The sequence below is a fragment of the Manduca sexta genome, chromosome 10, assembly GCF_014839805.1.
Source record: "Manduca sexta isolate Smith_Timp_Sample1 chromosome 10, JHU_Msex_v1.0, whole genome shotgun sequence".
Taxonomy (NCBI): Eukaryota; Metazoa; Arthropoda; class Insecta; order Lepidoptera; family Sphingidae; genus Manduca; species Manduca sexta.
Window position 1 is genome coordinate 2,364,935 of NC_051124.1, and position 288,358 is coordinate 2,653,292.

At 35.6% G+C, this 288,358-nt stretch overlaps 12 protein-coding genes and 2 long non-coding RNA genes across 26 annotated transcripts in view; 5 read left to right on the top strand and 9 right to left on the bottom strand.

Moving 5' to 3' along the window:
* Window positions 1-8,122: 8,122 nt before the first annotated feature.
* On the top strand, window positions 8,123-15,740 carry LOC115441788 (glutathione S-transferase 2-like). Of its 2 annotated transcripts, none has more exons than XM_030166693.2 (5): window positions 8,123-8,251; window positions 11,642-11,778; window positions 14,272-14,439; window positions 14,973-15,115; window positions 15,416-15,740. In XM_030166693.2, the coding sequence occupies exons 2-5, from the start codon at window positions 11,646-11,648 to the stop codon at window positions 15,584-15,586; spliced, it is 615 nt and encodes a 204-aa protein (XP_030022553.1). In that variant the 5' UTR covers window positions 8,123-8,251; window positions 11,642-11,645; the 3' UTR covers window positions 15,587-15,740. The 2 variants fall into 2 exon arrangements, with proteins under 2 accessions (XP_030022553.1, XP_037293022.1); XM_037437125.1 differs by lacking the exon at window positions 8,123-8,251 and adding an exon at window positions 11,473-11,540.
* A 7,170-nt stretch (window positions 15,741-22,910) lies between these two features.
* LOC115441798 (glutathione S-transferase 2-like) lies at window positions 22,911-26,041 on the bottom strand. The gene is made up of 5 exons (XM_030166704.2): window positions 25,908-26,041; window positions 25,080-25,216; window positions 24,174-24,341; window positions 23,491-23,633; window positions 22,911-23,188 (listed from the first exon to the last, which is right to left on the bottom strand). The coding sequence occupies exons 1-5, from the start codon at window positions 26,024-26,026 to the stop codon at window positions 23,018-23,020; spliced, it is 738 nt and encodes a 245-aa protein (XP_030022564.2). The 5' UTR covers window positions 26,027-26,041; the 3' UTR covers window positions 22,911-23,017.
* A 3,302-nt stretch (window positions 26,042-29,343) lies between these two features.
* LOC119188907 lies at window positions 29,344-31,587 on the top strand. The gene has a single exon (XM_037437106.1). The coding sequence runs from the start codon at window positions 29,761-29,763 to the stop codon at window positions 31,339-31,341; it is 1,581 nt and encodes a 526-aa protein (XP_037293003.1). The 5' UTR covers window positions 29,344-29,760; the 3' UTR covers window positions 31,342-31,587.
* A 3,755-nt stretch (window positions 31,588-35,342) lies between these two features.
* On the bottom strand, window positions 35,343-46,169 carry LOC115443858 (organic cation transporter protein). 2 transcript variants are annotated; one of them, XM_037437104.1, is made up of 7 exons: window positions 45,887-46,169; window positions 43,053-43,251; window positions 42,427-42,527; window positions 42,037-42,188; window positions 40,970-41,596; window positions 39,306-39,487; window positions 35,343-35,546 (listed from the first exon to the last, which is right to left on the bottom strand). In XM_037437104.1, exons 1-7 carry the CDS (start codon window positions 46,045-46,047, stop codon window positions 35,388-35,390), a joined length of 1,581 nt encoding a protein of 526 aa, XP_037293001.1. In that variant the 5' UTR covers window positions 46,048-46,169; the 3' UTR covers window positions 35,343-35,387. The 2 variants fall into 2 exon arrangements, with proteins under 2 accessions (XP_037293001.1, XP_037293002.1); XM_037437105.1 differs by lacking the exon at window positions 45,887-46,169 and adding an exon at window positions 43,469-43,527 and having other exon boundaries at window positions 35,366-35,546.
* Window positions 46,170-49,304: 3,135 nt separating this feature from the next.
* On the bottom strand, window positions 49,305-51,575 carry LOC115443854. Its single transcript, XR_003938664.2, has 2 exons — window positions 51,497-51,575; window positions 49,305-50,772 (listed from the first exon to the last, which is right to left on the bottom strand). It is a non-coding gene; the product is annotated as an uncharacterized LOC115443854 (long non-coding RNA).
* On the top strand, window positions 50,655-51,793 carry LOC119188908. The gene is made up of 3 exons (XR_005112157.1): window positions 50,655-50,743; window positions 51,484-51,570; window positions 51,672-51,793. It is a non-coding gene; the product is annotated as an uncharacterized LOC119188908 (long non-coding RNA).
* A 2,519-nt stretch (window positions 51,794-54,312) lies between these two features.
* LOC115443852 (zinc finger CCHC domain-containing protein 24) lies at window positions 54,313-75,906 on the bottom strand. The gene is made up of 4 exons (XM_030169436.2): window positions 75,660-75,906; window positions 63,514-63,708; window positions 59,594-59,758; window positions 54,313-58,998 (listed from the first exon to the last, which is right to left on the bottom strand). Exons 1-4 carry the CDS (start codon window positions 75,768-75,770, stop codon window positions 58,885-58,887), a joined length of 585 nt encoding a protein of 194 aa, XP_030025296.1. The 5' UTR covers window positions 75,771-75,906; the 3' UTR covers window positions 54,313-58,884.
* A 4,784-nt stretch (window positions 75,907-80,690) lies between these two features.
* Window positions 80,691-108,638, top strand: LOC115443878 (cyclin-dependent kinase-like 4). Its single transcript, XM_030169468.2, has 17 exons — window positions 80,691-80,838; window positions 81,166-81,267; window positions 97,538-97,676; window positions 100,726-100,866; window positions 101,331-101,525; window positions 101,948-102,117; window positions 102,660-102,781; window positions 103,619-103,799; window positions 104,125-104,197; window positions 104,481-104,555; window positions 104,914-104,980; window positions 105,315-105,394; window positions 105,888-105,977; window positions 106,608-106,657; window positions 107,100-107,209; window positions 107,979-108,064; window positions 108,425-108,638. Exons 3-17 carry the CDS (start codon window positions 97,590-97,592, stop codon window positions 108,482-108,484), a joined length of 1,587 nt encoding a protein of 528 aa, XP_030025328.1. The 5' UTR covers window positions 80,691-80,838; window positions 81,166-81,267; window positions 97,538-97,589; the 3' UTR covers window positions 108,485-108,638.
* Window positions 108,639-109,755: 1,117 nt separating this feature from the next.
* Window positions 109,756-167,128, bottom strand: LOC115443847 (SH2 domain-containing protein 4A). Of its 4 annotated transcripts, XM_030169431.2 has the most exons (12): window positions 166,926-167,114; window positions 165,431-165,549; window positions 154,811-154,857; window positions 125,110-125,224; window positions 116,341-116,457; window positions 115,268-115,441; window positions 114,854-115,075; window positions 114,443-114,620; window positions 114,092-114,208; window positions 113,353-113,460; window positions 112,313-112,510; window positions 109,756-111,789 (listed from the first exon to the last, which is right to left on the bottom strand). In XM_030169431.2, the coding sequence occupies exons 4-12, from the start codon at window positions 125,212-125,214 to the stop codon at window positions 111,677-111,679; spliced, it is 1,332 nt and encodes a 443-aa protein (XP_030025291.1). In that variant the 5' UTR covers window positions 125,215-125,224; window positions 154,811-154,857; window positions 165,431-165,549; window positions 166,926-167,114; the 3' UTR covers window positions 109,756-111,676. The 4 variants fall into 4 exon arrangements, with proteins under 4 accessions (XP_030025291.1, XP_030025290.1, XP_037292986.1 ...); XM_030169430.2 differs by lacking the exon at window positions 165,431-165,549 and having other exon boundaries at window positions 166,926-167,128; XM_037437089.1 differs by lacking the exons at window positions 165,431-165,549; window positions 166,926-167,114 and adding an exon at window positions 166,782-166,800.
* Window positions 119,471-122,627, bottom strand: LOC119188906. Its single transcript, XM_037437091.1, has 2 exons — window positions 122,236-122,627; window positions 119,471-121,876 (listed from the first exon to the last, which is right to left on the bottom strand). The coding sequence occupies exon 2, from the start codon at window positions 121,016-121,018 to the stop codon at window positions 119,738-119,740; it is 1,281 nt and encodes a 426-aa protein (XP_037292988.1). The 5' UTR covers window positions 121,019-121,876; window positions 122,236-122,627; the 3' UTR covers window positions 119,471-119,737.
* Window positions 167,129-193,815: 26,687 nt separating the features above from the next.
* LOC115443874 (glyoxylate reductase/hydroxypyruvate reductase) lies at window positions 193,816-197,650 on the bottom strand. 3 transcript variants are annotated; one of them, XM_030169462.2, is made up of 4 exons: window positions 197,552-197,650; window positions 197,151-197,283; window positions 195,814-196,075; window positions 193,816-194,530 (listed from the first exon to the last, which is right to left on the bottom strand). In XM_030169462.2, exons 2-4 carry the CDS (start codon window positions 197,228-197,230, stop codon window positions 193,895-193,897), a joined length of 978 nt encoding a protein of 325 aa, XP_030025322.1. In that variant the 5' UTR covers window positions 197,231-197,283; window positions 197,552-197,650; the 3' UTR covers window positions 193,816-193,894. The 3 variants fall into 3 exon arrangements, with proteins under 3 accessions (XP_030025322.1, XP_030025321.1, XP_037292936.1); XM_030169461.2 differs by lacking the exon at window positions 197,552-197,650 and having other exon boundaries at window positions 197,151-197,549; XM_037437039.1 differs by lacking the exons at window positions 197,151-197,283; window positions 197,552-197,650 and adding an exon at window positions 196,504-196,623.
* Window positions 197,651-197,981: 331 nt separating this feature from the next.
* On the bottom strand, window positions 197,982-199,459 carry LOC115443875 (thioredoxin domain-containing protein 15). Its single transcript, XM_030169464.2, has 2 exons — window positions 199,303-199,459; window positions 197,982-198,856 (listed from the first exon to the last, which is right to left on the bottom strand). The coding sequence occupies exons 1-2, from the start codon at window positions 199,352-199,354 to the stop codon at window positions 198,024-198,026; spliced, it is 885 nt and encodes a 294-aa protein (XP_030025324.1). The 5' UTR covers window positions 199,355-199,459; the 3' UTR covers window positions 197,982-198,023.
* Window positions 199,460-200,124: 665 nt separating this feature from the next.
* LOC115443876 (sarcoplasmic calcium-binding protein 1) lies at window positions 200,125-216,146 on the top strand. 2 transcript variants are annotated; one of them, XM_030169466.2, is made up of 4 exons: window positions 200,125-200,371; window positions 205,371-205,537; window positions 207,400-207,633; window positions 214,195-216,146. In XM_030169466.2, exons 1-4 carry the CDS (start codon window positions 200,320-200,322, stop codon window positions 214,315-214,317), a joined length of 576 nt encoding a protein of 191 aa, XP_030025326.1. In that variant the 5' UTR covers window positions 200,125-200,319; the 3' UTR covers window positions 214,318-216,146. The 2 variants fall into 2 exon arrangements, with proteins under 2 accessions (XP_030025326.1, XP_030025325.1); XM_030169465.2 differs by having other exon boundaries at window positions 200,126-200,371; window positions 205,371-205,549.
* Window positions 216,147-216,199: 53 nt separating this feature from the next.
* The window catches only part of LOC115443872 (NPC intracellular cholesterol transporter 1), a 75,177-nt gene continuing 3,018 nt past the window's right edge, over window positions 216,200-288,358 (bottom strand). Inside the window, exons 2-25 of one of the 5 annotated variants that reach the window (XM_030169459.2) lie at window positions 273,955-274,077; window positions 242,241-242,457; window positions 242,050-242,129; window positions 241,715-241,927; window positions 241,223-241,415; window positions 239,533-239,592; window positions 237,230-237,427; window positions 236,736-236,877; window positions 236,080-236,219; window positions 235,264-235,438; window positions 234,562-234,733; window positions 234,087-234,348; window positions 233,466-233,667; window positions 232,842-233,042; window positions 232,273-232,441; window positions 231,730-231,952; window positions 230,935-231,078; window positions 230,177-230,385; window positions 229,637-229,912; window positions 229,135-229,230; window positions 228,642-228,836; window positions 228,169-228,256; window positions 226,167-226,249; window positions 216,200-219,568 (exon numbers count right to left, since the gene is read on the bottom strand). In XM_030169459.2, coding sequence (XP_030025319.1) covers window positions 219,563-219,568; window positions 226,167-226,249; window positions 228,169-228,256; window positions 228,642-228,836; window positions 229,135-229,230; window positions 229,637-229,912; window positions 230,177-230,385; window positions 230,935-231,078; window positions 231,730-231,952; window positions 232,273-232,441; window positions 232,842-233,042; window positions 233,466-233,667; window positions 234,087-234,348; window positions 234,562-234,733; window positions 235,264-235,438; window positions 236,080-236,219; window positions 236,736-236,877; window positions 237,230-237,427; window positions 239,533-239,592; window positions 241,223-241,415; window positions 241,715-241,927; window positions 242,050-242,129; window positions 242,241-242,457; window positions 273,955-274,077 — 3,867 coding nt within the window. In that variant the 3' untranslated portion in view covers window positions 216,200-219,562. Of the gene's footprint in view, window positions 219,569-223,282; window positions 226,250-228,168; window positions 228,257-228,641; window positions 228,837-229,134; window positions 229,231-229,636; window positions 229,913-230,176; window positions 230,386-230,934; window positions 231,079-231,729; window positions 231,953-232,272; window positions 232,442-232,841; window positions 233,043-233,465; window positions 233,668-234,086; window positions 234,349-234,561; window positions 234,734-235,263; window positions 235,439-236,079; window positions 236,220-236,735; window positions 236,878-237,229; window positions 237,428-239,532; window positions 239,593-241,222; window positions 241,416-241,714; window positions 241,928-242,049; window positions 242,130-242,240; window positions 242,458-273,954; window positions 274,078-288,358 lie in introns of those variants that run through there. The other 4 variants (XM_030169458.2, XM_030169457.2, XM_030169456.2 and 1 more) reach the window with 4 other exon arrangements.

The following is a 288,358-nucleotide window of genomic DNA, read 5'->3' on the forward strand; positions in this document are numbered from 1 at the left end:
TGTCGGTTATAAATTAAAAGGTTGAGTATTTTAAGAGGAGATGCACGGAATCCACAATTTTAGTTGCAATTTTTTGGCTTTGCAAGCCGGAGCCCATGCTCCGGGCGGCAAATTCAAACTTGGCAGACGAATACACAGCTCATCATTAACGCAACTTTGACTTCTGAGACGTCCAGTACATTAAACACATTTTTTTCCGCGGGGCGCCAAATGGTGACGACTAAGGTAGAAATATAAGTGGGTTGGGGGCGGTATTCTACAGATTTTGCCCCGCCTTTGAAAAATTTTGCACTTATGGTGCAGCCAATTGTTTACTGGTATGTAATAATATGTTCATGCTGTGACAGCCTGTAATTAAAACTGCACTGCAGCAATTATTTACTGTAATGTTACAAATAGTTATGTATGGTGTATGTTTTGTTGGTTGTCCAAATAAATAAATAAAATGCAAGATCTGGCGCTCATGACACTTAAAAAAAAACCCTTAAGATCGCAAATGTATCAACACGATAAGTACGATTTCTGCCGACAATTAACTGTTTGATGTAGGCTTGTCCTTGGTGGTTGACCTTGGTCTCGACAGAATCAGCTGCGACGGCTGACGTAACGTATATCAATTTTTTTTTACTGTTTCTTACATTGTTATTGGTTTGTGTTCATGGTCCTGTTAGACGTTAGACTTTTTAGCAGTGGCGAAGGGGGAAATTTTCCAAAAGGTAACCCGAGGCAAAAAAATGCCCTAGTTAACGTATTATAGCCAATCTAACAGAAAACAAAGACTAAGACAAGCGGTAACAAACCAGACAAGGGAAGCCGGTAGGAATCGAGCTGTACGGACGCGTCGCCACTGCTTTTTAGTGCTTCGGTTTTATTTCAAGATAATATAAGTGTATTGGGTATGTAGCACGTCACCGCTGAAGTTCTGCGTCCAAATCCTGAGTTGGGTAAGTGATATTAGATTTCGTGTTCAGTATCAGCTCGGGGTCTAAAAGTTGCCGAAAACAACTTCAGCCACGAGGATGTCTGCGCAGCGACTTAATATATTCACAGTGTTTTTTTTTTAATAAAGAGCTACGAATGATCATTCCATACCGTTACAATAAATCTGTTGGAACTAGTTACTATTATTAATACACTTGAGTTTGTGCAAGTCATTGTGTTATTCGCTTGTTCCTCTACGAATACTGATTGCCGCGGCCTTGGCGGAGGTTTGGTACGATGAATCACGTAGAGTAGATAAACGGTGATAAAATTTAATTTATTTAAAACTATGTTCGCGGTCCGGGCTGTACCTGTTTGGGAATGGAGTGCCATTCTGTACTTTTCTGGTATGAAAAGGAGATTATATGTGAGGCGGTGCCTTCAGCAAAAGGCGTGTGCAATAACCATATTACTCGAAGCTATATCTGAAATTTGTTATACATATAAAAAAAAATAACATATTTTTTTTCATAATGTGGATCTTGTTTACTTAATTTCATAGTCAAGATTCCACTAAAATTATTGATTTGAATCACCTCCTAAATTACCCACACATATTTTTAATTTGCAACCAAAACTATTAGATAGACAATTTAATAGACAATATTTTGGTAGCTTAAAATAAAATATATACTTATATATTTAAAATAAATTATTCGTAAATATTTGTATACTCTCGCTTGTAACTCGTGTGCCATAAATGGAACGAATGGTTAAGGCTGTTTTTTCTGGGGCTTATCCAGGGTATTATTGTCTGTCTGTCTGCCAGATTCCACCAGAACCAAATCCGTTAAGCAGTTCATGTGTTTACTTCTATCAGACATACAAACATTTACACACTCTCAATTATAATACCTAGTAATATAAAATTATAGTTTGACAATCTTTTTTTATACAACTGAATAAGATAGCAAGTTGCTCGCGTGGTGGTAAGCTTTATCGTTGGAGATAAACAGCAACATCAATAACGGAACTAATATTTGCAAATCATTATACCATGTAATCATATCGGCTATGATGTCATATAGGGTATAAAAAAACACATATCACGCATTAATCCCTGAAGGCGTATGCAGAGGCGCAACAAGGGCACCCACTTTTCGTCAAGTGTGTTCCGTCCCATGATGTGATAAAAGATTGTGTGGTCTGTCAAAGTTGCAAAGGTTTCGCGGTTTAAAACGACATTGGTATCATGTAGAGGTATGATATATCAGTCCGGACTTCGACCACCGTACACAATTGTGACACATAGCAACATTTTTCATTGATGCTCCGCTCCTCTATATAGTCTTCCTCGATAAATGAGTCGTCCAATGCATTTTTTTTATTAAATCGAACCAATAGTTCATGAGATTACCGCGTTCAAACAAGTAAACTCATCAACTTTATATAATAGAATAGAAGTATAGATAAAATAAAATAAAACTCCCAAACAGGTTATAAGGTTGCTTCCCAATATGTTATGTTTAGCAATGAAGACCCGTTTTCGCGGAACCGGTTTGGTGGCTGGGTGTGCAAGCGAGCACAGGACTACTATTTGCCATCAATCGTTTTGGCCAGACCGACTTAACTGGGTGTAGCGGAATAAACTAAAAAGAGGATTCTAATGGTCACTTGTTGAATTTTGTTCTGTGAGTGTGATTACCCCAAATTGGGTTAGTGTTACATAATATAATATAAATTACGTAAAATAGATGCGTAAGTCTTGTCATATAAATCAGCTGATTAAATTTTGCAGTCATGGTCGGACGTTGAACTTACATAAGAGCATGTGTTTAAGCTCTTTATATAAATGCTTCTGCTTATTGGGTGTATCGTAATGCGTATGTTGAAATAATAAACACTAACTAAAAAACTTGAACTTGGACTTTATTTTAATTATAACAACAAGCATATATACAAAACAAATGCATCGTGATAACGCGACGTAGTGAGGAGAAGGCGCCTAACATTATTATTGATGTAATTGTTTGTCCACTCAGTCGTTGCATGAATAAAGCGTGCAGGCGTTCATTTTGCATCCGTGCATCCGTGTAGCTATTTAACTATAATTAAATAAGATAGTGTACCTACCTGCTCACCGCTTAAAAATGTATTTAGTTTTAGTACTACTTGACTGTCTCATCATTTATCGCTATTATTTGCTCTCATAATCTGCACCTTGCACTGTTATACTCAGCCGCAGAAATTCTGAGGATCGGTATAAATTTAAAATTTCTTACCACCTGATTCTCGCCATCCTGAGATACGAGGTGTTGTCTTATTATGTCCTGTAGTCACACTGGCTATAAAATACTTCAAATCGGAACACAACAGTAGCTATAAACTGCTGCTTAGCGGCAGATATAGACATTGCGGTAGTAGCTACCCAGGCGGAATGTCACATATGTGAGACCTACCACCAGTAGTAACTGAGTTATATTTTATAAATTATGTTCTTCTGCCTTTTTAAGTCCTAATTATTTTCTGTGTGCATCCTGTTACGTACAAAAATATCTGCCAATACCGGACAATCAGTATTCGTCGTGACAAGCGAATATCACTATGACTTGCACCAACTCAAGTGTTATGATAATATACAGGGTCATTTTGATATTGCGTTACCAAATGAAACCATATAGTCGTTTTCATCTTTGCTGACATTGTGAAAAAAAATATCCATTAATAACGAATATTTTTAACAAAAATCCTGTTGTTAGTTTTCTGATTTCTTGATCATTTCTTAATTTAATGTGTTAAGTGCGTGAGTGTATTTCTGACTGAAAGTATGATGCTGCCGCTGCGATGAATTATCTTAGACTAGTAGTAATGGACTTAAACTAGTAATACAGTAGTAGTAATAAATGTCCGTAGAATATAGTAATAAAACAACTCCGAGACATAGTGAAAATAAAAATATAAATATAAAAATAATGTTTTAATAGTCAATCAGTACCTAATTCTTAAAATATTAACATTTAAAAATATAATATGGTTTTTATTCTCAGTATCTGGCCGGAGTCTGGAATTTACCTCCTATATGACTATAGGCTTGCCCCTAACATTCGGATTATTGTTTAAATTTCCGATTTGGGCGCAGAGTCAATGAACGCTTTGACATTGGCAATGTTGACAGCGGCTTCAATGGGCTTCTTGAAGATAGGGTACTTCTCACTTTATTTGGTGTGACACTATATTTAACAAATCACTTTATTTGGTGATCAACATCTATCCAACCCATCAGCATCGATTACGTGAGATCTAAGACATAGAGGATTGCACTGACTAATTCCATCACTAAATTATTGATTTAGTAAACATATAATATGAACACAGATGTCTCGGTAGAAATAGACAGATTAGACTTAGTTGCAGATGAATCATGTTATGTTACTTTTAATCTTAACACTATGCAAATGAGCCCTTCTAGGTAGCAACATATTTATGCAGAATGCTTTATAAATATATGCCGTCAGACTGATGTTTTCAAATAGTCCAATATTCAATTGCGAAGGGTGAAATTTTTCGAAATATTTTGAAATCAGATTATATGGACTCCTTGCCAATGGTGTTATTTGATGTAAAGGCTACAATCACAAAAGGTTTAAGCATGCGATGATAAAGTAAACAGATATAAGGAACACCAAAATTACGAAACGAAATATATCAATAGTTGATATCATGTTTGTTTGTGTTATGATAATTCCTTAGTGATTACATTGACTACAGTAGAGTGGTAGATAATGTCAGTTCTGCACTCCAAGTCTACATTCCAAAATAGTTTTGCCCTAATAACCTTAAAACATTTCATCACATCATCGCTTTAAAATATCACTTACCTGGTTTAAATTCGCTAAAGTTTGCGAACTCAATCCTGATGTCTTCGAACTCCTGCCCTCCATACGCCAGAAGCATCCTCAGATTCTCACCCAGGGACTTGAATTGGAAAGAGTAAACTTACACTTTCGACATTTTGCTGAAAATGTTTTACTGATTAATCTTCCTTATCTATATAAATCACATTACTAGCTATCTACATGAATACATTTAGAACTTATTTAAATAAATATGGAAATTTCATGTTCGCCTACTGCCTACCCCCTAACCTTTAGAACTTCACCACTTCTTCTCAGAATTTTGATGTCCTATCTTAGATTGTGGTTAGTTACTCCTCGTCGCGCTACCGTCAAGTACACATGAATGGACACCTCATTCTCCTTAAAAAAAATCCTATATAATTATTTACCACTCTGCAGTAAGAGGCAAAGGGATTTTGCGAGAAGCATATAACTCTTTTAGCAGATTTGTAATATAAATTCTTTGTGTATGTTGGCCGCAGGAATGCTTGATGTATTAATTGTGCCTATATACATTTGACAGAGAATGCTCAACCCAGCTTTACGTGTGTCGGTTAGAAATCTCGGAACAGTTACAGAGAGACAGAACATCCTACTTCACTGATAGCTGGTAAATCACAGATTTATAAATGACTGGATTTGCCTGTAGTTCCGCACGAGTGAAATAGTTTTTCTGGGATAAATATTTTTACAGGATAAAAAGTAGTCTATAGCACTCAGGAGTAATGTATCTGCCTATTAGTGTAAAAAAATACTTCATCTCCCATTCTTCGTGAAATGTCTGAGGCCGATCTATTAATTTTGATGTACTTGGTTCGCTGAGAGCCGTTGTAAGACAATGACACGATGGCGAAATTAATTTAAACAAACACTAAAATAAAAACCCACAATCACTAATAATGTACACATTCAAATAACAAATTTTCGAACTTCCTACACTCCACATAGCTATCTACCTTCTTACTTTAACTTACAATATGGTATCATATAAATATCCAACACTTACATATTTGCCGAATATGTAACAGTTCGGAGAATCTCTTCTAATTAATGAAAACCTTAATAGTTATAAACAGGACTGAACAATAATAAAAAAATACAATGACAGAGACGCGAGTTACCGTGACGACGATGTATGGGTCAGATAATACGAAAGGTTGTGTTAGAAAACCTTATCAAGCGGGTGGGCTTTTGCAGGAAGCAATCTAAGAAGATAACTTTACATCAATATAATATCGGGCACCACTGTGGTATATTCGCACGGGCCAAATGCAGTTGTTTATTGAAAATTAATGCTCAAAATTGCTAGCCATAGCGTCAATTGGGAAACTGTCCCATTACAGAAAGCAAGTTTGGATTGAGTCTGGACAGTGGGACTTCTTGTTGGGCGTCAAGGTCAAAATAAACAAAATGAATATGGGAAATAATTACATCTTTAACTTAATGATATCAGCCCTGTTATATATTGTCCCACTGCCGGATACTCTGCGGGATGCAGAGCTGGTCAAAACACATGCTTTGTTCTAAATAAAATACAAAATAATATCTCTCAGTTATTTATCATTGACATCATTTTTATCTCAAACTGATTTAAAGGATTTCAACAATATTAATTTTCAGATTAAGTCTTAAGCTAATAAAAATATTTTATCATTAAAATGTCTCGTTATTCTAAATCCGCCATTTTGAGCAATTAGTTAATTGTTTTTGATTAAAAATCGTAAATCGTAATTTAATAGTTACAATCTCTATGTGAAATATCGTTTTTATTTATTGATATTTCTTAAATCAACACTGTTATTACTAGCATAGAAAAGTTACGTGAAAACTGGTGACAGTCTTGTAAATTTCGAACGCACGAATAAGTATGCATCACTTTCCGTCACCTTATTCAAGCCATAAGTTAATATAGTATCGATAAAAATATTAAGTAGCTATAGTAGCATGGCTTCTATGGCTTGAGTTATTGTTCTGTGAGTACGAGTTTGTTCTTTGACGTAAATACTATTGTCAAACAACTACGGAGAAATATGTAAACGACAAATAACTTGATGCGAATATTATATTATAACGCGTAAATTACTGCTCGAGGTATTGAATATCTCATCACACAGTGTTCGAATTAAAAAACTTTCGAAGCCACAGTAATCAGTATTAATCACACAATAAATCTATATCACGATGACTTGTTAGAACAATCATGTTTTGGAAGCAACATTAAATATTTATGCAATAAAACTGCGTAAGTTTGTGAAAATGTTTGGATGTTTGGATGCGTGTTGAAAGTCAATTTACACAGAAAACAACTGCATAGATTTAGATAATATTTGGCATACGGGTGTACGGGCATGTTTTGGCACATAAGCTTTTTATCCTGATAATTTGCAAGCATGGGAAATAATGCTATTTTTTAATCTCCATTTTGAAACAGATGGCGCTGGCATCGTACAGTGCTTTAGCGACTTTTGTAGCGGGAAGGGCTTTAACGCGGGCGAAGCCGCGAACACATTATATCTAGTACATTATAATATTATCTTTGTCACTGATGTAGGTACAGCCAGCCACAAAAGTAGCTGAACATTAGAAATATCAAAACGCTTCTACACATTCACTTGAATCGAAATATATTTTTTTAACTGAAATAAAGCAAACTATATGAGGTTTATTTTGGTGAAGGGAAAACGGGTCATTTGAAATGCCGAATTTCATCAACAATTTTTGTGGCTGACTGTACATGATATATTATTATTCTACACTAGCTTTTGCTGGCGATTCTACCAACGTGAAAATTTTTTTTGGGATAAGAGTCCTGTCCTATATTTTCCCGTGATAAAAACAGCTTAAACAGCCTTCAACATTCAGTCGTAATGTCGCTTATTATTTGTGAAGGATTTTTCAAAATCGACTCAGTAGTTCCAGGGATTAGTCTCTCCAAACCTATAAACAACCAAACTCACAAACTTTTCCTCTTCATAACATTATTAGTATAGATATCATACACATAATTCCATACTCAAGAGCCTCATAAGCCTTTAGGCTAAGGCATTATAGATAGTATTAATATTTTGGTTAATTTCACATTAACACTTTATCTATAACCTTTACCTATCTATAGATTGGGTTGCCAACTAATATTCTCATGATATGTGAGTGAGTATTGCCAAATACCACCTTTGGAAAAACAGATTTTTTCAACCTCTATCATCTCCGGTCGTTAATTCACAGTAAATTAATATTATCTTATTTTTTTTGAAAAACAAGAAAGATTGGAGTCGATGTTGAAATACCCCGAAAGTCCTGTAAATGCTTATCGTATGGCAACACCGTCTACGGGTCGAGGCGCGGCGCGAGGCGACTATATATACATTATCAACGCTGGGTTTGGTGTTGTCGCTCTAGTCAGTACTCGTGACACTTCTTACAACACTATACATGTAAGTATGCAACTAATTTATAATTAAGTACTGAAAATATATTGCAGTGATAGCATTGTCGCAGTTTTTTTTTTAAGGATTTTAGTGTCTTTATTTTAATAATTTAAACAAATGGGTGCAATGGTTGATTACTTAAGAACGCATGTGTACTGAGTTATTACATTTTGTGAGGCTGCGCTTACCTAATATTTTTTGTGTAATTTAAGGTGCGAATTTTGAATGGTTGTTACCATTTTATAATATAGTAAGTTATAATTTAATAGTAGGTAAAAATAATGACATCAGTGTACTTCAGAATTTATAATTTTAGTGGTTTTGAAAATTAGTAAGTAGTTGTAATAGGCTGCCTGTTGGTGGGCACCACACGTTTCTGTGGTGGCCACGGGCCCCCGCCTCCTACGCATATGAATATGGGGAAATTTGATCCTTGAGAGAGTTAAATTGTGTTTTAGATTTTTTTTAATAATTCAGTTTCATATTTGAAAAGACCTTTGGTTACTTTTAATTATAGTGTAAATAAAAAAAAACAAATTGTCCGTTTGCTTCAATTGTGGTAGTCTGAGGACTTATTAGTTCTAGGTTTGAACCCCAGGTTGGACAAGACTATGTGGATTTTATAACTCGATAGGTTTTGCTGCAGGATGTCGAAGGATGTATTTTAATTTAAAAAATCCATTGCATCTGGCAGATGTCTATTGTCTACTTAAATCTTTACCCCTAAAAAAACCACGCACTAACCGTAATGTTCGAAGCTATCTAATCGAAATTACTAAAAAGAAATTACATCGTAATGTAATCTTTACTTTGTTATTTAAAATATTTGATAATATAGATATTTTCTTGTTAATATCATAATGGAAATCCAACTAAATTTGTTGATTCCGTGCGTCTGCTAAAGTATATAATTACTTTAATTTGCAACCAACTTTATTAGATACAGTACATATTAAATATGCAATATCTAAATATTGTTTATTGAAAATTATCAAAAATATCTAAATATTGTTTTTTAATGACATTATTCGTAAATCTTTGCATATACCCGCCCCCAACGTCATGCAACAATTTCTGAGAGCACCGTTACATTAGGGAGACCATATAGGACTCTAATAGAGACTAATATTGTTGACCTTCGTTATATTTTGTGAGTTATTGGATATGATAAATAAGTATTTCACCGTTGCACTGTAACGTAATAATGTAATTTGACGAGATGATCACGATGATCGTGCAAAACCCAACCAAGAAACCAGTACGCAAAGTTTAAAACATGTTAATCTATATAAATATATAAAACTGGCAAAAATAAATCTAATGACAAGATTTTATTGAACATTAATAACGAAAAATAGAATAGCTAATTACTTTGATTTTTTTTACTAACATAATATTTGAAACGACAAAATGTCTGCCATCCTCATCAGAAGCAGCTGAGTCGTTCTTAAAACAAAATGTAAATATGAGTTTCTAAGTTTAAATATGAGTTTGTCACGCACTATGATATTATAAAGGTCTTTAAGAGCGTAAACACAAAAAGCACTGAAAATGGTTTTCAGTGCAACGGTTTAACAGGCAAATCACTGGGGGTTTGCCTGTTAAACCGTTGCAGTTAATAATAGTCCACATCGTCCCAATTCTTGCAAAAATCTTTAACTGCTGCGTCAGAGACGCCATATTTCCTGATCTTATGAAGCTTAGTAAAGTAGTACCAATTTTTAAAGCAGGTTGTTCTAACGCCCCCTCTTATTTAGACCTATTTCCATTTTACCAGCATTAAGTAATGTATTCGAAAATTAATGCTTAATCAAATGCTGGTGTTCTGAAACTAAAATGGGATTTTACATAATAGGCAACTCGGTTTTACAAAGCGTAGGTCGACCCAAGATGGTTGCAATGCTTGGAACGGATCGCAGGATGCTTTGGGGCTCTTTTGTGATCTTTCTAAGGCATTCGATTGCGTCGATCAAAAAACCCTCATTTTAAAGCTTCACTATTATGCCATTAGGCGAATAGGACTTAAATGAATACTTTCATATTTATCTGGTCGAAATCAAAAAGTATTTATGGACAACGTCTCCTCTACTGGGTCCGCAGTTAGAATTGGAGTTCTCCAGAGTTTCATATTGGATCCGTTCTTATTTTTAGTCTACATAAATGGAGCTGCCTTTCGCGATTGATAATATGACAGATGTAGTATTGTTCGCAGACGATATTTCGATAATTTTAAATTAGATAGAAGAGAACATAATCTTAGTGAGTTAAATAAAGTACTTAGTTTGATTTCTGACTGCTTTTCTGCTAATAATCTACTTTTATATGCCGCAAAAATTAAATATGTCTCTATTCTCGCTACTGAATAAAAAAAAAGGAAATAAATATTGAATTTTGATGGAAATAAACTAGAATTAGTTTCCTCAACAGTCATCCTAGGGATTTCAATCGATAGTAAATAGCATTGGGTCCGCAATATAAAAAAAAAACTAATAAATTGAGCTTTGCCGTGTTTACTTTTAGGAAGATAAGACAATTAATGTTTTGAAACAATTCATGTGAATGTTTTGAAACAATTCAAGTCATTAAATTATAATGTTGTATAACTTGATTTGCATTGCTTTCTAATTGTTATTTTTAGTAAACATTTTCTATTTCTAGAAACTAAGTAAATCTTCTACTTCTAGAAATTAAAATTGTTACCCACATAATGCAATAATGCACGGACGTGTTGCAATATTTGTCAAACACCTCTTTAATTAATTTATCTTTTTATTATTCAAGAATTTATATTGTATTATCTATGATGTTCACGGATACCTAAAGTATTGTAACTAACATTAACTTCTTTTCGGCACTAGAGGCCCATATCATTAGATTTATATTACTTAGGATAAGTAGCTTTGGTTATTATAAATGTACATGACTGTTTGTTGCCAAAATAAATAAAAAAAAAAAAAAAAAAAATTAACTGACGTGGCTACGGCAAGGCTCGTGTACTTTGCTTACTTCTAGGGCATTATGCCATATTGCAGTCTACTGTGAAACACTGCTGCAGATCTGGAGACAATTTTTATCTTGCAGAAAAGAGTGATTAGAGCTATTACAACCTTCGCCCTCGTGATTCTCTTAGGCAAATGTTTAAGTAGGTGAATATAATGACCGTGCCGGCCGAATAAATGTTTTAGAGTATAATAGACGTCCGTAAAAATTTAAGTACTTGTACTAAAAACAGTGCCTTGCATATGACTTCAAGATCCTGTGGAGACGTGGTGAAGTTAAGAATGCTAGCGAGTAGGTAAACGTGATATTTTTCACTAATTTCATATTCATTTTGATAGCTAGTTATAGTTATGTATTTATGTAGATAGGTAGAATTAATCTGTAAAATATTTTCAGCAAAATGCCGAAGGTGTCCCTCTACTACTTCGAATTCAAGGCCCTGGGTGAGGGTCTGAGAATGCTGCTGGCGTATGGAGGCCAGGAGTTCGAAGACATCAGGATTGAGTTCCAGAAATTCAGTGACTTCAAACCAGGTGAGTGATGTTATTGAACTGGTGATGTGATGAAATGTTCTTGGATAATTAGTGCTACATTATCTCGGAATAGAGTGCACGGCTGACATTATCTACCACTCTACTATTATCAGTGTAATAACTAACTATCGTGACGCGAGCAAACACGATGTTTTTTCGTTTGAAATATTTTGTTTCGTAATTATGATGTTGTTTATTATTGTTTATTATTGAGTTGATTACAGGTATAGTATGGCATCTGTACTTGTCACTTTAGTTTATCATTTCCTGGTGGCAAACATCCTGAGATTCATTGTTCAACTTTTTCTTATTTAGGCCTTACATAAAAAAAGTTAAATTAAGAATTCACTATTCAAAAACATCAGTCTGACGGCATATATTTTAAAAGCTTTCTGCAAGGTTGTGTATCCACATAAACGTATTTCTACAGTGTTAATATTGAATGTAAACTAACATGATTCATTTGCAACTAAGTCTAGGCTGGCTATTTCTACCGGGACTTCTGTATTCGCCTCATGTCTTTTTACAGAATGGTCAATTTAGTTATGCAATTAATCAATCCAATCCCCTATGTCTTTGATCTTAATTAATGGATTATAATAGCTAATGGAGTGATCACCTAATAAAATGATTTGGTCTTTTAGATTGTCTATTACCAAAGTTACGCCAATAAATAAAATAAAATAAAAATGCTTTATTCATCACGTAGGCGAACATGGTTGCACTTATGATAAGTCAAGGTACATGAGAACATTTAATTATTACTTAATTAGATTAGCTTATACAAATAAAGACAATCTATATTGAAAATAAAATAAATGAAAAATATACTTAGTAAACAAAGAGGCCAGCTCGGGCTGGCAGGGAAGAAGAAATAAAATGATGTATATATGTATTTTTGAATAGGCAATAAGGGAGAAACGCGTCGCGATCCTCACCGGTGAGGACAATAAAAGCCCTAACCTAGCTAACCTACCAGCCTTTCACTAACTACCTAAGCGATGACTACCCGAAGAAGAAAGGCAGAAAGAAACTCCGGGCTTTATTTTTGTCATCAATTGTCCATTCTTTTATAATATTTTTTTTAATAAGTCTTTTCTATACAAAGTCTGATTAATTATATAAGCTAATACACGCACATCGCCGTAAAAGTGCGGAGAAAATCCACATAAAAGTATTTAGCAATAACTAAAAATTAACGAAAAAAAACAATAATACTAAAAAAATTATAAAAACTATGAAACGGTGTACAGCGTGCATACGCCTACATTTACAAACATAATATTTTCATTTCATATTTTGTCATAGATCTCGGTCAATATAATTTAGATTATAAATTTTAAGGCTGATGCAACAAAATGATCGGTCGGTCGTCTATTATACATTGATAATTCATTGAGTCAATATAAAATAAAATATGTCACGGACATTTAAAACTGTACACAGTATAATGTAAAAATTGTAGAAAGGTACACATGGGACGTTTATGTAGTTAATTTCTAATATTGGCGTTAACATAGGGTTGGACAGGGTGTGCAGGACTGTTTTTCCAAACCGTCTGATCATCGAGGTAATCCTTTACATTATAATACCCCTTTGACATTAACTCGCGCTTAATATGATACTTAAATTTGTAGCCGGGCAGATTGGTTATTTCAAGAGGAATTTTATTATAGAATTTAATACAATTCGCTAGATAAGATTTATTTGTTTTACAGAGCCTGAAATTTGGAACAACTAGTTTATTCTTATTTCTAGTGTTCAAACAGTGCAAGTCACTGTTTTTCATAAAAGTACCTAGGTTCTTACGGACATACATAATATTTTTGAAAAATGTATTCAGCTGGCAAAGTCAGTATATTCACCTCCTTAAACAGTTCTCTAAGGGAATCGCGAGACCGAAGGTTATAAATTGCACGAATCGCTCTTTTCTGTAAAATAAAAATGGTCTGCAGATCTACTGCAGTACCCCACAGAAAAATGCAATAAGACATAATGCTGTGGAAGTAAGCGAAATATACTAACCTTGCCGTAGCCACATCAGTTAAATATCTGATCTTCCTAATAGCAAAGACTGCAGAACTCAATTTACCCGAAATTCTTTGAATGTGGGGTCCCCATAATATAAATATCCGAAAGATTATATTGGAGGATTGTGGGTGAGCATGCATTGTTGCTGGTAGTAGAGTTAATTAGTCTTCTTTTTAATTTCCTGTATAAATTAACTGCATGTTAAACTTCAATTATTATAATTTTTCTTTTTTTTATAATACATCGTTTGTAACTGTCAATTAGTTAAGTTATAATGTTATGTATTTAAATGCAAGCTGTGTTTACCTATAAGTCGGTTTGTCACATTCAGTTTAACACAGTTCTAAGCTATAATATAATGTAATAATGTGAAAACCGTTGGTGGACCTAATAAAATAAATAAATGAATAAATTTTAGACACCTTTTAAAACTTTAATTATAAAAGAATATTATCTTCCCAGAGACTCCATTCGGCCAGCTGCCGATGCTGGTGATTGACGGCAAGAAATATGCCCAAAGTTCAGCGATCGCGCGCTACCTCGGACGCAAGTACGGGCTCGCCGGCAAAGATATCGAAGAAGACTTCGAGATCGATCAAGTCATCGATTTATTAACCGATGTCCGTCTTTGTACGTACTAATCTCTGTATTTGTTGCATTTTGTAAAGATGTTTTATTTATTTTTTATACTGCCACGACAAAGGACTGGAAGGACACTGCACCTGATTGTAAGCGGTGTTGGGTCCAGATAGAATGTCAGCTGACAACAGATGATAACCCCTCGCCAGTCAACACAATTGTATCTGGTTGAATCTAATACACACAGGCTGATCCCGGAATGCAACACATGCGCCACTTGTGTACGGTGGTCGTTATCCGGGCGGATATAAATATGATTTAGTCAATTTAGCTTTACTGAAAATTCGAGCAGCAGTTTCCATAAAATAAGAACCAGAAATAAACTTTATGTTGCACTCTTGAAATTCAGTACATTTGACAAATGTTTTTTAGACGGGAGCGGTTTTGTTTGCTTTAGCAATATTCATTTATTATTGAGGATTTTAGGGTATACATATTTTTATACATCGTTGAAGCAAATTTAAACGGTTAAAATATTATGGTATTTTTTTTTGTTTGATTTTAAATTATAAACATATTGACAGCTGGTCTAGCGGTTATACACGAGAAGGACGAAGCGCTGAGGTCAAAGAAGTTCTCTGAACTGGCGGAGACCAAGTTTCCCTTTTACCTGCAGAAATTCGACGAGATCTTGACCAAGAACAACGGATTTCTCGCGCTTGGCAGGGTGAGTTACATATGAATTCTTATTGTCTTGACTTCAAATCTTCTGCTGGTAGAGTAGCTACTCCGACCGTAGGAATGGATAACTTTTCAGAAAACTATAATAATGTGACCATTTTATGTAATAATTTTCCATGTCTCCATTGTTTAAAAGTTATGCATTATAAAAACAAACATTGACACGACGTTGTCACCATTTTGTATTGTGTAATACACCAAGAGAACGGCATCTAATAGAGCTTTAGCTAAACACCAATATCTACGTTGTAAAATTCAGTCTTACTTATATTATTTTCATTTGCAGCTAACCTGGGCAGATTTCGTATTCGTCGGCGTTTTCGACTACCTCAAAATGTTGCTTCAAATGCCGGACCTCGAAGAGAAGTACCCTATCTTCAAGAAGCCTATTGAAGCCGTTGTCAACATTCCAAAAGTCAAAGCGTTCATTGACTCGGCGCCCAAATCGGAAATTTAAAGAATAATCAGAATGATTGGGGCAAGCCTATCGTTATATAGGATACAAATTCCGGACTTCGGCCAGATACTGAGAATAAAAACCATATTATATTTATAAATGTTTATATTTGAAGAATTAGATACTGATTAACTATTAAAACATTCGTTTTATATTTGTATTTTTATTTTCACTGTGTTTTGGAGTTGTTTTATTATCGTATTCTACGTCTACTATATTATAGATTTATAATATAGTAGACGTAGGATACGATAATAGTAGAATAGTCTACTCTTATATGCATCTTATTAAAAAAACATACATCACGTATTTCCCAGAAAGGGTTAGACAGAGGTGCAATTAGGGCACCCGCTTCTCGCCGTATGTGCTCAGTTTCATGGTGTAATATGGAGCAAATTTCAGACTCCTGCGAGATATTGAGAATGAAAACCCATATTATTTTTATAAATATTTATATTTTAAGAATTAGGTACTAATTAACTATTAAAACATTATTATTATATTTGTATTTTTATTTTCACTATGTCTTGGAGTTGTTGTATTACCGTATTCTAAGGACATATGATATCATATATTGACGGGTTCCCTCGAACAAACAGCATTCGTTCCATATATTTAATGTGTAAAAGTTAGGAGAAATTATTAAAAAAAAAAAGTTATTTTTGAATTTATTATTCAACCAGAATATTCCTTATATATACTATTATATAAAGCTGAAGAGTTTGTTTGTTTGCTTGTTTGTTTGTTTGAACGCGCTACTCTCAGGAACTACCGGTCCAAACTGAAAAAATATTTTTGTGTGGGATAGCCCTTTATTTGTGGAGCGCTATAGGCTATATATCGTCACGCTTTGACCAATAGGAGCGGAGCAGTAATGGCTAATCTCAGGAACTATCAGTTCGAACTGAAAAAATATTTTTGCGTTGGATAGCCCTTTGTTCCTGGAGTGCTATAGGCTATATATCATCACGCTATGACCAATAGGAGCGGAGCAGTAATGAAACATGTTGCAAAAACGGGGAAAATTTATTAGTTTTGAGAGCTTCCGTTGCGTGCGCTACGTAAAAGGTTAAAGTTATGCAACAATGACGTATGACGGGATTGTTCCTCTTAAAAAGTTCTACAAAATATATTATAAAACAAAGTCCCCCGCTGAATCTGTCTGCCTGAACGTGTTAAACTCAAAAGCTACCCAACGTATTTAGATGAAGTTTGGTATGGAAACAGTTTGAGACCCTGGGAATAACATAGGCTCCCGGGAAAATATATAGCGTGATTTTTATAACGGAAAACTTTAGTCCGAAAATCTTTATAACGCGGGCAGAGCCGTGGGCAAAAGCTAGTTAAATTATATATCTAATGTGTTGGTTTGCAAATTAAAATGTTGAGTATTTTAAGAGGAGATGCACGGAATCCACAATTTTAGTTGCATTTTTTTGGTTTTGCAAGCCGGAGCCCATGCCCCGGGCGGCAAATTCAAACTTGGCAGACAACTTGGACTTCTGAGACGTCCAGTACATTAAACTCATAAATTATTTTCCGAGGGGCGCCAAATGGTGATGACTAAGGCAAAAATATAGGTACGCGGGGACATTTTCCAGATTTTGCCCCGCCTCGAAAAAATGCAAGATATGGGGCTGATGACATTTTAAGATCGCAATTGTGTCAACACGATAGGATTCCTGCCGACGATTAACAGCTATGTGTAGGCACGTCCTTGATAGTTAACCTTGGACTAGAATCAGCTGTGACGGCTGACGTAACATATATCAAACATTTTTTACTGTTTCTTACATTGTTATTGGTTTTTGTTCATTGTCCTGTTAGAAGTTAGACTTTTTAACAGTGGCGAACGGGGAAATTTTCCAAAAGGTAACCCGAGGCAAAAAAATGCGTTAGTTAACGTATTATAGCCAATCTAACAGAAAACAAAGACTAAGACAAGCGTAAATAAACCAGACAAGGGAAGCCGGTAGGAATCGAGCTGTACGGACGCGTCACCACTGCTTTTTAGTGTTTTGGTTTTATTTCAAGATAATATAAGTGTATTGGGTATGTAGTACGTCACCGCTGAAGTTCTAAGAATAAACTAAAAAGAGGATTCTAATGGTCACTTCTTGAATTTTGTTCTGTGAGTGTGATTACCCCAAATTGGGTTAGTGTTACATAAAATATAAATTACGTAAAATAGATGCATAAGTCTTATCATATAATTCAACTGATTAAATTTTGTAGTCATGGTCGGACGTTGAACTTATTTTAAGCTCTTTGTATAAATGCTTCTGCTTATTGGGTGTATCGTAATGCGTATGTTGAAATAATGAACGCTAACTAAAAAACTTAAACTTGGAGTTTATTTTAATTATAACAACAAGCATATATACAAAATAAATACATCGTGATAACGCGACGTAACGAAGAGAAGGCGCCTAACATTATTATTCATGCGATAGTTTGTCCCCTCAGTCGTTGCATGAATAAAGCGTGCAGGCGTTCATTTTGCATCCGTGTAGCTATTTAACTATAATTAAATAAGATAGTGTACCTACCTGCTTACCGCTTAAATGTGTATTTAGTTTTAGTACTACTTGACAGCCTCATCATTTATCGCTATTATTTGCTCTCATAATCTGCACCTTGCACTGTTATACTCAGCCGCAGAAATTCTGTGAGGATCGGTATAAATTTAAAATGTTCTACCAACTGATTCTCGCTATCCTGAGACACGAGATGTTGTCTTATTGTGTCCCGTAGTTACACTGGCTATAATGTCCTTCAAACCGGAACACAACAGTGAGTACAAACTGATGCTTAGCGGCAGATATAGACATTGCAGTAGTAGCTACTCAGGCGGACTGTCACATATGTGAGACCTAACACCAGTAGTAACTGAGTTATATTTTATAAATTATGTTCTTCTGCGTTTTTAAGTCCTAATTATTTTCTGTGCGCATCCTGTTACGTACAATAACTCAGAGTAAAAAGCGTGGGGTGCTTGATATAGTATGTATTATAATCATTCTATTGGCTACTATCTATAAGAGGAGAATTATGAAAACAAAGTAAAATGCACCCCACGCTTTTTACTCTGAGTTAAATTATTCTGTTAATAACTTCAAGTTTATTATAATTTTATTTTTAGGTACTTAACTATGATTGATCCTTCAACCTTCTACTACTGTAATATAAATTCTTTGTACTTAGAAATTATTTTCCCCCTTTTTAGTTCGATTAGGAATAAAAGCGTGATTTTTTAGTTTTTTTTAACTATTATTTATTTTTCATTTTTTAGTTCGATTTATCAATTAGTTTTTTGTAGACATATAGTACTAGCTATTGCCCGCGGCTCCGCCCGCGTTATAAAGTTTTTAAGGCTAAAGTTTTCCGTTATAAAATTAGTAGTTTCCCGGGAGCCTCTCAAACTGTCTCCATACCAAATTTCATCTTAATACGTTGGGTAGTTTTTGAGTTTAACACGTTCAGGCAGACAGATGCAGCGGGGGACTTTGTTTTATAATATATTTTTTAGAACTTTTTAAGAGGAATAATCCCGTCATACATCATTGTTGCATAACTTTAACCGTTTACGCAGCGCACGCAACGGAAGCTCTCAAAACTAATAATTTTTCCCCGTTTTTGCAACATTTTTCATTACTGCTCCGCTCCGATTGGTCATAGCGTGATGATATATAGCCTATAGCACTCCAGGAACAAAGGGCTATCCAACACAAAAAGATTTTTTCAGTTCAAACACGGTAGTTCCTGAGATTAGCCATTACTGCTCCGCTCCTATTAGTCATAGCGTGATGATATATAGCCTATAGCACTCCAGGAACAAAGTGCTATCCAACACAAAAATATTGTTTTCAGTTCGATCTGATAGTTCCTGAGATTAGCCATTACTGCTCCGCTCCTATTGGTCATAGCGTGATGATATATACCCCTTATAGTACTCCACGAACAAAGAACTATCCAACACAATTTTTTTTTTTCAGTTTGAACCGGTAGTTCCTGAGATTAGCCATTACTGCTCCGCTCCTATTGGTCATAGTGTGATGATATATAGCATATAGCACTGCACTAATAAAGAGCTATCCAACACAAAAATAATTTTTCAGTTCGAACCGGTAGTTCCTGAGATTAGTCATTACTGCTCCGCTCCTATTGGTCATAGCGTGATGATATATAGCCTATAGCATTCCACGAACAAAGGGCTATCCAACACAAAAAGATTTTTTCAGTTTGGACCGGTAGTTCCTGAGATTAGCCATTACTGCCCCGCTCCTATTGGGTATAGCGTGATGATATATAGCCTATAGCACTCCACGAACAAAGGGCTATCCAACGCAAAAAGAATTTTTCAATTTGGACTGGTAGTTCCTGAGATTAGCGCGTTCAAACAAACAAACAAACAAACAAACAAACAAACTCTTCAGCTTTATATAATAGTATAGATTGAAATGTCTTATGAGTCATTTCGTAATCTAATTATTTCGTTTAAGGCTTCACTGTTGCATGGGGTTGTTCGTACGAAACCGCAGGCATGCGCAGATCGCGCGCTAGCTCTATCTCTTTTACTCTTTCACAGCGGATCTATAAAAGAATTTATTAATCCTGGCGGTCCTAATAAGGATAATGGGAAATTCTTATCAAATTATTGCATTGTCATCGGTCCTTGATACGTGTGTAAAGTTTCAAATTAATCAGATTTCTGGAAACTGGTGAAAATTGAGCTCAAAGATTCCGTTACATACATACATACAACCCAAGCTAATAAAAGCGTGTTAAAAATATCTGCCAATACCGGACAATCAGTATTCGCAGTGACAAGCAAATATCACTATGACTTGCACAAACTCAAGTGTTATGATAGTAAAAAAAAATTTTATGCAATATTATATAGATATAATGCAATGTGAAGGTATACTTAGATATATTTTTAATAATTTCCAACAGTTTTATTTTAACGGTTTGGAATGAACATTCGAACTCTTTATTTACAAAAACACTACGTATAATTGAGATTTGGCCAAACTGATATTATTATACACAATTAAAGAAAAATAATTTGTGTAATTATTATTAACAAGAATTTAGTAATTTCCCCGTAAGATCAGTAACCGCGTGGCAATACGTGTCCTCAACTCAAGCAATACGATTACTTAGGAAGTCCCAAGCTTGCTGCAGCTGTTATGTCAGAATTGAGGAGCACGTTAATGCCTAAATGTCAAGACAGTTCGCCTACAGTCTTCAAAACGAAAACAAACCCAAGTTGGAATTATTGGCGTCCTTGAAAATTAAAGCGGAAATGTTAGCAGCCGTTGAATGTATTTTGTAATTGTTGTAAAAGTATGTGTGTGCAAAGTTTATTTTTCGGTGCCAAACGCTCACCTTTTATTGTGCAGTACAAAAATAAATGCTTTAAACACGAAGATATCATTCCAGAAGCGCACGACGTCATTAAAGGGAGTCCTTACATGATTGATTGTTTATATTCTACGAATCACGCAAATAAAGAGATTCATTTAGTGCATGATATTGCGATACATAATTTCTTATGTGGGTAGGGTTTTCGTAGGTGGGTTGGAGATAAGAGGTTGATCGAATATGACAATCGGGTATTGAGTTCGATACCTACGGACATACGTTATGCTAAAGTGGTTTGGGAATTTGGAGAGGATGGATGATGTTGAATAAAGATAAATTTAAAGGTTGGATAATGTCTTTGTAAACGTATTTTATATATATATTATATTTAAAGGTGTCCTCGTAAACATATATTCTTTTTTTGATATCCGCTGAGTAGCGTTGTTGTCTTCCGTGTGTCAAAATATGTATTGAACAGTTCGTTTAGTGTAACAATTAATAAATGTATATACAAGAAATCTTACTCAATTTTAGTCATAACCCAACAGATGATAAGAGACTGACAAAAAGAGGATATAGAAGACGAATGTGGATGGAAAAGTCGGTAGGGGTCGCCGGCACCGAACCGTCGAAGTCAGATATGTGACATTCTTAGTAAAGGCTAGGTCCAAAGTATCCTTAAGCGGCGGGAATGCATGAAAAGGTTGATGAAGGTGGAGGACGAGAGAGAAGTATGCCAGAATTGCGTAAAGTGTCAAGCCATAGTCTCTGCCTGTCCCTATGAGATAGAGGCGTGATATTATGTATGTACCTACGGACGCGTTAGCGGACACAGCTCTTAAGTTTAAAGGTGATTACGATAATACCAAGAAGATGCTACTATGACTTGCACTAACTCAAGTGTTATGATATATTCGAAGTATAATTGTCCCGCTGTATTATACTTGTAAAGAGAATTTATTCTCTTTGAATTATTAGCATACAAAATACAGATTAAAAAAAAATATATTTTTATGAACGAATGTCATATGTAAATAATAATGGATTTTAAAATATTATAATTGTATTTTCTAATGATGAAAATAATCTTCTTAATATGTCGTTCCTTTTATGAACAAACCGCAACACAAAAGTATTATTTATTAAAATCTATATAAATAACCAATCTTATATAAGTATTTTCCCAGAATAGCCTGTCCTTCCCAGGGACACAAACTATCTCCATTTCAAATTTCATCTATATCAAACAGGCGGACGGATGCGACGGGGGACTTTGTTTTATAATATATTTTTAGAACTTTTTAAGAGGATCAATTCCGTCACACAGGATTGTTGCGTAACTTTAACCGTTCACGCAACGCACGCCACGGAAGCTGTCAAAGGAATACATTTTTGTTTTATAAATTCACTGATGCTCAGCTCCTATTAGACATAGCGTGATATTATAGCCTTCCTTGATAAATGAGCTATCTTTCACTAAAATATTTTTTAATTCGAAGTTCGAACCAGTAGTTCCAGAGATTAGCGCGTACAAACAAACTCTTCAGCTTTGTATAATAGTATAGAATATGGAAAACAAAAAACATCATATTTCTGTAATACATATTTTGGTTGTTAACATTCTTATAATGTGGATGTTGTATGAATAATCCACAATGAAACCGCCACTAATATTGTTAGTTCCGTACATCTCCTCTTAATTTGCAACCAACACTAATCGATAGACAATTTATTAAAGAATATTTTAGTAGTTTAAAACATTCAAAAGGATCTAACATTTTTCTTTAAGTAATTACTCGTAACTTTACATATTCTCACCCGTAACTATTGCAGCGTAAAAGTATGAAACGAATGCTTAAGGCTGTTTGTTCAGGGGAGTCGATGAATATAAATGATATTAAAAGTCCGCAGAATATGGTAATAAAACAACTCCAAGACATGAAAATAAAAATACAAATATAAAACGAAAGTTTTAATAGTTAATCAGTATCTAATTCTTAAAAAATAAACATTTATAAATATAATATTATGGTTGTTGTTCTCAGTATCTGGCCGAATTTTTCTTTAAATTTCCGATTTGGGCGCCGAGTCAATGAACGCTTTGACTTTTGGAATGTTAACTACGGTTTCAATAGGCTTCTTGAAGATAGGGTACTTCTCTTCGAGGTCTGATGTGCGAAGTAACATTTTGAGGCAGTCGAAATAGCCGACGAAAACGAAATCTGCCCAGGTAAGCTGCAAATAAAAAAAATACTCAATTATATAACTAAGTTAATGTTGGTGTTTAACTAAGGATCTGCAAAGATTTTGTCCTCTTGTATTACACAATACAAAATAGCGGCAACGTCGTGTCAATGTTCGTTTTCAAGTCATGCACTCATGACTTTAAAAAAATGGAGACTGGAAAATTTATTACGTAAAATGGTCACATATTTATATTTACTGAGAAGTTATCCATTCCTACAGTCGGAGTAGTTACTCTACCAGCCGAACATTTTGAGTCAAATCAATCTATAAAGAAATCATAAGTAACTCACCCTGCCAAGCGCGAGGAATCCGTTGTTCTTGGTCAAGATCTCTTCTAATTTCTGCAGATAAAAGGGAAATTTGGTCTTCGCCAGTTCAGCGAACTTCTTTTCCCTCACCGCTTCGTCTTTCTCGTACATGATGGCTGAACCAGCTGTAAACATGTTTATTGAAAAATATAAACGCTAAAAACTTGATTTAAAAATACCATATTTTAAGCTATTGATTTTATTTCGACGATCTACAAAAAATATAGGAGTACACTCTAAAAACCTCAATAATAACTGAATATAGGTAAACAGAACGAAACTTCCTGTCTAGGAATACATTTGTCGAATGCGCTGTATTTGAGGGGAGCAACATCAAATTTCCTTCTCGTTCTTATGTTATAGAAACTGCTGCTTGAATTTGCGGTAGAGCTGAATTGACTAAACCATAATATATGTATATCCACCCGGATAGCTACCACCGTACATAAGGTGTATGTGTCACATTCCGTGATCAGCCTGTGTATATTTGATTGAAACAGGTATAATTGTGTTGACTGGTGAGGCGTTATCATCTCTTGTCAGCTAGCATTCTATCTGGACCCCACACTTACCATCAGATGCAGTGGGGACCTTTGTCGTGCCAATGTAAAAAATAAAATAAAATAACTTTATAAAATGCCACCAATATGAAGAATAGTACTTACCAAGACGTAAATCTGTAAATAAATCCACAACTTGATCGATCTCGAAGTCTTCTTCGATATCTTTGCCGGCGAGCCCGTACTTGCGTCCGAGGTAGCGCGCGATCGCTGAACTTTGGGCATATTTCTTGCCGTCAATCACCAGCATTGGCAGCTGGCCGAATGGGGTCTCTGGGAAGATGATATTTTTTTGTAATTAAACTTTCAAAAGGTTTCTAAAAGAGCAAAACAGTTTATTAGGTGATCACTCAATGATATCAACATCTATTACATGAGATCTAAGACATGGAGGACTGGACTAACTAATTGCAACACTAAATTGACCATTCTGTAAGAAAACTTAAGGCGAACACAGAAGTCCCAGTAGAAATAGGCAGACTAGGCTTAGTGGTAGGTGAATCTGGTGGGCTTACTTATAATCATATTCTGTACTAACATGCCCTTCTACGTGGGAATATAGTTATGCAGAAAGCTTTAAAAATATATGCCGTCAGACTGATGTTTTTAGTGGAAAAGGGTAAAATTTTCTGAAAGGGAACTCCACACAACATACAGGTACTACAAAAATGCATAAGTGCTTATGTAAAATACAAAAGAGAAGGCGCCAGGAATCATATTACATGGATCCTTCGCCACTGGTCTTATCTGATGTTAGGCCTACAATTAGAAAAGTTTGAAGAATGCGACGATAAAGTAAACAAACATGAGGATCACCAAAATTACGAAACGAAATATTTCAATAGTTGATAACATGTTTGCTTGTGTTAAGATAATTCCTTAGTGATTACATTGACAACAGTAGAGTAGTAGATAGCGTAGACTTGCACTCCAAGTTTACATTCCAAAATAATTTTGCCCTAATTACCAGAAAACATTTCATCACATCATCAGTTCATCAGCATCCCTCACCTGGTTTGAATTCGCTGAAGTTCGCGAACTCAATCCTGATGTCTTCGAACTCCTGGCCTCCATACGCCAGCAGCATCCTCAGACTCTCTCCCAGGGACTTCAATTGGAAGTAGTAAACTGACACCTTTGGCATTTTGCTGAAATTTTTTTACTTATTAATCTTCCTTATTTATATAAATAACATTACTAGCTATACCATTTACTACTTATTTAAATAAACATGGAAATTGTGAAAAAAAACTTGTTTGCCTACTGTCTACTCGCTGGAACAATTATTATTTTTATAATAAATGTTACCTTGGTTGGTTTCCCGCAGAATTACGGGTGGAAATATACAAAGGTTTACGAATAATGTCATTAAAAATCAATGTTATTTTTGATAATTTTAAACTATCAAAATATTTCATATAAAATTTTGTATCTAATAATGACGGATGCATATTAAAATTATGCATATTTTAAAAGTACGGAAACAAAAAAGAATGACGCATTTCATTATGATAAAAGAACAATATTCATATTATAAAAAAAATTACAAAAAAATATAGGTTAGACTGGTAGCCGGATATATTTTATATCCGTCCGGATATCGACCACCGTACACAATGTGTTAAAACCTGCCATGGAGCCCAACGTGAGTGTGTCATGTTCCGGGAAAAGCCTGTGTGTGTCCGGGTTTAACAGGCCGGCGTAACTGTGGCGACTGTCGAGGGGTAATCATCTCTCGTCAGTCGACATTCTATTAAACCCCACTACTAATGGGGTCGCTTTCTCGAGCCCGTATAAAAAATACTTTCAATAATAGTTGTAACATAATGGCGTACTTACATATAGTGTTCGAAGCGTCGCGAGTGACCGCTGACTAGAGCGACAACACCAAACCCAGCGCTGATAATGTATATGTAGCCGCCTCGCGCCGCGCCTCGACCCGCAGGCGGTGTTGCCATACGATAAATATTTACACGACTATCGGAATATTTCAACATCGCGAAAAATCTTCCGTTTTTTTTTACAAAATAAGGTTATATTAATTTTTAGTGCTTTAACGACGGGAGATGATGGAAGTTAAAAATGTAGGGTTTCCATAGATTGAATTTCGCTATATTCATATAATATGTTCGTATCATGAGGGTAATATTAGGACAACCAAATCTAAAGATAGGTAAAGATTATAGATAAAGTGCTTGTGTCAAACGAAACAAAATATTAATTAACTGGCGACCCGCCCCGGCTTCGCGCGGGTGCAGTATTTCTTCACTATTTAATGGATGTTATCATTATACATATAAACCTTCCTTTTGAATCACTCTATCTATTAAAAAAACCGCATCAAAATCCGTTGCGTAGTTTTAAAGATTTAAGCACACACAGGGACAGAGAAAGCGACTTTGTTTTATACTATGTAGTGATATTTACAGTATAAGGCTTAGGTATGGTTTTTATATATCATAATATTTATACTAATATATAGAGGAAAGTTTTGTTTGTAGGTTTGTAGGGGCTAATTTCTGGAACTACTGAACTGATTTTGAGAGTCACTAATAGGAAGCTACAATTCTCCTGACCCTGAGTGCTAGATTACTTCTTATTTCGGGAAATATTCAGTGCCCGATTTATATTTTTTATAAGTGTAGGCCACTTTATTTCCGCTGCCCCATGTAGGTAGGTTTATGTTTGTATGTACGTAGGTTTCTAAAATACTTAATAATTCTCCATTTGTTTGTATTATGGGAGGCACTAAAGTTAAATAAATGAATGATTAAAACGAATGAGCGTCCTCTGAAATCCAGCCCCCAAGAGGCTGCCATCCATAGGTTGCGGCCTATACGGCCTATTTACAAATCCAGGACTGGAAATGTTATGCGGAAATTTTATTCCAGAAAAACTTCTTTAAATAGGCGAAAGCTACAGTAATCCTAATATTATAAATGCGAAAGTTTGTGAGTGATTTTATGTTTGTTCCTCTTTCACTAAAAAACTACTGAACGGATTTGGATGAAACTTTACAGTAATATTGGTTATACATCAGAATATCACATAGGCTACAATTTATAACGATTTTGTGAAATTTGGCCATAATATAATGATACATATCAAGTAAGTCGGAAAAAAAATATTACAGAAAACTCTTTCACGCGGGCGATGCCGCGAGCAAAAGCTAGAATATTAATATATTAAATACGGCCAGTCTTAAAAGTTGCTAAAAAAAATCAAAATTTCAAATTGCCTTTAAACTATTTGTCCGCATCAATAAACGTTTTTCTTCACTAAAATGAATTTCATAGAGTTAAATCAGTTCAGTTAAATAAAAAATTATATTTCGATTAAAGTTAACGTGTAGAAGCGTTTTGAAGTTTTTAATGTTCAACTCCTTTTGTGGCTGACTGTACCTATATCAGTGACAAAGATAATATAAAGTACTAGATATAATGTGTTCGCGCCTACGCTCGCATGAAAGCTTTTCCCGCTACAAAAGTCGTCAAGCAATGTACGATGCCAGCGCTATCTATTTAAGAAATCAGATTAAAAAATTCCATTAATTCCCATTGGAGCAAATTATCGGGATAAAAAGCTTATGTACCAAAATATATCTGTAAATATCGACGCTTGACAGGCAATAATATCTAAGCGACAAATATACCGAAAATGAATTATATAAATATTTAGAATCGCCATTTTTTTCTGCGTCATTTGATCTAGGTTTTGTAAGTCTAGGACAATTTTAATAACATTAGACTATATCTTTATAAAATTAAAAGTTGAATTTTTATGAATTTTCATATTAAAATCAAAAATTTAAGGCACTCTGCTTAAAAATTTACTGATTGTCGCTTAGATATTATTGCCTTTCAAGCGTCGAATCATCTAAATACATTCAGTTCTTCATTTACTTCTTCTCCTTCTTGTTATAATAATCATACAACCATCCGAACACTTTCACTTACTTTCGCAGTTTTATTGCACAAATATTTAATGATTTTACCAAAACATGATGTTTCAACAAGTCATCGTGATGTGGTCTTATTGTGTGACTAATACTGATATATGATAACTATAGCGGCGACGGTTTTTTCATGCGAACATCGTGTAGTTAGGTGATCAATACTTCTAACAGGAATTTAGGCGTTATAGTATAATATAGTATCGAGTTAGTTAGAGTTTACATATGTCTCCATAGCTTTTTGATAAATACATCAAACAACAAACACGTTCTTACAGAACAATATCTAAAGCCATAAAACCCATGCTAAAATACCTACTTAATATTTAAATCGATACTATGTCAACTTATGGTTTGGATAGGGTTAGAAAGAGATGCATAATCACACAATTTATAAGGTTGTAACCAGTTTTCACGTAACTTTTTATGCTTGTAATGTGATAGTGATAATTTCAAAAATATCAATCCATCGGAGTATTCTGCAATGAGACAATATAAAACAGGGCTGATAGCACTATAACTAAGTTAAAGATTTTTTCCCATTTTCACATCCTTCATTATGGCCTTGGCACCCAACAAGGAGTCCCGCTGTTCAGAGTCGATCCTTACTCGTTTCCTGTAATGGGAAAGTTTCTCTTTCAACGCTATTGCTGGCAATGTTAAGCGTTCCTTTTCAATAAACTACTGCATTTTGCCCATGAATATACCACAGTGGTGCCCAAATTATATTGATATAAACTTATCTTCTTAGATTGTGTCCTGCAAATCCCTACTCACCTTGATAAGGTTTTCCAACATAACCTTTTGTAATAATATCTGACCCATGTATTGTCCTTATGATAAAGTGCAAGTTGGTACCTTATTATAATTCCATATTAATTGCCGCCTACTGCCTAGATCGTTTAATCGTTTTGTGGGCACTAATCTAGATGAAATATATGGTACACTAAAATACATATAAATCATCTAAATACATATCACAGCTAGAAATTTGTTTAGCAAGAACTGCAGACGTTGAAGTCGAGGAAGCGGCATATGGGCGAACAGGCGACGCGTATGTCCTAATCGGCCTAACACACGTGGTAAAGATCCCAATCTTGTTTCGGGATGATTTGTCCAGACGTACTAACTGATGCGTAAGGCGCTTGGACTTTCCTTTTCTTATATTGGTACTAAATTGCAAATTAAACAAAATACTCAGAAAATAAAACCGATATTTTACACAATATATACATAATATTCATTAATTAAGGTTAATTTTTGATATAATGTTAGCAGAGGTATACAGGAATATGTGGATTCATTTAGTAACGCAAAGTCAAAATAACTCTTATAACGTGTCCGAATTTTAAAACGCGCCGAGCGAGTAGCGCGCATGCGCGGAGCGTTTTAACAACGGCCTCGCGTTACCGCTCGGCCAATGGACAGCCACGTAGCGGCTCGGGGACGCGTCGCCAGTCCGTTGTCGGCCCTCGCCACACGCGTACACGCATCATCCGAGCTCCGTCGCGATACCGTCTTTAGTCCCTAAATGTATTTGCGTTTATATTGTGTAGTTGTGTATATTATTGATTATGTGTCAAATAATAATAAATTCTTAGTCGTCAATCACACGCGCTTTTACAATTCAATTCGCCCCGAACCCACAAAGTAAAGTTGTTATAAAACTGGCTGCCCAACGAAAGGGCCGAATAAGTTTTGTGAATAAGTGCTAACTAACTGTTACGTGATCGTTCCAAAATGCCACGTACGGCACGGAACAAACGACGTCAAACCGAGTACTTCGACTTGGAACAAGAAGAAATGGCGACGCCAAGGTCAACGGAGCGGCGCCGCGTGTCCGTGACTGAAGGTTCGGCGTGCATCACGGCGAGCGATATCGCCTCTATGATGACATCCTTGCAGCAAGCGCAAGCGGAACATTTCGAACGCCTGCTTGATAAAGTTCTAGATGCCCGTCAGCCATCTTGTTCGCCCGCGTGTGTTTCACCCGCGCCGGCCACACCTACGTCCTCTGCTCAACCTGCACCAGGCAACTTCGCAACGTGTAAGGCTCGTTACAGCGGAGCGACATCGGAGTCACTCGATGGTTTTATTGATGCAGTGGAAGCGTTTAAAGACTGTGCCAACGTTAGCGACACTAACGCTCTACGTGGGCTATCAATGCTGCTTACTCACGAAGCAGCCACGTGGTGGCAAGGAGTAAAACAGACCATCACCACTTGGGATAGCGCACTTCAATGCTTGCGCAGCGCTTTCGGAGATAGCCGACCGCCACATCGTATATACGTGGAACTCTTCTCCAACCCACAAGGGCTTCAAGAGAAAACAGATATTTTCGTGGCTAAAGCGCGCGCCCATTTAGCACGTCTACCCAGCGGGGACCTCACTGAAAAAGTCCAGTTGGATATGATCTACGGACTCCTTAATTATAACATACGTAAACGACTTCGAAGAGAAGAGTTCTCTAATTTTAATGACTTCCTTCACAAAGCTCGAAGCATCGAGGAAGCCACAGCGGATTCACAAAAGGCGCGCGCCGACACTTCAAAGAATGCCGCCGCTGTTACGCGCGCCGACACCTCAAAGGGTGCTGCCGTTGTTACGCGCGCCCGCGCTATATCGCCGACGCCTGCGACGACCGCGACGATGCGGCCGTCAACGCAACGAGCTTCTTACAACCGTCAGTCTTCGACAGCAGAGGGTTCTTCGCGTCATCATATACCAAGCATCGACTCCAACGCTACTCCGATGAGGAAAGCGTCGTATTGTGTTTATTGTAAAAACTATGGACATACACGTCAACAGTGTCGTAAATTATTACAAAGTGTAGATCGTGCTCGTGATAGTAATATAAACAATAAGAATAATAATATTATATCGTGTTATGGATGCGGCGAGAGCGGAGTGATTCGTCCTAATTGTTCTAAGTGTAATTCAAATTTTAGCGCGATTGATTTTATTCCGATGTCGAGCTCGAAACCGCGAAAATATCCGACCCCTCCTGCAACGGCTGCTGGTAAGGCGTCCGCGCACGTAAGTAATTTTGATACCTATCCTATGGTTTGTACTGGGGTTGTACCTGACTCATGTTCTCGTAATTGTAGTGTTAACTTTGCAAGTTCAAACTGTGCTAATGTAAACACAGGACTCACCACTACAGAACCTAGTCTTATTAATAGTTCGTATAATAACGAAAGTACACCCCCCGATAGTAATTTTGTTTGTAAACGTAATATGAATGTTCCCTATAAACAAGTTAAGCATAAAAGTATTATGAATGTGCCATCTCGTCCTGTAATTCAGGGGGGAGTCTTTTAATCGCACTCGTGTACCTAGTAAACGTGAGTTATTGCTTCCTAGGGAACCTAACTATAATAAGTGTATCGTAAATAATGGTTTGCATAAGTATTGTGATTTACCTATATTGCATAGTAGACATCGCGTTATCAAAAATGTTAGGTTTCAACAGTGTCCATCACAAAGTAGGGTGACCATAAATTTTCCGGGACAAATTCCGAAAATGGGCTCACGAAGTAGGGTGACCATGAATTTTTCGGGACAAATTTCGAAAACCGGTTTACTGAACAGGGTCACTAAGAATTTACCAGGAAACAATCTGAAAATGAATAATTTAAGTGGTCCGGCTTCGAAACGCAATAATGAGAGGTTCGTTACCTTCTCATCAGTAAATTCTCGCCATGAGGGTACATTACGGCGACCTATTTTAGGTATCGAGATTTTAGGTATTAAAGGAATGGGCTTAATCGATACCGCGTCTAAAGGATCTATTGCCGGAACCACACTCTACGCCCTACTGAAACAGCATAATCAACTCTTCAAACCAAGCCCAATGCGTGTTAAGCTCGCCGACGGTTCCGCGCTAACACGCCAGATGCTGTCAACGACGCTTGAAGTCAAGATTCAAGGTAGGAGTGTTCATGTAGAATTTTTTGTTTTTCCCGATGCGATGGACAATGATACACTGTTAGGTATAGATTTTTTTAACAGCAGCTGGATTGGAAATTAATTTTGCTACTTCCACATGGCGCTTTCATGGTTCTGGAAAAGTATATCCATTAGAATATGAGTATTCTAACAGCCTTGCGTCTTGTTCTGCTGCTGAGTTCCTAAGAGAAGACGAGGGAACCATGCTTAATCCTCCCGAACGTGAGAGGCTAGCTTCACTTTTAGGCGATAATGAAGAAGTCTTTCGGACCAGGGGGGAGCTCCCACTCCGTATGCCGAACACCATATCGACACTGGGGATCATCCGCCTATATCAGTACCTCCATATCGCCTCACTCCTGCAAAGAAGCAGTTGATGAAAATCGAAATTGATAAAATGCTGGAAGACGGTATAATTGAGGAATGCGAGTCTGCATGGACCTCTCCTGCCGTATTAGTTCCCAAAAAGGACAATAGTATCCGATTTTGCGTAGATTATCGCAAGTTAAACGCTCTGACGAAGACGGATAGTTATCCGCTTCCGCTCATAGATGAGCTGCTGCAGCTTACGAAGCGTCATTGTTTCATGTCCTCAATTGATTTGAAAGCGGGATATTGGCAGGTTCAAGTTCGCCCAGCTGATCGTGATAAAACCGCGTTTGTAACTCCATTTGGGACATACCGCTTCACACGTATGCCTTTTGGCTTAAAGAATGCGCCCTCGACCTTTCAACGTTTGATTGATCGTTTTCGTTCTGGCGCTAGTTTGCAGGGCGTTGTTTTGCTAGCATATTTAGATGATCTGCTAATCATTTCAGAGGATTTTTCTAGCCATCTAGAAGACTTACAAAAAGTATTTGACCGGTTGCGTCTATTCGGCCTTTTCGTGCAAATCGTGCAAAATGTTTCTTTGCACGACCAACGATCAATTACCTGGGACATGTGATAACTCCTGAAGGCATCAAGCCGGATCCTGCAAAGATCGACGCAGTCCTGCAGATGGCCAGTCCTAAGAACTTAAAACATTTTAAAATCATTTTTACAAACATGCTCCTGGTTCAGGAAGTTCGTTCCGAATTTTTCCCAAGTAAGTCAACCCTTAACCAAGCTTACTCGTAAGAACGAACCGTGGATATGGGAACATCCCCAAGAGGAAGCATTTCAGTCCCTGAAGAACATGTTAACTTCCGCGCCTATATTAGTTCAGGCTGATTATACTAAGGCCTTTGTATTACGCACAGACGCCAGCAACTACGCTTTAGGAGCTGTTTTGCTTCAGGGCGAAGGGCCCGAAGAACGGCCTATTGAGTATGCCAGCCGTCTGTTGACGTCAGCGGAAAGAAATTATAGCACGACCGAGAAGGAAGCTTTAGCAGTTGTTTGGGCCACAGATAAATTTCGGGGTTATCTGGATGGACATCCAGTCGTGGTCAAAAGTGATCACCAGCCGCTAAAATGGCTTTTAACCCTCAAAACGCCAAGCGGGCGTCTCATTAGATGGGCTATGAAGCTTCAAGCCTTTGATATTCGTTTCGAATATACTCCCGGAAAAGCTAACGTTGTGGCTGACGCCTTAAGCCGTCCTCAGTGCGACGACACCAACCAAGAAGGTTGTGATGTCTGCAGTGTTAACGTTGATTTACCACGGGCAAGCGCCGCTGAACTCCGTAAGGAGCAGCTAGAAGATCCCGAGGTTGCCAAAATTATTAACAGTCTTGAAGACTCCGGGCCAGTCAACGTTCAATGGCTAGATAGAGGTTACATCATGAACCAAGGAGTTCTCTACCGTTATCTTCCAGATTCAGATAGTGAACAGCCACAGCTCGTCGTGCCAGTTACTATGCGTGAAAAGATCCTAAAGGAATTTCACGATGCCCCCACAGCCGGACACCAAGGTGTAGAACGGACTTTTAATCGCATCAGCCGAAATTATTATTTTGTGGGGATGCGTAAGTATATTACGGATTATCTAAAGAATTGTGAAGAGTGTCAGCGATACAAGGCATCGAATCAGAAGCCCGCTGGACTCCTACAGACACCAGTCCTTCATCAGCGCGGAGAAGTACTCGCCATCGATCTTTTTGGGCCTTTGCCAGACGGCGAACATGGTGAGAAATGGGTATTATTAGTCGAAGATACGGCCACCAGGTGGGTCGAATTATTTGCCTTGAAAGAAGCGACTGCAGAGATATGTGCATCCGTGCTTATTAGTGAATATTTTCTTAGATATGGATTCCCGCGCCGAGTCATATCAGACAATGGTGTCCAATTTATCTCAGCCACCATGCAACAATGCATGTTCATACTTGGCATCAAACAAAATCTTATTCCTTTATATCACCCTGAGGCAAATCCTGCAGAGAGAAAGAATCGGGATTTACGGACACAGCTCTCGATCCTAGTGAGAAATGAGCACCGCCGATGGCCAGAATTTTTGCCTTCAATACGATTTGCTATGAATAGTGCCCTGTGTTCCACCCTAGGATCCAGTCCCGCGCACGTTATGTTCGCCAGAGAAATGAGAACCCCATTTGATGCGCAGTGTGATTTAAGAGCCATATTAGATAAAGAGAATTTCCTCCCTCAGATCACCCCATACCTTCGTAGGTTCATAGATAACTGGGATGTTATTAGAGATAGGGCTGAGTTTCGTCAAGATGATAGGAAAAAGTATGCTGATAAGACGCGACAGACTACACAGTACCATGTAGGTGATTTAGTACTTGTATCTACTCATCTACTCAGTGATGCATCCAAAGGTAGGACCAGAAAATTTATGCCCAAACGTGATGGACCTTATCGAATAAGTAAAGTTGTTAGTCCTACTACTTACGAAGTCAGTGACTTAGATGCCCAAATTTTAGGAAAGTTTCATGCTTCTGATTTGAAGCCGTATAATAGTGAGTCTGGTCAGGTCTCAGCCCCAGTACAGCCTCGGCGCCCTCGCGGACGGCCACGTCATGTTGTTGTTGCCGAGTCACCAACGGGTCGTTGTAGTGACTCGGAGGGGGGAGGATATAACGTGTCCGAATTTTAAAACGCGCCGAGCGAGTAGCGCGCATGCGCGGAGCGTTTTAACAACGGCCTCGCGTTACCGCTCGGCCAATGGACAGCCACGTAGCGGCTCGGGGACGCGTCGCCAGTCCGTTGTCGGCCCTCGCCACACGCGTACACGCATCATCCGAGCTCCGTCGCGATACCGTCTTTAGTCCCTAAATGTATTTGCGTTTATATTGTGTAGTTGTGTATATTATTGATTATGTGTCAAATAATAATAAATTCTTAGTCGTCAATCACACGCGCTTTTACAATTCAATTCGCCCCGAACCCACAAAGTAAAGTTGTTATACTCTGTATAAAACAAAAACATTCAACAGTGTTTATAATGTGTTTAATTATTCATATAGCCGATATTATCTTTATATCAATTCCTTCTTCTTTTTCACGCTGTCTTCGACTTGTTGTACGGTGTCCATTAGAGGAAGGTCTTTCGTCTCAGGAGTAAGGGTCAGCAGAACGCCTGATAGCAGAGCTGATGCCCCGAAGCATATAGAAGGAACGGCTTCGGAGTAAGAGTTCTGGAAAGAAAATACAATTTATTTAGAAACAGTTGGTATTTTTGTTCTTTTTGTTCTTTACTATTATCAAATACTGACGTTATATAAATTATAACAGAAAGAATTATTAAAATCCGGTAAAAAATAACAAGTTATAAGTCTATGAATTTCGGTGGAAGATGTAAGTAACAAGAAACAGAAAAGAGGCGCAATACCCACATGTGACGTCATCGGGAATTACGACCCGTGCGAAAGAAAGATGATGCGATATTCCTATAACGCGTCCACATTGCAATATTTGAAATATAAATTACTGGGTCATTTTTTAACCAATTTTTATGCAGTTTTCGTAGGAGTGCTTCTTTTTCTTATTAATAACCATTACATATAGAATGATGTACAAAATCAAACATAGGACAGTCCCCTATTCTACTTGGAGCAATACACATCGCGGTGATAACTCTTAGCCTTTCGCATGCGGGAGTCCCACCACCTTCAATTCTTGTAGTGAGAACGCGAAGAATGTAATAATAATGTAATCTATACTATTATATAAAGCTGAAGAGTTTGTTTGTTTGTTTGTTTGTTTGTTTGTTTGAACGCGCTTATCTCAGGAACTACCAGTCCAAATTGAAAAATTCTTTTTGCGTTGGATAGCCCTTTGTTCGTGGAGTGCTATAGGCTATATATCATCACGCTATTCCCAATAGGAGCGGGGCAGTAATGGCTAATCTCAGGAACTACCGGTCCAAACTGAAAAATTCTTTTTGTGTTGGATAGCCCTTTATTCGTGGAGTGCTATAGGCTATATATCATCACGCTATGGCCAATAGGAGCGGAGCAGTAATGACTAATCTCAGGAATTACCGGTTCGAACTGAAAAATTCTTTTTGTGTTGGATAGCTCTTTATTAGTGTAGTGCTATAGGCTATATATCATCACGCTATGACCAATAGGAGCGGAGCAGTAATAGCTAATCTCAGGAACTACCGGTTCAAACTGAAAAAATATTTTTGTGTTGGATAGTTCTTTGTTCGTGGAGTACTATGGGGTATATATCATCACGCTATGACCAATAGGAGCGGAGCAGTAATGGCTAATCTCAGGAACTATCAGATCGTTCTGAAAAAAATATTTTTGTGTTGGATAGCACTTTGTTCCTGGAGTGCTATAGGCTATATATCATCACGCTATGACTAATAGGAGCGGAGCAGTAATGGCTAATCTCAGGAACTACCGTGTTTGAACTGAAAAAATCTTTTTGTGTTGGATAGCCCTTTGTTCCTGGAGTGCTATAGGCTATATATCATCACGCTATGACCAATCGGAGCGGAGCAGTAATGAAACATGTTGCAAAAACGGGGAAAAATTATTAGTTTTGAGAGCTTCCGTTGCGTGCGCTGCGTAAACGGTTAAAGTTATGCAACAATGATGTATGACGGGATTATTCCTCTTAAAAAGTTCTAAAAAATATATTATAAAAACCAAAGTCCTCCGCTGCATTTGTCTGCCTGAACGTGTTAAACTCAAAAACTACCCAACGTATTAAGATGAAATTTGGTATGGAGACAGTTTGAGAGGCTCCCGGGAAACTACTACTTTTATAACGGAAAACTTTAGCCTAAAAAACTGTTTAACGCGGGCGGAGCCGCGGGTAAAAGCTAGTACTATTATATAAAGCTGAAGAGTTTGTTTGTTTGTTTGTTTGTTTGTTTGTTTGTTTGAACGCGCTAATCTCAGGAACTACCAGTCCAAACTAAAAAAATCTTTTTGCGTTGGATAGCTCTTTGTTCGTGGAGTGCTATAGGCTATATATCATCACGCTATACCCAATAGGAGCGGAGCAGTAATGGCTAATCTCAGGAACTACCGGTCCAAAATGAAAAACTCTTTTTGCGTTGGATAGTCCTTTGTTCATGGAGTGTTATAGGCTATATATCATCACGCTATACCCAATAGGAGCGGAGCAGTAATGGCTAATCTCAGGAACTACCGGTTCAAACTGAAAAAATATTTTTGTGTTGAATAGCCCTTTGTTTGTGGAGTGCTTTAAGTTATATATCATCACTCTATAACCAATAGGAGCGGAGCAGTAATGGCTAATCTCAGGAACTACCAGTTTGAACTGAAAAATTCGTTTTGTGTTGGATAGCCCTTTATTTATGGAGTGCTGTAGGCTATAATCATCATGCTATGACCAATAGGAGCGGAGCAGTAATGAAACATGTTGCAAAAACGGAAAAAAATTATTCGTTTTGAGAGATTCCGTTGCGTGCGCTGCGTAAACGGTTAAAGTTATGCAACAATGATGTATGACGGGATTGTTCCTCTTAAAAAGTTCTAAAAAATATATTATAAAACAAAGTCCCCCGCTGCATTTGTCTGCCTGAACGTGTTATACTCAAAAACTACCCAATGTATTAAGATGAAATTTGGTATGGAGACAGTTTGAAACCCTGGGAAGAACATAGGCTCCCGGGAAACTACTACTTTTATAACGGAAAACTTTAGCCTGAAAAACTTTATAACGCGGGCGGAGCCGCGGGCAAAAGCTAGTAATACTATAATACTGAATATTGACTATTTTTACGGTTTAGTTCGGTGAGTCTGTTCTTTTCAGATACAAACATATTTTTGTTATTCAATTTATTAGCGTATATCAATTGTATCAAAAGAAATTGTAACGGATGTGATTGCATTATGTTGTGTAATGTTATTGTTTGTCTTACGTTTGATATAATATAAAGAATTATGCAAATACATATCGACGTTGACTTAAGCGACTTTATTTCGAATTTTTTTTACTAATTTAATAAAACATAGAAAAGTTACTGATTTTAAATATGTATGAGTGTCGCAAAAAAATGACGCTTAAGTCAATAAACCTTTCATCGTGGATATAATCTTATCTTCTAAGATTGCCTAATTTTTGAGTATATTTTTTTGCAAAATAGGTGAGCTCCTGGTTGAAATACCGGATAAGATAATCATACTTTGCAAGTTTTTAAGATTTCTAATACATATAACATGCAGCGCCATCTAGTCATCATCAGTGGAACTACAAGATGAAATAGACAATTAGAAGACCTACCGTTCATCTGTTAAAGTGATATAATCAATTAGAAAATAAAGCCCATAGTAACTCCAGATGGCAATAACCTATCCTAATTTTCGGTAGAAGGATTTGTAAGGCGCCACATCTGCCTGATTGGAGATCTTCCCCTTCTTTAAACAAACTCAGCCATTTGTTTCTCTACAGTGGTGACTTTTTCGTCGCTCCATACATAAGTATGGCGTGAACGTAAAATTTTAATCTCTTTCCTTTTGTATAAAAAACTCCAGTTATTATTACCAAAGAGAAAAAAAATATAATGTGTGTGTGTGAAATTCGATGCGTTTCCCGTCATATCTACGAAAATTCAATGAGTATTAGAGGAGCATTATCATTCGACATGATAACCAAACGAAATTGCAGTGTTTATTCTTCCAAGCAACCATTTCTATCATTATAATATTACAATTGCAGGTCAAGAAAAAATCTACATTTTTAACTCAAATATACTGAATCATTAAAATATATTCACTGTAGCGTCGATAGGTCAATTTCTATTATATATAAAGGTTCATTTACCAACAAGGCAAATTGCGTCCACTGCACCCTATGATAAGTGGAATACGCTCCTATTATAGAGCATCAATATTTTTTTTCTGGTCCCCCTATCCAGGACAAGGGATGTTTTTTAGTTATTTTTTATTTTTAAAATTGAGTATCGATCTTACCAGCATAGGCGTCAAAGGCGCGAGCATGCCCCCCACTCTTGATGTGAAGGAGCTCATCGCCAGCAGGGAGCCGCGCGCGCTCGTCGGGAACAACTCCATGGTGTAAGTAATGGCACCAGTGAAGCATGCGGATATTATCATCTTACCGAACAGGAACAGAATGATCTTACCCCACGTGTACGCTGAAATGAGACGCAGTTTAGTATTTTATTATTATTATTCTTTTCTTTTTTATTTTATACGGGCGCGACAAAAACATTCCAGAAGAAGATTCCTTTTGCAAGGAACTTTAATTTATTCTAGGTTTGAGGTTTAGTAGTTCCGACAATCATGAATGTATTTTTTTGTGTTTGTTTATTGAAAGTTGCCCACAACATAATAGTGCTACTGCTTTAGAATCTTCTATCCGAGCACGACAAAGTGATTCCACTGCACCTGATAGTAAGTGAAGTGGGCTTTAATAGAATATCGACTGACGAGAGATTACCCAACAGACGACACAATTAAGTACCTATGCCGGCCTGTTGGCATCTGATATACACAGGAAGATCCCGGAACGCGACACAATTACTAGGGCCACTAAGGCGGGTTGAAACACCTTGTGTACTGTCGTCGCTATCTGGGCGGATATAAAAGATATCTTACGATCAGCAAAAAAAGTAAGTCTTGTGCTTTGTATTCATCTGCAAGCGACCGCCGTATACAAAGTGTAAAACACTTTACATAAATGTGTCGCGTTCAGAAATCAGCCTGTGCTTATCTGATTCCAAAGAGCACAGTATAATTTTGTATTGATTGACGAGGGGTAATCTCTTGTCAGTAATGACTATCTGGATCCTATTTCATTTTCCATCACGTGCAGTTGAGTAACTTTGTCGTGCTCAAATAAAAAAGTGGTCACGACGATCCCCCGGTACGCAATAGGCTAGTAGACTATAATATATTATTTGAATATCGAGAATAAGCCACAATAACGATTTCTTATGTTTACGCGAATGTTAGACATTGAAATTAAACTAATTTTTCGGATTCTATCGCGGTTTTTTGTTTTTTATTTTCTCCCGACGTTTCGAAGACTTTGCAGCCTTCATGGTCACGGGGGGGACTGAGGTGTTGTTCATCCGCAAAGTCAAAGTTACAATATCTACCTACATTTTACAATTATACAACTTTTTTAAAATTTTGCTGTTGGTGGTCCGATCTACGCAGAATGAGCTCACAGTGTCTTGAAGTCTGGCAGCCGGCCTTTTGGGTTCCGATTTAATTAAATGTAGAACAGGATCCCAGGCTTGTGCAAGCTTCCAACCATCATTGAATGAAAATAAAAAACAAAAAACCGCGATAGAATCCGGAAAATTAGTTTAATTTCAAAGCCACAATAACCATAAAATTTAAAGGAACTGAGCTTCAGTAAGTTTTTACAGTGTAAAATGTTTCGACATTTAGTTGAACAAAAGCAGTCTAAGAATAGACAAAATATGCGGATTGAATGTCTGTCGGCAAGTAATTGCTATAAGATTGCAACAGGAGTATTGGGTAGCCATAAACCATTGACTTATTAATTTGTATTCCTCTTTCGAAGACTATTATTTTTTCATGAATACTTTTTAATAGCTTTAGTTACTTTGAAATAATAATATTAATTATACCTACGTATTACTTACAATCAGACACGTATCCCGAGGCGATGCAGAAAACACCGCTCATGATAAATCCAACCATTAAAGGTAGCTTCCTTCCAATCTTATTCATCAAGTACAAGCAGATAAGTTCCCCGGGGAACGACATCACAGTCGACAGCAGGAAGTTCACGTACTTATCACCAGGCAGGAACACAGAGTTAACCATCAGCCCGTAGTACACAAAACTGGCGGTATACCTACAAACCGCTGCCACCAATAATCGCTTCCAGATCTCTTTAGAAGTAATTACGTTCACTATACTCTCTTTTACTTCATGCTCTTTAATATTAAACTTGTCTTTCAAACTAGCGCCGTCAATATTTTTAAATTCTTCGGTGTTAAGATTAACTTTGTTTGTTTTAGCTATTAGTAACATGTTCTTTTTTGCTTCTTCTGTTTTCCCTTTGACAATTTGCCATCTAGGGCTCTCGTGGATTAGGAATATGTAGCAAAAGAAGAAGATGCAAGGCGTGTAAATGATGCGAACAATATTTTTCCAATAGGGGACGAACATCGCGATAGAAGCGAACAAGAGTTCCCCGGAGTATATGAAATACGAAAATAGTACTCCTGAGAGAATTCGCTTGCTTTGCCCGCATATCTCTAGCACTGGAATGAAAATATCAGAATTAATAAATATCCCAATAATAATTGAATTAAAAAACTATTAAACTGTCATTTCTTGTGATGTAGCTAACGATTACAGGTATCTTATCTTCGGTGCCTGCCTCGGTGGCGTAGTTTTAATACGAGTATGAACACGGCACTGGGGTGTTAGGCTCGCATCCCGGGTTGAGCGAGAAAAAAATTGTAACACAGTTTTTCTTTTCTGCTTCTCAGGCAGGTCATTATATTGTTAGTACATCGTTGTATATATTATGGCTAAAGACCATTGCTTACCATTAGTCAAAAACACCAACTAGTTAAAAGTTCCCTAGTGCTATATAAAAATTAAATAATAAATTATATTTTTGAAGACAATGCAATATTTCCCAACGACCGTTGACCTGGTAAAACCATATCGATTAAATTATTATTTATTAACTTACTGAGAACCATCGCAGTTGTGTAGGTGCCGCCTGACATCGAAGCTTCTAGAAATTCGACTGTCACATAAACTGGCCATGTGGTGGCCAATGTCTTAAACTGGCCCATGCAGCTGCCCACAAGGCCTACTACCAGGGTAGGTTTTCGGCCAAACCTGGGAAATACAATATGTAGACTATAGTGGAGAACAGTGGAGACCTTCAAAAGAAAGCTGACTAAATTTTATCTAATATCAATAACCAAATTACTAATTATATTGATGTTTACTTAATAGACTTAATGCTATTCCTAATTCACAACTTTGTGAAGGAAAGTGAGACTATTTAATCCTCGCCTTTATCAACATGTTAATGAATTGGTAGATTTTAAAATAAGACCAAAAGTCCTCTCACCTGTCACACATCCACCCGCACACGGCCATAGATATCAGCATGCCGATGCTGTGGATTGTGCCGATCAGGTTGATCTTCCACGGCTGACACGCCAGGTTTAACTGGAAATCAGGTTCGTTTATTATTATTTTTTGTCCACATCATATTTCTAGGGCATAGACTGCCGGGCAAATCTTGTTTAAAAATGCCAGAAAATGTGATGTCTTGTCTACTTGTGGTAGGTCTCTCATATGTGAGAGTCTACCTGGGTAGGTAACACTGCAATGTCTATTTCTGCCGCCAAGCAGTCGTGTGTAGTCACTGTCGTGTTCCAGTCCGAGAACATTGTAGCCAGTGTAACTAATGGACATAATAAGTCTTAACATCTCATGTCTCAGGATGGCGAGCGCAGTGGAATACCAAACAATACTTTGTAATTCAAGGTGTTGGATGGTGTTTCTACTGTTGATGGGCAGTCGTATCGCTTACAATCAGGCGAACGGCAAGCTTCGATGGCCTAGATTATCTAACCGAATATTAATCTAATCAGCTGGCATTTTCTATGGGTTTTACTTTGCTTAAAATCAAGTGCAGTAAAGCAGCTATGCCGAGCCACTATAAAAAGAAAAAAACTAAGTGCAACATACCTCAGCCACAACAGTGTCATTACTCTCGTAAATCCATTCAGTACATTCTTCTACTTTATCAATGAAGCTGTTGTTTGAGCACGCGTCGAAGATACCTTCTTTTAACACCGGTCTAGTGCAGGCATCTCGAGTAGTAATGGGCCACCAAGTTGGGAACTCTGCTGTTGAGTTAACATCTTCGCATTCGGGTATACGACATCTGAAATTACAATCATCATCATCAGATTGAGCTTGCCTAAAAATGTCCAGACTTGTCGGAATAAATACTATTTAGATATTATTATTCTTTCTTCTTTCTTCTTCTTTATTCTGGCAAACTACAACTAAAGTTTTTTTTTATTGCTTTGAATAACGAAGCGAGCGTTCGCCTGATGGTAAGCGATACACCCATAAATGGTAAAGACACAATCCAACACCTTGAATTACAAAATATTGTTTGGTATTCCATAGCGCTCGCCATTATGACACATGGGGTTATGTCTTATTATATCCAGTAGTTACACTGGCTACAATGTTCTTCAAACCGAAACGCAAAAGCGACTACACACTGCTGCTTGGCGGTAGAAATAGGCATTGCGGTGGTACCTAGTCAGGTGGACTCTCACATATGAGAGACCTACCAGCAGTAATTATTTCTCTATAATGCATACATATGCCGACTTAATATAACTTTCTCTATCAGTCTATTTGATAGCTCGGTACAGAGATAAACGAAAAGCAAAAGGTGACACCGAAGGTGACATGTTATTTGCGATAGACTGTCAACGAGACAGATGCGTATTTCTTCAGCGAATTGAAGAATAGATTCTCAATTTGACATTTCAATTTTTTTTATGTATGTAGTATATACAGTCAGCCATAAAAGTAGCTTAACAAATAAATACTCTAAAACGCTTGTACTTCTTTTTCGTTTATCTAAAGTTAAGTAAACCCTGTAAAATTTAGTTAAGTGAAGGAAAAATGATTGTTGAGATGGAAACAAAATTTCGAAGGCGATTTGAAATTCAAATTTGTCTACCTAATTATGTAGCTGACTGTACAATGATTCTCTGAGATTTATGAACTTATTTGCGTAATTATTTTTTATTTAGTGTAAGGTTCCTACTATGATTACATTTTTGGTTAATTTTTTAGTATAAATGGATGAAAAATATGGTTGTATTCTTTGTCAATACACACGTAGTTGTCATTATGTATGGCTTGCTTTAACATTGTGAGGAAACGTGCAAACCTGAGAAGTTCTCTATAGGAATTTTGAAGATGTGTGAAGTCTACCAATCCGCACTAGGCCAGCATGGTGGACTAAGGCCTAATCCCTCTCAGTAGTAGAAGAGGCCTGTGCCCGGCAGTGGGACGGTATATAATACGGGGCTAATATAATATAATATTACTTATATTATATTATATATATACCATAATACTACGTTATTGACACTGGCAAAATACCGATAAAACAGAGGAGTCATTAAACCATAAAAGTAGAGGTTAATAATAAAGGACTTATGACGTAATATTTTGTTTGTTAGAGCTTGATATATATAATTGTTTGTATCGTTTAAACATCTTTACAATCTTCAGGCAGATGACGTAGGCGAGACAGCAATTGTTCAATTGGTAACAAAACATTTAATGTTACTATGCGGAACTTTAGTTCGCGACATACATAAGACATTATTAGGTTTTTACATGATAGAGGCATACACGCGGAGAGGTGGGTAAGGGATTACAGCTACGTCTCTCTGGATTATACATAAGTATAGATTTTGTATGTAACTAATTATGTTGAATTATTGGGATAATCTATACAAACTTCCGTTTTGCTTTCTCTTGGATCAAATTTTAAGGTTTTCTAACTCACCGCCTCTCTCTCCAAGTTAAAGCTGGCTGCACCCATGTAATCTTTGTATAAATAGATTATATCAATAGTCTGATTATACTTTAATATAATATAACCGTTGCTAATAACAATAGCGGCGATAGCCTAGTTGGTTGTAGAACGGACTGTCGAGACGTCCGCAGGTTCAAATCCCAAGCGCACACATGTTCAAAAAAATTATGTGTGTATTCTTTGTGAATTATCGCTTGCTTTAACGGTGAAGGAAAATATCGTGAGGAAACCTGCACATCTGAGAAGTTCGCTATGGGAATTTTCGAGGGTGTGTGAAGTCTACCAATCCGCACTAGGCCAGCGTGGTGGACTAAGGCCTAATCCCTCTCAGTAGTAGAGGAGTCCCGTGCCCAATAGTGGGATAGTATATATATATAATACAGGGCTGGTATTATATTTATTATATATTATATAATAATGTATTCGCTAAAATATGAATATATGAAGTCGATCAAGATTGATGTTTACTCACTTTATAAATAAAAAGTTCTAAGTTTTTAGACGAGATCTTTATAATTCTAAATAAGTTGCGAATTACGTAAAGTTTCTTAGTATGGACTATTATATCTTCTCTGGAATCTTCATAAAACGTGATTATGTTTTGAGGATCCAGAAACGATCTACTTTCTTCTCTAACCAGTATTTTAGTTTCTTTAATTTTAAATTGAAATTATTTTCTTCAAATATTCGTTATGAAGAATTAAAATATCGATCATGTAACTCACGAGATAAGAAAATAGCATTCAATGATAGTTTTGTGTTGGATGTTCTTTCTTGTCGTGGTTTCTTGTAAAAAAATCTTAAGCGCCAAACTGTTAAAAATTAACAAATATTTTCTTTGATAAAATTGTGATTTTGATTCAAAAATGCTAGTTAAAAAAAATATAATGCGTTCTAGTTTTAACAATCATTGTGAATAGACAATTATCACCAAATCAAAACTCACCGATACTTCAAATTGCCAGCGACGAAAATATAGTTAATATCGATCATACATATGAACACTGTAGATACACATATCAAACTATATTGTATTATCTGATATTTTCCAAACACTTCTAACACTTCGGAAACATCATATATCTTTTTGTTGTTTTTATAACCCATTTCTCGCGACGGCCAAATGCGAAGTCAATAAAATTGATGCTAATTTAAAACAATTGTTGAGTTCAGTTCGTTAACCGTGCATTGGCAGTTTCATTCATAGATGACGCTTTTTCCTTTAGTATTGCTATTATGTAATTTGACGTTGCAATTGCCTATCTATGGGACGTATTGAGGTGTATAATGCAGTGCTAAACAAAAGCGGTATATGACGGAAACCTTATTTCGAGATAATTGAAATTTTGTAAATATAGTTTTGTATGTAAAACTGAGATAGGGAAACTCTTTTAAGGTTTTTTTAACAAGTTCTAAACAAGGTACCGTTTAGATAAGTTTATTGGATGGGTATTTCTTTAAGCTATCTGACGACATAAAAATCAAGATTCTGATTTTTTTTGAGATACCGCTTTTGAACTTAGCACCGCAGTATTCAGGGTTTTGGAGGTCGTCAAAGTAGGATATTTTGGAAATAAATACGCCAAAAGCGACCTTATGTACCAACAGTTTTCACAAACGATTGTCCGCTATCATTGGTACCCGAGTTATGATTCGCAGTCATTGAACGCTTAATGATAGCAATTCAAAATCATTTAAGTTCAAATCTAGAGCATCTAATAAGGCGGAGAGAGCATGAGGTGCAGAAAATTTTCCAGGCATTTTGATAATTCATTCATCATAATTTTAAGTATTTGGTTGTGAAATAGTTCAAGAATAGATTATAGAAGAATCTGTTTTCGAAAATCAATATTTCGTAGTGTTTTTGTTTTATCCATCCAAAAAATTTCGCTCTTCAAAAAATGTGTGTCTGTAAAGTATAATTTATTCAATACGTTTTAAATACAATTCCTACTCTGTTTTTTAAATATAAGATAAAAATTGTATGGTACTTATTTATTTATTATATTTCTTACACGTTGCATTCATTCATTTCATTATATCTTAAGTTCTCGAGCTTCAATATTGGGCCCTTAATATTCAACCTAATGATTCACCATCCATTTTTATAAAAACGGCAGGATATTACAAGTTTAAGATGGCTGGTTGTCGGATTCTTGTATCCGTTCGGATAGCGACCACTGTAACCAATGTGGAAAACCCGCCATAGCGGCCCACGTATGTAAGTTTCACGTTCCGGGATCAGCCTCTGTATTTCCCGTATCAATCATGCCGGCATAATTATGTCGACTGGCGAAGGATAATCATCTCTCGTCAATCGTCACTATACAGACCCCATTCGACATACCATCAGATGTAGTGGGGTTACTAGCCATTCTCGTATAAAAAATCAAAAAGCCAGTCTTTTGCCTGATTCCCATACTGTCTAATGAACAGTTATCTTTGCATCTTTGCATATTTGCATCTTCTTAGATAACAACCGTCTGCAGATTATTACGACAGCCATTGTAAAATCATTCTATGTCAATAGCAAAGAGAAAAAACATTAAATAGGAAAACATTTCCATTAAAACTATTTTTTATACGTGGGGTTTCACAATGACTTGCCTTACGTTAGACTCCTCTAGAAATTATTGATAATAGCAATGGCGAAAGATAAAATTTTCCTAAAGACAACACGACAAAACATATAGGTACATATGTATAAATGCAGTCTGCAAATCGTTTTGATGAAAATAAGATTCTAAAGAAATTCTACATAAAGAGAAGCCGGTCGGAATCGTGTTATGTGGACCCTTGATAGGTAGACGGTGAAGTAAATCATTAGAAGCAAGCCAAAATTTGCCTGCAAAATGTTTGATAATGTTACCCTACTTTCCAATGGGATAAAGGTTGGTGTGATTTAATAATATACAACGTGTGCCGCCACAGTGGGTCACGTGTGTCGCGTTTTGAAATCAACCTGTTTATATCCGGTGTCCGGGCCGGCATAATTGTTACGACTGGCGAGGGATACATATGTATCTTTAGACCCTACTACAAGTAACTTGCAGTGACTAAAAAAATCGACATTATATCAGTCCTAATACTACGTCTTTCAAATAACAACTTTATCATAAATAAAAACAAATATACCCAACATTTAACAAGAAATAAACTGCAATGTAAAATGATAATTTATAAGCCTTGCTTTGTTTGAATGCAGATTAATTAGCATTTACCTATGATTAATACTGGTTCTGAAGCTGGTCTCGTTGAGTAATACCGGGTGAGTGCGGTGTGGGTTGGTCGCAAAACTGGATTACAAATGGACTGAAGACTTGCAGAGATGGGGCCTTTGCAGATGACATATTTCGTACTCTCCAGTGACGCGCTACAAATGCAGCTAATACGAAAATTAAACACAATGTTAACGGGAGGTGTTTAAATCTTATATAATACAAGTTGACCTGACAGACATTGTCCTGTTTTTGTAATGAATATTTTATTTAAATTGCGGTTTTTATTTAGTTTCTACTCAAAAACATTTTGGGAACTAAAGTGTTATTTTAAAATTCATATTTATCAACCGCGCGATGTTTAAATTGAAGTTAAGTTTTCTGACATTTTTTTATTTTCTGAGAAAATTTCTTTATATTTTCTTTCCGTTTAAACCTGCTACAAAGTATTTGTAAACTTAAAAAAAATGGTTATTAGTAGTTTCAAGTTATGGCGTGACCAAGGGATATAAGGATTCATTTATATATTTATAGATTTTAAATTTGAAAACGATGTGTTCCAACATTTAAAAAGTCATCCATGATAACTCTGGTATTTCGGATGTTCAATATGCGTGGTGATCATAAAACTTACGATCATGAGACCTGTGTTATGTATTTTATACTTATACTTACTACGTTATATACCACCCCACTGCTGGGCACGGACCTCTTCCACTACTAATAGGATATAGGCCTCGGTCTACATTGGCCTAATATCGGTTGGCAAACTTCACATACCTCTGGAATTCTTAGAGAGAATACTTATGCAGATTCCTCACGATGTTTTCTTTCACCATTGCCAGCTGTGAAAAAAAAAGTAGATACTGTGTTAAAAAATCAACTGCAAAGAAGATAAATTAAACACGTGTCCATCATTCGCCAAAAAACATGGAGGTGCGTAAATCGCGGTGTAACGTTAAATGTTTATTTATTTATGTAATACGGGTTGTATGCGTATCTTGTTTCCGACTACTTCGATGGCTATTGTGTGGTTTTTATTTAATTTACACAAACAGATAACAAACGTATGAATAGGCTAAGGCACAAAATGCATGCTGCCAGCTATGATCGCCTTTAGTTTTAAAACTACATAAAAAGATTTTATTTTATAAAGCTGTTATATTTTTATTTGTAGGGACAATAAATGGTTACATGTTGAGGAATATTAAAGGCTAATCTTAATCTAAATGTATATAAAAACATTTAACTCACACCATTATCCACATATTGACATAATATAGAATTAATAATACAATTATACAACTATGAATAGACTATGAGCCATTACGAAAAATCTCCAACTTAAGAAGAACTTTTTTTTTGTTGCAGTGTGAAATAAAAAAACGAAACATGTTTTAAATGGTTGCAGTACTCGCCAGTAAATATACTAATATTATAACGAGGAAAAGTTTGTGTGTTTATTTATACGTGCAAAACTGTGGAAACAATAAATCGATATTAAAAATTCTTTCTCTGATAGTCTGCTACATTACTCCTGAGTGCTGTATCCTATTTTTTATCCGGGGAAAATATTTATCCCGAGAAACGTTTTCATACAGACATAGATATATTATAGTACGGGAGTGAAACCATCAGTTTAGAAAGTGACAATCTTTTAATTTCAGCTTTGTAGGGTAACGTCTTTGTCACTTATAATAAATCCTAAATGAAAAAATAAAATAAAGTCTTTAGCGCTGTATTTTAATTAAGCGGCTGTAGCGTGGTGGATTAAAGCCTACCAGTACATACCTCTCAGTAGTAAAGGAGGCCTGTGCCCAGCAGTGGGACAGTATATAATACACAGCCGATATTTATTTATTATCGCTAACCTGACAGCTAGGCGATAAAACGCAAACGACTAAATGTAAATTATGAGCCATACTCAAGTCGTTTAGCTTCCACACACATCTTACAGTGTTATAAAAATTTCGCAAAGCTATGCTTACATCTTAACTAGTCTGCTCTTAAACTTTTAATCACCGGCGAAGTTTGATTTTGACAGCTATTTAAGCAATGCTTAACCACCTCTTAACGCTAAATCATAAGACGAGTTTATAAGTAAGACTTACCCCTTTATTCACCTAAGTTATATTTATTCATCTAAGGACGGAGCATTGCTGTCATAATAAGTCTGTTTCTCAGTGCTGACGGCATGGCAGCCTTCGCAGTGCGTAGATATAGGGCCATTGTGATTGGCTAATATTTAGATACAACTTGAATTTAGTTGGCTGTTAGATAAACAAAGCTGAGAAACAGACTTGTTATCACAACAATGCTCCGTCCTTAGTTTAATAACGTCTTTGAATAAGGGGGTTAGTGTTTTTTCACTTACTGCCGAGTACTATACTATGTTTTATTTATCCTTCCAGCTCAATATCAAGCCGTGGACAGAACCATTTCCTGGTGATGACGAGCGCTGGGTTCATGCATTTCGCGCACTCCTCGCTCCAGTAGGTCTTTCCGTCTGTAGCGCACACAGGCTGCAGGGGGAACGGTTGGCTACAGGGACAGGAGTTCTCCTCGACGAAGGTATACCCTGACAGGTAAGGGACGAGAAGAAGTAGTATTATGACTGAAAATAGATTATTAAATGCTAAGATAAGATGATAGGAGACTGACAAAGAAGATATGTAAGGTTAGTTTGGATGAAAAAGCCATGAGGCGTCCAATCAAATTTGCCATGGACGTGTCGAAGAATCGGGCAAATTGGCAATCCATAGAGTCCTAGTCTCTACTTACTCCCGTAGTTTGAGTGTGTTACTGTGTATTATATTCTTAAATACATAATGTGTTAAAATCATTACTTTTATTTGATTCACTTGTATTAGAGAAAAGTACATTATGGGACAGATGTCTTTTCATACTTAGTATTTTAGTTTCCAGTATTATAAACAAGAAACAGAAAAAATATGTAAAACAGATGAATAAATTACGAAACAGAAGCATAACTATATTCTGAATAACTTGGAATAAACAAACACAAAAAATTACATTTATGACTGATAGTAAACTATGGATTCTCGAACTTAGAATAAATGAAAATTATTATATTTTTTCTGTTTTTTAGCAACTCTGTATTGGCATAAAAATGCGCAGTATGAAACGATTTTTACATGAAAAACAAAAAATTTTAAATGGTTTACTAAAAAAATGTAGCAAGAAGCAGTTTTATCTTATTACAATTGGACTTAAATCAACAGACCTACCGAATATTTGACTAGAACGGTACTTGGAAATATGAAAGAATTCAATTAATTTAATGTAAAGTGCAGATTGTTTACAGGAAAAATACTCACATCGCTCCATGGCGGTGTTTGTGGTACAAATAAACAGAACCACGACCTGGCAGAGGCTAGGGTTGTCAACCGAGGTAAGTTATTATCCTTTATAATTTTTTTGGAATAATTTATTGTCGTAATGTTGAGTAAGAGGTTCTCTGTTTAATTTTTGTTTTTTTTTTTTTTTTTTTAGATACGGACACGTTGTTACCCTACCAATGGTAGACAAAGTCGGGTTTGGATAGAGTGTTGACTGACGACTGACGGGAGATGATTATCCCTGGCCAGTCGGCACAATTATGCCGGCCTGTTTGAAACCGGATACATTTTTTATTTCTATATTGCTTTGAAGGATGAGACGAACTTGCCGTTCGCCTGATGGTAAGCGATACGACCGCCCATAAACAGTAGAAACCCCATCCAACACCTTGAATTACAAACTATGGTTTGGTATTCCACTGCACTGGTGAGTGAGGTGAGGTGAGGTGAGGTGAACACGTGAGGTGTTAAGTCTTATTAAGTACAGTAGTTACACTGGCTACAGTGTTTTTCAAACCGGAACACTACAGTGACTACACACTGCTGCCTGGCAGCAGAAATACACATTGCGTTGGTACCTACCCAGGCGGACCCTCACATATGAGAGACCATCATCTGTAAAAGGACAAAACCCCTCCCAAAAGACAAAAAGTGTGATTTCAAAATCGAAATGATTGGTCGTGACATTACGACCAAGCTCCTTAAGTAAAGATAAAATAACAAGTGATTAGAAAACAAATGTCATAATACTTTGAGAAGAAAAACATACGTGATGGATTGTTGTAAAAGAATTAAAAATACATTCGCCAGACCTAAACGTCGTTCAAAGCAAATATGGAATTTGATAACAGCTGATTTTATTTAATTCAGTGTTTGTAGTCTTTATCTAGACAATTTAACTTTCTTTTAATATTTGATTTGTATTTAATTTTAATAGTACTTGATGCTAGATTTAATTTTGTGGATTTGAAGAATAATAATATTATTTCGTGACATAAAATTTTCATTTATCGAATTTATAAATCCTAATATTTTATTTTTATTATTTACCACGCCAATTTGACTAGAAGGAAATGCTCAGACGCCAAAAAGTTAGGTTCTGAGATTTTTTTTATTAATCTCTGTATTTTATCAAGATCTAATTTTACCTGTGGCTCAGCACTCGTAAAAAAGTTTTCCGGGATAAAATATAGTCTATAGTATTCAGGAATAACGTTGCTTCTTATTGGTATAAAAAAAATCAACATACATTTAGTAGTTCCCGAGATTAGCGCGTTTAAACAAATAAACTCTTCAGCTTTATATTAGTATAGATTAGCATTCACAACCCTAGTATATTCTCATTAATTAAAATGCATGCGTTATCAGTCTTTGTGTATGCTGCTTATTGTGTTATTGTTTATAAATTGCAATTAGTTTGCAGACCATATATTCATTTATTATAGTAGATTAACTGAATATACCCCTAGCCCCTTTTGGTGCAGTATGAAATATGATGTTACTAAAAATTTACTTTTCTTGTTAAGAGTTATTTTTTCAAATATAAAAGCAACTAACGAATAGTAAAACACTGATTATACCTAATAGATATTAGAAAACTGTTAAAGAAAATTGTTCAACGTAAAACAATTGAATTTCTATCTAGAAGTCTAATCATTTTTGTTTAACTGTATTGTCTGTTTATAAAAAATATATAATGTATGACTTAGTACATAAACTAAGTCATATATTATATTATGTATACTTAGTTGTATTTTGATGACATTGTTCGTGAATATCCTCATATACTGTGTTACATGAATAAATAACACACATTTTGTGTTATTTATTCATAGGTAAAAGCTTGTAATAAGTAGTACCTTTATTTTAATCTATTGTTGAAATTCACTTTGCAAAAATGTTATTAGTCTGTAAGCTTTCCTTGAATAATTATAGAATTAAATGTACCTGACAGTAACTTTGGGTAGGAAGTTTATTATTTAACACCCTACATAATTATTTTATTATTCCAATACAAATATGCATATTGTTATATATAAAAATGTCTTTTTACATAACATTAGAACACAAAAGGTAATAACAATAACAAAGTCAACATTAGTACCGTATTTTTTCCTACACAAAGACGCTAAATGGTCGATAACGCATGCATTACAATTCGATTATCACCATACTGCTTATTGAATGAAACAATAATCGATTCGTATAAAAAGGCGCCGAAAGACTGGCCACTCCAATAAATTCGAATTTCGAACAGCGACGTTCTAAGCTTAAATTACGGAAAAAAATGGCGGCGTTAACAAAATTAACGGCAATTTTCTTGCTTTTGTGTCTGGTCGCCATGTTTATGGAGACATCGGCTGATCCTCGTGGGAAATCTGAAAGGCCAAAGAACGACAACAAACCGTCTGGCCATGGATTGCAATCAGGTCGTCACTTCGTGAAGAGAGACATCGATGATGATGGTGATGATGGATACCTGGAACCTGCTGCGGCAGACTACGACAACGCTTTCGAAAGACCACACAGAATCCGTGTGCTGCCAGGTTTTCTCCACTAGGCAACGATTATAACAATGGTTTCGGTTTAACGGGGTTTTGTGCAATATAAATAAGTTATAATATTATACATAAAAGCTTAATCAATGTCTTTTGGTTTTTTTATTTGTTATCTTAGAGAGAAGTCAGGTGACTTAAATAATGTTTTTTTCAAGGCTCAGTTGTTTATAGGCAGCGATATCAAAAACGGGAAGTATTTTCAAGTAAAAAAATCTTACGTATCCAAAAAAAACTACATATTTTTAAAGAAATTTATTTAAAAATTAAAAATCTTTGATTACAATAAACGTAATTAAGTAACAGATTACAAGATTATGTTCATCAATAATATTTAAGTAATACGTGACCTTACCCTAGCATTACAAAATCATTGGCATATTGTACTTAAACTTTAATGCACATTAAAATACTTTGTTTAGTTTAAGTTCTACGACATGCAATAGTTTTAACAGGAAGACATTCAGTATTTGCCAGATTTTTTTTTTATAAAATCTCATTTTATTTTCTTGCCAGAAGCAAAAAAATACACACAAAAAAAAACAGCGCATTGTGGAATACAAAACAATAGCTTTATTTATTGTTCTGAGGTAATACAATACAGATGCTCCCAACATCTGTTTTACATTAAAAAACTGTCTGCATAATTTTATATTTAACGCGAAATTACGACGTGCATATTTAAGACTTAAATGTGAATTGCCTCCTCAAGTATAAGTAGCTACATTTAAATACTAAAGTTTCTCATATGTTTAGTATTTATGCTGTCCAAATAAGGTAATATAAAACAAGTATTTTCTGCAAATTCTAACGTTAATTATGTTGAATATTTTATTGTAATAATATTGGTAAACGGGGCGAATAACAAGTTAAAAGGAATTAAATTCATTATTATCGAAATTACTACCAGATACGGTAATTTGACTCTTATCAATGCAGAAATATTTTTTTTCTACACGTTCTTGGCGAAAATTAAAATTGAATTAACAATTAAGATTATGCTGTTAAATGATGCTCGTCTAACAGCGGTTTTTAAATAAACGATCCCAATCTCAATCTTCAATCCAATTTTGAGAATGAACCAATCAAAATAACTCATTTGTAAATATGTCAAAAAACTTTGTTCTGATTGGTTCATATTTCGAGATAGATCGAAAAAAGAGATTGGGATCATTTATTGAAAATGGCGGTAAGTACTACATAATATATTAAATCGTAGATTTTAGAGGTTCGTTGACCTATCACACTTCAGTCACTTATTGAATTTAAAATCGAATTACTAATAATGATACGATTCATTTTTGTGTAACAAAGTAAGTTGGGGACGCATAGCTCCAGGGCGAAGATGGGAATACTTCTTAATTTCTTTCCTTTTTCCCCGTTAAATACATTATTCATTTATCGTGGGTACTTTCTTTTTGGGAAAATTATTGTTGTGTTGTTTATTATAAAAAATAACTTTTTAATACAATATTTGCATTAGGAAAATTATCTTTATAGCCATTCACAACATACAAGAAATACTAATTAATAAGCACCGTTGATTCAGCGATATACACTTAAATTTATTTGATAATTAAGGCACAAATCTCTTTCGGTTTGTTAATACCCTCAAATTAATAAAGCTGTCATTATTATCTATGACAAGACTTTATAATGTCACAAAAGAGGTTAGTTTAATGATGTTCTTTTTTCAAATAAAATTTTATCTCGTTCTTATTTCAAAATACATAATTTTTTATTACATTACTAAAATATATATTTCTTTTTTAATCCATAAAGTAATATAGCTCAAAATCAAATAAAACCTTATCTAAAATTATTTCAAAACATTGGCACATAGATGGCACCTTAGAGTTAACTTAAAATCTAAAATATTTGGCACGTTTAGAATTCACTGGCTCTTTGGGTTAATGTTTTATATCTCTAAGATAAGAATAAAGTACAAATGATTGTTATAAAGGTAATGAAACAATCATAACATGGTTTCACTTTATTGATTGCTAGACATAATTAGAAGAAATAATCATTTTTTTTCTAAAAACATGCACAAGAAGTCAATGGTCTAGGAGTCTCAGAGATGATAAGTAAAATGTTTAGGTGGGTTTTGATAATGTCCAGCATTTATCAATAATATAATTTTTATGAATATAATATGACAAAGATCTTTGGATTACAATCACTGACCCTAAGTACTATCTACAGTACTACCATTTAATGAAGACAAATAGATTTAAGAGTCCCATAGAGTAGAAAGGATGGACCATAGGCGGCTAGCTGATTAAAAAAAATCTAGCGCTTACGCGTATTGTTCTTTATGCTCCTCATAAACTACAAAGTATTTCTTTCATACCGTTTGTTCCGTGAAACAATGAATCTTAAAACTATAACAAGTTTTGTTAGCCGAAATAGGTAAAACATCGTCAAATCTTAGGCGGGACAGAGTACTAAGTTAATGACGTAAGAAGCACGGCCCGGTGACGGTCCGGATACGGTCCGGTTACGACCCGGTCACTGTACGTTACCGTCACGTGTGTATGTGCGTATTATTTGATAGAGAAATAGTCTTCTTTGAAGAACTATTATTGAATTTAATAGTATTAAAAGTTTAATAAGGTTTTGTTAATATTATATTGACATCTTATATACATAGTGTTAAGTCACTCGTATAGTTAATATTTGCTATGAAACTGTATTAGAATGTTATTTATACGTAATATATGTTTTTCTTTAAAAAAAATCATTTCCAAAATAATAATATTTTATAGTTGGTGATACCCATGATACGTAATTAGGAAAATATCATGAGGGCCCAGATGCTATTGATCTGATTTTATACTTCTAGCACTATACAGGGTCATTTAGACAGCGTTAATAAATTAATCCATATCATTGTCTTCTTGGAAATAACACTTTACCTAAGTTATTCGAACCATAGATTTAAAATAAAAAAATATAAGTTTTGAACAAAATAAATATTAATAAACTCATTTTAATTTTGCATGTCTTACGGACACTACTACTACAAGAGAATTAGTTCGAGCGGAGACATCATACTATCAGTTAGAAATACACTTGTACACACCTTTTTGGCACGAAGCTACAAAATGATAAAAAAAAATTCAAATCTAAAACCGGGAATATTGGAAAAAATATTCGTAATACATACATGATTTTCGGTACAATGTTATCAGACGTAAAGGTGAATATGTGGTTTCATTTAAAACAAAGTAAAAATGACCCTGTGTAAAATATAAACTGCATAATTAGACCATTAATTTATTAAACCCGTTTAGCCCAAACGCTATTAATTAATATTTCCAACTCCTCCCTATCTTTCTATTTGATTAATTTCGTTCCGGTATAAATAAAAATTAGTATTCCCTGAGACTCGCCGAGCTTCACTGCTCGGTGTCATAAAATGCGTGCCACTGCTGATCCTGGCTTACAGTAGTTGTAGTGGTGGGTGTAACGGCGGGAAAGTCTTTAGCTAAAACGTTTTAGAGATCAAAATAACATTCTAACACAGACATTTGAAACGTTAGTAGGGTAAACGCGGCTGCATACATCTATAACAAAATATATTTAACCATCTAAATATACATATACAATAATAAGTAACTGCAATGCCATTTGGAGTTGATAATAAACAAATTAAAGGCCTTTCATAACGAGGCCTTTACTAAAAATACACAAATATTCTTTTAAAAATACACTACCGAAATATACATTTAGTTCTGTGAAAAATCCTTAAATGTAAATATATATTAAGTAGAAATCAATTAATATTCATTATACATAATGTAAACATATCAGTAACAAATAAATTATATATAATTACACGATTAAATCCCATTCTCTCGGGCAATAAATGTGCTACCCATAGCTCAAGATATGGTATAAAACTAAAAATAAAAATCTTTTGGATGATTATTATATCTACATGAAATAATAGTAAGTATTCGCATATTCGATCTCTATTCCCTTACTACTTAGAGAAATAGAAAACGCTTGTACTAGTACTTATTTCAATTGTTAATACCATATCAGTAAATTTCTCATTGGCATTATGTGTGCCATGGAAAGCATGGTGCATATGAAAACAATATCTATATAATAACTTTTTCGATTATCGAATCCATTGTCAAATAATCAATGCATCCTTTTATGACAATTTTATTTATAAAATTCTGAGGGATACATTTTGTCCAACTTAGTAGTGTAACAACATGTTTCCTTTACATGATGTAAGAAATAAGTTATGAAAGCGAAATGACTGTTCTAAATTCGAATACTATAATCAACTATATCAATTTTTTGAATACTGGGATGAACCTAGATATTTTTCCGGGGGGCGAAAGTCCTTACCGGTAAACTATTTAATAACTTTATAAGTGATTTGTCTCCCCGGCTTTCAAAATGTGACATAAAGACTTCATAAAAGTCACTTAAACACTAATAATGATTCTTCACATTATACTGCCAATTTAAAGATTTTTTTGAAGTCACAATGATTAATGACGGCTCCTAAGTAAACTATCGTATCTGCAAAAACAGAAATATACACTTTCTAGCGTTTCGTTATCAAGGTATTGTTTACTACCAAACGCTAATTCAAAAGTTAATAAACGAAAACAAACTTAATTAAAAATCATTTACTAAGTTTTTAATGGGTTTGGTAGTAGACAGTACCTAGATAACGTAACATTTTATTCAGATACGACAGTTTACTTAGGGGCTTTTTATTTTGCCCCCAAGTTTCGCACTGATTTCCTTCTGCCCTTATAGACCTTACATTTCATACCTTATGTATTAATACTCGCGTCGACAATAGTAGCCGAGTGAGCGACACTTCTGGCACAGATGCTGAGGATGGATCTTGGACTGGTCACTCACGTCCAGGCCGTCCGGCTTCTCCAGAGGCCGCTGGAAGTAATAAACATTTGAATTGAGTATAGTTTTTTATAAAGTGAATGTGGATGGAAGAACCGTTAGGGGTCGACCGCACCGAACCTTCGAATGTCAGATATTTAACATTCTCAGTAAAGGCCAGGTCAAAAGTACCCGGAACCGGCGGGAATGCATGAAAAGATGAATGAAGGTGGAGGAAGCGTAAGAAGTATACCAAAATCGTGCAAAGTGGCAATCTATAGTCTCTGCCTACCCCTATGGAATAGAGGCGTGATACTATGTATGTATATTGTACTTTTTTAGGGCAATTGTTGTACATTATACAAATTTACTCGATCAGCTGTAAGTCAAAACCCGCCATCGTGCCTCTTAAAAAGGTTTAAAATATTAAACTAGGAAACCGGTGATGTTTTTGATAGCTATTTAAGCAATTCTTAACCACCTCTTAACGCTAAAATATGTTTATAAGTAAGAATGTATATGTCTACTTGAGATTTTACTGAAAAGCGATACTATTTTTAAGACTCTTAGTCCCACAATGCCCAGTATTTACGATGGCTACAAAGTTAAATTTTCCTGACGAATGAAAATCATTTTACTTTAAACACACCTGTTTATGTGGAAACACATTAATGCGGCACTTTATGCACTCCTGGCCGTTGTTGGCCCACGAGTTTCCGCTCATCCATTTGCGTTTGCATTTCGGGCATTTGTACTCGCCGAAGCAACGCTTCTTGCCTTGGTAGGGGGTCAGCCCTTCGCCCTTCGGACGGGCCTGGAAATGAATAATAATTGTATATAAAATAGCATAATTAAATTAGTGTAGGTTTTATATTTGAGCATTAACTTCCAAAAACTCAATTAACAAATCCTCAATAATTATGTTTAGTTAATTTTTATTTAACTTTATTTGAAACCGTGAATTCTTTTTAGATTTATTTCATTATAGAAGAAAAATTAATAGTTAGTTACACTGATTTTTTTTATAATTTTAAACTAAAACACATATTATTGCAATACTAACTTTCGTATCAAATTCAAATCAAACGTTTCAATAAGATATCGTTTCGATTGCGTACAATAAACAGACTGACGCATCGACCAATTTGTCCAGAACAATCAAATATCGATGATGTTCGAAGCCACACAAATGAGAATGATTTCTGTAATTGCTCGTCACAGCTCAATGGTCATATTGTTTGTAGAGTTATATAATACTACATACAAAGCGGACTGCGGAATACCTTTGCAATATTGAATACACAGTCATATAGGGAAAAAGCTAATGTGAGGAGAGTATCCATCTCTTCTGTGTCAATTTGTGTGCTAACGAAAGATTAGTTGCCTGTTCGCTTCATCTTTCTCACACTTTTTTAATATTGTTTACTTGATTCATAATAATACGCAACTCTTCCATTAAGTTTATGTATAAAATAAATCTTGAATAACTGTGATAGCCTAGTTGTGCAACGGACTGCCGAGACGAATGTCCCTAAGTTCAAATCGCAAGTGCATACGTTTCTTAGTTTTCAAAAAATTATGTGTGTATTCTTTGTGAATTATCGCTTGCTTTAAAGATGAAGGAAAACATTGAGAGGAAACCTGCATTACACAGACTAAAAAAAGAAGTGTAAAGCCTATCAATCTGCACTAGGCCAGCGCGGTGGACTAGAACGTAATCTCTCTTAGTAGTAGAGGCCCGTGCCCAGCATCGGGACAGTATACAGGGCTGATATTATTATTATATTTAAACCATTTACATATTAACTGTAACAGACATATACGGTACAATAAGTCACGTGTATAATAAATTTTAAAAGCTCTTATCACTATTCGTTCTGTAATTAACGCCAACAGCGCCAAACATCAATAACAATAAAGCCATTGAGTCGGGCCCGCAAACGCCATAGCTTATAATAATTTATTGGGTTTCACAACGCGCCCACTTATGTTGTATTTGTGAGTAAAGTTCTTAGCAAAGCAGTGTTTAATGATTTGGAAACGTCAAGGACTTAGCAACGCTTTTGACCTGATTGAGTTTAAGGACTGAAAGCGGCGATAGCCTAGTTGGGTGTGGAACGGATTGCCATGACGAATGTCCGCAGGTTCAAATCACAAGGGCGCACACCTCTGACTTTTCTAAATTCATGTGTGTATTCTTTGTGAATTTATCGTACGCTTAACCGGTGAAGGAAAACATCGTGAGGAAACCTGCACATCTGGGAAGTTCTCTATAGGAATTTCGAAGGTGTGTGTAGTCTACCAATCCACACTAGGCCAGCGTGGTGGACTAAGGCCTAATCCCTCTCAGTAGTAGAGGAGGCCCGTGCTCAGCAGTGGGCAAGTTATTAATATAGGGCTGATATTATTATTACTGCTTCGGTATTAGTTGTATTATTTACGCAGTTCGTCTGCCGCTGTGAGGACTCGCGTTTGAATCCTGGTTGGTTAAAGTAATATATAAAGGTTTTTCTTCTCAGTATTAAATTCGAGCCTGAAATATGTGCCGGTTAGGCTCGCCTCTATCACATCATAGGACGGAACATACATGGCGAAAATTTGGTGCATGAACTGCGCCTTTGTCTACCCTTTTGGGGCTAAAAGGCATGAGTTAGTGTAAGTACTTTAAGCTAGCTCTTAGACATGGTTCCAAAGGAATGTGGTTTCGAAATAAAAATATCATTGATTTTTCGGGATAAATAGCATCATATGTTGTCCAGAATGTGATCTGTATGGCATAGTTTTAAAATTAACAGGATATAGCAAGCGACAATCTCTTGTCAGTTCTACACCATCGGCATCCCCCTTCGCTTACCATCAGATGTAATGTGGTCACTGTGTCGAGCAGTATTAAAAATATTTTATAGCAATATTCACACAAAAAATACCTTCGTTAGGTCAGGTTCAGGTCACCGAATAATAAAGTAAACATTGTTAGAAGCTATCACAATCTCGCTAGCTGTTATCTAATTCCGAGAACCGTTTTGTTTCACGGTAGCTGACAGGACATACTCGCGGGTTTCATTTGGTTGTTTCTCATAATTTTAAACATTTCGATTTTTGTTGAAGCCCCTAGTTAGTAGGGACTAATTTAAAAACCTTTTTTTCATAGCTATTTGGCGGTAGAACTTCATTTTAGGGATATTTGTCTTTATTCTATAGAATCCTACTCCACGACGTCTCTGTCAGGTAGTCTTCAAAAATATTGACCATAATTGGATTTTGAAATAAATCTAACTATGTTTTTCTCACGACGTTTCGAAGTCTTTGCAGCCCTCAAGGACATGGAGTGGACTGCGGTATTGGACGTCCAAAAAGACAAAGTTGCAATATTATCGTATATTTTACAATTATACATTTTTTAAATTATTTGTAGTAGTACCGATTTACACAGAATGAGCTCACAGTGTCTTAAAATCAGGCAGCCAGTTTTTTGGGTGCTTAATTATTGTTTTAAAAAACAATTGACGCGTAATAAAAAAATAATCACATACAGACGGTATCATGCGGCATTTCCTCAGTTTAGAAAGAAAATATATAAATCGCGTGAATATTTTGGCAATGGGCCGAGATGGCGGCCACCACACCAGACTATGCGCAACGTTCTTTAGTTTGTGACTCATTCCAACGACTCTGTTTTCTTTTAATGGCTTTGAAATTTCAGTCTAACTTGGGTCAATATGCACCTATTAACCGGCTCATTCGAGAATTCAACGTCTTAGCTAAACCAAAGGATGTGGACCTGTTCTCTGTCGGTTTAAGCACACTTAAGAAGATTTTAAATTCTTAAATCGTAAATTTCGATACTCTGGTTTCAGCTTCTTTGTTTTAATTAAATATTTGTTTTATTAAATAATTGTTTACATATTTCAATTTTTATAATTATCTTATACTTATTAGAATTGTTTTATTTAATATTTTTGTTTAAACTAAATGTGATATAATTGATTTAATTTTGTTTCTTTTAATTTTAGGCTTTATTAGTCACTAAGATTTTTTTAATTGTAACAATTCCTTTGATTCATTTTAATTTCCTTATTTTTAATCTTTAGAGTATTATTATGATATGTTAATAATTTTAGAAACATATTTTTTTTTTGTCAAATAGAATTTGCATGCAGTCTTCACCTATAACTACAATGGCACTTAGCTAGTTAATATTATAACTTTATTATTGTTATATGTTTTGGTGTAATTTGTGTTGGTGATCAATATAAAAAAAAAAAAAAAAAAAAAAAAAAAATCAATAATTTTAAAAATTAAAATTTTGTTCTTCGTGCATGAAATTTAAGTTAAAAGAAATTGATTGTGTGTGCGCGGAACATTTTCGATTGATTTGTTTGGGTGTGGCTTATCTATACTTTTGAACTGACTAGCGAGACTAGCGCAGTGCCGTATAGAATAGCAATTCGAACTTGCTACCATTTTTACATTTCATGGGATATCTTGTTTTGCCAATATAATAGCAACTACCTTTTTTTTGTAATGACTGTTTTTGTCAGCAGTGTCAATAACAAGCCAAATAAGTACCTGAGGACAATCTCCAATATAATGTCCCTTCTTGAAGCATAGATGGCACATGTACGCGGGCGGAGGCGGGCGCGGCGGCCTGCGCAGCGACAGCGCGTTGAGCTGCTCAGCCAGGGAACTGGTGTCGTCTGAGGCTGGCTGCGTAGAGCCCGGAGCTGCGGTCGGCAGGGGACCCCACACTGAACCAGGCATCCACTGGAATAAGAGCGAGTTAGTCAATGATGATGATGATGATGTGGACAACTGAGCAATTATACATAACACATAGTATCACGCTTCTATCCCATATGGGTAGGCAGATACTATGGTTGCCATTTTGGATGATTCTGGTATACTTCTCTTGCTTCCTCCACCTTCATCAATCTTTTCATGCATTCCCGCCGGTTCAGGGTACTTTTGAGCTGGCCTTAAGAATGTCAGACATCTGGCATTCGAAGGTTCGGTGCGGTCGACCTCTTCCGGTTCTTTCATCCACATTCGCCTTTTATATTCTCTTTGTCAGTCTCCTATCATCCATCCTCTTTAAATGCCTAAACCACTTTAGCAATTTTGTAAAAGATAAAGTAAGAAATGAATCCAGTAAAGTAGGTTTTTTTTTGCCGTTGATGACGAGACGGGCATACCGCTTGCCTGATTAACAATCTCATACAGAACTGTGAATTACAAGTTACTGCGCAGCACTCCATGGTATACATGTTTCGAAATTTCAAGTTAGTAATTGTCTTTAAAAATAATATAATTTTCAGTTTACGGTGATAGAAATATATAAATAAATGTTTCGTAATTTGAACAATATATTTTAGGATAATAAATAAAGGTCACAAGTGAATATTTAAAAGAAAACAAAGCGACTGCATCATTAATTTGATTTATTTTGACATACGTATTTAAAATCAGCACGTTCTTTTTTTGTTTTATTAAAATAGCTAAAATATTTTGAAAAAAAAAGCTTTCGCTTAAGTCAATTAGCTTTTCAACCGTTATCTATATACCTAGTCTTGCCATAAATATTGTAATAAAGAAAAAAGAAAATTGTTAACTGCAAATAACATTTATTACTTTTACAGTGTGTCAGTTTAATACATAAATATAAAACAATTAAAAATATAAAAAGCTTATTCGAAGTGGTCTCCATTGGCTGCAATACAGTCCTTTAAACGATGAGGCCAGTTATCAATAGAAGCACGCACTCTTTCCATGGGAAAATTCTTCACTGCCAATCGTATAGATTGTTTTAGGGACTCCAAATTATCATGGCGTTTAGAGCAAGCTGTACTCTCTAAAACTGACCACAAATCATAATCCAGCGGATTAAGATCGGGACTAGACGACGGCCAGTCTTCAGCTCTGATGAAGTCCGAAACGTTCGATTCCAACCAAGACTGCGTGGACCGAGCTTTATGACCCGGCGCCGAGTCTTGCTGGAAGGACCATACTTGGTTATTGAACATGGTGATGTTAAGGGGCTTAACTACCTTCTCAAGAATGGTATCTTGATACACTTGTGCCGATGTTTTGATACCTTTTCACAAAAATATGGCTCAGTCACTCCTTCATAGCTAACACCCCACCAAACCATCACTGAAGTCGGATAATGTCCACGTTGCACTCTGTCGACTAATTGGGAAGCTTCCTTAGAGCTTTGAGCATAAATACGGTCATTTTGTTTGTTAAAATGTTGCTCAATTGTAAAAATTTTCTCATCCGTAAACAAAATTTTTCTGTGACCTCCCTTTGCGTACCGCTTCAGTAGTTGTTTCGATTTTACCACCCTATTCTTCTTTAAATTATCAGTTAAGAAATGGCCAGTGCGTCTCTTATAGGCTGCAAGTCCTAAGTCATCTTTTAAAATACGCGACATGGTTCTAGGTGCTATCTTCATTTCCCGAGATAAAATCTTTTGCTTTCGGACAGGATTTCTTCGAATTCTTTCCCTTACTGCTTTGACCACCTTTTTCGTACGAACACTACGTGGACGGCCAGATCTTTTCTGTCACAAACAGAGGAGGTCTCATTGTACCTATTAATAGCCCGGTACACAAACATTTTACTAATACCAAGTGTATGGAGAGTTTTAAAAATTGCATTTGGCTCCATACCTACTTTGTGTAATGCTATCACAGCGATTCGGTTCTCTTTATCACCCCACACCATTTTAATATCGCAAAATATTTTACAATGTATTGGCGCCAAAATGAGAAAACACAATGAACAATCGTATAAAAATGACAGATTCGAAATTCAAATGTAATATTTTTTTATAATTAAGTGTAACAGTATTTATGGCCAGACTAAGTATATATAAATGAATTGCTGTTCGTTAGTCTCGCTAAAACTCGAGAACGGCTGAACGGATTTATCTTATCTTGGTCTTGAATTATTCGTGGAGGTCTAGGGAAGGTTTAAAAGGTGAGAAAAATTCGAATAATTGCCGGAAAAATCCTCAAAACAGCATTTTTCTATTTCCCATACAAACGTTTTCTAACTAATACGTAGAGTCAATTTGAGCTTTATTGCTATTATATAAAGTTCACTGTTATCCAAGCAATGTAGGTGTGTTCCTAACATCAAAGCAGTGTGCGTTGGAGCACAGAATATAATAATGTAATGTCGCGTTCTGAAACTCAACAAAAGTGATATCGCGGACCCGACTAAATTGAACAGTCACAAAATTTAATATATCATTAGTTATTTGGTTGGCTTCACGATATTATTTCTTTTGTTTTACTTTAAAATGCATGTTTTCGTTATTGACAATTTTTGAGCTACTTTTGCATATCTATACTTATAATAAATCTGTAGAGAGGTCAATTCTGTACATGAAATATATTTCCAAAATAACTGGGGGTGATTAGGGATCGATACTGATGCCAAAAATGCAATTAGTAAAATTTTTGTCTGTCTGTCTGTATAACCGTTATAGAAACAAAAACTACTCGACGGATTTTAACTTAACTTGGTACAATTATTTTTCATACTCCTGAGCTGGTTATAGTATACTTTTCATCACGCTACAATTAATAGGAGCATAGCAGTGATGGAAAATGTTGGGAAAACGGGAGAAGTTACTCCATTTTTTAAGCTTCCTTCATTTCGTGTGCAACCTTAATGGTTAAAAGTTCCTTCGATTTCACCAGGATCCCATCATCAGACCCTGACCGGACAATCGGACCACCTGCATACCACCATAAATTAAAAAAACATCCCGACAAATTGAGCACCTTCTCCATTTTTGAAACCCGAAATCCACGCGGGCGAAGCTGCGGGCGGAAGCTAGTTATTATATATATTTTTTTAACCTTTACTTTAGAAACTTGGAGGTAATTTAACGACCATGTCCCTCCGTTCAAAATATTAACTTCACAACATATTCCAACTGAATAATCGAATTGATTACTTATTCAAATACGGTTGTACTAATTGACTCATTAGTACATTTACTGATATATTTCTGTAGACTAAACATTATTAGTAGTACATACCACAAAACACACAAATATAGTATGTAAGTATCAGTTTAGGTATAATTAAGGTTTTCTGTACATGTAATTTAACTTTTCACCTATTTAAGTTAACCGACCTTTTACATATTACTCTACTTGTGAAAATTTGTAAATGGCCTTTTAATTATTATTTTTTTGTTAAAATTGTATTAGCTAGCTGTAAGTTTTCCGAATAAATACAAAAATAAATTAATAAAATGCAAATAGATAAATATTCACGGATTTTTGAGGTAGACCCCAGTGGCGAAGGGTGAATTTTTTTTAAATGCAACTCGACACAACATACCTATAAATATTAATAATAAGTATAAATGCGGTCTGCCAATCGTTCTAATGATAATTAGATTTTACATAAATTATAAAAGGGAAGCCGGCAGGAATCGGTTTATGTGGATTCTTCGCCGTTTTGTAGACCCATAATTTATGTTACTTATTTGTTTGTAGGTATAGCTTTTATATCATTTTTTGATTTTTCAAATATTTTAGCGTTTGGTTCTAGCCAGGAAGGATAGGGCGGGGGGGGGGGGGGTCGGTGCCCATTGTAGTAACGTCTTTGTACACTCTAGGAAAAGCCTCGCACTAATACGAAGGACTCCTGTTGAGACGATCTCTTTTGTTACATACGAAATCGAAGACCTTTTTTTTTGCTCCCATGGCTCCTCCCATGTCTAAAACCCAAGCTACGTCAATTAGTCTATCTCAAATAGTCGCTAATACTTTTTAAAGCAAATAATAATTTTAGGCTTGACTGACGTAAAGTAATAGATTGTAACTTGACATTATGGTGTCATAACAAAAAATTATAAAATAATAACAATTATAACGTGTTAATAAAAACTAAACCGGTTATTTAATGTACTATGTCGTCAAGTCCACGCAAAGTATTTAGAACGATCTTACATTTTGGCACTACAGACGTCGGTTTAATTAGAATCAATGTGGAATAAATGCGTGGACAATTAGACAAATGAAATCGCAGTAAATAATGGAACGCGAGTTCCTATTGGTCGGCGTTGTGGCAGTGCGTGCGCGCGCGCATCTGTTTAACGAATTATTACGACGCGGCCGTTCGCTCAATATGTTGACATCGCACTTCCTACATTTTATTAAAGTGCAACTATCTAAATGTATTTCGGTTGGAAGACATATGTTCTACTGGCCCTACCAATATTTTGAGTGTAAAATTTGTAAAGATGTTTGATTATATGTTTACAAGCTTTTCACGTGTAAATAGCGGCTTTAAATAATACAAGGTTCTGGGCAACAGATCTTTGCGAGTTATTAATAACTGATTGCCAAAGGAGAATAATGTTTATTCTTTTGGATGATAGCATGCGTGAGCCCCTTTAAAGTGGAATGCCTTATGCGGTTGCCCCGTTCGCCGAAGACCGCCAATATGTGTAAAGATATGAATGGATTTGAATATTTCGTAGATAGATGCGTCATGCATTAACAGTGCTAATTGTTTTAACACTTATGATGGGACCCTTTGATATTGTTTTGCCAAAACAATTTCAAATAGACGACGCCGCTAGTAAGAATTAGTTCTAGTTCTTTTGAATATTATGGTGTTAGATTAGAACCACTGTTAATAATTATAAAGCTTTCAAAACCGATTTTTGTTTTATATTTTCAGATATATCATCAGAAAATCAGCATGTAAATAAATTAAATCGTTATTTATGTGTTAGAAATTAATTTGGACTCAACCTAATGGATTATAATATCAAATACAGAAAAAAATATGATTCAATTTTGTATCTTGGTCCTTGACATGTCGCGTTGTCGACTCAAAGTCGTCGTAAAGTCGATCATTACAATGACAATCATATAAAATTAATATTATAGATACTATCTCTTCAAAGCCATAATAATAATGAACAGTAAACAAGTTCCTAATATTCGGTGATAAATATCTGCTAAGACTGTGGCTGAATAAAATAATTGCATATTTCACTATAGTAAATATTATATTGTTTTTAAGGTTATGTAGATACCAGTATTTTAAATAGAACGTGAACCGTGATTTTCTTTAACTTATTGTATTTACAAAAGCTTTGCCTTCTTTAAGCTTTTTTGACATCCGATAGAAGTAATTTTAGTATGTTAATTTAAATTGTAAAAATCCTTGTGTAAATGTAACATTTCGATTATGAATAACCTACATTGATTTAGTTGGTGGGCAAGTCGCTTCTTAATTATGTTTTGCTTTATTAATGGTCGTCTGGTGCCAAAAATTGTAAATGTCTAAATTAATCGCGTCGACGACTAGGAAATGAGAGTAGGTACACGTATGTATACACTTCCATACAATGTATAGGCGCCAGTACTTCAATGCATTAAAGCTCAGTTTTGAATGTTCAGCGATCGTATCACGCTCTATGATGGAAAAACACAATTTATTTCCGATGCATTTACTCTTTGAATACTACTTTTGTTTTGGTCAGGTACTATGAGAGACTTTAATACGACGACCAATTTTAGACAACTTACGGATCAGTCAATGTATTTGTTTTAACATCCCACCGACACACAAGAGTTACAAAGCCTGAAATAATGATGGATTTTGGAGTTAGGTGGTTGTGGCTGGAGCTAAGCTGTACAGTTTTGTTGACAATGAGAAACTAAGATCGACGGAGATGTTATAAATGTCATAGAAGAAGTTACGATATCTTCAATAGGGTATTTTCCTGTTTTTGATTTTCTACATTAATTTATATTATGTAACAGAATACGGAAAAAATGTTCTGTGAAATCAGCATCAAAATTGATTGAAAAATAAAGCAGTTATTCCTATTTGAAATATTGTGAACAAGAGTGGGGGCGTGGCGGAGTTATTACACTGTTTCTCGTGCGCGTATCGTTTTGCTCGATGACACTCGGTGACGTCACAGTTTGCCATATATGTTATTAGTCAGCTACTCTTAGTAAATTTCAAGGCCTTATAACTTATTTATTATAGCGGAGAATTCGAAAATTCTTTTTCCGATAGGTTTTAAATGATAAACTTTTTGGATAAATGTGCTGAAAAAAAGTAGTATACTATCCAATTTTGCTTTTCGCACGGTCGATGTAATGTCCAGTAGTCTCATATTAAGATATTATACCTTCCCCTAGGTTAGGTTACCCAATGGGGACAACATAACTAAAAAGATCGATTTGCAATGAACATTTTCCACTGTAAAACATAGAAAATCTAAATAAAAAATCTTTTAAAATATCCAAAACGACCAAGGAAACTATCACAAATCCAAGGAGGTATTACGTCAACGAATAAAAAAATAGGACACGATACAGAAATAATATTGCACATTTGTTTATCGTTATGAATTTATAAATACGCGGCGGGAGCGGTGGGCGGCGCAGTTTTTGGAAACAGTTACGTTTTCAGTTCACACTGTGTGCCGGTACTAAATATAGCGCCGAGGAATTTCCTAGTAGACTTCAACTTTATAAGGAATATTGAAATCTTACTAATTAATATTATTTAATCATTAAAAAATACTGTTTTATCTTTGCGTTAATTTAAAAATTGCTAAAACTTAAGTCAATAATCTGAAGCCGTAAATTGTAATTTTGCTTCACTGATTGAAACGATAGATTTTTTTACAAATGGATAAATAATATTTATCGATTTTTTATAGCTTTTTTTCATCTGTATTAATTATATTATAATTATCGATATATGAATTATAACATTTTTTTTTATAATTACATGTATTAATTTTTGTTCTCATATATTGCTATATTTTATAAATTATCAATATTTCTGTGATATCTTATTATCAAAATCAAACCATAAATTTTTGTCTACATTTAAAAATTATTATTGTAAGAGCTTTCTCTTACCAATCAATAATGCCTATGTTTAAAGAATATTAATAATAATGAAGCCTTTATTTATTCCTTTTTTTCTATTTACTAAATATGTACCTATGTATACATATATATTTCTTTTTTAAGAAGCCCCTTGATAGGAATATGTACCTATGTATATATATAAACATATAAGTATTTATTTCTTTATTAAGGACCTACCTGAAAAGTAAAGACCTTCTCTTCCAAAAATAGGGTAAAGTGAACCAGAGTAAATATTCCTTTAATCATGTTTCCTAAAATAGTTTTTTTTTCTTATTTATTAAGTATATATTTTTTTTTTTCTTCCCGAACAGTAAACTTTCCTCTAAAAAAAGGGTAAAGAGTATATTCCTTTAATCATTTAAACATATATTTTTCACAGGCCGTCTTTGATGATTCAACTCTAATTGTTAGTTATTCGGTTACACTCGTGTGTTGGTTACTGTTTCGGCTAGGGCGTCGCGTTGCAATCACACCTCGCATCCTGTCGCTCGCTTTGATCATGCGAGATGAAATACAAATGCTCCAATATTGGGTGGTTATATGAAACTTGTGTTTTTAAAAGTGTAGGTACTCATTGTAATTAGGTCTCAGTATTTTGAGCTCTTAGAAAACAATTTTAAACCCGTATTGGTGTCATGCGTCCTATTTATGAATGTAAGTTTTTGAAAGTTTGTGGATGTTTCTAAGCGCATCATACATAAATCGCTGAATTGATTTGATGAAATTTTAAATGTGCGGACAAGCCCACTCATTATTTTTGCATTCTAGACTTTATTTGTTTATTATGAAGTATACAGTAGATGCTACTGTATATAGTATATACTTCTTTTATTGCTTTATAGTATAAAACAACAAGAAAGATTCACGTGCGCATGAGAAGTGAGGCCTGTAATATTGATGTAGAGTTTACCACATTTTTAGCGGAATATCTTTAATTTTGTTTTGTTTTATAATCAATTTCTTAAAAATGAATACACCATGTGGAAGCTGCAAAGATGTTTTTGTGTTTGAATGTTTACTAGACAATAACTTAAAAATTATTGAATGAATTAAGATAAAATAAGGAGAGTCGTGCTGTTATGCTATAGTCAATGCTGTTACATTAACTTTATTCCACTTCTATGCATACGGACAACTATTATAGTAATTTATATAGTATCAAAAACATAATTTTAGGTAATAATGATGGAACGCTCAATCTAAATGCTATCATCGCGATCCAAGACAGACTTTTTTTTTTTTTTTTTTGTTTTCGCGGAGAAAGTGTCTTATGACTACCGCTCAGCCTTCGTGGGGGGCGACTGAGCGGTTATGTTGGGGTCACCGTGCCTTACGACCCGGCATTGCGCCGCCTGGATTTGATGTCGACCTTCAGGCGACCGCCGGGCCGAGTCCCTAACCTATGTACAACGCACGGCATACCAACTAAAACTCCGCGGTGGCCCTCTTCGGCGCATTAGGGACGACTGCGAGCTTCCTCTGACGGAAATGTCTAAGTCTGCTTCCACAGCCGCCCCTGCGCGGTGCCGCCTAGTGCGGCCCGTCTCCCTGTGGGGGGAGGGCTCAGGAGCCCCCACGCACCGAAGGACGCCCTCGGCGTCTACGGCAGCATGAGGCCAACTGCACACTGCCGTCCATCCCGGGGGTCAACCGAAAGATGTGCAAAAATGCACAAAAATGCACTAGGGCGGACAGCCCCCTGCTGCCCGCCGACGACCCCCATCGTGGCCCCTATTAGTCGCCTTTTACGACAGGCAGGGGATACCGTGGTGAAATTCTCCAAACGCCCCCAATCCACAGGGCGGAAGACAGACTTAACGAAAAACACTCCGATGAATAAACCAAACAGACGTAAATAGGTATTTAAACATGTTTTATGTCCAAAAATGCCCTACAACTCCAATACAGAGTGGAGAAAATGACGTAAACCAGGTAGCCGGGGTGTTGCTAATTATAGAACAGTGTTTGGTCATGTGGTCGGACTTGGGTTTACACGACATAGTAACATTTCAGACATAAGCCTCATTGATTGTAATTTGGACTTCGGTTTGGATTTTTATCAGGTAAAGTAACTACCATTTTTGGATGGTAGCGTCCCGAGATTTTGGACTGCGCGAATTTTTATTGGGTAAGGTATCTTTTTAGTGGCAGCATCCCGAAATTTTGGACTTCATTCAGAGTAGGTCCAAATTTCGTGTATATTCGAAAAATATCAGAGTTGTAAATGCAGTGGTTGTAGACGGATTACAATACTGAAGTTTAAATGCAAATTGCTGATAGCTGCTCTATGTGGAACCCACGGATGCAGTGTCATAAGATTATGCCCTGAAGTCGATCTACATGGTAATATAAAATATATTTTTTTTAGTTATAATAAAATATTTTCAATTGCAGCTTGTAGTTTGTGGATGGGCCTTAATTATCCTTTTTTAATGCCTGAATTTGCCGGTGGTAGGATATATTTTATATCCGCCTGGATAGCGACCACCGTACACAAGGTGTTAAAACCCACCATAGTGGCCCATGTATCGCGTTCCGGGATCATGGGTTTTCTATTTTTGGTAGGTCCCTTGATATGAAATCTGCTTAATCGTTTAAGACCTATGCTATAAAATAATAAAAAAATCTTATTTCAATTAGTAGCAAGTTGCGATGTTTTATACATGGTCATTTAGATACTGCGTTAATAAATGAAAAAAAAATATTGGTCTTGACTGCTGATAATTTTGTGCTAAAATTCAACTATGAATTACGAATATTTTCACCAAAAATACACAACATCACGCATTTTATCCCCGAAGGGGTATGCAGAGGCGCAACCACGGCACCCACTTTTCGCCAAGTGTGTTCCGTCCCATGATGTGATAGGGGGCGAGCCTATCGCCATATCGGGCACAAATTCCAAACTCCGGGCTGATACTGAGCAGAAAAACCCAAATATCACTTTGCCCGACCCGGGATTCGAACCCAGGACCTCAGAGCGCTGCCGTACCGCGCATGCAGTACAACTACGCCACCGAGGCAGTCACCAAAAATACCATTTATACTTTTCATTTTTTTTAATAATTTTGTAGTTTAGTGTGAATATAGCCTGTGCGTATTTCTGACTCAAAGTGTGATGTTGCTGTTGCGAATTATCTTAAAAAGACAAGAAAGGAAGAAAAAGGTTTATTGTCGACATCTCGTGTATGCAATACAATATAGGTATTATGGTATAACATAAATTATAATATACAAGAAAATCCCTTGTAATTCAGGCCGTCTTGCACGCCTGCGCCTTAGAATAGTAGTAGTGGCATCAGGGCGTGTAAAAATAAAATTATTTTTTATTTACATTTATTTTACTTGAAACTTAAACTTTTTACATATCGCGTTTAAGTAATTTATGATAAAATGTTATTTTCAATAACATAAATATGGTTTCATTCAGTAACGCAATATTAAAATGACCTTGTAAATTTAACAGTGATCCGCAATAATCTATTTCGTTACTTTATGTTGGATCTTATAGGCTATACTTCTGTTTTGTTATCGGAATTCGGAAGTGGAGATGCTTTCAGTTCAATTTCAGACTCAGTGTCAATGCTCCGTGACGTCAGCAGCCTATTTTTAAGTACGAAATTTATAATATTTATCGCGATATTTCTTTAAATTTTGCTGAATAAAGCTTTTTAAACATTGTGAACTGTAGAGTGTATACATTAGCTACTGAAACATTTTTAAGGTTTGAATTTTTATTTGAATTTTTTGATTATAAATTATAGCTACTCTTTTTTAACTATAATTAATAGTTACTAAGTAGATATTACCCAATTTTTTTGAAATTTCATAAGTAACAAGGCGGTCATCGCCACTTTTTTAATTCATAATAGAACAAGATAAAACGTACAACCAAATTGTAGTCTGGTTGCATAATAACCACTGTTGGGCAATTTAAACCCTGCACGTGTGATTCGTCGAACCAAAATCGTTTTTTATTGCAACTAAAAGACGCAATAAGAAATTCGGTCGCCTGGTGTGCCTCGCGTCCGCATGAACAGTAGCAACACCAACCAGAACTCTGAATTACAAGCACTGCATGCACACGTAACTCCGAGACATCACATGTTTTACTATATTTTTTTATAGTGCATCGCATTTCAACATAATTTATACTGGTTTTAAATATCAATTCCTATTTAGATTATTATATTGTCAGTAAAAGATCCATTACCCATATCACTAATTAAATAAAAGTGGCTCAAAGATACGTATAATGGAAAAATTAAGGTACAACGCAAAATGAAAAATAACAGTGTTTACATAGGGTATTAATTTATATAAACATTGGAGTAGCTTATCAAACTAATAAGGCATTTAAATTAACTGTTACTGCAGCTCTGTAACTTCCTCGTTATTTTCAGTAACAATTAACTCGCATCGTTACCGGTACAGAATCCTTCGTAATGTAAACTTTTTATGTCAATAACCTTAGTCCCTACTGCGGCCGCCAACTAACCAACGCTTGTCGACTATTTTCGTCCCACAATTTTGTTTACACCGTCCAGCAATGTCAAAGTTTTGTTTCCAATCTATGTGATAACGTTAAACACAGGAATTTGGCGAATTGTTACGAGAGATTGGGAAATAAATTTTAAATTCTATTAATCATAACGTTTCGATACAGTTGTCTCAATTTAGATTGATGCCTATGACTCATAAATATTTAGGCTGAATTCCGGTATCCAAATCTTAGCACTGATTCACGGGAACGTATTTTTAAATCCACCGATAGTTGCCTACCTGATCGTTTTGGTCGTGGGTTAGGTACAACCATCCTAGAAGCGCTTGTGGACATCCTTCAGTCTTGCCGCACCACTGTGGCAGGTCAGCGCCGATGGCAGTGGGCGACATGGCGGCACAGCACGGCACAGCACGGCACGGGGGTCGGCACAGATGTCAGCCCATGTCAGACGCCCGGGTCGATATTTTTGGATCGCGTTGTGGCGAGATGCGCGCGCGCCGGCTACTCAGTGACTAGCGGCCGCACTCCTTAAGATGGGAGATGTCGGGAGTAAGGATGTATTGGGAATGATTTTATCGATACCTCGGTACAGGAATATCGTATAAAACAGCATAATGTTTTTTAATATTTTTCTATGGATTAATTAGGTATTATGGTTAAAGGGATAATATTCAATTATGGCTGTGAATTGCATTTTTATTTGTAAATAAATGGTCTATAATATTATATCTTGAACATTTGTTTAAAGGATTCGATCTTAAACATCCACAAATCTTTATTACAGAAAAAACGCAGTGACCTTTTCAATAACAGTGTATTATGTGACCTACCTTAGCTAAGATTATATTAAAAAACAATTCTCTTTCGTTCTTACGTGCGGCCGATTGTCGGGCATCAAACGTCCATAGTTAATATAATTTCTGGCAAAGAACAGAAATTCTACGCAAAGTTTTCAATCGGCGAATCCAACCCAAGACCACCCCATTTGCTGCTACCCATAAGGCTTATATTTTTACTATAATTAATAATATTTATCGATATTCCCGGTGTAGTAACGGCACTAATTGCGGACATGTGGGCGCAGCCGACCGCGCCGGGCGACGGGTGCTCGCGGGAGAGCAATATTTTGGTTCGCCCCGCACCACGAGACCAATTATTACAATGTATCATTTATTTCGTGGTACAGGGCTCTTATACAATTTGGGCTTTGTTTTTATTTTAATTAGTTTTTTTTGCATAGTAGTTAGTTAGCCTAGTTGGTTGTGGAACGGACTACCGAGGCGAATGTCGGTAGGTTCAAATCCCAAGGGCACACACCTTTGACTTTTATAAAAAAAAAAGTGTGTATTCTTTGTGAATTATCGCTCGCTGTAACGGCGAAGGAAAACATTGTGAGAAAACCTGCATACCAGAGAAGTTCTCTATAGGAATTTCGAAGGTGTGTGAAGTCTATCAATCCGCATTAGGCTAACGTGGCGGACTAAGGCCTAATCCCTCTCAGTAGTAGAGGAGACCTGAGCCCAACAGTAGGACAGTATATAATACAGGCCTGATATTATATAGGTTTTTTTAGTAGCAGTAGATCTCATCTGTCATATATAGGGCTCAATATAAACAGTTTAAGCGGTGGATTTAGGTTTGATATCAAATGCCGACTTCCTGAAGTTACATGTGTTTTTCATCATTCGATTTAAAGTATGTTAGAAGGCGTCGTGTACTTACATTTGAAAGTTGTCAATAAGAACAGCTTAAAGCTCCAAATGGAAGTTTTATTGATAGTTATTTAAATTGTTTTTCTTAAAAGATTTGTAATTATTTTTATAAAAAAAAAAGATATTCGAATATTTTGGGATCTATAAAAAACTCTGTATTTAAATTGTTCAAAGATATTAAGATGCGTTTCCCATCTTACCATTTAGTTCTAGAAAATAATACAACGCTCGCTTGTGATTAGCATTGTAGAATAAATATAACAAACGATATAATTATCGATTGAGGAAAACACACGTTAAAATTGCATATGCCGCGAATAAAACTGTGTTTGCTTTTTATGTGGTCATATTTTACCTGTTAATGTAAACTTTGTGATGTTAATAGTTTTCAGATGCATTTATTACACCGAAAAATAATAAGCAAGTTAGGTCACCTGGTGGAACCTGATCAGATCAATAAAAACACTGTCATGTCGTGGTAAAATATGGAACCAAATTCGTGACAACTTTAAATCGACAAAGCAACAGTGGGTATCCTCAAATATTTAGATTCGTTTTCCTATTTTCAACTTCTTCCTTTCTTTCTATTTGATAAATTTTGGTGCAAATAAAGACAAATTAGTGTTCCCTAAGACTCGCCGAGCTTCACCGCTCTGTGTCATAAAATGCGTGCCACTGCTGATCCTGGCTTACAGTTGTAGAGGTGGGTGTGACGGCGGGAAAGTCTTTCTGATCAAGCTACAACTGCTCATTGATCATCTTACCAATAAAAGCAATATTAAATTCACTAGGCGGTAGTTCTTTCCTTCACGCATCTCATTCTGGGTTGGTACTAGGTACCAACGCAATACTCATTTCTGCCACCAAGCCAAATCATAATTATTGATGTATTTCGATTTAAAGTAAATAATGTCATTTCAGAATACCCTGGGATTCCAGGGACCAAATTCCAGATGTAAAAATGGTCTGATGATATAAAAAAGTAGTGGGAAAAAGATGGATGGGAATAGCACGAGACCGCGATCTGTAGAAGTCCCTGGGAGATGTCTATGCTGTTTAGCAAGACAGCCAGATCAACACCGATGCTGAGTAATCTTGGTTTTCTTAATTGTAAATTAATAGCTGTAAATAAAGTCTTTTTTATTATTAAATATCCAGTATCTAAAGCTTCTGTAACGAAAGAAACATCAAAACTAAGTGTCCGGGTTATATGTTATATGGTTTTGGCGGGCTTTTCTACTAAAAACGTTTATTGGCTGGTTGAGTGGACTTATCTGGTTCGAACAGGTCAGCATAATTGTGCTGACAGCCGAGAAGTAATCATCTCTCGTCAGTCGACACTCTATTAGACCCCACTCCACTTACCATCAGGTGCAGTGTCCGTAATAAAACCTATTCTGAAGTGTAGTTTTAAAACTGTTACGTTTACCTCTGGGCGAATGACTTGCTTTGTCTTGCAAAGAAAGATCTTCTATACCAAACTCGTTTTTATAAACAAAGCAGTTAAACATTCTGACTATTAGAAGTCTAGACTTGGGAACGGTTCTTAAATTGTTTTTACGCTGTCATTGGCCTTTTGTTTTACAATACGATTGAGTTTTATTGATTTTTAAAAAGCTCATGTCGATTTGCGGCTGTGCTCTCGTTTGAACTAGTAATAAAATAAAATCTTTATGGGTTGAGAAATAAATGAGATGAATACATGTTGAGTTTCGACAAGCGTTTAATATAAATTAAAATTTTGTGAAGAAGCTTTAAAGTAAAAGAAGAAGCTCTGAACGGATTAAGGTGATATTTGGATCATGAAACCGACATAACCTTCCATTAGCGGCAGCGATAAGACGTTTTTAGTCGCAAATAAGTTATATCCACCAATTGTTATTAACCAATTATAAATCTTGTAATAGGTACTGTGATAAGGATGTCGTTTTTAACTTTAATGAACGTAATAATTTCAAGTCTTAGGATAATTTAGGCATTTGACTGGATGGTCCAAGGTTTGATATGATCATATGTATAGCTCATATATTATTTAAACCCATTTTGAAAAAAGAGTTGCATCGACCCCATATTAAGTACAGAACGATCGCCTCGAGTCTTTATTCTACAAAAATGTCAATAAAATCAAATCCACTTACCATTCTATTAAACGCCATCAATATCTATTGGACAGCTGCGCCGTATAATCCTGCCAAATTGAAAAGCTAAACGTTTCGAACAAAATGTATCGTTGAGAGAGCCGTGTGCATTCCCCACGTCGGGTTATTGGACGCACTCCATTGTAGTCAATTAGATAGCGTCATAGAAACCAATTGAGTTTATAACGAGGTTGATTCGTTTGTTTGTAACATTGTTGTTAATAGTTGGATGTATATTGCAAAAGTTTTGTATACTTGGATTATTCTTATATTGCTGTCTATCTAAGTATATGCAGCTGCCAGGAAGTCGGCGGTGTGATACCTCCGTGCCTCGGAAAGCGCGTAAACCTGGTGCTGCGCTTGATGTCTCTGGTCATATCGGATGCCATCTCACCGGACTATAAGAGTGAAGGAACAGAGAATCTGTGTATTGCGCACACACTTGTGCATTATATCTCCTTCGTAGTACCTGGCTGATCTCCGTTGAGATTGGCTGCCATGACCGAAATCAGCTAGGACTTAGGAGGGATTTATTTAGGTTTTTTTATGTTTATAATGCTATGTAATATTATCTTTTAACCGACTTCAAAAAAGGAAGAGGTTATCAATTCGACGTGTATTTTTTTAAAATCCTACTAGGTAAATTAACAAATGTATAAAGAAAATGTTTCAATTTAATTAGTCACCAACTCCAAAATTGGTAACCAGTATATACCTGTTATGTAAAATGACTTTTTTAATTTTAAGTGATTTTTGAAGGCAGTTAGATTTTTTGGTTTTTTATTTTTATTCTCATTAAACTCAGCCTTTTGAAAATCTTTTGCGGGAATATTTTTTTTTGTATTAAATAGCGTTTTTTGGGATTATAAATGGTATATAATAAACAAATTATCTCTAAAAAACTTTATTATTCTTTTTAACAAGATGACAGTTCCGTAACATGTGCAAATTTTATGTTATGACGTCATTAAGCCCAAGTTTTATGCAGTAACGGCCCGTACGCTTTCTTTTTGTATTGTTTCTTTAATTGTATTGAAAACATCTGGAAGCTATACGTTCACTTCGTCTAAAATGTAACTGGGTTTTAGTAGGTCATAAAAAGTATAATTTTTAAAAGTTATTCAAATATTGTAAGACATCTGTACTAATATTATTTTATAGATACAGGAATTAAATTTGCTTGCGGGGTTTCTCTTTGTAAGTACTATAAGTTGTTAACAAAAATGTTTTGTTAAAACCGGCTAAATTGCCCCTCAAAACAAAGATTATATATTTTATTTTAAACATTGACATTTTTAATTTAAGATAATATTTGGATGGAGCCAAACGTGATCAAAAAGTTTTGCATAAAATCATTGAATCCTGATGCAGATAGAATAAAGAACTTTTTTTATAAAATGTATTTATTATTTTATTGCTGGCTGGAAAAGTATTTTTGTAGGTTTTAAAATAAGTTTTAATGACAATACACAGCAATGTTCCAAAATTGACAGTAGTTTGTCACACCGTACGCCTCTGTTTGTTACGAGTTTTTTATTCCAGTGAAAAATAACAAAATATTTTTGGAAGAGGATATTGAATTTTATATTTACTCCCTTTAAATAGAGGTATGTTTATTAGAAAAATATTTGATGAATTTATATCTGAGTTGTTTGTCAATACTTGTATACTGTCGCTATAATGTTTAAGCAAGGCGCTATCCCTGCTATCCATACGAAACCTAACAGCCTATTGCCTGATTTAGATAGTTGCCGACTACAGACGAATAGTCACGAACACGAGAGTAAACAAGCGAAACTCCGCGCTGGGTCAGACAAACCCAATATCACTTTGCCCGACCCGGGATTTGAACCCAAGACAACTGCGCTACCGACGCGGCGCCCGTTCATGCTATATACACATATGTTTACATGGATGTATCACTTTTGTTCCAGCATTCTGATTGGTCCACTTCACAACCCTTCTCATCCGGGAATCGAACTACTAGAACTTTCATCTAACTATTCAAAGAGCTTACGAACAACATCTTTACTGAAGTAAGCTATTTATTCTTCCCGTCATTTTGATTTACATTTTTTTATCTAAATATCTAACCCAGAAGAAAACATTTCTAACGAGTGGGGCCTATTTTACAATGCCTAAGTAACCGCTTATAGTCGAGTATAATATGGGCTTATACAACACTCAAGCTGCTTGGTAAACAATAAAGAAACCATAATATAGTCAGTAGTCAGTACCAAGGGCCTGTTCACAAGATTTAAGTAAATTTAATTAGTCAGTTATTGCATTAAACAGCTAAGGTAGTTATTATTTAATCATAACAATATCAGCCCTGTATATACTGTCCCACTACTGCACGTGCCTCCTCTACTACTGAGAGGGATTAAGCCTTAGTTCACCACGCTGACCTAGATAGTAGTTATTACCATTTATTTGGATGGATTACAGTGTGACTTTTGCATTAGGTCGGCTTATACATCTATGGGACAAGTAGCATTTACGCAGAAGTTGTTAAACAGGCCGGGAGATAATTTGTTACTAAGTTAACAATAAACAAGAACTGTAGTATTAGAAAAATAGCGTTGAAAATCCCAAGGTAAACAAACAAGTTTTGAAATTATTAAAAATAAGTTCATTGGCGCCATGTATCAAATCAGAATTGTCGCCTCAAGACGTTAAAAATGTTTTTACGTAATGTCAAAACACAAGTATCCAATAAAAAAAAAAACAAATTAAATAGAATATAGCTATAATAATGATATTACAGTCAAATTCGTGTATTTTGCCAACGATCAGATTTCGTGTCAATGTGACGAAGTCATTATAAGTTGATTATCTAAAAAAGTAGGTTGAGTAATGCAGGAACCGTGTAAAAAGTGCGAATTATGCCTAGATCTAGGCTACAATAATAACGCGAGTGTACGGTGACCACGAACTCTTTGTTTTACAGTATTTTCTACCGTCTAAATACCTTTGTGTTTACTATTGTTTATTATTACAACTATAAAGCATTAAAATTTAAGTTCTGTCCAATTATTTTCTTCATTCATAAAAATTCGGAAGTATTTTTTTAATTGTATTGTGTCAAAGATGTCAATTATTACATTATAAAACCCCTGTCAATTGCATAATTTCATTACTATCTTATTATTCGAAGTAAGCTCACATTATGTGCATATTATAAATAAGTTTACATTCATCAACGCATGAATCAAATTATTACGAATGTGTTTAGTGCGTAATTTTAATAAGTTATTTTTTTATCATAAATAACGAATGTCTTGTCCCTTCTTATTTATAAATTGTTTTTATTGTCTTAGAAGTCTGTTTATACAAAAACAGGCGTACAATAAAAAAATTGTTAAGACTGCTAATTATTTTTCCTTGACATGGCCACCCTAAATTTGATAACATCGCTCACCGATCAAAGTAATCGCACGAAATTACGGAGAAAATTCATGCATCTTTTTCGTGTTATTCGTATACTTATCGTTGTTGCATGTTACTGTATTCGATTGACATGGCATTATGTTTGAATCGTTGATGCAAACCCAACTACCCTTAATATTTCATCTCATCGTTTATGAAAACTAACAATTAATTACGTGATTTTGTAGTTTTGGCCCAATATTGACCCTTTTTAAGTAATTTCTTGCGACCACCAGAAATTTAAAGGATTATAAAAAATTGTTTGACACAAATATTTACATAAACATGTTTTGTAATAACATAACTATGACGAATATTTGGAATATATGTAACTAAACCTTGTCTACAAGCATGACGCACTTAAACTCTTAGTCAACGCTTCAGGCTGTATCCCAGAAGGGGTAAGCACAAGCGGAATAAGCCAACCACGACCGCCAAAAACTTTTCTCTACCTCTAAAAGATAGTTTTTTCACAACCATTTTTTGAAGTGACACTTCTTTAGAATCATTGTGATTTGAATCTTCTTTCAAATCGTTGTGATTTGAAACTTGATGAAACGAAAATGCGTGAAGATATTTGAAAAGGAACAGCGTTCAACCGGCCTGCATGCAACGTTTTGCATTCTTTTTAAAATCAAATAATTCTGTGAGATATTGACTTGTTTTTATTCTTCGACCGGGGCATCCATTTAAGGACCTCCAAATTTAAACCAAGTTCCTCCACCACTAAAACAATAAAATGATTATATTTTAATTTCGAAACGCTAATTATAATATGCAACTACTCTAAGAGCGGCTTCAAATAAAGACTAACAATTTGAACAAAGAATTATTCAGTACTTAAATGTAAAATAGTTTAAAAGTTTCGACAGCAATGCGAAAGGTTGCTTTAAGTTTTGCGGAAACTCGTACCACGCGATGTATTTAGTGACTGAATTCTGTGCTATTTTTATACTATTGCCTATTTTAAATAAGTTGGTAATGTGCCTTGCTGGATGCGTGTCGCTTCCATTAGGCATCTGGAAATTCTTGGGGAAGGCCCATGTTCAGCAGTGGACATCCTGCGGCTGATGATGATGATGATACCTTTCAGTAACGTGCTTAAATGTGTTGTGCCAATCCCACATTGGGGTTAGATAAAAACATTTACCACGTTGGATGTAGGCCGCTTTTGACATGCCTGAAAATTTTTAATATGAGAAAGGGGTCTGGATTGTGTGCCCGTATAGCGATAGGCTAGCCACATCATATCAATGGTGAACTAGTTGCATCTCTGTCTACCCTATCACTTATCAGGGTTAAAGGCTGTGAGTATGTGTGTATTTGTTTGTTGTAATTATTGAGTTACCACCTAATATCTCGCTTATATATACAAATTATTCATCATCGATAATGTCCCATCCTCTCCCAGTGGCCTTCCTGAGCCAAGGTTCATGAACCGTTAGTGGGTGGCCCTTAGCATGGTCGCTTAATTTTTAAGGGTTGCGAACGCCGAAACTGCCCATCCAAAAGTCCGATGTATTTGCATAAGCCAGTCCTTGTCAGGCTAACAAACGTAGGGTCTTGTTAAAAAAAATGACAAGGTACGTATAGTTTGATTGAGTCTACACATTGTAACGATACCCGGTATTGTCTTGCCTACATTGCAAGCTAAGGCAACGCTCACAAAGAATAAAGTTGCAACTAAATTCACCGTATTTTCGTTTTGATAAACTTTTAAATATATATTTATATTTTTCCACTACTTAACTGAGAGAATGATATATTCATTAGTACAATATACTGGGACGCACAAAAACATTTATAACGATGTGAACAACGGAAACGTACATCCCATAAAACAGAAGAGGTTCCAGTTCAGCACAAAATGTCGGGAAAGGTGTATTGGAACCTTCATCTAGTGGATAGTGATACGCTGATTGCAGAAGTTTGATTTGATTGATTGCCAGAGTCCTAAAATATGATAAAAACATAAGCTAGTTTGTATGCAGGAAAATTATACGGAGGTTTTATGTTGGAAAAGATCTTTGATACTGCAAATACCAAATATTTAGTTTACTATAAACTACTGCTAGGTTAGGTTATTTCCTATACAACTTTTCATAGTCTAGAGAAAGGCGCAACCAGATGGGTCTCGGAAACGGCTTTAGGATGGAGCGAGTGTCGTGTTGGCCTGATGTACCTTAGAGAGGGCGTCAAGGAATTTAGAGGGTGTCACAGGCTTTGGATTTAACGTCTGTACTCACCTCCTAAAAAGGGCACGCTATATTTTTGACCGCGGCACCCAAACAGCTAACCAGTCCACCACTTCCTTACATATTATAAAATAAAGACCTCAGGGCCCTTATTCTGTATGATAGTGAAATCGCGTAACGCGGCCGTGTCATGTTATCTTCGAGAAATGTGTGTGGAATGGTATTCTGTAAGCCAAATTTCTATAGTACTAAACATGATGGGTTGTGTTACATGCATGTTACGCACTGTCAAAATAACGTGCGGGATAGAGAATAAGGCTCCTGGGGCCACACATTTCTCGAAGATAACATGACACGGCCGCGTTACGCGATTTCACTATCATACAGAATAAAGGCCCTGATGCGTCTGTCTAAACGCGCTATATTCAAAATCCACTGAACGTATTTTCATACGGTTTTCACCACGAGACGGAGTGATTAAAGTCGAAGGTTTATGTTTATAATTCATTAGTGGTTTGTACAACAGAAAAATATAAAGGTTTTAAACTTATTAATTATGCTAGTCTAGATTTAAGCATCTATTTTCTAAATATTTATATGCTCCAAAAGCAGATGTCGGCGAACTCTATCGTTACTACTTAAGACCTATGTACCTATTTATCCGATATCATAAATGAATGAAACATTTTATTGTATACAACAAATACTGGAAAATGAATACAGTTATTACATCATATAAAAATGAAACAATAGACGGTGTTATCGCTGAAAAAATAAATAAAATTTTGAATTTGAATTTGACGGGCATTCATGTTCTGCTACCCATACAAAGCCGGGTTGATAGATAATTGAATGCCATTACACCGTTGTTCATCACGGATAACGCTGACGATACAATCTCTTATCGGTTTCCCAGTAGTGCAGTAGAAAACAACGCGTCTGACGGCTCGACTCAGCTGAGCCAGCTTTCCATGAACTTTATCGAGCTCTGCCTTCCAGCGAAACTCTACACCTTAACAATGTAACACTGAGTGTTGTGTGATGAATTGCTTTTGAGAACTGATTGCTTTCTAGGCAAATATGATTGTTAATATCTATATCTATATAAATGAATCCCTGTTTCCCTTGGTCACGCCATCACGTGTGAACGGCTGGACCGATTTCACTATTTTTTTTTGTTGTGTTTGTTATTGTCAGGAAAAGGTTCTTATGAAAGAAACATTTAAAAAAATTGTGCGGTTAATTAGAAAATATAAGAAAACTTAACGAAAATATTAATTTTATAAAACTATCAATTGTTTGAAATAACTGTCAGCGATTGACATAATGCACGCTGCAAATTCATAGTTAAGACGGGACAACGTCTGTCGCGTCAACTAGTATTGTTATAAACATGGACGTATATTCTACAGACACGAACGTCCATATCAACTATTTGTTCAACATTTGAACCAAAATGGCAACCAAAACGTCACTGTTATAACTTATTTATTTACTTGAATAACAAATCATTTTAGTCAGACTAATATTTTTTATTGCACTTAGACTCGCGTTTTTATATTATGAACGCCACTCCGTACACAACCTCAAGCATCAATATTGACACCATCCTTAAATCAGTTTGAATGGATGACAGTTTAATTCAGTTGAATACAGTGAATGTTCGGAACGCCAAATCTAGTACATAGTACACATATATCGATGGTTGTAAACATGACTGTGTGAGATATTTTTCTAAAACTACAAGTTGCATTGCCCCGGTAGTAACATTATTGATCAGGTAGTATTTTTGGGTTTTCTGATCATTGTGGAGTCTGGCATTGTCCGAATATAGGTGGCGAAATGAAGGTGAGATACACTTCTGCCCGAAAAAAAAAGTGATGATATATATTTGCGTATATTATATTATTATTTAAAGTATGGCTGGCCGTTGCACTGAAACTTACTAAATGATTTGTTATGTTTACGCGAATGTTAGACAATAAAATTAAATTATTTTTCGGATTTTATAGCGGTTTTTATATTTTAATTTTCTCCCTAAATAGAGAAAAAAATATAAAAACTGCTATAAAATTCGAAAAATTTAATTTTACTAGTTTATTGCACACTCGATCGTTATCGCTATGTCGGGCTGAGTTTCAGGCGGGTGCAATTTACCGCCTGTTGGTTTGAGTTATTAGAAGGCCATCGACTTTACCCATATAGTGTATACAATGGATAAGTGGTTTAAAATCCGCACTTGAATGTTGTCATCACTTAAGTACAGTTAAGAGTCTTGTAGCTTCTTAGTTGCCTTTCAAAGTGTCCATTACTGGTACGCAATAAATTTGTCAGTACGTTAAACAATGAAATACATGAGTAATGCTTGTGTTCATTGTTCGATGACCCGAAACATACAATAAAAAAAAATTCAAAGGAATTGCATTTTAAATGTAAATTGATTATCAAAAGATTAAAAATAAAATTCATTTCACGCGTGGCGATTAGGGACGGGGGTGTGAGATTGTCGTGGCTCGCGACGCCGCGCGACCGTCGCAACGACGCTCGGTCGACGCGCGGTCGCCGACCCGTCGCGTGCTATGCACACACGGTCAAGGAGGTGGCCGTCGGTGCACACCGTTTAGCTAATTAATGTGCTGTTTTGGAACAACCAATATGTAATTTATTTATTGGTTTTTAAGGGAAACATATAAGCAATAATGAATAACATAAAATGAAGCAAATTAAGTGGTACATGGCTCAGTTAAGTTTCTACAATTATAATGTATAATGTCTTGGTCTCATGTTTGACACGTATCAACCTCTCGTTTGACATGTTTCGACCTTTCTTTTGGCATTGTTAGTTACCCTAGAAGCATAAATTTCTGCAATGTTCTCTGTACCGTATCCTTTTTTATTAAGAATGCCAGTGAATTTATGATTCTTTTATATTTAGGTGTTTTTAAGGGCGGTGGAAATCATTTAACACTAGCTTAATTATCTATTTGTTTGCCAGTCGGTCCCAAAAAAGTAGGGGTCTACATTTTGTATGTTGATAATGTTAATTAAATTGATTTAATGAATGGTTGCTTCTACTTCGATTATCGGTGAGCCACTCTTTATATTTTGGATATTTAATTTGTATTAGACAAACTGCAAGGCTTTGAATATTAAAAATATTAAAATAAAAAGAAAGCTAAAAAATTTAAATATAAAAACTGCACTGTAAAACATCGAGTCGGCTATAAGAAAGTAAAGTTTCGGTCACACTACACTCATTATGCGGTCTACGCGACTAAGGTTCGCGATACAATGGTGCGTTTGTCGAAGAGTATTAACCCTAATACACACCCGAGTTACGAAATAATGACACGTTACGTTGATTACGTGTTTTCAGTGGAACGGGCTTTATGTTATATTTCCTTAGGACTTAACTTTTTTTTGCTCGAAATTACTTAGACTTGGAGCTTTTCCTTTGGATTATATTTTTACAATATTCCGTAGAATCGTTAAGTAATTAATGAAATTGTTAATAGTATCTCAAATCCAAGGCATGCTGGGGCGATGTAAGTAGATACTTAAAATAAAAATAGTTAAAGATTACATTATATTGGTACAGACTATAAAATAGATTCAATTATAAAATGTTCACCAACCTCAATTCGTTTTGGTTGCCACGAATGATTGTATATTGTCTAAGTTTGAAATTTGTTCCTCGAATTTTATCGAATACTAAATTCAATTTTATACTCACAAGCTTTTACCAAACAATTTAGGTACATACTATGTTTATTCTAATGGCGTAGGACAAAGCGAAGCCAAGCTGTCCACGTAATTTGTCGTCAAATTTACAAAACGGTATGCTTACCAAAAATGTTTACATTTAAATCCAACATCGACAATCATATTTTTAAATTAAAGAACCGTTCCGTGTCTTCGTTGCCATCCGTTGAGCAATATATTCAAGCGCGAAGCAATATTACGTTATGGCGGCTGCAGCGTTCCGTTCCGTCGGTTTTGCCGGTCGCGCGTCCCGTCGGTTCGGCCGGTCTCGTGCGCTCCGTGATTTATCGTCCGGGGACATTTCTTCGTGTTCCTTTGCTTCGTGGGCGGGTGTGCATTGTGCTGGCGTTGGTTCTGAGTTTTTTTTTTTAATAATATTGGTTGATTTATTTATTTATTTGTTTGTCTAACACAGGTATTTGCATAATACTTTTTATGTTAGGCGTAATATGTTCTTTGACAACGTTAAGTTCTGATGTATATTTCTAGCCGGAGTAAGATTGAAGACTTGTACCTAGAAAGAAAAAAAGGTAATAAGTTAGTGAAATAGGTTGTGTCAGTTATTCCACTCATAATAAAGTTATGAATATATAAGTTTAAATTTATAACGTGTAATATATTTATATATTGAAAATATTAGCCCTGTATAATATATTGTCCCACTACTGGACACGGGGCACTTCTACTATTAACAGAGTTAGTTTACCACGCGGGCCTAGTTTGGGTTGGTAGACTTGTCATATCTTCGAAGTTCTCGGGTGTCTTTATGATGTTTTCCTTTATCCTGAAAACAAGCTATAATTTCCAAACTATACACACATAACTTTTTGGAAAAGTTAGATGTGCGTGGCCTAGGGTTTTGAGCCTGCTGACATTCATCTCAGTAGTCCGTTCTACTCTCAACTAAGTAGGCTGTCTTTGAATTGAAAGAAAATACCCTAAGTTTCTCTTCCCTTTAAAATGATGTTACGTGGAATTTTAAAATATTATTTTACAAACAACTCCAAATCTCCCCAGCACAACGCACATCCTTACCAATAATTATTTTGATCGTCAGTCTACGCCGCCGCGCGTTCGTAGCCGCCCGCCCCCGCGCGACCTACGCCGTAACCGCGCTACGAGTTCCGCACGTGATTCTCGTTAACTATTTAATTAAATTAATCTACATTTTAAAATGTTGCGATTAATTGATTTTTCATCGAAAAGTGCAGTTGAAACGTGAGTTGTATTAATTTGCATGTTTCTGATTTATCGCGTGGGTTGTAATCAGTGGCTTGCGGTTGTCGTTTTATGTTTATAGTCCCAACTTCAATAATTTTCCCATTAATATCTTGGAATGGATTTTGATGACAGACTTATTAGGTAATAGAATATTTACAGTTATAATTATACTGGCCCTGTATTATATATTGTCTCACTGCTGGGCACGGGCCTCCTCTACTAAGAGGGTTTAGGCCTTAGTCCAACACGCTGGCCTAGTGCGAGCTAACTTCAGATACCTTCGAAATTCTTTTTAGATAATTCTCAGGTATGCAGGTTTCCTCACGATGTTTTCCTTCACCGATAAACAATACCCATGTAACTTCGAAGTCAGAGGTTAGTTATCTAAAACAACTTATTTATTAATACTAAATATATTTTCTAGATCGAAATATTGAGGAATTACACCGATCTCTTGATGTCTTCCTTGTCCAAATCTGTAACATATTTGCCGGGCCCATTTTTACATATAAATTGGGATTAATCAATAAAGTTAACTTTTCGGACTGGACTTCAACATCTATTCTGTTATTTGATTTGAATCAAATAACAATGATGCCACGACTGCCGAGGTGTAATCGTCTCTCGTCAGTTGAAATTCTATCGGACCCCAGTCCACTTAACATCAGGTGCAACGGAATTCCAGCCCGGCAAGGAATTCGTTTTTTTTTATACGTAAAAAAAATTGTCAAACCTGCCATAGTGGCCCACGAAAGTTTGTCGCGAGATACTCATATGGATATACACAATATCCGTTTTAAACAAGCCGGCATAATTGTGTCTACTGGCGAGGGACAATCATCTCTTGTCAGTAAACACAATCCTATTGCACTTAATATCAGGTGCAGGGGGGTCGCTTTCTCGTGCTTGTATAAAAAAAAAACTTGGAATCTTCGACCTACGTACTGATGGTTCGACGTCCCTCGCTTCCATATTTCACTTGCTGCCGGCACGCACTGGCAGTCACGGTAGTCGACCTCGTTTACCTTTTCCCTTTATTTTTTTAAAAAGAAATTGCTTAATAAGTAGCCAAGATGCCGGTGCACCTTCGAATCACGTCATGTCCCGTGACAGTATTAGTCATTTATCTTTGGGTTTATAGGCTGTGCGGCTGTCCAAATATTTTCCTTGGTCTGTCGAGTTTGTATAGATAGGGGTCTTTGGCTAATAGATGACTTTTTAAATGATTTAGACGCGTTTTAACTCACAGGAATTATTTTTCAGAAAAACTCGCTATTTACGCTTCCAGGATAAAGCAACTTATGTTTTTTTTTAATATGTTAATCCAACAGTACTTTACATAATATGTTATATTTAAAATTGATTTACAACAAAACAAAATTCACATGCAACTATTTGCCGTGTTCCATGCATTTTCAGAAGTTAAATTAATACATGTGATTAATATTTTGAAGAATATACAACGTGATAATCCAGTGTTTAAGTGCTAATCTGTCTATCTAAATCTTAACATATTCACATAGTTACTTTTGTCTTGAAATACACTCGGGCAAGCTTCATCTGTGTGCTAAACTTTGTCTAAATGCGTTTAGTAATTTCTTTTTTTACTTTCGTTTAACATCCAAGTGTCTCCAAACTTTCGCATCTATCATCGATATCTGTACCATTTCTCAATATTTGTTCTAGAAAAATTCTTTAGAAGTGGTTAATAAATTTATTTTACATAACTTTAACTAACCTTTGACTTTTCGAAATTACGTTGTTGCATTGTTTATAAATTATAATCGTTCGCTTTAACCGTGTAGGATAACATCGTGAGGAATCTTACATACCATACAATATTGATGGTATGTAAAGTCTGCCAACCTGCTTAGGGGAGCGTCATGGACTGAGGCCCAACCCTTCTCAGTAGTAGAGGAGGTCCGTGCCCAGCAGTGAAATAATATAAAATACAAGGCTAGTATTGTTATTTATGCGAAATACTTATTTTTTTTTTATTGCTTTGAATGACGAGACGAGCTTGCCGTTCGCCTGACGGTAGCGATACGACCGCCCATAAATACTAGAAACACCATCCTACATCTTGAATTCCAAACTATTGTTTGGTATTCAAGATGACAGATATGATGATGAGACAAGATGTTAAGGCTTATTATCTCCAGTAGTTACACTGGCTACAATGTCCTTCAAACCGGAACACAACAGTGACTACACACTACTGCTTGGAGTTAGTAATAGATATTGTGGTACTTACCAAGGCGAAATCTCATGTATGGAAGACCTACCAGTTTAATTAAGCGAAACAACTATTTAATCAATATTTTAGGTAAATTGACTACCCGCAGAGTAAACAGAGAGTGTCGCGTGTCCCCGCCGATTTGAGCCGAGTCGCGATAGCACAAATTACTAATCAATAAGTTTCCGTTTGCTCTGCTGCAGCGACAGTTATCCAATGTCATGGCATTTTTGTCAATACGCGGTGGCATGTGTGTTTGGAAAAGCATGATATGCTCGCACAAGGTCAGACGGATTTATCGCATTGAAATGAATTATTGGATGTAATGTATTTTCATTTTTTTTTATTTGAATGACGAAGCGAGTTTGCCGTTCGCCTGATGGTAAGTGATACGACCGCCCATAAACAGTAGAAACACCATCCAACACCTTGAATTACAAAGTATTGTTTGGTATTCCACTGAACTCGCCATTCTGAGACATGAGATGTTAAGTCTTATTATGTTGTTCTTACACTGGTTATATGTAAATATATAGTTTATTGACAACACTAAATGGTCACCACTAGTCAACACTACGTCAGAGCTATTAATGTACGTTTTAGGGTTGACATTGACCCAAAGCGGCTATTAGGCGCACGTGACAGCGCTGTCAACAGAGTCAATAATAAAAAATTTACACCACGTTTGTTCAAAACACGCTCGTATATATGGTACGGACATTTTGTCGCGAACTGTTGAACTAACTAGTATGAGTGATAGTTAATATTTGTGTTGGTATTGTATTAATTATTCATTGTATATCAATAAATTATTACTAATTGATGTAGTGTATTTTATATTTTTTATATTACAATTTCCTCCTGACGTTTCGAATATTTTGCAGTCTTTATGGTCACGAGGAGAACGAGGTTTTGGTCGACCATACTGTATTACCTAAAATGTGTCTTTTACTGGACATTATGCGTTTTCCCCGACACTTTATTTAACGTCAGATTAATTTGGTTTTTGCCGCAACGGGGTGCGTTATCTGCTGACCCGATTTATGCCACATGGACAAGCGAAGGGAAATAAAACACAACTTTCCGTAGAAAGGAATGATACAGGTTATACTGACAGAGCAACCCCGGGAGAAGGGGGAGGGGGGAATTCAAACTTAGCAAACAATATACGTTAGCCTAGTTAGTTGTGGAACGGTCTGTCGAGACGAAAGTCCGCAGTTTCAAATCCCAAGGTCATACACCTCTGACTTTTCTAAAAAAAAATTATGTGTGTATTCTTTGTGAATTATCGCTTGCTTTAACGGTGAAGGAAAACATCGTGAGGAAACCTGCATACCTGAGAAATTGTCTATTAGGAATTTTCGAGGGTGTGTGAAGTCTACCAACCCGCACTAGGCCAACGTGGTGGAGTAAGGCCTAATCCCTCTCAGTAGTAGAGGAAGCCCGTGCCCAACAGTGGGACATTATATAATACAAGGCTGATATTATATTATTAAACAATACACGTGGTAAACGCGTAATACATTAATCACATGAATTATTTTCCACGGGCTGGGAAATGATGATGATGATGATGAGAAAAGTAAAAATATAGGGGGGTGGCGGCGGCATTTCCCACATTATGACCCGTCTCAAAAAATTCAAGATCCGGGGCTGTGACATAAACAGTAGTAATTCAATGTTTACGATTGAAAAAAAATATTACTTCTAAAGAAGCCGAGATTCGTGCACAGCATTGGAGTTCTACTGCATCTGATCATGAGTGGAGTGGCGTTCGGGAGCCGTAGCGAAGACGCATTTCTTTAATCGTTAACCCTAATAGAACAGAAACAAATTATGGCAACATATCGTTGCTGGTGACTGCCTCGGTGGCGTAGTTGTATTGCATGTCCGGTACAATAGCGCTCTGAGGTCCTGGGTTCGAATCCCGGTCGGGCAAAGTGATATTTGGGTTTTTCTGCTCAGTATCAGCCCGGAGTCTGGAATTTGTGCCCGATATGGCGATAGGCTCGCCCCCTATCACATCATGGGACGGAACACACTTGGCGAAAAGTGGGTGCCCTAGTTGCGCCTCTGCATACCCCTTCGGGGATAAATGCGTGATGTTATGTATGTATCGTTGCTGGTGGCAGGATATATTTTATATCCGTCCGGATAGTGATCGTAAACATGGTGTTAAAACACGCCATAGTGGCCCACGTAAATGTGTCGCGCTCCGGGATCAACTTGTATATATCGGGCTCCAACAGGTAGGGATAATTTAGTCGACTGCCGATGAGTAGTCATCTCTCGCCAGTCGACATTCTATTGGTCGCCACTCCACTTAACATCAGGGGCCTTATTCTCTATCCCGCACGTTATTTTAACAGTGCGTAACAAGCACGTAACACAACGCGTCATGTTTAGTATTATAGAAATTTGACTTACAGAATACCATTCCACGCACATTTCTCGGAGATAACATGACACGGCCGCGTTACGCGTTTACACTATCATACAGAATAAGGGCCCAGGTGCAATGGGCTCAATTATCCTTGCCCGTCTAAAACAATATATCATTACGGTAACACTGGTTGTAGGTCTCTCATATGTGAGAGTCCGCCTGGGTAGGTACCACCGCGATGTCTACTGCTGCCTCCAAGCATGAGTGTGAAGACACTCTTGTGTTCCGGTTTGAAGGACATTGTAGCCAGTGTAAATACTGGAAATAATAAGATTTAACATGTCATGTCTCAGGATGGCGAGCGCAGTGAAATACCAAACAATACTTTGTAATTCAAGGCGTTGGATGGTGTTTCTACTGTATATGGGCGGTCGTATTGCTTATGATCAGGCGAACGGCGAGATCGTCTCGTCATTCAAAGCAATAAAAAAATCTTTCGCTAGGAAATTTTATTCCTATATTTTTTGGTTTTCTATTAAAATAAACAATTGCAGAAAGACGTCAGACGTCTTGGGTTCCGACTCTGATAAAGTATCGATTGACGCGATATGATTAACCCTAAACGACATAATAATGCCGGCCTGTTCGGTTTTCTAGCATTCAATCAAATATCCTCTCTATAATTATTTATTATTTTACTGTCGTATTCTTGACACGGTTCGCAGTAAGGCTGTTTAAATATTCATCCAAGTACTGGGCTGATGTTAGGTTCATCTTTCTGCGTGGGAAATTCAACATGCAGTGAAAAATTGTCGCTGATACGAGGCATAAGCGTCAAGCAGTTTTGTAAATAGCAAAAGTAAAAAAATAAGAATCATTAGGAACACTTATAATAATATTTTTTTTATTATTTAACAAAAGGCATAGCACAGAACACAATCATTATAAACAATATTTAAGCACTAAATTACATAAGACTAGATTGTGTTCCTTAAGCTTAATTAATTAGTATCGTTTAATATTTCAATAGTAATTAGTTGGCATGGTTTATTTCCTATTGACGTATCGTAAGTGCAACTTCGCCTACGTGATGAATAAGTATTGTATTTTATTTGTTTATTTATTGAGACGAATTAAACCCTACATCCATCGCAAGACTTAATTCTAATGAGTATGGTACCTATACATCAGCTGAAACCAAAAAAAAACGATAAAATCTAAGCCAACCGAGGTAATGATGATAAAGATCATTTTTAAAATTGACCGTCGTCTCTACAAACTACATTTTACTTTGAGACAGCTGAACAACTTTAGTTCAGTTTTAGCTCAAATTGAGCGAGTGGCTTCTTTCAATAAGTAACAATAATTTAAAATTAAATAACATCTTACTGGTTGCGTCGTGCGTTTAAACATCGCCCTCGCTTACAAACTACGCCACGCGGGTCGTGTAATTGCGGACATTAATTTTTTACGGTCACAATTTCGATCGCATTGAGACCTGTTATTTTCTAATATTAAAACCGAGTCTACGTGTTTTACAATGTTGCTACATTAGAAATACTAGGCGTTTCTTGGTATTGTGAATCTAAGTACTAATATAATTATAAAAAAGCTAGATAAAGAAGTATTAGCAACTGTACTCATGTACTGGTGTAATTGTAGAATGATTAGCTAAAGTTGTAAATTATTATTTGAATGAGAATCACGTAACGTTTTGTATATAAACAACAATGGTGAAGGGTCCATATAATTCAATTCCTGCTGGCTTCCCTTGTGTAATTACTGTAAAATCTAATTAGAAAGACTTCCACACCGCATTTATGCATATTATAAGTACCTGTATGTAATGTCGGGTTCCCTTTTGGCAAAATTTATTCTTCGCCACTGATAGAAGGTTAAAGTACTTCCTTTTTTTGTTTTGATTGATGAAAAAAAATGAAAATGAAAAATATTTTTATTTAACACAAAAGATCTATACGCAACGAATATACAAAGTATGAATTTTACAGTAATGTACGAAATTAATCAATGTATTGATAACGGTCCCCACGCTTGGCAAGCCTGTTAGGTGGGGTCCCGTGAGATCACTCAGACGTGCTTTTTACTCTAATTAGACTTCGTTTCTATGGTAACATAAAATGAGATCATAATTAGCATCCAGAGTAGTACATTGGAACACTAGCTAGTTTATTAACAATATGTCAATTACGTTAACTCAACTACTTATGATATTTATTATATTATTGCAATATTGCATTTCAAACTATCCAGACGTTTCTTTGAATTCTACATTGCCAAGATTCCATGTTACATAATATCCTGTGCACTATTCAGACTACTAAGCATCTAGTAGAATACTTCGAAGAACATCATTAAGGTCAATCTATTAGGAAATTCAATCGTAGTAGCTTGTGTAGGACTTTAATGCTTTTATAAATATAGTTCGAAGTACAAAAGATTAACTTTCAAGATTAGGGTTTAAAACCAGTGACTTGAACGGTTTAAACTTTTTCTTATCTATATATTTTTGTTTTATTTATTATTATGTTTGGTATTATCATGTTAACATTGAAATAAAAGTAGCGTATGAATTATATCGCGGTTTTTATATTTTAATTTTCTCCTGATGTTTCGAAGACTGCGGCTTTCGCAGTAAAAGGGCGGACTATGGCAACGGCCATCTGAAAAGTCATATTACAATTATTTTTTTTATTTTTAACTGTTGACGATCTTATCTACGCAGAAAGAACTCAGAGTTTCTCGATCATGTTTACAGATAAATTATTTTGATCGCTTAATGCGCTAACCATCTCTTGTCAGGCGACATACTATCGGACTCTTCTCCAATTTCTATCAGGTGCTACTACTACTACTTTCTATCAGGTCACTAGGCCGAGTATGTATAAAAAATATAAGAGCTCAGTGCAATATCCCATAGAGCTTTATTAATTCAGCTGGTGTTCCTATTGTTACTGTTCTTACTGAGGAGAGTACGATAGTAACAAGTTCCTTACTTTAAGATGAGCGGTTTGCTCGTCTCGTCATTATTTCTATAAATAAAGCCTCTCTCTTGCCGTCAGGTGTTGTCATAGCTCCCGTTGAAGATGTCGCCTGAGTGCGTTGCGCGTCGCGATGTTACTGCGAGTGGACCGTCGCTCGGCGCTGTCGCCCTCCACGCCTAGCAGCCGCGGCATGGACAAATACGAACAGTTGGCTGTGGTGAGCACGTAAACAAAATAAAAAAATAGTATCAGTAGGTTGATTCCCTATGCTACTCGCGATAACACACCGTAAACGCGTGTTGTCAAAACAAGCTCTAAACACAAACGCGTTTCATACACGCGCCACGATGTGTAATTGATAAATAGGTATTGTGTATGCCATACGATAGGTTGTCTATGCTTAATATTTTTTATATTACGATGTGTTAATACGTTCAGAAATCTTTCATCCCCTCGAATCGGCAAGTATCGGTTTTTGAAAAGGCTTTTTTGTTTGTATTCGTGATATTAAATGATGTAACTCGAATAAATCACTGCCAAACTTTATTTAATCCCATTTTTGTATATACTTAAATGTAAGAAACATGAAAGGAATATAAAAATAATTTAAAGAAATTTCCGTAGATTGTGATTGTTTTCAAACGAAAAAATATAACTTCAAAATTATTGTCAAATGTCAATGTCATTGACTTATTTACTTGATTTGTTTACTAAAGCCACATTTTAAAAATTGAATTGAATTGATATATTGAATGCTACTGAAGATTTTACACGAATGCTGTTATATGAATAATAGTAAATGCTGTTGTGCTTATGCAGTTTATGTTAAATTAGCGCTAACAACGTATATTAATAGGAATTCTACGGACCTTCCATTATAAAATTTGTTGCAAAATCGACAAGGCATTAACTTATATTCTTTTTTTTTTATTTAGTTAAATAATGTGACGAGGATGCCGTTTACCTGATGATAAGCGATACGACCGCCCATAAACAGTTACAATGCCATCCGGAACTTTGAATTGTAAAGCATTATGTGACGTTCCACAGTAGGTTTTCAGAATGAGACAAAGATTTTAGGTCTTATAAAGTAATTACGCTAGTTACAATTTCCTCTAAACTGGTACACATCAGTGCATGGACACAGTTTAACTTGGCTATAGAAATAGACATTGCCGTAGACACCTTATAACTATTAAGACAGACACTCACATATAACAGACTTACCAACAATAATTAAAATAAGTGTATATTGCCTATTAAACGTTATTTTTAAAAATTTATAGCTCTATTGCCTAGTAACTTCTATTTGCCGCTCAACCGGCATTAATCTTTTTGGAATAAAAAGTACTCTATTCAATCCACAGCTCACTGTCTGAGTACCATATTTCATACACATTCATTTAGTTATTAAGGTGAAACTGATTAATTAACAAACATTCAAACTCACGTATAGAAATTTTACTTAAGTATATTATGTTATCTAAGACTGAACAAAAATAATGTGTTGTTAAAACTGAGTATATTTTACTATTATTTATTTGGAATATCTTGCATTACATTCACTATCCTGTAAAAGAAATTATTTTATTATTACATTTGATATTATCAGTTTTGTTAACATTAGTATTCAATGTAAGATGCCTTTGGTCTCCTAAAATAAAAAGGAAGTGTTTGTACAAACAATTTTAGATTTAACATGATTACATACTTTTGTTTGTAATTGTGTAAAATTATTGGGATTACCTACATGAAATTTTTGCTTTGTTTCCCTGGATCGATATTCACATTTAGAAGATTATGATATATAATTTAAAGCTGGCTAAGCCCTTGATTAAGACCTCTACCAATTACTTATAACAACAATAATGTATAACTAGTAAAAATTTCTTCAATAATCTTTATTGTTATCAAACTTTATAGGTACAAAACTTTCACCACAAAGAAACTACATAGTATTAATTGTAATGTACATAATTAAGAAAACATTGTTTAAAAAGATACCTTCATTAGTGTTTTATATTTGTTTGGCCTATCTACTTACTAATAGAAATATTACATCGAAGTAATAAAAAATAAACTTGATTGACCTCAATTGTTGTCAAAAGTCGGGTTGCCAGTAGTAAAGTAGCTTATTTTTCACCGCTGAGCCCATAACACAAATTTGACTATCAAGATACAAAAACATAGGTTTGAATATTAATTCGATCATTTAGGATTTATGTTTGTTTTTGTTTCTGATAAGGTAGAATATTATATTTGAGTTTTCACGATGTAAAGAGGATACTATCGTCAATAGAAATTATACAGTCGTTGTATCTAAATAATTAATTTGTCTAAACGCGCATAGACGCGCTGGATTGCCGCACGTTATTTTGACAATTCGTAACATGCCCGTAAGGCGGATGTGTCACACCTCATCGTGTTCATGAAATGTCAAATTAGCATCCAGAATACTCTTACACAGTCATAACACGAAGTTAACGAAACACGCCGTGTTACAAGTTCGACATTGTCGTAGAGAATCATGCCCCAGCCCTGTATTATATACTGTCTCACTGATGACCTTCTTTACTACTGTGAAGTGTGAGGCCTTAGTCCACCACACTGGCCTAGGGCGGATTGCTAGACTTCGCACACCCTCGAAATTCCTGTAGAGAGCTTCTAAGGTGTGCAGGTCTCCTCACGATATTTTCCTTTACCGTTAAAGCAAGCGATAATTTATATCGGCTATCAATGTTCATAAATCTATGTATATAAAAGAAAGTTGTTAGTTACACTATTTATAACTCAAGAACGACTGAACCGATTTGGCTGAAAATTTGTAGGGAGGTAGCTTAGAACCAGGAGACGGACATAGGATACTTTTTATCCTGTTGCCACGGTAACGGGACGTGACATACAATGTGGTATAACAAAACGAAATTTGGTATGGAGATAGTTTAAGACCCTGGGAAGGTTGTAGGCTACTATCCCGGGAAAATATATAGCCGGACTTTTATCCCGGAAAACACATTTACGCGGGGGAAGCTGCTGGCAAAAGCTAGTATATAATAAATATTTATTATATATTTATGAACATTGATAGCCTAAGGTGGTTAAATATCGGATTTAATTTCTGTGATGATTTCCTAACCCTGCTATTAAAAATCATCTCAGGACTGGATGTAATTTGTACAGCTCGCAATTATCGAATGAGCTGCTTGCTTGTTATGCTTGTTCAAACCGAACCGTAGTATATAGGGTGATTGCAGGAGTGTTTGCAGGTGGGCGAAGGTTCGTACGGCGTGGTGCTGAAATGCCGCCGCCGCGACACTGGCCAACTGGTTGCCATCAAGAAGTTCCTTGAGACTGAAGAGGACGCCGCTGTCAGGAAGATGGCGCTGCGGGAAATACGGATGTTGAAGGTGATGGTGGATTACATATTGATTTTACAAAACATAGTGTTACAAAAAACATATTGTTTCCTTACTTTAGTGATGACGTATATGTGGACCTAGGCCTGAGTTAGATTCCTAGTTTTCACAATTATTTCTGGTTTTTCTTATGAGTGCAGCCTAATAAAGAACCTGAAACCAACAACCCTTCTAAAGATATATTCATCCTTCCATTACAACTTCTGGATTTTGACGTTAGGCCTAGTTATAAACGAGAAAGCAAATATTTTCTTAGCTAATTGTCAGCTCATTACGACAATTAATATTTAATGCCACAGGATAATGTAGAGTTCCGTAAATAAAAGGTCGTGTGGGTACTATTTATGGCTATATTTTGTAGTACATTGTATCAGACAAGCACCTTACTTCCTCATCATTCATTCATACGAAATATCTCTAACCTGTAACATGTAATGTCCTCTTTACGTTTCCAGAAACTTCGTCACGATCATTTAGTGAACATGATCGAGGTGTTCCGTCGCAAGCGACGGTTCTACCTCGTCTTCGAGTACCTGGACCACACACTCCTCGACGAGCTGGAGTCTGCCGCCGGCGGGCTCGGCGAGGACACGTCCAAGAAACATCTCTACCAACTGCTTAAAGGCATTGATTATTGTCATCAGAATTCTGTGAGTGTTTGTTTCCTAAAACAACGTTTGGAGACGCCAAATTAGAATGTGCGCCGTGAAGTCGCTAGTGTGTGCAAGTAGTTTTACTTTTATAAGGAGTGGAAGCCTATTTGTTTTATTATGGAAGCAAACAAGTTGTTTCCCGGGACTCTCCTAATAGATTTATCATTGATTATCTAGTTTTTATTTATACATTTAGAGGTAGTGGGATAACATGCTCGTTAGAAATGGCAACCAGTAGCGGCTTTAACTAATGGAAGGGCTTTGTACGGCAAATGTTTGCGAGGGCAAACCCAATTGTCGAAGAAGGGTAATTTCTTCGCGCTCTTGCAAGCGCGAGGTATTTCGGAAGGCAGGGTCTTAGATGCTTGCACGTTCGCCATCCCCTAAGGCTGATGAATGATGATGAAATTCCTTTCCAGATAATCCACCGAGATGTGAAGCCGGAGAACGTGCTGGTGTCGAACAACGGCATCGTGAAGCTGTGCGACCTCGGGTTCGCCAGGGCTCTGGCGGCGCCGGGCGAGCCGTACACGGAGTACGTGGCCACCAGGTGGTACAGAGCTCCGGAGCTGCTGGTCGCTGAACATAGGTAAGCAGTTGACATAGAAATAGGCAGTTTAATTTTTTTTATAATTATATGAAGCTCTATCCGATAGTTAGGATAACTACTATAAGGCTTGATGCCTCATTCATATATTTGTCCATCCAGGTGGAGTGACGATCTGCAAAAGGTCGCTGGTAAGAACTAGATGCGACAAGCCGAAGAGTAAAATAGCGCATATTGGAGGAGGCCTATGTTCAGCAGTGGACAAAGTTAATGCTGATGATGATGATGACGATGATCTGATAGTTAAGATACCTACTATAGGGCTTGACACCTCATTCATATATTTGTCACTTATGAAGTCCTAGTGAGTAGATTGAAATAACGTCAACGGTTCATAATATAGATCGATGCAATATTTCGATCTTCACAAACGAAGCAAATGAAATGATTAGTTATCAGAAAATCTATGGATGAAACATTATAATGTCACCAATTCATAATAATCAATAAATGCGACTATTGCAGGACTAATCTTTTCTGATATAGCGAATGCAGTATGAAATGAGTTGTAATATATTCGGTAGGTACGGTCCCGAGGTGGACATCTGGGCCATCGGCTGCCTGTTCGCGGAGATGTTTACCGGAGACCCGTTGTTCCCGGGGGACTCTGACATCGACCAACTCGCGCTCATTATCAAGACTGTAGGTTAGTGCTCTCATTCATGGTATTTCAACAGTGAAGTATGTGATTCAATGTTCAGGTCGAGCAATTCTTTTGTTATTGTTATTTATAATTGTAAAATATATTTGCTATAAGCTGTAAAAAACAGAACTTGTAATAAGGAAAAATAAATAATGTTCAATTTTTATTTACAAACCAAATATGTTTTAAAATGCATAACTTCAAGTGCAAGGAGAGCCCGGCGTGCCAATGTGACCCTGACGTTCAGGAAACGGTCCCACATCTCCTGCTCGAGTGTCCCATCCACGCAGTGGAAAGATACGATCTGGAGATTGAATTAGACATAAGTTTAAAAATAGACAATATAAATAAGATCATTAAGGATAGACATAAAATAGATAGGTTTTTAAGTTACTGTAAGGAAATAGTACGTAAGATAAATAATAGAAATAAATAGAAATAAGAATTGCTAAATGTATATATAATGATATATATAATATTAGCAATTAGAATAAGCCGTAAATATAAGATAAATAGATTAAGAATATATATAAGATAATATTAGAGATAAATAGATATATGTATAAACTTCGAAAAATGTAATAAAATTAATAAACTAAAAAAGAAAAAATGCCAAAAAATAACCCTTGTCCTGGATAGGGGGACCGAGAGTCGGGCGTAAAGTCCCAATAAAAAAAAAAAAAAAAAAATGCATAACTCATATAAATTGGGGCTCTAAAATGATCTTATGCAGTAGTAAGCACATATGCAGCATATATACAGCAATCCCATCCATTCCAACGTTTTCCATCAAGGGTAATACTTGCCGTATTAAAAAAAAACTACAACAACCTCGTGCAGGTAAGTTAGCCCCCCGTCACCAGCAAGTGGTCTCCCGGCTGGCCGGTGGCGCAGCGCTGGCGGGCACCGCTGGCACACGCGGGACCTTGCCCGGGACTGGGCACGCCAAGGACCTGCTCGCCGCGTGCCTCCGCACTGAGCCCAGGGCGCGACCTTCGGCTTCAGCGCTGTTAAGGCATAAGTGAGTGGATTTGTTTTTGCTGCGTTTCTTTTGGGATTGGAATTTGCGGAATTCAGCTTATGTTAGTCTACCCACAAGAAACCTTGATTGCGTCTTGGCTTGGCGTTGTTGGAGTATAAGTAAGAATTTGATAAATAAATCGGAAATAATTTGATGGTTACCTTTTTTAATGTGGTCTTTAATATTTATAGTTTAGGACACGGGAATAGCGTGTATTTCTTGATTCTTGAATATTAGTTTAGCAGCTGATAACTGAAATTTAATTATTGTTTAAACCCAGGTTTTCTAAATATGGACAATGATTCTTGAAAATACTCTTACACAGATACTTCACATGCGATGGCTTCACAGAGACCTTTACTGCGGAACTCAGGAAGAAATTGGGGAAGGATGTGGAGGTAAATTACAGACTGGTAAACTTTTTATTAAAATTAAATTAAAACATTGTAACACATAATTTAGACAACTCCAATGTCGCAGTTGAACAATACAAAAAAATGCTATTTGTCTTTTATATCGGGTTAGGCTTGAACCTGATCCCTATTGTAACATTTAATAAGGTTCAGCCGATACTGGCATATAGGATGTAATCCTGCTTACCCCGTGTAAAATATAATCGTAAACTTACATATAATATAAAATTGATGTTGCAATTCTTCTATTTCTTGACATTTGTCACAGACGCCATCGTCTCAGCAGAGCACGACGCGCGTGACCGGCAAGCCGCGGCAGCAGTGGACCCTCAACATTATAGCGGCAAGTATCAGTCTACCTTTATGTCAGGAACGACGCGTTGAAGCTCTACCTACCCTATCTATATAAAACAGTACATGTCCCAGAAGGAGAGATGCTTAAGGGATAATGGACGTAGGATAAGGTAGCCCGAAGGTTCGCGCGATAGAAAGTGAAAGCCTCACGAGCCTCGGCCCCATATCTATTATTTTTTGGGATCTGGTCCTTTTGTTGTTTTGCCCTTATGTCGCCTCTAAGGGGGTGGGACCAATATTAAAATATGTATGTTATAGAAAAAAATTGGTTTAGTTTTTACGACTCATATTTATCCCAAAATTATTGCTCTTGAAATCTTTGGTAGAATATATTTATTATGTTTCAGGATAACGCTAGATCTAGGACAGACAGCACTGCGGGCGAATCTCTCATAGATTACAACTATACGCCAAGTAAGTTACGGAACATAAATGTTATATTATTATAATATATTATATTATTGTTAATTTCTTGACTATCAATAATAACCTACATAGGTATGTATATAATAACCTACATATTGTAGCCAGTGTAACTACTGAATTAAATTAGACTTAATATGTGATATCTCAGGATGGTGAGCGCAATGGAATACCAAACAATACTTTGTAATTCAAGGTGTTGGATGGTGTTTCTACTGTTTATAGCAGTCGTATCGCTTACCATCAGGCAAACGGAAAGCTCGTCTCGTCATTCATAACAATAAAACAAAACCTATAACTTATATATTTGTATATTGTGTTTAAGACCCAGATGCGCAGATGGAGACAGCGTCCGTGGACAAAAAGCACACGACAGCGGCTGAGTCCGTGCAAGAGTCTTCTGAAGTAATCACATTCATTGTTATTCTTGAGCCTTATTTTCTAAACACACCTCACGAATTTATCTCCGAAGGCGTATGTAGAGATTCAACCAGGGCACCCACTTTTCGCCAAGTGTGTTCCGTCCCATGATGTGATAGGGGGTGAGCCTATCGCCACATCGGGCACAAATTCCAAACTCCGCACTGATAATGAGCAGAAAAACCCAAATATCACTTTATTTGCGATTTGAAATTATGAATTTGTTCAGCTACCTTTGTGGCTGACTGTACAACAATCCCTTACCACGCGGTAGTGTTTTTACAGCCGTTTTCAATAAGCGATCTTAATCTCAATCTTCAATCCGATTCCAAGAATAAATCAATAAAAGTAACTCGTTTGTACGTCAAAAAAAACTGTTCTGATTGATCCATTTTCGAGATAGATCAAAAAAGGGATTGGAATCGTTTATTGAAAATGGCGGTTAGTGGTTGACGCTGATGCAGTGTATGTTCCGCAGCCGAGCGAGGAGTGCAGCGCGTCGCTCCCGCCGCCCGCGCGCCCCGCGCCCCCGCGCTCGCTCGCCAAAGCCATCAACGACACCTTCCAAGTGAGTCTACTGTACTGCCGTACCAAGCTCAAAAGCGTTATCTCAAAAAAAAAAAAAATCACTTTTATGTCGTCAGATACTTACCAAAATAACGGTATCTTGTTTAGAGCTTGTTAAAAAAAACTTAAAAGAGTGCCTCTGTCTCAGTTTTACATACAAAACTATAAAACTATATTTACAAAACTTCGATTATCTCGAAATAAAGTATCCCTGACATATTGCTTTTACGCTTAGCACGGCAGTGTAGACGCCTTCATTATATTGTACCGCACGCATGGATGTCGCTACAGATTTTCTCTATGGGGAGCAATTGTCTGGAGCAAAGATAAAATATCGCCGAATTCAACGAAATGCCTGCATCACGCGAGGATAGTGTAAGCGCAAGGGTTTTTCTAGGATGCCCACTGCCTACCTTTGCAGTTTTTATGTACATGAAATGCTAGCTTTTATTTCTAAATTAATTTAAAAATAAAAGATAGCATTTTTTGGCGACCACAATTTAGACTGTCATCTGTGTTATAATTTAATATAGATATATATTGGGAACTTTCTTAGCAATAATTTGAGTGCTGTATTAAGATATAGCACATACATATTAAGTACTAATTAATATACCATATTTAATTTCAGACATTTCCCGTGCCTGTCAATATTTACCCGCGGACGCCTTATATTAAAAAGTAAGTAGACTTTTACAAGAAATTACCTACATAAATTTGTTCGCCAAACATAAGTCTCACAATGCCCCGTAATACTAATCCAAAACGATAACGTCACGACGTCCATCGAAACGGACTTCTACGTATCAGAAAAGTACTAAATGAAGGGTTATTAATAGGAAACTAAACAGGAAGAGGTGTAACCGCGGCATCTACTTTTTGCCATGTGTGCTTCGTCCGATGATGTAATAGGGGAAGCCTATCGCCATATCCGGCACAAATTCCAGACTCCGAACTGATAAATGAACGAACAAACCCATTGCCACTATGCCCGAGCCAGGATTCCAAATGCTGATCAGAGCAGTATAATTAAAGTTATAGTTTCTTCTAAAACTTCGTCGACAGTTTGCCCATGGTGTTTGTTTTCCATTCCATGGTTTTGAGTATTCCACTGTGTTTACAGAGTGAACAACAAACTAGTGATGGACGAAGAGTTGTTGCGGGGACGCGCCCTCGCGAAGAAGAACACTAAAAAGACTCCGGCGGAACTGTCGCTGCCCTATGTACCTGGAGGTGATAATATTTTATTACAATTATGGCGAGTAGGAACGATATGATCGAATGAATGTTTGAGCAATATTACAAACGTTAAAGTACTAGAGGCCCAAAAATATAAGGAGGATCACTGCAATTTACACAGAACAGGAACATAGTGCTGATATAGGAAATTACTAAGGTCTCAGTTAGGCATGGCTTTGAAAAAATCAGAATTTCGCTGTTACAAGAGATTAAAACCATACGTATTAGCCGCCAATTTGAGCCTTTTATAAATGTAGCAATAGTCATGGCAAAATGTCAATATAAATTACCACAAATGACAATGTCAAGAAGCGTTTAGGATAGGTATAACTGGATGAGAAAATGTGAACTAATGTGGTGATGGACATGTGAGGAGTGAAAGAGGATGTAATGACCAAAATTTACAATGGTATACTAAGGTGGTTTCAATATTTAGAGAGGATAAATGATAGGAGACTAGCAAACAGGATATAGAAGGCGGATGTGGATGGAAGAGCCGGTAGGGTTCTTCCACACCGAAAACCATCAAATGCCAGTTATCTGACATTCCTTGAAAGAGTAGGTGACAGGTAGTCCTACCCGAACCGATAGGAGGACGGGGGAACCGTCAGGAGATTGATGAAAGTAGAAGAAGTGAAAGAAGTGTACCAAAGTTTGGCAAATTGCCAATATATAGTCCTCCTACCTCCTCCTACCTACCTCTATAGCATATACGTGTGATTGTATGTATGTAAGTATATAATTATAATAAAATTAATTTTAGCAAGCAACAGTCCAGTGAAGAAGGTGAAAAAGCCCCATCCGGTGCAACACGGCGGCGGCAAGTCGTACGAGAACTGGGACCATCTTGTGAGTCACATGATACCTTTATTTTAAAGAGCTAAATGACGAGACGATCTACTAGCATGTTGCTTGATGATATCACGACTGCCCATAAACAGTAACACCAACCGAAGCTTTTAATATTTAGGTTAATCATTGTTAAGTCAATATGAATGACATCTTTAGTCTAAAACCTCTTTCAGATGACGAGCGTAAGACGCGCGTTAACATTTATTTTGTTTTTCTAACGCGCATTAAATGCGCGTCAGCTTGTGAACACTACAAAAACAATGTAATAGTTCATGTGCATATATTCTTGTCATCTGAACCTTAATTCAAAAGCGTCATCCATTACCGACTGAGGCTAACAATTATTTTGTTATACAGCGCAGCGGCGTAGAGTTGACCCCGGCGTCGCGCACTCCGACGAACCTCCCGTACATGTGACTGTACCTCGGCCGCGCCAGGGCCTACTACTGACCACCGACCTTTCCGACACGATAACAACGAGCAACAACAATACCATAACCTCAAAATATTCGACAAAAAATACCAAGTACTTTCACAGTTTGAAAATTATAGTTTGACAATTTCAGTTTAATAGTGAATTAGTTTTAGTTTGTAAACGTTGCTCTCAGTGATTTGGACAATGTGAGTGAATACGAGTCGATACTGCCAAATGAACTTTTTGATGGTGAAATTTAGATGAACGGTTTTTGATGAGTTTTGCGCGAGCCGCCGCGGCGTGGGACGTTTGTAAATATTGTATAGTGTTAAATTTATTACACGCGCAACTAATAAACACTACAAAAATAAATGTGATTTTTTTCTTTTTTTGTATTGTACGTATTTTAGGTAACATTTATTATAACTTACCCTTGTATCATTAAAATATTTTTATGAATAGAAATTGATGGTGGTAGGATATATTTTATATTCACCCGGATAACGACCACAGTACACAGTTTTAAAACCCGCCATGATGTCCCCACGTATGTGTTGCGTTCCAGGATCAGTATACACATATCCGGTTCCAACAGGCCGGCATAATTGTATCGACTACCGAAGGGTAATCATCTCTCGTCAGTCGACATTCTATTGGACCCCACTCCACTTACCAGGTGCGGAGGGCTCAATTTGCCCTGCTCGAATAAAAAAAATGTTTCTAAACTTTCACAAGCCCATTTGCAACATTATCCTGTTCTTTATCATATTTACTTAATATACATACATTTTAAGGTCTCAAATCTCCCCGAAAGGCTTGGACAGTGAATGTATACACTGTTCACTTTCCTAATTGCTCTTGCCAAAAAAATTAACAAAGCGGTTAAAATTAAACTTTACGGATTTTATCGCGATTTGTGTTATAATTTTCTCCCTTTCTTTCTTTGCAACCTACAAAATTCAGCCTTTGTCGAGAAAATCACTACATAGTATGAAACAAAGTCGCTTTCTCTGTCCCTATGACCCTTTGTATGCTTAAATCTTTAAAACTACGCAACGGATTTTGATCCGGTTTTTTTAATAGATAGAGTGATTCAAGAGGAAGGTTTATATGTATAATAACATCCATTAAATAGTGGAGAAATACTGTTATTTTGTTATGTTATACCCGTGCGAAGCCGCGGCGGGTCGCTAGTATATTATAAAACCGCAATAAAATCCGTACAATAGTGTTATTTTTTATCCAAAGGGGTACTAGAAAAAGAAAACAACAATATTTTTCAAGAGTTTATTATTCTAGCTGGCAGCTAAATGACTAAGTACAATAATATCATAGAGTTCGTCTATGAACGACATAAATGGCATACGATACGCTAAAGTAACATTATTTCGAGGGAACACCGATTTCTGCCGTTGAATTAAAACTTTGGTTTAATTTAACAGAATTGCAACTGCGTAATACTGAAGGTTAGATCACATATATATTGGTTTGTTCGCTTACGAAATGAGTTATTAATCGGAGATCATGCTATGGAAGGAAGTGTATAATTAATATTTTCAACTCCTCCCTATCTTTCTATTTGATTAATTTCGTTGAGATAATAATATATTAGTTTTCCCTGAGACTCGCCGAGCTTCACTGCTCGGTGTCATATAATGCGTGCCACTGCTGATCCTGGCTTACAGGAGTTGTAGTGGTGGGTGTGAGGGCGGGAAAGTCTCTATCTATAGTGAGAAATCAACCTGTATTCAAAAGAGCCTATGGTCTTTGAAATTTTTTTTAAAACTTGACCAGTTATTATTCGCTTTACTCGACTTCCTCTTTTATCACATTTTAGCCTTTCTGAATATGTATCAAAATGAATAATTTAATAGAATATACACAAACGCACATAAGTTTAACAGTCAAATAAGCACATCTCTAGTGGAAAGGCTGCCTGGTCTACAGACGGTTTCAATAAATCCCAAATGCTAACTTCTAATATCGAAACGGACCAATCAGAGTAAAGCGCATGCTTACAGATGTTTTGATTGGTTTATTTCCCGCGTAAATTCAAAAAGTAACGACTGTCAATAACAGCCACAAATATTAATTATAGTAGAAAAAATTATGAATATTAAAAATCTTATGACTCACGAAGACGTTGACAAAATAACGATTAGATAGAAAAAAATATATAAAAATTCGCTTATTACACTCTTCATCGATCTATTTTGAAACTAAAAATAAACAACATTGAGTTTTAAATTGATTGTTGAGAAACACCCATTGTACGTGTTTCAACATTAAGTGCATCTCTGGAATTAAATGCAATGCATAGACAAAAAACTTTATTACAATAAGGCTACATTCACACGATGACCTTTTGATTGGTATTATTATCGCGTACGATTTAGCAATTCACACTCCTTTCTATTCGTATTTTTAAATTAACTATTATTGATCAAAAGTATCACCGTCTGAAGTCAGCCTTATTGTTTAAAATATAAGGAAGACTGTAGCACACACAATTTATTATTATATTGATGCGTCAATATCGCATGCGGTGTACGTGAAAACATGATAGTCTGTAAGCGGCCTACTAATGAAATAGAGTGTTTCCTTGACACATTTTGCAATTCCGACCTTCGGCAGCATTAGAGCCGATTGGCTAATCTACCCAGTGTATATTTCGATAAATACAACTAAATTATAGTAAATGAGTAACTTCTTAAACTACAATAATACATTGACTGAACGTATAAGTGGTCCCTAGTTCTAAACCTACGTTAGATAGGAAATCAGTCGGGATTGAAGTCACAAATTGACAATAAATTTGAAGATATTTTAGGCCGTGTAGTTGGTTGTGCCTCAAAATATTAAAGTTGATTGATTTTTTTTAAAACTCTTATACTGTTCTTATTTATTATTTTTTTATTGCTTTGAATGACGAGACAAACACCATCAACATCATAAACACTAGAAACACCATCCAACACTTTGAATTACAAAATATCGTTTGGTATTCCCCTGCGCTCGTCATCCTATCCATTCCATTTACGATATTTTACTACTTCAATTATTACATTTAATTTCTTATTAGATCAGCGCATTCGTTCCAAAAATCAAACTTCATTCCTCATGTAACATCATCTATTATCAAGCTAACTTGTCAAGCCCGACTGACGTCCCTATTCCTGACGTAGTGAAAGCGTTTAAGACTCCTGTTCGAGGCAGGCGGGAGGCTGCGCGGGCGGGACCGGAGTGGTGAGCAGCTCACCCCCGCTCTCTGTGATGGCCACCGTTTTGTGGTAGTTTATGAGATCAGCTGGAAGAATAGAAAAAACTGGTTAAAGTAAAAGAAGACAATTTATCGCAATTTGAGTGATTCTTCCTGAATTTACTAATCCCCGTATTTATAGACGATTTTTATCTAACGACGGAGCAAAGCTGTGATAACAAGTCTGTTTTTCAGTGCTGACGGCATGACAGCCTTCGCAGTGCGTAGACATGGTGCCGTTGGACACTGAGAAACACTTGTTATCACAGCATTACTCTGTCCTTAGATAAAAAAACGTCTATGAATAAGGAAGTAATACTATTATATATATTATATATACTATTACTTGGAGGTTTGTTAGAAATAAACGGAGAAGCTGTTGAATGGTTTGGTGGAAATTCTCAACAAAGTTAGGCTTCATCGCGTAGTAGTTGCATGTTGCAGCTCGTGTTAGTGTTATAGTATTATGTATGTGCGTATGTATGTATGTACGTATGTATGTATGTATGTGCGTATGTATGTATGTACGTATGTATGTATGTATGTGCGTATGTATGTACGTATGTGTTACCTAAGCTATGGTGGGTCCGCTGTCCGGTGCCGAGCAGGCGGTAGGCGGCGGCGGCCTCCACCAGGTAGTGCTTGCAGCGCGCGTCGGCGCCGCGGTACGACAGCGCGTAGCCCCACACGCGCTCCGAGATGCGCACCACGAAACTACCCGCCACCGCCGCCGATAGCACCTGCTCCGCCTCGGAACGGGTTATTAGACCTGCAAGTAACGATATTCATCATGACACTATTGAATAGTAACGCCAGGTCAGTAAAACAGACAAACGAGTACGAGCGACTGTAAGCGATTGGATTTCACCTGTCGGGGTTTGGTGCCCTCTCACTTTAGTACCGGCTTAAGGAGCCGATAGGCTGCCCTGAACGCTTGATTTTAGGTAGGATGCCGAAGATTTAGGGTTCTGTTTTGACTTAAGGGTGATGTACTACACGTTCTGACTAGTCAAAGCTTGTAGTACATCATCAACTTATTGGTCTTGGCATACAACTAAGAGCAATTCTAAATCGCCTTTAATATAACAGCCAGCAAACAACTTGACCATAGTAACACGAAGTGGGGAATTGTTTTTGTATGTCAGTGCCGCTACAGTTACGTATAAAAAATATCCACCACGCAATAGTGTGCTCAAGTTGTTCGCCGGTTGAATCGTAACTGGTATAATTCACAGAATTCCATCTGGAATGATGTTAATGATAATGTTAGTAAAAAAGGCCCTACAACTAGTTTTCGCGTAATGAAGTCTGTTGTGCGTATGGATTTAGTGTCTGTGAACCATAAACCTCCTGACCCAATCTCGCGCCGCACGTCAAGCAAAAGTCGTAGGAAATAAAAGTTTTTCAGATTCATAAGATCTTCAGATTTCTTCTTAACTATATTCTTCCAAATTATTATATACTACTTATGTTGACGTCATTGTTATAAAGGACTCTTAATTTAAATGTTGAAGAAAATCATACCAAGATAAGTGCAAAAATTACAAAGAAAAGGAGATTTAGAAGAGTATGAGTAATATTTGAAGAAATAAATGAAACGGTGTAACTTACCATGGAACCAATCGACAGGCTTGTTGTTCTCATCGAGTCCGACGCCCCTCTTCAGCTCCTGTGTCCTGAACCACTCCATCACGGCCTCTCTGTTCGGTGGTTTGCCAGCTGAAACAGAAAGTCAAGATAATTGTATTAATGCCTTGTTTTGTTACATTACTTAATTCTATTTAAAACAGACAATATTCATTACAAAATCATAGAAAATGTTAAGTTGAAATGTTCCTTCATCCAGAACTTTGATGCATTAGAAATGCTGTTCAATCTTTATAATATAAACATATTTTTATATCTAAACAGAGAGTTAATTTCTAAACACATAGGTTTCAGGGCTGAACCCCGCCCCGAGCACTGATATAACCTCAGTAACACAGAGTCCTGGAATTGGAGCCCGATATGCCAATAGTCTTCTTATCACATCGCCGAATGAAACACACACGGCGAGATGTGAATGCCTTTATTACACCAGTATCTACTCCATCGAAGATAAAGGCGAGATTTTTGTTTACATCCATATGTTTGTTAGCCTGGCAAGAGTCGATTTATACAAACACACCGGACTTTTGAGTGAAGGCTATAGGCACTCGCAACCCTTGGAAATTAACCGACCTAAGCGGAACCCACTAACGGATCACGAACCTCGGCTCAAGACAGACACTGGAAGAGGATGAGGCATCAACAATGATTAATATAAGTATTGATAGTAAAGCAGCAATGCCGTGTAAGTGTAGTGGCGTACCTTGTGCGGTGTCGGGCGCGAGGTGCGCGGCGGCGAGGTGCGCGCTGCGGCGGTGCGCCTCGCGGGCCGCGCGCGCGATCTCGCGCATGTTCGCCTCGGCCTCCTTGGCCTTGCGCTCTGCAACGTCATCAGATCTATTGCTAGATGTTACTACTACTGGTACTTGCTACTCGACTATGTTTAGTCTCACACTGTCTATATTAACAACTACTTTGAAATTATACGGGGTACAGTTACTTAAGAATTAATACGATGGCAATAATCCAAAGGTTTGATTAAGACAATGTTCAAAAGGCGTCAACATCTACTAAAAGCAGCAATTTAAAAGGTACAAATAATCCTTCTTGTTACCTTGTTCCCTCCAAGCTGCATCGTCATCGTGCGCGTGCAGTTGCGCGTCCCGCAAGGTTTTTGCTCTCCGGGCTCGGATACCGCGCAATATGTCGCCAGCCCTGGCCGCGGCCACACGTCTCTCCCACGCCGCCACGCGGTGACTCACACAGTCACCGTTGTTTGGGAGACCAAGATCCTGGAATAGAAAAAAACCTATTGTAAACCACGGTGAAGTAAATCTGTAGTAAAAATTATGACCAAGGCGAAATTTATAATATTTGATCGATTTTAGTTTAAACTTTGAAGAGAATTTATTGTAAATGATGAGCAAAAGTAAGAAGCGCAGTTGAAACCATGACTGCTTATTGCATTAAGCTAATTTTAGTAGGTAACACTAACCAGAAACACGAGGTATGAGCATAAAGTTACCTGTAGGACGTCTCGCTTCCCTTCTATAAAATTAAAATGCAGCGTGTTCTTGTTGAGGTCCAGTTTGATATTGTCGCTCGCGAGGTTGTCTCTAATATCTGGTTTCTCCGAGATTTTCACCTCCGGCTCCAATTCCTGGATCCGCTGCCGCAGCTCATCTACCGTGCAGTAGATCTCCAGGTCGTCCAGGGGGTCTATGCTTTTGGGTGATAGATCGAATTTCTGAAACAAATAAACAACCATACTTAATAAGTAATTAAATTTATTTTGAGTATTTATGTTTATATTCTAAATTAAAAAATACTGCCTGCTTTAGCTGTTACCGAAGTAAGTAGTGAAAATTAAGTGATCGGAGAGCAATACAGAAATCAAAATATTCGAAACTCAAAAAGTTTGATAAATTTGTAGCCATACCTGTTCCAAGCTGTCGAGCGGCTTGTAGTCGATGAGCTGCGTGAGCTCCTTCTCGACGGATTTCCTGAGCTGGTGGGCCTCCTCCCTCGCCTGCGCGAGGGCGCGCTGCCGCGCCTCCTCTGCGAGGATGCTCTCTATCGACTTGTCGTCAGGGTGCTCGCCCATCACCCACACCTGGAATGAGTAAAAAAATAACATGCATTGTGACAGGAAATTATTCCGTGACAACAAATCAATTACACCGGATCTGATCATAGTTACGAAATGCCGAAACTTGTGCTGATAATAGTGTAGTGTAGTAGACCAACCAAAGACGCGTCCATTGAAGATCATCATAGCAGTGTCGGTCAGTCGCTTAATGTCCGCCGGTTGATCATTAAAGCCACTAAACGAGCTACTATGGATGTTTTTACGAGGTTAGCGGTATTTGCTATCCAATCAGTTCCGAGTGATGAGTATTAACCTTGATATTTTGTCTAATAAACTTTAGTGCGAATCCCGATGCATATAAACTATTTAATTGTTGTCAAAGACGTAAGGTTTTTTTTAATAACTTACTTCATATTTGACCTTTAAAGAATTTCTCGATAGCTTGTAATGTAATATTGTGTAAGGTTGGTTATTATAAATCGATTACTTTAAGTAAATCTATGTACATTGATATTATATTAATTTTATACATACATTAGTTTTTTTCTTAGTTGTAAGTTCTTTTCAGAATATAAGATAATTTGCAACTGGAATATGTTATACCAGGACGTGGTCTGTCTTCGTTCAAATTACATAAAAAAAATGCAGAAATCTCTGCGTTTCATTCTAATAACCATTTGAGCATCAAATTATCTTCAGTCATACCCATTTATCACACGTATAAATAATATAACTAGCAGTGGCAAAGGGTGAACATCTTCAGAAGGTAATCCAAGACAAAAAAATACTTAGTTCCAATATAGCGGCCAATTTAACAGAAAACAAAAACTAAGACAAACGTAAATAAACCTTAAAGAGAAGCCGGTAAGAATCGGGTTGAATGGACGCTTCGCCACTGATGACTACAATTTATTCAAACTCACCCATGGTTCTCCATCTTCTCCCTTAAGGAACTGAACTTGCTTCTTAACGTTCTTCTGAAACTTGGGCTGCTCTTCGTCCGTGTTCACTTTCTGGTCCCAGATCTGCCATCTGCGAACCTTTAACACAAAACAAAAATAAATCATAATACTAAAGATGACCTAGATACGGAATGGTGGATCACGCAAATATTTGCTTTGATGCGGATATCGGAGTTACGGCCTCCGTTTATAGCTGTGTACACGAATATATATTATTCCATTGTTTATTTAATTGTTAGCATTTTAACAAATGATTTCGCGTCATTCATTTATAATTATTTATATAGGGTTACATACATAGGTGGAAAACTTTTGTATGTTGACCTTGCGTCTATAGGCTACAAATAAAACAATTAGTGATGACGAGAATTTTGACTTATTAAAACCGACATTAAAACAGAGATTTAGCTTAATCAAAGCTGTTTAAAATTCATTAATAATTACTTCTTTAACTATTCATAAACAGAGGTATTTACGACAGCTGCTTGATGTCAATTACATCTGTCTGAGGTATCTGATAATAGTCATGATAGAAAAATCCACACATAGTACTGACCAATCTGGGAATCGAAGTCAACAGCTCTTTACCAACAGGTCATGTCTCTGATCATAATCTTCATTATAAGGAAATATTTGCGAAATATATGTAAAAACAAACATGATATTAAGAAAAAAGCTAGCAAACTGCAATTACGATTTTATATCATCAAGTACAGCAAAAATACATTGTATACAACAAAACAAGTCATTGTTCAATATTCTTTAATTCCCGATTACTTTCCAAATGAACTTATCAATGTCAATTGTAAAGATAAAGACAATTCTCACGGAACACGACATGTTGATGTAAAAAGCAACAATCATGCTGTAACAATAGATGCAATTTTATCCCATCGGGTATCGACTAATAGAGCGGCTAATCTACGAGGTAATGCTATTCAGTCGGGCAAAAAGCGACCTTGGTAAAATTGAAAGTTAAATGGCATAAGTACTCTAATTATGAGTTTAGTTGTTCGAGTGGATACCGGAGATAAAATGATCTCTTATTTTGGTGTTGAAGTTTTACATGAATATAAATCTTACTCATATTATGAACGCGAAAGTTGTACGGATGTATGTATGTATGTTTGTTCCTCTTTCACGAAAAGATTACTGAACGGATTTGGATGAAACTTTACAGTAATATTGGTTATACATCAGAATAACATAGACTACAATTTATAATAATTTTGTGTAATTTGGTCATAATATAACGATAAATATCAAGTAAGTCGGAAAAAAATATCCCGGAAAACTCCTTCACGCAGGCGAAGCCGCAAGCAAAAGCTAGTACATAATATTTTATTCGGAGTAGTTACATTGAATTATCGACTGTTGACATTTAATGCTAATTGTATTCATATTTATATTTCCCATTAAAAGTATACAATTTAATATTTTTATAAACCTGCAAGATGTTGCATATTTTTTAGCTGCTGGTTCAAATAAATAATGCAATGTATTTTTTTGCTGGTCTAATGCATCTTTAATTACCATTACAACTAAAACAACCAAGAACAATATTATGAAATCACGATCATCTATAAAAATAAGCCATATACGCAATTACACTATTTATATGGAGTCTTAGATGTTTTATTTTTATTGTTCACTGAGATGACCTCAACAGCGAAGGTGGGTGTATTAACTAGCTCAAGGGACTAGAGGTTGAGACTATAAGGGCAATTTTAAATGATCACGATATAATACACGGAAATACTTATTTAATAGCATTAAATTAGGATTCATAAAATCTGCCATGAGAGGTTAGTTTCTTTATTTAATTTTGAACATTATTTTATACATAACAACAAAAACATACGAACTATATATTTTTTATATGAAATCAGCATCAAAATTGGTTGAAACATAGAGAAGGGCATGTTTGAAACATTGTGTGCAAAACTAAAGGCATGGGTTATCGCGCTCTCTTTTTCACGCTTGCAGCATTATGGTCGGTGATACTTGGTGACGTCACAGTTTGCTATTACTGTTATTTGACAGCTACTCCTTCCATCATATTACAAAGTTATAATATAACTTATTTATTATTACGTGGATTTAGATTTTTTTCCCTTAAATCTCGAATTACATACATTTTGATAATTGCGTAACTTCAAAATTTTTTCTGTTAGTTTTCGATAATAGTTTGAAAAATATATTTTTAAAAAATTGTCAACTACCGTATTGTGTGATTACAGATCATAGTGCGAGGAATAATCATATCTCATCTACCGATAATCTATTAAGACGACACTCCACTTAACATCAAGTGCAAAGGAGTCAACTTGTCGTGCCAGTATAAAAAAATAAATTTGACTTGTATGCGTAATATGTTATTGATATTGAATAATGTCTAATCTTTATGTATCTGAAACATTATCTCGACACTATATGATAGGTATTTCCGTTAGGCAATCGGTATGAGTAAATTTACGTATTAAACACATGTTTATCCTGACCCCATCAAGTAATGGCATTTAATATATATCGATAGCTTCTAAGTAAACTATCGTATCTGAAAAAATAGAGGAAAAAAGTTAATAAATTAATATATTTTTTTAATGAGTTTGGTAGTACTGAGATAAAAAAAAAGGTAAAAAAGAGAAAATTGCTAGTTTTTCAAATACGATAGCTATTGATAAGAGCCATTGATATGAAATATTTCAAATTTATTTCGCAAATTAAATTTCTAAAAGCAATTTCATTTCCAAATAAAGAAAAAACCGTGGGACTCTTGCTCCCTTTTCGAATAACTACATTGTAAATAAAAAACCCAATAACGAAAAAAACGTGAATTCTGAATCAACATAATAATATAACAATTAACAACCATATACATCTAATATGATGTAATGACCTCTACGTTCCACTGACAATACGTTCTGTTGTAATTAAGTCTAATATGAAATTAATTAATGTCTGCCGTCCATTTGAACAATTCTCGGTATAGCAAATTGGTTTCATGTGTTAGATTGCGTCACCGGCCGCGCCCCTGCGTCTCCTATGGGGCCGTTCAAGTATTACGTAAGCAGATTTATTACAATTATTTACCCCCCCATCCCCCTTGTCAGCAAAAGTAAGCAAAGCTCTTACCCCCTGCCCCCATGCTTACGTAAACATTTGTCAATCAATGTATTGTTTCTTTTTTATATTATAATTATAACGTTATAATTATAATTTGAAAAATAAGAAAATAGATTTAGGATGGAAATTATATTTTACTGATATGGTATTCAACATAGAGTTAAGGACAAAAATATATCTTACTAACATAACAAACTTATTTTAAATTTTTCGTGCACATATTAAATTCAAATTAACAGTCTTCAGTCCATGAAACCCGAATCCATGATTCTAAGTTTTCGATGACATTGGATTGCTTCGATTGCTGCTCAGAGTTGTGAGTCTGCTCGCTTTCATCCGATTTTGGAATGTCTACGTCGTTCTCATCGAGCCATTCAACATCATGGTGCTCTAAATTTTGAATAATGCACATCAGTTCATTAGCACGACGAGCAGCGACTCTTACAGGTCTAACTTTACTATCAGTGTGCGTGTTTACTTTTTTATGGATGTTTTCGATGTGACGATTTAGTGACTTGACGGAAGCATGATAAAGACCACACGTTTTGCATGTTCGACTTGATAGCCTCAATTTTACCGTCGGACAAAAATAATCGTAGGGCATTTGCAGGAAATCTTTGAGTGAAGCACTTAAGCGTAGAGCTAAATTGACTGGAAGATTAAGAAATTGCCCTCCTTCATCCAAAACCAAGTCATCAACTGTTTGTTTTACTTTTACAGGTGGTGGAAGAAACCTGTTGTCTAGTAATCTAAATAGGCCACTTCTTGGACGACAGCATTCTGTATTTCTACATTTTACAATTTGAAGCAAGTATTGGCTTTCACGCACATGTTCTGAATACCATTTAATGTCTGGAAAATCAGGAAGAACTTGTTCACCTGCCCCAACATATTTTGCATTAACATTATAGCCATCAATTTCCATTGAACTCCATACTTCAGCTAATACATTTCCTGCAAATTCGAAATTAGATCTTTCTAAATGTTCATCAATTGTAACGCCACGTTCATCCAAATGAGACCCAAAGTGGTCATGAGGCAATATTAAACCAGCCAGTTCCCGGCTAAGAGGAGCCATTCTGCGCTCTACTCTGTTATACGCACTTCTTCCAGGAGCATTGGTAGCTAAAAACAATGCATCGAGATCATGTCGCTTAAAGTGTTGTATAGCAAACCCTATGACTTTTTGATAACGCGGATTTTCATCTGGCCCTCCATCAACCGTCATGATTACCACTGGTTTTATTAGTCCATGGTCAGTTTTAGCTAATGGTCGAAACTCTTCAAGTTCGAGAAGCGTCTCGAAATCCTGAGCATGACTATTAGCAGTAGATGAACTATGCTTTCCACTTCGAATGGCGATGTATGTTGGTCCAGAATATCCAACGGCTTGCGGTTGTCCTAGCATATTGGAATTGATTTTGATACCAGCATAAACAGATAGTATTAATTTATGACACTCAGCGATTACCCAATCGTGATCAGGCAATTTGATTCTATATTCCATGTGCATTAAAAGAGGTGCCTGCTTATTTGCCGCAGTTACGCCAATAGGGACTCGAGCTTTATCATCTTGAGATATGAAAAATACTTGATCTGGTCCAAGAATGGATGCTATGTTCTCTAAATAATGGATTGATGTTTCAGCGAACTTGCTATCTAAATGGCTCTTGTGGTGATCAGTTTGAGCCCGAATGAGCTTAACAGGGACTGTCGATACATGTCTTCGTCCCTCTGCAGAATTAGATTTTCTAGAAATCAAACGTAGATATGTCCCACTGCGACTAATGTCAAATCCTATTTTACGTAATTCTTGTGTGAGTTCATCAAGAGTTTTTACGCTGCGAATTGATTCCGTTCGTCTTCTATCATCTGCTGCACTCCCAAATAAAGCTATATCCGCGATTGTTTTCAATAGTGAAGGCTGATTGCTTTCAAGATTAGGACGTCCCAATGAATCCCTCAGAGATAGTCTTTTTTTTTATTTCTGGATTTTCATGACAAATATCTTCTAACTTTCTTTTCATACCATCCCTGTGTTTCTTCTGGGCAACTGCGTTTTGAACCTTCCTGTTTAAAGACTGTTTTGCTGTTTTTATTTCCTCGCCCAACTTAATGATCTGTTTATCAACTTCAGCACGGCTTGACATAGTATCTCTGGCAGAATACAATGCATTCAGATTTTTTCGAGTAGAGCAATCTTATTTTTCATAGCTTCCTGAGAAGGTTTTGCTCTCTGTTTATCTGTATTTTCATTAATTTCGCATTGCTGTTGTGATTCATTACCGGGTTTTATTATATCTTCTTCTTGTTTTTTAATATTTAAAGCTGGCTGTATAATTTGTGATTTTTCTGCAGGTTTACAGGTTGCCTAAAAATAAAAACTTTCTATGGATTCTGCTAAATATTCTTTTATTAAGCTACATAAATACAAAGTATGGCAATATATATGGTAAATTCAAAACCCTATGGCTTTAAATCTAATATCTTTAATCAAGCAATTCGTTCCGGACACAAAATACAGGGTGTTAGTTTTCTGTATATATGAATAAAACTAACATCCTGTATTTTGTAACCAATTGACGGAATCAATCATAAGAAATAAATCTATATATTGAATATTATACTTTGATATAGGCCATAATATTTTTTAATCAATAAAGATAAACTTTTTGGCGATTTCTAATATTTCTAGTACTCATAGGTACCTAAAATGATTTCGTCACTCACCTTAGAAAAAAAATGTAGTAGATTGTATTTATTCTTAGTCGCCGCTTGCAATTCTTCTTCGATTCTCTTAGATACAATAATATCTAGTTCCTTGTCGGATTTTGCTTGTAATTTGTAATTTCGCCACACTTCGTTAACTAACTTTTGTACATTTTGTACTTTCGTACTTGTATGAGATTTTTTAAAACTTTCAAACAATTTTTGATATAATTTGGATTTGTCTATTTGAAACGACATCTTATTTAAATATTAAACTTTGGCTAATAGAATCAATGGTAACACAAATGTTAACTTGTTTTACTATGCTTACAATACATCTACTCACTAGAGTATCCAAACGAAACAATACACTGATAGAGGAAATTTAGACAAGTGAACAGCGCGCGGTAATTCGCCTACTCAGTTCTAAAGCGAGTGCCTAAACGTATGCATTATTTGCGGGAATCCCCGAAAATGCGTTTCGTTTTCAAGCAAAGACAATGTGAGTGTTGCTATTTGTGTAAAAAAGTAAATAACTACAGATGACGTAATCATCATCTTGACTCCCCTACCCCCCATGTCATCCAAAATAAGCAAAGCAAAGACCCCCCCGCCCCCCCATAGTGCTTACGTAATACTTGAACGGCCCCTTATTACAATGTTAGACATAACGAGAATCCTCATTCACAATAATTGAATTACAAACACAAGTGCTTTCTGTATTAGCTCTAATTTTCGTAGCAAAGAACAATTTATAGAAATGCGTGATTTCATTAAGTTATTTTTGACGGCAAAAGGACCCAATGCTACTGATGATAGTGGAATGAGGTCCAATAGACTGTCGACTGACGAGAGATGAGTACCCCATGACAGTCGACACTATGCCGGCCAGTTGGAACCGGATATACACAGACTGATCTTGGAACAGGACACTTACGTGTGCCACTATGGCGGGTTTTAACATCTTGCGTACGGTGATCGCTATCCGGGCGGTATAAAATATATTCTATCACCAGCAAAATTAATTTGAGACCTTAATTTTGCTATTAATTCGAGAAGCACTATTTGTTTTGGCATGCGGGTTATACGTTTCAATTTGAGGAACTCCTCTTAAACTTTTAAAAATGCTGGTAAACATTTTGGGTTACTATGGAGATAAAAACAAAATCATCTGTAAAAGATATCTAGTAAGATAAACGTAGTAGTTAGTAACCAGCTGATAAATATCATAAAGCAAATTGACATTACAATTTACAACGTAAAACATTTATTTTGTTGCGTAGAGAATTCATAAGAGTAAAATAGCGGAATAACTACCACAATGCTTGGTTAAGAGAAAGTACCTGCTAATCCAACTAATATCTCCGACAATGGAGTATGGACTGTCAAATATTTACACAAAATAATTCACTACTTTTCACTACTTACTCTAAGTTACCTACATATCTTTGGCGATGAAAAGCGAAAGTAAAACTTCAGCCAAGCAATGTTCTCTTTCTATGGAGTATCGAATGTTTTCATAGAAGTCGAGTTTTTACTTCACTACTTGTATTTAGTTGTAATTGTACACGGTACGAGTACGACTATCGCGCTGAGGTCCTAGGTTTGAATCCCGGGTTAGACCAAAATTATTGTGACTGGAGTTTTTCCATCTAAAAAATTACTTAGTCGTAGTTTGGAGTCTGGAAGTTGCCGGTGTGATACCCCCGTGCCTCGGAAAGCACGTAAAGCCGTTAGTTTGCGCCTGATCTTTCTCCGGTCATGTCGGATTGCCGTCTTACGGACTATATGAGTGAAAGAATAGAGAGTAAACCTGTGTATTGCGCACACACTTGTGCACTACAATATCTCCTACGTACTTGGCATATCTCCGTTAAGATTGGCGACAGGCGGAAATTAAGTTAAGAAGGAATTAAAAACCTATATACCTACTACATTTTTTAAGCAGCTCGAATTTGAATAAAAACTACTACAATGATTAACAATCTCAATTTATCCTTATAGTTTACCACCATTAATAGTCATTATGCCTTCTACATAAAAAACCGACACCGATATCCAAGGTGAAAATCGTGCCCTAATTCTAACATCATTTTTTGTTTAACGTTTTTTATTGTCGATACTACGCATTTGTTCAAGGCCAATTGTATGCAAATTGATCTGTTTTAGGCGGAAAAAGAGCGTGAAATCTTTATTAGGATATATATTGAATTGCAATTATTTTCATGCACTAAAGGAATATAATTTTGTTCCGTAAACTATACATAAATAAACATCCGCATAATTTAGAGGGATTTTGGTGCGAATATAATGTAAATTAATACTTAGAAAACATAAATATTATGATGGTAATTAATGTTTTTAAAGTCATAAATAAAAATATTATGAATGTATTAGAAACCACACAAACGAGGGATTCAGGTTACAAAAATATTACTGCATTTCAAATAACACAATCAGACGGACGCGTGCCGCGGACATCCTTTTACGTGATAAAAACGCTGATTGGATAATAATTTCGTATAGTTATGACTATGTCCTCTAAGCAATAATAAAATAAGTTTACAATTGGTAATGTTAATATTATTCTTTTTATATGTACATGGCAAAGTAGCTCCATTGTTCCTGATGGTAAGCGGAGTGAGGTCCAATCGAATGTCGACTGACGAGAGATGATTACCCCTCGGCAGTGACAAAATAAGGCCGGCCTGTTGGAACTGTATATACACAGGCTGATTCCGGAACGCGACACACTTACGTGGGCCATTATGGCGGGTTTTAACACCTTGTGAACGGTGGTCGCTATCAGAGCGGATATAAAATATACTACCACCAGCACCTACCGATAATGGGCCGGGTCTACAGTGTATTCTATGATAGTTGTGATTAAATTACCTGTTCCTCTCGCATCTTGCAGAAGAGCGTCTGTTTCTGCGTCTCGTCCAGCTCGGCCAGGATCTCGGGGTCCACCCACATGTCGCGCAATATTTGCTGCAACATCGTGCCGGCCCTGTGGACAACCCAAAAACATCGTTAATACATCATTGAGGACGCTTTCTATACTCTTTATTTTGGAAGTTACTTTTTAACAATATAGGTATATCCTAAAATATCAATGCATATTAAAATATTAAAAAAAATAATCCCCTTCCAATGGTGAAGCTCAAGGCCTAAGGCACCCGTGGTTAAGAATTCAAAGTGAAGAATCTCCTCACAATAAGCACTTATTGATATGAGATTATCACCTACTTAAGTAATAACTTTTGTTTTTTTAGCTAACGAACTAGCAGACCTGATAGTAAGCGGTTACATCGGTAACGATATATATATATCGTTACCATTGTATGATAAGACAATAAAACAACAAAAGTATAGCTCACTGTTCCTGACTGATGATCACATACCAGTTAAAGAGCCACCACGAAATTATAGCGTTATATGGCAGCGGGATTACTATATTTAGACTTTATACTGGTGAGGGTGTCAAACCCTTAATGACTGGTTTGATCATTCAGGAAAGGACTGTCCTGAGTTACTAGTACTTACTACTTTACTAAATGAGTTCACATCACACAAAACACCAATTTCAAAGAAAACCTATAATGTAAGGTCATCAAGGGCAGGCTAAGTCAGTCCGCAAGAAACTCAGTGGATGATTACACACCGTCAAGCGCGCATCAAGCCAGTCTGTCAAGCAAGACACGGAAATAGATTATAACATTCCATAGGCATACCAAGCGTGCGATTTTCACGTTCTAGCGTTACTAAATGGTTAATTTATCGTTTTATATTTACTTCGTCTTGCTAGTTTAGCGGCAACGAACGTCGGTTCTCAACTGGAGGTCTTAAATTGAATTCTGGCGCAAAAGTCAGTTTTCATACAAATGCATCGATCGAAACAAAATTAATATTTATTACTGGGATGAAGTTGACATTTAATTTTATTGTTTTGACACCTTTTTAAAGAAACATTCATAGTCAGAGATAAGACTGATTATTTGATTCAGATTTAATGTAACAAACAAGTATAAAATGAGAATTATGCCATATTATAGTAAGATTGATAAGATATAGGAAGGTTATAGCCTTAGATAACGAGGGTACACTTGCTATGTAAACCTAGGTAATAATATTATTGTCACAATTAATAACAAAGAGTTGATCGTCATATTTTTTCCATTATTCCATTCACCAAAATATTTTTGATTTAATGTTGCATGTCAAGGATTTTATTCGTTTTACAATAATTTATATTAAGTTCATTTGAGAAATCATTAGATAATCCTATAGAAATCATCTATAATCTTGAGAATTTTTCAAAACTCTTACTTCTTACTAGTATTAAAATGGGAAAGTTTGAGAAAATGTTTAGATGTTTGTTAGAAGTAAACGCAGAAACAATTGAAGGGATTTATGTTAAATTTAGCACTCGGATAGACTATGTCTTGGATTAACATTTAGGGTACTTTATTCTTAATAATTTGCTTCCATGGAAAATAAGGTAATTTTTAATCTATTTTTGAAATGGATGGCGCTGACGTCCTAGCGGCACTTTTGTAATGGGAAAGGCCTTTTACGGGCGAAACCGCGAGCAACACCAAGTTAATAATAATTTACAGTCCATTTTTTACAAGATTTGGAAGCAATACATTGCACAGACGTTAAGACAAACCCATTAGCTTAAAGTGTAAAGCCCCCACATACAGGAGAAAGTTAAATAATATGTATTAATTATTCACGTGTTTACCAGTCCACCTTCCCTGTCACATAACATGAGTGCCAAGTCTATGAATTACCATAGTTTTTTGCTTTACAGTGTTATACACAATTTCATATCTATACACAAGGGAGTAGTAACAAGGGTTTGTACCCTTCGAGTAATGAACCCTCCCCTACCATTAAAATCACAAATAAAAGTGTATTGAACAAGCTAAAAATTGCCATAAAGTACTAGGGTAGCATGAAGGGCGCGGAGCACTTAATTATATTGGTGGGGCTTTGGAAAAGCGTGCCCGATTTTAGTAGATGCAACATTCAATACGTAATATGGCAGATAGGTCAGGATCAGAAAACTTTAAATAACCTAGGAGATTAGCAGATCCTAAATTCGGAATCAAAGTAGTATTATAAAATATTTGGCACTTTTTACTAAATGGTAAAGGTAAAGGCAAGCATTTGATGCTGTAACGGAGTATTAATGTTAAGGCTACCACCAGCTTTGTCAAATATCAACCGTCTGGTTTCCCAAAAAAATGTTCAGATATCTGACAAATTCTTGCTCAATCAGTATAATTTATTGTAAAGTAAAAAGTCGCGGGACAATGACTATCAAAGCCAGTTTAAAATAACAAAAAATCTGAAAGGTCAATGTCCAGGTCATATTCGTGAAAATAATGCTTCCAATAAAACCAGTGGAATTCTCAGAAAAATAGCCAATATAAAAACCCTCACAGACTGACTTTAAAATCTGAATGTACATGTTTTTTCATTTTAGACCAAAACAAAGCCTTTACCGCTTGAAACTCTACGCCGTCATGAACCTTGATCATTGTTTTCATAAAAACATAATTTGAAAAGCATGCGCGCGCTATCAGCATTTCTCTTTATCACCGTGTTTGTGCAAACAGTTATAATTCCGATGAAGTCGAGCCATTAGGTGTTCATTTTCTGATGGTAAAGGGCTTTTACGGTATTTCCACATAGGTTTATGGTTGAGATAAGATATCCACTTTTGTTATACAGAGACGTAAATTTTTTGGTAATGACCAGAACAAAAAGGCATTGGCATATTCCATACTTCATTTCAGATGTTTTAGTTTGTGAATTTTCAAGATCCACAAAGTACATTATTTTTTCATTAACTTATTTGCGTTTTAATCTTTATACAGTATTTTTAAATAATAGTTTCAAAGTAATTATTGTCGAAAATTCAAAACTTCCACTTCCCATATCTTCCATCAGTATTTTTGAACGTTTTTTGAATTTCTATTCCTTGTTATAAAGAGAGGAGCGCAGTTCGCTCACACGTCTCTTGCATACCAATTGTTAATGCATACATTATTCATACCAACCTGTACCATGAACAAAGGGCGGGTCTATAACACTAGTCTCTGGATATAGCTTTGCTTATTGTCTTCGCGTCTATGGATCTAATTTGAATAGCATAATGATTTTCAAGCCTGACGCGAAACAAATAACACTTAAATAATATTATAGGTACATTTCGATTCCTTTATCGCCCTCTTGTTTTAATGTTCTAAAATTTCTATTAAACGAATAACTCAGCAATTTTCTATAGATGGTCTGTAAAATTATATATCCTAAATTAGTAACAATATTTTTGTTTCTGATTTGCCTCGTTTTACTAATTGGTTTCAATATACGCCGCCAATTGTCGATTTATACAAATTTGAAGCTGCGAAGTTAGAAACTTTATGAATACCTAGACTTTTTATTTTACATCGCATTAAGTTTTATCGAAGTTATCCAATGTGTATGTCAAGAAAAGTCAATAATAAACATTTGATGATATGACTAATGGAAGTCATCGCGTGATGTTTATGCGATAAAATTGAGTAATTTGAAAACATCATAATCATTGTAATGCGTCGTTAATATAAAAATATCATATGATGTCTGCAGACAAAATTTGTCGTAGTAGAATAACAAAAGAGTAATAAAAAAATACAAAAAGTCTATAGATTATAACAAAATTAGTCTGATAAGAAAATAATGAATAATTATTTCTATACAAACGCTAACGTCGCGCCTTTTATTTTCAAATAAATTAAATTCATAAAGAACTATATTTTTTAAGACTATCTTATTATATTATATATACATCACTACAATCTATATATTATAACACAAAGTCCCTTTTCCGTCTGTGTGTATGTTATCGATTTTCTCAAAATCTACCAAACGGATGTTTTTGAAATTTGGTATGGAGATAGTTTAAGACCCTGGAAAGGTTATAGGCTACTTTCTATCCCTGAAAAATATATAGCAAGATCTTTATCTTGGAAAACTCCTTCACGCAGGTGAAACCGCGAGCAAAAGCTAGTATTCTATAATATCCTATATTGAATCTACAAACAGACAAACCCGTTCAAATTATAATTATAATAAAACGTACGCCACAGAGTTTCCGGTCGAAATAATTATACTTAGGTACCTGTGTCATAGTAATGAATTTCAATGGACAATGGATAGCGTCATACTGCGCACGAGTTGAGTGACCGTCTCATCGAAATGTCAAACCAGATTTATATAAAACACGTGAATTGGTAAACGACATTTCGAAGATTTAAAAAAAAAAGAAATTGACGACATAATTCCCAAATCGTTTTATCCACTGTTTATTATATCTAGATTTCATCATACATTATATATTATTATCTAACTCTCATGGCATTTTAGATATTTCCATACACACTATGTATTATGTTATTACATACCTACTTATATATTAATCCACGTATTTTCAACCTTATTGTTTCTTCAATATATTTTCACCTCTGTTCACATTACATTATGTCCGTATTTTTTTTACCTATAAAGCGCGTAACTTTCTGCTAAATTTTCAATGACCTTTTCTCTTCAAAAGGTCATATTAGTTAGACGTTTGGCGGAGTTGCATTGTCAAATTGTCGACGAGTAAAAACAGTTTTGTGTTTTTGTCACCTCAAATGTCATTCATCAGAGAAAGCAAGACGAAGTCAAAATATATAATGTATGGTTATACTTCACAAATAGACGTGAAGTTGTAATTCATGGGAGATCGTTATAGATTGAAATCAATATCAGATTTTTACTTATATGTTATTTAAAAAATAACATATAACTAAAAATCTGAAACATTAACTTCCTATAGTTTGCCGTAGGCGTATTTTATATTAATTCATAGTATGACACGCCTCTGACCTTGGTAGGTCGTAATTAATTTTAAATTATTACAAAGACCGGGTCGAAGGTCATAGTGAGATTTATATTGTCATTCATATTCGGCAATTGTCTCTCCTTCCGTTTTCATATTACAATTTAAAAATAAAATAATACAAGGGAAATCTACGTTTAAACTTATATTCATTCATAATCAACACATTTCAAAATTATATTTACACTTACTACTTTAATTCAATTTTTAGATTGCGACTGCACCGTTGAATGATAATGATTTTGCCAATGTCATATTAGGCATTTAAGACTTGTTTCGCTTTGTTCCAAAGATTTTAGATAACTAAGGACGATGACACTGTGACATTTTTTTTTGTTTCGACTTGTCATTGTTCTGAAGGTTTCGAATCCAGATGAGAAAATTACATCATGGTAACGTTAAGGTTATCATCGTCCACAATAGCTAAAGAGCTACTCGAAAATTTTAATCTATTTCAAATTATGTAAAGCGGCAACATAATTTATAGCTATTAAATCAAATTAAATTTTTTGTACCGCTTAGAGTCGATGTGAAGTTTTAACATATTCAATAGTTGTTACTTGCACATTTCTCAGTTCTTGAATACGATTCTATTATTTTTTTAGCGAATCGATTCTAAATACAAAGTTTTGGAATGTTAAATATCTTCATTAAACATTACGTATAATAATTTCACCCTAAAATTGTCTGGAACAGATCGCTCTTAGCGATAAGACCGCCTTTTGTTGCACTTGCTATGGTTAATTTCAATATGTATTTTATTCTTTTACTTAGGTGGTATTGAATAAAGAATTATCTATCTATCTACCTATTCCAAAAGTATCTACATCTAAATTTGCCTATTACTTTCAAACAAACACCCGTCCATTGCATATCACAGAACTAAACCAAGCAAGACCATGTACCTGTTTGTATATACAGCACATGCCAACAATGCGTGTAGATCCGGTCCTGACACTGACAAAGCTGGATCGTGACGACAGCTTGCAAAACGCCTTCAAAGGCATGCGGCTTGCGGCGCACTCATAACATGCCGCGAAAATCATGCGTTAGGGTTTAATAAGTAAGGTACGTAGCGCTAGAGAGATATTTTATTTAAGATAACGAAATAGTAATATACAAATCATAATAGATGATAATATTATAAGCTATTCAAGCATAATGTAGCTAGCGAAAAAAACTGAAATAATAATATACAAATCATACTGGATTAAAATAGTATTAGTTATTGAAATAAAATGCAGCTTTCTATTAAGTAGTAAGAAAGTATTTACTTAGTTCCAGGGATTGTATATAAAAACAAAATTTGTCAGGGTTCGTGTTGCAACAAGCACCGTAAATATCCTTGTGAGGCAACCGCTATAATTTTGTAAGTTTTGAGTCGCGGTTTTCAAATCACATCAATATTGCATAAAGTTTAATACTTCATCACAGTTTATGCACAAGACAATGCAAAAAACGTTTACGTATATAGCCATAAAATACAAAATCGTTCGCGCCATTAATTACGTAATTCTTGCTAACAAAAACACCAGTCCTAACTACTTTACTGCGGGCACAACCCGACCACCCGTAGAGGGAGCAGAGGTCCCGACTTGAATGACAATGTGCCTTTTTTATCACGACAGGAACATCAGTGCATCCTTCAACAAAGATAGAATTATTATATATATTACAAGCAACATGTTGGGCAACATTGTGAGACTAATTTGTTCCTAGCATTTTGAATGTTTTGCTTTGCAGCATTAGCGTGTTTTGTTTAAAGAAATAATAGACTTTGTGTGATTTACGTTTAAAGTTAACTTTTGTTTGAAGTTGACGACGCAAGTATTTTGATGTATACGGGCAGTCATTTCGATGACAATGTAGCGCGTTGTTGTGCGATGTTGAGCGTCATGTGTCTTAACGTATTGATTATATAAATATAATAAAAGCCGTGAATGACACAACCTGCTTGTTCTTGTTCTGAGACACAACCAGAAATCATAGACAATTTTATTTAATTGGATTTATTTATGTTGTCATGCGTACAATAAACTCAGCAACCACAGACAAATCATTGTATAGATCAAAAGTGAAGGTGACTGCGAAATGTCGAGCCCACGGCAACTACTCTACAATTATTCGCGTGTCTATGCCAAGTTATCTATTGAAGCTTGACAAGGAGCAAAATAATTGTATGCAAAGATTGTGTGACAGGTAAACGGGGGCTATACTATTTAATGTTTGGTGTAATGCAATGTATTATTTTGTATAGTTTTGCTACTATTTAGAAGAACCAAAGCGCTTCACAGGCGAACAAATTATAAATCAATTTTTTTTTAATGAAGATAATACCATTCGTTCCATTAAAAAAATCAGTTTCAAAGCAATAAATTTAACTTTGTTTCTTATATTAGGAAGTCGAGAAAAAAACAAATTAAAATACTTCCACTTTTCTAATCACCAAAATTTTTAGCATCTAAAAGGAGTTCTACCCACATTGTGCGGGATGACGTCATCATCCCGCGATCCTTGTTCAATGGAGAAGAAAGTGCGCTGGCGCATTGGGGCGCGGTCAAGGACATGTTACTGCGTAGTTTGAGCTTTCAACGGAGCTTTAGTATTTTATTTTTTAAGCATACGGCTGCTGCTTTAGAGTCAAGGTTTTAAATGCTAAATGAGAAGCCATATTTGGTAGTTGGTACAAGTTTCTTGTGTTTGTTTATTTTTTAAATAGCAAATGACTATAGTGATATTAGCTTTGTACAAGAAACTACATAATTACTTTTAAATATAATTATTATATTTGGCGTAATTTCCTATTTTATTTTTAACTAGTTGACCCGACAGACGTTGTCCCATCTTAACTATGAATTTGCAGCGCGCATTCTGTCAATCATTGACAGTTATTTCAAACAATTGACAGTTATATAAAATTAATATTTTCGTTAAGTTTCTTAAATTATCTAATTTTTCGCGCATTTTTTTAAATTTTTTCTTTCATAAGAACCTTCTCCTCACAATAACAGACACAACAACAAAAAAATAGTGAAATCGGTCCAGCCGTTCACGCGTGTTGGCGTGACCAAGGGAAATGGGATTCATTTTTATATGTATAGATTCCATACTTTATATTCGTGTAATATGACAAATATCCACATAAAAATTATTTCCAGGAAAAAAAACTAACTAAGTTACATCTTTTTCTTCTTCAGAACCCCACTGCTATATACATCTCCGCGAAGAATTTCCAGACCAACCTATTAGAGGCGACCTGTATCCAGTGGGTTCCGTCTAATTTTTGGGAATAATAATTACCAAGCAAGCAAGGAGGTAGTATAACCTAACACGTTACCTAAGTTCATAAAGTTGATTACATTTAACTATTCCGCACACTTGTCTTACACAAACATGTGATTACCGAATGACCGTGTCACATGGTGTTTTAGGGTCAATCAGCCCGTAACCGCGCGGAATCGATGCCAATTAACACGCCACCGGCATTTTATTGCTTTTGAACGCGATTTTGTTTGCTTTTTGTGTTGGTATGCGAGGAATTCATTGTTATTTCGACTGATGACCAATAATTTGTGTGAAATTGTGTATGAAATGTGATAGTCGTATTCATGCATTTATCCTGAGAGGTATTTTGCTGAGGCGTAACTAGTCTTGTATGTTTCCCAACCATAATGTGCAAATAAATTTCGTATAATGATACAGGGCACGAACATAACTCCGTAGGACGTATACAATCAAACATTTTCAAAATATATCCAACCCGAAAATCGAAGCCGATACCTTGTTATTTTACGGGAAGTACTTATGCCATAATTTATAAATAAAGACATAAAAAATTGAATTTAACTGCTATTATTCTTTATATGCAAGTTAAAACCGTTTTATAAATATCATAATAATTGTCTAATGACATAACAGTGACCCCCGACCGCTATCTTTTCATCAAAACAAACTAACCTCCCGTATCACCTTGCACACACCTTGACCGGAATGAATTCGACAATCACATAACCACACATAAACAATCATTGTAGTCCACATAACAGAATTAGAGAAAATTGTTTTAAAAATTTCGAACTGGCAGCCTGTGCTGAATTTCGCAACAATTTCACAACAATGAACTGTCACAATGACAGGTGACAGCTGTCAGATGACACTACAAAGAGGCGTTCGAAAGTAGGTTGCAAGCAAATTAGAGGTTGCCCGCATGTCACGGACTTCGCAACAGATTTCTATCTTCAATTGCTTTCTCGGTGCATATGCATGTTGATTTTTAAGTTAACCGCTATTTTTCACAACTATCAGTTGGGACACGTTTCGTTCATTTTTTTAGAATTCAGTTGCTATTTCCATTACTTACAAGTCTCACATTAACGTTAAATGCCCAAAAAAAATCTGCAATTCGGTTCCCCGTCCTTAAAGATTTGCAAAACTCTTAAAATTGTTTTATGTTGCCAAAATCCTACGACTAGTCCTTTTGTTAAGAAAGTACCATAAATTCTCTGGAAAACGTCCATGTACATTACTTGCCTATTACTATAAGCAGTAATACTTGCATATTACTGCACTAGTAACTCTGTTAGTAAAGAAGAAAAATATGCTAAGGTTACCTATTTTACACTATTCGACTTTTTCACAGACAGACAAAACACTTTTTGTATACGTAAATACTTGGTCACGAGCCAAGTTGGCTAGTTGGTCTTTGGAACAGTTACCGCGAATCTAGACCAATGCCCCCTATTATTTAAACAATGGATGACGTTGGGAGGCTTTTCGAAAAGTACGAAACTTTAAATATTTTTTTCAATTTTACATGGAATGTAGGTTATGGTATTGTAGTAGAGAATAAGTAATAAATAATTTTGAGTATACAGGATGTTCAAAATAATGTATATCAACTACCGCAGGGAAAAACCATCATCACCCATAAATTGTATTATCTATCGTGTAACATCCTGTATACATAATTAATAAGTAATAGCAATTTATGAGTTCAATAGCTTCCAACTCATCCGTGTTACAGCCTGTATAATTATTTGAAAATAACAATATAAAAGCTCAACATGTTTTTACTTTTACTAGCAGAGACCGCAATCAAGCTAGGGTTACTTAAAATAATTGTTATTTCTATTTATAAACAATACAACACAACCATGAACGCTCTACATGTCGTAACAACATGAAGAATTAAAAATGGATCGGGCTTTCTTAGGTCTCCAAAACTGTCTGATAACCATACAGCACAAAATATTAAGAAAAACAATAATGCTATTTCAAAATAATGACATAATAATCATTCAAATTTAACTGCCGTCTCCCTAGAGATAAAAATCAAAACGAACATGGAGTTGGTATGACCAATGACGCTGTCATATTGTACGACTTGAATTTACATAATGTTAACTTGTTAGGACACGTACACACGTGTAGAAACGTGTGGAATTTGGGAGCGGAAAGCTATAATACGTTAAACAGTTTTTGTATTCGTTCGTGGGACTTGTGTGAGTCATCTTGGACACTTTATTTCTACTGTTTAATAGCAATAAAGCATTATTGTATTTTATTCTGCGCCTTCTAAGTATTTATCCCGATTTCATTTTGCTTCTGTGCATGTTACACAAAATTTTATTTAGTTCTTACATCCAGACGCCTGCGCGTTAATCCAATATGAAAAAAAAAACAGATTATTGTGATAGAAAATACCTTATAAGTGTTATCCGCCTCGGGAAACAATAGGGTACCGGACTCATTTTTGTTCTTTACTATTATCAAATATTTACATAATATAAATTATAACGCAGAAGGAATTATTGAAATCCGGTAAAAAATCAACAAGTTATAAGTCTTTGAATTTCGGTGGAAGGGGTAATTAACAAGAAACTGAAAAGAGACGAAATACCCACATGTGACGTCATCGGGAATTACGACGCGTGCAAAAAAAAGAGATGAAGCGATATCCCCACATCGCGCCCACTTCTACACGTTACAATATTTTAAATATGAATTACTCGCTCATTTTTTAACCAATATCTATGCAGTTTTCGCAGGAGTGCTTCTTTTTCGTATTATTAGCCACTACATATAGAATAATGTACAAAATCAAGCATAGGCCGGTCCCCTATTCCACGACCTCTACAGCCTACATAGGCGACCACAAGGCAAACGAGGCGGTCCCTCCACTGATCATCACATTCTTCAGCCTTTGGAAGTCCACTGCTAAACATAGGCCCTAAAGATTTTCAAACCAAACTATTAGAAGCAATGCATCTAGTAGTTCCTCCACAGAACTAAAATGAATAAAAATAATTTTACTAAAACAAAACCCACATAACTGTGTTACGTCCATGTATAGTTATTATGTACTGTTAGCACAGAAACCGCAAGTTATATGAAGAAGCCTTAATGCTCAGTGACCGTGTAGGTAATTAGGAACTAAATCCGTGTCAGATAAAACATCTGGTAAACTCTGGAAGAAATTTCCTAACATTTGTACTCGAGTTTTAAACTGACCATCTATTTAGGGTTCCGTATCTGAAAGGAAACCCTTATAGGATCACTTTTTATCCGTTTGTCTGTCTGACTGTCCTTTTTCTGAACAACACAGATAAGTATGGAGTCGGAATTTATATCAAATACTTAGGTTTACGATCTCTTTCACCTACGATCCAAACTTATAAGTCCATGAGATATATTCCTGTATATTTTAAGTGTATTCTCGCATTTTTTCGGATATTACAAGGTAATCAAAACCTATAGGGTACTTCTCGTTAACCGAGATTCATAAAATTTAGAAAGTATGTACATCTTACAGCATATGTATTAAGAAAAAAATATTTTAAAAACATAAAAGCTAGTTTCTAGTGAAGCAGGGAAAACTTAACAGGGATGTATATACCTAGTCTTGCCATAAATATTGTAATAAAGAAAAAAGAAAATTGTTAACTGCAAATAACATTTATTACTTTTACAGTGTGTCAGTTTAATACATAAATATAAAACAATTAAAAATATAAAAAGCTTATTCGAAGTGGTCTCCATTGGCTGCAATACAGTCCTTTAAACGATGAGGCCAGTTATCAATAGAAGCACGCACTCTTTCCATGGGAAAATTCTTCACTGCCAATCGTATAGATTGTTTTAGGGACTCAAATTATCATGGCGTTTAGAGCAAGCTGTACTCTCTAAAACTGACCACAAATCATAATCCAGCGGATTAAGATCGGGACTAGACGACGGCCAGTCTTCAGCTCTGATGAAGTCCGAAACGTTCGATTCCAACCAAGACTGCGTGGACCGAGCTTTATGACCCGGCGCCGAGTCTTGCTGGAAGGACCATACTTGGTTATTGAACATGGTGATGTTAAGGGGCTTAACTACCTTCTCAAGAATGGTATCTTGATACACTTGTGCCGATGTTTTGATACCTTTTTCACAAAAATATGGCTCAGTCACTCCTTCATAGCTAACACCCCACCAAACCATCACTGAAGTCGGATAATGTCCACGTTGCACTCTGTCGACTAATTGGGAAGCTTCCTTAGAGCTTTGAGCATAAATACGGTCATTTTGTTTGTTAAAATGTTGCTCAATTGTAAAAATTTTCTCATCCGTAAACAAAATTTTTCTGTGACCTCCCTTTGCGTACCGCTTCAGTAGTTGTTTCGATTTTACCACCCTATTCTTCTTTAAATTATCAGTTAAGAAATGGCCAGTGCGTCTCTTATAGGCTGCAAGTCCTAAGTCATCTTTTAAAATACGCGACATGGTTCTAGGTGCTATCTTCATTTCCCGAGATAAAATCTTTTGCTTTCGGACAGGATTTCTTCGAATTCTTTCCCTTACTGCTTTGACCACCTTTTTCGTACGAACACTACGTGGACGGCCAGATCTTTTTCTGTCACAAACAGAGGAGGTCTCATTGTACCTATTAATAGCCCGGTACACAAACATTTTACTAATACCAAGTGTATGGAGAGTTTTAAAAATTGCATTTGGCTCCATACCTACTTTGTGTAATGCTATCACAGCGATTCGGTTCTCTTTATCACCCCACACCATTTTAATATCGCAAAATATTTTACAATGTATTGGCGCCAAAATGAGAAAACACAATGAACAATCGTATAAAAATGACAGATTCGAAATTCAAATGTAATATTTTTTTATAATTAAGTGTAACAGTATTTATGGCCAGACTAAGTAGTTTAAGTACCGAAGATAGAATGAGGAACTTTTTATCCCAATAATACACTGTTATTATAAAAATTAATTCTGGAGAACGATTCGCGCCGTTAGCTACTAATTTTTGTAAATTAAAGTATATATACAAAATTATAGAGCATGCCAAACAATAAAGGTCACTATTCCAACGTGATAAAACAAAAAAAGCATTGTTCCAGTTAAAACGATGTCAGACTTAAATTGCAATGTTTATGAATTATTTTCACAGTCACAACCCAGTTACAACTAACAGTAATTACGTATATTAATTTTGTAATTAGACGAAGAATTATTTGCCAATCGTGTTTACGTGTGTTTACACGACTTTAAATAGACCTTTTTTAGAAGTATGGTGGTAAAGCGTACTTGTTTTAATGCTTGTACTGTTTTGTTTACTTTTTTCACAAATATCTACATAAATACCATATTACGTTAAGCAGGGATAAACAGAGGTATAACGAATCCACATTCGCCATTCACATCCATAATTCGCATACAATTCCAGACTAATACTCAGCAGAAAATCCCGTTATCATTCTATTTCACTCAGGAATCAGATTCTCGGATTTGAGACCGATTCTTCTTCTTTATCCTCTGATATGTACATCAGTTGTACTGCATATATAAGACGACTACGCCACTGAGACAGTCGAAATACTTTCCACTGTACAATCTATCATTTATGAATCTATCAAAGCATGGATTAAATCATTACATTTACATATCATCAATCATTACATTATACATCAAAATAACAAATTATTATATGTCAGTATTTTATAACATAAGCCACACTTTCCACGACATACAGAGAGTGCGTTCCCGAGAAATCGTGAAACTATCAATCGGCGAGATTTCTACAGCGCACTGGTTAAGGAAGTTTCCACGACTCACATCGCACTGTGGTACTGTCTATAATTTATGTTTAAATGATACCATTCTGTAGACATATGTACACTGTAGTCTGTATTCTGTAGACATGAATGACCGGTCGGAGAAGTATCATTGTTCGACAGAAAACGAATTACATACGACAACATGCTGTTGCATTGTATGCTATTGGGATAGTTATAGACGTAGGCAGCTTTCAACTCAGGGAAAGTGGGAGGTGGGGATGGTATTGTTGAATCTCAAATTTGATCCAAGGAGGCAAAATGGAAATTTCGTACACTTAAATCCCAATATTTCAACACATTATACAAGTACCTAAACGTACCAGGGGAGGACACTTCGATTCCATTCAATAATTGTATTCAATCCACATGCCTTCCCCAGCCACTCCTAGGTACGCTCATGATCATGGTAAACGATGGTGAGATTTGGATTATTCTTCTAAAGGTACAATATTCGAAAGCCGAAACCAAACACAAAACAAGCAACATAGTATATTCACATTCGACTATGACATTGTCCCAATTAATTATAATTGACATAAGCTCGTCCTTTATTCCGATAACAAAATGTCGTCTGAAAGTTATCATGACATCCATCAGGTCATGTTTTAAAATTTATAATTTATAATAACCCTAATGATTATAAAATTTGCAAATATTCTGTTACGCCCCACTCAAAACTATCGCCGTATTGGTAATGCTATGGCAGGTCCAACGTCTAATAGCATTAATTAATTATCTAAGTGTAGAGTAGATTGTGCTACTGCCGCGACTTGTCGCACTCATTTTGCAATAGCATTAAATTATAATTAACATTAGGCCTTTAGCGGTGGCATTATTTTTGGTAGCATTTTATTCCACACCTTTTTTTCCAGTTTAATGCCTTTTTAACGCATCATTATAGTATAAGGGCATATAGAGCTTTTGTCCTTAGGTCGCACCAACCAGCGGCTCCAAACGCTAAGAAAGGTTAAAGGTCTCCACTGATCCCTGGCGGCGAAGGCCCCTAGGTGCCAGCAGCGCACTTAGCACCTCATTAAGGAAAAAATTACTGTATTTAAAGTACATCCCCCATTTAAATATTTCAATCAGTAAGACATGTTCACTCCGATTCTTTAATATAGGAATATAACTATTAAATACCTCTTCTGTTATTTTTCTCTAAAAACAGAGACAACGTGCTTTTGTCACAGCGGGCGTCGGAAGCGATTATTTATAAATGCAGTGTTTCAGTGTTAGATAAAATTTAATTTGGATAAATTTCGCTAATATAAGTATTTTAGTATTATTGGTGTAGGGGGCGCCAAAAGTTGATCTCGCTTCAACCTAAATCTGGTAGCGGGCCGGCAATGACCTCGTGCTTGTGCGTTTTGGCTCCACGTGATGTTGCCGATCTTGGATAGGGATTGCAAGGGCTATTGTAATTTAAAACATGTTCAATACGAGTTCAAGTTCTTGACGTCATCTGTGGAACAGTTGACATTAAATTGTATACTATATAGATTATATAATAAGGTTTCTATCTAATAATCATACATTAAACCACTACATAAAGTAATTACTTCTGAATTTATAACCTTGGCTGACTTGTACTCCGCCTGGACGGCTCGAGCAGGTCTTATAATGTTATTCATTGAACTAGTATGTACACGGTTCAAGGTAAGGGCTATATAAATGGCATTAAGTAAGAATTTCTTTGTATAATTAAAAACAAATACAATATTTTCGCTTTTTGAAATTCTCCAAAACGTTTCGCTTAACATAAAGCATGTTAATTCAAATAAGAATTCGAAAGGTACATTAAAAACGATTTAACGAACAATTAAATTCACTGTTGTTCATTTTTACACCCGTTAGTGATTATCATTGCCGGAATGATAATAGTCAAACTTTGTCAAATTCGCCGTTTCGAACCCAGGACCTCAGAGCGCTGCCGTACCGCGCATGCAGCTTAACTACGCCACCGAAACAATTTTAGATTAGGTTGACATTAAAACAAATATTTCTATAAAGCGAAGAGTCAAACAACGTGCCATAAAGTTCATATACAATAACTTATGGAAAAATACATACATATCACTTCCGTATTAACCATTAGCCAAGTAAAGAAACCTGTAGTCAATGCCACGGGAATACATTCCGATACACAAAGAGCGTTTGAACTAATATGCGTAACTAGGTATTTATTAGCGAAACAAATTATAGTAGTTACATAAAGTAAAACACTTTACAAAACTGGGAACTTGTAAACCGTGTTATAACCGATTTTCGGAAAGGTTCATAATTTTTTTTAAAAGAAATTCCCTTCATTAATTACCGAGTTTTGAGGTAACAAACATAAAAAAAAGAGAATGAATACACGTCGAATTGATAACCTCCTTTTTTGAAGTCTATTAAAAACATGCATACGGAGGGTAAACAGTTAGATTGATTCATAATTCTGATTTTATAGCATCCATTAGTCAATTCATACGTGATATTTTTTCTATGTATTGTCATTCATAACATAATCGTATCTTCAGCATTTAGCATTCATTGATATACAGCAATCTGGCGCGTGATCTACATGGTATTTGTTACTACGTGTTATGTCCATAGTTTTATGCCGAATTTCTAAAATTTTTAACTCGTCATAGCTTTGTCATTTTCACACAATAAAAAATTCTGTCTTCACATTTATAATGTTACCTCTTCTACATATCCCATTCATTTTTGTAATATAAACTTTTTGCATATACATCAGTGGCGAAAGGTGAAATTTTTTTCTCAAAGGGAACCCATCACAACATAAATCGTTCTAATGACAAATAATTTTACATAAAGCCAGCAGGAATCGGCTTATATAGACCCTTCACCATTGGTATATTCACTGCTGGGCATAAGCCTCCTTTCCGACTGAGAAGGATTAAGCCTTTATTGTAAAATCCTACTTAACTAAACACGGATAGGATCAACGCACGGCCGTGACAAACAGTACAACAAACATGATTATTAGAGTTATAGTATCAATGGTTGCCTAACAAAACGTCGCAGACAATAAGAGTGGGTGCGATTGTGTTCAGGAGACATGGCATTGGTCGCGGATGTTGGAGGTCGCTGGAAATGGGGACATCTAATGATAAAGGTAGGAGCCAATATGGTGGCACAAAAATTATATAGGACAAACAAAAAGAAATATAGGGACCCGCGTAAAAGAACATATAGCTGACGTGAAACACCGACGCTCTACGAAGTCTGCAGTCGCTGAACATTCTGAAGGAGGCTCCAATCATTATTTGCGATTAGACAAGCCACAAATCCTTGCCAAAGAACACCGATTCCTGCCTAGGATGATTCGCGAGGCTATTGAAATTAAAAACACCCAAATTTCAATAGGGAAGATGGTTGGAAGCTTGCACAAGCCTGGGATCCTGTTCTACATTTAATTAAATCGGATCCCAAAAGACCGGCTGCCAGACCTCAAGACACTGTGAGCTCATTCTGCGTAGATCGGACCGTCAACAGATAAAAAAATTTTAAAAAGTTGTATATTTGAAAAATGTAGGTAGATATTGTAACTTTGACTTTACGGATGAACAACACCTCAGTCCCCCCCGTGACCATGAAGGCTGCAAAGTCTTCGAAACGTCGGGAGAAAATAATAATATTAAAAAAAACCGCGATAAAATCCGTTTAAATAGTTTTTAGTTTTTATTTCAACTTAAGTTAATCCAAGATATGGTCTATCTGTGTGCCAAATTTCATCCAAATCCGTTCAGCTGTTTCTGCGTTTACTTCTAACAAACATCGAAACATTTTACATCCTTTTCATCGTTTTCGAACTTTATAACTTAATTTTATACTTACTCAAACTCATCATAACTCAGTAACTGTATGAAATTAAACAAAAACAGCAAATCGAGAAGCGAAATTTAATACTAAACTGTTGATTGCAATCTACGGTTTCAGGTCTAAAGTGATTTACCTTTCCTCACTTCTTTCCCACCTCTTAAAAGTTTATAGCCTTTACTATCTCACTATTAAGGTGCTATATAGGTACTAATATCGTATACACGGGCACCTACTGGAGCCCTTGATATTTGCACCCACTAAAAAAACTAAATATATCAACTTTAAACTAAAATTACATCGATATATATATATATGTATTACGTACTAGATTTGGCGTTCCGAACATTCACTGTGTGCAATTGTATTGAACTGCAATCCATTCAAACTGACTTTAGTATGGTCAATATTGACAGCTTGTGTTTGTGTTTGTGGCGCTCATGACATAAGAGCTCGAGTCTAAGTGTAAACCTGAATTTGAATAAAAAATATAAGTCAAATAAGTAAAATTATTTGTTGTTCAAATAAATAAATAGGTTATAACAGTGACGTTTTGGTTACCATTTTAGTTCAAACAAATAGTTTATATAGATGTTCGTCACGTAGAATATACGTCTATGTAGAATTACATCGCATTCAAAACAATTCGCATGCGGAAAGCGTAATTATCTCCAGCGCTATCACAAGTCACCTGTTATCGATCGTGTTGCGCCAGATGAAGAGTACGCGATATGTCACGTATTGTTTATCACTTAACACTACTCCGATGGTCATACATTCCAGTGACGAAGGAGATATTCGGAAAGGGTACTCGACGCAACATATAAGTGATAATAATTTACATAAATAGGGATGGATCAAATATATAAATACACACTGCTGCTTTACGGCAGAAATAGACATTGCGGTGGTACCTACCCAGGCGGACTGTCACATATGAGAAACCTACCACCAGTAAACCCTTCGTTAATATGGACCCTTTGCCATTGATAAATACCATTATTCAAGTATTAAGTTGAAAGAATTGTATTGGAATAATCTGTTTACTGCTAGGAGATGGGGAATTGCTTCCCTCTTAGACCATCTTTCGATATCTTAATTTAACTCATTGAAAACACAAAACATGATACCTTCTGGAATGTTTCTATTTATATATTCTAGACTAGGTTTTCCCTGCGGCTCCTCTCTGAAAAAGATTTTCCGGGATAAATATTGTTCCCAGATAAGAAATTGCCTATAGCACTTAGGAGTAACGTAGCTACCTATTAGTGAAAAAAATCTAATTCTATTTAGCCGTTCCTGAGATGAGCGTATTCAAACAAACAAAATCTTTTTATAATACTAGCTTTAACTCCAGGCATCGCCCGCGTGAATGACTTCTCTGGAATAAAAGTCTGTATATTTTCCAGGGATAGAAAGTATATGGGCGGCAGCCTCTTAGGGACGACATATTGCAGAGGACGCTCACTCGATTTAATTAATCATTCGTTTATTTAACTTTAGTGCTTAATACAAACAAATGCAAAATTATAAGTATTTGAGAAACCTACATACATACATATATAAATCTACCTACATGGGACGGTGGAAGTAAAGTGGCCTACACTCATAAAAATATAAATCCGGCACTGCACATATGTTTTTAAAGCAGAAAAAACAAATACGGGTCGTTCGTGCCACGCGTGACCGAGAGGGTTGACACGTCAATAACGGTAATAGCTCGATCAGCTCATTATGTGAAATGCACCACGTACGAGACGTTTTGTAACTGTTATCGGCTAGTTAGAGTGAATAAACTTGATAAATTTATCTACGACGTATTTTTGAAAATATTTTGTATCATAATTTATTTGCATACTAAATAGTTGCTGTGTTAACTGACTTCGAAAAAGAAGATTCACATATTAAGGATTTTTTATGTTTATTAATTTATGGGCTTTAGATTTAGTAGTCCTTTTCAGATATTGCAAATCTATAATTTATAATAATATCAGTCCTGTATTACATACTGTCCCAGTGCTGGGCACGGGCCTCTACTACTGAGAGGGTTGACGAGGTATACCCACCTACCTACTACCCTCGGCAGTCGACACTATTATACCGGCCTATTGGATCCGGATATACACCTACTGATCCCGAGCGCGACATACTTACGTGGGCTTTTGCAGGTTCAAACACCTTAGGTACGGTGGTCGCTATCCAGGCGGATATAAAATATATCCTCCTACCAAACAGAGTTCCTGAAACCGTTACCGTAGCCTGCATTAGTTCGTATTTCCACCTTGCACCTTGTTGACGACAATTTATAAATAAATGCCGATCCAGTTTGCCTCTCATTGTCACACGGACATGAAAACACGTCTCAGGTGACAATTACTGACGTAAAGTCTTTACACTTTCTCCGACGTTAGTGAAAACTATGCATTTCACTGCGCTTTACCGTTTATGACATAACCGTTTAGTCGACCAGACGCGGTAATGTATTGGATTATTGAATCTTTAGCATTTTGTTTTTTCAATGAAGATATATTAGAAACCATAAGTGACGTGTTAACCGGATTATACAAAGAAGGAAGGATTATGTTTTTCTTCTGTGGAATGCTTGTAAATAAATTTCTGGTGTTGTTCGAACGAAGCAAAAACAAATTAATAGAAAGAATACTCGTGTATAATTCTTATAGCTTATATAAGATTGTGGCGAAGAAAATTGTTGAAATACAGCGAAAAAAACAATTTTTTACAGAGTTTCAGACCATGAATGACATAGCATTTGTTCCGTCAATTCTACAAATCTGAAGCGAAAGTAAAAGGAGGAAAATGTAATTAATAATTACGGCCAAAAATGCTGGAACGAAATTGAAAAAAATTATCAGCATTACAATAATTACTTACTTTCCTTTTTAGCTCATTATAACATGCGTTATCAAAATTATTACATACGATAGCCTAGCTAATGCTAAAGACCTGTGTTTTGGAGTAATATCTCACGGCACGCAGGCCTCCGTAATTTTGCCGCGAAAGAGTAATGTAATACGCTACTAATTACCTGCGCTACGCGGCCATGAATCTTGATACTCGGTTTATTGTGATTGTTATGAAATTGAATAATTATCCCGTATTTACTTTCACGAGAAATTTTATGATACGTGCATCGTACCTACCTGAAAATTACCCTCTTACAACCGTTAATAAATATTTTAATTAAATTCGATTCAATCCCCGTATCGACCTAAGAATGTATGGTATTGAGTCCAGCGTGTGGAATTTGTATCCGATATGTCGATAGGCTGGCCCCTATCACATCATAGGACGTTATACACATAGCGGTAATTGGTACATCAGTTGCACCTCTGCCTACACCTCAAGAGATGAAAGGCGTGCGTGTGTGTGCTATTTTGACACTTTCTTACTCTCAAATTTGTACAGACATACGCGTATAAATTTTCCTAATGCATGATTAAGTTTGAACTAATATGCCTATCTAATCTATCTAGATATCTTAAACAAACTAGCGTTTATGATGCAAAAATATCTATCGTCGCTGTCATATCAAAACGTCGTATGTTTAAATACCCTATTTTAGGAAACACAAAGAATTTTTGTTTTATAGTACTACTAGCGACCCGCCCCGGCTTCGCACGGGTGCAATGCTGATACTAAATACACTACAGAAAAACTGTGAACGTTGTATATAAAAACATAGCGGCCCGCTCTGTCTTCGCACGGGTATAACATAACAAAGTAACAGTATTTCTCCACTATTTAATGGATGTTATTATACATATAAACCTTCCTCTTGAATCACTCTATCCATTAAAAAAACCGCATCAAAATCCGTTGCGTAGTTTTAAAGGTTTAAGCATACAAAGGGACATAGGGACAGAGAAAACGACTTTGTTTTTTACTATGTAGTTATGTGTAAAAATAATTTATTTGTTTCGGAAAGGGCATAACTTTACTACGCAGTGGCAAAAGGTGCATATAACCTGATTTCTGCCAGCATCCCTTTATATAGAATTTCTGTAGAATATAATTATCATCAGAACGATTTGCTGTTGTGTGTCGTTTTGAAACATATCACCTTTGCCACTGTTACTGTGTCTATTCAACCATAATATCCTTAAAAAACATATTGTAAACAAACATTTTGATATGACAGCGACGGTATGCTACGATTTGTGAATCAAAAGAAGAATTTGTTTTAAACTGATGTGTTTATACCTATTTAAAGACGGTTGTAAACCAACAACTAAGCAAAATTTGCTGAGAAATTTATACAAAGTACATAGTTTGCAGTCTGCATACTGATATGTAAAAATGCTAATATATACGAACTAAGCTAAAGTAATTTTATTTAATTATTGAGTGTGTAGCATACGGATACCTATGCCTAATTTGGGTTTATAAAACAGTCAGAATTGTTTTATGCAGATTATGTTTAATACTTTTTATTTAATAATAACATTTATATAATATAAATACTTAATTATATTTGTTAAGCCTACGTTGAAACGCGTGAATTTTTATTTGCATTAATTAATTATGTTTTATAGCTTGTGAGTTAACTAAAGTTTCTCTTAACATAGTAGTAAAATCCGTGCACCTATCAGAAATGGAATAAAAAAAAATTACATTTTCCATTTTTTTATATATATTTGGAGTATAAATTGAAATATATCATTTTAAACTCTATTCTTTGATTACATTATTAGTATATAAGTAGATTAGAAAAAAAGATTACTACGACGATTCACAAAAGTAATGATTTTCAATAATATAGATTTGAAGTGTGTTTCTTTAGTTAGGATAAAAAAATCTGAGAGAAAACTAAATATATTCTGTGTTTGTCTTTGCACTACATACCTAATTCGAATACAATTAGTTTCATATCACCGATAAGTTTTAAAACTCGATAATCTAAAACCTCCTTTAAACTTCCAAAATTAAAAATGATAAAAAAAGTTATGTTCTATAATCAAATGTTTACATTAGATAAAATAAATACGCCTTGATACAACCTTGTTTTTGTTTTAGCTTTTAACAATGACGTAATACCCAAAACCGGGCATTTTAAATGCCCCAAACACTGCTATTTCTGATCCCACATTATGATACGGGATTATGGCATGGATACCAACTATGATCCGATATTAAAACCGATACTAACCGCCATCTTGAGTAGTTAGTTCTTGAGTAGAGTGAGTAGTAATAGCGAGAGTGTACCAATAAGAATAAGTTATTTTTAAGGATGTTAAACAAGCTTTCTACTAATTGGTCCATTTTCAAAATCGATCCAAGGATAGCCATTGGGATTGTTTATAAAATAAGAAGGGTACAACGCAAAGCTCAATGACGTAATAAATGTTAGCGGATGGTATAAACATTTGTCTCGGTTCGACAATCGAACCCACAGCTCTTCATTCACAAGTAGCCCATCAAGCGTATATTCTGCTGCTTGTAGCCTTTAATAAAAAGCAGAAATAAAAACTGTTTCAACATGAAAACTTTTCATACAACTTACAGACAGTAGACATACATTAAAAATAATTAAACACGGACAAATAGACAAACAAACCCATTTTTTGATAATTATCTGCGATATTTTTAGGTCAAATAACCGATAAGACGCTAAATTAAGGTTTTGATAAAAAATAAGAACTTCGATAACAGTGTAAACAAACAAAATGCACCATTATTTAAGTAATTACCTTTTACAATCACGTATGAATCACAAAAAGATAAAATCACTTTTAAGGCCCCTCCCCTGAGCAAGCGGACTTAAGCATTCGTTCCATACAATGCAAAGATGAATGCTATAATATATAAATTTTAAATCTTTTTAAAAAATTTAAACTACCAAAATGTTCTTTATTAATTTGTCTATCTAATAAGTAGGTTGCATATTAATATGTATACTTTAGAAGGAAAAATCGGTATTACAAACTGTCGACACTTCTCAGTCTTGGGAATAACATACATCTTTATCACTACATAGTATAAAACAAAGTCGCTTTCTCTGTCCCTATGTCCCTTTGTATGCTTAAACCTTTAAAACTACGCAACGGATTTTCATGCGGTTTTTTTTAATGGATAGAGTGATTCAAAAGGAAGGTTTATATGTATAATAACATTCATAAAATAGTGGAGGAATACTGTTACTTTGTTATGTTATACCCGTGCGAATCCCGAGCGGGCCGCTATGTTTTTATATACAACGTTCACAGTTTTCTGTAGTGTATTTAGTATCAGCATTGCACCCGTGCGAAGCCGGGGCGGGTCGCTAGTTTTAATATAAAGTTAGCTCATGTTAGGGGGCATTGTATACGGACACGCTAGCTGATCCCATTGCACCTAATGATAAGTGGAGTTCGGTCCAATAGAATGTCGACTGACAAAGATTACCCGTCAGCAGTCGACACATTTATTCTGGCTTGTTGAAACCAGATATACAGGCTGATCCCGGAACGCGACACACCTACGTGGGCTACTATGACGGGTTTTAACACCTCGGTGATCGCTATCTGACCGAATATAAAATACTAGTTGACCCGACAGATGTTGTCCCGTCTTAACTATGAATTTGCAGCGCGCATTCTGTCAATCGCTGACAGAAATTTCAAACAATTGAAAATTACATAAAATTAATATTTTCTTTAAGTTTTCTTAAATTTTCTAATTTTCCGCGCAATTTTTTTTTTTCTTTCATATGAACCTTCTGACAATAACAAACACAACAAAAAAAATTGGGAAATCAATCCAGCCGTTCGCGTGATGGCGTGACCAAGGGAAATAGGTATTCATTTTTATATATATACTAGCTTTTGCCCGCGGCTCCGCCCGCGTTATAAAGTTTTTCAGGCTAAAGTTTTCCGTTATAAAAGTAATAGTTTCCCGGGAGCCTATGTTCTTCCCAGGGTCTCAAACTGTCTCCATACCAAATTTCATCTTAATATGTTGGGTAGTTTTTGAGTTTAACACGTTCAGGCAGACAGATGCAGCGGGGGAGTTTTGTTTTATAATATATTTTTTAGAACTTTTTAAGAGGAACGATCCCGTCATACATCATTGTTGCATAACTTTAACCGTTTACGCAGCGCAGGCAACGCAAGCTCTCAAAACTAATAATTTTCCCCGTATTTGCAACATGTTTCTTTATTGCTCCGCTCCTATTGGTCATAGCGTGATGATATATAGCCTATAGCACTCCACGAACAAAGGGCTATCCAACGCAAAAAATATTTTTTCAGTTTGGACCGGTAGTTCCTGAGATTAGCCATTACTGCTCCGCTCCTATTGGGTATAGCGTGATGATATATACCCTATAACACTTCACGAACAAAGAGCTATCCAACGCAAAAATAATTTTTCAGTTTGGACCGGTAGTTCCTGAGATTATCCATTACTGCTCCGCTCCTATTGGGTATAGCGTGATGATATATAGCCTATAGCACTCCACGAACAAAGGGCTATCCAACGCAAAAATATTTTTTCAGTTTGGACCGGTAGTTCCTGAGATTAGCCATTACTGCTCCGCTCCTATTGGGTATAGCGTGATGATATATACTCTATAGCATTTCACGAACAAAGAGCTACCCAACGCAAAAGAATTTTTCAGTTTGGACCAGTAGTTCCTGAGATTAGCCATTACTGCTCCGCTCCTATTGGGTATAGCGTGATGATATATAGCCTATAGCACTCCACGAACAAAGGGCTATCCAACGCAAAAAGAATTTTTCAGTTTGGACCGGTAGTTCCTGAGATTAGCCATTACTGCCCTGCTCCTATTGGGTATAGCGTGATGATATATAGCCTATAGCACTCCACAAACAAAGGGCTATCCAAAGCAAAAAGAATTTTTCAGTTTGGACCGGTAGTTCCTAAGATTAGCCATTACTGCCCCGCTCCTATTGGGTATAGCGTGATGATATATAGCCTATAGCACTCCACGAACAAAGGGCTATCCAACGTAAAAAGAATTTTTCGGTTTGGACCGGTAGTTCCTGAGATTAGCGCGTTCAAACAAACAAACAAACAAACAAACTCTTCAGCTTTATATAATAGTATAGATATTCTACCACCAGCAAAAATATAGAGTATTCTTCTAAATAACCGTATAATAAGCCTTATGCCTCGAAAAAGCTTTACAGAAGAAGCTATTTGCACTAAGCAAGATCTAGTATCCCAATAAGGTAACACAACAAACACTTTGCATAACACAGCAAGGTTTTTACATTTCGTAATATGACTACAGTTGCGTCCCGATATAATCCGTTTAAAGCGCACTTGGCTGGCTTTGTGCCTGTCGAATGCTCGTCAGCGCAAACATGATATTTATGGTCTGTTTCGTTTAACCCCGCCTTCCATATGGCGGAAAAACGCTGCGGTTTTGATGGGCGTTTTTTGTGCCGTTCAAGAAACGTTCCATATATTTAATTATGGGTTTTAGTGCAGTTTGTATATTTCTTAGTAACGACTATTACGTCATTATGAGAGATATGCATGGCATTTCTAGTACAAGTTAAGCCTTTATATTAATATAATTAGCAATAAAAAAAAAGTACCATAACTGTTTTTTTTTTTATTTTATAATGAATGAACGCGAACCTACTTTTAATAATGAACCTAAGTTCATTTACCTCACAAGTGATAATAATTTGACGTTACGAAATATGTCACTTCGTCACTAATTACACAGTCCATTAGAAGCCATATTTGATTAATTAATGAGCCGAAGATTATTCATAAAAAATATAATACCGTAAACACTTAGCGAAAGATAAGTCGAGAAATTATGACCTGGTTCTATCGTAATTTACTAAGTATGGTATTTACGAGGTAAGAGCATTAGTAAGTTTATAATCATTATACATTGAAAATAAACTGTTAATATAATTATATGGTAAGCCGTTCTAACTATAGCGAACGGCCTTTATACTAAAGCCGACATATCGGCTTTATTTAGTCAATATTTGGATTTCTATTTGCCAAGATACAGTAATATATTTTCTATTACATGCATTAAAGCCAATTTTGCTTTAAAAATATTGATACTGTAAGGTAACTGAAATTAAAATAAATCTATTTTTCTGGTTTTTATCGAAGTTTTTATATTATAATTTTATCCCGACATTCGAAGACTGCAGTCTTCATGGTCACAGGGGGACCAGAAAATTATAAAATGGAAAACCGTGATAAAATCCGAAAAAATTATATATTTCAATGTCTAACATTCGCGTAAATATAAGAAATCATTATGTAATTTATTTAAATATTATGTAAGCTTGTGAGAATGATGGTATTAGACAAGCATGTCTATCTAAGGACTATCCTCATCTAAAGAGTGATGCATTTGACATAAATCCAAAAAAAAATATTAAAACCAAACAAAAACGAAGTCAAGGGAGGAATGCCTTTAGTGAGAAGCGGTGAACGCTTGAAGCAACAATTGTTAGGAAATAGAGCGACACCGGGATTATGAACACCCAGTGGACATTCGGATTTAGTTATTTAATTTGATAGTCCTGCGATTTTAATAGGAAACTACAAAATAAAAAAAAACCGCGCCTATTAGCGAGTAATAATAAAACAATATCTCAATAGTCCTGTATTCTCTGTATCCACACTTTAAGTTCCTTATTATTTTTATCCAAAAAATGAAGTATTTAGTCAACAAACAACATTATATTTGGACTACGACTTACAGTCAGCCACGAAAGTAGCTAAATAAATTCAAAAATTCCAAGCGCTTCCCCACATTGACTACAATCGAAATATTAGTTTTTCTATATCTAAGATAAAGTACACGCTTTGAAATTTATTATACTTACTGAAAAAAAATTATAAGGACACAAAAATCTAAATCTAAAATGTTTAACAATTTTTGTCGCTAGTGTTTCTACTTTTAACATAAATATAAACAAAGACATTCCCAACCAGTGGCAATGCCTTTACAATGTGATTCCTACCAGTTTCCCTTTTAGGTTTATTAACGTTTACGTTTGTTTTTTATTAAATTGGTCGCGATATGATAACTATGGCATTATTTTTGGCTAGGGTTACTTTTAAAAAAATTTCACCTTTCGCCACTGTTCCCAACTAATTCCTTTTTAAGACATGACAAGCAATGTTATCTATAGTGAAATATAGATAATCATTATAGATAGTTACGGTTTTCACTGAATTATATGATAAGTTACGTTACGTTACAAGAAATACAATAGATTCCATTGTTAAGTCACTGGTACACTATTACAAGGTTGTAATATTTTTTAGATGGATTTATTTATATTATTATGTATAATTTTATTAATTTATCAGTAAAAATGGGCTTCAATTCTGAAAAGTAAATAATAATGTTGAATTATTGTCTATAAATTTTTTCCAACATGAAAATTTGAAATCTAATTTATCCAAAATAATTTAACATAGGACCTTGTAATAAGCCAGCGAAGTGATTCAGCCCTCACAAATTTCACGTGAATTTTATTTAACAGTTATCATATCTAACAACTTATATAGAACATTTTATTACCATTTATTTGTGAACATAGATTAGAGTGACTTTTTTATATCGTTTTATAAGTTTACATGACGAATAGCATTTACTCAGAACCTTAATATTTACAATTATAAAAGGATTAAGCGGCGATAGCCTAGTTGGAAGTGGAACGGACTGCCGAGACGAATGTCCGCAGGTTCAAAACCTAGGCACGAACCTCTAACTTTTCTAAAGTTATGTGTGTATGTTATTGTTATGAATTCTAGCTTGCTTTAACGGCGAAGGAAAAAATCTTGAGGAAACCTGCATATCTGAGAAGTTCACCAAGAATTTTGAGGTTATGTGAACTCTGCCAATCGGCACTAGGCCATTGTGGTGGACTAAGGCCTAATTCCTCTCGATAGCAGATGAGACCCGTGCCCAACAGTGGGATAGTATAAAATACAGGGCTGATATTATTATTAAGAATGGTGAGTACACTAGTCACTTTGCGAATCATTTAAATATTATATCAAATTCCAAAATATCCGCTAACAACAATGATACTCACTAGACCAAAGACTATGATGTAATGTTAAGCCTCAGATAAATGACGTCACTCACGCTTGTTATTCCACAGGAGTACTAACGTGTGTAAGACATTATAATTATTTAACTTTCTTCAACATGCTCGTAATTTTAATGAGCAAGATACGGCACTAGTAAAAACTATCGAGGAAGGTGATAGAGGGGAAGGTTCAGTGGACATAACTTTGGCGAAGGGTGAAACTTTGCAAAGGAGACTTGAGGCAAAAAACAAAGGCCTTGGTTAACATATCGCGCCCATTTTAACAGGCAAAACTAAGACAAACGTAAATAAACCTAAATGAGAAGTCAGTAGGGTTCAGGTTGTATGAAGTTGAGTATAGCATTGAAACGATTGATTAATCCCAGTTTTCACAAACGATCCCAATCGTTTTATTCGACCCATCGTAAAAATGGATCAATCAGGACTAAGATGTTTTCATGTTCCTAAATGACTGATTTTGATTGGATTATTCTCGGGATCGGATCGAAGATCAAGATTAAACTGACAGAATAAAACAAAATTCAATGTGAAAGTCATGAAGGAAAATTGAATTTTGAATAAAAAAAAAATGGTTCTAATATTGTTAGATCTAGTTTCATAAAATGTAAACCTTTGAGTATATTGAAAAAATGAAATGTTGGAAATTCTCTTACCTTGATTATCCTCGGAACTAAGACTAAACGAGGCTGGTCATCAAAACCTGCAACAATTATATAAATTATTTATTATTTCATTCTTTCCTATTTACATGGCCCAATGTATTAATTTTATGATGTGTTAAATACTGTACAGTATAAAATATATGACACAAATGATATCAATTACCACTGGTCTTACAGAAAACCGTGGTATGATTTTAGGGATCTTGAAGATCTGCCACCTTCGTTCCGAATCCATATTGCCATCTTACAGCAGTTCCAGTGGTAGGTATAAAGTGGGACAGTATCTTAAAAAAATACTAGTAACACACAGATTCGAGATAAAAAGCGGCGATAGCCTAGTTGGTTATGGAATGGACTGCCGAGACGAATGTCCGCAGGTTCAAAACCCAAGGGCATACACCTCTGACCTTCCTAAAATTATGTGAGTATTATTTGTGAATTATCGCTTGCTTTAACGGTGAAACAAAACATCGTGAAGAAACCTGCATACCTGAGAAGTTCTCTATGGGAAATTCGAAGGTGTGCGAAGTCTACCAATCCGCACTGGGCCAGCGTGGTGTACTATGGCCTAATCACACTCAGTAGTAGAGGAGGCCCGTGTCCAACAATGGGACAATATATAATACAGGGCTGATATTATAACACACAGACGACTAGAGAATGGAATCAAACTCGTAACAGGTCTTAACCACGCCAAGTAACCCCAAAACCCCAACGCGGTTTGTCAGATGAAAGTAAGCGTTCACTTTCATTGCCCTATCAAGGACTTTCCTTGCATTGTTTCGTAATCTCAAGTGTTACGGTGTTTATCTGACAAGTATTGTTAAGTTCATAACAACAGTTAATGCCCCGACAAGCAATTGATTGTTTAGGAAATCGTTTTGATATTTTCTATTGCATCATAATAAATGCTATAATTTAATTGTATTCATATAAAATACGTGTTTGCATACTAAATCTCAGTAGATATAACGACGTAAGTCTTGCAAAAAGAAATTCAAATTTTATTGCAAATGGGGCGGTAGTCGAACCTAAAAATTGATTATCTCGGCCTACAAGATTGCTTGCTGTCATCGGGAGCATTGTATTTTCAGAGCTCGACACGTGAGCATCACTGTCGCTTAGTTTTCGTAAAGTCCGTAGCTATATTGATGATGTTTATGTGTAAAAGTATCAGATAATATTGGGAAAACCAGTTAGTCTGTCGTTTTATTATCTTTTAATATAAATGATGAACAACGGATTGGTGATGGCGGTTTTATTAAGCAAAGTACTTCTCCTCTTACAGATATAGACAATGCAGTTTTACCTTAAGTCGTCTAGCATTCAAAAATCATACTTACTGCATAAAGGTTAGGAAACATAATCTATTATATTTATATTTCTACGACATCGTGAGTCGTTACATGCATAAAGCAGCATAATATTAAAATATGCATGCCTTGTTTTTAAATAGAAGTCAAAGGTTACTTGAAAATATTCAACATAATTATATTTTTTTCTTGTTTACTATAATAAATTCGATAGACTATCTTATAATTAATGCGTCGATATCAGGCAATACCATTATTCCAAAATCTTTGTGAAAATAACCAGCTGACTATCTGACATATCACTAGAATATTTAAGAAGAAAATGTGTACTAAAAGTTTAAAATCAAACAGAGACGGCCCAGACCACAGTCCATGAACTCCATTAACTAAATGCTTGAACACTGCTTACTACCCAGAAACCTACTATAGAATAGCATAATGCACAGGTCGTACAATATTATGTATTCAAAAAATCATGATTCACCGTCATTTGCATGCATAAAATAGATAACTTTCGGAGCAAAAAGATCTGCATGATGACCTTCATGGGTTCAAAGCGTACACATCCTGTTAATGCGAGGCTTTGAATTAGGCATAAATAAAACGGTTTTGGCAATATCCTTCTTTTTTTTCAATTAAGTTTATTTTTTACAAAAATGCACTTGAAGGACTTTGAGTTTGAATATTGTGTTTGAATTAATTCTGCCACTCGCACTAAACTCACGTAGTAAAGTAAAACCTAGGTCTTCAAAGTAGTTTGGACGGCTGCGGACGACGACTTAGACACTTCTATCAGCGGTAGCCCTGAGCGGTCCCTAATGCGCCAAAGAGGACCATCGTGAAGTTTTAGTTGGTATGCGGTGCGTTGTATTAGGAACTCGGCACGGCGGTCGCCCGAAGGTCATCATCAAACCGGGGCGGCTCAACGCCGGGTTGTAAGGCACAGTAACCCTAACATAACCGCCAAGACGCCCTCATGAAGGCTCGGCAGTAGTCATATGGCATTTTCTCCGCGAAATAAAAAAAGCGATTGATACACTTCATACACCCTCAGAATACCTATGGAGAACTTCTCAGGCATGCAGGTTTCCTCCTTCAATACTAGCCTAGTATTCTTTTTATATACTACAGTGAAGTAAATAAAACAAGAACACAATTTTGTATTACAGAAATAAAGGTCAGAACAAAGATATAATGTTTAGATCAAGAGTGCAGATTGCGTTTTTGCACGCAGCATTATGCCCACATTGGGCAACAGTTTGTACATACGCCAGCAAAAATTCCACCCAGCATTACACAAAATCATTTGCAATTCGGTCCAGTACACTTCCTATGGTGTAAATCGATCGATTTAAAATGCCATTGCAATTTCACAACACGTAGGCAACTCTTTTATTTATCCAGGTTATTGTTCCTTTTATGGGTTCAACTAGTCTTGCAAACGTATGTAGTATAACTTGTGTAATTTAAGACCTTCCCCCGATCAAACAGCCTAGAGAATTCGTCCCATACATTTACGATGTACGAATTGTAGGCGGGAATAAGCAAATTTACGAATAATTTCTTAAAAAAACAATTTTAGGTCTTTTCAATAAAATAAAGGACTGATCAGATTTATTAGTCGTCAATAATTCATAAAAATGCAACTATTCGATACTTCTCTCCTACCTTCTAATTATATTACTAAAATTGTCTGTTACGCGTTTATGGCTATACCACTAAACCGATTTTGATAGGACCAAGTGCAATGTAAGCTTAAACATAAGAATGAAAAACATACCGAAGCCGTGAATAAAAGCATGCTATAAAAATCATGCGCAGTCGTATAGTGTTGACGTACCAAATTCCTTGTATAAACTGCAGCCAGTGTAACTACAGGACATAATAAGACTTAACATCTCATGTCTCAGGATGGGGAGCGCAGTGGAATACCAAACAACACTTTGCAATTCAAGGATGGATGGTGTTTCTACTGTTTATGGGGAGTTGTATCGCTTACCATTCGGCGAACGGCAAGCTCGTCTCGTCATTTAAACCAATAATAAAAATAAAACAATAAAATCTAATTCACTCGAATAAGAACAGTAAGAACATAACAGCGCGGCCTAGTCGTAACGTTTCCTATAGAAACAAATTAACACATCTATTACATTTATGTAAGTGTTTAATAACTATTAATGTAAAAACTCGTTGTAACGTTAACCTACTTGTGTAGTTCAGTTTTATAATATACTAGGTGTATCTCGCGTCTTCGCCCGCGTTAGTAGCTTTTCCCCTTACAAAAGTCACTATGGTACTGTATTGATATTAATTGCTGCTATATTTATTGATTTATAGCATCTGCAGGGCGCCAGTGCCATTATAGCATTAATACATTTAATGCAAATATCTTATTAGCAGTATACTGGTGTTACCAATGAAGTATTTGAAAAAGTCAATGTTGATGCAAGTGACGAAGGAAAACATTGAGAGGAAAGTATACATGCCTGATGCCGCACAATTTAAAAGAAATTTTAAAGAATGCATATTTCACAAATCGTTACGGTTCCGTGGCCTTCGACGTAGAAACATTCAAACAACTTAACGAACTATATCCATAGAAATCTGGGAACAAAACAATAGTGACTAAAATCCGTTGCCCAAGTTGTACAACGAAGCTACATCAGTATGACGTAACCTCAGAAATATTGAATTAAAGCGGTAACCAATTTGTATTCATAGTTGTCCACTTCCCGTTGTTTAACGTACCAAACTGTACATTTGTTATATAATGTGGGAGAAAGCGGCGGCAACGCCGGACATTATTGGAAAAAACATTGAAAACGCAAATGCATCACCAAATACGCTAAAATCTATTTAGGTAGATGATACTAGTATCCGACGGCGTAGTAATGATTGTATACATAATAAGAATAAGGTAGTGCCTTGTTTGGACTCTGATTTAGAAGTCTATTAACATAGAACGATATCTTCTTCAGCCTATATAATCACCCAATGCTGAGTGTAGGCCTCTTGCAATGCTGCATTAAGGTATTTGGCCTTCAAACGTCACGCTGGCCATTGCGGGTTGGCGAGTCTACTCTTTTAGAGATTATTTCACTCTCACGGCTTGTAGTTGGGGGTCAGGTTAGATGCCGCCGCCTGATGCTCGGCGTTTGTTACTCGTTTAGCACCACCCGGAGGGCACGTGTAGGGTATCAAGGGTAAAACCTACGGACGCGAGCAACAACCACCCTCCGAATAGAGAACGATATATGATGTATTTAATATAGAACAGGCAAGAACAAGTCTGATATTCGCTGATCAAACCAACTCTGAAGAAGCGCCATAGCAAAGCAACTCTACTGCACCTGATAAGCTCAATGTTCATGAAAGAATGTCGACTGTTGAAGATGATGCCTCATTGAAACTTGAACATCGGCTGAGTCCAGAACGCGACATTCTTACGTAGACCATTATGGTGGTTTTACAAGATGATTGTAGCCGGACGGTTAGAAATATCCTACCACCAATTTAAGGGGACTTTCTCATTGGTGGACTTTATGCTGTGGTAAAATGAAACTCGAAGAAAGACAATGGAAACAACCTCATCGATGTAAAGCCTTTATAATCACAATACAACATACTGTACTTAGTTAACCCACTCACAATATCGAAACACCTTCCAAATAGATGGATTACCTCATCTTGTAACCTAGAGTACAGACCGACATCAAAACGATATGTCGAACATCACCGACGACCTTAGCAATCACTTCGTCTGCAAGGATTCAGGATTAAATACCTCAATCGACATTAAACCTTATCTCAACTAACTAGAGAACCTTTTACATCTCAACACTCTCAGTACCGTTAACGATCTGAATTGTTAGCCAGTATGTATATCAAACTAAACATACACGAGATGAAATGACGCACGTGCAAAAAACTTTGAGCAATTTAGTATTTTAATAACTTGTACGCAGAGTGCAGAATTCAATGAAGCTTTGTTAGACGTAATAATTGGAACTTACGTTATTTACCCAAGACCCAGCCTTGAACCCAAAACAATGGGATCGTATGAAAATGAAAGTCAAACATAAGGAGTAATTTAAATTGCTTTATTTTGACGTAGTTTTCTCACAAGATTGTTAGGTTTTTTATTAGTTATGCGAAGTTTAATGACATTATTATAAGTAATGAACGAAATGAACAATGAAAAGTTTCCAATTCATACAACTTAGATAGGAACTACGTTAGGTAAACATTGTCAATGCCTACAGATAGTCAACTCGTTGACCTCGTGGCAGCTTATATTGTAGATCGAAAGGTCCGAGGTTCAATTTCTAACAATACCTAACATAAAAACCAAGCCAATGCTAAAAATCCTTTTGCACATGCGCAACATTTTGTTCTACACCCAAACTTTAGAAGGAGATAGACATTTAAAAGAACTGGCATCTATGAACATTCAAAAGAAGTTCAAGAAACAATTACAAAATATTTAATAGCGCCTTACCGTAACATTAAAAACGTTTCCAAACATCGAACCACGTGTGGCCACTTCATAACAAACATACACGGGTACATGAGGATATCGACCTAAAATGCTTAAAATAAAACCGGCAATCCGCGTACAACTGTTTACATCTTTAACTTGAACATGAACATTGAACATGTGCTTTGAAGCGGAAAAAATTTTTTCTCTGAAAAAAAAACATGTGGTTTGGATCGGGCATATCTGCTTAGGGTTACAAAATTTTTACCTTTGGGAGCAAAGTACCGCTATAAAAGTAAGCTATGTGTAAATTCAGGACATAGTCTACCCGTTGGCCAAATTTCATCCAATTATGTTCAATTATTTTTACATTTTCTTCTAAAAAACTTCCAAGTGGTAGTTAGGAGTTAGCCTAGTTCGTTAAACCTGTCCATTTCAGGTCTAATTCCAGTCATGATCATATAAGTTTTCTTTCAAATAGAACATTTTAGATTACCGTTTGCCAAAGCGATAGATAACCAGTAGCGAATTACAACAAAATAGTGTAATTAATACATATTTATTTACGTTTGACTACGTGATTACACATTCTACAATTCTCCGAAATGATTTGTTATCTTTCAATTTCTTTTTAATGCACTTTATTTAGAATTAAGAAATTATATTGTATATATTTACGTACATTTATAATGATGTATATGTTATTTTCTGTCATGATAGCCTATCACTATGATAATAGATTTCCAAAACCAATTCATACAGATAAATAACAGTTATGTCACGATAAATTAATTTCACGGCGAAATATTGTTTATATAAAGGCGGTTAAATTTGTTATTGGCTATGAACGGCCAACGTTTGCGCAAGGTATTGCTCCAATTGAAATTAAATTAACGTGGGAATATTCTGATTCCGCTAAGCGTTCAGCATGAAGTCTGAATCGCATGGTGAAAGTTTCACAAGAGGTTTTTTACAAGAAAATAGAAGAGCAACTTCGTATGATCATGTAACTAAAATTCTCTCCTGAGCAAGGACGAAGGTGATATTTTTCAGGAAATAGTATTTTTTTGTCAACGGACGTAATTATACTAATATTATAGAGGAAAAGTTGTAAATTTGAAGGTGGGTTTGCAGGGGCTAATCTCTAGAACTACTAAACGGATTTTGTAAATTCTTTTATTAATAGGAAGCTACAATTACTCTGGAGTGCTATAACCTAGTTTTTATCCCAAAAAATGTAAAGCAGGACTTTTATCCCGGAAAACCTCTTTAACGCGGCCGGATTCGCTGGCAAAAGCTAGCAAGCTATAAATCTGAATACAGACACGAATAATTAGGTCATACGAATGTCATGTGTCGCGGACACAAGAGCTCATATTCGGGGAAAAAACAAAAATAACTGACACGATACTTCAGATTACTGAGTATAAGGAAAAACTATTTTATGCGAGACGCATCATTTTATTTCATTTACATTTGTTCTTATTATAGCTAAGAAAGCAGATACTAGATGGAATAAATAAGAAAAAAAAGTTTTTTTTTTTATTTTGACGTCCGTTTCGTTTGTGTTGCGTTCCTGGTAGTTATTGCATAGACGTGCATAAAATACACTATAAACTATATAACACTGCACTCGTGTCACCTTCACAAATCGAAAGTCACTTTGCCTTTAAAACAAAAATGGTACTATAACTGGCGAAATGTGGGTGTGATACACCTATGCCTGCACTGAAAAGGCCAAAGGCGTGATGCCATACGTGTAGAATTATAACTTTAGTAAGGTTAAAAGCATGGTGCAGGTTTTGGCAAAGCTGAGCCATCCCAATTATGGCCCGAAAGATACAGCATTTATAAAGAGACTACGTTTGGAGAAGATGGGTGAAAGGAAAACGAGATATAAGGCTAGTGTTGATGGAAGGATAAGTAAGATTGATACGTCAAACCTTCGAATGTCTGGTATCTGATAATCTGGTCAAAAATATCCAGAACGGGCAGGATTGCATGAAAAATTGATAAAAGTGGAGGAAGCGAAAGAAGAGTGCCTGAATCTAGCAAAGAGGCAATCAAGTCTCTGCCTACCCCTATAGGGCAGAGGCGTCTGTAAATGTGATATTAACGTTAATCTCTTTACAGATGGAAAAAGGCTTACGAATAAAATATTTTTTTATTTCCTGAACAGAGACATTGGCGTTACAGGATTAACGCAAGCTGATCGATTAATCGGATTCTATTGCAGCGTGGCCTTCTGACGAACATCATCTATATTACTTGCGGCTTGGAGCCTGATATAATAGGAATACTTCCCGATACATGACTATTCAGATATGTATAACTACAATATTTAAAAGTGAAATATATAAAAAATTAAAACAAATCACTTTATTTTGAAGTCGATTTTGATCTGTCGACTACACCTAACAATTAGGATAATTAATTAGAGAAATGAAAAACAAAAAAATATTATCACATGCTTATAAGACATATATTTTAATAAAATGACAAAATAAAGAAAAGAAATCTCAATTTTAAAAATATTTATTTGTGGTAGATAACACAAGGGATAGCTTCCTCCTAATTTAAGTAGAATAAAAACTACTTGTTAATATTAGCATACATTAACACAAAGGCATCATCACATCGAGCGTTATCTCAAACTAGTTTTGACAATGTCAAGATATTGTTATCTTATCATGTTTTTAGGACTCGATGGGTGTGAATATATAAATTTTGAGAATCGCCTGAATTTTGTGTTTTTGAAATCAATAAAGCTATAGATAAATAGGTAGTATATTAAAGGGAATGTGCACAACGAACATTAGTTTTTAATAAAAGGTACTACTAATATGAAAAGGTAAAACTAACCGCCATTTTCAATAAGATATTCCAATAGCTTTGCTGAATCTATCTAAAAATGTACGAATCAAAACAAAGTTTTTTTTTGATATGCTTACAGATGATTTATTTTCATTAGTTTATTCTCGGCATCAGATTGAAGATTGAAATTGGGATCCTTTATTGAGATCGACTGTAAATCAAAAGATGTTGTACCATAGATGTATAAAATAATGTATAACAATGGCCCCTTATAGATGCATCACGGATACAAAGGACTGCGTATTTAACAAGTGATTTTTTTACTTAATTAAACCTCGCGGATAGTTTTTTGTGCATGAAACTTATAGGAATCGAAATTTGTTTTAACCTGATAATTGAACATTGCGTAATTCACCATAGGGGCGGCAACTCACAATCAAACTAGTGGAGACGTATAAAATCATTTTTCATTAGTCGAAGTGCTCATTAACAAAAATCTTATATTTGAATATAAAATAAAAAATTGTCCATAAATTAAATTCGCGAGTGAAAAAGAAAATAGTAAAACAAAACATTTTGGAAACTATTGATCTTGTGTTAGTTTGCCGAAAGGAAACAGTTTCGGTAACCTTGACTAACGTCGCTAATCGCCAGGATGCACCGACTGCCCGCTTGGCTTTGACCTGGACAATTCAAAAGGTTATTTACGGCTTAATGTGGCATATCTGACCACAAAAAGGCACTTTTATTTTTTTATAAAACCACAGTAAAAATAATAATTATACAAAGTAATAGCGATACTCTGAAAGACTTATAAAACTGAAATTGTAAATGATTACAAATTTCATCCTTAAGAAAACTTATATTTACGTAGAAAATTTTATTTAATTTATTCAATGCACAAAGAATGCAATTTCATACACACATACATAATATCATGTCTCTATCCCATAGGGGTAGGCAGGGACTATAGATTACCACTTTGCATGATTCGGGCATATTTCTGTCGCTGCCTCCATCCTCACAATTTCATGTAAGGAACTTAAAAAAAGTAACTGTAAACGCCTACAACAAAAAATTAAAAAGAAACGGATATAAAACAACCGTTTATCGTTTGAAGGGCGATCACATAACTCATGCGAGTAAACATTTGCTCTGTCCACACCTCAAACCACAGTCCTGCAGCCTTGAGGCGGACCGTTAGCTGATGCGTCACTATCGTACCATTGTTATTGAAACGTCATATTTCCACGCTATTTGACAAGAATTTTAACAACACCAATGGTTAAACTCAGGGTCCCAGTCGCATAACGTTCGACAACTTCTTAGGACATCCACAATATAGGGTCATTTTGACATTGCGTTACTTAATGAAACCATGTCGTCTTCACCTTTGCTGATATTGTGCTTAAAATCATCCATTAATAACGAATATTTTCACCAAAAATCCTGGTTTTACAAAATTACACTGTATAGCTATCAATTTGTTGTCAGTCATTAATTTTTGATAGTGGATTCGGATTAATCGCAATGCTAGGATTTTACGATCGTTTATGTTGTGACTAGTAGAATCATTTTGGAAAAACATACAGAAAGATCGACACCGTGTCTAAAGTCGTACAAGAAATCCAGATAATTGTTTAAAAGTGAACGCGATGAAAGCCGACGTTTTAAAACGTTATGAAATAAAACCGTTAAGAGCAAAGTTTGATCGCTTGTATACTAGTGTTAGGCTTACGTGTACATTCAATATGCTCTTTGAGTATCTACTCTGTACCATGAATCATATTCCTATTTTGAACTTGGGATTAAATTTCAAAACAGATTTAAAAATTCCTAAAAAAAAACATTTGGATATTTAGCGTAGGCCGACATACGTGATCTCAACTGATTGTAAACACAACCAGAAGAAACGCCAATGCCCTGTCTTAAAAGAAGAGACAAGAGATCAGAGAAAGAAGGGATTGTTTGGGTTGCTATATTTAAATACATATCACACACACTTACGCCTTTGATCCCCGAAGGCTTAGACAGAGTTGTAACTAGTGCACTGAATTTTCAACATATGTATTCCTTCCCATGTGATAACGGACGAGCCTACTACCGTATCCCGTACAAACTTCAGACTGTGAAGCAGAAAAATCTCATATCAATTTATATCAAACCTTACGTAAACCATTTGACTATATTTCGTCATTCTATTAGCTATGTTTTTAATTTCACTTGTGTTGAATTGTTTTACATCTGGGTTAAGACTTTTAGCCCATGTACTACATAAAGCGAGTTAAACTACATATTATTCTTTCTTGGAAATCGTGAAGAGCTAGCTCGCGTCAGCGAATCTAGCAAGGTGAGAGGGTCTAAACGGCTCAAGACGATTTCAAAAGCATCTACGTTTACGTTTAACTTTCTTTTACTTTACTTCCTACGTACAATTTTTGTCACTCATCCTTACACAAGTAATTCTTTAGATGTTTTTTTTTATTTTATGTATTTCGCAATTATTTATTTTTTTTTACTAAGGCTATGATACCAAAATCCTAGATCCGACACTACATTATGATGTGGTGTTGCAAAAGCCGGAACGTTCGACTTTTAAAATAGGAACAATAGACAACAATATGAAAATATAAATGCATCGGTCTAAGGTCAACCACATTGACGAGTGACAACCTACCAGGTAAGGTCAGCAGATTATTTAAACGGTGTAAGTGTTTTTTAAAAATGAAAAAATGTGTGTCTGCTTACTAGACTTCCACTTCGTAGGTGTCTTGGGATATTTAGGCTGAAAAAATTGACGTTGTCGAGAGATTTCGAGATGAATGTTTTTTTCAAGGATGTCTTTGTCAAATATAGGTGATTAAAAAGGAGTTCTATAATAATTACTTTGACGGAAAACCCAAATAATATCAATTAGTAACGGGAAAATAACAAAATAATAATTCAGTGGTAAATACGCATAGCTGATAACATAATTAAAGAGGTAAAACAAATACAAAACACCGTGCATCAATTAACATTTAATTCGCTTATTTTTATAAGTCAATTATGCTTTTTAACCAGAATGAAAGACTTAGAACAATCGTAATCGTAAAATCTTCAAAATTTCTCCCTCTTTTTATGATCTTCCATAAATAAAAAAAAAGACAGCTCAAATACACATTTTGTTATTATTAATAGAGATATTCGTATTTTTTCTTGTGAGGCCCAGATTTACAGAGATAGTGATAACCTATACGTAATCTAAATCTTCTATTTGTTTTAATTTAAAGGTCCTTATAGCGTTATTAAAACATAAAAAATAACTAAATACATAATTAATAGATCATTAATAAAAAGATCACATTAAAACACTAACATTTAAGATAAACAATAGCTATAAAACAGCTACCCGCAACATAAAATGTGCTGGTATCACATTTTCAATACCATATAACACAAGCAAGTTCTGTTCAGCTCTAATTAGAAAAAAAACAACAGTCGAAAATATTACAAAACTTACAAAAGATAGTGGTAAATAATTCCGGTCCTGAACAGATAACTATTTTTTCACTTCACAGTAACTAACACATCGAAAACTTTTCTGTTAATTTATTACTTTTTAATATTCGCTATATACGCTAACGCAACGCGACGTACAGCCACAACGCGCGCTCTCGACCAACTGGCGCGCCGACTGACGTTCGAACTTCGAAACTTTAAAAAGAGAATGCATTTGCTAACAGCCAGCGACACCGGCTCAGTATCGCTTGTTAACATGATAAAATATTATTTATACTAATTATATTTCATTTTGCTAATAATACAGATTTGTCTTCAAGAATTTTATAGACTACACAATATGTAGTACGCTTTAGCATCATTGTCGTACTAGACTGCGTTCGTCATGCAGAAACTGAGAGATGGAATTGTGCATAAAACTGTTCAGTGATATTATTAAAAACACAATGTATTCGTATAAAAAAAAACAATGTTGTATGTAGTTTAGGCGGGTCAGATTAACGCTTCCGCCATTATGACATATCACGAACTCTGTAGGTTACCGGCATCAACAATAGTTATACACGCAGTCCCTTTGTCATTGCAAAACACTATTGTGCTTATCTGAATGGAAAACGACCTAATTCTAGTCTATCCGCTGCAGATGAATGACTAATCGATTTTCCACTCTACTATTTACGTTTAGTCGAATTCTCTAACGGTATAACCGTAATCGATTTTGATTTTAAACGTTTTCGGTCAACTTCAGTCGATTTAAAAATATGTAATTGGCAAAGGAAGTTAATTATTCGTAAATTGATATTTATGAAATTTTATGGTTCATAATTTTTTAAATGTACATCTTATTACTTAATATAACTTACTCAATCATGGCTGTATAAATGGAAATTATGAATTAACGCTTATATAACTTTCTAATACTTTCACCTTTGCCGATCGTGTCAATACCGATACAAGTCATTGGATAGTAAAAAGTTTCAAGTGTTATCATTAGCGACAAATGTAGCTTCATATAAATCTTATAAAATAAGATATACTCTGATGGTACTCGAAATTACCTAAAGGGGTTCTTGTACCCCTTAGATAAGGTATTTTTAACAATCACACAACTTTCCGATTATTTGCAGTGTTTGTGATCGTGCAGTGTCGTGTCATGTGTATGTTTCATTTAAATTTTATTTAAAAAAAAATGATTTTTTTAGCCAGTTTTTGCTCGCGGATTCGTTGATATGAGAATTTTTCACTACTTGCCCGGGACAAAAGTTGCACTATACTTTTCCCATATATCAAGTAGCCATAAGGCATGGTTTAGCTTCTTACCCAGTTAATAAGCACTCGAACATCTTCACAAATATTTTCATTTATAATATTAAAGAGAAAATAAGAATCACTTAGTAGGATCCTATCCCACTAAGCAGATTAAGTCATTACCTTTAGAATTATAGATGATGGACGGAAATGATTACTTGCCATAAAACACATCAGTGGGAGCCTTAGAGTAGGGGGCCGAAAGGACAACTCCTCGAAACTTGCGCGTAAGCATCCTACCTACCAAAGTTTCAAGCGGGAGCCTTTTTTTCTCTAGCCCGGAGCCTCGACATCAGCACCGTCACAGCCGCCACTGGACTAACTCCTTTACTCCCTAAAAGTCATGCTCAAATAAACTAATTGAGAACCACTGCACCGTCGGTTATCGACGTCGGATGTGATGTCGCGGTATGCGGCGCAGCGGCCGATCGATCACACATATTCTACGCACGCGATGGCCCAGATAGCATGCATTTCTGTAAGTGTCAATTCTCCTGTACTATAATGGAAGCTGTATGGATAGTCCAGTAATATGGACCCGCGTTAGCAGCGGAAATAGTCTTTTGATTTTTTTCTACAGACAAGGCAAAGTGACCCCTCTGGACCTGATGGTAAGTGGAGTGGGGTCCAGTAGAATAACGACTGATGAGAGATGATTACCCCTCGGCAGTCGACACAATTATGCCGGCCTGTTGGAACCGGATATATACAGGCTGATCCCAGACCGCGACACACTTACGTGGACCTCTATGGCTGGTTTTAACACCTTACGTATGTGGTCGCTGTCCGGGCGGATATAAAATATATCCTACCACCAGCTTGTTTGTGACCCTAAACCTTTACTTGATTTCTGTCAGCTAAAATCATGATAAGTATAATGTGCATCTTATAATAAGGATTTTAATCGTAATCTATGTTTAACGATCGCAAAATCGGCGAGTCGCGCTTGATGTTATAGGCCAATACTTATATTTCCCACTCTCCTCTATCTTTCTACTCCTTTATATTTATTTATAATACATATAAAAAGGATACCCAATATCGATCCTTGCTTACAAGTATCGCAATTGCGAATCAAAAAGCGGGATAGTCTAAAAAATTAAAAACTAAATTCAGACTCACATTTAATTATTGTTGAACGTAATTATTTAATATCTATACTTCTTTGGATTTGTTTTTTCTTAGATATGGACTAGTCAGCTCAACATTAAGGCAAATAAATTACCAGCGCTCGTCCATTTTGCTGTAAGCTTTAAAACTCTATAAAATATAAAAGATCTTTGGTTTTTTTCTATATCCTTATATATAAGATACTGAGAAACCCCACTTACGAAAAATTTACACGTTATATAAAATACATAAAAAATAAATCGCTGATATATGACTTTTTGCTGTAAATAAATAAGTTTAAAATAATAGTCATATTTATCCATACTAACATTATAAAGAGCTAGTATGCGAGAATGTTTGTTTATAGTGGCCAATCTCTGGAATTACGGAACCGATTTTGAAAATTTTCTCATGAGTCCCGAGTGCTGTAAGCTATTATTTATCCCGTGAAAATATTTACCGCAGAAAATCTTTCACGCGGATGAGGCCGCGGGCACATATTATTATTTACTTTTTTTAATATATTTATTGCTACAATCGTACATCATGTATTTATATCCCCAAATAACAATAAAGAAATTACATAATTCGCAAAAGGATTTCAATATAAACGAATATTAAAAAACGCACAACCACGTCACTGTTTTATTAAAAAATACAAAAAACTTCGCCTAATTAAATTTTGGTTTACATCGTTACAATTACATTTTCTCGCACAACATGAGGTATAATAAATTACAGTAATTAGTGTACAATGTAAGAGCGGTTATGCAACTACTTTCGCCAATGCAAGGTTTTCGTTACGGTGCACTTTTTACTGTAGAGTAGGGCTGACACACGTTCCGGTTTACCGGGATTTGTCTCGGTCTGTAATTTTGTGCCCGCAGAATATCTTGGGATAAATGTTCTGTAGCTATGCCAATATTTCAAACCCTAATTTTATAGTTAATAAGCATATCAATGTTACACTTATAAATACCATGCAAAACATCGATAAAACAAGGGATTGTCACGTATTTGACCATTTATTTATTGAACTGGAAAATATAGCTCTTGGGATTTTTTTAAACGTGCATGGCAAACGCACGTGGTGGTAAGGGGAGTGGGGTCCGATAGAATGTCGTCTGAAGAGAGATAGTAGCAGTCGATACAATTATGCCGGCCTGTTGGCACCATATATACACAGACTGATCCCGGAACACGATACGTGGGCCACTATGGCGGGTTTTAACACCTTGTTTACGGTTGTTTCTATTCAGGTGAATATAAAATATATCCTACCATCAGCAAAGGTCTTTCCTTAGACATAATTATTTAGAAATATCCCGTTCAGCCTCAAGAAATTATGGCAGCACTACTAAGAGGTGCAACCCAACAGATACTTTCTTGTTGATTGTAATTGGCGATAAATTGTTTTCTTCTTAATATTCGTGAGTATTTTTTTAACTTTTGCTCGCAGCTACGCCTGCGTACTTTGTAGGAAAAATGTTGCTGTTAAGTAACTTTTTCTAAAAGAAAATGTACCTTATATATTCGAGAGGTCGATAAGTGTGCCTCTCAAATCCATATAGCGCATTATTTCTTACATACTTTCACATTTATAATGTTAGAAAGATTTAAACTGGCAAAAGAACAAGTCGGTCACCTGGAGTTATTTACAAAAATTGTAAACACCCACAAAGGAGACTTAAATACGCTTCCAACCCTGCAGGATATAGAAATGAAGATTTAATGTTTCGGTGTGCGAAAAGCGACGGCAAACTCATTTTATATCGGTTTTTGTGTAGTAAGAGTCTACACCAAACCGAACCATTCATACAATTATGTCTACACCATGCCTCTATACAAAAATATATCAAAATTTTAATAAAAATTGCAAGTGACCCTTTCCTATGCATTTCAACAAAAATTTAGCAATTTTACGTTATCAAAAGTAAAGTAATATCGTGTCGTGTCGCAAACTGAAACACGACTCTCGGTCACGCTGGCTCCGTCCGAGCGACAGATTGCTTTTAACACTCGATTAAATCAGTTCACGTACAAACATTTATTAATACTTATATTAAAATATTAATTATCGTACTGCTCAAACTACTAGTATTCGCAGAACTGATAGATTTGTTGTTGACAATGTACAGTCGCCAATAAAAGTGAACAGAAATCTGTGATCAAATTAAATAAACGACGAAACAAGTGAGCTGGTACAATTATCACGCGTTTTGACCACCCAAAATAGCATCATCTCTCGAAACTTTGTTACAAAGCTCTCCATAGCATTGTATCGCACATGAGGGCAATATAATGCAAGTGTGTATTATCTTAACATCATGAAATCTTGAGATAAATACACACTTACACTCACGTCTTTTATACTAGAAGGGGTAAACAGAGGCGCAACATGTACACCCACTTTCCACCGTGTGATAGGGGGCGAGCCTATCGCCATTTCGGGCACAAATTGCAGAAATTTTCATTGAGATAAAACTATCTATCCATAATGCCTAGCAAAGCCTAGAATTGATTCGCAAATCGAGCAATAATTTAATACAATGTCTAACATTGGATACTCTACACACCGTTATCGAAATCAGCGTCGTCCAATCATAAAATCTAAGTGTAGTTTCTGCAATTAAATAAAAATGCCTTGCTTTAATCCCACGTTAAAAAATAACTGTATGAAAACAAATACCAATTAAAATATTATATTGTCTGCCTGCGGTTGTACCTCTTTATTATTATAACCTCGCGGCCCACCGTCACATGACAGTGCCGCCATTTATTAGGCAGTAACGTCCAATAATTAACAAGCAACAATTTGTCTCCTGCCACAAGTTTTTCATGTGATTACCCGTTTGCAATCAACATTTAATGTCAAATGATTGTTAGTGTAAAGGTGAAGGATTGTGCTAATGATTGTGCTAATACTAACGTTATTGGACGAAGAGTCCTTAGCTGCACCCGCGTTCTAAGAACTGCGTACATTCTAAACGCTTCAAGTGCGGTGTCCATAACAGGACCCACTAGTGACAAAAATTTAATAAATATAATAATATCAGCTCTGCATTATACATATACTATCCCATTGCTGGGCACGAGCCTCCTCTTCTACTGAGAGGGATTAGTACACCACACTGTCGTGCGGATTGGTAAACTTCACACTTCCTCAAAATTCCTATAAATAATTTCTCAGCTATGCAGGTTTCCTCACGATGTTTTCCTTCGCCGTTGCAATAGAATAAAAAGATATAAATAAATAGAATACTCGTTTTCAAATTAACACAAAGTGACGTCTAACCAACAATCAGTATTTTACAAACCTAAATAGCAAAACGTACTACGGCTCACTTCACAACTGATAAGCGTCACAACTGCGGAGAAATAGTATTGACTTCACCAAGACATTTAATTACAATTTGGTTTATCCTGTAACGCGTAGTATCACCAGTCCTGTATTGATACGCTCTCACTGCTGGAAACGAGCCTCCTACTGAGATTTACTGCTAGGAATAGGCCTCTTATTAAATCTTCGGTACACCGGGGTCACTCCGAAAGGCCTGTGGAGCAACCAGGAAGATCCTGCGCTTCTAGAACGAGCTTGCTAGACCCATAGCCGGCATACCACGCACAACAGCCCGACATACTATGGGCTAAGTGCGGAAAAAGGAGCCCTTAACATAAAACATAGGCTTCCTATTACCTTAGTCAACCACACTGGCTTAGTACCGGTTGGTAGACTTCACATAACCTCAAAATTCTTACAAAGAATTCTGAGGTGTATAAGTCTCATCATGGTTTCCTTCACTGTTACAAAATATGTACGTAAATTCGAAAAGTCTATATGACTTGTATTTAAACCTACAACCTTCGTCTCAGCAGACCTATCAAACCTTGCTAGCCCTAAATTAACAATGACTCGTACAAACAAACACCGGAATGTGATTATACACACGCGTGGTTAAATCGGAATTCTTTTGTTCGCGCGGACAATGGATGTCAATCATTGGACCTGTTGGGATTACTAGAATGCTTCTTATATGCAAACCATTATCCTCGCGTTGTAAAGGTCACGTTAAATATTATTTTTAATCCCGATGAATGATATCATTGCAACTGGCAGTAAACCATAGATAATAAATACGGAACTAATTGAGTGCTCAAGTTGTATAAAAGGCGGAAAAGTATGAAAGAATTAAATTGATAGTGCGGTCTATATTCTATAGATATTAGTATGTCTACAGACTACGCCACTGATTTACAGTAAAGGGGTCTTTAATCATTACACTCCATGCAGAAGCTTTGTCTGATACAAAATACTGTGTTGAAAAAAACTTAAAACTATGATTACAAACTTTTCAAACGACGAATAGTGGCAGATATACAAACCGACGTAGGCTTCCTGAACCGTTTTATGAAGATAACACGAAGTAACACAACATCAATGCGCATTTTAAATTGCATTATATTACTAAAGGGTACAGTTCAAAATCCATTGGATATTCTTGTGTGGAGATAAGAAACTACGTTTAGGGAAGTGAGTGACATCCTGGAATGATTACGTCTGGTGGGCGACTGAGTAGTTCATGATAATTCAAACGACAAAGGGTTATTTAAGGCCAAGGAACATTTTACAGTACATAAACTGTTGAAATGCACTAACAAATTAATATTCTCTTTGTTTAGTAAATGGTAGAGACCTCTATGTAGAATCTAGATCCACTGGTGGTATATTTTACATCCGCCCGGATAGCGACCACTATACACAAGGTGTTAAAACCCGCCATAGTGGCCCACGAAGTGTGTGGCGTTCCGGGATGAGCCTGTGTATATCCTTGAACCGGATATACACCGCTCGAGGGATAATCGTCTCTCGTCAGTCGACATTCTATTCTACCCCACTCCAATAACCATCAGGTGCAGTGGGATTCGCTGTGCCCGTACAAAAAAAAAGTATTAATAGGATAGTATCACTTTCCTAGAAAAAAAACAAAAATGTCATGCCATGCATATTTTACCAAGTGTTTTATATGGTCATTAAAATTTTCTGAAACTTAATAAACCTGATTTGCCTTCTCAATCTCTATCCTTTTCCTAATATGCTGTCAACGAAATGGAAAATGTTAAATCTCCCAGTCACTGAATGAAGAAACATTTCCATATTAATACCAAAGTAAATATCAGAAATATCTTCACTCTGCTGGTCTTGTGTTTGGTCGTGGATCTGGCAATTAACCCCTACTCATAGACGAAATTTATCTAAAGACGAAGCATTGCTGTGATAACAAATCTGTTTCTCAGCTTTGTTTATCTGACAGCCATCTAGATTCAAGTTGTATCCCAATATTAGTCAATCACAACGGCCCTACGTCTACGCACTGCGAAGGCTGCCATGCCGTCAGCACTGAGAAACAGACTTGTTATCACAGCAATTCTGCGTCCTTAGATAAATAACGTAACGTTCGTTTTAATTTTAATTATTAGCTAAATTTAACTCCACGCGTAGAACAGTTGAATATGAAGGGATGTCCCACAATCTTTGTTTTTATGAATCAACCTCGATTAGTTAAATCCATCGATATGATTCTAGGTAATAAGTGTAAACAACGAATAATGTTACGATAATATTCATAGACTGTACAAAAAGAACCGCAGTAATTCATTTATCAGGCAGACGCCGCGCCGCGCCGCCTCGTTATCAATGTGTATTTGGAGAATTACCTTAGGCTGATGCACACTAAGGACGAGAATATATTAAAATTAAACTATTTTACGGATTTTATCGCGGTTTTAATATTCCAGTTTTCTCCCGACTTCCAACATTCTTAACTAATGTCTAACATTCGCGTAAGCATAAGAAATCATTATGAGAAAATATACTTAGTAAGTATTTATTTGTGTACACAAATTTAATTCATAATAACTCATAATCACCATTTTTACAAATCACATTTTTTGTAAGAAATGTCAAAACATTGTGCTTTGTAATGTGTTAACTTATTATTATTAAATGTTCTAATGTGTTTTGTTGTAACAATATAGTTGGTATGCGTATTAATAACATAAAAATAAAAATAACCCTATTCATATTTAGTATTATTTGATCACATCCGTTATTATCCCAAAATCTGTGTGTCAAATTTTATTCAAGACCTTTCAGCTATTGCTACATTATTCTAACATCGACATATTTATTTGATAAAATAATAAATTATCGTATATAATATGAGTTAGTTTTTATTAGGAAATTACACGAATTGAAGCGTGAAAGAAGCCAGAGCGTACAGTTTTTTTTTTAGAAGAAACCTATGCAGTTACAATAAAATACATTACAAGGAGGTTGCGTTCATATTTCTTCAATATTCACAAACTCACAATTGTAGTACTCATTACAAAAAGTCATTAAAGCGTTTCAAGCATTTTGACTATATTATACTAAGATTAAACGTCGATGTTTTATATTAAACCTTAAGGTCTTACTAATAACCGCTGTGTACGTCTGTCATAGTTATTCAATGTTTTATTTCGCTTCCTCTGACATAAATATCAACGAACAAAGCAATACAAAACACTTAAATATTTGTTTTTATTGCTGTTAATGACGAGACGAGCTTGTCGTTCGTCTGATGGTAAGCGATACGACCGCCCATAAACAGTAGAAACATCATCCAACACCTTGAAATACAAAGTATTGTTTGGTATTCCACTGCGCTCGCCATCCTGAGACGTGAGATGATAAGTATCATTATGTCCAGTAGTTACACTGGCTACAATGTCCTTTAAACTGGAACACAACAGTGACTACACATTACTGTTTGGTGGCAGAAATTGACATTGCTGTGGTACCTACCCAGGCGGACTCTCACATATGAGAGGTGGAGGCTGGCACCAGTAATATATTATAGTCTATCACAGACGTATAAAAAGTTTATTAGTAAGGCTGTATGTGTATCCACCTTTACTGCAGTAGTTTATAATGTCTTTGTTTACTAAAAAGATCTTGCCTACCTACTGCTACCTCAATAATTTTTATTATATTTTTTTGTTTCTTTTGCAGACGCATCTTCGATCTGCTTTATATTCCTCAAATAGTAACTTGGATAGTACATGTACTAGTTTATTTTGGTAACATCATAACCGAAATTTGACTGTCGAATTTTATATATTATATTTCGAATTGAACACAAGTAAAAATTTACAAAAGCGGCGATAGCCTATTTGGTTGTGGAAAGGACTGCCGAGACGAATGTCCGCAGGTTCAAATCCCAAGGGCACACACCTCTGACTTTTCTAAAAAATTATGTGTGTATTCTTTGTGAATTATCGCTTGCTTTAACGGTGAAGAAAAACATCGTGAGGAAACCTGCATTCCTGAGAAATTCACTATTAGGAATTTTCGAGGGTGTGTGAAGTTTACCAATCCGCATTAGGCCAGCGTAGTGGACTAAGGCCTATTCCCTCGCAGTAGTAGAGGAGGCCCGTGCCCAGCAGTGGGACAGTATATAATACAGGGCTGATATTATTATTATATTTATATAAAAATTTACATAGAATCTTGTAATACTGAGCCAGCAATATAAATATGCTTTGCGATCAGAATGCTAAAATTATTTTAGTACAGTACTTACTGGTGGTAGGGTGTATTTTATATCCGCCCGTATAGCGACAATTGTACACAGGGTGTTAAAACTCGCCATAGTAGCCCACGTAAGTGTGTCGCGTTCCGGGATCAGCCTGTGTATATACAGTTCCAACAGGCCGGTATATTTGTGTCGACTGCTGAGGGGTACTCATCCTCGTCAGTCGACATTCCATTAGACCCTACTTACCATCAGATGCAGAAGGATCATTTTTCCGTGCAAACAAAAAAAACTTATCCCAAAAAAACTCCTAATCCACATACCAACCTTCATACCGTACATTAAACCTATTTCCTCCGCGCGAGATAATTAGCAAACTCCATCAAAATTCATAGCGGAAGCCGATTACAATATAACAATATGGTGTAATGGGCAACCGTCCAATTAGGGGGATATATGGCTCAACGCGTCGGCAATGTGCAGCGGAATGTAGTGCTTGCGAAATTGTAGCGTGGATGGAGAATCTAGAACACTACTTGGAAAAGGACGGCTAGGTTCAAACTGTGTTTTAGGAAAAAGTGGGTAGGGTATGAAACCAAACTCGTCTTTGAGTACGATTTTAAGTAGACCTTTAATGTATTGAACTATTAATCAATACTTGAGCGCCAGATTTTAGCTGAATAGCCCCTGTTTAATAAACTAAACTTTGCTGTCAAAATACGTTATATGCTGTAGCTTAAGATGTTATTTGAGATGTTGTTGATATGTGATCAATAAATAGCGACGCTCTTAAGATGCTGAATCCACTATCCAAAGAGATATTATATTGCATCTATTATTACCCTAGGTCTCTCATATGCGAGAGCCTGTTATGATTTAAATATCACTATGTCATTGATTATAAAACGGGGGTGTGTATACAGTCTCTCCACTGCACCTCTTGGTAAGTAGAATGAGGTCCAGAAATCATGTCGACTGACCTATGATTCTCCTTCGCCGGTCGACACAATTATGTCTGTTTGAACCGGATATACAAAGTGATCCCGGAACACAATACTTACGTGGGACACTTTGGGAGGTTTTAAACCTAAGTGTGTAAAAACATTTTCATTTTGTGATCTGAATGTCATTGAAACAAGTGAAATTACAGAACGTATTGAAACTCGAAGTATTCAAACCTCCAAACATTTAAAATAAGAAGTATATTACACAGATAATTAAATAAGCAAAATCAATACCGCGCCCTGATCAACAGCTATGCTCTGTGAATATGTAAGGGCGTCTACATAATACACAAGATAATTTAAGCTTTTATCGAAGTTTTAGTAGCTCTTAAAAAACTCGATAAAGTAACCTTTCTAGATGGATAAAGCACCTTCTGTGATCTTATTGATGACGGCGACAGTTAAAAATCACGAATTAAAATATTAAACCAAAATTGAGTCAGAAAAGAGAAAAAAGAAATTTAACTACGCTATTATTAAATTAGAGTTCTTAATATTATTTAATCGTTAGATTTCGCCACGTAATATCTACGCAACCGCTAGCTTGTCAGTGTGATACTAAAATATATATCGTATAAACATAACTTGTAGGCACTGGGCCCTTCCAATGGTCGACATAAATGTACTGAGACTTAGGTCTCAGTACAAATAATAAAATACTTTCCCAGGCATTCACAATAATCATTCAACATTCTTTATACGCTACGTCCGCCTAAGTCTAAATTAAACTGGGAATTTTAGGAACAATAATCATCTGTACTACGTATTTTGTATATTGAATAGATTTGCACTTTCGCGTTAAATCCTACTAGGTTTTGACCGCGACACCGTCTGCAAATTTGGGACAAAAGTACCATATACCATATAACTTCCAGTTACTTAAAAAGTTTTGAAATTAATATAAATATTTCTGGAAATTAACTTTAAAATCATAATTCATTTATATCTTTATAATATTATAATGAATTTTGCATTTCAAATTAGATCACTAAATATTGCGTAATAATACCTAAAAAATATGGGCGTGTCCAAGAAACAGGAAATGATATCATCCTTTACTCAGTAAGCACTAAATGAAAGCCAAAAAAACATAACATTCATATAATAAAATGGTAACTCGTTTTGATATATTTTTTTTTATTAACTAATTATGTTGTTAGTAGGCAATGCCCACAGCTCCGCGTCATTTACAAAATTATAAACGCATATATAAAATTGCCATTAACTTTTGCGACTTCAAAATTACCCTTAAAATGAATCCGGGACATAATTTATCTTTGAGCATGTTACATTTAGCAATTTCTACATTTACTTGTAAACCCAAACAACTTCATAATCGTTCAATAGTATTAGTTAAATGTATCATTACGAACGAAACACGAACATTACGTACAAGTTACAAGTAGAATCGACGTTAAAAGTAGCTACAAATATTTAATTGCCTGCGAATCGGCACGCGTAAAAAAGGTGTTACGGGATAAATATTTTCCTGGGATAAAATTTGTCTACAGCACTAAGGAGTAATATAGCTTCCAATTAGAGAAAAAAAACAAAATTAGTTTAGTTTTTCCTGAAATAAGCGCGTTCAAACAAACAAACTCTCCGTATTTATATATTGGTATAGATTATCATGTACATTTTCCATTTCAGACATGTCAACCAATATTTTTCGTCTTCTAATGACATGTCAAAGGCCTTGGTTGAGACCTTTTTGCTGCATGCGTCGATGCACTCGTATGTGAACACGGCTTATGCGAAGGTCTTTTTGCGTCGCATTTTTTATCTTTTGTTTAACTTTTCGCGTATTGTTCTTTGTTGTAAATGGAAATCAACGGTACATTCGGGCATAAAGATATGACTTAGCTATAGATATTACGCAGTGAAAATCGCTGTACAACTGTAGATTCGATGGCCTATGAATTAAAATTCCTTATTATTATAATATTCCTATTATTTAAGTGGTCCTATACAAAAGAATCAATAAATTCATTCAAGATATGTTATAATTGTTATTCATCTATTCGCAAAATAAAGGTAAGTAGGAACTGTTGAGATGACAATCTTTGTTTCGATCACAAGGGGCGCAATTTTCAGTTTTCCAAATTACGTTTCAATCAACGAAAATAAAGTGCGAACGCGCTGGTAGAACATCAGTAGAGAAGGCCCTACCTTAACAGTTACACAATTCAGTAAATGCCCAAAGGTTGTATTGTCACTTATAAATAATACAATAAACAAAACGTAGTCTTGTAGCTACTGACGCTAATCTCGAAGTTCATTGTCTTTATAACAACCTTCATAAAAACCTTTACAGCTAAACATCATTTACCGTTATAGCAGGATAAAAGACACCATTCTGAAGTAAATTTTCTACATAAGGAAACATTATTTTAAACTTATCCCAATTTAACGGCTCACAATTCCACTTAAGACATTATCGATTCTCACCACATAAAATTCTTCCGCGGCGTGCATATGGCAGAGTAGTAAACTCATTACGTTCTCAGATAGTGTATGTAGGTGCGGCTGACCGTTTGTGGCACCGTTAACGTAAACTCGATCGTTCACGCGTTCGAGTGAAACGGAACGTGTAAATGTTACGTGGGAACCGCTCTAGTTCGGGATTTGAAAGTGATTTACCGGAACGTTTCCGAACGAACCTGTCACTTGTCAGATTGTTTTGACGCATTTTGGCGGGAACCGCTTGTGAATTATGAATTTAATTTGCATAGAGATTGAAAAGTTATGTCAACATTTATGCGATAAAAATGTTAAATAATCTTCCGAGTTCAATCAATTATGATGATGTAACACATGACTCATTTATACGTATCTTCTACATTTAGATCACGAAGATATATATGAAAAGGTACTTTTAAATAATCAGTAAGTACATGATAAAAGAAAGAAACTCGTGACGAAAAAATAATGAAAATTGTATAGTAAAATATTGTAAGATTCGCAACGTATTTTTAAACAGCCTTAGTCCGCAACTGAATGAAAAAAGAAAAAGAATCTGACGTTTCTCTTTCAAATATAGAACAATATGGAACCTCACTATTTTTGCATGAATGCGTAAAGGGGACAAAATTTTAACAACGTCTAATGCGCGCAATTTATTACCCTGTGCTTAATGTCACCAATGGAAACACAAATATACTACAAGAGTTCCACGAATTACATATTGATATCTAAAAATATTTTCGTCAACTTTTGTAAATCATACGAAGATAATTTCTAAACCTTCAAAAATTGTTACAATGTTAAAACATTTTGATCTCAGTACTCTACCTAAAGATAATATGCACCATTTTAAATCACCTTAACCTAATCTTCCACATTTCTAAGACAAGATAACTTTCATTATGCAAAGAGAACCGAGATCTCTTTATGTCAACTACTCCGTGATTGATGAAGTTTTTACAAACTCAACTTTTTACGGATTCTTCTTACCAATAAGTATTATGAATACAAAGTTTTTGAGTTTTTTTGTGGAATCCTTACAATAACACCGAGGCTCGCTAGTAATGGGTCACTGGCGACTCCCGGCATTTCTAATATTAACGAATCGAAAAATTGCTCAATTTGATATCTCGTCAAACTTCCCAACGCATGCGCTAGATCACGAGAGAGTCGCCAAAACATCAACATTTATGCACCACTCATAACGTTACACAAATTATGTAAGATTTTGTGCGACCACTTTCCTCGCGCGGAACCAGTTTGTTATCGACAAGTATGCAAATCCTTCGATAACGCAAAGCGTTCCACTCCCACGCCGCGCTAACACGATAACATCTACACACACGTGTTTAAAAGGTTAGGAACTTGATGGAAGTAAGGAAATATTTTGCCTGGATAGTGATTACCTTTCTATTTTATAAGGTGATCTTCACCTGTCAAAAACATCCAAAAAATCGTGGATATAACGAAGACCATACGAATGATTACGTAAGAAAAGGTTAGGTGCGTCACCAGATCCGCCCTGTGGAATAGGGGCGTTTGGAGACTACCACCACGGTAAACCCCTGCCTGTCGTAAGAGGCAATTAATAGGGGCCACGAAGGGGCGGGGGCTGTCCGCCCTAGTGCATTTTTATGCATTTCTTGCACATTTTTCGGTTGACCCCCGGGATAGACGGCAGTGTGACGTTGACCTCATGTTGCCGGTGACGCTGAGAGCGTCCTTCGGTGCGCGGGAGCGGCCGCGGACGAAGACTCGGACCTGCTGTCTCGGGAAAGCCCGCAGTCGTTTCTTATGCGCCGAAGAGGGTCAACACGGAGTTTTAGTTGGTAGGCCGTTGCGTAGGGACTTAGGTTAAATTCATTGGTTAGGGACTCGGCCCGACCGCCGCCCGAGGGTCCCGGGCCGCTACAATTGTCGGGTGCTCAATCGCCCCCCGCGAAGACTGGACGGTAGTAATAAGGGACTTTCTCCGCAAAAACAAAAAAAAAAAGGTGTGTCACCAGATAGGTAATTTGTACCATAAATAAACTAAGATGAAATCCAGCCTACCTCTATGTGGTTGTATTACGGTGCTACTAAAGTGCTGATGTCTCTTGAGTCCGAAATTGCATTAGGCTCTCCCCCTATCACATCATGGGACGGAATACATAGGTGGAAAGTAGGTTCAATACAATACAGTATTGCTGTGTAAAATCAGAAGAATCGTGTACACTTTGTCGAATTTAAATGAAAAGAATATGGAGTAAAGAAGGATGGTGGATGTTCTATGTTCTATATTGAGGGGCTCCATTTTCCGCACTTAGCCCGTAAGGATGGTGGATATCTGAGCTTTCTAATATACAATTGTACTAGCGACCCGCCCCGGCTTCGCACGGGTGCAATGCTGATACTAAATACACTACAGAAAAACTGTGAACGTTGTATATAAAAACATAGAGGCCCGCTCTGGCTTCGCACGGGTATAACATAACAAAATAACAGTATTTCGCCACTATTTAATCGAGGTTATTATACATATAAACCTTCCTCTTGAATCACTCTATCTATTAAAAACCGCATCAAAATCCGTTGCGTAGTTTTAAAGATTTAAGCATACAAAGGGACAGAGAAAGCGACTTTGTTTTATTTTATACTATGTAGTGATAGTGAAAACTCGCCATAGTGGCTCGTTCTGATGAGTTTGGTGAGCCTGGCAGGACAGACTAAAGACCAACACAACGTTCGTCGTCAAAAAATTATGTAAAATAAGCCTCGACTAGATGCAATAGCCTAGTTGGTTGTGGAACGGACTGCCGAGACGAATGTCCGCAGGTTCGAAACCCAAGGGCATACACCTCAGACTTTTCAAAATTATTATGTGTGTATTCTTAACAAATATATGAAATTGATAAAAAAAATCGACGTGGAGATCCTTGGGGGAGGCCTATGTTCAGCAGTGGACTTCCTGTGGCTGAGATGATGATGATGATTCTTAGTGAATTATCGCTGTCTTTAACGGTGGAAAAAAAACATCGTGAGGAAACCTGCATTTCTGAGAAGTTCTCTACGGGAATTAAGAGGGTGTGTGAAGTCTACCAACCCGCACTAGGCCAGCATGGTGGACCAAGGCCTAATTCCTCTGAGTAGCAGAGGACGCCCGTGTCCATCATTGTGACAGTATATAATACAGAGCTAATATTATTATTACAGGACTGATATTATTATTATTTACAATACAATCTCCATAATGGGCCTGAAGAGCCTAGTCCAGGAACCAGCCATACATCTTAATCATAATTCTGCCGATTATCGAACGACAGCGTCCCACGACGATCGATATGTCCTATACGTTGCGACTGTTACATACCATTAAACACAATGCCTGTTGAAGTTTAGATACAAAAGTGAACACAAGTTTCGCATTAAGATAATATTCCTGCAGTGACTGTATGTACAGTCAGCCACAAAAGTGCACCTGATGGTAAGTGGAGTAGGAGTCCAGTAGAATGTCGACTGACGAGAAATTACCCCTTGGCAGTCGACACGATTGTGTCGGTCTATTGGACATAATAGACTGACACAATGCGACACACTTACGTGAGCCACTATGGCGAATTTTAACACCTGTGTACGGTGGTCGCTATCCAAGTGGTACTACCACCAGCAACGCCTAACCTTAATCGAAATTGATTTTTCTTTGTGGAAAATAAATAAAAAATAAAGAATTGTTACTAAGGAGACAGAAGTTTAAAGGCGACAAATTTCAAGTTTGTTCAGCTACTTTTGTGTCTGATTGTACACTATACACTTCGGTACGTCTCGATACGCCCACAGAACTTGCTAGGAACCATTTGTATGTTGCCGAACGAATTGTGACTGCTGTTGCAATACTTTGTACTTAGGTTTAATTAAATGCCAGAGCGAAGTGACTATACATGGACTTTATAGTATGAGTAGGTAAGTAGATATTCATAGCGTTACATGTTTTTTATTCTGTATTTTTAAATTCATATACATATAGAAATGTATTCAATTAATACATTTCTATATGTATATGAAAATGATAAAAAAGTAGAAATCGAACTCCTTTGTTTTCTGAAATTAAAAAATATACCTCCTTTACGGATCTTTGCGGTTAAAATTATTAAATGTTCAACATTCTCGATAGTATTTTGAAAATATTTTAACATAACCAAATAAGACTTTCTATTTAATCCCGAATTTCTTAATATTTAGATAGAGTTAATATAAACCAGAACTTTCTATATTAAAAACAATTTTCCCATTATAGTTTAGTCAAACATTTAGTAACTAACAAAATAGCAACCTTCAGTTAACGCAATACGAACCAAAAATTTTACAATTATAATTGTAGCTACTAATTAATTACCATTTAATAATGAATTGCACGCCATTGCTACGGCCATGGTCAGGCGTTGATCTTTCCTTTGCATTGTTACTTTTATCTATTTCCCGCCAATTTAATATAGCGGGAAATTTTGCAAGTCATACTCTATGGTCTCTCTTAAAGCTCTATGATTCAGATCCACGTCGTTACTTTGGAACCACTTATTTTTTGGACTCGATTGTAGTCTCAAAGGTAAAAAAAATGTACAAAAGAGAGATAATTCACGAGAAGATATGACGGGGAATGCCAGTCACTCTGATATGGGACAGGCAATACCAAGCACCCGTTGTTTATTTTATTGATAACTCATACGAATTATAATTACTGAACTTGTTTAATCCCAAAAACTCATAATTTTTATAGCTTAGAACGCTACTACGATTCACAATCATACTAAACATACTAAAGCAACCTTACTTACATTTTGTGTTGTTATTATAAATCTTTTTATTCTACATATTGTTTACACAAAATACATTATAATACACAAAAATTTAAGTTTATTTATATTGAAAATAAATCAATAAAAATATATGTGGTATTACATTAATATTATTTATAAAAAAACGTGCAGTATGAAGCCTTCGCATTTCTAAAGTAAACGTATATCGTCCGTTCCAATGTTGTGTAATATAAACCTTCTCGTGTCGGTTTAGCCGCAGACAATTCGAAACTTTTTACAAGCACGAGTATTATAGGAGTCTCCAATACTTATAGCCTCTCTATACTTATATATAAAATGCATCTTTCATCATCATCATCATCAGCCCACGAAGTCCACTGCTGAACATGGGCCTCCTAAAATCAGGGTCGTAGCTAGACTTGAATTTAAGGTAGGGCAGCTGTTATTACAAGCAGGGGGGAAATAAAAATGTTACCAAATCTAATCTGCTCCATCGATTTTTGGTTCCCTAGACTCGTGAACGTGAGCAAAAAAAAAAGATTGTAACAAAATTCCCATAAATCTCGAAAAAGAGTTACTTCACCCATCAATACGAATAACTCTTACTATGGGACCAACTTCCAAATCGTAAAATAAAAAAAACCCGCTGCTCCATATATTTTCATTAAATAGTAATGTACAATTTTGTTAATTATTAAGGTAGTATTTTAAGGTAGGGCATTGCCCCACAATGCCCCCCCTAGCTACGGCCCTGCCTAAAATGCATTTTTATCATTATGCAATCCAAAGGACGACAGGAGGGAGCAGCAAAGGTTGGGAAAGATAAAGTTCCTGAAAGATTGTCGGTAGCTACAATCTATGCTTTACTACCAAACGGATTCACTAAAGAGCAATTAGTGGTTTTCGTATTGAAGCTCAGATCGTGCAAATATGACTCTAAAAATATAAATGTGTTATATAGAATAGCAATAGATTTTATTTGCCGCGATATGATTCATTATTCCATATCATTATCGTACGGATATAATGATGAGTAATTAGCCTATCCCTCCGTGAAAATATGTACAAGGCTGTTATAATATACTGTCCTACTGTTAGGCACGGGCCTCCTCCATTACTGAAAGGGATTAGGCCTTAGTCCACCACGCTGGCCTATAGCGGATTGGTAGACTTCACACACCCTCAAAATTCCTATAGAGAATTTCGGAAGTATGCAAGTTTCCTCACGATATTTTCCTTCGCCGTTTTCACCGTTGAAGCAAGCACATAATTTTAGAAAAATAAGAGTTGCGTGCCCTTGAGTTTTGAACCTGCGGACATACGTGTCGGCAGTCCGTTCCTCACCCGACTAGGCGATCATCGATTAGGCTGTTAATAAAAACAATCACAAAACAATTCTAAATCACGATAAAACACAAAACGCAATTTAAGATGTAAAAAAACGTACGTAAATGAAATGCAACTCTCGTGAATTGATAAACGGGCGTTCTTGGCGCGGTGTCGCTACGTTGCAAAATACCTCGATTGCACTTTCGTGTACCAATCTTCTAATTGTTGTGTAGAAAGTCATAGTTGCAGTTTTTTAACTATCCAACGCTTCCGAGCGCTGGTGTCTTACGAAACGTGATTACAATTAAAATACTACAAATTGTTTTATACAATTGCTTTGTGTGATGTTTTATCGTACCACGGTAAACCCTTAAACCTGATGGTGTGTGATTAATAATATTGTCAACCACCAAGAAGTTTCTCGAAAATCGACAAAACATTATTTACCTTGTTTTACTAGTTGTAAAAACACCGGTTGAACCTGAAATCGGAAGCGTCAGAAACAGCCCTTAAGACGTTTTCAGCATGACAATATTGGTCGCACATAATTATGTTAATTCGTTTAATAAAAGAGTTTGAAACATTATTAAAACTTTAAAAAGAAGTGGTGAAGTAATTGCATTATATCAACCTCACCCCTGAGAATGGGTAATTCTTTAAAATATGTTTGTAAACGTTTCCAAAAAATATATATTGTCAATGCGGTTTAAATTGTTGTATATCGTCTACACGCGTAGCTTATCCAGACGAACCACAAGAATTGTGATGTTGGTTCAGTGACGAAATATTAAAGGCGATTTACTAATTATTATATTTTATTCCACCGAATGCACGTCCATATACGGAAGGACATTTGCCGAGGCTCACACTTCAATGCGTATACCGCTTAATTGTAATTGCACATGTCTATGAGGACTCGCGAACATTTCCCCTTTTCCTCCCGTTCGCCCATCCTATAGGGGTTCTCAACCTTCCTCCGCACTTCCCCCCTCATGGGAGGAAATTCCCAACTTTCCTCTGGGCGCTTGCAATTGCTAAGCCGGGAAATTCCAATACTCTGTTCGCAGGTTCCCCCGGTGTAGACTGCAGGAACGCCTACTCTAAAAAAACTGCCTTTATTGGGGCTAATTATCAACCAGTCTGACGGGAAGGCTGTCGATAGTTCCTATGGTAAATGGCACCGTGATTTAAACAGACTAGTCATTCGAGCATACTAACACACCAACAATTAAATTCGCAATTATTACAGACAATTTTGTTCTACGGTAATCAATAACGGACGTCAACATTACCTTCAGTGGTGCGTGATTTTTGTGCGTTTCCATTTATTTAACGTGAAGATTCCTCGCTAACAAGATGAAAGTCGGATCACACTCTTAATGAATTCCACCGGCATTCCTGCGGTCTCGCGGGATCTCGGAAAGTGAACGACGTGTTTTGTCTTCGGCGATTTCACTAATTTAACTAATTAGTGGTTAAAATTAATTAAGTTTGTGCATTGCATCTCTAATTGTCTACGTTTATCTGCAGTTTTTGCCGTCTTACTGAAGATTATAGTGATGAAAGTACAGTACTTAACGTAAAGCATAAACACAAATATTTTGTTGATAAAATATTCCGTTTCCCCTCAATACAATCCAAGTTCAAACTAACTTTTGGAACTAAATAATTGTCCAATAACAGAAATAAAGTAAATAAACATTTATGTACAGTAGCCACGTGAGCTGGCCACCATAGAAATTACTTGGACATTTAGTCCTTCACAAAATACAGTGCCGTCATAAAGAAACGAAGCAAATTTTACATAATAGTTAACTTATCATATCTATACTTCTATACTATTATATAAAGCTGAAGAGTTTGTTTGTTTGTTTGTTTGTTTGTTTGAACGCGCTAATCTCAGGAACTACCGGTCCAAACTGAAAAATTCTTTTTGCGTTGGATAGCCCTTTGTTCGTGGAGTGCTATAGGCTATATATCATCACGCTATACCCAATAGGAGCGGAGCAGTAATGGCTAATCTCAGGAACTACCGGTCCAAACTGAAAAATTCTTTTTGCGTTGGATAGCCCTTTGTTCGTGGAGTGCTATATGCTATATATCATCACGCTATACCCAATAGGAGCGGAGCAGTAATGGCTAATCTCAGGAACTACCGGTCCAAACTGAAAAATTCTTTTTGCGTTGGATAGCCCTTTGTTCGTGGAGTGCTATAGGCTATATATCATCACGCTATACCCAAAAGGAGTGGAGCAGTAATGGCTAATCTTAGGAACTACCGGTCCAAACTGAAAAAATCTTTTTGCGTTGGATAGCCCTTTGTTCGTAGAGTGCTATATGCTATAAGTATATCATCACGCTATACCCAATAGGAGCGGAGCAGTAATGGTTAATCTCAGGAACTACCGGTTCGAAATGAAAAAATCTTTTTGTGTTGAATAGCCCTTTGTTTTTGGAGTGCTCTAAGTTATATATCATCATGCTATGACCAATAGGAGCGGAACAGTAATGGCTAATCTCAGGAACTACCGGTTCGAACTGAAAAAATCTTTTTGTGTTGAATAGCCCTTTGTTTTTGGAGTGCTCTAAGTTATATATCATCACGCTATGACCAATAGGAGCGGAGCAGTAATGAAACATGTTGCAAACACGGGGACAATTTTTTAGTTTTGAGAGCTTCCGTTGCGTGCGTTGCGTAAACGGTTAAAGTTATGCAACAATGATGTATGACGGGATTGTTCCTCTTAAAAAGTTGTAAAAAATATATTATAAAACATAGTCCCCCGCTGCATCTGTCTGCCTGAACGTGTTAAACTCAAAAACTACCCAACGTATTAAGATGAAATTTGGTATGGAGTCAGTTTGAGACCCTGGGAAGAACATAGGCTCCCGGGAAACCACTACTTTTATAACGGAAAACTTTAGCCTGAAAAACTTTATAACGCGGGCGGAGCCGCGGGCAAAAGCTAGTGCATTATAAATATATACCTTTTAAATAATTATCTAGAATTTCAATATCCATGTAGAGATTAGCTGAAATAAATACTACGAAGACATCATAGGAAAAGTCCCTTTCATGCTTTTAAAGCCGTATCTCATGATCATAAATGGTTTATAAATTCTATATAATAAATCGGGTATCATTATTCGTAAGCTATTTTAGTACGTTTATTACGAATTTAGCTGATTTAGAGTATAAAAGCTTGAAGCATTAGACTATTTATGTTTAGTGATGTCTAAATAATTATAGCCATCAGTTTTAGGATAAATGCGGATCGATTACAGAGGCATTATTGTCACTTCGCCTAATGTCTGTACTGTGTGACCTGCTTTTTATGAAAGTTTATGTACCCATCATTTTCACTACTCAAGGAAGTCATAAGAAAGTCGAAGAAATCATCGTCAGCCCACCACAATACCATAAACAATTAAGCATGCTTCGTAAATTAGAAAATAGCAAGATACGCGACTAAACTAAAACAATTTCGGAATGTAGACCTGAAAATCCATGTAGATAAAGGCTTACGTCATTTCGCGTTGTCCAGAAAGGACAAACATACTTGTAGTACAAGAATTAATCTAACTCATGATAAATATTTACTTTATTATTTAGCGAGGTGATAAGAACGTTTAAACCAATGTTTATTGATTTTATAGTATAATTTTAAATGTATTTATCTAATTATAATTAGATACATAAGTGTATTATTTACGAACGTGACGTAACGAACATTAAAACATATTTGAATGGTGTGGCCTGACTGACCAAGGTACTAATATCAAAGCTAATTACGTGAATTCAATGAAAGACGACAATTATTTATTATATCTTCTAATAAATATTAGGCACTTACTACACCTACTGGTGGTAGGTATCTTAACAGGAGATTCCGCCTGGTAACACCGCAATGTCAATTTCTGCCGTCAAGCAGCTGTGTGTAGGTACTGTTGTAGTCCGATTTGAAGGACATTGTAGCCAGTGTAACTACTGGAGTTAATAAGACTTAATTTTTTAGGTCTCAGGATGGCAAGTGCAGTTGAATACCAAACAATACTTTGTAATTGAAGGTGTTGGATGGTGTTTCTACTGTTTATGGGCGGTCGTATCGCTTACCATCAGGCGAACGGCAAACTCGTCTAGTCATTCAAAGCATTAAAAAAATCTTACTAGGTCTAGTGACTACTGGCAGCGTATGAGGAATGCCGGCTGAAGAAATCTTTTTGTTTTAACCTGACTATACGTTTGTTTGAATAAGCGGCGAAAGCCTAGTTGGGTGTGGAACGGACTGCCAACTGCCACTGTGGCACACACCTCTGACTTTTCTAAAAAATCATGTGTGTGTTCTTTGTGAATTTATCGTTCGCTTTAACGGTTAAGGAAAACATCGTGAGGAAAACTGCACATTTGAGAACTTCTCTATAGGAATTTCGAAGGTGTGTGAAGTCTACCAATCCGCACTAGGCCAGCGTGGTGGACTAAGACCTAATCCCTCTCAGTAGTAGAGGAGGCCCGCGCTCATCAGTGGGCAAGAATATAATACAGGGCTGATATTATTTATTTATTTTATACGTTTGTTAACCTGACAAGGGTCGGCTTATACAAACACACCGGAATTTTGGGTGAGCACTTTAGACGCTCGCAACCTTTGCAGGGAAACCTAAGTCGATAGCCAAGACGGGCAGCCGCCCAGATCCTCACGCTTCTAGGGGTCTTCCAAACAAGATGTACATGGATAGAACACTACCCTCTTTCTACAATTAGGTAGGTACGAAGGGCTTGCAAAGATGTACCGTCCAGAGTCTCGCATTAGTTAAGGCCGCCAGACATGGGCAATACTAGGAGCTTTCTAATACGATTTACACAAAGTAGCATCTCCCACAGCGGCTTAGGATCAGGCAGGCTGTCGCTCGTAGCAACCAAGCCAGATCCTTCTGCAATTTTTTTTTATTTCGTAGACTCCAATGAGATGTTAGGCGTTCCGAAGCATGTGTTCGGAAATTGATTTTCAGGGTTTTTATTAATTCTTTGAGATTAGCGATTATTATGTTTTTTTCCGATTTTTTATTAATTCTCTGGGAATAACGATTATTATGAATTGTCTATAAAATCTTAGGTATTGCTGTTGCATGAGGTTGGGATTTCTAGTCATATAGCACTAGACTTGGTCTCTATCATATCATGAGCCAGATATAAACTGAACGAAGTATGGTTGTAGATACTAGTTGCCATTATGGCATTCTTCGTCTAAAATAAAGTGAAAATTATAAAAAAAAGATTTTTGATACAAACACAAAAGTTTAAGGGCGGTTTAAAATATTACATTTTTCAACCACTTTTGTGGCTGACATAAATTCTGAAACAGGCTACGTAAGTAATTAGGTTTGGTATTCAATCTGAAATATGCTTATCCTATTAGAACGAAAAAAACCTTACAGGCGTATACCATTAGCATTACCTACCCCGTCATATATGAAGTAAAAAAAGTGTAAGGTAACAAAAGATAGCACATGGGTAGACCTGCTTAAATGAGATTTCTTTTTCCCGAAAAAAAATATAATTACACAAATTAATACTGCATATCATTCCACATTAACATTTCGAAAACAAATCGATTTCATATCTTATTCTTTAGACCTACATTACCGTTGTCGAAACCTGACAAAGAAAAAATCATACATACAAAAATGTTAAAAAAGAACTTGCCAACTATATCCTTTATCCAAACAAAGCAACAGTTCAAAACATCACGGTTACAACTTGCACATACGGAGCGACACTGTCGCGAGAGCGCGGCCAACTGACTGGCAACTTGGCTTGCCACTTGCCAGCCACTGGCGCGAAGCTGCAGTTTTCACTGGCGTTTGTTTACGGCTCGCTTGTACGCTCCGTGATTCTGTCCCACTTTTTAGGATGATTTTTTGCTACGTTTATTGTAACGACCGGTTTTGTTACATTCCTTCATGTACTTAACAATTTTGTAATAAAATGTTGGATTTTGTTTCCTATTCAGATAAAGTCGATAAAATGTACATATAAAATATTTGATTTGAGCGCCATCCGGCTGAGATCTCAATGAGATGGTTTGTAATACAAGTAGTTATTTAATTTGTCTTTTTTTTTTAGGACTTTTCTTACGTCAACAGTAAATAATACGCACAGCATCAGTAGCAATCTCTCAAGGACTCGATTTCTTAACTTCTCTACCTTACTATAACAAGCCCTCATTTCCTGGGACAGTTGCCTCAATAATTATAGGACCCTGAGTGACTAGGGGCAATCCCTACCTGCTTTAAACACAATTAAAAGCCCTCAATGTAGACTTTATTTGTAGTACGGAAGGGGTAGTAAATTAAAATTTTGTGATAAAGATTTTTTAGAATTAGTCCAGCAGCTCCGGATATCGCCCCTAATTTTATTTTTATTTTCTTTATGTGTAGACTTATTTGAGTACTTACATTTTAAACATTAACCACTTAAAAAACCCAGTTAGTTGAACAATATCAAATATATTTTCATACGGACTTAGTAGGTACTGCAATAGGCATAACATTGTTATAATATAAAAAAAAAATTTTTTAATAGGTATTGCTTTACCTGCGTGAGATTTTCCTACTACAAAAATCCCTAAATCATTGTTGCGATCTATCGCCCTCTGTGCGACGCCAGCGCCATCTAATTAAAAAACAGATAAATAATCCAATTATTTCACACGGAAATAAATTATCGAGATAGATAGCCTATAATATATAAATACAGGATATATCTACACGTATGCCAAATTTCATGCCAATCAGTTTAGCGATTATTTCTAACAAATATTCAATTTTTTTTACAAACATTCGCATTTATATTAAGATAATAAGATTTAAAAATATTATAGCGTTGACTTTACTTGACTTAATTTCTTTTTAATTAAGTTCCTTATAAAAAGAAACCCCTTGAAATTACGCAATACTTGACCCCACGAAGTATTTATGTTCTACGCTTGATCCATACTAAGGGAAGTTTTGTAAGGTATATCAGCAACCACGGCATAAATACTTCGATTCCTATAAAAAATACATTACGACTAACTAAAACAACTGTCATAGTTCTTGAAGTACTCCACCCATATTTTGATTATCAAGCAAATCATAGTGTTTTTTGCATTACATTATTATATAGACCTTGAACATAAATAATTATTTGCAGTACTTCAATATATTATAACTAAAAAATATGATTTAAACTTTAAACTAAACGTAAATAAGAATCCAGTTTTCATCATTCATAATTCTCTTTAAAACCTTCATGCCATTAAATTCATAGAACACATAACTAAAAAGTCATTTATTCATAAAAATATTTAACTGGTAACAATTGTTTTTATTTAATTGCTCTAGTAACATTTATTTAAGCTCTGCAGGCATTGGTTCACCTTTCAAAGCAGCCAGGATATTCTGAGCAGTGAGGTTGCTCATGATGTTCCTAGCTTCAATAGCAGCGCTACCAATATGAGGTAGAATAACACAGTTCTTTAACTTAAACAGGGGACTGTCTAACGGTAGAGGTTCAGGTGTTGTCACATCCAAGCCTGCAGCCCGGATAGTGTTGGTCTTCAAAGCTTCAATCAAGGCCGGCTGATCAACCGTCCCTCCACGACTTGTGTTAACGAATATAGCGGTCTTCTTCATCTTCTCAAATGCAGATTTGTTAAAAATCTCTTTCGTTTCAGGTACTAATGCAGCACAGCATATTACAAAGTCAGATTGTGCGAGTAACTCGTCAAAACTGACTTTAACAGCGCCTGTTTCTTGCTCCTCGGGTCTACGACTGCGATTGTAATACAGAATTCTGGCTGTGTTAAAGGCTTTCACTCTGCGGGCTACGCCTTGGCCAATTCTGCCGAAACCGACGATGCCCACAGTGGCGCCGGCGAGACCGGGGCCCGTCATCCATGTTGGGGCCCAGGACACCCACCCGCCAGTCCTGGCTTCGTGTATGGCTTCTGGGAGACGGCGGGATGTGGCCAGAAGGAGGGCGAGCTGAAATGATAATTTAAAATTATTTCATAATGCACAAAGATAACTTATAAAATAAAAAGTATTCAATGCTTATACAAGATATCGGCACAACAAACTCCCATTCTTTTTTTAAATATATTTAATATTTATTAGTATCGGAATTTAACTCCATATTAATACTTTTCTATCCATATCTAGTAATTTAAAGCATTAGAACTTTTTTATTTTTATTTGATTCTTTAAAATAACTTAAGACAATAAACAAATTCAATGAATTACTTTGTAAAATACTGTACAGTATTTTATCAAAAAAATATACTACAGTGATAAGGTCTCAGTCAGTATTTTGATAAAAAACATAAAGAATTTTTTGCCCACCATCAATGCCAGCAACTATAGCAAAAACTGTCATGGTAAGAATTCTATTACTCTGTATTCAGAGTAGTTTTTATACGAAATAAGGATTCAGACATTTTAGCATATAATAAGGAGCATTTAAACCTTACATTAAAAATATAAGATATTTTAGAAACCATATTATATTTTAAATGCAGTATAAATTTTAACAAAATATGAATAGTGCAGTGTACAATATAGTTTGAGGCAACTGTACAAATCATCCTTTGTTTAATAGATAAGTTTACTAATATTCAGAGGGATACCACTGTGGATAATGTCCAATATAAAATGTCTGTAGTTATATAAGTGACATAATTCGGGAAATTATTATTAGATAATTTAATTATAATTAAATATTCTCATGTAACTTGGCTTATCATAAGTGCAACTGTGATGAATAAAGCATTTTATTTCATTTTGTTTTAAAAATGAAAAATCTTCCACAAAACTATGTTATTTCTATTCTCAATCAAAGGATGATGTATAAATTAATTAATGTAAACACTATTGTACACCACATTTAAAAAAAATGTGCTAAGATAGGCTTATCGCTAAGAAGCAATCTATTCCAGACAGCACGCCCTTATAGTCAGAGACTAACTATAACATACTGAAGACAAGGATGTATAATATGTAAGATTTGTTAAAAATAAAAGTTTAATATGGAACAAGCTACCTGAAGATGCAGTGTTAGCTAGAAATACCAATATATTCCAGAAGAGACAAAATTCATTGCGCATTTAAAAAACAGTTATAGATTAGCAGAATGAAAGTGCTTAACAGTTTCTTATTACTGCTTGCCTGATAAATAAATAAATATCTGAAGTAAAAATGATATATTGAGGCTGAATGATGATATATTGATCATTAAGTGAAGAATATTTTTTTTACATATATTTACTCACAGTAAGCTCAGCAGTGGCATCTGTGAGCACATCTGGAGTATAACCAATCTTGACTCCTCTCTTCCTACACTCTGCCACATCAATATGGTCATGGCCTACAGAAATTGTGGCCACCACCTTCAACCCCGGCCCAGCTGCTTCCAGCAGCTCCTGGTCAATCTTGTCATTGAGAGAGCAGTAGATACCGTTTACTCCTGCAACCGCCTTTAACAGCTCTGCTCTTGGTATTGGAGAGGAATGATTCCATAACTTTACATCACATCTGAAATAACAGGTTTTTGTTCCTTAATAAATAATTAAAGGTCATTGAATTTATGATAATATATGGAGTAGACTAAAGGTGTTTGTGCATATTAAATATAAAAATAGATAGTTTTTGATATAGCAAGGTCATTCTTTATTATTAGATGGTGAAAAGATAACACATAGCATTAAAATTCTTTAAATTGTTAGGAAACAGTGAAAATACTCTAATAAATAAATACATTTTTAATATAATTAAAAACATAATCTTGTATATTCTACCCAAGTCCTTTTTCTATAAAACACTTGAAATGATAACATTGTTCCGTTTCTAGCTAAAATGTTATTTGTAGTGTATCGACTTTCAAGTGCCAGCAAAATACTAGCTGTGAGGTAAATAGCACATTAATGTCAATAAATGAATGTATTACACTAAAAAATATATACTTTTGGACTCCTTGTGGTAGGGATACAAAGAGGGGTGCGGATGTTTGTTCCATGCCCATCTGAGAATTGAGTGGTTCCCATCCAAAACACTTTAAGGCAGCCTAATACTACTGTAAATGCATAAAATGACCAAAATTATCAAATGCTTGTACAAAAAAGTAATATTTTTATCGAGGACACTGGCCCTTCTAATTCCCATATTTCTAACTTTAAGAAAAAATATAGTTAGTTAATTAATTGACTAATTCTTGTTCTATTATTGTAGAATATTTTATAAATAGATGAGAAAAAAATACTGAAAATATTTATATTTCAACCTACTTATAAAAATCACAATATTTTAACTACATAGTTATATTACTACAGCATGTTAAGTTCACATCAGATGTACACACAAGTGTTTTAGAGGCCAATGGGTGACAATTATATGATATAGCCACACAAAATAAGTTGAATTAGATTTGATCACTTTTTCTCCCAGACATGTACTCAATTTAAATACAGTTGTAATAAATTCATATAAGGACACATATTTAGGCCGACAATTCAATATGGTACAAAATTCGCAATAACAAACTTAGTGTCATTTATTTGCAACACAATTCTTGTGAAAACTGCTAACCTATATTGAATTATTTTTATCTTACTCTTTTTTCAACAAGTCCACACCACACTCGGGCATGTCATCCCGCGTCACGTACACCTGATGTCCCGCAACACCACTCATGTTCCTCGATACGTTAACACTACGAAGCAAGCGCGGAGCGAGTGACTTCACACCTTTACAAAACATGAATACACAATTACTGATATTTCCGCGCTTTTTACAAGGTCACTTAATTATCCGGCAAGTATTTCGGCGGCGCTGTCTGGGTTTTTGTACTAGTATCGCCCTTGAAAATTGAAGGTTTGGCGAAATAAATAGACAAGTGTAACACAGCAACAGTGGCAAGCAAAACCTTGCCTTTTGTTGACTTTATAAATGATAATGCGCTCATTTTATTAAGGGTTTAAATTAACTGGAATTATTATATAATAATAAACTAACATTGCCGACAAATGTGGCGGAAAAAATGTTTAAAAGTAATGCAAATCACGCATTCATCAAGTGTCCATACGTCACTGTGACGTTTTAACTAGGGTTGAACTTGTAATAATTATTAACATCGATTTTTCTTTCGTTTTTACAAATATTCAATATAAAGTAAAAGAAATGCATTACCTTTTGTATGGCACTACTTTTAAGGAAAAATACAATTTTTATGTAGAAGTATTCCCTTTTTATGTGCTAGATTTTGATTACGTTCAATATCGATAACCGATACTACGTCATATGTTTAACGTAAACATCACTTCAAATGCCTAATGCTTTAGTTAGGCACTTCGTTCAAAAATCCAATTATTACATAAAAGGAACAATATTATGTTAAACTAAACACAAAACATTTGTTTTTTTCTAAAATATCAAACCACCAAAAAGGTCAAATTAAAAACAAAATAAGCTTTATTTATGTACACATTTAATCATTATGTTCATGTTGAGCCTCTGATTCCCTCCAGTTATTCTGTACCATTTCCACAATCATTTGCCAATATTTGGACTGAACAAAATAGTATACTGAGCACACTATGATAAACAGCCATGACAAGATTAGGAAATAGTCAGTTTCCTTTTCAACCACACTAGGCACAGGGCCTTGGAAATCTTTTGATGTGACCAACAATGTCTGGGGTTGTTGGCCTGTGATTGTATGTACGAATTTACTGAACAACTGTATATTGTATTCAGTTCCATTGTATTTAGCCACTGGCCGACCATTATGGAACATTTTTAAAGTAGGAACTCCAATGATGCCATGTTGTGCATTAATTCCTTGGTATTTTAAAGCATCCAGAGCCACCATTTTGACACTTGGGTATGATCTGGCTAAGGCATTAAAATGTGGTGCTGCATGAGCGCTGAAGGGACAAGCTCTTGCAAAGAACAGTACCAGCACACAACTAGCCTCCATGTCCCTGCTTGTAATGTCAGGCTTGATCTGTAATAGCTTAGCTAAATGACTTCCATTGATTATTTCTACTACTGGCTCTATTTCTTCAATTTGTTCGTACATTATCTCTTTACATTTGACCAGCTTTCGTGTTTCATTAGCTGTTTGTGTTTTATTCTCTGCTGTGACATTGGCTAATGTTACTGTGTTATAAATATTAGTGAGAGTTTTATTCACATCAGATATAACGTTGGAGAGGAGTGATTCTGACTCGTCAACATTAGGGACTTCATCTGTATCCTCTTCTAGATTTATTTGTGGTTCATCTTCAACATCAAATTGTGTGGTTGTTGTTGCCAATGCTGTAAGACAGAATTTAAACATTTGATATATTTGATATATTCATGTATGAAGTGAATGGATCAGTATATAAATTTATTTAGACTATACTTTAATTATAAAATTAAATAATTATAAAATGCATAAAAATTTGATAAGAATCAACTTGTTTTTAGTAAGACAAAGTAAAAGATTCCCATCTCTAAAGCTGCGGATAGTAATTCACAGTGCTATTTGCATTGATATTTGATACTAATAAAATAAAATATTAGAAAAAATGTTTATAAACATAATTCTATATCTATAGGAAGTATTTTTCAACATGAAAGGAATTTGATAGCCAGTTAAAGAACTGCCATATCATCTTGACGAAGCAATATTCAATGCTCAATTAGAAAATGCAAATTTAATAAAAAATAGGTAAAAGCCGCACCGAGCCTAATTATAAATATAATTTATAATAACTCACCTATCAAACCGAATATAACTAAACAATAACTATTTTTTATGCTTAAATTCATTGCTATTACGTATTAAATGCTATACTTTGCGCAAATTAAATGTTTTCCCTGATAAATTATTTATTTTCATCAATTTTCATGTAATGTTTTTTAATTTTCATTTGACAATATATAAAATTGACATTTGACAAAGACAAAATGTTTCACATTCCATTTCATTTCAACTTAATGTTTTTTAAACAATATTCCATATTTTACGGCTGTAATAATTATGAATTATTTTTTGGATAAACTTTCAAATTATTCTGAAAATAACAAATATTATATTATTATTTTAAGTTCTTTAATTTTATATTTTTAACAGGCCTCAGTGATGAGTATCCATAGAGGTTTTAAAGAAAAGGAACGTGTTGCCTATTTCATTTCATTTCACGCAAAAGCTGTTTTAAGTTGCATGTGGTATGCGGAAAAGCGCCAATATTTAAAATCGTCTCACCTATACATTTTTAGTACCTTTGTTCCATCGAGGAGTTACTAGGGTTAGAGGATCTATAGCATTATAGAGCAGGCTATGTATACATGATATCATAATTTATCAGCAATTTGCTTAAACTTTCTCTAAATAAAAGGATCGATATAGGATAGTAACACTTAATATATTTTATTAAAGATAGCAAAAAATATAGGAATATGAATAATTAATTAAATTACATTCCCCGTTGGTCCACGAGTGATTCCTCAACGTAGATCTTACAATTGGCTATCAACCGAAATAATAAACAAACCCGGTTTGTTTTACGACATGGTATACTTCAGGGTAGAGCGTCATGACGTGTCTTTCATAATGTTTTATTGTTTTACGTTCGCGATGGTCCCGAAGGCGCGGCGATGTATCTCAGTCCAAAGTCTCAGTCGCTGCGCGGCCGCCGACGCGCCACCCTTTAGTACCTATCTTCGCACAAACTAAACTGAACCGCATTATACAAGTGTGAACAAAAATAAAAGTGACTTGACAATTAACAAAAATGGCGTGTTCGTGGCATAACCGAGTAGAATTCGTTGTGAGATACCTTTACGGTAAGTGATAGATACACGTAATATAAAATATCAATGACTGAAGTTTATTCAGGGTGCGATTCTGCATGGTGAAATTGCAATAAATATTCATGCCGATAAGTTTAGGCCTTAGAAAATCTATAATCTTTTTAAAAAGCGGCAACTCATTTTATAAACACAATCACAGGGTTTTTAGCTTGTAACAACTCGAATTCTGCTATGATAGCCGGTCTACAAAAATGCAAAGAACCATTAGTGATTTCTGTTAGTTACCGCCAGTCACAAATACCAGATTCTGTTTAGTAATTTCTTTACCTCTGTCCAAAACGTAAACGCTTTCAGTATATTGCGGGTACTTACTAGACTGAAGAATGTAGGCGCACAGGAGGCAATGACGGGTTTAGGCGGTGATTTGAGAAACCACCCAGCCCACCATTGCTGAGCGCACAAATCCTCCTGCAGCATCTGAGTAAAAGGGCTAGGCAAAAATCTGCTGCCCTGCTCCTCGCCATAGTCGGAGCTGTTACTCATGGAAGGATTTTCTTCAACCTGTTTATGGAACAGATCACAGGAAACTCAAAATTGTAAAATACATTTATAAGAAGGTGCATATAACCATAAAAAACACATATATGGTGTCTAAATGCACAGCAAAAAACCTAAAAACCACTGTAAACATATCATCCATGTTTGATTTTTTCCCTGAGTCCAACATGGGAATCTGGGCAGAGGAAGTCAGTGTTAGCACTAAGGCCGCCTTGCTGATTATTACTGATGACTGAAACGCGGAATCTTGACTAGACTTTGGAGGTAATATATCCTCTTAGTGCAATTTCTGAAACGCGACGTGAGAAGTTCAGTCTCTGAGCGCTTGAAATCTTATGTTTTCCTAAGCTTGCAATGTGAAATAAACAACAGGATTCCAGTGGGTCCACATTAGTCGATTCCTGCTAGCTTCAATTTTGTGTTTCTTTTATGTAAAACGTATGATAAAACCGATTTGTTAGCCTCATTCACGCATATGAATACCAATATGTTGTCGTATTCTCTTTCCAAAAAACTTCACCTTTCGCCAATGCCGGATTCAATGTTTAGAAACGATTCAACTACCCAGTCATTTTATCGTGGAGATAAAACGTCTTCTATAAACGGTACTTACATAAATATACTTATACTTATATTATAACTGACATAGGCATAAGAAACTAAATGCCTATTGCCTAGGTACATCATTTTAAATAGGACCAAATCTACTATTTTCCTTTTAAAAAGCATCAGGTTTTTGTAATTAAGACTAAGGAACCTGTAAAAGCGGTAATCTACGTCAACAAAAGAATACAACGAATTCGGCCAAATACTTCAGAGTTAAAATAAGAGAAAAACAAGCCATAATTGCTCCCAATACACATATTAACTCCTTCGAAACACCTAAAAAAAATCGGCTTTTAGCCAAAAACGATTGGAAGGTATAAAAATGTTACTCAACTCAGTATTTTATTCGTCGGCCAGTATAACAAACATTATTAAAATGTGTTCAATATATTGAAATGTATTAAAATATCCGCAAAGCAATTCTGTTCGGTCAGTGGAGCAGCCGCGCCGTGAGGTGTCCCATTGGACTTGAACCAAACACACGTTATTTTTATTTTAAAATCTATAAATCTCGCGCAGTCTCAGCGACGGGATTACACGATCATAAGACGCATTATTGAGTGTTCGTAACGTTCACACCGTCTATTTGTTCAAATATAAATATGATACCGTAATTTTATGCGTTTATAGTTCTTAAAACAATTGCGGCGAACTCGGTTAATGGATTGCCTTTCATCTACAATTGGTACTAAATCTCCGGCGCCATTTGGAACCATTTCGGTTAGTTATGATCATTAGTAGACGCAGCCGAATAATATCTCGTTGTATTAGAGAACTAAAAGATATAACCTGTGTATAAAATAATAACCATTAACTCTTACATGTCTGATGCACCTTACTTGATTATTGTATTCTATGATAATGATTTGGTTGCATGATTTCTTAAAAGCGTCATGACTCCAATTCTAAGGGAGTTCAGTTGTTACGTACCTACATTTGCTGTTAATATTCTCACACCTCGGAAACAAAGGGATCAATCCTGTAATTTAAATTCTCCACATTTGACCTAAGGAATTAAGAATTGCCACCTATCAATGAAGCTGACCAAACATCCTGTAGTGCAATGTTCTTGAAACGCCAATCAATCAATCCCAAAGCCATTAAAGTATATTTCCAAAGCCAATTGTAATATTCGAGAGCAGAGGGCAGAAATCCCGTCCATCATCAGGTACGTTACGGGCGGGCGCGTCCTGCCAAGATTTCACAATTAGCCGTTTTCACGCCCTCACAAACCGATAGTGGCGGGCTGCAGGTCGGCTATACATGGCTCATTGAGCAATCTCCGTCGCCCACAAGCTGCCAATTAATACGCTCAAATAACATGCTAATTGTCTTCTCTTTACATTCAGAGCTAAACGGTTTGACTAAATGAACACACGTTTATAATATAATTAATGGAATTGAAGATCAAAGCACTATAAAGGAGAGACCCGTCTGATATGGTGTTAAACGTGACTTAACCGTAAATCACAGATTAACAAGTATATACAGGTTCATTTTTGTATAACATATTACAGTTACATGCATGTCTATTTAAGACTTATCTAAATCAAGCCACAGGCCTTTCGCAGATCAAGCCTCCATCTTCGCAATCAACTTATCCGGACGCGTCTGTTTAACACTGTTCTTCATTACTTAACTATATACTTATTCAGCATAGATTCTTCGAAATGGATGAAAAGATTTCCATTTCAGTTGATGCAGTTATATCTGCTTTCATAAAGAAACAAAAACTTCTTTGTGTTTTATATTACTACCATTTTTTTATACGGGCACGGGTTAGTGGATTAGGGTTTAATAGAATGTCAACTGACGAGAGATGATTACCCCTCGACAGTCGACATAATTATGCCGGCTAGTTGGAATCGGATATATACAGTCTGATCCCGGAACGCGACATACGTACGCAAGCTACCATGGCGGGTTTTAACACTTTGTCTAAGGTGGTCGCCACTCGGGGAGATATAAAATTATATCCTACCTCAAACGAAACATTTCTACCTACAATGTTTTCATGTGTTTATATTAGTCACGTTTGTTATGATTCATAAATATGATTACGGATTTCTTGAATCACAAGATTATACTTTTTTATTTCGGTGAATGTGTAATGGATGAGTTCGTAACGTTTTTTCTAAACCTTATTCACGGTTTAAAATTACTTTGTGAGTGAAATTTGGAAGAACAAGTAAAAATTTCCATAAAAAAGTTTCGAACCTACTGATGATTATGTTTCTTTGCCACACAAAAATAAGGTTTCTAAAACATGAAATCTGTAAGAATCTCAATTACATATAGTATTCAAAAGCATAGCCTATAATACAAGTGCTTGGTAACAATAAACCTGATGATAATTATATAGGCACGTAGTCATCAAGAAAGTTATACATCCTAACTAAAACAATGCCATATTAAATTAAAATATCTAGTATATAAAATAATTACTTATATTCATAATGATCTATGCGTTGCTATAAAAAGCACAATTAAAATCGCACCAACCTATCCCGTGCAAGTGGTCTCTCGGGCAATTAATTGCAGCCAAAGAAAACGGAAACAAATGTATGACATAAATCATATTTAATATCGTTAGTCAACGCCAATTATTTAACAATGCAAACAAAACAATGGCTCATATATTTTGGCTAAGATAGTTTCTTTTTCAAGGTTGGGCCAACTGCTCCTATCGTTTAAATAAACGTTTACAATGAAAACAAAGTCGTAAGATTCAAAATTAATAAAAATATTTTATTATTTTCGCCTGCAAATTACCTTGTTGCATCTTGTAAGTTGGGAACAACTGACGGGAAGTGTTATTCTAATATCCCGCGAACTAACCTAGTAGTTGTTGATAAATATCTTAATCTATAAATTATAATTATCTATCTATTTGGTAAAATCAAAATGTCACGTACATCGATATAATATGTATTAGATTTGGCGTTCGGAACTGTGTTCAAATGATTTGAACTGATATCCATTCAAACTGACTTTATTATGGTCAATATTGACAGCTTGTGGTTGTGTACGGAGTAGAGCTCATGATATAAAAACTCGACTCCTAAGTGTAAACCTGGATTTGAATAAAAAATATTAGTCAAATAAGTAAAATTATTTGTTGTTCAAGTGAATAAATAGGTTATAACAGTGACGTTTTGATTGCCATTTTAGTTCAGATTTTGAACAAATAGTTTATACGGACGTTCGTGTCTATAGAATATACGTCAATAGTCACGTATAACGTTAATTGAAACTATTCTCGCATCAACGCTTACTTCATCCTGTTTATTGTTGTTTGATCATGGTTAACCGTTATTCAAAGTATCTGGCAACACTATTTGTAAAAGGGATGAAACTCTGGCACAATGTTAATTGCTCCCCAGTTCTTTGAGTCGATGCCAGATTTATTGCAACCGATTAATACCGACGTCAAGGTTTATGTTAGGATCGTATGTAATGTTTATTTATAAATATTTGACATAATTTGAAGACGCACTTTGTATGCAGTTTGTAGTGCAGCAACATTTTTACTTTTTGGCTGTACGCAGTATGACAGAATTGTAAACAACTACATACTGCCAGCAAAAAGCTATTAAAGACAACAGTAGGGCTTATTTGAACAGTAGGGTTTATTTGAACATTGTCTCTTGACAACATTTTCGAAAAGAACGCCTTTATCGAAAAAAAAAATGTATGATTTTGAAGGATTTCTAATTATTATGTACCTACATCATAGTTACAGACGCATAAATATTAACAATTCTATGGTACAAGTCAAGAAGTCTAAAACTACCGACAAAATTGTATATAATTACTATTTACTATAATTACAAAATGTGCTTAATAGTTGTCCTTTTTCCAATTTCAGACATAGACAACAACGGCTACTTAGACGCACATGACTTCCACTGCTTGGCCCTTCGTAATTGTGTCCTGGAAGGCAAGGGCGACTGCAGCAACGCTCGCCTGCAGAAGTACCAGCATGTGATGCTCAGCCTTTGGGAAGAGATCGCCCAGCTGGCGGACTTCGATAAGGTGCCAGACTATGTCGGTTATCCCCTCACTCAATACGCGGATACGCTGCGCTTGCGTCGATGTTGTGATGTCCTTCATCTTTTTCTGTCTTCTGTCTTTCTTCATCTGTAGTGCCTTCAGATTGAACTACTATTGGCAGAATATTTTTCGCTTCATTTGTTGAATTCAGTAGAACTTGAATGCTTTATTACCTGTCTGATCTTGGTTTCTTCTCATTTTTTTGTAATCTCATCTTCATAAACAATTTCATTAAGTTTTTTGGAAAACACGGTAATGAAACATTTTTTACTTATCCTTTCAAAATTGTTTCTCAGTATATTTCAATTCTTATTTTATGTAAAGTCTTATAATTATTTTAAAACCAAATTTGTAATATTGGTGTCCTTTTTCTTTCGACCGAAAGCCAAACATGAAAGTTTGTTAAAGCGTATTGCAGTGTATCACTGAAATATGATTTTTCGACGCCAAACTAAAAAGAATAAACCATTGATTAAATTAACAGGTTCTCTCTAGTAAATTGGTTCTTCATATGAACTTCGTGTAAGGAATAATCTATATTTTGGTATAGATGCTGCGGTCTCGTTATTTATTTATACTGCATCTCTTATTGAACAACCATAAAATTCGGTTTCTTTTCTCACATAAATCTTGTTAAAAATCAGATCAAATTGTGGTCCCGTGCATAAAAATTATTATCCAGTTCAAGAAGTCACCTAAAGTCACCTTACAGCTACTGTTTTCAGTGACTTCTTAAAAAAAGAGTTGAGGTTTTAAGCAATTAAAAACTTGTCAAGTTCAATACAAAAACGATTGTCTACTACTGGTAGATAGTCTCTATCGTTACTAAATGAAGTCAAGTTCAGTGAAGTACGTTATGCTAAGATTCGTAGAAATTGGCAAATAATATACAGGAAACATGCAACAATCACAAATCCATGCAAATTATTCTCTACATAACAAATTACTGAAGTTCATAGCGTAGAATTTATACACGTCGAAGCAGCTGAGCGGGGACTTTTCGGAAACACCTACATTTTGGCACAACCGACCAATTTACGTTCTAGATAACGTATTACATGATCCAATAAATATTTATACGTTTTACTGACGTCGATATGCCTTATGATCTTGGAGATTTGCAAATAACATTCAACAGACAAGGAATTAAATAAGTATTTCAATCAAGACTGCCAGAGGATTTTCTCTATTTTAATGGATTGTTTGGGCCGACAATCTCATCGATATTATATTCTAATTCCTATAAAAAGATAAATAAAAGCTTTAGTTAACTCTACAATAGGTATTATATACTTATTTAATTGTAATTATTTATTTCTGTACTCCTTGCATGATGTATAGGTGAACTTAATGTTATAGGCGTTGTTGACTGTCAAAAGAAACTCTGTTAGTTTTATCTCAGATTGCAATCGTAGCATTGTAAGTTAATGTGTCATATAGCTACAAATCGTTGGCTTACTATGACAAGGTTTATCGTTATATTTTTTTTTTCACAAATTGAATTATGCATATCACGTGAATCTAAACTAATTCAGTAAAAGAAACCAACAATCTCGAAAGATACAATAAAGGGGGCACCATAAATTATTGCTTTCTGATTCCCATCATAATATTTTTAAATATTATCTTCCAACATAAATAAAAATTAACATCGGACCTTGTAAAAGAGAGCCAGTGAAATGTGCCGTGTATGAACGATGTATTTGTAGAAAGTAGACGCACGTAGACACTAATATATCACTTCAGTAGAAGTAACAGTGCACGGTAGAGCTACGCGCTCGCTTTGCGCTTCGATTTATTTACTATCACTTACTGCTTCATACTAACCTTCGAGAACATTCCAGGACGGTATGATCACGGTTGACGAGTTCAAACAGGCTGTGATGAACAGCTGTGTTGGGAGAAAGTATGACGACTTCCCGCAATCTATGAAGGCGTTTATAGAAACTAACTTCAGGATGATCGATTTGAATTCAGATGGTATCATTAATATTGAAGAGTACAGATATGACTGTGTCCAAAGGATGGTGCTCGAAGACATCAAGATTGTTGATGACGCCTTCTATTCTTTGTTGAATGTAAGTATGACTATTACGAGTATGTTTCAGATTGAGAATCTGTCCATCGTCTATACAAAAACAAACGAAAACCCACATCACGATTTTAGGCCGACGGGGTAGGCAGTGGGGAACCATCCATTATTCTCAACGAGTTTTCCAACCCATGATATGATTATTATATAACCCACAATAGCTACTAAAGGAACCATCTATGCGTTGTAGATAGTAGAGGAAAGGAATAGAGATAAGGGCCGTGTTTTGCCTATGAAAATCTCAATCAACATATGAAATGCATAAAATAGATGACAAATTGGTTATCTCTGAGGATTTAAGAGATTACAAAAATATAGGAGTTTGATATTAAAAAAAAATACTTTCAATATGTTTTTACGTCAAATTTATAATAAACGTTGTGGTGCCCACGCGGCACGCCAATCACGGGCAGTATTTATGAGTTTACGCGGTTTTCTAGAAATACCTAGGCTACCTCACGACGGTGACGAGGCTAACGGGTTTGGCGCATCGTCATAATGAAAGCAGATACTTCATATTTATGCCGTGAAATTTAATAATAGACACTATCTATAAAATATAACGTTTACATGATACAGTTACTTTAATACTAAAATGGTCTGACATTTTACGGCCTAAGCGCGGGAAAACGACGACCATACTAGCCCCTGAAAAAAGATGCCGGTCTAATTCAACAATCAAAATGTGTCAGAATGACATAACCGAGCCAACATGACCTTCTCTAATGAAGATATTCACAAGCTACGTAACTGAGATACGAACCATAGTTTGCCACTGGTATGCTACTCTATTAATTTGGATTCCGCATACGGCGCTATCTAAAGTAGGCTCGAAGTCGAAGTCGACTAACCGCCATTTTCAATAAACGATCCCAATCGCTTTTTACGATCTATCCCACAAATGGACCAATGAGAACAAAATATTTTTTGATAAATATGTAAATAAATTAACCCGGCGAGCGTGTGGCGGGGTATGTCATACCCCCCATGTTAATTACTGGCGTATATTTTTTGTGCCTGACTTTAAAACTTATAGTCTAGTGGAGTTACAGGGTTGCGGAAGGTAATAGTGGCGTGATCACAGTGTCGCGGCAACCTGCATTCGAGTTACACGCTTGCAAACTGAGTTCGGGTACGTGATACCCCGCCTCATAGCTGGTGTGACAAAACTAAAATTGCTTTTTCTGCTATTTTAACTTATTTTCTTTGTTTAATTGTAGATTTTAATAGAAAATGGATGTTGAAAATAGAAAAAAAACAACTTCGGTCCATGATAGAAGATGTACTTACTAGAACAGGGTTTCGCAAACTTTTGTTTAGTGCGGACCACTAATGCCACCTTATGCGACCTTTTTTGCGACCAAAGTCGTAATGTTTGGGTTGATGTTGTTCAGTTGGATTCTTAAATTTGTTTTTACTAGCAGTTTACTTCTGTATTTATGTTTTAGATATACAAGAGTGCAAAAGCGTGCACTTTATAGTTTTTCTTTTATTTTACTTGCGGATCCCCTGAGAGGGGCCCACGGGCCCCCAGGGGTCCTATGTTTCGTGAAAATCAGGGCAAAGACACTAAATGGACCGATTTCATCCGTAACTTAGGCTTGGCTTTAGTTTACGAACACCTGAAGATGTGAAATGACAAAAATATATATTCCGATTTATATACGTCAGAGAATTTCTTCCCAGATCAACGAATCACTTTCATCGACTCAAAATGTTCCTGGTCATTTTATTAGATGTAGACATTACCCCAACAAAAATAATCATAAGACAAAATACTCATGAACAAGCTTAGGAAAGGCTATTAGTGTGGAGCATGCAACGTTTTTATGCAAAAACTGCACAGATTTTATCTCCAGTTCCTAAGATGTTCCTAAATTTTTTTGTGATTTTTTTTAGTTTATAAAGAAAATTATTTCATATTCTATCATACGATTAAGTTTTTTTTATCATAAAACTGGTTTTACTTTAGTTCCTTTTCGTTTTTAAGAGACTGACGCCCGAATACTCAAACGCCACTTAAATATTTAAGATGGCCTCACGGATTTAAGCATTCGTTATCTTTGAAATTGGTATACTGAAACGTCACTTATTTCCTAACCTTAAATTTAAGGCGACGAAGGTTTAAGGTCCGCTTATTGTTTCAAACGGTATTCACAAACCCTGCTTAAAGTTTGACAGCTATTTAAGGCCGCCTTATATGGCTGTTAATTGAGATTAATTTGAGAGTGCTTGCGACTACTCTCAAATCTTTACGCTAAAATATTTATTGTTGTGTTAGTTGTTATTATATTCTCTTTCGATTTAATAAAATGTCTTTTTTCTTCACTATCATCACTGTCTGAAGAAGAATATAGGGTCAATCGAAGAAATCGAGAGAAATTAGACACTTTCGAAGAGTATTTATGTTCATTAATTCAGGAATTGTCCTAAATTATGCTTTTTAATTCAGGAATTGTCATTTCAGCAATGTTCATTCATCATATTGATTTAAACTGGATATTGATCCAGCCTAGCCGGTCATAAAAGAAATACCAGATATTTATTGCCCTTCGTTTCTTTTACCACAGGCACCTATCAAAGGGTCATCTGGGTACATCATGGTGTACTCATATTATGGCACTAGTTGTGCCTGTGCTTATATCATGGAACTAGTTGTGCCTCTGCCTACCCCTTCTAGGATGATTAGCTTTATTATGTGTGTATGTAACAGTTTTAAGGGAAATAAATTTTATTGAAAGTCAACATGTCTGAATGAAGAAATAATTATTAGAGAAGCAAGAAGAAACTTTATTGTAATTATTATATTTTTTAATTGTAATTCTTATATATCAGAGATATAAACATTACATTACAGACATTTTGCTACACATAGTACATATATATAGATATGAGTACAATATGGTACATCATATTGTACTCATATCATGGAACTAGTTGTGCCTGCGCTCATATCATGGAACTAGTTGTGCCTCTGCCTACCCCTTCTAGGATGATTAGCTTTATTATGTGTGTATGTAACAATTTTTAGGGAATTTAATTTTATTGAAAGTCTGAACATGTCTGAATGAAGAAATATTTATTAGAGAAGCAAGAAAAAACTATATTGTAATTATTATATTTTTTAATTGTAATTCTTATATATCAGACATATAAAATTTTATTACAGACATTTTGCTACACATAGTACATATATATAGAAGATGCTTGCAGAAGTCTATTTCTTGAATAAATTATTGATTGATTATATATATCATACAAGAGAACCCACGGCCTCTCACTTCACAGCCGGCTACTCGCCCTCAGCTCACTGCTTGTGTTCCTCACGAGAGCTGCCAATAAAACAAATATATTTTTAAAAATTATTTAACAAAAAAAAAACATTATCAGCCACATGATATCCATTGCTGAACAAAGGCCTCCCGCAAAAATTTCCAGATTGAATGTCGGAAGCAGCCCGCATCGAGCAATGCCCTTTTTTCTTAATTCGATGGGCCTCCAAATAAATCCAATACTTACTTTTTCACTATATCCAGCAGTTCTTGTTTTTCTATTTAGGTATCATTTCAACCAATTTTTTGGGTTTTGTTATTTGCAGACTGCATTGATTATATAATTACAAAATAGAAACTTCTGTGGTAAGACACGAAATAAGAATTATGTTGTTAACAAACAGAAAATAATCACTACGATTTACTTAATTGTTGACGAAAATTTGACAGATACAGAAGTTTTTTTTTGTAAAGTGACTATGTCAATACTGATCATGCTGCCAAATGGCAAGTATAAATAAGTTGGAATGTATTTACTACATCAATGTTGAGAATTTAATAATTAAAAATCATTTTTAATTAAACTGCGTATTACGTTATTTGATTTTTTTTTTATGTTTCATAAATTATGCTGCGTGAAACGACACATAAATATCATTTTATTAAAATTATGTAAACGAAAACAAACTTTTTATAATCTATAGCAAATTAACTGCTCCTCAACTGAGTTTTCCGTAAAATCTTTTAATGTACGTTTGAGAATGCCATTTAAATTAAGTAGCCTGTTAAATTTAAGTAGGCCTCAGACAAGTTGGTTGGTTGAGTAGCGTTTCAGTATTCGGGCGTGAAAGTGTTTGTTTGAAATTCAAAGTGACTTATTTCCATCGAGGTAAAAAAATAAAATTGTTAAAATGGCGCGATTGTTTTATTTCCAATGCATTATGATGGTATTGTCTTATTATACCAAAAAATAAATAGTATAATACTTCTTCAGAAACAAGTTTTATAACCAATTTTTTTAAGGGGTATGTCATACCCTGCCTCATACTCCTTGTTACATTTTTTCACCACACGCTCGCCGGGTTAAATATGCTTACAAATGAGTTATTTTAATTGGTTCACTCTCCGTATTGGGTTGAAGATTGGAATTGCGATCGTTTATTGAAAACGGCTATTAGTCATTCACTGTTCAAACTGTCAAAAATAATGACCAGCTCGAGCGATCTTCGACCGCCATCTTTATGCGAACAGTCTTCGACACGCGCAGCATAGCCACCAACGCTAATAGTAGCTTGTAACCGATGTCAAACGCGCCTAGGGTGCGGAACAAGCGAGATGGCGGATTACAAGCAACTAGTAGGATACGCGTATAAAACTTAGTTTATCATTATTCGTTAGGATATCTTATTCCCATACATTTTTTTAGTTTCCATTAGAGTTAACGATTGTAGATCCGGCCCTAGAAAGACACCATAAGGGAAGTCATCAGAAATATAATAACTACTTACCTACTGTATAACAGGGTCGTAGCTAGACTTGAATTTAAGGTAGGGCAGCTGTTATTACAAGCAGAGCGGAAATAAAAAATGTTACTAAATCTGATCTGCTCAATCGATTTTTGGTTTTCTTTACTCGTTAACGTGAGCAAAAAAAAAGCGGTTTTATACTTAGGTAATTCTTAAGGTAATATATTCAAATTATGACAAAATTCCCATAAATCTCAAAGGAGAGTTATTTCACCCATCAATACGGATAACTCTTACTATGGGACCAACTTCCAAATCCTAAAATAAAAAAAACCGCTGCTCCATATCTTTCAGTAGTACTGTACAATTTTGTTAATTATTAAGGTCGGGCATTATTATTTTAAGGTAGGGCATTAGTATTTTAAGGTAGGGCATTGCCCCACAATGCCCCCCCCCCCCCCCTAGCTACGGCCCTGCTGTATAAGTGTCTTATTTATAGTATTGTTTAGAAAATGATAACGTAATCTTTATTTACTCATAATGACAAATAATGAGTCGAAAGATTACCTACCTATACTCAATTTATAACCAGATTTGAAAGGTCGGTGCAAACGTTGCTGAAAAGAATTTTCAATTTTCGGTGTTTCGTAAAGATTATGTGGAAATTCAATTTAAGATTGGGTTCCGTTCTGTACAAAAAATCGTATCTTAGCGTTAGAACTCATCTCGTTAAGATTCTAGACGAAATTTCATCCAGTACTATTTCAGCAAAAACTTTACAGTTAATGATAATCACAATTGTTTTACTTAGCAGTACCATACCATATCATCTATCTATATATATAAAAATGAATCCCTATTTCCCTTGGTCACGCCATCACGCGTGAACGGCTGTACTGATTTCACTATTTTTTTTTTGTTGTGTTTGTTATTGTCAGGAGAAGGATCTTATGAAAGAAAAAATTAAGGAAGTTGAATGGAACGTTAGGAAATTTAAGAAAAGTTAATTTCAGCGATTGAGAGAATGCGCGCTGCAAATTAATAGTTAAGACGGGACAACGTCTGTCGGGTCAGCTAGTTTACGATATTTTTGTTTCTGAAATGTAGCATTGTCTTTCGATGTCAACGTCTCCAAATGTCATCGAAATGAATGATGGAGAATTCCACGTAACAAAACAAATGCTTAAACACGAATACTACATAAAAATAAAACATTGTTATATTCGTATGTGACGGCATAAACAAACTAAAATTCTAAATATATCGTGTTACGGGTGGGTCAACACGTTTACAAAAACCAATAGTATAAAATTATGCAACAAGATGAATAGAACATTAACGAGAGCTTTCTTCCTGGAGCGGTGCCAGCGACGCGCCGGCCACGCGTGCACATTTCCTACTTCACGGCACAATTATAAAATTCCCGCGCGATCGTTGTCGCAAATTAGTTATGGAGGCGACGAACCGGCGTAGACACGATGCAAATGCTGATAAAATAAAGACTGTATATTATTTTATAATCTGTAGTACAATAGTTAGCGCGGTGTCCGATAAACCTGTGAACGAAAAGTTTGAATCGTAAAAAAATCATGTTGATTTTATTATAGTTTTATTCTGAAGTATGAATATGCTAGCTATATAAATTTGGTACTAGTATGGATAAGTATTTCGTGGGTTCATTGAGATTCCATAGGCACATAAAACGGAATGAATAGAATTTTAAAAATAAAACATTGCTTTAGGCATCTATTTCAAAACTACATTCCTGATAGGTTGCAAAATAAGTCTAATATTGTATTTATTTCATAGGACGACGACAGAAGAAGAGGCGGTCTCACATTGTCGAGGTACCAGGAGCTTTTCGCACAGTTCTTGGGCAACACCAACGAGAATTGTGAAGCGATACATCTGTTCGGACCTTTAGAGTTCTAAATTTTGTAGCACGTAGTTATAACTAAACTCGAGGGACATGTAAAAAGGATTAATATATTTAACATGATATAGTAAACTCTATATCGCTTGCCAGTGAGGCTAAAAGGATAGAAATTATTTAATGGAGGACCGTTTCGATGTTGTGTTAAAAAATCGTCTCCAGCAACAATATTAGAATCGTATTGTGTGCTATTTTACCTATACAGTGTATCCATAGCGGAACTTTTACATTTGGCTGTTTAGCGCGTAGTGCCTAGATGTAATAATTAAATTCGGAAGCTTTTAAAAATACCTGAGATTTCCATTGTGACTACTTTTACAGGCGCGTTTGCAAAGATTAGTGTTTTGAAAATCACTTATTGCAGAGTTTTTATAGTTTGAAATATTTGAAGCAGAGTAAGTATTAGCTTCATAACTCATAAATCTGCATTTTGTACTATTCTCATTGAATATGCAAAATTATTACTTAATTACCCCCATTTTCAATTAACGAACCCAATCACTTTCAATCTATTGCGAAAATAGACCAATCAGAGCAAACCTTTTTTTTAACATGCTTACGGACGCCTTTTTTATAGGTTTATTTTGGGATCGGATAGAATATTAAGAATGGGGTCGTTTATTAAAAACAGCTGTTAGTTGTCTTCTGTGTTTCATCGTATTCAATAATTGTGAATATTGTAAATATATCAATGCAAATGCTAAAAGTGTTACAATGGATGCAACATGTGATATTCAATAAAAGCTCTGGCACCGGGCGCGTGGAAACAATTTTTAAATAGATATTTATCAAAACATAATGCAGTAATGGCGCCCAAAATATGCATGTGGACTATGCGGTATGCCGTTCATAAATATTTACGATAATAACAGACTTTTATAAAACAATTACGTATTGTGGAATTTTTGAGAGGACTATCTACCGAGACAGGAAATTACCCACACAATTAAATTAATTAATGAAATAAAAATAGCAATGTCAATTTCAAAATCGCTGTAATACGGCGGTAAAATTATTCAAACCCTGCATCGCGCGAGTCTCCATAGACCTATCATGATTTAAAAATAAGTCCCTTTACGTTTCATTTTACGCAAATTACTTTCCAAAAATAATACATTTAGAATAGACATTGTTCATGTATGTTCATTTTATGTATATATACTTATTAGTATTATTATAAAGATGTGTTATTTGTGTTATATTACTCATGTTGATATTGTTATTAAGGATTGTTATTATTTTTTATGTTGTCGAACTTCCAAGATATTATCAATATTACAAGATAAAATTAGCTGAAACAAACCAATAGTTTAGAATACTATGAAAATTATTGTAAATAATATTTTTACCCACTTTATGAAATGCTAGAAAATAATGTCATTTTTTTACCTATTTTATGACATATAAAGTAATTTAGGTACCCATTTATTATTTAAGAAGCCAAATAATTCATTGATTAATACAATAGAAACCATTCCGAAGAATATTATACCTGCATAAAAATATCTAAATACAAAAAGGAATAGTTTTGTTTAGAAATTGTCAAGAGAATTACCGAAAATTATATAAACCTGATTATTTATCCATTCGTATTATCATTATTAAAATTAGGATTACCTATAATTGACGGCGCCATTGCAGTTGTAAAAAAACATGGCGTCCGGGAGTTTGAATGACGACAGTAACAGCTTGAAATAAATTGAAATTACAGAGGAAGTATGGATTGTGTTCGTGTAACGAAGCTAGTCATGATGTTATATTATTATAATTTTTCAAGAAAGAGCTTGTATATACTGGTCTTTTTGATAATAAACATGTTTATAAAAAATGGATTTTAATAACACCTTAATTATAAAATTAAATTAGAATAAAACTCAGCACTGTTTTACAATTAGTTTATTAGAAACTCTAATACACGAAATATACAAACAACATTGAATGCTTTCGTTTATCTTTACATGCTATACATTACACGCATTGCAGTAATAAAATGACAATAAAATGTTATTTACAATAACAGTAACAAATTCAAACATTTAGTTTCTATTACATAAAATATGTTCTAAATAATATCATTTCTCAAAATAATTACTTGAGGTCTTAAATGTTTATTTGTGTCTTTGGAACGAAGTAATACATGTATTTATTAATTCAATTTCACGCAATAATTCCATCACCAAGTACTTTTGAATTCCCAATAATTAATATAGAAATAAAAGCAACTGAATATAACGCAAAATAATATTTTTAATTACGAATAAATGTTTTGTTATTTCATGTTAATAATTCCATAATCAATCCCTATGACAAGTATGTTGTTATATACCTTAAACAGGCAAATATCCGTACAAAACTTGCTGATATTAAATAACTACCATCTAGAAGATATAAGAGTATTACAATATAATAACCAGATATGTCCCGCACACGGCAGCTTTATTTCGCAAAGTTTTATGACACTCCTTTGCCTGTTACATCTTCGTTTGCAAATTACAGGTTAACGAATGAAGGGTTTACACAAACTAATTTTACAATCTAGATTCTAGATAGATTAGTGGCAAATTAGCTAACACCTTAAAGTTTAGGATATCCACAAGTCAGTTTCAGAAATATGAATCAATATCTACTAATTTCTAAGCAATTCAGAGTATTCAAATTTAATTATGAATATGAATTCTGCATTTCTAACTGCTGTGGTTAATAAGCGATTCCGATCGCTTTCTTCAATCCATTTCAAAAATGGACCAATCATAGCAAAGTATTTTTGACATGCGAACAAATGACGCATTTTGATTGGTTTATTTTCGGCATCAGATCGAACATTAAGATTGGGATTGTTTATTGTAATCACGCTTGCAAAGTGCAGAAGGTGGTGCTATTTTGACTGCAACGCGACAATTCTGTTTTGAGGCAAGTATTGTGTGGATATAATGAAAGAAAAAAGAAAGACATATTGGCATCATTTTAAACATGATCACGAGCATATACGTATTAATAAATTAATTTACTCATGGTCGCTGCTAATTTGACACTAATCATAAGTACTGCACACTACGGGATATTACAGACAAGAAAATGTGAGTATGTACAAAAATCTTCGAAAAATAGTACCTAATGTGGAGATATTTCGAGCCTTACATTACAATGGTACTTGAAACTACCAGTGGAGATCTAAATTAAAATGTGATATCGGTACACAGTTGTTACCGTTTAGTCAGCAACGTATTCAATGAAAATTATTATTGATTTTTGTCTTCAATACTTTAGTATGATAACTCATGCGCAAAGAAATATCAAAGATAAAAATCATTAATGACATTAAATGTTAATTGACAAAACTTTGCACTAAGATCTAAACGAAAAGCTATCACAGAAACAAAACTACATCGGAAGATATTAATTTTCACTAGTTTTACGAACATGTAATATCAAAAAATGTATTTAATATATTTTAGGTCTCTCGACATCTATTACCTAGGTATTTAACTAACGTCGATACTAAAAACATTATCCTTCCATACTAAAAAGTCTCTGACCGCGTACAAAATTTGGTCTCATCGTCGCAACGAACAATGCATATAGTGTACCATGCAACACGCAACTAGCAACAACAACTGTAACAAGAACGCACAGACACACGTACTTATCTCTCCTTAAATAATTAAAACCCAAATCTATTTTACTTATAAAGTTATCGATAAATTGCATTCCAACTCGAATATACAAACATTAAGGCCTGCTCAAGCCAAGAAATGTAGTCAACCCTATTATTATCCGCACAATTTAATTTATTATTCAATTTCTGGGGTTATAGACGTTTTTTAAAACAATAACCACTTTATCTTAGCGAGAAATTGACATTAAAAGGCACAGGCAAAATAATAGTTCAGCCTTGCCGAGTATTCAACTACACAATTTAATAAAAAGCTTGTGTAATGATCAAAATACCAATATTCTTTAGTTTCTCATCATTTAAATGTATTTAAGCCATTATATTAATACTAACCGTACCATTCATAAACGATTTCATTTTCAAAGCAACAATTCTTTGCCTTATTTCAAATACCTACCTGACAGCTAGGTGGAAGTCTAATTTCACACAAATCTATTTGTAACATACCCGTTTTTATCCATCTATTAGCCTAGATTCCAGAACACGCCAACACGGTGCGACATAGACCTTTCTTATCATTGCATTATTATGCGGTCATTTCAAACAATTTTCATAGTAATAAAGCCTTATAATACCGAGTGGAAGTCTTCAAACCACTTATTTATGTCTAGTTACTTTAAAATCCCATTACCTAGTTTCATTCGTCGATATAAAAAACGCATCAAAAGCTTTAAGCTGGAAAGAACTATCATATTGTATGACGTCTTAAGAATTAAAGGTTTAATGTTTTAAATGTTATATATTATAATATAGAGAAATTTGAACATGCCTACTATAGGCTGTTTATTAATTATATACAATTTGGATCATATTTATATGCTTTACCTTTCCAATGATACAACCTCATCTAAGTCAGAGGTAAAAGTCTTTGGTAAAAGTTGAAGAGTAAAAAATGTAAATTTACCCTTAGTCTTTTACATTTACTTCCGTGGCAATATATGAGGATTACTTACTTTCACTAAGTCACTTTACCAATGTCCTTACCTAAGAAATTTGCTAAATCCGTCAAAACTAAGATTTACATTTGATTTTTTTATAAAGATATGTATTGTTTACAAAGGCGTTATATTAAGCAATGGTAGGTGATGATCAGTCATTCTAACCCACATATTTGTCAAACCAAAGTGTCATAACAACCAATTATCTTGTATGCTTTCGATACTAACTACATTCCATTAAAATTGGAAAATATATTAATATCTCTCACTAACGTTCTCTTAATGAAATCCTTATGTTTTAAGGTCTGGTAAGGGGTGAGACGCGCCTAATTACTTGAATGAGAACATGAGATAATGAGACATTTAGGTATAACTGTAATTTGAAAAATATCAAACGACACTCTTCACCAATTAATAACAGCGCCATCTATCGGCAATTTCGAACTATGCGATGTGAAGGACCAATCAAATGTAAATCTCAGTTTCCGACTGCCAGCCGCGCTGGTCACATCTCCTCGGTGAAGCCGTTGATGAGACCGCTGCCGGAGGGTCGGACCTCGCTCGCCGTCGAGTCTAGACTGCCGTAGGTGGGGCCGCGCCGCGACAACACACGCCAGCGTCCCCGGCGCCGGGTTATGCCTAAACACAATCACAGCCTTACACAACACTGTCACTTACCATTGTGCCTACAACAAATGGGACTATCAACTACTCGACTGAAAATTTGAAGTATTTTGTCGATATTATCGCTTTGCACATTTATGTACAATTATCAAAGTATGGAAGAACACGGGCGTAGCCAGGTTTTAGCATTGGGGGGCTTAAAAAATAATAACTAAAATGTGCATTGGTTGACATTCATAGTCATTTGAAAAAAAAGTAATAACAGATCTGAGGTTATCAGTTTTAAAAAGTATAAAAGCAATCAATTGTTACTTGAACAAAATATTTGGTGGGGGTACCGGTTGAACTCTAACAACTCCTCGGCCCCCTCCCGACTACGCCCGTATGGAAGATACTAAGTGCATCTATAGTGCATGCGAACAATCGCTCAACCTTCTACCGCAAATATCACGTATTCGGCTGGCCTGCTAGTCCAAAATATGAAATGAGAAATCAGCGAAATGAATACTTGAGCCATTGTCTATCGGTCCATTTTATACAATTTTAATGCCCAAGAAATTTATCCTAAAACACTGTTTTGATAAAAACTATATGTTTTATGAGATGAGCGATTGATCGAAAGCACCTGCATTGTGACTAAGTTTACTATGACGTTACAAATCTTTACATCAGGGATCTGACTCTTATTCCCATGCAAAGGAATAAATTACATACATGCTTGGTCTGATTTACAAGGATTCATCGTTCATGATACATGCATTCAAATGTTGATTCCTCGTTATTAAATGTTGTTAGTGTGTACCTACCTAAATTATTATTAAAAACTAACCTAAATCTCTTGAAATTCTATTTTTATATTAGTAGTTTACTTACTATACCAAATAGCCCAAATTCTTGAACGTTAATAACTCCAGACCTATCTTATTTTAATGCTATGAAAGTACATAAGAGTACATGCATTATTATATATGTTAATATATGATGATACTTATAAATGAATTGCATCGAACATTGTGCACCTATGAATCATGATTGTCGAGTGCTTGTGTTATCTATCAAAAGGTATTTCACTAGAATCCTGGAAACATATTGAACAGGGCTGTGTCTGAACTACTTTAAAGTTACAGATAGCATATTATCACAATTCACAGAGGTATTATGAGTGCCTCCAAGTTATTGGACTAATTTTTTGGCACTGGCAATGCTTTACGTTTAGTAGTCAACTCGAAAAATAATGTGAAAAATTATTAAATTTCAGTCCAATTAATTTTAAATAAGGTTGGTAATAAAACACAATCTACACTGCCATAAAAAGAAACATGTGAGTTGTGCCTCAGTACTCAATACTAATGTCAGTTTATGTGCATTGCCTGCAAACAGCTCAAAACTATACACGGGATTTTAAAAAATATGATCGCCCTTATACTAAATGACAGCCCTGTTTATTTAACATGCCCAGTATATAAGTTTGTTTATCTAAACGATATTGTGTAGTAACTTCCCGACTTTCATTGAGTCGACTACTGCTAAACCACCGTACAAACGATTTATCAAGATTTGTCTACAGTTTTTGGTATTAGTGCTCTACAATTTAATATTAATTCCTTATGGAAGGTAATATAAGGTATGCTCTTACGCCGTTTTTTTTTTTGATTATTTATGCTTTATTATTTTTTACAAACTTCTTTTTTTTGTATAGAAACTATAACTGATTTATGATACGGTTATGTAGATTTATTTTTATTATAAATTTTACCATTTCTACCTGCAATATTTTGTATGATTGTATATCTGTTGACTACAATTGACGATGTAAGAAACAATATTTTAAAATATAAATGTAATACTTCACTAAATTAACGGAGGAGGTGCATTCGAAATGAGAGATCGAAGTTATTCATTTACTTGGGGCTTCATACCACTGCGTATTTCAGACGGCGCAATAGGTTCATAATATTTAAATCTCCGTAGTTCCAATTATAATTGGCCCTGCATTCTCAGAATTTGGAAAACTGTCCAAAAGCAAATTTACAATAACACAATAATCTATTGTTTATTATGATTAGAGAAATTGGTCAACAAAGGTTTAAATTGCTGTTTTGTAAGAATAACACTGGCTGATTGTTATACCCATTAGATATTCTACTTAAAAATAATAAAATAAATATTAACATGAAAAATATTACCGAGTTTAGTACGTATCATTCATTTAACCCGGTTTTGTTAGCTATAGTTAAACCTGCATGATTGTAAATTCAAATTTATTTCGTAATGTAAAAGTTAATTACGTCGTTATTTGGCTTTACTTTAGCATTATTCAATCTATTTTCAATGTTATGTATTTATATTATTTAAGTTTCTTTTTCTGTATAAATTATTGTAATAAACACAATTATAACCTATTAGATTAGATATTTATAACGTTCGTTTTCAATGAACAATCCCAATCTCGATCCTGAAAGTAAACCAATCAAAAGTAATTTGTACGCATGTCAAAATCCTTATTTCTGATTGGTCCATTCTCGCGACATCTATAGAAGCGATTGGGATCGTTTATATAAAAAGGCGTTAAGTTAAGAAGCTCCGCAAGAGCATACCACTTCCGTTCACAAGCTAAAATGCCGTAACCTAAATATAAATGGACCTAAATTGTATAATTATTTTTCTAATCTGCAATTTTTGTGTTAATAAGTGCATTGTATTGAAATAAAAATTGTTCCTTACGTTGTTTTGATTCGGACTCAGAAGCTCCTTTCATGTGCAGATGGAAAGAAATGTCCGATTATTATTCGTTCATTGTACATTGGACCTTTATTGCTAATGTTATGTGATGTGACATTTAATGTATATATATTTAAGGCAGTATCTGGTACTAATAAAAAAACTATTTTGGAAATATTACTATCATGATGTAATGATATAGTAACTATTTGAAGTGTAGGAAAATTTACTATATTTAAGAAATTATTACCATACCTCATATAACCATAAAATATAAGGTGTTAAAATACTTACTGAAGGGAATTGTTTTAGGAAAAGTATAGTAATCAACAGTAAATATTACGTATCGAAGTATAGAAAGAGAATCGGAAAGTTAGACGTAATATCACATGATAGACAGAAAGGATCTGAAAAGCCAAAGCTAACATTATAATCTATTTCTAAGTCGAATATGTCATACTCACTGAAAAGTATTAGATCCCTATCTTTATATAGAAGTGATGATATTAACCGCCGAGTACGTAATTAGTAACTATTAGAACCAGATACTGCACATTTCGCTAAAATGGGATGAAGGTTAGCAGTCAAACGACTTCAGAAATTACAATATCACGTAATACTATTATAAAAAATATACGAAAAAATATTTAAATAAATATTTTGAAATACTAAGTTTGATACTTATTTGAAATTATATTCAGATTTCATGACATTCACTTTTATATTTCCTTTTACATTTACTTGTATTGTAGTATTTTGATATAATAATCATATTCTTGTTTAAAATCAATGATGAAACAAACTGTTTTCTACTTTAATCTACACTGCATCGATATGTAATTTCTGTTTGGTGGCCAAACATAGTTTACGAAACTAAAATGGTTTTAATGTAATATGAAATATCAAACAAACAACATCCACGCAGTGGCAACACATGCGATGATAACGCGGGCAACACCGAGCCGTGCTCTCGCATGCAAAGGTGCGTAACTTAAAATAAAACAAAAATTAAAAAAACATAATTTATTATCTATCACAATAATAATCTATGTCGGTACATGAGCCTTTACCTTTGGATAAGAAACACTACACCCTCTATATTAAGTACTATAGTTAAGAAGGAGATTCCTCTATTCAGCCCCACCTTGAGGCGTGGAGCGTTGCTTTACAATAATCCACTTAAACAAGTTAAATGTATACATAATATCAATACAATTTAATTAGGAACTCAGAGGGGCGTTCGAACCAAATCTCAATGCGATCACAATGTACAGATCATTTGCACAATAGAACAATTATTACATTCAACTAATTAATAAATATTCTTATTTCGGTGACGTTTTACAGACGTACCTGCAAAGAGACGGCTCCTTTTTTTAACGTTCTTTCACAACGGGAGCTTGAACCAGCACCAATCCGGCCTTACCACCGTTAGTGACCATGTATACACTCTGTACCCAGTATTAGACCATTGAGGAAAATAAAATAAACCAATGTGCACTACACAAAGCTAATATATGCCGCGAAGAAATTGACTCGTACACATAATACTACAATTTATAGAAGCCATTTGTCATTCTTGTGTTGCCAGATAAATTGCAAAGGTCATTTTCAAACCTACCAATTTAGTAAATTTTTTTTGCTGGCAATACTGTAGTGTAACAAATTTCCTCTATAACCAACACCTTTCCTTGTGACCATAATGATATTTAACATGCAATGTCAATTTATTAAAGTTTATGCTAGAATTAAATTAACCCACTTATGCTATGTTAATACAGAAATTTTACGACTATAATTGTTCTAAATTATTTTAATACATATGCTTTAAACCGATATCTACTTTCAACCATAACCGACTGGTATAAATCACATAGAAATTTTCTAAACCTACATACGTCGCCAATAACGGCCAATGTAGTTTTGGTGTCATTATGTCTCACTAAGCGATATTTTAATTTCATTGGCTAGTGAATATATTAGTATAGACAATCAGTAACTTAAACATCGCCCCTTAAATAAATTTATCAACCAAGGCATTGTCTCACACACTAGTCAATTCCTCGCACATACTACATATAATATTACGACATAATATTCTAACATCGATAAACCACGCTGTCACGTGAAGCGCACTAATAAATAACACAAACAAGCAAGTATCACTTATATTGGGTTAATGGAATCTAATTGCGCATTGTAGGCGTAAAGGCATCGCTTCTATGCTGACCACCCGTTGACGATCGTGCTCGCTTTAGTGTTGCCATTGCTCATTTTCTACCATACAAATTTCTGCCAATGTTTATTATAAAAATCATATAATTAGGGCAGTGTTAATTTTTATTTATAACATTAAAAACTTTGCATACTTTAAAATAAACAGTAAATTCTCTTTTTCTTATTGATATTACTTCAATTGATGCTTTGTAAATACAGAACATCTTTCTTTGAGGTTGATTAACGAGTCAACACCGACACAGAGCATCGTCGACGGGTACTGTCATTGTGACTTACACCTTCAGTGAATAATCTAACACTTTATCGAATAGGTAAATTAGCCCATGTCGTTGCCTCGCCTTTACAGTACTTCGATAAAATTAAGTACGAAAATAAGTACTTCAACACGTTATATTCCTATGAAACGTAATGTGCACACAAAGATAAAATTGGAGTGTCGTAAAAACGTGATAAAGGTACAGTAAAGTGCGTCAAAAACTTAGGCAGTGACACAAGACAATTTCAATATAACATTTAGATAAATAAAATTAAGAAAAAAAAATATAAATTCGAAAATAATAGGAATGATCGTTATCTATACATATCTAGACACAAAGATTTCTAATCATGCACATTATATTATAAAAATTAGATTTTATCGTATAAAGGGTGTGCCATATACCATTTACGGTTAGATACCGACCCCTCGTGTTTCGCAATATATAGCCGTGATTCGATTAGTTGACATATTGCCATATATATTCGTTGAATAAATGCTTTAAGTGTAAATAGAACCGTATCCCCGGCTTTTTTGTGACTTTCTGCAAACTAATCCCGATAAGCGTAATACGCATAATCGCCCAAAAGCCGTCGGCTACACGCGCCTGAATACCATCTTAATTTCATTTCTAAATTCTATCAGATTATTTTAATCGACATGGTGCAACACTAAAGAGCAATTTAAATAATTTTAAAATACTTTGCTGATAAATCAATTTTTAAAGAATCTCACGTCATTGTAACTATCCATCGATACTTACAACGCCATCTGTCGGTTAATCTAAGTGCTAGATTAAACCCGCCACCGAGAGCCAATGCGTGCTTTATGGACGATCCTTCGAACTACGGAATAGTATCGCAACTGAACGTTTGTAAAACGCCAGTTGTACGAGGGCTTAGTTACGCTAAGTCACAAAATAACGAACGTTTAAGTAGTGAGGCCACACAGCGCTTTAGAATACTGATTTTATACTTCGCCTTACGATCAATGAAACTCGAATAACTTGACTAATGGATAAATAATTTATATGGAATACTTTTCGAATGATTCACAAAAGCTGTAAGCCTAACCACTTATGTACAATACAGATGCGTTAGTGATGAACTTGCGACGAGAATGGACGAGACACGAGTTCGCAAACACTCGAGAACCGAGCGACAATATGTTGAAACGAAATGCCAAATGTGATTGCACTATAGCCGTCAAGCGAAAATGCACGAGTGCATATGCAAAAAAAAAAAATTTGCAACAGCTGCGAATATTTTTCTCCGTTCTCGAATGTGTGTATTTAATTATGTTGTTATATCGTGCGTCCATTAACGTGTACGTTCAAGTTCACGCAAGAAGCGTGTCAAAGTTATATTGTCTGTAGGGCTGCCGGGTGCCGTTTCTTACTCGTGTGAGTGAGGTCTCGGCCACGCCCATCTCCTTGCCGCGGAGCATCTGATTGGCCAGTTTCTGTTTGTTCACCGGCGAACCTGAAAACATGCATATTCGTCCGCACTGTCCACTTCCACCTTACTGTTACTGTACACTACAACTATAGTGTTTTAGCAACATCATTACTTTCACGATCTTCACACATCGCTTGACATGTGTCAGATTTGACATCTGTCAAAATGACATGACAAACCGTTATTCTGATTATTTGAAAGATAAAAGGCATTGAGTAAATATAGATATCATTCGATAATTGATAAACACAGCAACATAAATATAGAGAAGCGGTGAAGTCATGCTGGCGATGTAAACAAGTGGTCACTTTTACCTGTTGTCGATACAAAAGCGTTCGCACCTGTTGTTAGTAACGCACTAGTGATACCTACCGCATTATCGATGTGAAACGACAAATATATAGACTGACATATCTACATTGTTTAATACGTAAAAGAGTCGAAGATACCTTTGGAGAACATAGATATTATTTTTATAGATACCAGTTAGAGGGTCTTATGTGATCACCACTGCCATGAAAACGATATTCTATATATCAAATATATGCTAAATAGGCCCATAATGTCACATTATATGGGTCACTGAATCAGTTTGGATGGCCGTTCAAACCATTGTAGCAAGCATAACTGAACTTCGAGTATTTCCAAAAATTATACTCGACATGATATCGAACACTTCACATTATTTTGAGTCATCAAAACAAAGTTAAAAAAAATCATTTAAATCAATACATTCATCATCATGCCATTTAAAACATCGTTCATTAGTAACCCTCGAGATGATTAAACTGATTCATGTAAGTTGTGTTTCAAAAAGGTCCAATATACAAGCAAGAACTCAAAAAAATATGCAAATAAAAAAATAAAACAAGAGACACTGCATGCATTGAAGTAGTCATTTGCTAAAACTAAGTGTATGACAGATATTGTGTATGTGTGTTTGATGAAAAAATAATTTGTGATGAGAACACTTAATTTACATATTACTGGGTTGATTTCAAAGTTTTGGAAGATCGAAATAATGATTGAACTTACGCAAGATATCGAAGGATAATCCCATACTTTCTCTAGTCACTCGTTAGTTGAAGTATATACATAGCTTAAATCCATTAAATTTTACATGAAGCCTATTTTTTAACCGAGCGACGTATTCAAAATATTCGCACGATTCACTATCAACCCTCAGTGCAATAACCCAGATACCCGCCACCAAAAAATGAACAAACCAGCAACAAATACCACATTTCGAATTAGTGTTCTGATCGCAAAGCTGTGATGTGTGGTGTTTAAAATAAAATCCGACACGTAACTTGACATATGTCTACCACAACAACAAAATACATATTATATTATAGTATAGTGAAATAACATTAAAATCTACATTAATTATAATACATATTATAAAATATAAAATGACATTAAAATATAGTGGTGAAAGGATTCTAAACTGATTTTGTAGTTTATCCCTCGAATACTGTAGAGCGGGGGTAAGTTATATAATTAACGTTCTGTCCTTATAATAAGATCTTTTTTAGTGCAAACTTCAAAAGATGGAAAGAACTATTTCTTAATGGTAAATGATATCAACTACGAACATCGGCAATACCAGGTCGATATTTTTACCGCCACCTTAAATGAAACGCTAGCATCTCTTATTATTGGTCATATACCTACTAGCTCAATATATTATTACCAAGTCGTGTACCTACTATCCATTTATTCACCTATTATAATAAACGACTCTTTTCAACGAGCGATTTCTATATCAATTTCCGAACCGATACTGAAAGTATACCAATCAAAATAGTTCCATTTATAACCATTCAAAAATCATTCTGATTGGTTAATTTTGTCGATGGATCGAATTAAGCAATCTGTCGTTTATGGAAAATGGCGGATAGTGTTGTGTCAAGTTGCGCGTCGGTTATCGTCCGCTCACTTACCGATATAGCTGAGCATGACGGGCAGGAAGATGAGTCCGTGCGCCGCGCCGAACAGCACGATGCCGAGGTACATACGGAAGTAGAAAACCTGCGCACAATGTCACTATTTTTTCAATATATATCGATAGTCAACGTGTCAATACTCTGCGGCTGAATTATTATAGTTATGTTTTCTGATTTAAATTATCGATAGTGCAGGACAAATTAATCGATAAATTTGTTTTAAAAGACCTCAAACCGATTTTAATGAATGTAATATGTATAAATATAAAAATTATTACATATTCAAAATCCAATTAATATTGTATAGTACTGATAACCGTTTAGCATAGGGATTCACCAGCCTGATTGTGTTAATTGGGAAGGGGTAAACACCTCTCGTCAATCGACATTTTATCTATACCCCACTCGGCTTACCATCAAATGCAGTGGAGTGGTTTGTTATGCCTGTATGATACAATAGTTATTCTCACGCTGAATATCTGGCTCTTGGCGGTGCCGAGCACGATGATGCCGCCGAACTTGGTGAGCGTGATGCCGGACAGCACGGACGAGCCCATGCGCGTGAGCGACTCGGCGGCGCGCTCGAGGCGGCCCGCGCCGCGCGACACGCTGAAGCTGTGCACCAGGTGCGAGCAGAACTCCACCGCGATGCCCACCGCCATCACCTGCCACGCGCACGCACACTACACTATCCGCCTCATTCATATCTAGTCATTGTCTTACCTTGTTCTTGCAATTATTGAACGAACTTTAAAAAAACCTTTCTCGCCTAAGCAACAATCAAATACAAGTTTTTTCACAGATACTAAAAAAAGTTTAACCATTTATATACAAAAAAATAATCACCTGTAAAAAGCCGCGATAGGCGAGAATTGTTGTATGACATAACCGAAAAATTCAATAAAATATTATAATTTAAAAAAAAATCTTGCATATAACTAATTCATATGAAAAATAACTCACCAAGTTGACAAGTGACACGGCGTTGAGGCTGATTCCCCACCAGTACATGAGACCGCCGAGGTTCACCACTATCATCGTGATTGTGACCACTACAACCTATGAAAAAAAAACATTTTATAAGTTACTGTAAATAATAAAGTTTATGAATGGTTTCACTATAAATATAAGTTCATTTCATCCACGAAGACGCACCCCATCACCTATTGAACGAGGTCGCGGGGTTTTGCGGGGCGAAGGAACCGAGCCGAGCCTCAGCCTCAACACTATCTATCATAGTGTGCAACTGCACTCATACTGCTCACGTACACTTTAAACGATTACATAAAGTAGTAGGGCAGGTCTTCGTGGATGAAATGATTTATAAACCTATATTCGAAAACAATTACAATTTTTTTTATAACATATAAGTAGCTAAAAAATACTCATACTAGGTGGTTAAATATTAACACTCTATAAAACAAAACAGCGTTTCAACACAATTAAATACCAAAAACATACTCACCAAAGCCGAGAACAAATCGAAGCCCATCAATATGAAAGTGACGATGAATATCGACAGCACAGAGATACCCATCGACTTGAGAGTATCAGGCCACATGGTCAGGTACTGTTCGTAGAACACGTAGAACACAGAGTACGGGAACACGCTGACGGTGGTGTTGTATCCGCCCTCGTTGAGATTCCTGTTGAGGGTCTCGGTGAGGTTGGCGGCGACCGCGCGGGCTCCTCGCAGGGCGGAGTAGTAGTCCTGGCTGGTCTTCAGCACGCTGTGATAGCCCTGGGAGTGCAACACAGTTATATAGAAGCAGAAAATTAGATATCAAAATAAAATAACGGTAACTAAAGTGTTACTATAAAAAAAAATGTTTTTTATTGAATTTTCTTGCAGTAAGTTATATTTTTTAAATATTATTACCGCAAACGCCAAATAAACCTTATCTTCCCAAAGTCTCAACATTCTATTTAATTATCCACCATCCGAAACGTTTGTGAAAAAACACGAATAACTTTGATGATCAGAAGCAGAGGTATGTTGCAGTACCTGGTAGTAGGTGGCACCGACGGTGGCGGCGGTGGCGTTGTATCGGCGATAGTTGACGGCGTGCGCATACGCAGCGTGGCCGCCCTTCACGCAGCCGCTGAAGGCCGACGGGTTGTCCTGCAGGAAGTACGGCACGTAGTGCGAGAAGTCTGACGGGCCGGGCCGCTGGTCCAACCCCGTCAGCGAGATGTTGCAGTGCATGCAGCCGCCTGGAGGGAAATGTATTTGTTAAACAAATTAATAAGATTATCTAATGGTAACTTACACCCATTTTCTATAAACAATTTCAACCAGATTTTTCAATGTGTGACAAAAAAGGACAATCTTAACAAGTTTTTTTATTAACATATCTACAAATGGATTATAATTTGAATCTATTGAAAACAGTAGTATATTACCAAGTTATAAGTAACGACAGATAGAGTAATCATATTTTTCATGTTCCGCAAAACATTGTAAATGAATGGACAACTATATGTATAATATTTATACATAGTAACAGAAGTACATTATAGTGTCACACAACAGATCAACAGCCATTTTTAATAAACGATCCCAATCGCTCTTTCCCGATCGATTATGTAAATAGGCCAATTAGAATAAAGTATTATTGACTATTATTGCTTGTAAATTACTTTTTATAATTGGTTTATTTTCGGTATTAAATCGAATATTAAGATTAGAATCGTTTATCAAAATTGGCCATTAATCAATTAGTGAGTATTAAAGCTGGCTACCGGTATAAACATTGCACTCACCGCGACTGCCGATATCGCTGGGACAGAAGCTGCTGTTGGTGGGGAAATAGTTGCAGCAGGACGGGATAGAAGCCCAGTCGAAGAAGTCATCGAGCCATGAGTTCGGCGGCTGCGCTATGTATGTTTCGTTTGGTAGTCGGTAAGCTGGAACAAACAGAATATTACTTAGGAAGGGTGCACGGTGTGTCGTCAAACAATAATACAAGCCCTGTATATACTGTCCCACTGGTGGCCACAATCCTTTTCTACAACAGGGCCCTTATTCTGTATGATAGTGTAAACGCGTAACGCGGCCGTGTCATGTTATCTTCGAGAAATGTGCGTGGAATGGTATTCTGTAAGCCAAATTTCTATAGTCCTAAACATGACGCGTTGTGTTCCGTGCTTGTTACACACTGTCAAAATAACGTGCGGGATAGAGAATAAGGAGGATTGGGGCTTCGTAAATTACCTACATTAATATACATGCAAAATTTGCCACATAACCGCACCCATCACCTAATCATAGGAGAGATATAAGCTCAGCGAAGTCAGAGCGCCTAGCTCGAAGGAAATAACTTAACGCTTTTATCAGATACGAACGCGAATAAATGTTAATCGCATACTGAAGCAGATGTTACAAAGATTGAAGGAATTTGAAATTCAAGATAAACAAATGTAATTTTTTAGTATAACAGCTGGGTTTTTTTGGATTTGAAGTTATCAAAAGTGGTATATTGTCTTACGACATCTGTCAATCAGTATTAATTAATTTAAGGCAAAATATACATTAGAATAGCAAATATAAATACTAACCAGCATACAGCTGATTGGCGACACTGTCCGGCCTACAGAATCTAGTTCCACAGACCATGTTCTGCGTCCCTCGGTCGGAATAGTCAAGCCCCTCGGTGATGACGAAGTACACCGGCGGCCCGATGTTCAGGTACCGCGTCAGGTGCTGGAAGTACTTCAACTGGAAGCTGTCCTGCGGCATCGACAGCTCCTGATCAAGACCGATGTCTATGTGCGGAGCCACCTGCAAAGGAAAATGTTAATTTGAATAGAAAATAAGTGGAAGGTTTTTTTAATCACTAGATATGAATTGATTTTTTTTGTAAAGTAAAGTGGGTTCAGAAAAAAATATTTTAGGTTAGATTTTCAAAACCTATAGATTTAAAGACACGGCAATTTATTTCATAAATGTCAAAGTGGACGAAATTGCTTTTTTATACACTTGCAATATGTGCATCTATATTTGTAATTTGTGTCTTAACCTGCATGATATTCTTCCTGTTCATATTTACATCGGTACCGTCTCAGACCCAAATGATCAATTTATCCTTTAAATATACTCACAGCGACAGAAGAGCACAGCCAAGCGAAGAATATGATCATGACGGAAGCGCGGACCTCTCGCTTCATCAGGAACGGCACGTAGAAGTGTTTGAACAGGTTGTACAGCGTGCCGTCGTACCCTTCTACCACCTCCGATTTAGTGCCTTGCACGCAGCAGAAAATGTCAAATCTGTTGGAATAATAGTTATGTACAGTCCTGGATTTGTAAATAGGCGGTTTAGCCTGCAGTCTATGGGCTGCAGCCTTTTAGGGGCGGCAGATTTCAGAGGACGCTCACTAGATTTAATTAATCATTCGTTTATTTAACTTTAGTGTCTTCTATAATAAAAACAAATGGAAAATTATTAAGTATTTTAGAAACCTACATACATGGGGCGGCGGAAATAAAGTGGCCTACACTCATAAAAATGTAAATATGGCACTGGTTATGAAGTATTCCATATATCAGCTGCTAATGTTAAGCTGGATTTAGACTAGCAAGATGACTTGCAGAAATCGACTTGGGCAAGCAACTTTAACGATGTAAACAATCACGGCAAGTGGTAGTGTGGTGTGTGGTGTGGCGGTACCTGTTGGCGTTCTGGCGGTGCGTGTCGACGGCGAGCAGCGCCACGAAGCAGGTGACCTGCAGCAGGAAGGCCACGAGCAGCGCCACGGCGGCGTACAGCGCGAAGGCGCGCACGGCCGGCATGTCCGACAGCGCGCCCAGGAAGAAGCACACCACCTCCGACACCGACGTCAGGAACATCGACGGACCCACCTGGCCCAGCCTGCCACAACAACGGTCAATCATCTCCGCTCTGTGTTACTAACAAGCCACTTCCTCAAATTTAGTATAATTATTCTATATTTTTTTTTTTTTCACAAATATAAATTATCATTATCGCTTTAATTCATTTCGATCTCACCATGTTCAATATAAAACACAATCTAAACATGTTTCTTTTCTCAAATAAAACTTTGTAACTCACTCTGTCCGAAAAGCTAAACCATACCTACTTTGCTGTCACAAAAAAAAGGTTAAAATTGAGGACCAATATTACCATATAATTATACAACTTACATTAAAATTAAACTACTTTTCGGATTTTAACCCAGGTTTTTTATATTGTTATTGCGATAAAATCCGAAAAGTAATTTAATTTTAATGTCTAACATTCGCGTAAACATAAGAAATCATTATATGGACTTACGTCCTTCCAATATGCTCAGCGACAGACTCGTTGGGCCGCCTGGCGTCTCTCTGATTAGTCTGCACCAGAATGAAGATATTATCGACTCCGACGGCGAGCACCAGGAACGGGATAACCTCGACGATGATCAACGTGGCCGGCACGCCGACGAAACCGAACACGCCGATCGAACACACCACAGATGCCAACACGATAAGGACGCCTTTGGAAAAAAAAAGTTAAGTTACATAAACTAAACATATCGAAATGTAAAAATCCTTTAAATCATTTTATTTCTATAACCCGATTGAACACACCACAGATGCCAACACGATAAGGAGGACTTTAAAAAAAAAATTTGTCAAATAATTTAGCTAATTAAACATATCGGAACATAAAAATCTTTTAAGTAGTTTTATTGCAATTACCTAATCTTCAGTAAAATTACAAAAAAATAAATAACATATTTAAATGCAGTGTCGATAAAATAACATAAATAATCGATAGAGTTACACAACACGTAATTACACCAGAACATACACTGTATGTAGGGAAACTAGCACACAAAACTTCGTCAAAATTATATTGAAATATCGATAAATCAAATGAATATAACAACTTTTTAAATATCGATAAACTCACCTCCAAGACCGAGTGTGATTTTACTGTCGATAAGCAACCTCGAGAATCCAGTAAAACGTCCGAGCGAGATGGCGATATACGCGAACATGATGAAGTAAGAGACGAGGATAGTCGATATGTCCGAGTACGATTCGCGTTCAAGCTCGTCTTCGATGGATCGCTCTGAAGTGTAAGCGATGTCCATGTAGGGAGGCATTTGCGTCTCCGTGTAGTTCTTCATGAATTGTATGAACTCCTTCTCCCATTCCAGTGCTGGTGCCAGCTAGAATAAAAAAAAAACATTTCAGTTAGTTCTGTATCTTTGCTTGCTTGTTTTTTTTTTCAATTAACCGGGATTTTTTGCAATGCTTATTGAACCAACTTTTTTTACCACTGTTACAAAGCCGACAGCGATGCAATATATGTGTCTTCGAGGTCGCTAATCATTACCATCATGTCGAATGTAGGTGGTTCGTAAAATGTAATGTTGTGTTACCTGTTTGGGGTCGTGTTTGTTGTTGACGAGCAGCGTGATGATGAGCGCGGTGGCGTCGTGGTAGCGCGCGCGCTTGCTGAGCGGCTCGGCCGGCGCCAGGAAGCCGCCCAGCGCCACGGCCGGCAGCACGGGCCCGCCGTAGTCCGACAGGCAGTCGGGGTTGTACGGGTTGCTGCAACACACGCGTACAACGACTATCTCATTACCGATACAATTTTAAAAACGCTCGACATGGTGACCCTACTGCATCCTAATGGCGTTTAGATAGTGTGACTGACATGAGACCAGTTTGAAACGGGATATTCACAGGCTAATAACGAAACCAATCACGTGGGCCACTACGGAGGTTTTACGGTCGCTATCCGGGCGGACACAAGTATCCAACCTTTAGCCGTTACTTTTAAAATTCATAAAGAAATTGAGTATAGAATTACTCACTTATTCATAGACGTTATTTATCTAAGGACGGCGCATTGCTTTGATAATAAGTCTGTTTCTCTACTTTGTTTATCTGACAGCCAACTTGATTCAAGTTGTATCTCAATATTAGCCATTCACAACGGCCCTACGTCTACGCACTGCGAAGGCTGCCATGCCGTCAGCACTGAGAAACAGATTTATTATCACAGCAATGCTCCATCCTTAGATAAATAACGTCTATGAATAAGGGTGTTAGTATTTGAACAGTGTGACGCGACTCACCCGACGCAAACGGCCACGTGGTCGAGATACGTGTCCTCCTCGAAGTTGTCGATGTCGTTCTGCCACCAACCCCACACGGTCTGCATGGCGCAGTCCTTGGGCTCCGTGGGGCCGCGGAACGGCGACGTTATCGGCGCGAAACATATGTCTTCGATGCCTGTCTCATTGCCTAATGCTGGAAAAAAACAAAGAAATCTTTATTTATTTAACTACTTAATGCTTGACATATTAGCCGGCTAACATGTCAGCTACATGACAGTTACATGACATTACGCGTGTCACGGGAATATAACCTTATTATTTGTTACATAATAAGTTTATTTATCCGTGACACGCGTAATGTCATGTAGCTGTCATGTTAGCCGGCTAACATTCCAATGGAAAATGAGTTAAAACTTTATTGTACACCATAAATATCAAAATACAAAACAAATATGCATACATATTATGAAAATAGTTAAAACCTCGGTGGTACAAATGGCGGTCTCATCGCTCTAGACGATCTCTACCAGACGACCATTAGAAGGGGAATCTTTATATAATATCCATAAACGAATTCAATTTCTATAATATCATGAATACATGAAAATGTATCGACGTATTAACGATGATTTAGGCAATGTTGCATTTACAAGAATTTTGATGTACACTTTTATACCGAAGTTGCCACGAAGAGAGCAAAATCTACGTGCTTTGAGAGTCCCAATAAATAAATTTGAAAAGATAATAATTTATATCCACCTGAGACACAAAAGTAGCTTTAGTAAGTAAATAAATAAAAATAATATATAGAAATCTGTCTTTAGTGACACTCACCCAAGATTTTGTTCTGTAAGTCCAGTACGTCTTTGAGGAAGGTGGAGTTGAACACGGGTCCGAAGGTGATGGTGTCGCCGGCGGGGGTGGTGTGCTCGATCTTCGGCAGACCCTTAGAGCTGATGATCAGCATTTCGGTTCTAAATCATAGAGAATATCATCATTTTCTATCACCGAAGGTTAAAGATTGTGCGGTCATTCACCGACGAGATGGACCGTTCAAGTTAACTCATCGTCCTTAAAATTCTACAGAGATAAGAAACGCGCTAGACAGAACCCGGTGGAGGCACGTCATCTGCTCCAGACGCAACCCTGATGCTGACCACGATCCTCAGACATGAGGAACCGACCAGAGAAAGATATCACTAATTTACAAAATATATAAATGCAACCCGATTCTATACTATCGTATTGCTTACAACCAGTTTCTTCTACTACCAATTGTTTAGACTTTAGCCCATCATACTGTTGGCAGATTTCGTCTACCTTCCATATATTTTTTTCACAACGAATAACAAACGATAATTGGCAAAGAATACAGACGTAACTACAAAAAAATCAGAAGTGTGCCCTTGGTTTTTTCAGTCAGTTCGATTCCCAACTAGGCTATCAGCATGTTATGGCATTACTAGGTACTATAAGGTAGTACTGGGTACCTGTAGAACGGTTCGAAGTGCGAGTCGAAGTACTCCCGCTCGAGGCGCGAGCGCGAGTTGGGCGAGGCCCACAGCTCCACGGGGTTGGTGGTCACGTCCAAGTAGCGGATGCCGTGGCCGAGACCCACCACCACGCACAGACCTGCAAGACATTAACAACTAATTACTTGTCACATATTGTAATACAACATATTTTATATCTCCTTTTTAGTACAACTTTTCAACAATTTGAGTGGACAGCTGAGCCAGACAATGTTGGTTGGGACGACTACACATACAAATTCTGGCTGAAAATCATTGACTCTGGTCCTGATTACAGCTACATTATATCTCCAATTTATGACTAAACTTAGTATCTTATTAAATCAGCATTACAACATCCATTAATTATGAAAGAAAGTAAACAACTTCAAGAAATAAATCATTATCCATTACGTACTCTTAAATAATTGTATGAACTTTCTTAAACGTAGTAGAATGCACATTGCACTGACCCATAAACAGCACGAGCCACGGCCTGGAGGCCATGTTGAGTCCCCACCACTGGAAGAAGTCCTCGAGGTGCGTCTCGGTGGCGGCGCCGAGCCTCTCGAACAGCGAGGCCGCGGCCGGCCCGCCCTCCGCCTGCTCCTCCGCCCAGCCTCCCGCCGGCGGCGGAGACGACATCTCTTGGTTGTTCTCTGAAGCTACGCCTGTTATAATAACCCTCATGTCAATAACGCTATTATTGCACAATTGAGGAAGAAATCAATTCGTGGACTACGATTACAAGGGTGGATTCTTTTTAAAATTCTCTAGTATGTTTGGAAAGAAATTTTATATAAATTAAGGTAATAGGTAAAATAGCATTTATTTACATAGCATCTTTAAGGTTATATTGTAATTTCTAAATATGTACAGTTCTTTACAGGTAAGTATTTCTTCCTCAATTGTAAATAATACATTAAAAGCTCACTTGTTCACAAATACACATTACAAATACATCAACAAAATAGAACAAATATATTTTGTCTATAACAAAGGAAAACAGCCGAAGGTACAAAATTCTTTTTTACTGTAAAAAAAGCAATGAACATACGAAATATAAAAGGGTTTTTACGGTTAAATAAATACACTTAAATAACGGGAGATAACAAACACACTAAACGAAACACGAAAACAACGAACCACCAAAAGCACACACGCAAAACATTGTCTATATGTCCTGTTTTTGGTGTAGAATATATGAGTACGTAATATTTAGTTATGTATATGTCGACGTAATACAATTTTATTAATTAAACATGTCATAAATTGGCACCAATAAGTGTCAGTAATTACCATATTTTGTTGGTTACAATTATTCTATCATTTTCATGAGTATAAAATGAACTTTACTGTTACTTTGATAAAAATAAGGAGTTGTAGTGTGTTATTTTTCTAAGCAACAAACTATTAATCAATATAGTTAAAACAGGGATTGTAAAGCAAACAAACTATGCCTAAATTCATTTTTACATTTATAATGAGTAATAACTTAGTTTTAACACATCTTTAAAGGGTTTAAATTAACCACATTTCTATGTAGTGAATTATTACTCAATAAGTGTGACAGTTAATTATAAGTCGAACAAAACATAGTAAAATTCATGTTATAATTTAAAAACAATTATGATTGTGTTTTTAGAACATTTTATGAAGCTTAGAAAATAACTACAATAACGGATCTTAAAATAACGGAAAGCGGCGGAAACAACACTTATAAAAAGTATTCTAAATAATTCCAATAGTTTAACAGTGATTTAATAATCGGAATACTTTTGTAAATGCTCGTAATGAATTAACAGGCAAAAACATTTAGTGCCGCTAAATTTCATTACGGGTGTATTCCTTAATATGGAAAGTGTATTGACTCCTATGCCGTTTGTTTAAATATTGTGAGCTCGTGGCGAAAATTCAATTTATTCCTGAAATTTCGCCTGGAGCACATCAAGCAATAAGTGTGAGTATTACATTTAATTATTTTGATAGTTTGGTGTTTGTTTTATTTTGAGTGTATCATTTACAGTGTTGGTTATTTTATATTGGTCTATAATTTAATATAAAAGGCTACGCTCGTAGAATATCCATTATGAGTAACCCGATCGATGATGGTAGTGACGTCAGTTCTGCTGACGTCACTATTTTAAAAAATACTGCTGAGACAGGCGCTCCGTTATATATATGTCATTTTAATAAAGTAAAGCAATGATAAATGGTAATGGCAAAGCTTATCTTCCAGCACATCAGCAAAAGAGAAAAAGAGTCATACTTTAGCTCTGTCAGGTACGCTACTACAAAAAAGGGATACATGTGCACGAGCACTGGCAGATCGTCGCGTACGCAGAAAACCGGTTTATACCGGCTTCGCCAGTGCCCATGTCCATAGCTGACAGTGCACACGAGTGCAAGTCATGCGGTGATAAATACGCCGCGTGACTTGCACGGTTTAATTTAGTAACATGGATTAATTACTGTGAGTAAATACTAATAGTGTGTAAATTATTATAATTTAAAAAAGAAAGTAAATATGGCTTACTACAGTAAGCACACTACATACAGTAACACTGTATGTATGAACAAATATAATAAACGGAATTAATGTTTTCATGCATGTGTGCGTGTGAGTGCTTCATGTATTGTGTGCGTCTGAGTGCTTTATGTAGTGTGTAAGTGTGAGTGCTTTGTGTATTGTGTGCGTGTGAGTGCTTTGTGTATTGTGCGTGTGTGTGTGTGTACGCCAGTGAGCAGCACATAGCACGTGTGTGAGTGTACGTACTGGCCCGGTGATGCAGCGGGCTGGCCTCGGGCCCGGCGCCTCGCTCGCCGCGCCACCCGTCTGTGCACCACCACACACCCAGACCGCGTTAGTGCGACTATCGACTACCATCGCTCACAACACGACGGTGTAAACAAAACTATATTTCGATGACTACAAACTACAAAGTAAACTAACGTATCTGAAAATATTGTGATTTTCACTTTTTTTGTTTTACGTTATATAGGGTACTGTCTTCCAAACAAATAAAAAAAACATTTTAGCGTTACGCTATGTAAGTATTCTTTACTACTAAACCATTATAAAAAAAATGGCTTTGATAATAAACAGGACTTAGACAACAAAATACTAAAAACGTGAAAGTCGCTATTTTTTTAGATACGATAGTTTACTTAGGAGCCATCTATTTCACCTTTAACTTTCAGCACGCAACCGTTATATAACAGACATACTTGTGTCGACTTGCAAGGGATAATCATCTCTCGTCAGTGTGTACTCTAACTAAACACCGCTTACCACGTGTGAAGAAACTACGCAGCAAAAAAAAAAACAATTTTATTTTCGGTTGTTTATAAAATTATCAGATACGTTTGTTTACACCGTCCGTGTCTATTGCGTTGTATACTATAGACTTTGACCATCGGAGAACAATCTATTAATTCAATTAATATTCGACCGATCTGAAGTTAATCACAACACATCAGAAAGTTAACAAATCTTCATACATAAAGAGTTAAGAAATGCATATTTGCGAATTATAGGAGTACAAACGAAAAAGTAGGGAATAGAAAGAGAATTATGTACTTATAGCGGAATGGTTGTAAAATGACTAAATCCAGAGCGACCATATAACAACACAATAGTTAAAATATTTTTAAGATTAAATTAAATATAAGAAATGTCGGATTATTAAATACCCTTTACGTATGAATAAAGCGGCTACACTTTGTAAATACATTCATATTTTCTGACAAAAATACGTATTTTTAAATGTATTTTAGGTCAATGCATAAATCTGTCTCAGGTGGTCAAGGTCAGGGTTATAATATTAACTTGACTTAATAAAAATTATTGATCAACAGAGTATAATTAATATATTGTAAATGTAGAGACTATTTAAATAATAATTAAAAAAACCTTATACACAATCCTTTAACGACGTTTCTTGAAGTTCGGTTTTTTGAAGTACGATACAAATATTTGTGAACACACAAAAATTTGTTTTGTTGCAAAATGTGAGATTTGAACACGTAAGTCGAAACCGACTCATCGTTTAAGAATCTATCACAGTACAAAAATATAATATTAATAGTTGATATACATACATATCGTATGTGCAAATGTAATTAGCAAATAAACTTCAATAGTGTCGTGTGAATCTAAATGATAAAATAGTAGTATTAGTAAACGCTGTGAATTTTTATAAATTTCCAATCGTACCACGTATATTATAGTAACTAACAAATCATGAATTAATATTATAAATGATGTACTTATTACTATGTTTCTGTGTTTTAAAACATCAGTTTAACGACACAAAAAAAATTGACTGTTTTTATATAATCATAAATCAAAGTAAATTTTTCTTGCATAGGTTACACTCGAAGAATCAAATTTTATAACTAAAATTAATAACCTAAGAACAATTTTTTTTTTTTATAAGAGTAATAAATAAATAAATAGTACTCACCGACATCAGCCCCCGGTTGGTTGCAGCAGAACACGCCGCTGAGGAACAGCGTGGTGAAGATGAGGAAGACGATGGCCATGATGACGGCGTACCCGTCGGCGCCGGCGATGCTGAAGCGCGCGGGCGGCGCGGGGCGCGGCGCCGGCGCCGGGCACGAGCGCTCGCAGTCCAGGCACGAGCAGCCCGGCTGGCCCTGCGCACGCCACTCTGTACCACTCCACTCATCGCGTCGGACAAACTTACATCGGCTTGATACAGTATTGGTAAATTCACTACTAAAAGGCGATCATGCCGCAAAAAGACCGTCACGATCAAAAGACAGAACCACATAACAATACAATTCACTTGATGGTGTGTAGAATCTAGATAAAGTATAGATATAGCTGTCGTCAAACAACTTGACATATCGCTTGTAAATGTTTCGCCTCTAACTATATTACCAATACTACCAATACCTACTTTATACTACCAATAGTTCAAAATTATGCTTACATTAATTCCAACATTGCACGCCCTCGTCGGCGGGTTGTACGGCGTGAATCCATCTACCGGCTCATCTCCGCCGATATAGTTGATCTGGAAGGGCACCTTCGGCGTTTGCTTGTCGCCCATGTAGTCGAACCACAACTGCGGCGTGCAGTACTCCGCACCGGCGTCGCCACACATCAGGTCTAACGCAAGCTGATTCGTACTCGGATATTGCACCTGAAACATTATTTGGCCCGTATTCACTAACCAAAAACTAACCCATTCTCGCCCAAGAATTATTATTTGTTGATTAATAATGGATGTTATTGGATAAGTCATAATGTCGTAGCATGTTGTACCTGCGAGCAAGAGTTGAATGTAGCAGCCATGTAAGTGGATCCGAGGTGGTAATCAATCTCTTTAATACGCTTGTGAGTGGCTGAAATAAAATAATTGCAATGTATGATTACTGTAGTATTGTAAATTATCAAAGACAATATCGAAATTAAAACAATTTTTGGTATATTAATATAAACAAAAACAAATTTACAATTGAACTGTTCGAGGATCGGCTTGATGAAGTTGCTCTGGTCGACGGCGCACGTCATGCCACATATGTGCTTGACGAAGTTGTCCATGCAGGAGGGACACCGCGCCAGCAGGTTCTCAGCTATACCGATGTTTTCATTCAAGTTGTTCAACTGCTGGTAGTTGCAGCAGGACACGCCGCCGGCGGCGATGTCCGGACAGTACTTTTTGAGGATGTCCTGCAACAAGAAGAAATGTTTTATAGACAACTTTCTACAACAAATCATACATTTGATATTAGAAAAATACACCCGCGAGAAAAAGGTAGTGCTAAATAAATACTATTCCATTTCTCAATCAAAGAAATGTAGAAAGCGGCTGTGTGTGCTTGGTCGAGACGCCCTTGATCCAGTTATTACTACGTGCTATCGCTACCAGCATTTTATCGCGCGCTCATCTGTCTGGCGACATTAAAAGCTGAGGGCTACCCAAAATCATTTTCGTAATATGAAACTTCGCCAACCCTGCATTTTCATATATTGTACTTATTTGAAGATTTTTATCAAATGTCTCGTGACCTCTAACAGGCTTTTAAATACAACAGCTGTTGTCAGAAAGTAAGTCGGTAAAAAACCTCGAACCTCATAGCCATTCATACTTCGACAATCCTAGCCAACAACAAACATATTGACAAATAGCTTCATAATATATAAATCCTTTCCTTTGTCAAGAAATCCTTATTTTTAGGACCAAAGAGTTCAAGGACGATATATAACAATTACCACGAGCCTATAAAACATAACCGTAACGAGACATGAAAGAAATCATAAGAAATCATTACGTAAAATTAAAGAAAAAATAAGAAATCATTACGTAACGAGACATGTAGTAGAGTCCCTCTCAGTAGTAGAGGAGGCCCGTGCTCAGCAGTGGGCAAGTATATAATACAGGGCTGATATTATAACGAGACATGTTTGTAAATCCATCATACGCCTTCATGCATGACAGCTGTACATTTGTAGGACTCTGACCTGCCCAAATGAAAACAAATTGAAAACTAAACTATATATAAGCGTTCTATGTTTTGACGATTTAAACACGTTCAATGCATTCCATTGGCGCAGAATAAAATGGAGTCAACGACCAACAAAACATTAAAGAGTAGTAGGAACAAAAGCCTGCTATAAGGCAATATTTAGAATCAAAACATATGTATAATCAGGCAATTTTGTGAAATCGTCTCTGAACAATATTGTCCGTTTTATATTTATGACAGCCTCTATGAGTCTATACTCTATAGGCCACGGCACAGTTACCAATGAGCCGACCGCGAAACCTCAGAATATTAATAATATTTAGTCCCGCACACAGATATATTTTAGAATTTAGAATTTATTGTTTGGGATCGAGGTGTAATGGGCAAGTTCTTATCAACAACTGGGCAAGTTCCTATTGTAAAAGTGAAGAATATCTTGATATAGACTCAGGACTTCGTTAATTACTTGATGTTATTGTTATACTATTCAGTAGTATTGCGTAACACTTCTATTTATAACTCAGGCCCTTATCAACCTTAATCGGAGCAAACAATATCAATCATTTATCACGACATATCAAAACAAATTCAAATATAAATGAAGAGTGATTCACGAATCGCATTAGTTCCGAAATCGTTGAGATACAGAGATCAGCAGTGTAAAGAATACTTTGTTTGGGTGTGTCGAAGCAGACGTAGGCCCGCCTTGATAACAGGGTTATCATCTTTACAAAGATCATTCTTCGCACAATGGATTTATTGTGAAGATTTAATTATTTTTCGTAAGGATTTGAGACGCCATTATACTTTGTACTGTTACGAAAAAAAAATAAGTATTCGAATAAATTTGTATATCAAATGCTTATAGTTTCATGTCCCATTATAAGAATCTTATCAGTTAATTAAACATACACATGAGTCACACATTCAAACAATTTGTTTATCAGTTGTTTAAGCTATTTGAATATACTGATTACAAAACAGTATATCTATGGACTGATCTTGGCTGTGATTTCTTGGTAGGAGGAAACATTTAACGTGTACTACTATGACGAAAGTATAGATTTCTAGGCAGTAAGTCTCTCGTATGCGAGACTTCGACTGGTATACTATCGCATTGTCTATTCCTGTCGCCAGGCTGTATTATGCAAGCACTTTCCAAGGATATTTAGTCAGAGCAACTGATCACTATGAGAAAACATCTTCTCATCAAGATTCAGTAAAGATTTTATCATGTTCAATAATTATCGTTAACTAGGCCGCCAACACCTCAGTCCGCCCCGTGACCACTAAGGCTGCAATCTTCGAAACTTCGAGAAAAAATTACAATATAAAAACCACGATAAAACCCGTAAAATAGATTTACTTTAACGTAAAATAATAATACTATTATTATTTTTCCCATTTTATTAAACCATATAAAATGTCTAGACAGTAAAAAGGTTATACTCAGCCGTACAGTCCAAGAGGTATTCCATCAATATCGCAATATACCTTTATCACGTCGTAAACTTTGACATAAAAGCATGACCATAAACCGCATTTGAAACTGTGCTAATTGCGTCGCCAAGGACGTTCCCCACCTTCCACATCTAATTAAAGACTGGAGCGCCGAAATCTCACGTCACAAGTGTTATTGACAGGGCTCTGAATAATCTTTATTTTGACACGTCAAAACAAACTCAAGTTCGTGTTGCACGTTTTCCACGCTGTGGCAGCACGTGATAAACGTGACTGATAATAATAATCTGCCTAATTTTTATGTCTGATGAAAGTAGATGTTTCTTTCAGTCTCCTTCCCCTTTGTTATTAAATACCCTATAGTTAAGTGTATAGATTTACAGTTATTTTAATAATACAATAAAATCATGATTTTCTCAATTTAAATAGACATTCAGGACAAATTGGATTTAAACAAGATCGACTAGGGTCCGCGCCACTTGATAGAGAGAGAAAATGAAACTTGATACCTTTTTCAATCTATAGCCACCTTTAATTTAGATAAGTAAAGTTGACACTGGTGTGCGATTTTACGAATAACATCAGCCTATAGTCATTTTCTATAGCTATTGATATATGTAAACTTGAAAATATTTCGACACACTCAATTAACTTATGATGTCCTAGTACACCAGTCTTACATTAAGTCTACATTGCGTTCATGACTTGGTCATTATTGGCTCCTTACCGGCATTCTAGCTCACCTATATAGCCATGAATGGGGCTAAAGACTGAACAGGAAGTATAAGGTCACGACAGTAAAATGTAAGATAGCAAAATACGTCACGTTTGCGGAAACCGATATAAAAAGATACCCAATAAAGATATACACGTTTTATATTCATTCGCGTTACATAATATTTATTATTAAATTAATTGGCATAATTATTTAAAACATAGAGGTGTAAGTTTTTTTTGTATAGTAACACGGCAAAGTAATCCCACCCCACTGCACCTGATGGTAAGTGGAGTGGCATCCAATAGAATGTCGACTGACGAGAGATGATTACACTTCGGTCGACACAATTATGCCGGCCTGTTGGAACCGGATATACACAGACGGATCCCGGAACGCGACACACTTACCTGGACCACTATGGCCTTTTAACACCTTGTATACTGTGGTCGCTATCCGATCGGATATAAAATATATCCTACCACGAACAGTAGATATAGTTTCAGTTCCGTGCACATTAACTAACCCCTTTCGAAATATATAAACACCTAAATAGCTTCTACCTATTTCAAAAGCACCTACGTAGTCAATGACCGCGTAATACCAGGACATTGTCGCCTTAGCCCGAGACTCGCGCGTGATGTTGACTGAACTTGACTTGACTTTAAGCAAAAAATTGTAGCCAGTGTAACTACTGGGCATAATAAGCCTTAACATCTCATGTCTCAGGATGGCGAGCGCAGTGGAATACCAAACAATACTTTGTAATTCAAGGTGTTGGATGGTGTTTCTATTATTTATAGGCGGTCGTATCGCTTACCATCAGGCGAACGGCAAGGTCGTCTCGTCATTCAAAGCAATTAAAACGAACCATCTCACGTAAAACAAAATTATCCTAAATTTTTTATTTTTAATGAAAATATGTAAACTATTTGTCCGAAAATAATGGTAATTCGTAGAGAAAACAATATAAACCCCACAACATGCTTTTGAAGTAATAGTCCGTCCGTAAACGAGAATAATTCGTAACAGACTGATATTCCATCCTTCATTCACACAGTCTATGTCGACATTATATAATTCTTTCAAATGAATCAAATTTACTTTATTACTTTTTGATTACGCATTATAAAAACTAAACATCTGCGTTCGAGAATAAATTTAAAGAAATCACACAATCTGAATCGTAAAAAAAATACACGATGTTATATTATTAAATAATAATTTTCAATTTCATCAACCTAGTGACCAACAGTTGCATAATTTTACAAATCCATCTCACAATGTAACCCAATTAATATTTAATTGTACATCAACAATAAACATAAACATTGTGAATAAATCCTCATTTCAAATTGTACACAACCATAGACACTAGACAGATTTGAAATTCGAATCCTTGAACGTTTACGTCACGCCACCCAGCAATGTACCCATGACCCGACATTTAAAACGAGACGAGATCCGAACCGGAATAATAAACCCATTCAATTACCTACATAGATATTTTATATAATAAATATACAGTTTAAATTCTTGTTATATACCATCGCACAAACATGAAACGCTGTTTGCTCGTAATTGTTGTGTATCAACACACTTCAGGAACCTCCTACTTCCTTCAAACTATGACGAGAATCGAGACAAACAAATTATTCGCACGCGAATAGCTGAAATACGATTGACTTCGGTGAGCTGCATGTAGAAAATTTCAGAAGAAAATTGACTTGAAATATGGAACTAATGTAGTAGAGAGGAGACAAGAATAAGCTAAGTAAATAGTAAGGATATATCGTCTGATATAATATTTAATGAGGTCTTTCTCCCGGCGCGACGCACCATCACAAATTCCAATTCTGGGCAACTGATATAAAATATACAAATTTAAAATATCCACGTGAATCGAACGTTCTGGATTGGTCACGCTCCGGAGATCTACAATTTTAATAATGTATGACGGATAATATATTTTTAATATAGCAACTGAACGTGCATAATGCAGTATGTATGATAAAAACAACTCATAAAATTACTACTAGATATTTTTTGCCACAAAACTCTGTGGATACAAGGACATCGCATTAATAGCACATACCATAATTATACTTGTAAACGAAAACTGATAATTTGCTTGTTAATCAGACATGTTGAAGGTATGGCGAATGAATTGTACAAAATTATTCAATACATTTTAACAATATTTCAATGTATTTGGTAAAAACATTATTAAGTCTAATTGCAATACACAAACATAACCATAAAATCTCTTATTTGTAATGGCAGTTAATTTAATGTTAAAAAATAATAATGATAATTTTGAAAACTCGAAGACCACAACCGCTGTTATAGTACTTCTATTTTTGACTTCGGCAATAACGTTTCCCGAGGATTATAAAAACGTGTCACAGCGAAATGTCACATCCAACGTAAAAGTGATGTGTATAATCCCGCGTGTCCGAATTTATTTCACGCTACCGCACATAAATACAACATTCTCTCTGGAATAACATATTACTTGTAAATATTACATCTGTTTGTAATTTGACTGGTAGCCTTTGTCTGGATTTTCATAATTATTTCTTTTGTTTCCGCGAATGTTAGACATTAAAATTAAACAATATTTCGGATTTTATCACGGTTTTAATTATTTTAGTTTTTTCCCAACGTTTCGAAGACTGCAGCCTTCATAGTCACGGATGGGAGTGAGGTGTTGTTCATTCGCAAAGTCAAAGTTACAATATCTACCTACATTCTACAAATATACAACTATTTAAATTTGTTAGCTGTTGGTGGTCCGATCTACGCAGAATGAGCTCAGTGTCTTAAAGTCTTGCTACGTAATAGCATAATACCAGAAAGAACTATGAAATTCTTCCGTTATAAATGTATCAAAATTTATGGATAAAACGAAGCAGCAAGTAATATTACCTTATATTATAAATACTTAAGCGATTTAAAAAAAAATATATACGTAATAATTTCGAAATCATCCAACCGATAAAAGCCTCATTTAAAAGTAATAATTCGGTTCTGACAATCTCGCAACATCGATGTAACGAGGATCACGAAAACCGATTGTGGAAAAAAAACTTAATTCCACAGTGACACGGTTGAAGTTTAATTGTATAGAGTATAGACTGACAGGTGTTCCACGTGTGGTTTATGTAATTAGTTACAGTTGTGTGCCACAATGTTTTCATAATATCACTTTGATAAACATCGGTTAATGGTGAAACCGATTCCATGAATTACTCTATGTCATTAAACAGTGTCCTTACTCTACAATTTACTTATATTAGTCTGTATTATATACTGTCCCACTGCTGGGCATGGGCCTCCTCTATTAGTGGTGATTAGGTCTTAGTCCGCCACGCTGGCTAAGTGCGGATCGTCAGAGATCACATACTCCCAAAATTCTTATAAAATGCTTCCCAGATATACAGGTTTCTTCACAAAGTTTTCCTTCACCGTTAAAGCAAGCGAAAATTCTCAAAGGCATTACACATAACTTTAGAAAAGTCATAGGTGCATGCCCTTGGGCTTTGAACCTGCGGACATTCGTCTCGGCAGTCTGTTCCACTCCCAACTGCGGTATCGCCGCGTTTTTTGCAATTTACTTCAATACTTTGCATTAATTGTACAAGTTCTTGATCACTTCTTTAAAGTAGGCACTCTGCAATTTCGATGCAATTTACACTGTATAGATTACTAACAAAATGCAAATGTAATTTTAGTGTCGTCGGTATGTAGCAATAATGTATCAGACGGGCAGACTCCACGCAGATTGAAAGTACCTAATCACATCATATAAAATTATATAACAGATCACACAACGCTCAGAGACCTTCACACTAATCCAATTGAGGCGTATTGGGAAATAATCAGACGCTCCGAAAGACCTATGTTTTGACTCTAATATGCTTAACTCTAGCTTTTACCCGTGGGTTCTTAAGTGGAAAAAGTTATTATTATATATTTTATAGACGTATGACCTGTGATGACATTCGCTTTGGTTATAGATTGAAGCAAGTTTCGTTTGCTCTATACAGAGTAATACGACAAACAGTTATGCATAGTCGAGACTGACGCAATTGTATCAAAATAGATGTTTAATGTATTTGAAACATTGAAAAACAACGCGTTTCAGTAATTTCCGGCCAATCTTTTATGTTTCTATGAAATTATTTGACCATAATAATAGCTACAAAAAATCCATTACATGGTAGAATTATCCGTGTATATTATTCATGGCTATTTTCAGCTGCGGTTAGAGTCGCGTCATTTCTCTATAGGTTTGGTACCTAAATCAGCCACGAGTATTCCTATACGATACGTGAAATGAACAGGAATTAAATTCATGCTCTACTTTCTGGCTGTCAAAAACGAATTGATAGAAATAGAATTTATTTCATTCTTATTAAAGTCGCTCTTAAACGGCTGCCGTCAGCCTCTTGAGACCGAGGTGGAGTTAGCTTTTAATTTAATGTCAAAATTCATGCGTACTTATTGTTTCACTTCTATTTATACGTCAAGCGGCTGCAACAGCCCTTTCATGGCGACTTTAATTGGCACGAAATAAGGTATATATTAGTTAATCTGTTTTTCACAGCGGCACAATCCATGGGCTAGAAGACGCAGTTATGACGTATGTCGCGTGATTTCATTAGAGCAATTAATATTTTCAGGAAACGTATCGCAAACCAAAGTTATTTTCCTTCCTACCTCCTTTGAATACCAGACGGCGTAATGTAATTGGTACAAAATAAGCAATACATAACATGTGCATTTATAACACGTTATTTGCGTCAGAGGTTGATAGTGTGTGCACACGAGAGATCCACGTCATCTGGGGATATGGGATATGGATACATTACTTATAATAATCGAAAAAGTATACTGTGAGGACAATATTGCCTTATTTGTCGCTACATGGATTTATAAATAAAAAAAATAATGCATTTAATTATTTTTTTATAAAGATCAATTGTCGACCTTTCAGTGATTAGAGCATTAATGATATAGTTTCATTAGTTTTACTCTTCAATACAAATATTTTTTTTATTATTGTACTGACATTAAAAAACATATAAACATTATTTTTTTATTCAAAGCGAAATCCAACTAGCCATAACATAAATTGTAAAGAAAACATTCTGCCGCGATTATGAGTATAAATTCAAAACTGAAAGAAACAAATCACATCAGCTCAGAGCTGATAACCATCAAGCGACCCTCAGCCAGTCAGAGGTACTGCAGGCTCCACCGTGTTGACCATGGCCTGGCCTCCAGAGGCTACATCGCTTGACCCCCAATGGGTAGGTAGTGCGACATTTAAATATTTTCCTTGTTAAGTATCAACATCACATATACCAAAAGCTGATACTACTGGTCTAGAGATCCATAAAATGTATGAAGATTAGGCGATCGAATCATGAGTGTTTTTTTTATTGCCTTAGTAGGCAAACGAGCGAGCGGTCCGCCTGATGTTAAGCAGCATTCGCCGCCCTTGGACTAAAACAATGCCAGACATATAGCCAAGCCGTTGCCTACCGGAAGGTGCACACTCACTCACATACAGCAAAGTAACCCAACATAGTGGCACATGATGGTAAGTAGAGTCCAGAAAGAGTTTCGACAGATGATAGATGATTACTCCTCGCCAATGGAAACAATTATATCGCGTAGACTAAAATATTTGATATAAATTTCAACTTGATACCTTCAAGCGTTCTTGAGAAAAAGGGCCATTACAAAGTGACAGACAGCAGTGGTGAAGGGTAAAATCTTTGAAAAGGTAACCCGAGGCAAAAAAACATTGCTTTGGTTTACATTTCACGCCAACAGAAAACAAAAACTGAGATAAATAGTAACTAACTAAAAGGGAAGCCGGTAGGAATCGGGTTGCATGGACGCTTCACTCCTAACAGAGACGGACAACCCTAGATTATAATAATTATAAAAATAGCAGTTCCAAGAACGTCGATAAAGACGATACTCTCATTAAAATTTCTTTAAAAATGATAATGCCCTACATAACGTTATTACCTCATAACACATATGATAAGCTATCACTAGTCGTGAACACCTACACTGTAATCCTTGTAGTCCACATTGTATTTTAACTATTTCGGACAATCTGATTGTATGCACACTTGTGTCGGCTTACGAATCGATAAAATTACGTTACTACGATAATAATTTTTAGTAGTTCGAGAAACTACGAGAATTCTGCACTAACATCTGTCCTGCCTTGCAGGTGGCCAACATGAAATAACAGCTTGCATTGCGTGTAGTAACATTCTTTGAAAACCAAACAACTACGATGAGTTTTGCGTCAAACTCCCCAAACTGCTCTGACTGTGGAGTAAGAGATGACTTAATTCATGTTTTGTCGGAGTGTGTGCGGAGTGGGCCTCATACTTTGAGCTTTAATGTGGGCAGCATAAATAGCTTTTTGACCATTCCAGTATCGGAAGAGGCTAAAGGCTTATTAAAAAAATATTTTGATTTTATAAAAAAATAGTAGGCATGGATAAAAGTGGACGTACGGAGCGACATAGTCGTGAAATAACGACCAAGCTCCTTAAAAAAAGATTAAAAAAAAAAAAAAAATACGATGAGTTCCTATTTTCTATTCCTTTTCTATAAGACCAGCATCGCATGCATGTTTTTATGAAAAGATTTTAATGGAACCAAACATCTGATGCCCCATTTTTATGACGGCCTCTACATTAACAATAATAAAACCTTGCAACCGATCCACATTTGTAGTTCGCCAGAACTTTAGGGCAAATGAAAGTACATATAGTGCCCATTTTAAACTCTGAGTCGGTCAAGTCGCACAGAGCTGTACATTTAATTAAAACGCAGTGTTTATGGTGGCATTTTGATGATGCGCAAGCCCAGCATTCGCATTCGGTGGCTTACAAAAGCCGGCTTAATTGAATGCTTAATTGGGAACTATGCCGCTGTGGACGGCACATAGTGATTTCGTATTGCAATATGTCTCTTAGTTAAATTTGTGAAGCGAACTGTGGACTATTGTGGTTGGAAAATAAATGATTAACAGACATGTGGAAATTTTATATTGGTAGCGTACAGTTTTGGCATTCGGAAAATTGTATCTTCTGTAATAAAACAATAAGTTTATAATCGTGTTTCATATTTTGGACCCAATCTAAGCCACAATACCAGAGGAATTAAGGCTTTTAAAGACTGTTTAAAAGTATAGGAGGTCTTTAAGTCGACTACAATATGCTTGGCGATAGCGTTGCACAAAGCTGTAATACCTACGCAGAAAATAGAAACCTTGACAAAATAGTTGACCAGCAGGAAACATTCTTATACTAAATGCCATTAGCCTAACAGAAAATCTTCTAATAAAAACTTAGAGCTCATTAGGTCGCCAGACACGCAACACGAAAACAAACAAAAAATATTTTTATACACGAATATAACTATTCAATACATTACAACACAACAGGTTTCTTAATATCAAAGGTGTTAAGCAAATATGTATGTCCAAAATAATCCGGTAACAAGGCAACATTCATATTAAAGTCATATTCTATGTTAGATATAAATAAATAGTCACCTTGGTTTATTGGCAGCATATTGAGGGTATAAAACTAGTGAGGTCTTGGTTTGAGTCCCCAAGTTTTACACAATTTAATTTGTTGGAGGTATTTGATCTCATAACACAAGTTAGGAATTAGAGCCTAATATAGCGATAGTATATTTCCCTATCATGGAATGAAAATAAATTAAAATAACTGTGCATAGCACTTCTGCCTACCTCGTAAAGCGACCAAACAAAATATGCTAAACATCATTCAAATTAAGAATAGAAATAGCCGACTGAATAATACAAATAAATTTTATATTATTTTTTTATTGAACGATATAAATATTAATTATTTCCTTACATTGCTCATGATATTAATAATAGTTTGTATGATGCAGGAGTGCTAGCATGCCGTCACGCGTTGGACGATAGCCAAACACCATGCCGATTGCCAACAGAGTAAGTTCTTGTGAAAAGCTTACTGTCTGGGATAGCGCAATACCGCGAAACTGACGAGACAAAACTAATTGAGATTGATATTTACTACACTAAACATAAGATGGATAATACTAAACTTTCTTGTCATATACGCTGTATTTTCGATGTTATTGTAATTGACGATGACAATAATTTAATCAAAATATGAATAAAATCGACATTTCTTTGGAGTTCATAACACTTGTTTTGACCTTTATTGCTTCAGATATAAAATATATATTTTTAATAATATTGTTTATGTTATTTCACAACTTCGCCCGAGCGGACATCTCATCATCACAAATATTGTACAAAATTTCCTATGTTCTTTCTTGGTATTCAAGCATAACCCTTATCAAGTTGAGTTCAGTGGTTAAGCGGAGAATTTATAACAGACATACAGGGTTAATTTTGTATCTATAATATTAGTAAGAAATTTTCAAAATACTAAAATTTTGTAAGTAAAAAATACAAGAATATTTGCACGCAGGAAGGAAACCGCATTCGATCACGTTTACCATCAGAACAAACATTTTCCTCTCATCCAAACGGCATCCTTGCAGTTGATATATTATTTTTAGGAAGTGTTCATTGACCTTGATTCGTATATAGGGAAATATACAACAGATCAATACAATAAACGACAACGGGTATTTCACTACGTTATCAGACAGTTGATTGATAAAACACGAAATTACACCTAGTATCACGTACAATAGTGTATCGTAAATTCTAAGCGAACAGATATAGATCAAAACAGTTGTATACGAATAATTAATTTTATTCAAGTAATACTGCATCATCGCGAGGAAACCTGCATATCTGAGAAATTCTCTATTAGGAATTTTCGAGGCTGTGTGAAGCCTACCAACCCGCACTAAATCAAAACAGTTGTATACGAATAATTAATTTTATTCAAGTAATCATACTGCATCATCGTGCGGAAACCAGCATACCTGAGAAATTCTCTATTAGGAATTTTCGAGGGTGTCTGAAGTCTACCAACTCGCACTAAGCCAGCGTGGTGGATTAAGGTCTATTCCCTCTCAGTAGCAGAGGAGGCCCGTGCCCAACAGTGGGACAGTATATAATACAGGGCTGATATTATTATTAAATCATATTGCAATATAGAAATGCCTGGTTCGCGTTGCTGACTAAACGCATACAAACGTGCAGGTGGGCCGCGTCATATCGCAAAAAATCCAGGTGTGAGTCCGCACGTTTTTTGTTATCAAGTAATCTCGTATAACATGTATTCCACGTTAATATACAAAGCTGAAGAGTTTAATGAATGCGCTAATCTCTAGAAATAATAAATATATTTTGTTTTTTTTTTTACTAATAGGAAGGTACATTACTGCTGAGTTCTATAGGTTATTTTTCATCCCAGGAAAACATAAAGCGGGAATTTTATCTTGGGTTTTTTTTCTCGTTAGCAGGGCTGTAAACAAAATCGAATAGTATTATAAACAGGAAAAATAAAACATGATAACATCTATGATTGTACGAGCTAAAATTGCTTTGCGTTATATCATACAATTGAGCTTCAACCGCAAATGCTGACAAAATAAACATTTTAGAAACGTTTGTGATTAATTGTAAAATAAAACCATATTTGGATAATTGTTTGATATTTCTCACATTATTTCCCCATAATGTTTTGAATTTTATCATTTATAAATAATATAAATGATAAAATTTGCCATTAACATCTTACCTGGTCTGTTTATATTAGTTGAAATAATAGCATATAACATGAGAAAAACTTCAGTATCAGCAGTGTAATGATTGTGTTACTAACCTATAAAAATCTCGCCTGTAGTGTTGCGATCAGACACTGATTACTAATGTTGTTACTAAGGGACCGCGATCGATGAGAAGGTTCGAGAAAAGTTTCTCCATGAACACCCAGCGACAGGCAACGTGACATCGGACACTTTCATATACTTGAAATATTTAAAAACTTTGCAGATGGCCTTCTTATTGATTTCTTAAGTTTACACGAATGTTAGAACCGCGATAAAATCCGACAAATAGTTTAATTTAGATGGTCGCCTTGTTAATGAAAAGGAGACGAAAAGTTTTCTTTATCTATGTTAACCTAGCTTTTTCTCGCAGCTAGCTCGGGGGAAGTTTTATTATAGTCCCGATATATATTTTCCCGGTATAAAAGTTATAACCCAATGCGGGAGTCAAACCCAGACTCTCCCATTCCATAGGCGATTTTTTTAAACTCTATTATAGATAGGTAAAATAAATCGACTAAGTTAAAACGCGAAAACATACAAATGTCGATCATATCGCAATTGATGATTTCTTCCAGACAACCTTTGGACAAACTTAGCTTGGACAAAAGCTAGCGGTCAGCAACAGACAATAGAGGAGATTACTTAAAAATACCATAAAACAAAACTTAGATCAGTAGGTCAAATTTGAAACGTAAATATTTGCGCCGACTCGGGAACGGCGCGGTCGGCTGCCAATGTCAAAGGCGAGACAACCGAGCCGGCCGTTATAAATTCTGGATGTTTACTGGGATTACGTGCACCATGGGATGGCGTTTTATCGGATTTACGATGGGTGTAAACTCATCACGTATTCATGTAAACCGGTGCCTTCAGCAAAACTGCGCGCTCACCGTATTTTAAAAAATTATTCAAGATTTATAAAAATTAAATTAAATTATTTGTACAATATGTTATTCTTACTTTGGTTATTTGTAATGTTTTATTATGGGAATATTGATTCATAAATAAATTCATAAAAATGCCAATTAAATTGTTTAAGCATTCAAAGTACACATCATATTAATTTGCAACCAACTGTATGAGATAGACAATTTAATAATGTACATTTTGGTACCTTAAAATTAAAAAAAAAACCTATGATCGATTTTTAAAGCGGTGATTTGTATTTCCGCTGTATATGTACGGAAATATGTATGGAACGAATGCTCAAGGCCATATGCTTGAGGGAGGGACTTAAATATTCTTGTTGTGTTCCACGGGTGAGTGGGTACTTTGACGTATTTTTAATTTTATAACACCATATGATAAGTCAGTAATGGATGTAGACATTGAAAACAGTTAAATATTTTATGCTCTTTCGAAGTCTTTAACATAGAGATAAAAAGTTGGCTTTATAAAAAAAAAAAAAAAAACAAAAAAAAATTTACTATGTTTTATTCCTACAAGTAAATCGACCAACGGCTTATCCAAGTTCTCGAACTAAAAGCGCAAAGGCTAGCTATACATAGAAAATATGCACACAAAATATCGTGTACATATTCGGCTCGTATAGAGAAAGATTTTCATTAACTCATCGATAGCATAATCTGTACCATATAGAAAATAAATCATAACCTACCTAACAAAGTTTGCGTCGACGTAATACTAAAAATAATGATGAAGGTGCCACTTCTCATGACCGGTTAACATTGCTCGAACTGCATTATTATAGCACATAATAACTCAAAGTTTCTAAACGTAAACAATGTAACGTATACGTATGTATGTACTATATTATGCTAGTAATATATGTGTTATGTTAACTCTACTAGACCACGACGGTATTGGTATTGCAACTGCGCACAATCTTTATTGTTTTTCTAAGCAAATAATAGTAGGAGCTCTGCAATATATGCTTATATTTTGGCAGTATACTGTGAAAACTAAATGATATATGAAAGACGTAAATTTTAAGGTAAACTTATGAACTTGGTGTCGGATAAGGAACGTAAAAAATATATAAAATTAATTAGCTCATGTAGTGTTCTATTTCTGATAAAATTTTACGTAATTTTAATTAAAATAACTACTCCCATCGAGGAAGTAAGGTCCATTTTTATGTAATTTTATAAATAGCTACGGGACGAAATCCTGAATCCACTTACTATTATCATACTAGGTATTATCAATTTATATTTAGACTGCACAATTCTATTTCACTATTAACTATATCGAACAACCTTACCATAATAAAATGCGCTCAATATAGATGCAAATACTAATATTTATTTTCAAAACCAACAGCTACCGCGATATTATGATGGATGTTTCAAAATTGCTTGTTCAGATATTGGAATAATACATGGACATTTAGGTATAAGACAAAAGCAATGTGTTTCTTTACTTTGAAAATAATATCACCATTGAACCATATACTATATAAACCTAGCTCAGTTTTACAACCGTCTCTACATGTTAATGCATAATATTTTTCAACGGGGAAGAAATCATTTTTTTCTTTTTTTCTTAATTTAGGAACATTTAAGCGTAGCGTATGACAGTCCCATCGTACTCTAATACATAGTACAAACCAATAAATTTATAGTTCAGACATAGATTCGAATAGAGTCCGAGCTTGGATGCCGTTTAAAATAAAATTTCACGATACATAGCAATATTAGGTTTGCTATAACTCTTGCACGTTATATTTACTTATTACTATTGTTTGTCATGTTCTGTAAACGTTATAGTTCGGCAATAATTTCACGGTCATTATTGATATTACGCGTTGTTTATACTCCGAATGGCGAATGAAGGTAATCACAGAACACTGTTTAAGGAGAATAGCGACCACCGTACACAAGGTGTTAAAACCCGCCATAGTGGTCCACGTAGGTGTCGCATTCCAGGATCAACCTGTGTATAACCGATTCCAACAGGCCGGCATAATTGTTTCGACTGTCGAGGGGTAATCATCTCTCGTCAGTCGACATTCTGTTGGACCCCACTGCACTCACCATCAGGTGTCTTGGGGAAACAATTTTTTTTCGTATGTTTGAAAACTTTGGATTTACCGATACATGACTTCATATATCCGATATTGGTATTTTCTTATAATCCCTTTTCAAGAAAAAGTTATTAATCATTGTCTTATCTTAATTATAAGTTTAAGAATTATAAAAACAAAACCCAGATTAGATTAATTAGATAAAATATTTTATTGTCTAGCAGTCTGATAGAATCGCAGAATTCCTACTTAATCTGAGTATTTTATAAATTACAATTACGCCTATCTGAACTGCCACTAATAGTTACCACAATTTGCGCACGCGCACGAAGCTAGACGCAATGTCAATCAAAGGATATGAAGCACTAATCCATTGTCGAATAAGCTTAACATAAATTTGATTTTCAACAAAAGAAGTGATATAACAAAAAGATATTACATTTATTATAATAATTTTTCATACTCTTATACACGAAGGTGAATTAAAGTCATGAACGTCATAACAGGTTAAAGTAGATATTCAATAGCTAATGATTAGTGATTTTCTATCGATACTCGATATTATTGACATCGTAATTATAACAGGCTCTTTCAAATATAGACTCTATGCCTTGATATTAGAGATGATTACGAAACCACAGACAGATATTACGAAGCATTCTAACATGCCATTAATATTCAATCTACACCTATGTGCAAATCATGCACTTGCTAGTGTTTATTTATAGTCTGTGGTAAATTCATAAAATAACTTATTACGTTAAATTAAATAAACCCAAAACTGCGCCAAACTACAAATAACGAACGCGTACGTCATAGGAAGCTGTGTTTAATATTTTAATATAATCATAAACTGACAACATAGTTACCATAGTCGGTATTCCTTGAGATGAAGTATACTTCAAATTATTTGACTTAGGGTCACGCCACACTATAACGGCCAGCTGTCTAAAGTACTCAATTTCCGAATTTTCGTAATAATCGCCTGCAATTTATACATTATGTAATAAAAAATAAATCGTGTTTTTTTATTTCTAGTCATAAATGTAGAGAAAAAGACGAGTTTTAATGATAAATAACATAAAGAACATATAGTCATAAATGTAACATTAAATAAAAAAGGTTTGTTTAAAATACACCCAACAGAACATAAAACAACCTACAATGAACAAAGCCGTGGTCAACAATAGCTTTGCATCCCTCTACTTGTAATGCATAGGAAAAATGCGTTCAGCGCTGCGAGACGGCTCAGTGAGCACTAACCTAGATATCACGCACTATAACTGGAGCATAAAGCCTAACGCACAAACACCAGGCACGCACAGCTAGGCAAACAGTAGGTCCCGGTATACATATTTTATTCACAACTAGCGACCCGCCCCGGCTTCACACGGGTGCAACGCTGATACCAAATACACTACAGAAAAACTGTGAACGTTGTATATAAAAACATAGCGGCCCGCTCTGGCTTCGCACGGGTATAACAGTATTTCTCCACTATTTAATGGATGTTATTATACATATAAATCTTCCTCTTGAATCACTCTATCTATTAAAAAAAAACGCATCAAAATCCGTTGCGTAGTTTTAAAGATTTAAGCATACAAAGGGACATAGGGACAGAGAAAGCGACTTTGTTTTATACTATGTAGTGATGATGCTACGCGGCGCGATGTTGAATGTGCGCTGATGTTCAAACCTCGTTAGTGCGTACTCGGGAGATCTGCGCTAAATATAGCTCACACCCCTCATTATAAAAGCGGATGTGGGGGTAAACGAACAGAACTTTTTTCATACCCGCTTTACGTAAAAGCAAACCTGTGCGAAGCTGAAATTTTTTATATAAATCATCTTTTTCGCTTTAAAAGCTTTTCATTAAAATTACTGTGAATGTTTAAAAGTAAATATTTCCTGTTTCATGCTGTCTATATGCCTAAACACATGTTCTGGTTATACAAATATAATATTCATTAAATAAATTCTATCGGAAATCTCCGCATAAATAAGTCGAAAAACGCCAATAACATTGACGGAAACGGGCCTATTTAAAACATTTATTATTTTTTTATTTTGTCATTTTAGTTCCGCGTCCGACTATAATATTGATTTTGCATCTCATTAAGAACTGTTTATTGTATAACTGTGGGTACCTGACGAGAGATCATTCGCAACTCCTTTACAGTGGTGTAAGGAATGGACACATCGAGTTGTAAAGAAAAATATATAATCATCAATATATTTTTTTTTAACCCCGTCCCCACTGATTTCTCTAACATGCGGTGTACTACATACACTACATACTACATACCTTGTAAAGTCTAGACGAAATTTGCGTGGTTTCCGCCGTTTTTACCATGTCTGTTGTAATCAAATCTAACAGCTCATGTGATAGTACAGTTTGTTTTATTTTTATTCGTGGTGCTTTGTTGGCTTATCTAGTTGTAAACGTCTCTGTACTTGAGGATAAAATACATTCTTAGTACATTATTTTGTCTCCCGCTTTGCTATGGAGAGTAGTGAACAGTTAATATTTCATTAATTTTGTTGCAACTCGCCGAAGTTCGGCGCTCGGTGTCACAAAATTCGTGCCACTGCTTATCCTGGTTTACAAGAGTTGTAGTGGTGGGTGTGAGGGCGGGAAAGTCTCTAATGCGGTTCACTATTGTAGTTTAGCTGTCGCCAAGTGATACTGTATTACTCTATGATGTCGCGGAACCATTTAAAGACAATTTAATACGACCGCCACAACTACATTGTTTCAATTAAATCCATTAAGCTGACAATTCGAGAACAATGCGGCGAAGATGTTACGTAACAAAGGAACGTGCTACACACGTACTATATCATTGAAGGGGTAGGCAGAGACTTAACGAGAAGATCCACATTTTTCGAGCTTATATCGAACCTATTGTGTAATGGAGCTGAATTTATCGCCACATCAACATCAATTTCTACCTGCGAGCACATCCTTTTCAATAAAAAATAAAGTTGCCCGAACTAAGAAGCCAATCCAGAAAATCGACAGTTTACAACGCAAGTACTATGCCGTTAGAACCAAAGAAGCGATATGAAACAAAGGCGACTTATTTCCAAAGTACTTACTAGATACCGTAAGCGAGGCTTCCAATGAGTAAATTATGAAATCCCGAGGGATACATTGCAAGGAATCTAAAACGTGATGAGAATATTAATACAGTTTATAAAGCTAATAACGTATTAAATGTAAATTTACGAGTCAATATATCGTTAGTAACTATAGAGTTATAACGTGTCAATCGTGAAAGTAACCTATAATTTATCACATAAGATTCATATTACAATAAAGAGAAATGTACGAGACTTTCACTCGAGCGTATCTCTGAATGTAGGCTGCCCGCGTCAATACGATAGTAACGCAGTAAAAATTCACCTTTATATACACCAACGGTTTAAATATCAGAGCGTTTATGAGCCGTGATGCGGTGATGGATGTCTGCCATTTCGACGAACAAACCTTAGTTTGAAACATTGAATTCGTTCCATGGTCTCGTCTAATAACGAACTATGTAAATGGTATTTTTAGTTATAATATATATCAGCCCTGTATAATATACTGTCCCATTGCTGGGCACGGGCCCCCTCTACTGAGAGGGATTAGGCGTTAGTCCACCACGCCGGCCTAGTGTGGATTTGTAGACTTCACATACCTTCATAATTCCTATAGAGAACTTCATAGGCATACAGACTTTTTCACAATGTTTTGTGATGAAATTATATGGAAATGTAGTCACTACTCCTATAACATTAAAAAGTTATGTTATCTGTATGCGTGCTATTAATACCGAAGAGTGTTTTTAAACGCAGTTATCTCTGAAACTAACGCTCTTATTCAAAAACTTCTTTCACTAATAGGCAGCCATATGCATAGACTACATTTTAAGCTAAGAATGGACATCAACAGCTTGCGAAATCAATTCATAATTATATTAATTCGATGAACAGCCAAACTCAATCATTAACACTATCATACCGCGACAGTGATAATGAAACGTAAAGAGAAACATCATGTTTGTACGTCAGTGGTGTGTACCGTAGTGCGTATGCTTTGCATCCGTACAGACAGCTGTCACGTCCACTATAAATAGAGAGCGAACCACGCTCAGCTGATTGCATCTATTTATATATGAGTGATAGAGAAAGCACAATAGAATTACTGAATAACGATAGCTAAAACGGTACAAGTATGTTATATTAGTCTATATTAAACGTTCTGAGCCTGACGTACTGCCTGCCTGAAAGTTGGAGGTAAATACCAGTGGCGAAGTGTGAAATTTTACTAAAGGTTACCCGCAGTGGCGGCCCTAAACGATGCGAAGCCCCAGGCGAAAGCAAAAAGAAACAGACGCGAGGCCCCGGGCAGAGTAAAAAAACATTCCCCTGTTTTAACAGTTTTGTCGGTAAGTACGTAAAAAAAGGTCCTGCCAGGCACCGCGCGAGGCCTCTGTAAGCGCGAGAGCCCGGGCGGTTGCCAGGTTCGCCTCCACCAAAGACCCGAGCAAAAAGAAGGCCTTATTTAACATATCGCGGCATGTAGCAGAAAACAAAAACTAAGACAAACGTAAATTTATTTATTTATTTATTTACAAATCATAGCTTACATTATGTGGGTTACTACAACTGCGTTAAGATGCGCACTAAGTTTAGAACTTGTATCGCGTATCCTTTACAAACCAGTAACAATAATTAGATTTGTCAGACTCTAGTTCGAAATCTCAGTTACAAAAAAGAAAACAAATAACAATAAAAATAATGATAACTACAAAATAAATGTGAAGCCGAATGGAATCGGATTGTATGGACGCTTCGCTACTGGTAAAGACCTTCACTGTTCTTAGTTTCCTGTTGGTTAGACATTTAATGATTCAACTTTGGAACGAACTCAATTCATCGGTGTTCCCCGAGTGAATGACTTGTCCCTTAAACGAGGCGTCAAGAGAACTAATCGATCTAAACGCCCGGTAGACAACGGCTTGGCTGTGTCTATGGCATAGCAAAGTCCATGACGAATGTTTACCATCAGGAGGAATGCTTGCTGGTTTACCTACTAAGGCAATAAAAACAGACGAGAGACTTTTGGATTCCTCCGCACACATACGGGTCATGCGTTATGCGTGATTATTGTCCGAATCTCCTTAATGTCATTGGACTATTCAACCCATGTAATGTCCGGCTGTCCAAAATTAGACCCTATTTCATGCCAACTAATGTCGCCTTTCAAAGGGTTGCCTGCAGTCGCTTATCAGTTTACAGTGGTGGGTTAAAACACAATTTATTCTGCACTCCATAACTACTAATATTATGAATGCGAAAGTTTGTTAGGATGGATGTATTTTTGTTCCTCTTTCACGAAAAAACTACTGAACGGATTTGGATAAAACCTTACAGTAATATTGGTTATACATCAAAATAATACATAGGCTACAATTTATGATGATATTGTGTAATTTGGTCATACTATAACGATACATGAAGTAAGTCGGAAAAAAATATTTACCACTTGCCATTTAACAAGTCTGTCGATTACATTAATGCATAATAATTAGAACAAATAAATGACACATAACAGGTGACTCATATTATGACCGTGCCTAGCCTAACCACGGTTTAGCATTTCGCTAACACCTGATTCAAGCCCCAAAATAAGGAAGCTGACTTCATCGCTTTGTTTACTGTGCGATAAACACAGTCGATATTAAAACTATAGTTTAAAACATAAAATTCGATGATTCTCAACCTTATTATTAATATTGCAAGGTTTATTTTATATTGTTGCGCTTTAGAAATATTCTGGCAGCAAGCCCGCGTCGCGGTGTTTCGGCAGAATTCAAGTTCAAACCAAAACAGGGGATTCCTTACTACGCGGCGTAGACGCACGTCGGCGTGTTTGTGTGTTGATTTATAGTTTTTAACAAAAGGGTTCATTACAATTTTTTTTAGTCTAAACTGAAATATCCAAGTCAAATGAATTAATTTGTTACTAATATTCATTCACTATTGTCAGCTAGAAATGCCCAATTAATTTTATTTTGCTACTGAGACGCGAGCAAAATATTTTTAATAAACCAACCTTTAATTTTGCCTTTATTTTTAATTATTTTACTTTTTCAGTTTAGTGAATATTGATCATTATTCCTATACTTTCTATCCTGGCCGAATCCCAGGCAGATTATTTGTCTAGAACATTGATTACATTTGAGGCCTTTAAATGCCACGAAGATTGCATTACGATCCTAATTGATATATAACTCAAGTAATTATTTACACCTGAGGTCAATTCACCTACTAATTATGCCCGTTCATTACCCAAGAAAGCTATAAATAAAAGTCATTCATACTTAATTGCAAACACACAGTCGCCATAATAAATGATAACCTAGAAAATAACATCAAACACAATGGCGTCGATTGAAAGCCACTACCAAATAATAGCAACGCGGAATTTATTACAATATTATTATGAGAATATTGTATGACGCCATACGAAACGTCTAGGGTGAAACATATTTGATCCTTTATTAAAGTTTTTCAAACATAACCATACAACATGTTAACAAATTATATAATGTCGAACATATTGTATACACCAAACATATACGAAAAGACCAGACCTCACGCTAAGATATTCTTTTTTATCATATCATTCATGAGAATACGTACCAACATCCGAATCCCTAACAAATATTTGCGAATTGGAACAAACATTTGCTTTCTCTGTATTCAAATTTTACCTTTAAAATTTTCTTGATAAAATGTTGAGCAAATGAGAATGACTCAACGAAACATTAATTACTCATTCTTCTAAGATAACGAACCCAATAACATATCCATTAATAATAATAATTAAGAGCAAACAATAAGACAAGGTTGTCATCCTATCGACGCAAGAGACGTTTCAAAACGTGAAAGAATAAATCCAAATAAGATATATACACTGCACGCGTGCATTTGCGTTTACATAAAATTGTGTAAATTAAAGCCAAATAGCGTAAACATTTAATTCTTTTGCAGGTTCTAAACACAGTATGAACGAAATGTGAAATATTTATTGACATTCCTAGGTCGTAGTCATAAATCTGTCAATACCACAGTAAATATATTCAACTCATGCTATAAAATGTGCATATTATAAAAATATGATGTATGCACTAGGAAACAGATTCAACTAATTTAGTGTAAGCAAAAAGTCTATACAGAACGAGTTATAACAAGAAAAACAAGTTTTGCGAGCCGCTGACATGGCGCGATCGCTACCGGCTGACTTTAAATGAACGACCACGCGAGACTAGAAATAATAAGCACACGAGTTCCTTTATGCCTTTATTAGATTATTGGCGAATAATTCGCAAAATGACTTGGTATTACTTTTTACCAGCTAAAATAAAAACAAAATCAAAATAAAGAAAAGATGTTTATGGGTACAATGCAAAAGTGAGAGCAAAACGATACTATATCTATTTGTTAATTATAAGTATTTACAATATAATTAGAACTTAACTAACCCTAATACTTATAAGGCGACGGACTAGAAATGAATTAATATACACTTAAATTATAATTTTCATTGCGTACCAGCAGTTCAAACGATGGAAGAAGAGGACTTTGAGACATCGCTAATTAAACACCTTTTATGCTAATAAAAATTACACAAACAATTTATTTGACCCGAAGATCGCTCTCCATCACAGTTGATTTAAAACAACGTAATATTATTAAAACTGCGAGTAAGGCCAAGCACCGCTTCAATTAATTCAAATCGGTTCATTGCAACTGCAATAAAACTTATCTCTTGGTCAAACAAATTGTTTTCGTGATGTTATTTTGTACTATATAAAAACAACTGGTTTGAAGCCCTCACCTTTCCTTATTAATGATACGTTATTATGAATTCACAAATAAACATGAAACCTTACGTTTCAATGCAAATTACTGGTGGTTGGTCTCTCATATGTGAGTCCGTCTGGGTCGGTACCAGCGCGATGTCTATTTCTGCCGCCAAGCAGCAGTGTGTAATTATTGTTGTGTTCCGGTTTGAAGAATATTGTAGCCAGTGTAAATACTGAACATAATAAGACTTATCATCTCATGTCTCAGAATGGCGAGCGCCGAGAAATATCAACCAACTTTGTAATTTAAGGTGTTGGATGGTGTTTTTTCTGTTTATGGGCGGTCGTATCACTTACCATCAGGCGAAAGGTAAGCTCGTCTCGTTATTTAAAGCAAAAAAAATGCATTACACTTGACTAATGAAAAAACGTTAATAATTTGCTAATTATTATAGCACTGTAGAAGACATCCGAATCTAAATAAATTACAACACATAGAATAGCTTCAACACGCTAAATGTTAAACAACTGTACCATACAAAAATCTACATTTGAAAACAAATATATAGCATTGTTTCTATAATTTACCTGTCCGCTTATCACTCGTACCGCTCTCAATCATATCAAACAAAGATGGATGCCTAACCTAGATTGAAGACGTTGTACTTTAATGACTCCGCGAGATCTCGCCATACTTCATTCATTGCCAAGTTGAAGGAACTGATTTCGCCTACGCATTTTATACACAATAAAAGAGACTAATTATTATGGACATTAACCGTTGGGACCAAAGTGATTATATTAATACTGTAAAGCGAGTATTATAATTAAAATAAATGTTTCAATAGATGGAATATTTCCATTCAAATCTCATTCGTGCAAAAAGAAAACACTTTTACCGATGAACACAGTCTGTTATGATATACTTACATACCTATATTAATGTTACATATCAACATAGATATTACATAACATCACGCCTTTTCCCTTTACAGGGGTAGACATAGATGCAACACACCCACTAACCAGCTATGTTACGTCTCACGTATAGGGGCGAATGTATTGCTGATTCCGGGCTGATACTGGGCACAAAAACCCAATAACACTTTGCCCGATGAAAGACTTGAACCCGAGACAGCGATATTCGTACCATGTGCGCAATATAACTATGCCGTCGAGGCAATTAGTTATTAATACTACAGAGACGTCGAGTGTAAAATATTGGATGTAGGAGGTAAACTCCGGAACAACTGGCACAATTCTATAAATTGTTTCATTAATAGAAAGCAACATAGCTATAGTCTACTTCTAAACTTCTATACGGCTAGAACAAAAAGGAAAATGTAACTATTTTCATAATCAAAACCACCTCATGTTTTCTGCTAATATGAAATAAGAGCTGTTTGCACGCCAACTCATTCGCATGGACCGGCTGATATTACACGAGTGACGTCATGCATCACGTACCTGACTCAACGCGCCGACACTGACGGCCAATAATAATGATATCCACACGCAAAGATACCTTATTAAGTGTCGAAGGATATAATATTGACTTGATACGAAGCTGAACGTGGCTATATTTAGCATAAAATCTTCAAAGAAAGTTCTATAAACCCTTATGTATTTTCTAACAGAAACTCTCGAGTTATTTTAGCTTCGTAATATGAAGAAATGCCGGAGTATTATACAAATAATGAATTATATACTTATTTATACACCGATATTTCAAGATAACAGAACGTGCTGGGCTTAAAGATCTTTAGATAGAATTAAATAGTACAATTTAGCCGAAGACATTCCAGATGTTTCCGACGTTGATACAAATATTCCACTATTACCCGAAACAGTCAATGAACTACATCGAAACGGAATCATTCGTTACATTCCTGCATAATTAACAGAATTTATCAGTAGACCTTCGCCCAATAACACATACACACCTTGTGAAATGATTATGTAACATTAAAGTATTTTTTTAATTATTTGTATATTAATTTCTTGAACTGTATGCGTGTGGGGAAAATAACGCTCAAGCTTCGAGTATTAAAGCCGTTTATTCGCAAACTAAACTGAGCACTATCTTATAATTAGTGGGGCGGAACAATGTGAATCTACCCGCGTTGCTACAATAATTAAATTATAAATCTACATTACACTTCTGTAAAGCATTTCTTTTTATACTTTTGATTGTTTTGGAATCTATAAAGGCCTTGATCTGTTTACACAGTACATTGATTGTTTCAATACAATGATGTCTTATGTTTACGCGAATGTTAGACATTAAAATTAGTTTTATCCCGACGTTTCAAAGACTTTGCAGCCTTCATGGTCATACACGGAAGAAAACTAAGATATTTAAACCGCGATAAAATTAAAAAATATATAATTTTTAATATTTCAGTACAATATTTGATTATTTCAGTTAATAAGGATAATACTCTATGATCATATTACCTAGCGTCCGTAACAATAAACCTAATTTAAGGATCAACAGGAAAATGAAACAATCAGAATAAAATGTTTGTCAGGCTGACAGATGAGTTATCCTCATGGATTTATTTTTGATATTGGCCGGTAGTTACCTATTGGAGTTGTTTGTTGAAATTAGCTAATTGGATTGGCGTTGTTTGTTGAATGACGTCACACATGCATTGTATAAACAGACGATCCGAGGAAAGGGCGAGAGAGAGGTGGCTTGCTTCTGCTTGCGGGGCCTACCTAATTTTCGCGGTTCATAAAATTATTATAAAACATAGAAATGTGTAAGAGCTGTTTGCCCCTTATATTATACAGTAACCCCTTATTCATAGACGTTATTTATCTAAGGACGAAGTATTGCTGTGATAACAAGTCTGTTTCGCAGCTTCGTTTATCTGACAGCCAACTAGATTCAAGTTATATCTCAATAATAGCCAATCACAACGGCCCTATGTCTACGCATGTGAAAGCCTGCCATGTCGTCAGCACTAAGAAACAGACTTGTTATCACAGCAAAGATAGAGCTTAGATAAATAACGTCTATGAATGAGGGGGTAAATCTTTTAAATTGTTTTTTTAATACCAAATAATAGATTCTACTGAAATTAATCATCGTCCATTGAAATCGCGTTTCGTTCAGCAGTTCTCTTTTAACAAAGAACAGTTAGCATCAATCAGCGCCCTATATCTCCGTGGACCACTCGACCGACACGCCATGCCACAGAGGCCGTTCACAAGATAATCAATATTTACACTCCCCTTATACGACTTCTTTTAATATAGACGTACCAAAGTATAAATAGGGAAGGAAGTGATGAAACATTATTTAGTATTAATTAATAATATACCGATTATTTATATTCATTGACAAGTAAAGTTAAAAGTTTAAATCCGAACATGTGATTAACGTAAAAAAATACTTTATAATAATGATATAAAACAGTATAACAAGTTAGATTAATCGCAGCAGGAAACGATCCCACCCACGTCATTCACACGTTGTCAGCGTAAACAAAAACAAACCGTTAAGATTACAGAAAATGGACATCAATCCGCGTGGTTTCAAAACATAGAACCACATTTAGTAAACGTTTTAAGTCCATTGTCGTCACACTACCAATATCCTTACAAATTCCTAATTTGAATACACTAGACCACAGATATATCATAACGCTTAATAAATGAAACAGGAAATACCCACCACATAGGGTTTCATAGATGTATTGTTTAAACATTAATTAACAAACCATAACATAAACTAACAAAATAACATTTATTTAACACATTTTATTGTATGATAATGTACTAACATGATTTGTACAGACATGTGCTATCAAAACTGTGATACAGAATGAACCCCCTTGTAATGGTATCGCCTGATATGAGACTAAGAAGCGGAGTTGAAGGTACGATCACCAGGTCAAGTTAGGGTTTTACGAAAAATTTGATTCGCACAGGATTTTCGTCAAACAGACAGAGATATAAACCATAAAACAATATCATCTTCAGCCTCAGGAAGTCCACTGCTGAACATGGGCCTCCCTCAAAAATTTACAGAACACCCTATTGGAAGCGGTTCGCATCCAGCGACCTCCTCGCTCCTCCTTTTACGAGGTCATAAACCATGCCTGAAATAATTTGTTCCGCGAAACAATATCACACATTTCGGTTGGATCGGAATAAGGGCAGCAGTATACCATCATACTCCGCCCATATAACAGCAATATACATACGCTATACAAAGGCCAGGCCAGATACATGTAGAGTGTATACTAATCGATATAATTAAGGGCGTTCTAGCATTGACGTCAGAATATAAATGTATGCAAATGAGCCTGGTTATATGGCAAATCCGCTGTAGGGTTTTTTTTTTTTATAAGTAAATATTAACGAAACGTGTTATTTTAACTTGTAACCGTGGAAACAGCGTCGCACGCATTCTGAAATTTACATATTATCACGGTAAAACATTATTTAACTAGGTGGTGGTAACATCGCTTTTTTTTATAAATATTGTAAAAGCATCGGTTGTCCCTATTCTGCAGTATAAATACTAGGCATACTACTACAGGGCATTTTGACATTGCGTTAATAAATAAAACCACAAACTCGTCGTTACCTCTGCTAGCTTGTGCCAAAAATCATCCAAGTATAACGAATATATATTAAAAAAATCTCGATTTTATTTATCATATATTTTCTTTTCATATTGTAGTTTAGTGCGAATATGACGTTTGCGCATTTCTGAAAAAGTGTGATGTTGCTGCTACGACGAATTCCCTTAGCGTAGTAGTAGTGATAGTAAGTAGGTCATGTAAAATTAAAATTATTTGTCACTGATATTTATTTTGTTCGAAACTCACATTTTTTATATTTCACATCTACAGTCCAAGTAACTTATTGTAAAGTGTTATTTTCAAGATGATAAATATGTTGTTCCTTTAGTAATACAATCGCAAATTGACACTGTATAATTATTTTATACTTTTGAGCAATACCTTCGTACGACCGAAATCTGAAAATGATCCTAATCAATAACAAAGCAATCAAAATTATACCTATGTAGTTAACCACACCAATTGTCAAACATTGTCATTCTGATTGGTCTATTTTCACGATCAATCCGTAGACATCGTTTATTTAAGACTTTCCCGCCCTCACACCCACCACTACAACTCCTGTAAGCCAGGATCAGCAGTGGCACGCATTTTATAGCAGTGAAGCTCGGCGAGTCTCAAGGAAAACTAATTTATCATTATAATTTTTGCCGTTAGACAGCCTTAAACCCACAAGGGTGAGAAATAATTTCATGTCCATTCCAAACCTCCTCTTAACAAAATATTATGTAATCACAACATGCGTCCAAGATGACCTTAACTAACATTCATACAAAAGGCAAAATTAACGATAGCAACATTGTCGCAAACTGCTTATTGTCAAACCCGCGTCAACTGGAGATAGCCCAACAATATTGGGTCAAATATTGGTACGATTAATAAGATATCGCTGGTTGCTAACTGCAATTTGCTCGCGAAATGCTAAGGAATATTTTACCTTATAAACATGGTCTCATCTGTTGCTACCCGTTAGCGAATTTATATTAATTTCAAACAGAGAACAAACCCATAAGCAGTTTTATAATGAACAATTATTAAAGGTGGCCGTCCACTAAATACCAGATTGAATTATTAAAATTTTCCCCACTAAAAATGTATGCATCGGGATAGACGTGTGACGGCGTCCACTAGACATTAATAGCCGCAGTTTTATTTACACTAACGTTGTGTAGGTCTAGCGCTATATTTGGAACAAACGTCCTCTAACGTTACACGTCCCATTCACCCCGCTGCAGTGGTTTGCGTACTAAAAACGGAACAAACAAACAAGCAGATTTGTTTGGCGCACAATTTAATTTATAAACAACATATTTGTTGTGATACTCTTTTCAATAGCAATAAATGTTTACAAACATTGTGCTGTGTGCCGATATTAATGGCCAGGGAAGTTACTATATGGGTATAAAAATCGGACAACATAGCCAATAAGGACTAACACGACTGAGGGCTCAACCGGATCAATACACTTAGGTTAAGTCCATAATACATACATCCGAAAGTTTAATACTTAGCCTGTATGATATATGAAACATAAGATAATTCTGCTAAGATAAATGTCTTAAATTGTTGGTAATATAAATAATGGTTTTCATGTCTTATTTCTATAGATATTGCGTCTTGACTCTTCATGCGAGGATCGAACCCGAAACACATATACTAATCAATCACAACACCATGAAACTATTCATAAAAAATTATAATTATATAAACAAATTCAAATTCCATACATTCAAATGATACCATAAACCAGTAATATTAAACACGAACGACTGACGTCATCAAGTTGGAACTATACTAAATCAGAACATTCCTACATAAAAATAACCTAATCGAGGTTGCAATTGCACCTGATGGATGCACGAACGGGCCACGTCCGGGTCAAGTTCGGCACGAACTAGGACTTTGATGACGTGAAAGCGCCGACCAGTTGCGACAAGGCGCTTCCTCGGTGACCCAGTTCAGTGTGTCACTCCTCGCCCTTCAGCGTTGCAAGAATTGATGGTGCCGCGGGTGACACTTTGACAACCGGTAATGGTGCGGAAATAGTTTATTACATCACCGTGTTACGTAATAGCGTACCTTAAAGAAAATTTCAGTCACAGCCGTTTATATAAATGAGTTAGGTGGTCACAATGAACCCTGCCTAGCCGAATTCAGGCTCGGCGACCAATCTTAACGGAGATCAACCAGTGCACAAGAGTACGCGCAGTACAGAGATGCACTCTGTTTCTTTACTAACATAGTCTAGTGAGACGGCAACCCGACACGACCGAAGAGAGATCAGGTGTAGGACCAATGACTTTACCTGTTTTCCGAGGTACGAGGGTATCACACCGCCAGCTTTCTGACTCTGAGTTGCGACTGAGTAGTTTTTAAGAGAGAACAAGCCAGTTACAATATTTTAAGCCCGACCCGAGATTCGAACACCGGACCTCCATTTTGTCATAACCAGACTCATAAGCAACAATGAAAATGTTGTCATTTTTGCCAAATGTGATTCACTATTTAATACCAAAGATATATTAATCAATCATGCGAACCTTTTCTTTCTTTGCAAGAGTCATAAAGCTTTTACTATAATATTCAAATCTCTATAGCATTTAGGACAAAACCCATCTCTCTAGTTACGCTATGATTATCAATATCCAAGAAACCAACCTGCCTGCATTGAGAAATTGCCACAGTTAAAGTACAAAGGGATAATGTTTCATTGCATCACAGTATACGTTTCCAAGAATCACGACGCAAGGGAATGGACGTCATTATTTAAATTACATTGTGAACTCGCTAGTTCCAGCCCAAACGCCATCAAGTTTATTGCATTCCTAAAGGCTTTCCTTGTAACCAATAACGCTTGGGTGTTATCCGTCATTTTTATTATTCGGATTTCTGCTAACCGCGAAAACCACTTATTGGTTTTTAGGTTAATACTATTGCAAATGTAGGGGTCTGGATATATACCCTTAATGTATTAATATTCGACTTATATATGTTAATAAGGCAACCTACGGTGATGGATAAAATAGAAAGATTTAAACAATCTGCCACCACGATGTTAAAGAAAAAGTTCATCGTCCCATCCTTGTAAAATAGGAGATACCATCTCAACAATTTGTACGGTAAGACTACATTCCCGTATTAATCTCACGATCAAAACGTGTTTAAATAAAGTCTAAACGGATTGACTCTATCTGGTATATCTTCAGTATATCGGCATGATTGCGACATTAAGTAATTTACATTGGGTAATACTGTAAGTGTGGATAAAGTGATAGAAGTAAAGACTTACCTTCGCCGCATCCTCAACGGGTAACGCCGGTCCATCATAGTAACAGTTGAGCTGCTTGGATTCTGTGGCGTTGGTACACACACCGTACCACACGCAGTGACCTTCCGCCGATGCTGACGGTATCTGAGAACAAAAGCAAGATCATTATTTATATTATTTACGTCATCAAACTATTGTGTTCGAGTCTAACGATGAAATTAAAATGAAATTTAATTTCGTTTGATTTCAATGTAATCACTATGTATTATAGTGCACTATGCATGCACATCAAGCCCCTATCCCCGAAGTGGTAGACAGAGATGTAACCAAAGCACCAACTTTTCGTCTGTGTTTCGTCTTATGATGTGATTATGGGGCGAGCCTATCTCCATATCGGGCACAAATTCCAAGCTGATACAATATCATAATAAACGATATCTGTTTCTACTTATTGTTTTCATCGCTGAAACAAATATGTCTTGTAACACGTGCACGCATTGGATTTAAATTAAATCGCACTAAATACCTTCACTGAAGCAGCTTGCATTTCAATAATTCGTATATGGTACGTTCAATAACAAAAATACAGAGCTATTAATTTCGTATTATCAAGAATTTAGATTATATAATCATTAATCATCTGTTTTATAAATGGCTATTTCTGTAATAATCGTGTGCGAGTTGTTCGGAGTTAAAAATGCTATGAAAAGGCAATACAATTGTAATTTGTAAGTACGTAAAAATATAACCATTTCTTATATTTACGCGAATGATAGACATTGAAATTTAACTATTTTGCAGATTTTATCGTATCTTTCTCAAAAATTATAAATCATTACGTGAACTTTTAAAACAAAATTATAATGCGAGGAACGGGACGCTTATCTAATAGTAATAATAATGCCGTATGGGGCCCACGGTATATCAGGCATCTTTCGCCCCTTAGCTCAGCCTCCACTTACAGGATCAAGTTGTTTGACAACATCTATACTACACCAAGTCCGTCACCCCAGAACAGAGGTATCGCAAATCGAATCCTTCCTCATATTCATAAAAGTTATAATACCTACCTGTTTAGTTTATTAAATGGTTATATATAAGCATCTTAACAGGTATTGATATACTAAGAACAGCGTTTACTCGTATTGTACATTTTTTTATTGAACGTAAACTACCAACTAACCAATCGATTTTTAAAAAGTTGACATTACACTGTCCTTTTTAAAGTTCAAATTTAAGTGAATAATTACGATTATTGATGGGTTATAAAACCTAAGATACCTAATATTCAGTATAATATAACAGCCAAGAGAGAACATAAAACCTCTCTTTGGCATTAATTAAGAGGCCGGAATCAGCAAAAATATATTACCAGACATTCTTTGTTTAAAGTGTAAACGTGACTAGAAATTATCAAACATCTCTAATCTCAAATGTAATCTGAGGCATTATCTCAATTATTGCCCGTTAACCTTATTTTGTTCAACTCGAATCATTTTTCTACATTACACATTATAAATACGTATGTAAAACAAATTAGATTTTCAAAGGTGACAATATAAAAGGTTTTATCAAAATCACATTAAATAATCATTTTAAGATCAAAATACACTAAAATCTGTTTTATTACTAGAAAAAAAAGGAACACTAAACCTCCACACAGATACATAAAAATATTGTCTTTCCAAAAACGGTTTATAATTTTTTTCTTGTACAAAGGACAAACAGAAAACAACTTGTTATACGTATGAAAGCGTCCATTATGCGCATAAATCAACAATTGAATTCAGAATCGATCTAGCCATACGCAAATCGTTCACCATAAACGAAGAAAAATAAACTTTGCAACATAAACATTAAGATGGAATATCAAACGGATGCGATAAACAATATGCGACGGATGCAGACGTGTGGTAGAAATTTATTCAACAAATGGCGACGAATTGGGCCACCGATTTACAAACAGGAGTGAACCCGTTACAGTGATATTGACAACAACGTATACATTAAGGTAAATTGAAGCTCATCTCATTTGGATGCTGCGCGTGGTTACACAATTGACTTATAACGTGACTTTTTAAATTCAAACAAACAAGACACTAAGTTCTCGAAAAACTATTCAAAGTTGTAAGACACTTAAAATTAAATAAAGAAATCAGACATAAAATAAATAAATCTGATGAAACCCAAAACCAAGCACGCTTTGCATTTATATTTATATTTGAATGCTAGAGATGAACGGGAATTTATTGCTTCGGCTCGCAATACGAACGAAATCTTACTGGATACCACGCTTGAACGATTTCAGCAATATAATTTGTACGAAAAGCTTTTCGAAGGGTCACATCCGAGGGTAGATAAATGAGAGGTCAACGACCGCCGCCATCATACGAATTAATAAGACAAAAGATAATGCTATCGTAGGTATAATATTTATAAACAAAAAAGATGATATGTAGTCTGCAGTGTACTATGGAAGCCGATAATAACAATGTAATGAACAAAACTACATATAAAACAATGCAACCTCGCAACAAAAAGCTAATACAAATTAACTTACGTAATATTCATAAAAGGAAATCATTTTTAAGAGTGCATCCCAGCGTAAAGTATAACGAATTACTGCATAATTTGTCAAACAAAAATTATATTAACTTATAACCACAGTAAACAACCCAAACTGATACACTACAAGTCCTTCGATGGTATTAGCTTCAATTAAATTCATACTCAAAACAAGAGAAATGTCTTGTCTTTATGTTTCAAAACAATCACGGCAGATTCTGTCGTTATCAGAATGATGATGTGCCTCATCTTTATCTTTTAAAATATTTGGATCTAAAAATAGCGTCCGTAACAAAACGCTATACCAAAACCCAAACTTAGTATTTTCATTCAGACTACAAAATTACTTCACAACACATTTAAAGTGTATGTATTTGTGGTGGAAAATTGTGAGTATAATTAGATATTTTACTATCCAGTAACCGAAATATACATGATATTGACTATCAAACAGCTAGATTGTTTTTTTATATTATTAAATTGAATTTCATAAGTGTTTAGAGAAACGTTGAGCGCAGTTTAATTTGATGGTTGACGTAAATACAAGGTTAACGGTCATGATGATCTATTGTCAGCTATAAATTATTCTAGAGTTTATTAAAATCTAGAAAAATATTCCATGATCAATAGATTTTGATTAACGAAAAAATTTTAAAAATCCTATGAGTAGATCCAACATGTTTACCATTTACTGATTAAAGAAATTTATAAAGGATCAAAAATCTTTTTGAAATACTTCCAGTAACAGAGGAAATAAGAGTCAAATGTCTTTTATATATTATGTTAACATTAAGGTTAAGGTTAATATAACAATTTAGCAATAAGGATATTACGGATTTTAGGCTTAGGAGGACAAAGAATTATATTAGAAAATCACACAAACATCACACCTGTGTTTTACATTTCCCATCAATTATTCCACAAACAAGAAAAGGAGTTTGAATCTTCTTTATCGATTCTCAATCGAATCGCAATAAAATATACATTATCCAAACAATAAAACAGACATCCGAAACGTTCAAGACAAACCTATCCGCAGTATTTTGTGACTCGGGTGAATGAACCAAAACCGCAACACTAAAAATAGCATTTGTGTTAATTTTAAAAATTGCAAAAATTAAATATAGTACTGGACAATGTAATTTACTTTCGTTTCAAAAATTGTTGTTAAACCTTTATATTTTTTTTATCGTGGCTTGGCAAAGTGGCTTTACTGCACCAGATTTTAAGCGTAGTGAAACCCTAGAAACCCTAGGAAAAGTGCCCAACGGCAAGATACAGGCATCCCTGGATGGTCGGCACAGTAATGTCGGCCTGCATAATTGCTTCTTCAGGCTCAGCAAGAAGAAGTCCAAGTTATAGGAAGGAGGGAACACGTATATTATACATGTTTAAAAAAGGCCTTCTTTCTATTTCGGCGAAATTAACAAGAATAAAAATATAGGCTTTTATAGAATTGATTCCATCAAAAAGTCGTTACAAATAAATTCAAAGCGTAACTGATGAATGACTGCAATCGATGTCATCGACCTACTTTATGAATATAAAATAGAAGCCGTTTCGTGAGCCAGCGATAGGGCACGGTATTCATTCCCCCAAGTCGGTGATAACCTATATTAGAAAACCTTATAAAATGTCACAAATTGAGCATACAATTACTTCCCTACCTGTCCTCCCAAGTGGGTGCAAGTGTTGTGACCTAAAAGTTATACGACTAATATATTTAAGTGACTATCCAATTTCCAAATTATTTTACCATTACTAGCACTTCAATATACGTTAGCTGAGTAAATTTAATATCTTAAATCACAGAGGCCGAACGTTAACAACAGATTTTCCTGAACGCTTATCATATTGTTATGGAAAACCCGTAAAGTTGTAACATAATAGATGGAATAATTTAATCATATTTTTTTTTCAATGTCTAAATAAATACTGGAATTGATAAACGGGATATGGAAATTCCGAACAATTCCTGTGGCCTTAACGCGTTAGCCACTTCCATAAGAAGTTGTGACAATAAAAATGCATCATGAAAAATATTTCTTGCATTCAAATATTTAACACGAAGTTTAAAATCAACCAAATAGAGCTGCAAATACGACAGTTCATGACTAAAACTTTACAATCCTACTTCTAAACAAGAGAAGTGTCCATGCCTTCAACAACGACCCTGTACTTCTAGATACACATAATACCTAAAGCGTGCAGTACAAGTGAAGCCAACAAAACGGCGGCGTTTTATTGATCTCAGGTCTACGATTAGCGTTTAGTGGCGAGTCATTAGCACGCCCAACGTTTCTGTTCAAGGACCCGACGATTACGCCGATTTCGATACAAGGTCAAAAACATTATAACAAACCAGTGTATACATGTTTTAACAATTATTTCTTTAACAGAGTATCTATATCTTCAACGTAATCAAAGAAGTTCTACAGTTTAGCGCATCAACATCTGCAGCATAACAATATTACTGTAATTTTGTAAAAAGCAAATTAGTTTTCACGTCATGGGAAATATTCTATACCCTTTTTGTCTATTCATCGAAATAACTGCATTGCACCTGAAAAGAATTAGGGCCTTTTTCTCTATGCCACTATTTTGTCAGTGCATAACAAGCAAGTAACGCACGTCGCGTTTAAGACTATAAAACTGTCATACAGAATACCATTCCAAGCTAATTTCACGAAGATAACACGGACGTGTTACAACTTACACTGTCATAGAAAATAAGGCCCTTGAACACTTCTGTTTTGTCGAAACAGTGTGTAGTCCTACAACTGTCTTCAGAATTAAACTAGCGTTCCTTTTTTATAGAATAGCTAAATCTAGATAGATACACAACGCCCGGAGCCTAGGAAGCCTTAACCATGAGTAGTGGTGATTCATTCTGACAAATCACTCTCATAGAAATTGCTTTGTCCAAGTCTACCTGTTCGAACATTGAGAGAGATAACAGATATGCCAGCATAACAATAAGTGAATATTTGTGTGGAATTTTCCTCATATCACGCGGTGAATCAAACGATATAAAAAAACAATGTCACGCTTATTCAGCGACTTGCAATTAGGCAAACTATCGGAAAACGATAAACTATGTTTTCAATGTTAGAATAGTTACATATTATTAATATGATATTAATAAAAATATAATGAAAACTAGTTCGCGGAATCGGAATTTGTATGCAATATACATATGTACATTATATTGTATAGGTCATCACCCTAAAACATGTTAAAATCCGGCGAATTTGGTTTTAATAGTTGTACCCCTTCCGGGATGAAACGTAGGCTTGTGCATCTCATCAAACAATAGAAGGTAATCTATGAATCATCGGCATCGGTGTAATCACAATCCGCCACAATTTTCTATATCTTTATAACAATTAGCTTTTGCCCTTTGTACTGACGGCAGATAAGGTGACGTCGGATTAAATCCTTTGTTTACGAAAATATTATGTACAATTATAGTATAAATATTTGTCTCATGTTTTTTTCTTTATAACGAATTGAACCTTTGGTTCGCACATAAAGAGTAATAGCATTATGATCTTAGAATTGTTTTTGGTGTCTGCGTTCACCATAATATTTTATTTGGTCTCAAATCTCAAATGCTCACGGCTTTAAATCGTATTACAATAGCGCTCGCGCACAGATTAATCTATAGTGCATTGACTATAGTATACTATAACCAGACGCACTCTTACACAGACTACGAAACAAATGTATTGAAGTTCAACTGTTTCTAACAAATACGTGCTTTATACATCATTTCAAACGAAACTGTCTTGTACTTAAATAAACAGGAGCCTCCGTTATATCAGATTCAATTCTTATGATGTCATCATCGATTTTAGCTAAATATCTGGTTTGTTTTATATTTTGTTATCTTTTTGTACTGGTTTTCTTTAGATTTAGTTACGGAATGCTTTTAGTTGTTTTATTTAATTGAATAACCTACCTATATATTTATTTATTTTCGGATAACAAACAGCTGCACAACGGAATTTACAAACGGTTATTACTATACAATTACTGCATACATTAAGTGACTCGTTAAATATAAACATATACATCTGTATTTTCATGAAACTTCTCTCTTATATGCTTACGTCAGAATCGTACGATACTATAAATCAACAATCGTACAATACCTCGTCGACAGCATGACTCATGAGTCAACCGTTGTTTCTGACACTTGGATCACTTGTTTACGCATTGCAACCTTATCTGGTATACGCAATCCTTACATCGGAGTCAGAAATTTACTAGAATTGGGTCCAAAGGGCCAATCGTTTAGCCAAGACGTTCACGATACATTGGCTCCAATATGCCCGTGCGCACAACCCTTGTTTATGGTCGATCGGATGCAATCTTAAAATGAATATCTTATACTCTCTTTCAATAGACACTGCGGAGGTATTTGTTTATTTCGCCTCTAAGTAAGAATTAATTAAGATTTTGCAGATTTTATTGTACTTTAAATGTTGCACGTGCAATTATCTTAGTGCCAAACGAATTTAATAAATACCTGTAGGGATTTCGATGATTGATCTTTGAAATGGTTAAACAGTAAAGTACCAGGCGTGTTTTCCTAATAGATGTGCTTTAATAATTATTATCAATAACTAACCTAACCAGTGTTTTTGTTTCTGCCTCTCAAATTACCGAACGTGAATAAAATTACACCAACGAGTAATTAAAACACAGATTAATGTTTATCCGTATAGCGGCAAATCAAAGAAAGAATATGATTAACTCACTAAAACTCAACTCACTGAAGTATGTGTTTAGAATTTTTGTCTCAATTAAAAAAAATGTCTTGTAGTCACCAACTTTCATAGGGTATCAGACTCATATTTATTCTCTGCTTTTATAAAAAACTACCTCTCATTCATACCGACACAGAAAGAATTATTGAATTCCGATAAAAATTCAACAAATGATAAACCTTTGAATTTCCGTTGAAGAGACAATGTCATGGAACGAGAAAAAATTGCAATACGTGACGTCATCGTATGCGTGCGATTAATAAACCTATTACGCGTCCGCTGCACATAGTAATAATTAAATACAAATTACTGTCCCATTTCTTAACCAATTTTAATGCAGTGTTCTCAGAAAAACTTTGTTTTTGTAATATTTACTGCAGCATATAATGTAGGGAATACCCTAGTAGGCTCTGATTGCAAAAAAACCTCCTTTTCGAACGAACAAAGGTCCCACTTTGTACTTCCGGCCTAAAAAATACATTATAATTTTATAAAGGACTTATTCTACAGATATGTGTTAATTTCATCCAAATCCATTCAGCAGACGCTTTTAGTTCCAACATACTATCTTCACATGAACATCATTTTAGTAGGATAATACTCCTAAATCCAAAGTTACTATAGTTTAAAATCACTTTATCAAATGAGTGTGGGCTCGGCGCGGCGCGGCGCGGCTCGCGTGCGCCCGGCCATCCAGCCGAGTGCTAGACGTGGATCGATATATCACCCACCCCGGGGAGGCTTCCACTTACATAAACAAACCAGATGTCTGGCCAGTAACCTGCTCACGGCACTGTACTGACATTATCGTAAAAAATTCAGGTCTATATTATTTTGAATCCATCAAGGTAACTACGTACATGCAACTGAAGGGTTTTGGTCGGTATGTATTTATAGTATAGAGGAAAAAAACAACAAAATATTTCTACAATACGTTATGTTTACTTCGGTTGTTTATTTTTTTTATAATGTTGATATTGATCCAATAATTTCGTAACGAAAATGGCACTTAAATACCTGATTCTGTGTATCTTCTAAAGTACACGTCAAATTAATTTGCAACCAACACTATTAACAGAGAATTTAGCAAGGAACATTTTGGAAGATAACATTTTCAAAAAGACCTGAATTTGTTTTTTATAAAAGCCATTCGTAAATCTTTGCATATTCCTGCCTGTTACTCGTGCGCTGTAAATGTATGCAACAAATACTCAAGGCCGTTTCCTCGAGGTACGCCCTTAACATTTTGTCTAAAATATTAGGAGCAAGACCACGCTACGTTTATTTGAAATTTTTTGGTCGTATTACGACTTACAGTCAGTTTTACTATATACGAATGAATGGCTCATGTCACTTAGTTTTTTTTTTGAAAAGCTTGGTCGTAATTCCATGCCCGTGTCGCTGTATACATCCGCTTTATTAAAATCTTTCTATTATATCACTTAATTGAATAAAATAAATAACTAGTAACCACGAGTCTCAAATCACAGCGAGCATTTATATTCATTTTCAATATTATCTTTGTTGTAATGGCCACAAAAAAAGTAAAAATACTTTAAAATACAGATCATAAATAAATGTTATTTATCTGGATTTTTTTAAAACAATCATACTTTTTCCGCTTATAATAAAACAAAGAGAAACAATAACTATTGTACTTATCCATACCCCACGAGCCATAGCGATTAAATTTGCGATCCGGTAATACAAACTTTAATTGAATTAGCGTAAAGTATAAATTTGCCTGTTACATCTTTAATCGTAAAAGACTCATAATAGACGAGGGGGTTTCGCTCTGCCAAAAACAATTTGAACTTTATTCCATTAGTTTTAAAGTTCATTTCGGACCGTACATTCAACTTTGAAAGCAGGGCTTCGCAACAAATCAGGAGTTTCCGGTTTAGCTGAGTCATCAGCCAAACTACCCGGAGCCTCTTCAAAATCGCAACAAGTTATATTTTCTTGTTACGCTTTCATTACAATAGAAATGCCAAGAACGATTTGTAAAGCCTATTTGTGATTTCATTTACTCGGGCAGGGAAATAAAACTTCTTAAGGTTCTTCATAAGCGAAATATTTGTAAAAAAAATTCAACAGGGACCAGTGTTTTGTATATTTCTGCCCAAGCAGCACAAGGAATGGCTTAAGTACACCATCAGCTACAACAAAAACACCTAAATCATCAGGCACTTGCCTAGAATCTGATTGGAGTGTAATTCTATCCCATCCCTAGACTTATATATTATGTTACAAACTAACATACATACATACACACCTTATCCCCTTTTCAGGGGTAGGCAATAGCTTTTATTTTTTATACGTCACAGCAAAGTGGCCTCATTGTTTAAAGTAAATTATTGAAATGTGTACTTTATGTCTTTGAACATACACATCGAAGTTGCATTAGTATAGAATGTCGTCCGATTAGGGATGATTACTCGTCGACAGTCGACACAATTATGCCGGCTTGTTGGAACTGGATATACACAGGCTGATCCCGGAACACGACACATTTACGTGGACCACTATGTCTTATGTCAGCATGTATTCCAATGTGGTTTATATAATTTGTTTCACAACTGACCACAAATGCCTCGCGTCATCTGCCCTTGCGAAAACTTGATCTTGATGTAACTTTTTAATTCAGTATAAAATGTCAACTAAATTCGAACATCATGGACATTAAGCGAGGTATAAAATTACCATGTCATCCATTTTGTTTTCCGCTCGTGAATACTTAAATAATAGGCATATGACCAACTGGTCTTGGCAACTTAATGCTAATTTGTCAGTGATATCAATATTATTATAGAAAGTTCCGTCTTTCACTACGACTTTTGCGAAAGAAATTTTTCGAACTATAAACGTTGTTAAATAATAACACAACGATATTACTTTTACTTACTATTGTAATTAAAGACATTTGTATACAAAATTCTGTGAAAGTAAATATTCAAATACCTTAGACAAAACAAAAAACATCGTGGCGTTTTCCCCGAAGGTGTAGGCATGGATGCAACCAGGGAACTCAATTTTCGCGAAGTTTATTCCGTCTCGTAATCAGATACGGGATCAGCCTATCGTCATACCGGGCACAATTCCAGACTCCGTGCTGATACTGCAAACAAACCCAATATCGCTTTGCCTTACCCTAGGTTTGATCCCGGGAACTCAAAGTGTTGTACCGCACGCGCTATACATCAACGCCATAGAGGTAGTCCTAAACAGCACATAAACTCCATAATCAATATGCATTAAAAGTTTCCCTTCAGTTACTGCAAAGTTACGGGCCGTGAGACAAACTTTGTATTTGTAATTTGACGTGCAAACGATCGACAAACACGTGTCCGGGCAAATGTTTTCCTGTGTTATTATTCACCACTTCCTATCAGTTGATAGGAAAAACCCTGTTTACAGTTGTAAACCGGGTTTTTGGCATAAGTTTCACGCCCATGAACCGATATCACACACCAAAACATAATTACTAATATTTAACTATAATTTTTGTATGTGATACGCTACAATATTTATAGATGAGGAAGTGAGAAATATAAAGTTGTTTCAAACCGTTTTTGATGAACATTAAGACGTGAATTAGAAAAAGGAAATAACGAAAAATCTAACAAAGAATATAATCTAATATTGAAGAAATGATTATCTTGGATAAATACAAGTACACAGTCGAAATAATTTTACAAATTATTAATGTACTGTGGTTGCTGACAGTACTGTAACGTTTTCCATGCAGACGTAACATTTCAGCGGGCCATTTATAATGCATTGGAGGTCGGCTGAAACCACTGTAACCTTCCTACACAAATTACCTTGCACAGGGCCCCCGATTATTACCTTTAAATTAAATCAGACGATACATTTATCGTAACCATTTACATAATATTGTCTCTTGTTCATTACTTATACTTAAGGTTATAGCTTAAGGTCTATTTTCATACATTTTGTTTCACTTACCAATACTTGTTTAGTTACCCAGATTAAAGGTGAAACAAAATGTATGAAAATAGACCTTAAGCTATAACTTTAAATCAAGTTTTTACTTGCAGCCGTTTGTAAATTAAGAAGTTCAGAATTATCCTTTTAAATAATATTTTCATGGCAATATCCATAAAGATTATTAAAATATAATCACATGTGAAACTACCTCTTTAAAACAAATTTTTCAGTTCATACATGTCTTATAAGTATAATATTTTACTAATAAAGAGGCGAAAGCTTTGTGAATATTTCTATTCGTTTGTAAGAACAAATACAGAAACAACTGAACGGATTTAGATGAAATTAAGTAAACGAATAGACTATGTCCTGAATCACATACTTTTTATCCCGGTAATTTGCTTATATCTTTAAATCTTTAACGGATTTTTGTCTGATTTTTACATAGCTGGTGTCGTAAAGTGTTATAAAGAACTTTTGTAGCGAAAAGGCCAATCACACGGGCAAAGCCGCGGGCAACACCTAGTTGCTTATAAATATACGCCTCAGCCTCAAACCCTAGTATCAGACTCAGATAACAAGTATCTCAACAAGTACTCTAAATCTGTAATCTCAACGGTATGCGGTTCAATTTGTTTGCTTTTAATTTTTCTTTCATGTACAGCCTCTGGATACGAAAACTCGTTTACTTACACCTCGGCTGAAATATTTACCGGTATTTTTAACTCGCACCATTCAGTTAAAACTCCACATTAGTTGACATTTTAAATGGAATAACTAAGGAACGAGGTTTTTTATGAACACGTTGTAATTAAATTAATATTGTCTTTATACATTATTGTAACAAAGTGTTTACATTATCTCCTCCTACTGCGAATGACAAAGCTTATTTTTTTTAGTTTCACACTGCTAGAAATAAAGTATACATAATATGAAACATAATGTTTTAAACACAAGCTGTATGAATGCAAGTCAAAAATGTATTTCTACTCCACATACACTGGATTCATTGAAATATCTATCGCAGGCGTTAAGTAAACATTACGCGAAATAATTCTACACACAAGACTGGCATCTGCGGTTGAAAGATTTAATAATACTACAAAATCTTTCATGTGTACATTGCAGTGGCGAAGCATCCATAAATTCGAACTCTACCGGCTTCCCTTTTAGGTTTATTTACGTTTGACTTAGTTTTTGTTTTCTTTTAAATTGGCCGCGATGTGTTAACTCAGGATTTTTTTTTTGAGTTGAGTTTCACTCGTTTAATTCCCTTTGAAAAATTTCTATCTGATACATAAAAAAAATCTAAGGACAAACAATAACTCTTTGAAAGTAAATTAGTACAACACGAGTCGGCGTAATTACATTTTAACAAGCTCCTAGTAATTATATTTAATTAGTAACCACAGGAGTTACTCATTCGTTAGAAGGCACAATCTTTAATGTGTGGAATTCTCCAAGACATTACGGAATGTAAATTCGAGTATGTATTCTATTGTGGCTGGTTACAAATGAGTTCCTGAATTTTGAGTCCTAGATACATTGTGTATCCGACTTAATAGTGACCACAATTCACAGAGCGAAAACCCGCCACATTACAAATAAGCCCCGTTCCCGTGTGTGTTGGCAACACTTGTTGCTATTATGAATGTAGCAGAGTAATAACGCCCTTAGAATTTATAGTGGACAGTTTATTTACTATTAGCAAAATGTACGCTACATAGAATGTATACCAGAAACACCATTTTATTGTTCTTATTATTTTTAATCTTTATGGAAACCACAACGAGATATACAAAAGCGGCCAGATAAACTGACATCATATAAAACCTTCAACAGTTGCCCTCAAGCATGCTATAGATGTCGGTAATCGACATTTACTTGCACTATCATTGCCATAAGATAGATTAGTCACTCTCCTCTGCCCTTAAAAGATTAACTAGATAATGCAGACATAAATCAACCAGAACTAAGAGCTGTTGGCTGTAATCATAAAACAACAGAATACATAATACGACTGACCCCGAAATCCAACTTGTCATTGACGGAAATCCCTGCTGGTTTTTACCGTGTGTATACCAGGCAATTTATTTACAGGTAGATTGTGTATTTGACGTAACTAGCCAAGGACAATGGACTTTAATATTTTATAACAGAGTCTGTATTCAATGTGAAAATTAAGATTCCACGCGAAACAGTATAACACAACAAACATCAATACACACAACTATATCAGAGACAAATCATCGGATATCAAGAAATGAAAGTGGTCAAGTGAAATAATAATTAGGTAAGACAAATACTCAGCGACTTATTACCGATTTCTTATTCAAAAAATCCGGTAATAAACATGATTGAGCATAGAGAATCGCCGCAGAGCGTCGTATTACTGGGCGCCGTGACGTGGTATGTTTGAACGAAGATTATGAACTGGTATTAACATTTAACGCCCTTGAGTTAAAAGGAAAAGTGTTTGTTATACGGCTCATCTCCGAAAACTTTTGGTTTATTAAATTTTCAACTAAGCCTAGCTAGGGTAACGACCTTTGCGAAATTTTCAGGAGCGATAAACCCAAAAAGGTATCCTTGGAGGCGTAAATTTTATATTTTAAATACCTACTCTTACCCTTTTCCCAGCTGTGTTACACAAAATGTTAGAAAAAATATGAATAACCAGCTGAACTATAGTTTTATCAGGTGAGGACAGAACTGCCACGGCTGTACAAGCATAATCATTTGAAATTAAGTTTTCTATAAAAAGTGTTTTAATTATAAGAAATTCTGTTATCTTTTTCTTTATTTCCTTTTCTTAATTCAAATTACGAATATATTTAACGGCTTGCATCCTGTATTTTGATGATAAGTTGTTCTGTTATATTACCTGACTTATAATACCAAAATCTTAGTTAAATATTAGACACTTAAGATCTCATAACCGATATCGATTGACGGTCGCTATATCTACGCAAAAAACTTGATGTCTTACGGTAACCGGAAATGATGATAATTATACCGGAAGACACTTAACCGGTCTTATATTTGTCCATCGCAGGCACGAGTTAGCGAATTAAGGAATTACAAATACAAATTTTGTCTCACGGCCTGTCTAACTTTGAAGATCCGAACTGCTCAAT

Excerpts from the sequence above, each read along its gene's own strand:
- LOC115441788 (XM_037437125.1), top strand. The coding sequence starts at position 11,488 with ATGACTTCAAGATCCTGTGGAGACGTGGTGAAGTTAAGAATGCTAGCG. Across the intron at positions 11,541-11,641 it reads TTAAGAATGCTAGCGAGTAG|CAAAATGCCGAAGGTGTCCC; the intron begins GTAAACGTGATA and ends AAATATTTTCAG. Across the intron at positions 14,440-14,972 it reads ATTAACCGATGTCCGTCTTT|CTGGTCTAGCGGTTATACAC; the intron begins GTACGTACTAAT and ends ACATATTGACAG.
- LOC115441798 (XM_030166704.2), bottom strand. The coding sequence starts at position 26,026 with ATGGCAACACCGCCTGCGGGTCGAGGCGCGGCGCGAGGCGGCTACATA. Across the intron at positions 23,634-24,173 it reads ATTTACAGATTTACGTCTTG|CTGGTTCAGCCATCATGTAC; the intron begins GTAAGTACTATT and ends ACATGTTTACAG. Across the intron at positions 23,189-23,490 it reads GATTCCTCGCGCTTGGCAGG|CTTACCTGGGCAGATTTCGT; the intron begins GTGAGTTACTTA and ends TTTTATTTGCAG.
- LOC119188907 (XM_037437106.1), top strand. The coding sequence starts at position 29,761 with ATGCCACGTACGGCACGGAACAAACGACGTCAAACCGAGTACTTCGAC.
- LOC115443858 (XM_037437104.1), bottom strand. The coding sequence starts at position 46,047 with ATGGGTTATAAAAACAACAAAAAGATATATGATGTTTCCGAAGTGTTA. Across the intron at positions 42,189-42,426 it reads TGCGGGTGGATGTGTGACAG|GTTTGGCCGAAAACCTACCC; the intron begins GTGAGAGGACTT and ends TGTATTTCCCAG. Across the intron at positions 41,597-42,036 it reads CACAACTGCGATGGTTCTCA|TGCTAGAGATATGCGGGCAA; the intron begins GTAAGTTAATAA and ends TTTTCATTCCAG.
- LOC115443852 (XM_030169436.2), bottom strand. The coding sequence starts at position 75,770 with ATGTCGCCCACTGCCATCGGCGCTGACCTGCCACAGTGGTGCGGCAAG. Across the intron at positions 63,709-75,659 it reads CCCACGACCAAAACGATCAG|TGGATGCCTGGTTCAGTGTG; the intron begins GTAGGCAACTAT and ends CTCTTATTCCAG. Across the intron at positions 58,999-59,593 it reads ATGTGTTTCCACATAAACAG|CGGCCTCTGGAGAAGCCGGA; the intron begins GTGTGTTTAAAG and ends TATTACTTCCAG.
- LOC115443878 (XM_030169468.2), top strand. The coding sequence starts at position 97,590 with ATGTTACTGCGAGTGGACCGTCGCTCGGCGCTGTCGCCCTCCACGCCT. Across the intron at positions 97,677-100,725 it reads AATACGAACAGTTGGCTGTG|GTGGGCGAAGGTTCGTACGG; the intron begins GTGAGCACGTAA and ends GAGTGTTTGCAG. Across the intron at positions 104,556-104,913 it reads GGACCCTCAACATTATAGCG|GATAACGCTAGATCTAGGAC; the intron begins GCAAGTATCAGT and ends ATTATGTTTCAG.
- LOC119188906 (XM_037437091.1), bottom strand. The coding sequence starts at position 121,018 with ATGCACATGGAATATAGAATCAAATTGCCTGATCACGATTGGGTAATC.
- LOC115443847 (XM_030169430.2), bottom strand. The coding sequence starts at position 125,214 with ATGTTGCAGCAAATATTGCGCGACATGTGGGTGGACCCCGAGATCCTG. Across the intron at positions 116,458-125,109 it reads GCAAGATGCGAGAGGAACAG|GTTCGCAGATGGCAGATCTG; the intron begins GTAATTTAATCA and ends TTTGTGTTAAAG. Across the intron at positions 112,511-113,352 it reads GCCTGTCGATTGGTTCCATG|GTCTAATAACCCGTTCCGAG; the intron begins GTAAGTTACACC and ends CGTTACTTGCAG.
- LOC115443874 (XM_030169461.2), bottom strand. The coding sequence starts at position 197,296 with ATGTTTTGTAAAGGTGTGAAGTCACTCGCTCCGCGCTTGCTTCGTAGT. Across the intron at positions 196,076-197,150 it reads GTGGACTTGTTGAAAAAAGA|ATGTGATGTAAAGTTATGGA; the intron begins GTAAGATAAAAA and ends CTGTTATTTCAG. Across the intron at positions 194,531-195,813 it reads ATGCCACTGCTGAGCTTACT|CTCGCCCTCCTTCTGGCCAC; the intron begins GTGAGTAAATAT and ends TTATCATTTCAG.
- LOC115443875 (XM_030169464.2), bottom strand. The coding sequence starts at position 199,354 with ATGAATTTAAGCATAAAAAATAGTTATTGTTTAGTTATATTCGGTTTG. Across the intron at positions 198,857-199,302 it reads AGTTATATTCGGTTTGATAG|CATTGGCAACAACAACCACA; the intron begins GTGAGTTATTAT and ends TCTGTCTTACAG.
- LOC115443876 (XM_030169465.2), top strand. The coding sequence starts at position 200,320 with ATGGCGTGTTCGTGGCATAACCGAGTAGAATTCGTTGTGAGATACCTT. Across the intron at positions 200,372-205,370 it reads CGTTGTGAGATACCTTTACG|ACATAGACAACAACGGCTAC; the intron begins GTAAGTGATAGA and ends TTCCAATTTCAG. Across the intron at positions 205,550-207,399 it reads TCGATAAGGTGCCAGACTAT|GACGGTATGATCACGGTTGA; the intron begins GTCGGTTATCCC and ends AGAACATTCCAG.